Here is a 243625-nt window from a genome sequence, read left to right as displayed (position 1 = left end):
GGGGGCGGGGCAGGTGGCAGTGGTCCCTCTAAACTGCTTCAGAGGGGATTAATCAGCCCTGCCCAGCCAGAGGCTCAGGGCTAACTGGGGGAGGCTGATGAATCACCCATGAAGCTGGGCTGCTCCCGCAGATTAGAGGGAACACTGGCTGGCAGGGAGGCTGATTTCAGGAATGGGCTGCTGGCTGGTAAGTCTCGTGGCCAGACTCTGCCTCTGGCACCCCAGGCCCTCCCTTCCCCAACCCCCAGCCCCCCACTCCTGGCCTCTACTCCACATACCCAAATCCTCTGCCCCCCTCCTGCACTCATATCCCCTGCTCCAGATCACAGTCCCTAGCTCACAACCCAACTCCCTGCATCCCCTCCTGTACCCCAATTCCCTGCCCTAGGTCACAATCCAGCCCCCAGTCCCCCAGTCCAGTGCCCCAGGCCACAACTGCCCCCTTCACCCAAACTCCCTCCCTTACCCCAAGCTCCCTTCTGCACCCGACCTCCATCCCAGACCCCGCACCTCCTCCATTCATATCATGGAAGGGTGCAGCCCTCGGCCACTGTCCACATTCTTGGAGGGCCCCCTGTCAAAAATTATTGCCCCCCCCCCCCGCCCTAGAGGGAAGCACAGCTCTGAATGGCTCTCACAAGAGGGCAGTGGTCACATAGTCCCTCCCTCCGTGTGCAAACCTGCCTGGGCCTTCCTGGCACCAGCGTGGTCGGCCTCCTCCCGGGTGTGGTTTCTGCCTGTTTAAAGGGCAGGGGTTGAGATTCACTGAACCTGGAGGGAGGTATCACAACCTCCCTGCCCTTCTCAGACAGGTGCAAGCTGGATCCCAGCTAGATTTGGAGGGTGATTCTGGGGGGTGTCCCCTGTGAAGACAGGGTGCAGGCAGGGCTGGATGGAGGCATGGGCGAGCCGCGCAGCTGCCCAGGGCGCCAACCGATGGGGGGTGCCTGATGGCAGCTGTAAGGGGCGTGCGGCGTCCCGCGCGCCCAACTCCCGCAGTGATGGCCCGCCCACATCTCCGCGGTGCCGGCCAGCAACGCTCTTCCCCTCTATGGCCGCAGGGCCCTACATGGCCCAGTGCATGCGCCAGCAGCAACAACTGGGCCAGACTGGGCCGCGCTTGCACTGTGCACCCTAGGGGCAGGCCCTGGGCTGTGCACCAGCGGGTGTAGCCGGGCCGCGCATGTGCCATGGGCCCCAGGGACAGGCCCGGGCTGCACGTCAGCAGCTGTAACCAGGCCACGCATGCGCCGTGCGCCCCAGGGGGTGAGCCTGCGCTACCTAGGGAGGTGGGCCCGCTCCCCAAGGGCGAGCTCGCGCATACGCTGTGAGCCCCAGGGGCAGCGCCGTGCGCCCATGCCCGGGGTGCCAGAATACCTCGGGCCGTCCCTTGGTGCAGGTGTGGGAAACATCAAGGCATAGCAGTCGGAGGGTTAATCCACTGAGGCTACGTCTACACAGCAGCATTATTCCAAAATACCAGAGTCCGCGTCTGCACCGCAAGCCGTTATTTCGACATGATGTCGAGCTGGACGACTTCTCACTCCGACTCCCGTAACCCTCACTGTGCGAGGAGGAAGGGAAGTTGGCAGAAGAGGGCGCTAACTCGGACTTCCTGCTCTGTAGACAGCACCAAAAGCCGAAATGAGCTATTTGGACTTAGCTGAAGTTTTGTGGCTGATTCCAGCTTTAGCCCTGCTGTTTAGACGTGCCCAGAGAGGTTTGTAACGTGTTTTCAGATCCTCGGCCGAGCGAAAGGTGAAATAGAAGATAAAGCATCTGATGAACCGATTGCCCCTGAATGTTGTTCCCCTTCCCCTCACGGGGTTCTATTGACAGCTTCCAATCTGGGATTTCTTGTCTTACGTTTCATTCTGCAGCAGTATGAGATTGTTCCCACTCATCTATATTAACGGTTTAACGTTGCACACAGGACAGCCACGCTGCATGCCCTCCCCACTCGGAACGTCCTACCCCAGATCTCTCCGCTTCCAAGCCAAATTGCACTTAAGCTAACGGGAAGCCTAAATGGGAAGCCAGGGAAATATCATGGTAGTAGAGGACAAGGGCTCTCAACCTTTGCAGGCTACAGTACCCCACGTAGGAGTCCAATTTGTCTTGCATACCTCCCCCGTTACACCTCACTTCAGAACTACTTGCTTACAACATCACACATAAAAATGCAAATGTGCCACAGCATGCTGTTACTGAAACATTGCTCACTTCTTTATTTTTACCATATAATTATTTTAAAAATCAATTGGACTTCTATACATTTTGTACTTACATTTCAGTTAGGGGATGTCTACACTGCAGCCTATTTCGGAATAGGGCTGCAAATGTAGGTATTCGGAATTGCAAATCAAGCCTGGGATTTAAATATCCTGTGCTTGATTTGCATCTTCCCGGCCAGGCGCCGTTTTTGAAATTTACAAGCCCAGAACAACTGCCCGTGTCTACATGCAGCAGTGAAACGGGTGTTTGAAATAAAGCCCTAGTTTGAACTACCTGTTAAACCTCATTGCAGGAGGAATAACAGGTAGTTCAAACTAGGGCTTTATTTCGAACACCCGTTTCACTGCCGCGTGTAGACGCGGGCAGCTATTCCAGGCTAGTAAATTTCAAAAAATGGTGCCCAGACGGAAAGATGCAAATCAGCCATGGGATATTTAAATCCCATGGCTCGATTTGCAATTCCGAATGCCTACATTTGCAGCTCTATTCCGAAATAGGCTGCAAGTGTAGACATACCCTTAGGCTATGTCTACACTGGCCCCTTTTCCGGAAGGGGCATGTTAATTTCAGCGATCGTAATAGGGAAATGCGTGGGGGATTTAAATATCCCCCGCGGCATTTAAATAAAAATGTCCACCGCTTTTTTCCGGCTTTTAGAAAAGCCGGAAAAGAGCGTCTACACTGGCCCCGATCCTCCGGAAAAAGCGCCCTTTTCCGGAGGATCTTATTCCACTTTGAAGTAGGAATAAGATCCTCCGGAAAAGAGCGCTTTTTCCGGAGGATCGGGGCCAGTGTAGACACTCTTTTCCGGCTTTTCTAAAAGCCGGAAAAAAGCGGCGGACATTTTTATTTAAATGCCGCGGGGGATATTTAAATCCCCCGCGCATTTCCCTATTACGATCGCTGAAATTAACATGCCCCTTCCGGAAAAGGGGCCAGTGTAGACGTAGCCTTTAGAGTGTAAAAAAGTCATGCTCTGTATGAAATTTTCATTCGTGCTAGCTTGGAGAGTGCTTCTTATGTAGCCTGTAGGCCAGTGGTCACCAACCAGTCGATCGGGATTTACCAATCGATCTTGGAGCCTCTGACAGGGGATCTGACTGGTTTGGCTGAGAGGCTGTCAAGCACTAGCACTTCAGCTGCCCCTACCCGCACTGCCATGCTGCTCCTGCCCAGAGCCTCAGAGCTGCCCCTAGGAGCCTCTTGCTTGTGGTACAGGGTGGGGGAGACAGAGGCAGGGGGCACTGATGTCTCTCTGTCCCCCTCTCCTGTCCCCCATCTTCACAGAGTGAGGCAGGCGGGGCCTCTGTGAAGGGGTGGAGCAGGGGTATTTGGGTTTGAGGTAGATCTTGGGCTGACTTAAATTCAAAAAGTGATCTTGTGCTTAAAAGGGTTGGAGACCCCTGCTGTAGGCAAATACCTAGGCGAGTTGATGTGCCCTCTGGAAGATGTCTGCATACCCCCAAGGGGTGCGTGTATGTGGGGGAGCCTGCACTACCCTGCCGTGGCAGTACATGGTGATGTCTGCTTTGTCCACAGTGCAGATTTCTGGCCTGTTTCAAGCCTGGGGCGCCGAAGCACACAGGCACGGGGAGCTCTGAGAGTCAGGAAGTGTTTGGAATAGCAAAGCAGATTAAGTATCAGAGGGGTCGCCGTGTTAGTCTGAATGTGCAAAAGCAACGAGGAGTCCCGTAGCACCCTAACATGCGTGTGAACAAGTGGGTCGTTGCCCACGAAAGCTTATGCGCCAATACTTCCGTTAGTCTAGAAGGTGCCACAGGACTCCTCGCCAAAGCAGATTACGCGTGTGTCACGTGATTGGGTTTTAAAGTGAGTGGACAGGTCACGGCTGCACCCACGGGGGGGTGCCCCCAATTTGGTACAAAGTGTCCATGTGAGGTGTCAAAGGGAGGCGTACGCTCTGCTGATTCGATGTGTGACACGCCTGTGCTTGGGTGACGTCTGTCTGTGGAGTTATGAATATGGGCTCTGTACTGGTTCCCTGTCGGGGAGGGAGCCATGGGCCTGGACTGCCTGTTGTCCAGGAGGAAGGACTGGTCAGTGACTGGCTGTGCTAGCTAGCACTGCTGATGGACAATGGCTCTCGGAGCATGCCTGAGGGATGCGTCTGGAAGGCTGCAGACCAGCCAGTGCCTCGTGGCTGCCGGCATGTGAGACACAGACAGGTCACTTGGTCATGTGACCAGCTCCAGCTTGGGCGACACCAGGAATATAAAAGTGCCATGAGGCTTCTCTGTCGTGTCTCCAATCTTGCTCCTGATCCCAGATGCAGCCTTGCGAGGGACAGCGAGCCGGGAAGGATTGCCGACCCATCCTAATACAGGATGCGCACCAGAGATTCTAAGCGAGAGGTTTGTAACATCTTGTGCGTCAAGAACTCAGTGCCTGGCGTGTGTCAGGCACTCACTTAGCAATCTCACTCGCAACCTTTTCTTTCTTTTATTCATAAACCTCTGGATTTTCGATTCTAAAGGACTGGCCCAGCGTGCCCTTGGGGGTCAGATCGAAAGTGTACATTGGCCTGAGACTGTGGCTGGTTCTTTGGGACCTGGAGGAAGTGTTCGGAGTTGGTGAGATCAGATTTTATAACCTCTCACCTGTGTGAGGCCCGGGGCTGATTGTGGCACAGGAAAAGCTGGAGTGTGTGAGGGGTTTTGCTCGTGAGTTTCCTGCTGGCCGGATTGGCAGCTGACACGCTCGGTGGGCTGGTTCGTGGCCTAGTTGGGAAGGTCTCCAGTGGAGGGCTGTAAGGAGCCCTGGTTTCGAGCAAGTCTCACTTTGCTATCAAATGGGCTTAGTAAGAACAATCGCCGGGAGGGAATGGGCAGGGCTGACCCCCGCGTCCTGCTCGATGGAACTAGAAATAGGCCCTCCACCCCGGCGACCCAGTGCCTGGCGTGCCATTGCGTGGGACGAAAAGGAACCGCGCCCTCCTGCCTGGCACTGTAGGGAGCAGACTGGTGAAGTGTGAGTGAATTAGGCTTTATTTTTGTATTATAGTAGATCTTTTAGTAATTGCTTTTGCATTGCTTTGCGCTGGATTAAGCTTTAGAATTTATAGTATTTAAGGTTTAAATTGTCTAGTCATTGTTCTTAAGGCTCGTGAAATGTAAACAACTGTATTAACTGCTTAAAGCTTGCAATAAATGAGCAAGTGGCTAAGTAGCCCTGGAGTGTCCTGGTTTCCCTTGGTGCCACGGGACTCCTCGCTGGTTTCCCTTGGATCTAAAATTAATCAAACCACAGCACAGTGTACCTCTGCCACACAGCTGGGCCACTCTGATTCCACCCAGCAGAGGGCAGTGGTGTGCAGGCGCGCGCTCACACACACACACAGACACACACACACACAGAACTCACATCTGTGCCATATTATGGCTGCCCCATCTGCAAATGCATTCACAGCCCGGTTGCTGACTAAGCCCTAACTACACAACACGCCACAAGCACACCCGTCAGTGCCACGGCCCCTGCCACAGGAGGGCCTGGCCGCAGAGTGCATACCGTAGGAAGAAATGTCCGTGGCCCTGCTGTCCTGCAGCAAGATATGGCAGGGGGACAGATTTTCAGACACGTGGCTCAGCCCCATCGATATAGCCCAGAAATGACTCCCATATGTGTGCACATCGCCCTCCTCCACCACGTGCTTTACGACTCCCCAGCGACAGCCACGCTGTGTGAGTCAATCTCGCTACCCCCGCGGGGGCCGCCTTCCCTTTCTGGGGCCTTGAAACTGTTCCCCTGGCCCCACCCAGAGCCAAGACACCTTCCCTAATGAAATGTGTTTCAGGCTGAGCGACGCTGAAGGACACACTCACCCTTCGAGGGACTAGCAGGAACCGGGGCCTCCTGGGGAAACGTAATGCACCAGAAACCCCAGCGGCAGGGAGAGGGGGAAGAGACAGGTCCTCTGGATTCAAAATCAACAGGCTGGTGAGGTGGGGAAGACAGGTGCGGGGTTGGGGGAACAGCCAGGGGCGTGGGAGGCCTGCAGGCAAATCCTTTGTGCCTCCATTCCCTGCCCCTGTCTCTGTCTCTGCATTGGGGATGCCCTGCCTCTCGGGGCATGGGGGAGGGTAAATCCACGAACAGCTGTGAGCTGCTCAGAAATTCTGGGGACTGAGGCTAAGTACGTGCTGTGCCGTCCCACCAGCACCAGGCCTTGGGGCCTGTCAGCTCACTCCGGCTGCACGCCCTGGTGGAAACGGCGCTGCTCCCGATCGACACCGTGAGAAGAGAATCAGGCTTTTGGTCTGACAACCCCGGGGGGGGAGGGGAACTGTTGTGCAAAGGTCCCAGGCAGCTGAAACCCTTTTCTGGGAACTGATCAAAGGGTGCAGTTAGAGAGGGAGGCAGCCAGCTTTGTATGGCAGCGGGAAGATGGAGGCTTTTGCGGTTGAGTCAACTGGCAAGCCGCGTTTAACTGTGAGCAAGGGACTGCAGCCATCTCTGGGTGTGCAGCACAGTCCAGCCTCAGGAGTCTTAGTAGACGTCGCTGTCAAGCCGAGCCGCGCGTTTCCTGTGTCCTGACTGGCCTTGGCCAAGGGCTTTCTCTCAGGCTACACGTTGGTGCTTTGCTCAAAGCCCCCCAGGCCTGGGCTATAAGCCATGTCCCCTTCCAGCTGGCCGTCGTCCGATAACACGTTCACGCTGGGCCTGTGTTCTCCGGAGTGAAACCCCGTCCCGTGTGGAAGGGGCAGTTACGGTGACATCCGGTGACTGGCACCAACCCCCTTTCATCACCCCGCTGCAAGTCAGACCTGTGAGGAATGAGACCGACAGGAGGTATCTAACACCCAGTCTCCTGCTTCCGACTGCAGCTCTTCCCTTGTCCTTTTGGCGGGTTTCAGGGGCCGCCGTGGGAGTCTGCTTCAGCAAATACAACAAGGAGTCCAGGGGCCCCTTAAAGACTCAGTTTCACTAGGGCGCAAATGTTTACGAACGCCGAGGCCCTAGTACAATTGTCCATCTTTAAGGAGCCGCCACACTCCCTGTTGTTCTTCCTCTTTTGTATTTCTCTCAGCTCAGACTAGGACAATCAAGGGGGTCAGTTTCACCTTTGTTTGTTTGGTTTGGTCCATTTCACTGCAGGTTCTCAGCCCAGCAACATGTGAGTGGCGAAGGGAGAGTTCTGGCGCAGTGGGGGGCTGTCTGCTCTGGAACCCGGGTCCCCCCACGCTGTGATGGGAGATTCCCACTGACTCCCCCACATGTGGATTAACCCAGACACCTAAGCTCAGCCTGAGGAGATAACTGGGGGATTCCCAGGGGGAGAGACAAAGGGAGAGAGGTGGAGACTAACACCGGACAAGGAGCAGTTGCTGGTGGGGAAACAGGAGGGAATGAGCCTAACCTGGGGGCTGGAAGTCTAGGGGGGTGATGGACCCCCCTAACCCAAGGGATCTGAGGCCTCCTGGCCCAGACTCCTGTAGCCACGTCACGTCTGTGCTGTTCTGTATCCCGGAGGAGCAATGACCCCTCTCTGGTCTCTGGCTGGCAGACTGTTCTTGCTGCTCTGGGGCTGCAGGATTTGGGGGACCCTGACTCGGTGTCACACGAGTAAATGATTCGCTGCTGCTGTTTACTGCGCTAGCACCTAGAGGGCCTAAACAGCCTCATTGCGCAAGGTGCTGTACAAATGTGAACTGCTCATTGAGACAGACGAAAGATGCCGGCCCGTATGTTAGGCCCAGCTCAGTAGAGGCAGGGACAGCTGGCTCATAGAGAAGAGGGGCTAACGGAAGGTGAACTCCTCACACACAGACCTGGTTCCTGCTCTGATGTCGCCGTGGTACAAAAGGGTCGCAGCGCAGCAGCAGGCCAGTGCATCCCACCCGTCGCGTCGGGGTGCCACGTCCGCATCCCAAGGCCACGTTCCAGCCAAGGGTCACTGTGCCACGACACTGTGTCACCAGGCAACATGGCAACATGGCAAGGCCACAAATACTTTGGGGGGGCTCTTTAATGTTCCGACCAGCTGTCGCTGGGAGCACCCCACAGATCTGGGGGGATCTGACACCAGTAACTAGTGACAATGACCGTGCTGTGCATCAGGCTGTGGCCACAATCCAACAGTGGACAGCGGCTCCGTGGGGTCTCCCCGTTTACCGAGTGGTGGCAGCTGAGCAGTCCGGACCCTAGAGCAAAAGTGGGGAAAATCTGAGCGGTGTTGAGTGCATTTGAAATATGATGGGAACCTGAATCCTTATGTGACCTCTTGCTGGTTGTGGCCACACGAGGGCGCAGTGTAACTGAGCATCTGCATGTGTGTGATTCCTGGGGCATTGCTTTTAAGGCCCTTGCTGATCCCATAGCTCAAAACCAAGACAGTCCAAACTCGTGAGACTGCAGCAAAGCCACAGGCGTTGGATTTTGATTGACCCCTGGAAACAGGACCAAAATTCTTCCTTGAACGAGAGAGAGGCTCCGGAAACAACTGTCTTTGTTGTTAGTGGAGCGGTGGGGTAGGGAACATGCCAGTCATCCCCCGAATCTTCATTTCATCGCCGCTGTCCTCTACTGGAGAAAGTCTGAACTGCACAACTGTGTGTCTGCCACCCCGTACTGTTAGCAGCTTGGTGAAGGTTCTCTGCTTGCTCTAGTGCCAGAGGCCTCTGCTTGGAAGGCGCCGGATCTTAATTCTGTCCCTGCTGTGGCTTTCCAAGAGGTCACTACACGCCGGACAGACACAGCCAGGAAGTTCCGGAGTAAGTCACCATAAGCCTGACCAAAGCTCGGGGTTGGGGGCACAATGACGAGGGCGAAAGGACCTCGGGGTCTGAGTCCCAGTCGCTGTGGCCGGGGCCCTGTGAGGGGAGGGAGAGCGCATGGGTCTAGTGGGCAGAAGAGAGAGATTCTGTGCTCAGAGGCTGGGCGAGGAGGCTGCAGACTGGCCTTTAACGTTGCCCCCTTGTCTGTTACGACGCGGTCTCTAGCCGCTCTGCAGTTCAGCGGAGACACCACAAAACCCAGACTGGAGCCTGGGAAGAATCTCAGCCCGTCGGGGGGAGGAGAGAGGGGGCAGCAAGTCGGCTGTTTGCAGCCTCGTTTCCTGGTCATTCCCGGTGGCGCGCCGGCCGACAAGCCTTAGCAGGGAGACGGCCTTTGCCTGGCCGCGGGCCGCTGGCTGCAATTGGCAGCTCTACCCGGCCAGGAGCGGGCCCGTTGACAATCGGGCACTTTGTGTCACTGCGAGGGCTCAGACAATGGGCAGCGTGGAGAGGAAGGAAGCCGCTCTTCCCACCCGCCAAGAGCCCAACCCGGCCCTGGCCGCCTCCTTCCCCACCGGCCTTCCGCCCATGCGCCATCCCCTGGGGGCTCTCAGGGCTGGGACCGAAAAGGCCTTTCCTTGCCTGACGCTTGCCGTGCTCTGCTGTCGCCTCATGCCGAGATACCACAGCAGCCCTGACCTCTGTGGCCACCGTCCACGCTTCCAGTGGACACACCCGCCGGCTCTTCCAGGCAGGGCTTCCCGCGGGACATCGTGGCTGGGTTATATCCAGACATCGTGGTCCTGGCCCGAAGGGGGCCAGCCACGCCCCTTGGGTTACAGGACGTTAACCGATGTCGTCCCAGCCCTACAGTCGGCCTTTTATCGTCTCCCGCAGCAGGTCTCAGCCTCCCCAGGCATCTGGACCCGTCCGGAGTCTGATTGGTCTTGTGTGCCCCAAGTTCCACTTCATTGAAACTTCTAAAAGCAGGCCTAGAAGCACAGCAGTGGCCCAGCACGTGGTCCTGAGAGACAGCCGGCTTGTTCGGGTGCACCGTGGATGGATGAAATCAATTAGCCACCTCCCACATCCGTGTGTGTGTGTGAAATTCTCCTTGGTGCAGGTCGGACTTGCTGGTCTGGCACCCTGGGGGCCTGACCAGTCCCAAAGGGGGGAATTGCTGGACCAGGGTGTGACGTACTGGGGGGTACCTTGCTGGTTGCTATGCTGGGCAGAGGGTTGTGAGTGACCCCCACTGGCTGCTGCCTGCAGCACATGCAAGAGGGCTCCGAACCTGTCTGACCAGTGATCTCCCAGGGAGCGGAACAATGAGAGGCAGGGGAGTGGAGCCCTGGCTGGGGGCAGGGCTGGAAGTGAGGGAGTTAGTTTCTGTCTGGGAGCATGGAGGAAGCAGCCTAGGGAAAGGGGCTGGAATTTAGGGACCCAGGCTCCCCCATCTCAAGGGGGGCTGAGGCATCCTAGGCCTGCCCTGGAACCAGATGACATCTGTGCTGTGCTGTATCCTGGAGAAGCAATAAACTCCCTCTGTTCTACTGGCTGGTGGAGTCTGTCTGTGCCATTTCGGGGGAGCAGGAGACGGGAAAACCCCAACGCGCCGTCACACGGGGAAGCCCCCTGTCACTGGCCTCCCAGCCCACTGACTCTCGTGGCCTGTGCTGGCCCCGCTGTTCCCAGGCTCGGGCTCTGGCCCAGCCCCACTGCTAATGGGCCCCATCCCCAGACCCCTGCCGCCAGCTCAGCTAACCCCAGGGCCAGAGCCACCTGGCCACTGCTGAGCCAGAGCCCCAAGGCCGGGACCAGGACCAGAGCCCCACAGCTGGGGCTGGGGCTCCCTGACCCCTCTGCCAGGGGCCCCAGCTAGGGCCTCCTGGCTGAGTTGCTGCCCCTCCTCCCTCTGCCCTGCTGTGCTCCCAGCCCTGCCCCCAGACCATCCTGCTCCTGGGCTCTGTGGTCCAGGAACATCTGTGCCGGACCGGAGAGTCCCTGTGTAGGGGGTACGACCTCTACGGACTTTGCTGGGCTGTTTACGTAGCCTGAGGTAAAACTCGGCCGATCGCCAGACGAGCGCCTGCACTCCCGGAAGAGCTCTGCATGTCCCCAGGGTACGTGTCCCTCTGGCGGGAGCCACTTGTCCGTGGGCCTCCGTCCAGGGCCCGATGGCGCCTTTGCTCATCGTGCTGCCGTCTCGAAGAACGAGGTTCAAGCCGGGCCCGTGGGGTGCACTGGGACTTGGCTGCAAGGGTAGGGCCTGCAGTGACATATCCCCCATTCAGCTCTCTGTTTGCTCCGGGTGCTCCCCAGCCATCAGGAAACCCCGGAGCCCGAGGCTGGCAGGTCAGGCCGAGGTGAGCCTGAGGCAATACGGACCCAGCAGGACACTCAGAGCTAGTCTGACCGGCTACTGTCGCTAGGCGTGCAGCCGACGTTTGTGCTGGGCCCTGGGCTTTCCCAGCAAGCTGGGGGCTGGTTGACTTGTGGACAAGGCCAAGCTGAAGAGGTGGCAATCCTTCAACTGCTTGCAAAGCTCCGTGTTTTGTTATTGAATTCCGATGCCTAGTGACAGGCTGGAGAAAGGATGTCTGTGCTAAAGAGCTACCCGCCACCGCCCGTCTTAGAGCTCACAAGACAATTCCTCTGAACGGTCCCGGGGCGACCAGATTTCTAACATTTTTTAGGTTAAATCTTCAGTGAAACCAAAGCTCATGCATTTGGGGGGTGAAAAAGGAAAGCAGCCCAATTTTTTAACCATCTGTGGTGCCTCCCCTTCAGATCCACTCCTCCAGGTCAGTGGCTCTGAACCTTTCCAGATAACGGTACCCCTTTCAGGAATCTGATTTATTTCATGCACCCCCAAATGTCATCTCCCTTAAAAACGACTTGCGTACAAAAATCTGATATAAACATACACAAGTGTCACAGCACACGATGAGTGACAGATTGCTTGGGTCTCATATTTTGCCATGGAATTATAAAATAAATCCATTGGAATACAAATATTGTACTCACACATCAGTCTACAGCATGGAGAGAGCTGCGACCAAGTCCTTTTTAGTCTGTACTGATTTTGCTCGGGCTTATTAAAACCGTTGTAAAACCAGGCAAATCTCTAGATTTCTGCGTACCCCCCGGGGAACAAGTAGGCCCGGTTGAGAACTACTGCTCCAGTTTCCTGGTCATTATTTGCCATATGTAATTGCGGTAGCTCGTAGGCGCGCCAGTCTGAGAGCAGAACCCCAGTGTGATGGGCCCTGTCCAAATACAGAACAAAAAATCAGTGCCACTAATTCAAGGAAGGGACTGTTTCCTCTTGGATCCCTGAGCCGGAGTTGCTTTATTCTGGAGCAGAAAAGGCCTGCCTCCTTCGTGATTTCATCAGTCTGGGCAGGGCTTTTATGGCCTTGTGGGATTTTTTTTTAATATCCTTGGCAAAGTTCCGGAGTGAGTGGTGAGTTTGTGTTTTTTTTGTTTTTTGAACAGCCCCTCTCCATGCTGCTCGCAAGCTGCTCTCTTATTACCGCTCACTTCCTGAAAGGAGACTTCTCAGCACAGCCGCGAAGCCAGGAGCTGCTGGCCTCTGACAGCAGAAAGCGTTTCTGCGGTGACTTGGGGAGGGCGACCCACACCCGCGGCCTGGGACGCCTCTGACACTCGCAGGAGGGAGAGAAACGGGAAAGAAGCTTTCGGCTGCACCGGGGAAAGGGAGAGAAACTGACGGACTAGCAGGGGGAGCAGAAGAAAAGGAGCGAAAGGTAACATGCTGTTGTGTTGCAGACCTCTCCAGGGCTGGGCTGGGGGGGCATGCCGGGGGGGTTACGCAGATGTTCTCTGAAATCCAAATGCTCCGGGGTTGAAGGAATGAGGCTGAGGAATCCTGCATGCTGGAAAACCATTTATGAGAATGAAAACCATGTTCACCCGGCTCCACCATTCAGAGTTTCCATAAAAACGCCGGCTTGTGTTTCGGTGTCTGCACACGGCAGGACGCAGGCATTTGCTCTGGCTCTTTCTTTCTCTCTCCCAAATGCACCAGGCCAGTTCTGTGCGGAGCCCTCTGACTGTGAGTGTGCGTCGGTTCTAAGCTCGAGCTCCCTTGTGCGAAACTTTTAATTACCAAGCTGCAAAGCTTTCCCCCGTGTTGCAGAATTATGTGTGCTTAGCTGCCCTCACGCTGCTCTCTCTCTGACTTCTCCTCCGCTATGTGGCTTATAAACTGTCTGCCCCAAAAAAGCTACAGTGGCGCTAATTTTGTGATCAGGGTCAGACATTTGGCAGGTCGGACTGGTCACATGGTTCTCGGCCTTGATTAGCTTTTTAAACTTTTTCCCCCCTAACTTAATCCCCTGGAACAAGTGATTTGAAAGGTCAGGGTCGATATTAGCGCTGGGGAAATGCCGGCGGATTAGCTCATTAGCGCGGGACTTGAAGTAGAAAGGAGTTTACAAAAGAGCCGTGGCAATTGCTTTCCACAAAATAGTCGGGAGAGGCACTCGAGGCTGAGCTGGGCTGAGCCCTGGGGACGGGCTGCTCCCCTCCAACTTTGGCTCCAGCGAGGGGCGTGCGGCAAGATTTACATTTTCAAACTGGGGCCAGTTCGGGGGAGGTTCATCTCCGCAACGATTTGGTCAGATCTCACCGGGGCGGCAAGCCGGGAGCTTGCTTGTTTCCTTGGGAGGAGACGCGCTTAGTGGCGTGGCCAGAAGGGATTTCCAGCCCGGCCTGGAAGTCTCAGCAGGGTCGCCGGGTTGGTCGTAACTGGAAAAGCTTCGGAGTCGACGGCAAGTCCTGTGGTAGCGCAGAGCCTCACGAACACAGCGACGGCGGCAGGGCTCTCGTGGACCCTGCCCGGGCCCTCGGCGGGATGTTCGCCAGTAGCGGCTCGACTGTCAGCTCGGAGCTGGGCAACAGGTGTGCGGCAGGGCGGGGCGGCCGCGGGGTCTGCGGTTTGCTTGGGTCCGGCTCCAGCACGGGAGCCGTGGGAAAGGGAAAGGACCGACTGGCCATCGCGCCGGGTCCCCAGCCACGCTGCCTTGGCCGGCGCTCCCGGTTCCACGCTCTCCCTCAGCTTCCCTGGGGAGACCGGCCCGCTGGGTGGCCGTGTGGGGGGGTCGCGTGGCTGTGCCGCCGAAGTGCAGGGGAGGCACCTTTGCTGGAGCCAAGGGGCCAGGGCTTTGTCCTCTCCCAGCGTGGGTGGGTCGGTCGAGGTGGGCAATAAAACGGCGGCGGCTCGGCGGGGTTAGCCCCACGTGGGCCACTGCCACTGTATGTACCTGCCCCTCCGCAGGCAGGGGCGATCCCGGCCCCCACTGGCCTGCAACGGCGATCCGCCGACAGCGGGAGCTGTCCCCCCAGCTGTGGGGGGGGGGCGGGGCTGGCAGACCAGAGGCAGCCCCTGGGCTGGTCTTTGCACCCCCTGGTCTATATGCTCCAGTGAGTCTTCCATGGTGCCCCGCCCCCCGACCGCGCGGGCGTACGAGCATCGCCTCTCACGTGCCGTTTGCCGACACAATTTTGTCCGGCCCTAGGATGTCTGAGAATCGATCCCCGGCTCGAGAGCGCCCTGGCAGAAAGAATCCCTTCCATGCCCCCCCCCCGCCCCCGGTTGGCTTCGCGCCGGTTCACCCAGGCACTCTCGGTCACGTCCCTTTGGAGCTCTCTGAACGGTCCTTTCCCGCCTTCACATTTACGCTTGGGGGTGAGCGAACTCCTTTGCCCAGGTCGCTGGCCCAGAGCACTTGTCCTTGGGCCCAGAACCAGCCCACCAAGCCCAGCTAGAGAGGGGTTCTACATCCAGAGGGGGCTGTTGGCTGCCTCGGGGCACCCACCTTCTCCCACCCAGACAAGGAATAGCAAAGGGCTTCAAGCAGCCGCGCCAAGTAACCTGCCGGCCTTGATTTCCTGGACGTGTAAAGTGTAGACTCACAGGTGTCCTTAAAGCGGGGAGGGAACCTCAGACCCGCAGGCCGGACGCAGCCCTCGCTTGCCTGGATCCGGCCCTCGGGGCTCAGGGCTCCCCCCCTAGCACTGGGGAGCCAGCGCCAGTCCCCCCCGCCCCCGCCGCCACACTGCGTGGCTGCAGCACACGAAATCTGCTAGCCTGGGCCCCCAGGCTCTGGTGTGCGAGGAACGTGGGGAGGGTCTCAGGCGGGGCCCACGTCGGGGGGGGTTGGGGTTTTGTTTGTCGGGTGGTTTTGTTTTTCACTGATGTGCAGCCCCCGGCCCAGAAACGTTTCCCCAGCCCTGCCTGAAGGACTAACAGGTTTGTTTGGGCAGGCCCACCGACCGGGCGAAAGGTGGGGCAATTGCACAGGGGCCTGGCCCTTCAAAGGGGCCCAGAGCTCCCGGCTTCGCGCCCCTTTGAACTGCCCCAGGAGCGCCACTCCCCCACCCCGGGCAGCTTTGAGGACTGAGGGGAGGCCCAGCACCACGGCCCAGGCAGCACTAAGGGGTGACTGACCTAGGCCCCGCCCCTTTTGCCCTCAGCCCCGCCCCTTCCAGGGGCATGGAGCCAGGCTGCCCTCCCTCCTTCCCCCAGGGCCCAGGTGACTGGTGTCCCTGCTGTGTTTGGGCGTAAGCTTTCAAGGGTAAAAACCACTTTGTCAGAGGCAAGTGCGAAGGGGATCACCGAGCCCCAGCCAATAGGGTTGCCAGATGGTTTCAACAAAAATCCCGGACACACTTGACATTGCATCACAATCGACATCCCAGCTGATCTAGAACAGCCCCCGGTTCTGGTCTCTCCATGTGTTTCCCGAACAGAAAACTCCAAAACTGGACTGTCCGGTTCAAAACCAGACACCTGGCGACCCTACCGGCCAATGGGGGAAGAAAACTCTCTGCCCCTTTGAGCAGTGGGGTGGCCCAGCGGGGGGGAGAGCTGCCCACCAGGGCAGGAGACGATGGGCACTGTGCTGCTCTGAGGCTTCCTCTGGCAACGGCAGGAAGACCGTCCAGACGAGTGTTTCTCCTCTTAGGCGCTGGGTTACGTCTGAGGACGATTGAAATCGGCAAGAGTCGCTTTCGCTGCCTGTTGATTGTCTGGTCCAGTTGTGGGTTTCCAGCCCTTCCATTTTCAGCCCTCCTAAGAAAAGTCCCGAAAGGTTGAACTCTCTAGTCCAGCGCTTTCTGGCCCGGCGACGGCTGTGGCGAGGCAGGTTTCAGCGAGCCGGGCGTCCGCTCTTCATGGGGGCGGCCGAGTGTCCCGTGGGCCCTTAATGTTTGTTTGCAGCCACCAGGCCTGGCTCTCAGGGCTCTGATTGCAGCGGCAGTGCTGGTAAGGCTGCTAGACAACATTGACCTCCTGTGGTCCGGCAAGTTCTCTGGTTCGGCGCCGCTCAGGTCCCGAGGGTGCCGCTCTAGGGAGGCTCAGCCTGGAAGGGGACTCCGGTGGAGATCTGAGATGGTCTTTGTGCCTGCGGTTCCAGGAGTTTTGCCGTTTATTTCAGACACACCAGGATTTCCTCTGGCGGTCGCAGCCCCAACCAAAGGACCAGTTCAAGCCTGTGTCGGGCTGCAGCCCAAAGTCATCAGCTCCGGGGTCTCAGCAGTGGCTCGGCTCACATAGCACCTGGCATGGCCTTTGGGTTGCAGCCCCCTCCTTAGAAACCCACAAGTCACAGCACATGCTGCCTCCCCCATCACATCTACGTCATCTGGCTCGCTTGCCTCCTCCAGGGGAGGAAGGGACCCGAAGGGCTTGGCAAGGAGAGCATTGGAGGATCCCATCCGAAGAGGCTTTGGAGCCCAGAGCAGAAGGCTGGAGACGTGACAGGCAAGCCCTGATCCATCAGAGCCCCAGAACTCAGGGCCCAACAGGCCAGACTGCCACCAGCTGGGCCTTCGCCCCTTTCCCCTCTTCCTTCAACTCTCGCCACCCGACATGCTCCAGCCAGGAAGAGCGGGGCTTGGCCACCATCTGTCGCACAGGACTTGGTGGGGCCCGTCGGGGAGGGCGGGGGGCCGTGTCTACACCAGGCAATGATTTCGAAATGACTAAATTCGACTTAACTCCCAATTTAACAAACTCAGACTAGCGTGGCCACGCTGGGGAAGCCTCAAACTGAGTCCGGGGCAGGCTCGGTTAACGTGGCCGTGCTACCTCGACTCGGAGGCTCTGGGGAGCAGTTCCTTCCAGCGGCCCCAAGGAGCGGCACCGGAGCCCACGCGGCCGCTGGCTCGAAACTGCCATTTTGTAATTAGCGTCACTCCCGATGAAAAGCAGGAGGGCAGATTTTGAATTAAGCGGTCCCGTATTTCGACAACGGGCCTGGCACTGGGGAGACTCCCCTTGTAAATTTGACCTGAGGGGGGTTGTTTTGAAACAAAGCCCTAGTGCAGGCCGGGGTGCCCAGCGCCCAGCTCGGAGAATGATTGTGCGAGTCGCAGGGCCGCGGAGGAGGGAGCCCTCAGTCGAGTGCACCCTCCACCAGCGGGGGGGAGCTCCCCTTCAGTATATTGTCTGGCCCATTTGGAAGTGATGCCAACAGCGCACGCCGTGGCCGGTCCCCTCCCGTCAGCTCGCAGATCACAGCATCAGGAAGTGACCAACCTGATTGGGGGCTGTGTGGACGTGGGGAAGTCTGATAGACCCTGACTTTAGCAAGACTTTTGATACAGTCTCCCACAGGACTCTTGCCAGCAAGTGAAGGCAGTATGGATTGGATACGTGGGCTGTAAGATGGGTAGAAAGCTGGCTAGACAGTCGGGCCCAACGGGTAGTGATCTGCTTGGCGGTCAGTTTCTAGCGGAGTGCCCCAAGGATCGGTTCTGGGACTGGCTTGGTTCAACATCTGTATTGATGACCTGGATGAGGGGATGGATTGTACTCTCAGCAAGTTTGCGGATGACACTGAGCTAGGGGGAGAGGTAGATACGCTGGAGGGCAGGGATAGGGTCCAGAGTGACCTGGACAGATCGGAGGATTGGGCCAAAAGAAATCTGATGAGGTTCAACAAGGACAAGTGCAGAGTCCTGCCCTTGGGACGGAAGAATCCCAAACACTGTTACAGGCTGGGGACCGACTGGCTGGGTAGCAATTAGGCAGAAAAGGACCTGGGGGTTACAGTGGGTGAGAAGCTGGATAGGAGTCAACAGGGTGCTTGTAGCCAAGAAGGCAAATGGAATATTGGGCTGCGTTAGGAGGAGCATTGCCAGCAGATCCAGAGAAGTGATTATTCCTCTCTATTCAGCTCTGGTGAGGCCGCATCTGGAGTATTGTGTCCAGTTCTGGGCCCCCCACTACAAAAAAGATGTGGACACATTGGAGAGGGTCCAGTGGAGGGCAACCAAAATGCTGAGGGGCTGGGACATATGACCTGCGAGGAGAGGCTGAGAGATTTTGGTTTGTTCAGTCTGCAGAAGAGCAGAGGGAGGGGGATTTGAGAGCAGCCTGCAACTCCCTGAAGGGGGTTCCAAAGAGGCTGGAGAGAGGCTGGTCTCAGTAGTGACACATGGCAGAGCAAGGAGCAATGGGCTCAAGTTGCAGTGGGGGGGGCTAGGTTGGATATTAGGAAAAACTCTTTCCCTAGGCAGGTGGGGAAGTGCTGGGATGGGTTCCCGGGGGGGGGGTGGAATTTCCATCCCTGGAGGTGTTTAAGTCCCAACCTGACCCAGCCCTGGCTGGGCTGATTGAGTTGGGCTGGTCCTGCCTTGGGCAGGGGGCTGGACTCGGTGACTCCTGAGGTCCCTGTCCGCCCGGGGGTTCTAGGATACTAAATGTTTCCTGCTAGGGTCCGTCGACAGAACCATGTAGATTAGTTTACGCGAAAAAGGGAAATGAAGCGGCGATTTAAATCATCGCCACTTCATTTAAATCAAAATGGCCGCCGCGCTGTGGCGATCAGCTGATTGTTGCACAGCGAGACAGTCTAGACGGGGATCTGCTGACCCCAGAACCCTTCGTCGGCAGATCCTGTCAGCCTCGTGTCCATCACGGAGCCAGGCTAGACACACCCCTAGGTCATGAAAATTCTCCTTTGTTTAGTTTCATCCCATAAGTGCTGGTGGGTGATACCTGCTCAGAACGCCCTACGTCCCCTCCCCAGCGTTCCTCACGGCCGCACATGAAGAATCTGACTCCCGCCACCTCCTCATCAGAGCTGTTCAGTGGCCGCTCATCTGTTCAGCCACCACCCGGCTCTGGCCCTAGCTTCAGCCCTTCCCCAAGGCTGGAGCTGTGGGCCACGTGACATGTGGCAGCTTCTCCGGCTGCCCCAGCCAGGGCAGAGCCACGTCGTGGGCGGCCAACAGTCGTGGCTTTTCCAGTGGCCCCGGCCGGGGCAGAGCTGCAGATGCCTCGTGGGCAGCCAGTGGCGGCTTCTCCAGTGGCCCTGGCCGGGGACAGAGCTGGAGCCGCACGTTGGCTCTGTGTGAAATAAACTGGTGGCCTCCACGTGGGCCTCTCGATCACCAGACTCACAGCCACAGTCGCCCATCTTGGGGCCAGATCTCAGCGGCGGAGGCAGGAGGCCTGCTGCCCGGACCCAGCTAGAGAGGTGTGAGCAGGGAGGGGTGCGACAGACCCATCGACTGCCATTAACGAATGCCTGAGCCGGCGGACACGCACTCTCCGCTCGATAGATGTTGTTCTTTTAATATCCAGTCTCGCTCACGCACACACGTAGACACGCCGCGGCTTGTTGGCCGTGGTCTGGGGGCAGATCCCTTTAGATCCAGGTCTGTAAGGAATGGTCTGGCTGGAAGCAGCGGGTGCTGCACACACCGTTCTTACGGGTCTTGGTACGTGTCTGGATCCCCTCCCGCCCCCCCGAGAACGCTTGCCACCTGCTAGACCAGGTAGAGTATTTAAAGTAGCACTCGTGTGCCCTGGAAACGCCCGGGAGTGTTAAGAAATGAGCATTAGCTGTAACTGACCGTTCCAACATGGCAGCTCCTCCTGCCTTCATTTGTTCATAAATAAGGCCAGGAGCAGTAGGTGATGGGTTTCACTTAATGGGAGAATTCATACTCCCTGGATGTACATTATTGCCTTCGCTATTTATGGACAGCAGTTGAAAACCTAGGTAGCCTGGGTCTTCTATGTAAGGCTCCTGTCATTCTGTGTGGATGTGTGTGTGGGCTTCCACTTGTAGACCTGTGTTTGTGTGTGGCCAAGAGCCTGTGAAACGTGTGTACTTCGAGGTGTGTGTTGTGAATTAGGGGTTGTGTTACTGTGTGTGTTGTTTCCATTCATGTGTGGTGAGAGTATGGGCATTTTTAGTGTATAGTTTTAGTTTCCCTCTCTGTCCGAGCTTGTGGTCAGTGTGTGTTGTCATCTGTGTCATGTGTGAGTTTGTGTGTCTTTCGGTTCCCATTGGGCTTTCGGTTCCCAGGCTGTGCGCGTTGGTGTGTAGTCCCATAGGAAGAGTGTGTTAGCGTGGGTCAGTGGTGTGTGGGGTTATTTTGGGTGCTTGAGTTTCTGTGCGGCCTCGGGGCGGGGACAGAACGGACCCAGGGAAATGAAGTGTTCTAAGACCGTTCCCTTCAAAGCTCTGTTTAGGCCTCACTTCACAGCAATGATCGGATGGGTTTAGCTGGCACATCCCGGCCCTGGTTGGGAGATGTTAAAAGGGAAAAGACCAAGCTGGGTGGTTTTCAGGGGATGGGTGCAGGGTCTTGCACCGCGTTCCTTATCCCTTGCTTTAGTATTTGTTCTTACATAACAATTAGCATTGATGCATTTATCGACGTTGTCAGTAACTGGCGGGTGCAACGGTGGCGCACGTCCCACCAGGCGCACGTCACCTCGATCGTGGTGCACAAGACAAAACTCACTCGACTCACGGGTGGAAAGTCTTAGCGGGCCAGCAATATCCATGCCCCTGATGGCCCCGGGCCTCATACACAGGTGGGGGGTCTTAGAACCCAATCTCACCTACCCTGAACAAGTTCTGTCCAGTTCCAAGAAACCAGCCACAGATCCCTGGTCAATTTACCCTCCGGATCTTACCCACACATCACGCTGAGCCAATCCTTTAGCATCTAACATCTAAAGGTTTATTGCTACCAGAAAGAAAAGCATGAGGCTGTGTATAGACTGGCAAGTTTTTCCGCCGCTGTCTACACTGGCCGCTTGAATTTCCGCGAGAACACTGACAATCTCATGTAAGAAATCAGTGCTTCTTGCGTAAATACTATGCTTCTCCTGTTCGGGCAAAAGTCCTTTTGTGCAAAAGGGCCAGTGTAGACAGCTCAGATTTGTTTTGTACAAAAAAGCCCTGATTGCGAAAATCGCGATCGGGGCTTTTTTGCACAAAAGCGCATCTAGATTGGCACGGACGCTTTTCCTCAAAAAGTGCTTTTGCGGAAAAGCATCTGTGCCAATCTAGATGCTCTTTTCCACAAATGCTTTTAATGGAAAACTTTTCCGTTAAAAGCATTTGTCGAAAATCATGCCAGTCTAGACGTAGCCTGAGAGTAAGGTTGTTAAAGGATAATACTTTACATGCATCGAATCTCCCAGTTCTCAATGCAGGCTCTAGCAGGGCTGTTACAGCTGCTGGCTTAGAAGTCCTTAGTTGCACATCCTAGGTCAGGATGGGTCCACAGTTCTTTCCAGCTCTTCGATCCCTGCACTGCTGCCTCTGGGATGAAGTGCTGAGCTGAGTCCCAAGATGGAGTCAGCCACATGGCATCTTTATACCTCCTTCCTGGTCTCTTCTTGGCCGCAGCAGGTCACCTGGCCAGTGGCCTATCCCTGTGTCCCCTGCTGGTAGCCCTTAGGTGTGGGTCACCATTCCCGACGTGTGTCCTTGGCCTATTGAGTGCTATTGTCCCACAGGGCCTTGCTAATTAGCATGTCCATAGGCCGGGCTCTGCCCAATGCTCAACCACATTCAGAGAGACTTCCCGTCTCCATACAGGTTACAGATTCCTAACTCCACACACAGACATTATACAGATCTATGAAGAGCAGATACAGAATCAGAAGTAAGCTTTTGCTTGACCCCTCACATGGTCCCCGTTGTACCACTTTTGGGGCGAACACCCCCCCATGGGTGCAGCAGTGACCCGGCTGCTCCCCTCACAATCCAAAAACGTGACAAGGGGTCAGAGTGGACCACAAGTTGAACTTGAGTCAACAGTGTGACCCTGTTGCAACACAGCAAACATGATTGTGGGCTGCATTAACAGGCGTGTTATGAGCAAGACACGAGGAGTCATAATTCTACTCTACTCTGCGCTGGTTAGGCCTCCTGCAATGAGGAGTAACGGTCAGCCGAATTAGGGGCTTTAGTTCGAACTACCTAGCCTGTGCCGCGTGTAGCCGCAGGCAGGGATTCCGAACTACCGGGCATTTAAAAATGGCGGCGCCCGGGAACATGCAAATAAAGCCTGGGATATTTTAATCCCGGGCTTCATTTGCACGTTTGAATGACTACACTAGCCACCCTACTTCGAACTAGGGTGGCTAGTGTAGACATACCCTAAGGGAAGACTGAAAGAATTAGGCTTGTTTAGTTTGGAAAAGAGAAAACTGAGAAGGGACATAAGAAACATGAGAACGGCCAGACTGGGTCAGACCAAAGGTCTGTCCAGCCCAGTGTCCTGCCTGCTGATAGTGGCCAATACCTGGTGTCCCAGAGGGAGGGATCACAACAGGTAATCCTCACGTGATTCCTCCCGTCACCTATTCCCTGTTAAAGTCCTGGCCGTCACCACATCCTCTGGCAAGGAGTTCCCCAGGTTGACTGTGCGCTGAGTGAAGAAAAACTTCCTTTTATTTGTTTTAAACCTGCTGCCTATTCATTTCATTTGGTGACCCCTAGTTCTTATATTGTGAGAATAAATAAATAACTTTTCTGTATTCACTTTTTCTATACCAGTCACGATTTTATAGACCTCTATCATATCCCCCTTTAGTCTCGCCTTTCTAAGCTGAAAAGTCCAAGTCTTCTTAATCTCTCTTTGTATGGGACCCGTTCCAAACCCGATAGCAGTTTTCAAATATCTAAGGGCACGTCTACACTACAGCGCTAATTCGAACTAACTTAGATCGAATTAGTTAATTAGAACTAAGCTAATTTGAACTAACGCGTCTAGAACTAAAAACTAGTTCGAATTAGCGTTTTGCTAATTCGAACTAGCATGTCCACATTAAGTGGACCCTGAACCGGGCTTAAGGATGGCCGGAAGCAGTGCCGGCAGGGCATCAGAGGAAGACTTAGAGCGTGGAGATGCTGTCTCAGGCTAGCCGAGGGCTGCGCTTAAAGGGACCCGACCCCCACCCCGGACAGACAGTTCTCAGGGGTGCCCTGCTTGCAAACCAGTCCTGGCTTGGAGTGCCCGGAGTGCCCACACTGGGCACATCACACCACTCGGCCATCAGACCGGCTGCACTTGCCGCAGGCTGCCATCTGGGGAGAGGGGGCAATTGGGGGGCTGCAGGAGAGCTTCCACCCCCAGAAGCCCGCAGAGCCAGCCCTGTCCTCCCCATCGGGGGCTCGTACCCCATTCCTCCCTCACCTCCTTCCACTTACCCTTCCCTAGCCCCTTTTCTTGATGTACAAAATAAAGGACAATTGTGTTCAAAAATGGAATCTGTCTTTATTGAACAAAACTGGGGGAGACTGGGAAAAGGAGGTGGGAGAGGGGAAGAGAAAGGCTGGGAGAAGGGAGGACAACTAACATGATCAGGGGTTGGGAACAGGTCCCATATGAAGAGAGGCTAAAGAGACTGGGACTTTTCAGCTTAGAAAAGAGGAGACGGAGGGGGGACAGGATAGAGGTCTCTAAAAGCAGGAGTTGGGTGGAGAGGGTGCATTCAGAAAAGTTCTTCATTAGTTCCCATAAAGAAGGACTAGAGGACACCAAAGGAAAGGAATGGGTAGCAGGCTTCAAACTAGTAACAGAAAGTTGTTCTTCACAAAGCAAAGAGTCAACCTGTGGAACTCCTTGCTGCAGGAAGCTGTGAAGGCTACAACTAGAACAGAGTTTAAAGGGAAGTGAGATCAAGTCATGGAGGTTGGGTCCATGGAGTGCTATTAGCCAGGGGGTAGGAGTGGTGTCCCTGCCCAAGGTTTGTGGAAGGCTGGAGAGGGATGGCACGAGACAAATGGCTTGGTCACTGTCTTCGGTCCATCCCCTCCAGGGTCCCTAGGGTTGGCCACTGTTGGCAGACAGGCTACTGGGCTAGATGGACCTTTGGTCTGACCCAGGACGGCCATTGTAAGCTCAGGGCTCAGGGTCGGGGGTCTCAGTGGACCCCCTTGATTTTCATGCACACCTGCTCCTGGGTGGCCAGGCTGGCAGCTCTCCTGCCCTAGCCGGCCACTTTCCTGTGCCTAGTGCGGAGATCGTGGACGAGGTCCATGATGTCTGCACTAGACCAGGCGGGTGCCCGCCTCTTGCGGTCTCGGGCAAGCTCCCGGGAGCCGCCAGCCTGGTCCCGGGAAGAGGGGGAGGGCTGGGGGGCATTGGGTGGGTGGCTCGATCCGTGCTAGGTACAGGGTCTGCTGGCTGGGTGCTGGCAGGCTTGCACCTGGCACGGGCACTGTAGCCAGCCCGTGCCCCTTTAAGGGGTCCGGGGCTGGGAGGGAGGCAATAGAGTTTCCCTGGTGTGGGCCAGAGTGGCCACCAGGGAAACCTGGGGAGGGCTAGCCTCCCACTAGTTTGAATTAAGGGGCTACACACCCCTTAATTCAAACTAGCTAGTTCGAACTAGGCTTAATCCTCGTAAAATGAGGTTTTCCTAGTTCGAACTAAGCGCTCCGCTAGTTCGAATTAAGTTCGAACTAGCGGAGCGCTAGTGTAGCGCCTAGGAAAGTTAGTTCAAACTAACGTCTGTTAGTTCGAACTAACTCTGTAGTGTAGACATACCCTAAATGGGTGTCACAAGGAGGAGGGAGAAACGTTTTCTCCTTGGTCTCTGAGGATAGGACAAGAAGCAATGGGTTTAAACTGCAGCAAGGGAGGTTTAGGTTGGACATTAGAAAAAACTTCCTACCTGTCAGGGTGGTTAAACACTGGAATAAATTGCCGAGGGAGGTTGTGGAATCTCCGTCACTGGAGACATTTAAGAGCTAGACAGACATATGTCTGGGATGAGCTAGAGGGTGCTTAGTCCTGCCACGGGGGCAGGGGACTGGACTTGATGACCTCTCAAGGTCCCTTCCAGTCCTAGTGTGCTTGATTCTACGATGCTCTCTGTCAGCTGAGATAGCAATAAATACATGTTCCATCTACCCCGTGTGCTCACACATGCTGAGAGGCTGAGGGCTTGGGGCTTGTTTAGTCTGCAGAAGAGAAGAGTGAGGGGGGATTTGAGAGCAGCCTGCACCTCCCTGAGGGAGGTCCCAAAGAGGATGGGGAGAGGCTGTTCTCAGTGGAGGCAGGTGGCAGAAGGAGCAATGGGCTCAAGTTGCAGTGGGGAGGTCTAGGTTGGATATTAGGAAAAACTATTTCCTGAGGAAGGGGGGAAGCGCTGGGCTGGGTTCCCTAGGGAGGGGGTGGAGTCTCCATCCCTAGAGGTGTTTAAGTCCCAGTTTGACCCAGCCCTGGCTGGGCTGAGTGAGTTGGGTTGGCCCTGCTCTGTGCCGGGGGCTGGACTTGGCTCCTGGGGACTCTGTCTGCCCTGGGGGTCTGTGTAGACCGCGCGCACACAGCCAGACACGTCGAGGTGGCAAACACATGGCTAGATGATGCAGGAGAGTGCAGCTAGCTCGTGTGTGTTCCCACCTGCGTGCAGGGCTGACGCACACTAGTGGGCACATACACATAGCTGATGTCAGGGGCACACGTAGCTGGTGCACTAGTACGTAGTAGCGAGCGTGCACCCGTGCTCGGATGCTTGTGCACGCCCATGCGCACACACACGGCGATGGCAGATGCCCTCGATCGGTGCCGGCCTGTTCTCTAGTTCACTGCCGTTTTGTAACGGCTGAAGGCAGTGCGGTGGCTGGGGGCCAGCAAGTCTGGGTCGGATGGAACGGCTCCAGGCCATTGCATAACTCCTGTCTGAGAGGGGACCGGCATGGGAACGCTTCGCTTCCTCTCCTTAAAGGAAAAGGTGTCCTGGGACCGGCCTCTCCCTTGAGGGCAGGGCAGGAGCCCCTAGTGTCCCTCTGTCTGTAGCTGGCTCACCTCTGGCCTAGGAGGTCGACCTGTGCAGCCCAACGACCAGGCACTGGGCACTGCCATGTGAGGGGGGAGGGGGCGCTGCCCACCTAGGGGCTCTGTCCCCAGGAATAACGGCCCTTACACCTCCCAGGGGAGGCTCTTGACCCGCCGTGCAAGGGGGCTGCAGAAATAACATGAAGGAAGCAGGGGCACAGATAGGTTAAGTGATTCCGCCAACATCATTCAGCAAGTCAGTGGCGGAACAGGGAAGGGACCCCAGGGTTCCCTGTCCCTTGTCCTTGTTTCTGTTGCTTCCCACTACGGCGTGGTGCCTTCCAGCCCACACTGGGGAAGTGAAGCCCTGGTTTCCTGGCTAACCAGGGCTGGATCCTCAGCAACTTCTGCCTTTGCTCCCTGCTTGGGGCTGCTTGGGGAGGGAGAGAGGGGGCCGAGGGGAGTCCTGAGGAGAACAAGCCCTCGCAGGCCACCAGCCAGGGCAGCTCTGGAGAAGCAGCTCGTGAGCAGCCAAGCCACTGCAGCTGGGATGCTCCGAAGCCTCCCCGGGGCGGCTTGGCCCCTTCCCAGAGCCAGGAGGATGCAGGGAGCCGGCAGGCCGGGAGCCGGGAAGAAACGGGACCAGCGTTGAGGGTTCAGCTTCAAGGGGCAGCCGGCAGTGTGGTCCTGAGAGGCTTTTTCCAGGCCTGCTCTTTCCCGCTTGCCAGGCAGGAGGCCAGAGCCGGCTGGGGTCCCTGCGGTCCTCCCTCCCTGTCAGCGCCTCACGACCTCTCCGTACAGCCCCCTCTGCGTCCAGAGACAGCCCCAGGCTGGTGTGGCCGGGCGGCCGGCTGGCTGCTACCCTGCGCCGGAGAATGGAACGGTGTGGCGCACTCAGCGCGATGGCGAAGGCGCTCGGACGCTGCCCTGGTGGGCATCGGTAGCAGCCCAGTGCTAGACAGCCCTCTGCACGGGGGCGGGCAACGGAGGTAACCCCCGACAGGCGCACACCCCAGTCATGTCTGGAGCCGGAAACCGATTCCCCCACGGGACACTGCTCCTGGCAAGAGGCAGGCTCCCTGGCTCGTTCCTCCAACTTGTAACAAGCAACTTGCTAACCGTGAGCCCTGCGAGACCTTCCCGAGAGGCAAAGCTACTTGGTGGGATTTGGACTGGGCTAAAAACTCAGGAGAGGGCTCCTTTTTCCTAACACAACAATTACATTTCATTTTGAACAGCCCCGTGGTTTATGATTTTTCACTTCAAAACAGACCTCGTGCCTCTCATCCTGCCAGAGCGCCAATCGGATTCAGCCACACAGTGCCATGTGGCTGGCTGTTTCAGCCGCGCGGTGCCACGTTGCCAGTCGGGTTCAGCCTCGTGGTAGGAATAAGACCCTTTGAAGTAGGAATAAGACCCTCCGGAAAAGGGCACTTTTTCCGGAGGATCGGGGCCAGTCTAGACGCTCTTTTCCGGCTTTTTTAAAAGCCGGAAAAAAGCGGCGGACATTTTTATTTAAATGCCGCGGGGGATATTTAAATCCCCCGCGGATTTCCCTACGACGACTCGTGAAATTTACATGCCCCTTCCAGAAGAGGGGCCAGTGTAGACGTAGCCCATATGTATAGTCGCCCATTGCTGAGTCTGTAACGCTGACGTACCTGGCCACGCCCCCTGGCTGTGTACGATTAGCGCCCCGCCCCCCTTCCCCTCCCTCCATGGCGGTTCGGCCGAGCGCTGCGCCGCTCAGCTGGGCCCGGCGAGGGCGCCACCACCCAGCTGGGCCCGGCGGGAGTGCTGCAGCCACAGAGGGAGAGGAAGGGGGGGTGGAGCTGGCCGGAATGGGGGCAGGAAGCAGAGCTGGGGGGAATCGGGGGCTGTGGGACTGGAGGGGAGGATAGGGGGGGCCTGGAGGAAGGGGGGAGGGAAGCAGCGTTGGCGGAGGGGGAGGAGGGCTGTTTCAGGGGGCCGTGGGACTGGCCGGCGGGAAGCTGGGGGGGGATGGGGAGCCGTGGGGCTGGATGGGAGGAGGGGGGTGGGACGCAGACCTGGCGCGGGAGGGTGCAGCCACTAGCCGCAGCCGGACCCCAAACGGCCGCTTGCCGCCGCTTGCTCTCTGGCCGTGGCCCAGCTGAGTGGCGCTGGCGCTGCTCTGCTCTGCTCAGCTGAGCCCCGGTGGGACAGGAAGGGGGGTGGGGCGGTGATGTACGCTGCCGGGGGCGGGGCCGTGTACGTCACCAGCCCCCTTGCTCCTCCCGCCGTGGCGCTGAGTGGTGCGCCCCTCAGCCTAGCCGCCACGGAGGGAGGGGAAGGGGGTGGGGCGGTGACGTACATGGCCAGGGGGCGGGGCCATTTACGTCACTGCCCCCTCCCCCACTGTGGCTCTCAGCTGAGTGCTGCACCCCTCAGCCGGGCTGCCGGGGGAGCCAGCAGCGCAAGGGGCTGTTTGGGCTCCCCCGGGGTGGGAGGGGAAGGGAGGGCGGTGATGTACATGGCCCCGCCCCCTGGCCACGTACATCACCGCCCCGCCCCCCTCCCTCACGTCAGCCCGGCTGAGCAGGCAGCACTCAGCCAAGTGCCACGGGGGGGGGGGAGGGGAAGGGGAAGGGGGGCAGGGAGAGGAGGAGAAGAGAAAGGGAGAGTGAGAGGCAGGAGGGGGAGAAGAGAAAGAAAGAGATGAAGAGAGAGGCAGGAGGCGGAGGAGAGCTGGGGGGGGAGGCAGTAGGAGAGAGAGAGAGAGAGAGAGAGACAGAGACAGAGACAGAGCGAGAGAGCTTAGGAGAGAAGATCTGAAAATCCCGTTTTATGACGGGCTACTTGGCTAGTAGAATCATAGAACCATAGAGCTGGAAGGGACCTCCGGAGTCATCGCATCCAGCCCCCTGCCCAAGGCAGGACCAACCCAACTCAACCATCCCAGCCAGGGCTGTGTCAAGCCGGGACTTAAACACCTCTAGGGTATGTCTACACTACCCCGCTAGTTCGAACTAGGAGGGTAATGTAGGCATACCGCACTTGCAAATGAAGCCTGGGATTTGAATTTCCCGGGCTTCATTTGCATAAGCGGGGAGCCGCCATTTTTAAAACCCCGCTGGTTCGAACCCCGTGCAGCGCGGCTACACGGGGCTCGAACTAGGTAGTTCGGACTAGGCTTCCTATTCCGAACTACCGGTACACCTCGTGGAATGTGGAACGAGGTGTACCGGTAGTTCGGAATAGAAAGCCTAGTCCGAACTACCTAGTTTGAGCCCCGTGTAGCCGCGCTGCACGGGGTTCGAACCAGCGGGGTTTTAAAAATGGCGGCTCCCCACTTATGCAAATAAAGCGCGGGAAATTCAAATCCCAGGCTTCATTTGCAAGTGCGGTATGCCTACATTACCCCGCTAGTTCGAACTAGCGGGGTAGTGTAGACATACCCCTAGGGATGGAGACTCCAGCCCCTCCCCAGGGAACCCGGCCCAGCGCTTCCTGCCCGCCTAGGGGAATAGCTTTTCCTAATGTCCAACCTAGACCCCTCCCACTGTAACTTGACATTCAGCTGCATCTTCCCTGGGCTGCAAGGAGCGCAGCCGGTTGACGGGGCAGTTTGGGTGACGGTGGGTGTTTAGGAGACATCTTGGAGGAAGGAAACTCTCTGGCTGGGTGGTGTCTGCCTGGGATACCTGCGGCCCCAAGCTCCTCCACCCTTCAGGTAATGACCCTCCCAGCCCCCGGTGTTTGGGGAGATGCTGGTGCACGGTGGCACGCAGACTAAGGCCCTGGCTACACCAGTGCTTTTGTCAGTCGGAGGTGTCATATTACCGAATTGGAGGGAAGCAGCCAGATCGCTGCTGCACCCCTAGGTGGGGGTGTTGGCCCCAGAAATTGGTATAAAAGGGAGCCATGTGGGGTATTGAATGGGAGCTTATTGTTTGTTGATCTTATGTACGCTATTTATGTGAGTGTATAATGTCTGTGTGTGTAGGTAGGAATCTGTAATCTGTGTGGAAGCTGAATATTTCTCTGAATGTGGTTAAGCATTGCTATGGACAGGCTGGTTAGCCAGGCCCTGTAGGACAATGGCACTTGATGGACCAAGGACACACCCAAAGAATGGGGGCTGTCACCTGAGAGCAGCCAGCAGGAAACACAGAGATTGGCCTCTGACCAGGTGACCGGCTGCATACAAGAAGAGGCCAGGATGGAGGTATAAAGAGGCCATGTGGTCGATGCCATTTTGTTCTCAGCTCAGCACTTCATCCCAGAGGCAGCACTGCAGGGATCGAAGAGCCTGGAAGACCTGTGAACCCATCCTGATCCTAGGATGTGCAACAAGAACTTTTAAATCAGCAGCTGTAACATCTCTGCTAGAGCCTGCATCGAGGACTGGGAGATTCGGTGCATGTAACGTACTATTCTTTAACAACCTTACTCTCATGCTTTTCTTTCTTGTGATAATAAACCTTTAGATATAGATTCTAAAGGATTGGCCCAGCGTGATTTGTGGGTAAGATCCAGAGGGTAAATTGACCCGGGATCTGTGGCTGGTTTCTTGGAACCGGACAGAACTTGTTTGGGGTAGGTGGGATTGGGTGCTAGGACCCCCCACCGGTGTATGAGGCCCGGGGCCATCTGGGGCACGGATATTGCTGGGGTGTCGGAGGGGTTTTGCTCGGGAGGCTTCAGGCAGGCTGCTGAAGCGCTCTGTGGGACTGGTTTGTGGCCTGTTTGGAGAGGTCACCAGTCTGGGGGCTGTAAGGAGCCCCGGATTCGAGCAATTTGCCCTGAGCGGACGCCCTCAGCTGTGCCCAGACACGGCCCGGTCCGTCACAGAGGTGTGAAAAACAACCGGCCGACTGACACACGTGTCAGCGACAAAGGTGGACGGAGGAAGGGGAGGAGGGGGGCTGCTTTCCCGCCGACACAGCGGCCACGGCTCGTTGGGGGTGGCTCCGTTGTGCCGGCAGGAGAGCGGCCGCCTGGGAGAGCTTGCCTGCAGCCGCGCAGCAGTGCCGCTAGGAAGCCCCCAGCGCCCCGTGGCCTGGCTGACCTGCCCACGGTGACCCCAGAAGCGCGTGACAGAACCGGGAATCGGAGCCAGGTCCTGCGGGTTCCATGCTAGCCCTCCGGTCCTTCCCCGGGCTGCCTGCTCCTGATCCCACCCCCGCCCCCAGCATCTGGGCAGCAGACTGCTTTGGGGAATGGCTCCGGCCTGCGGTCCTGCCGCCCCGCTGTGCCCATTCATTCCTGGCTTAGCTAAGAGAGCAGCAGCAAACATCTGCCTGGAAGTGCTGCATCCGGGGCTGCCTGTCCTTGTTTTCGCGAGCTGAGGCTGCCTGGCCGGCCGGCGTGGTGGAGGAAGGGGGCCAGGGAGGGGCTCACAAGGATTTCCTCCCACCAGGGCACGCTGGGCACGGACGTCTCTCAGTGCGGGGAAGGGACACCTGACCTCAACACCGGCAACCCTGGATGAGAAGCCAGGATCCTGCGTCTTTAAAAGCATTCGCGCTCCTCGCCTCTGCACTAGGAGGCACCTTGAACCTTCCGCTTGGGCCAAATTGGAGCCCCATATGCTTTCTATTAGCTTCCCATCCAGCCTCCCGAGCCAAAAAGCCAGGCTTTCAGGGAATTCTGTCTGCAGACCCGATGGTGAAATTAGTTACAGTCTTTCTTTCCTTGCTTGCTTTCTCCTAACTTCCCCTTAAAACTCTTCTGCCTCCAGGGGCAGACAAGGCCGGCTGGACTCCAGCCACAGTTCCAAGCGTACCCCTTCTTTCGCGGCTCTCCAAGGGGCTGGGTTTCTGGCGGGGCCGTCTTCATTGTTTTCAACAGAGCCCTGGATCCAGGCAGCCTTCTTGTACTCGCGCAGAGTTCACACAGCGAAAGCCACCTTGGCACAGACAGCTGGGGAGTGTTAGCTCTCCGGTGGCGCCTGCCAAGTACAATGAATTCCTAGGAAAGGAGCAAATCGGAACCGACCCAAGTGAGGCAGGCACGAGGCAAGGAGAGGTCATGCTGTACCCTGTACCTCATTCCTGCCGGAGGTGGCCCGCTTCCCAAGAGCCAACAACGGTACGGCCACCCCCAGGCCCAGATCTGGGGTCCACCGGCCTGCTTCTGCCTGTGGATTATTGACATCTTGAAAGCTCAGACTTGAAACTGACGTGATGGAAAACTTTATACATAGCAAAGAAACTGCGGAGCCGTTGGTCTTCTAGCCTCTCTCCTCCTCGGCTCCTTGTGCGCCTCGTTTGGGGTCTTTCCCTCCCAGGACAAAGGCCCATTGTGGGTCTCAGGAGCGGAGTGCCGTGCCAAAGGGGGTTGTACCACCCTGTGCATGAAGGAAGCAACCCGGGGGCCCTTCCCCCGCTGCAGTTCAGGGGGGTTTTGCTGCCCTGGTTCCCAACCTGCGGGGCTCAAAACAGCCCTTCCTCCCTGTGAGGTCAGGGGTTGAAGGGTTTCCCTGGCTTGGCAGCCTCTGCCAGCCTTTGATCTCTCCGGGAAGGAGGGAGCTGCTAACAGGCATGGGGGGGGGGGGAGGTCAGAAGTCCTGGCCACTGCAGCGCAGGGTCCCAGGGAGGAGACAGGAAATAATAGCAGCTTTGAGGAAGCTGGTTCCACAGCAGAAAAACAAGCCGGAGGAGGAGCGTGAAGCCCGGGGGAACATGCCTCAGCCGAGCGGCTTTCTGTCCAGAAACCCTGCAAGTGGGGCAGAGTTGAAGCGCTGGAGTCTGCGAGCTGCCCGGAGTCTAAAAGCGCTGGCTGAGGAGTTCAGGCCACGCTGGGCTTGGGCCTTTGCTTCCCTTTGTCACCAGCCTTGGGGGACTCGTGACGGGCGAGCTCCCGGCTGCTGCGGGGGTGGGGTCGCGGGTTCCGTTCACTCTCCGTTCACCAGTGCCTCTAGGGGTGGGACGCCGCGACACCGCTGCCTGGTGACCCCGCAGCCTGGGCCACGTGGCCCTGTGTTCTCGGCGGGGGGGGCAGTCCTGCCCCCCAGACCTCTGATCGCTCCGTTCTTGGGAACCCAAGGTCCAGTTCTGGCCACCGGTTCTTCAGCCATGTGCTCACTTCACAACCGCGTGGTGGTCGTTTCTACGGCGGCGGCGAAGGACAATTGGGTTCTATCCGTGGACTCTTGGCGTTTGAACCCAGGGTGTGACGGCTCGTCGGGGTCCCTCCGGTCCTGCATCCCCGTAGCAGTGAGAACAGGCTCCGCCGGCCAGTAGAACAGGGGGGTTCATCGCTCCTCCAGGATACAGCCCAGCACAGACGTGAGGTGGCTACAGGAGTCAGGGCCAGGATGCCTCAGACCCCTGGGGTTAGGGGATCCATCGCCCCCCAGACCCTCAGCTTAGGCTGTTTCCTTCACGTTTCCCAGCCAGCAACTTCCTCGCTCCCAGACCCTGCCCCCAAACCAGGTGTTGGTCTCTGCCTCCCTCCCGTTGTCTCTCCCCTGGGGAGCCTTGTTGTCTGGTCCTAGGTGTCTGGGCTAATACACGTGGTGTGTCCGTGAGAATCACACAGCGCAGCGCAGGGAGCCCCAGGTCACAGAGCAGACAGCCCCCCAACTACGTCACTTTGGGTTTGTGACAATCTTCTGGCATGTGTGAGAAGACAGAACCTTGCAGAACCCTCTGGTGAGAACCCGAGAGCCGTAAGGGACGAGCTCTGGGGGCCGGGCAGCGAGGGGGACCTGGTGCCAGGAATAATCGTCCCCGCTCTCTGACCAAAGAAAAGTTCATTCAGTAACACGCCGAAGTAATCTCAGGGACACGGCACGTTGGTGGGACTCGGGGGTGGTTGGAATCTTAGCTTCTCATTCACCATCTGTAGGAGTGGCAGCTCAGACAGCCACAAGGGGCAGCTGGCCAAGGCTGGGTTTAACTGCTAGCTGGAGTTTGCAAGGCTTTGGGTGGGAAGACAGTGACATCCATGCAAGGACACAAATTATCCAAGGAGCCCGAGAGGCCAGGAAGGACAATGTTGCATGTGGTGGCTCTGAGGTCTTGCAGTGTGTGGTGGGGTGAGCTGGGCCCAAAGGCCCCCTACAGGAGATCTCGGGGCTCTGCCACACCCATCCCAGGAAAGGAGCAGCGGAGAGGTCCTCCAAGCAGGCTAGAATGGCTACAGGGAAAGCAGCCAATCAGGGCCCAGAAGGGCCATATAAAAGGAGCTGCAGAACAGAGCCTCAGTTAGTTACTGCTTGGAGCTGGAGAAGAAAGGACTGTAGGTCTGAATGCCTGGAGAGCTCACTGTGGCCAGGGACCGAGGGGGAGCTGGATGCTCTTGTCAGGCTGCTGGGACTGAGCCAAAGAGAGTTTGCTAGCTAGGACCAGGAGACCGTTGAGAGAGCCCCTGGCCAGCTGCTAGGACTTAGTAGGGACTGAGCCTAGGTAAGGCTGCCTGAAGACAGTGTCTCCAGGGAGGAAGCCCTGGAGATACAGCCCCACACTAGGGCTGGACCACTTAAAGATGAAAGCCCCGGGAGGGCTAGAAACACAGCCCCGGTGGATGCTATGCCCCCGAAGGGGCCTGTTCTGATTAATGTGCAGACAGCGTGTGACTCACTCGGAGCACTGAGGCACGGTAACCCGCCTGAGAACCGCCCAAAGGAGTCACCAGGACTGAAGAATGCAGACATGCAGAACCAGAGGGGGGCACTTGCGAGGGGTGGGTGGCGGCCCCATGACACGGTGCTCCCAGGACTTCATCAGATAGGAACAGTCCAAATCCATGGGGCTGGAAGTGGAGTCCCGGGCCCCTCGTGTGTCCATCTGGGCACCTGGGAGTCGTCTTGGATATGTGTGACCTGGCCTGAGATGAGCCTTCTCTGCAACCAATGTCTCTGTCCATGGCTGGTCACGGTTCTCGTCCGTCCTCCGAGAACCCGGGTGACATGAAGGGGGAGGGGTCGATGCCGATGGAAGGTAGGTGGCCCAGGGTCTGGCCAGATCTCACTGCTTATGTGTGTGGCCTGTTTCTTTTACGATGTTCTGAAAGCTGGCGGGCGTCACGAGCCCAGGGCCAGGCTGCTCTCAGGGGGCGGAAAGAGCTGGTGCTAGCCCAGGTGGCGAGGATCCCTCGTGCCCACTCCAAGCTAAAGACACGGCCTGGAGCTGGCTGAAGGAGCGACGCGGAGGCTCCCTGAGAGTCGCTAGGGAGGAGAGGGTGGAGCCGAAGCTCTGGGCCAGTTTCTCAGAGGAGCTGCTAAGGCCGCGCAGTGAAACCGGGAAGCCTTGGGGACGCCGGCATCATGCCTGGAGCCTGTTCCTCACCGTTCTGCCAAGGGATCTTTGCTTCTTTTGGAGATCCCAGGCCAGATGTTGCTGGTTTCGCAGGCCAAAGGGCTGGGCTCAGGCAACTTTGTTCTCTCGCCGGGGACTTGCCCGCATGGAAGCGGGATGGGAGTAACTCCGCCGCCCCCCCCCCCACCTCCGGCGCGTGCTGCTCACCGGGCAGTGGGCGGAGTGAGCTGAGAGGCCGGGGGAGCCATGGCATCAGTCGTGTCTGTCATGTCGGGGGTCTCCAAGAAACTCACCAGTTCCAGCAGCTCTGCACCACCTCCTGTTTCTCCCCGATTCCCTCCAGTGTTCGCAGATACTTATATATACATCTCAGAGATTTGGGTGCCTGTCTGCGAGTCCGTCCGTCTGCCTATCTGCGAATCCGTCCGTCTGCCTGTCTGCGAGTCCGTCCGTCTGCCTGTCTGCGAGTCCGTCCGTCTGCGAGTCCATTTGCTCAAGAACTTCTACATGGGAACACGTCTGCACGTTAGAGGTGATACGGGGGATCCCTGCAAGCTGCAGAATCGCTATTTGCAGATCTCCTGTCCTGGCATGGGAAGGGCAGTGGGGGCCAGATCTGCGGCTCCCGTTATTTGTGAATTTCGCCATTCGCTGGAGATGCGGGAATGCTTCCACAAGTAGGAGGGAGAAAAATTGTTCCCCTTGGCCTCTGAGGACAGGATAAGCAGCAATAGGCTTAAACTGCAGTAAGGGAGGTTCAGGTTGGACATTAGGAAAAACTTCCCACCTGTCAGGGTGGTTAAACACTGGAATAAATTGCCTGGCAGGGGGGAGGTTGTGGAACCTCCATCCCTGGAGATATTTAAGAGCAAGTTGGACACACACCTGTCAGGGATGGTCTAGAGGGCGCTGGGTCCGGCCGTGGGGGCGGGGGACTGGACTCGATGACGTCGCGAGGTCCCTTCCCGTTCTAGTGTGCTAGATTCTATGACTCCACCACGAATGGCTTTGGTTTTCCTGTACTCGACACGGGACATGTGGAGTCAGCTATTGCTGGGGAGCACGTTGGGAATTCTGTATCCTGTCGTTAAGCTGGTGCAGCGTTGGTCAGTTGCGAGGCCCATCCAGACAGCGAACAGAAACGAAACCAGGCGCCCTGTGTAAATATCCAGCCTGTGTAAACGCCTTCCCCCCGCCACCAACTGTGCGGACGTGATCCATATGCCAGGAATCTGGCCCTGACACTGTCTCGGGATGGGGGAGTCCCTGGGCCCTGCACCCCGTCTGCAGCCAACGGGACTCTCAGGCGGCCGGTGGAACAGGAGGTTTCTTTGCAGGGACCCAGCGCAGCCCAGGACCACGAGCAGGCCGTATTATTCCTCTCGGGGAGAAGAGGTCCCGGGCCCTTCTCCCCCCTTTTCTGCTCTAAGCCCCTTCCCCAGGCCCTAGCCCCGCCTCCCCCTTTGTTCCCGTTCAGGGGCCCAAGGCGTGATTTGCTGTCCCCGGGCCCTCAGGACTGCGAGGCTCTACGTTCTGCCCCAGTGAGTCACGCCCAACCTCCCTGTCCTCGTTCAGATAGCGTTGCAGTGCCCAGGGAAACTGAGGCAGGCACTCACACATAGTGTCATTACAGAACCGTGCAGGACCACAGAATCACATCCACCCCCCAAGGCAAACAGAATGAGTCCAGGGGCAAACAGAATTCATACAGTCCCCGCTACGGCACAGACGCAATTCACAAATAATTTCAAACGACAAAGTCGATCCAGAGTCTGATCTATTTGGAACAGCTCAAAGGGCAAAAGGCACTGGCTGCATTGCTCAGCTCTACCCACCCCCTGACGGAGGGAGCTGTGCTCACGATACTGTGACCCATGACAGCAGGGATACTCACACTGCGATTCACAGTGACAGGGGGCTTTCTAATGCATCTCCTGCGGCTCTCTGAGGCTTTAGAACCCACGTGACTGAACATATGCAAGTCAAGAATGACGTCACACAGCTGGCTCTTTTGGCTAATATTGCTCGCTGATTTGGCTGCTGAACCACCGATATTTGGCTATCACTGCATTACAGTCAACATTTGCCTGCTGATACCATTTGATTGTGTCATCTATTTCTTTTTTTAAAGACTGAAAAGATTGGTGGTGTCTCAGATGCCACTGGGTGGTAAGTGTTGGTAAATACTGACGTTTTCGTGGAGACCACTGGGGATCAAATAGAGCATATGCTGAAACTTCCAGCCCAATTCTTGGGGCTGAAGATGGTCTGGTCAGAAGCATCTGACCAGTGGGTTGCTTTCTAGACGCCAGTTGCCCATGATGAGTTACGTTCCCCGTTAGTGGGCACATGGCATGCCCAGGGGAGACTCTCAGAGGGTGCGGATTTGAACTCAGACCCTCCACTGCACCTTCTGCCTTCCACTTCCTCTCTGTCCTGTTGCTCTCTTTTGAGAGCTCGGCGGCTGCACCAACCACCTTGCTGTTTTTCTGAGGAGCTTCTCTGAAGTGTCAGCGTGAGCCTCCCGAAAACATTGCTGCCAGGGCAGCAGTGCCGTGCATGCGTGCGTCCGTTGGTCATGTAATAGATCAGATAGATCTGGGGCCTGATTCCCCCTTGGCGTCACAAAGACAGAAAAGGGGGTGGGTCTCGTTTGCACTAGGACACCACTTTGGCAGGGCAGCGGGGCCTCCAAGTGAGCGCAAATTGCAGTTCCCATCGTGTAAGCCCCTTTGCCTGGCCCTAGTGGTACGAGGGACCTCGGCGGGGTACTAAGGGGGCACAGAGAGGCAGTCACTCCTCACTGGCGCCGAGCACGACACAAGGGGCAGGACACCAAAGAATCGGGCCTCTCGACTCGGGGGCTGTAACGTGCCGTGAAACGATGCGGTGGATTTAATTTGTTCTCTTCTTCCTGCCCCCACCTCCCTCTTCCTTTCCTTCTGTCACACCCCCTTCCTGCCCACCCTGCTTTGCCCAGCTTCCCCTGCCTTTTTCTCTCCCTCCGTCCCCTCTCTCTCCCGCTTACGCCGCTCCCCCATCCCCTCTTCCGCAGGGGCAATGCCGCCAAGGGCCGTTGCTTCCAACTAGCACATGCTGAAGCCGTTCCGCCGGCCCGGGCCCAGCGCGCCACAGAGGCTCGATCGGCTTCGCCGCTGCAGCTGAGGATGCCTGGGAAGGCCCCGAGGACTCCTGTGTCTGCATGAGCGGTGGCCCGAAGAGAGACATGTTGGGACAGAGCCCTTCCGGCTGGTACAATGCTCCCCACGCTGAGACGAGCATCCCTCACCATGGCAACCGCTTGGAGGCTCCTGACGTGCGCTCTCATCCTCACCACAGCGGCGGGCGGCTCCCCCGCTTCCAAATTCCACTCACAAGGTAGGGTTGCCCTGGGGGAGGGGGAGGGGGGCTGGAATTGCGCGCCACGATGGTGCACCGCTGGCTCTGGGGTGGGACGCGGCCCTGCTGTGCTAGGCCGAAGTGGGTGTCGCCCGGGGGCACTCCGGGGTCTACTCATCAAGGTATCGGCCTAGTTCTACAGCCCTCGCCAAGCCAGGGCCAAGGAGCGTTTCATCCGGCGACTTGTTTGCAGCGCTCTGTGCTCCGGAGGCCGAAATGTCCGAGCGCTGCTGATCTGCCGCTTGGTTCCAGCGTATAACGCTGCGGTGAAGCGGAGCCTCTGGCATTTTTATGTCTGGCTTTGTGAGCAAGCGGCTCTAAAGGGAGGTGGCGCAGGGGTACGCGAGGCGAGCCAGGAGGGCAGTGTCTGGAGGGGGAGAGCCGCTGAGCTAGGGAACCACAGACTCCCGCTGCTTGGCTACAGCAGGGGACCCAAGAGTCGACTCTTGCTCCGTTTAGACTGCAGGCTTCTTTTGGACAAAGCTTTTCCGGAAGTGACCTTCTTCCGAAAGAGAGCGTCTACACAGCAAAAGCGATCTGCTTTCTCGAGAGTGTCCAGACTCAATGGAGGCTCTCGCATGTGAGCTGTGATTGCGATGGACAGAGCGGCCACCAGGGCACCTGTGCTTTTTCCTCTTTCCTCTTCTTGCGAAAGAGCTCCCTCTTCCCCGTCCACACGCGCCTCTTCCCGGAAGAGCTCTTTTGCACAAAGGCTTCTTCCTCCTAGAAAGAGGGTTACCAATGCCGGAAAAAGCCCTCTGTTCTTTCGATTTCTTTGTTCGAAAGAACGTGATTGCAGTGTGGACGGAAGTGAAGGGTTTTTTCGGCAAAACGGCCATTTTTCTGAAAACACTCTGCAGTGTAGACATACCCTGGGTTACGCCTGGAGCAGTTATAGACCCTTCTCTGCATGGGTTGCAACCCAGCACTGGGCCAGGAATGTCGGGTGCTGGGGCTCATGGCTGCAAGGGGATCGGGGGAGCAGTGGGGGGGCTGAGGCAGCTTCCTGCTAGTCCTGGCACCGCAGACTGCGCTGCGCCCAGAAGCAGCCGGCAGCAGGCCTGGCTCCTAGTGGGGGGATGCACAGGGCTCCACTGCCCCTGCCCCAAGCGCTAGCCCCACACTCCCACTGGCTGGGAATCTGCTGCCGGCTGTTTCTGGGGGCAGCCTGGTCTGCGGTGCCAGGAGAGGCAGGAAGCTGCCTTAGCCCCCCTTCCTCCTCCCTCCCCGCTGCACCGCTGCCCGGGAGCCATTCAAGGTAAAAGCCTTCTGCCCCTGCCCTGCCCCCCCAAAGCTGGAGCCCCCTCCCATACCCCAAAGCTCCTCCTCAGCCCCAGCCTGCAGCCCACACTCTACTCACATTGTGTCGGGTTGTGGCATCGATGATTTTCTTCTACTGGGTCATGAGAAAAAAAGTGTGAAACCCGCTGTGATCCGGACTTTAGCCAGTCCCAGGTGCTAGCTGGAGAGAGGCCGGGGTAGCCGCCTGTCAGCACTTCAGGGGAGCGGGGCATCCCAGGCCGAGTAAGAGTTTCAGAGGAAAGCGCCTTAGGAAGAAGGATGCACACGTGTGTGCACTGACGTGTGCTTGTGTGTCCACGGCCCAATCTGTGTTTGTGCGGATGGCTGCAGTTGTGGGGGGGCTGGAGGGGCTAGCGCGTGCTTGCATGTGGGTGGGGATCTGGGTCCCTTTGGGAACATGCATGTCAGCTGGCGGCGACCGTAGGAGGGGGTGTATAAGCCCGTGTGTGGCTACGGAGCTGGGGGCGGCGGTCTGTCTGGCTGTATGCGGTATGCCCGGGCTGAGGGCAGCGAGGGGACCCGAGGCTAGCGCGTGGGCCGCATGCGTGGCCGTGAGATTGTCGTAACCAAGACGGTCTCCCGGGCGCGGGCAGCTTTCCCCCCGCGCGGGCTGTGCCGAGGGACCCGTCGCAGCGCTGGGCTTGGCTGCCGAGGGGGCGCCCGGCTCCCACGGGCAGCGCCGTGTGCGACCCGCACGCACCAGCCCTGGCTCCACGCGGGTGTGAGAACCAGGAGAATCTGGCAGCTTTGTGCGTGGGAAACAGTAAATGGAGGGGGTGGGGGGGCGATGGGCCGCAGCTGCCCCCCATGCAGGTTTATCCCTCGGGAGCGGGGAGCTCCTGGTGATGGGGGCTGCAGCCGGGCTACATTTGGGGGGGGCTGCAGCCGGGCTACATTCGGGGGGGGCTGCAGCCGGGCTACATTCGGGGGGGCTGCAGCCGGGCTACATTCAGGCCCCTTGCGACAAGCCGGGGCTGCGGTTGGAGCTGCGGGTTGCGGGGAGGAACAAAGCGCAAAGCACTGCTGGGTTATGGCCACGGTCTGAGTGCCTCCTCTGTGCCCTGCCCCCGCAGAGGCAGGCAGCCTGGGAAGGGGCAAACCAAGAGGTGACCAGAAGCAGAACCGCCGCCGCCGCCGCCGCGCCAGTGGATCCGGAACCAGCCTGGCTTCCGGTGCCGTTTGCCAGACTCCGTGTTCTGGGCTTCCTGCGCCAGGCAGCTCGCCAGCTGCGTCCCCCCTTCCCTGCCCCACACACGCTGCAGGGCCAACTCCGCGACCTCCCCCAGGTCTGCAAAGCACCTCGGTCTGACCTGGACCCCCCCACACTTCCAACCCTTGGCCCCCGCGCAGTCCAAACCCACAGTGCCCCACTGCTCCAGCCCCGCGATCCGCACCTCACGCCAGGCCCCAGAGCCTGCGGACTTCTGCGGTGCCCAAACTGCCCGCTCTGCTGCCCTAGAGCAGGTTTGGGGCTGAGCAGACCACCGGAGCCCTCTCCCATTTGACCTGAGCCAGGAGTCCATGCCCCCGCCGGTGAGTAGAGTATTTGGGCCCCACGGGGCCGGGCGTTGTTGGCGTGGCAGTAGGGTTGCCAGATGGTTGAAACAAAAATACCAAATACCACCTCCCCCCTCAAAAAACACCGGGAAAAAATTCTGTTGAAGGGAAAAAAAAGGGGAGGGGGGGATCAAAGTTGCTGAGTAAAAAAAAAAAGACACCAAGGACTTATTAAGCCAAAACATTTTTTTTTTAAATAACCCAGCATTAGAACAGCATGTCCCCTTTAAGAGTGAGTGCAGGGCTAGGCACAGGGGAGAGGTTGAGCACTAAGACCCAGGGGAAGCATTGCTACCCCTTGGTCTTTTGGCCTGCAACCATTTTGTGCCGGCAGCCTTGGGGAACCAGGTAAGCATGGGGGCTGGGGTCGGGGTGTTGTGTGTTTGTAGGGTTGCCAGGTGCATTTTCACCTCCTGGCTGGGGAAAAATTCAGAAGACACAGGGCAGCTCAGGGCAGCTCAGGCGTCCGGGATTCTCTCGATTGTTTGACCGGACGGGAGGCGAAAATACCGGCCGTGCGGGTGACCAGCGGACACCTGGCAGCCCTGGGGGCAGGGCATCCGAATACCAGTGTGGGAGGTGCCGCTGGGGAAACCCAAGACAAGTTCCTAGGTCTTGTGTCCAGCCTGGCATCTGTGCGGATCTGAAATGGGGCCCTTCAAGGGCAAACCCCAGCGCGGAGCCAGGGCTGACTCTGGTGAACGAGGGCCCAGCTGGAGAGAGCAGGAGGGACCTGCCTGCCAGGGAAGCAGGAGGCTTCCTGGAGGTAGCACAGGGCTGGGGAGGCTCCCGGGTGGCAGGGCAGCAGGCCCGCCCCCCTTTGCCAGGGCTGAGTGGCCATTGCAGACTGCAGGGGCTAGGTGCAGGCTGGCAGTGGGTCACTGAGGCAAAGTGGGGGCAGGGGAACTGGGTGTTCCCTGGGGAGGGGAGGACACTACAGTGCAAGCAGGATAACCCCCCCCCCTCCCCCGGAAGGGGGCTCAGACACTGCTGGGGGGCACGTCCTAAGGGGACGCCGAGGTCCATGAGTGACACGGGTCTGGACTAGCGAGGACATGGGGAGACACCGGCGAGAGGGAGGCATCCAGGGAACCAAGGAGCTAATTCCCTGAGCAGCCAGCTGGAGGCGCCGTGGTGCGCCGGCCCGTGACAGGCCCACGGAGCCTGAGCCTGGTGAAATACGATTTCTACACACGCCAGGGACCAGCCTTGGTTGACGCTCTTTGCGGCTGTTGCCGGGATAGGACCCTGTCATTTGGGCCCTCCCCTCCTCGGGGGCGCTCAGCCTCCACTCCGGGGCGAGCTCGGCCTCGGTCCTGCAGCAAGGCCCCCGGCGGGAAACTCAGCCCGTTTGGCGGGAATCTGAGCGAGCGAGAACAGTCAGCCAGAGCAAAGCAGCAGCCCCGGCCGGTGGCGGGTTTGTCGGAAGTTCCGGTGATTGCTCGGCCGGCGCATCGCGCCTCGACCCCACGGGGCTGCATGGAAAACCAGTCCGGGGCTGCTGGGGTTCCCGGTGCACGGCGCGGCGGGGGGGGGGGGGCTTGAGCCAAGCACAAGGCAGGTCAGTAGCTGAGGCAGGGCCCCGTCTGCTCGTCCTCAGCCCAGTGCCTGGCTGCCCAAGCAATCTGTGGGCGTCACGGTGTCTGGCTAGGCTGGCTCTGGTGACTGCTAGGCAGGGAGTGGTAACCCTCCGCGCCGGGGGGGTATGGAGGCCAGTTCACCTGTGAGGCGGCAGGCTGAGAGGAAAGCCCTCATGGGAGGGAACAAGCTGGGCTTGCTGAGAGCAGAAAGGGGCTGCAGGAAGACAGGCCACGGTCACTCCCTGGGTGAGCGAGGTGGCTCCCGGGAGCTGGGGCTGGCAGACACAGTGGGGGGGGGGGGGGGCAGAGAGGTAGGAAAGGCTCTGGGGAGAAGGAGCAAGGGGTAGGTCAGGGCAGACCTCGGCTGCTGATGGGAAGGTTCCCCCGTCCGCTGCTAAGGAAATGGCACCAGCTGGCAGGAGAAAGGGAAGATTGCCTGAGCCCGTTTGTCAGAGGAGACGGGGAGGGCTTGGAAGGTGGAAACATGGCTAGTCCCCTGGCCAGAGGGCCAAGTTGGGAGGAGACTGCGAGGCCCCGAGGAAGAGAAGAGCCCCGGGGAGACCGCCAGAGTGGCAGCAGGAGACACGGCACATTGCAGAAGGCAGCCTTAGACCGGGAAAGTGCTAATGCCCACAGCAGCCAGGAGGAGGCGCCACCTGCTGTGAGACGATGCCCTGGCACTTCCTGTTTTCCAGATGTGGAAACTGAGGCTCGGAGCGATTAAACGCCAACATTTGCAGACGCCCCCTCTGGTTTTGGCCGCCATGATGTGTCCAGGGCCACCTCCATTAGCTGGCACCAGGGTGGGCTTAGAACTCAGGACTTCTTGGCCCCGGGTTGGGTGTTTTTCTAAAAGAGATGCTCTAATTTAAGCAGGAATTGTTTCGGAGCCATTCTCTGGCCTGTTACACACCGGGTCAGACTAGAACAGGGCCAAGCAAAATACAGCCTGCGGGCTGATCTGACCTGCTAAGCCTCTGGATCTGACCTGCGGGCACCGCAGGAGCCTCAGTTCGGTGCCCTGTCTGCCTGCCCTGCACACCATTCACAGCAGCCGGCCTGTTTGTCTGTGAACAGCTGTGAGCCTCGGGGCAGGGGGGCCAGGTTTTGCATACTGCCCCCACTCCCAGCACAACTTGCAGCTCCCATTGGCCGGTTTCCAGACAATGGGAGTTGCTGTCTGAAGAACAGGCCAGCACATGAAGTACCTCCCCTCCTCCTCTCGGACTCACAGCTCTTCTTAGTTGCACAGGGCCCCACAGCCAGTTGCTCTGAGTGGCCTGGGCCATGGAAGGCAGGGAACCTGCTGGGCTGCTGGCTGGGAGTCACCCAGGTAAGTGTCTCCCAGGCAGAGCCAGCCTCTGGCACCCCAGCCCCTGCCTCCCCCCACACCTCTGCCCCGTATTTCAGCCCCCTACCCCATATAGCTCCTGCACCCAGACCCCTCCGAGACCTTGCCCCCCAGTCCCCTGCCCTAGGTCACAACCACCTCCTTCACACAAACTCCCTCCCAGACCCCACACCCGCTCTGCACCCCAGTCCCTTGCCGCAAGCTCCCTTCTGCACCCAATCTCCATCCCAGAGTCCACATCCCCTCCACTAATTGCATAGAAGAGGGCAGCCCTTGGCCACGTGCCAAATTCTTGCTCCTAGGTAGACAAAACTGATGGGACAGACCTCAACCAAGGCACGGCACCACGGACAGACCCTGTCACTCTGTACCGCACGCCAGAGCGGAACTGGGGCTCAGGCCTCCAGGTGCGATCCAGCCCGTCAGCGGAGGTGCAGATCAGTGTCTGTCCAAAGGTGCCAAAATATGACGGCGATGGGCACTATCTTACTTAGACTCCTAGAGCCCCAGGGCGGCAGAGACCTCAGGAGGCACCGAGTCCAGCCCCCTGGCCAAGGCAGGACCAACCCAACTCAATCAGCCCAGCCAGGGCTTTGTCAAGCCGAGACTTGAACACCTCTAGGGATGGAGACTCCACCCCCTCCCTAGGGAACCCATCCCAGCGCTTCCCCACCCGCCTAAGGAAATAGTTTGTCCTAACACCCAACCTAGCCCTCCCCCACTGTAACTGGAGCCCATTGCTCCTTGTTCCGCCACCTGCCCCCACTGAGAACAGCCTCTCTCCAGCCTCTTTGTTAGTTGGAATACTTCTGGATTTGGGACCCCTGTGACCACGACTGTTGCGGTCCTGGTGGCCACAGTTCTCAAAGGATGTTAATGATTTTGGGAGGGTTCCGAGAAAAGCCATGATGAGGACTGAAGGCCTGGAAACGGTTCCTTACCGCATTCAACTCTGGGAACTCCATCTAGCTAGCGTCTCAGACAAGGGGTTGACTTGATCCCCGCACCCGAGTACCTGCCCCGGTGACCATTCTGGCAGACCACGAGTTAACCAGATCGGAAGTGGCTGGAAGCCGAGGCTGGACACATTGAGGATTAGATCCTTTATGGGCAGACCAGAGGGGCGTGTAAGGTGGGAAAAGCCGTTGGGTGGGAAAGTGGCGGAACGGGCGCCCTTGTGATGGAAGCGGAGGGGTTAGTGACGATGTCCGTGTGCGCAGGGGAGCCCGGGGAGCAGTGGGAGATGATCTGAGAACTCCCCCACACAAGAGAACACGATGAGAACGTTTGTGAAGGGAGATCAGGCCCCACCGCTCTCTTAGAAATCTGTGAGAGAGGCAACAAGCAGGTGGACAAGCGTGGTCCCGTGGACGTGGGGCTTGTGGACTTTCGGCAAGTCTTTGACAAGGTCCCTCACCGAAGCCTCTTACACCAAGTAACGAGTCCTGGGATGAGATGGCCCCTCGTTGGTCAGATAGGAAAGGAAAGGGGGGGCCAATGATCAACTGGGGGTTGTCTCTCCGGGATCGGTCCCGGGACCTGCGCTTTGAAACATCGTTCCACATGAGCTGGAAAAGGAGGTGAACAGTGAGGTGGCCACATTCACCGATGATACAAAACGAGCTCAGTCCAAAGCAGACCGCAGAGTTACAAAGGGATCTCACAAAACTGTGATGGGACAAGATAAGAAATGCAGTGTCGCTAAGTGCAGAGCAAGCACTAGTAATGCATAGCCCCCTGCCTGACCACCTCGAACCCCCATATTGGAAACTGACGCCCAGAGAGGCCAAGTGACTTTCCCGCAATCGCACAGGGTGTCTGTTGAACCAGGGACTTGAAACTGGATCTCTCTCAGCCTAGGCTAGTGTCCTAACCACTGGACAATGCTACCCCTCTGGCCTGTGATTAGCCTCACACAAGTCAGTGACAGAGAGCCCAGCTCCTGGCCCCCCTGCTCCCCTCTTTTCACTGCTAGTTGCACAAGCACCGCTCCTGGCCTCCCTCCCTTCAGCCTGTGAGGCAGGCTGCAGAGGAGAGGAAGAAATGGTTCCAGGAGCAGCAAGTTAGCGGGCTTGCTGGAGTGAAAAGGGCTTTTCGGCTTGCCCGGCTCCACACACAAGAAGTGCTCTGAGGTGGGGGAAGCCCCAGAAGGAGTGAAAATAAAATCCTCATTTCTGGTTGGCCAGGCCGAGGGCAGGCACCAGAGATGTCCATGGCTTGGAAGGCCGGGACGTAACCCTTCGCCCAGCCAGTGGGAAGGACTGTCCCTTAGCCGTGGCTGAAGAAACCGCTCTGGCAAGATCCCACGTTGGAAAATGCACCAGAGGGAGACTGAACGCTCCGGAGCTGGACATGCGGTGACAGGGCCGTTGGGAATCGAGATATGACGGCTTTGAAGATGGGCATCGTGGAGCCAGGCAAAAGGCAGGAAAGCGGGAAGGAAAGAAGATGCCGAGAGCACAGCGGTCCCTTGAGCAAAATGGGTGGGTGTGTCCAGCAGAGGAGACACTCCGGATCCACGGCCGTGAGTAGCTCGTGCTTCAGATACATCAGCCGAGGAGGGGGACAGATGATTCCGTGGCGACCTAACTGAGCTTCCAAGCACCTTCCTCTGCAGCACCTGGCCCCGACAACGTCTGGCAGTTCCTGTGTGACCGTTTGCCAGCGGCACGAGACTTTCTCCGGCGCAAAGCGCAGCTCCTACTGCTGGGCAGGGGCGGTCGCGAGAGCCGCAGGTGGCACTGTGAGGGGCCGCTGTTTGCCCTGCCTCCACCCGGCCGTGCCACCGATGGGTTAGCGCCACAGAGGTGGGGCTTGGGGTCCCCGCTGTGCCAACCCAGGAGCATGAGGAGAGGAGTCGGCCCCAGCCAAGCCCGAGAGGGTCAGAAAACAACCCAGCCCAAGGAGAGCGATTCGTGGAGCGGAAGCCACGTGACACGTCGGGGGCAGCGCTTCACTTCAAGGGCCACTGTAGGAAACCCCGTTTCCTGTAGCACAGCACGGGTGTGGTGCTCGCGTGTCCGTGTCCGCGTCCACTGCCCCCACGTGCACTGCCCTTCGCTTCCGTTGGGTCGAAAACGGCAGCCGCCAGGGTCCGTTCAGAGACAGTTCAACACAGCTCAACAGGAAGGACTGGCGCTGCCCCGGGAGCAGTGGGGGGCAGCCTGCAGGCCGTATGCAGCCCGTCTGGGACCCTTGTGTGGCCCGTGCACCCCCTCGTACCCCTGGGGCGCTGGAGCCCCACGCTCAGCTGCTCCTCCCCCTCCCTCCCAGCCCTTCAGGGGCACCATGAATCCGCCGATTCCCAGTGCTCAGGCTTTGGGAGGGAGAGGCCAGGCCCTGGCATGGAGCATAGGCAGCCAATGCAGGGGCTCCAGCAGCGCTGGCGGGCGGGTGGAACACGTTTGGGAGAGGCGGCAGGGGCGGGGCAGGGCGGGGCAGAGATTTGCTGTTGGATGGAAGTGTCGATGTTTCCGTTTTTAGGACGTGACGTTGCTGACGGGTCGGTGAGTCGGTGAATGGCGAAAGCATTTCGCCTGGGCTGGAAATAATCAGCCTGCAAAGGATTCATGCAGCTCATCTCATTGTGGGGGCCATGGCTAGTGCACACGACTGTGCGGCCCCCGGAGAGGAAGGAGGGCCACTAGCCTTGGCTGCCCATGCCTGCCCTCGACCGGTGTTTCTGCAGCGCCGCAGCCAGGACGCCTTGCGACGCCCAGTGGCTCCGTTTCACCGTTTCCAGCTAAGGGGAGGGCGGGAAGCAAACCGCAAGTAAACACGCCGGCACGGCCGGTTCCCAGGGCTCTCAAAGCGGTTTCATGGGCCCTAGACCCAACCCAAACCTAGCCACAGTCTGGGCCTCCGACTCCCAGCTGGGTTGCAGGGTCTGTGTCAGACCCCCCGGGGCCTGGTTAACACAGCTAAGCCCAGAAGGGGCCTGACACGAAAACGTTTGGACGCCCCGGCACCCAAAGTGACATGGCGCCAATCTCTCGGGTGGAGAAGGGTGACGTGTTCCTCCGCAAGAGCAGACCCCCGGGAGGTACCATCAGTGACCTTCTTAGCTCACATATGCTAAGCTGGACCGTTTGGGAGACTGACGTGTCCTAGGAGGAGGTAATAGAAGAAATCTTGCCCCTGGGAAGAATCCCAAGCACTGTTACAGGGTGGGGACCGACTGGCTGGGTAGCAGTTCAGCAGAAAAGGGCCTGGGAATTCCAGTGGGTGAGAAGCTGGAGATGAGTCAACAGGGCGCCCTGGTAGCCAGGAAGGCGAATGGCACATTGGGCTGCATTTGGAGGAGAATTTCCAGCAGATCCAGAGAAGTGATTATTCCCCTTTATTTGGTGCTGGGGAGGCCACATCTGGAGTATTGTGTCCAGTTCTGGGCCCCCCACTACAGAAAGGACGTGGGCGCATTGGAGAGGGTCTAGAGAAGGCAACACAAATGATGATTTGGCTGGAGCACATGACCAAAGAGGAGAGGCTGAGGGATTTGGGCTTGTTCAGTCTGCAGAAGAGCAGAGGGAGGGGGGATTTGAGAGCAGCCTGCAACTCCCTGCAGGGGGGTTCCAAAGAGGCTGGAGAGAGGCTGTTCTCAGTGGGGGCAGATGGCAGAACGAGAGCAAGTTGCAGTGGGGCAGGGCTGATTGGATATTAGGACATGCTGTGTCCTTATGAGGGTGGGGAAGCGCTGGGCTGGGTTCCCCGGGGAGGGGGGGAATTTCCCTCCCTAGAGGTGTCTGAGTCTCAGTTTGACACTGCCCTGGTTGGGCTGATGGGGTTGGGTTGGTCCTGCTGTGGGCCGGGGGCTGGACTCGGTGCCTCCTGGGGTCTCTGCCCGCCCGGGGGTTCTATGGTTCTATGTTGATGTAGCCCCTGGAAGATCCTGCCCTGGGATTCTCTGATTCTAAGTTGATAAGTTCAAAGTGCAACATGTGGCTGAAAAGCCGGATGAGCAGGGATGTTGTGTGATCTTCAGGTCCCCGGTTTCCCTCTCCTTTGATGGGGCCCTGCTCCTTCCTGGTGCTACCACCAGATAACAGGACAAGCAGTGATTCACCAGGACCTGCTGGTACCTCCCGCGGGTCTGAACGAACCTGAGGCTGCTCGGCCGAGTTGCTGATGAAGTGCACAAGCGCACATTGAAATGGACGGCTCCGCGGAAGCACTCGCAAGCCGCTCTCCACTCTCCCAGACCTATTGTGCTTCCCTTAGGAGCCTGGTTTGTCGTGTGAACCCCCGACTTTCACCTCCCTTAAAAGAACTTGCTAACAAAACCAGACAGGAAAGCACACGAGTGTCACAATCACTATTACTGAAAAAATGCCTCCTTTGTATTTTTACCATATCGTTGTAAAGTAAATCAATTCGAATGTAAAGATTGTACTTACATGTCCGAGCGTATTATGCAGCACAGTAGAAACAAGTCATTGTATGAAATTTTAGTTTGCCGTGACTTTGCTGGTGCCTTTTATGTAGCCTGATCTAAAGCAAGGCAAATACCTGGATGTGCAAATACCAGGCCACATCTGGAATAGTGCGCCCAGTTCTGGGGCCTCCACTACAGAAAGGACGTGGATGCATTGGAGAGGGTCCAGCGGAGGGCGACCAAAATGCTGAGGGGGCTGGGACACATGACCTCTGAGGAGCGGCTGAGGGAGTTGGGTTTGTTCAGTCTGCAGAAGAGAGGAGTGAGGGGGGGTTTGGTAGCAGCCTGCAACTCCCTGAAGGGGGTCCCAAAGCAGATGGAGAGAGGCTGTTCTCAGTGGGGCAGGTGGTAGAACAAGGAGCGATGGGCTCAAGTTACAGTGGGGGAGGGCTAGGTTGGAGATTAGGACAAGCTGTGTCCTTATGAAGCGCTGGGATGGGTTGCCCGGGGAGGGGGGTGGAATCTCCATCCCTAGAGGTGTTTAAGTCCCAGCTTGACACAGCCCTGGCTGGGATGGTTGAGTTGGGCTGGTCCTGCTTTGGGCGGGGGGCTGGACTCATGACTCCTGAGGTCTCTGCCGCCCTGGGGTTCTAGGGTTCTATGTGCTGATGCACCCCTGGAAGATCTCGTGTAGGAACTCCTGGCTGACAACTGCCGGAGTAGAAGGCTGCTGTTGTCGTATCTCCCCTTTAAACACTGACCCTGGGAGTTGCAGAGCGACGCCCTTCTCTTCAGCACCAGGCTGCAGATCGGGAGGGTCGCTGTGGGCAAGGGGGGTGTTTTCTTTCCTCTTCTCTTTTAGTGCCCTGGGTTCACGATTCCATTGCTCGTCCGTCCTGTGCCTTAGTGCCCCATTGTGAGTCCTTCCTGCTAGGGCTGTAACTGTCGGTTTTTACTGGTCTGGGACCACCTTTCCCATCCCAAGACCCCACGCCCATCTGGCGAGGAACCCCATGGACACCCCTCTGCCAGCCCAGAGCCCCAGGCTGAGACCCCTCGGTCTAAGGTCAGAAGGGAATTGCTGTGATTTGCCAGAAGAGACACTGGCTCTCTGGCTATGTCTACACTCTGGGGGTTTTCCACCACATCCAGGGAACGCTTTTGTTTGTGGCAGAGCAGACGCGCTCTTTTGGAAGCTCTGTCTTCCTCCTCCCACGAGGAAGAAGGGCTCTTCCAAAAAAGGAGGCTTTTCCGAAGTTTGGCCCAGTGTAGACGGGCCACATTTCGGAAAAGCCTCTTCCGATAGATCACTGTAGTGTAGACATAGCTTCTGAGTGCAGCACAGGCCATGTCTACACTGCACTGCCCCTCCGGAAAAAGCTACGCAAATTGCGAACTACAATTTGTGCAGCTTCTTCCGCTTCTTTTTCTGGAAGAGGCTTTTCCAGCAATTGGCCTGTTTACACTGGGACAAATGTCAGGAAAATACCCTCTTTGGGAACATCCCTTCTTCCTTGTAAAACAGGGATGAGTTGATCCTCCAAGATAGACAGGAAATGCCCTCTAAGGCCAGCCAGTCCTTCTCCGGACCAGGACTTGGGATGTTCCCCCCAGTGGGAGATGGGCCAATGAAGCTGAGTGGAGGGAAGATCGCCCCCAGCTTCCTTTGCTCGATTTCAGCCTTTCATGCCTCAGGTTTGTTCCTCCCCCGCTGGCATTTCTCCGATCGGGGGTCGATGGTTGTTGCCTTTTTCCAGCCCCATGGTGGCTGTTGGGAGCTATCTGGCGCCCACCAGCGGTATCCGAACGCCTGGCAATCTGTCACGTTGCTAGCCTCACAACGGCCCTGTGACGTAGGGAATGGCTCTGCTATAGAGTCGAGGAACTGAGGCCTGGGAAGATTAAGTGACTCACCCAACACCACACAGGAGTCTGTGGCAGAGCAGGAGCACCGCAGGGTTGTGCCGTAACCCCTCAGTCCCCTTCCTTCCATCTCGGTAGCACGCCTGGCCCAGTGCAGGAAGGCCCACCCCCGAATGTGACCCTGTGTTTGCTTTGCCCCCCAGAGGAGTTCCTCTCCAGCCTGGATCACTATGAAATTGCTTTCCCCATCCAAGTGGACCAAAACGGGGACTTCCTCACCTTCGACATGCGACGCCAGCCCAAGCGGCGCGCCCGGCGCGGCCTGAGCTCCCTGGCCTACGAGGCAGCTGAGCCGCAGGTCTTCTACAAGGTCCCCGCCCAAAGCACCCAGTTCCTCCTCAACCTGACCCTGCACTCCAACCTGCTGGCCGAGCACTTCACCGTGGAGTACTGGAAGCGGGACGGGGTGGACTGGCAGCACGACTTCCATGAGGACTGCCACTACGCAGGCCACCTGCAGGGTCAGCACCTGAGCTCCAAAGTCGCCATCAGCAACTGCAACGGGCTGGTAAGCGTCCCGCGGGAGGGGGTGGGGCGCCGGGCCAGTGCCGAAAATGGGGCAGATGGCGTCGCCCCGATCGGCAGCCCTGTGGCTGTGAGGGGCGTGGCCGGGCGGCAGAGCTGAGACGGGCCGTTGCTCGCGGCGATCCGCTTGCTGGAGGCCCGGTCCCGTGAAGGGCGACCATGAGCGAGGCAAAGGCCCAGGAGAGCCCATCGGCCTCCACTGGCGTCGCTCGGCGGGGCCGGGGAGACCCACAGCCACACTCGGATTGTCGCTCTAGGAGGCCTCAGGCTCTTGCGCGCCGGCAAAGGGCGCTGGGTGGATAGGAGCCGGGCATGAGGTCCGGCCGCGGGACTCGCCGAGACGTGTTTGTTCAGCTCCCTGGCTCTGCCGCCAGCCCGTGTCCTAGGGCTGATCCCTCTCTTGCGCTCACGGGGGAATGGCCAGCGGGCCTGGCTGAGCGAGGAGGCACTCACCGTGCCGGGCTGGTGAGGAGGGGGCTGCAGGGAGTCACCCAGAGGACACACCGGGGTGCGGTGAGGCTGCCCTCCCCCACCCGCACTTTTTGTGCAAAAGCATCCATGCCAATCTAGACACCCTTTTGCAGAAATACTTTTAATGGAAAAACTTTTCCGTTACAAGTATTTCCGCAAAATCATGCCAGTCTAGATGCAGCCTAGGGCTACGTCTACACTGAGTTTTCTGGGCAAAAAAATATGCTAATGATGGACTCATTTGCATGAGTCGCAATCTCATTTGAATATTTTCTGCCGATCCGGTTTTTCACTAGGGGTTTTTGCGCCAAAACAAGCAGTGGGGACGTTTTCTTTTTGCGCAAAAACCTCTTTTCCCGCAAGATCCTTATGCCCCAAAAAAGGAGGTTTACCGAGCTTGTGGGAAAAGGGGTTTTTGCACAAAAGGAAAACGTCCCCACTGCTTGTTTTGGTGCACAAACCCCTAGCGAAAAACCGGATCGGCAGAAAATATGCAAATGAGATCGCGACTCATGCAAATGAGTCTCTCATTAGCATATTTTTGCTGAGAGAACTCATAGTGCAGACGTAGCCTAAGTGAACCCAGCGTTCCACCCACTAACTGCTTAACGGGGATTTTCCATCCCGAGCCCCCTGCGTGCACAGACACACAGAGCTGCAATCCATCGGCACCCCCCCCCAGTCGGAACGCTCCTCTCTCCTGTCTCCCATGCTGCCCGCACCCCAGGGCCACACGCTCCCTCCTGGCCCGTGCTCTCCACCGCGTGGTGGGAAGCGAAGGGCTGAAGGCTCAGGCTTCCAGCGCGCGGTCTGGCTGCTCACCGCCTGCGGGGCGGGGCTGCCAACGAGCCTGCAACGCAAACCAGCTGCAGCAGGAGGCAGGCCCGGCGGCCGACCTGGGCCCGAAGGGGGTGGGAAGCCTGGCATTCAGCAGAGCAGGGTTTCCATCTACTGCCTGTTTGGGGTCCCGGAGACCCAGCGCGTGGGGCCCCACAAAGACGCTCCGTGCGGAGGGAAGGGAACTGGAAATCCCCCTCCACTCCTTACCTGCCACGACCTGCACTGCCGGCACAGCTTCCCCCTGCTGCTAGGCATGAGGAGCCCTGCAGGCTGGGGATTGGGAACCTGGCCTGGAAATCAGTATGGGTACGTCTACACTACAGCGCTAGTTCGAACTAACTTAGTTCGAATTAGTTAATTCGAACTAAGCTAGTTCGAACTAGCGCATCTAGAACTAAAAACTAGTTCGAACTAGCGTTTTGCTAGTTCGAACTAGCGCGTCCACACTGATTGGACGCAGGGGGGCATTTAAGGGCAGCTGAAACCGGTTCTGGCAGGGCATCAGGTCAGCAGTTGCTTTGTGTGGCTGCTGTCTGAGGCTATCTGAGGCTCGTGCTTAAAGGGACCCCCCCTGGACAGCCGGTTCTCAGCTTTTCCTGCTTGCTTGCCAACCTCGCCGAGGGACAGCAAAGCGTCGGTCTCTGTGCCCGTCTGTGTCGGTGCTTCCCTTCGGGGGGGCCGCCGCAGGTGGCAACATGGAGCCACGGCTCGCCCTGCACCTTCTGGTGCACGTTCTGGACTTGCTGCTGCAAGCCTGCCAGCAATGGCTCGAGGCTGCCTGGCACCACCTGGGGAACGTCAGCCCCCTGCCTCTCCGCCTGGCCGCCCTGGGGGCCGTGGAGGAGCCGCGGCGGCGCCCCGGCACCGGCGTGCCCCGCCGCATCTGGCGTCTGGACACCAGCAGCGACTGGTGGGACCGCATCGTCCTGGAGCGCTGGGACGACCGACAGTGGACCCAGAACTTTAGGATGAGGAGGGACACCTTCCTGGAGCTCTGCGAGTGGCTCGCCCCTGCCCTGCAAAGAAGGGACACTCGCATGAGGCCCGCCATCCCCCTCCAGAAGCGGGTGGCCATCGCCCTCTGGAAGCTCTCCACGCCGGATAGCTACCGATCCGTCGGGAACCAGTTCGGCGTGGGGAGATCCACTGTCGGAGCAGTGCTCATGCAGGTACGGCGCTCGTCGGCCACCGAGCCGGGGGGGAGGGGGGCTGCGAGGAGGGGATGGGCCGCCCCAGGGACAAAGGGGGGGGCGGGAGGAGGCGAAAGCGCCCCGCACCGGAGGGGTCGGGCTGTCCCGGCCGTACTACACGCCGCCAGGGGGGTTGCTTCCGGGAGTGGGGCGCGGGGCACTGCCAGGGCACGCACGCTCCCAGCCACCCGGGCGCCCCACTGATTGACGCTTTGCTGTGTCTCTCTCCGCAGGTGGTCAAGGCCATCAACCGGGTGCTGCTCCGCAGGGTGGTCCGCCTCGCCAACCCGGATGCCGTCATCCGGGGATTCGGCGCCCTCGGCTTCCCCAACTGCGGGGGGGCCATCGACGGGACGCACATCCCCATCCGTGCCCCGGAACACCAGGCGTCCCGGTACGTGAACCGCAAGGGGTACTTCTCCGTCATCCTGCAGGCCGTATGTGACCACCGGGGACAGTTGACGGACATAAATGTGGGCTGGTCCGGCAAAGCACACGACGCCCGGGTGTACCGGAACTCCTCCGTGTGCCAGCGGCTGCAGGACGGGACCTTCTTCCCCGACCGCCACATCAGGGTCGGGGACGTGGACATGCCCGTCTGCCTGGTGGGGGATGCCGCCTACCCACTGCAGCCCTGGCTCATGAAGCCCTACACGGGACACCTCAATCCCTCCCGCCAGGCCTTCAATAACAGGCTGAGCAGGGCCCGCATCGTGGTGGAGGGGGCCTTCGGGCGACTGAAAGCCCGCTTTCGATGCCTCCTCACCCGTCTGGACCTGGCCGAGCACAACATCCCTCCCGTGGTGGCGGCATGTTGTGTGCTCCACAATTTGTGTGAGCGGAAGGGGGAGGCTTTCTTGCCAGCCTGGATGGCTGAGGCTGACCGCATGGCTGGACACTACGGTCAGCCCCGCACCGCCGCCGTCCGGGAAGCCCAGCGGGGGGCCATCCGGATCCGGGAAGCCCTGCGGGAGAGCTTCCAGGTGGAGGAGGAGGAGGACTGACCTCTCCCTGCATGCCCCACCGGGGCCTTCTTCCACCCTACCCCCCCCTTCCCCTTTCCCCTCCCTACCTACTGTCAAATAAAGACACCTGTTTTTCCAACAAAAACGTCTGTTTATTTCACAGAACTGGGGTGGGGGAGGGAGGAATGAAGGTGGGAGAAGGGAGGGGGAAACCTGGGACGAGGGAGCTGGAAGGGGAGGGGAGGGAAGGGAGGAAGGGAAAGGAAAGCTCAGGGGTGGGAGTCTGGGTGCCTCTCCCGTCTCGCCACACTGCGGGTCCGGGGGCGTCGGTGGGGAATGGTTGTGGAGGGGGGGGCAGAGAGGACAGGGGGTGTGGAGGAAGCAGGAGCGGAAGCAGGAGGAGCAGGAGGAGCAGGAGGAGCAAGAGGGGGAGCAGGAGGAGCAAGAGGGGGAGCAGGGGGAGCAAGAGGGGGAGCAGGGGGAGCAAGAGGGGGAGCAAGAGGGGGAGCAGGGGGAGGAGGAAATGGAATGCGGTCTAGCAGGCTCTGGAGGTGGCCTCGCAGGGCACGGCCCTGCTCCTCCAGGGCCTCCAGACTCCTCTGGCGCAGCCTGAGGTCCTCCTGGACCCAGTGGTCCTGGAGACGGAGCTGTCGGTCCAGGAACCGGAGATGCCGCCTCTGGTAGTCCTCCTGGTTCCTGGCTGTCCTGCTTGCCCGGGCGCGGGCGGCTGCTGCAGGCGGTGTGGTGCGCCCTGCAGTCCCCGGTGCTGCAGCTGTGGTGCAAGAAGACCAGCGGTCAATGACCCCAGGGGCCCAGGTGTGTGAAACCCAGCTCCCCTCTGCAAGGCCAGGGCCCCTGCAGGATCCCCAGCTGCTGCTCCGTGGTGGGCAAGGCCCAGGCGCACGGTCCCGGGGCTCCCTCTTGCCCCAGCCCCCCGTACACATAAGGGGAACACGAGGGTACTCACAGGTGGACGCCTCCCCGGCCTCTGATGATGCAGGCGAGCGGCTCTGTGGGGTGCCTCGGGGGTCCCGGGTCCTGGGAAGGCTGGCAGCAGGCTCCTGGCTCTCAGAGCCCTCTTGCTCCTCCTCGGTGTCCAGGAGCGGTCCCTCTGCCCCGGGGTCAATCACGTCCCGGGGGGCAGGGACGGCATGAGCCCCCAGGAGGCGGTCCAGGGCGTGGAAGTGGGGGCAGGCCTCCGGGTCAGCCCCTGGCAGGCAGGCCCGGGAGTAGGACTGCCGCAAGTCTTTAATCTTGCAGCGCACCTGCTCCCGGCTGCGCTGGTGGCCCCTGGCGGCCAGGCTGGCAGCCATGCGTCCATAGACGGCCGCATTCCGGTGGCTAGTGCGGAGATCGTGGACATTGGAGGCTTCCCCCCAAACCTCGATGAGGTCCACGATCTCCGCACTTGACCAGGCGGGCGCCCGCCTTTTGCGCCCCCGGGCAGGCTCCTGGGAGCCGCCAGGCTGGTCGTGGGGAGCAGTGGAGGGCTGGGAGCCCTCGGATGGCTGGCTCATTGTGTGGCAGGTGCAGGCTGTGCAGGCACGGGTGCTGGCAGCCTTGCAACTGGCACAAAGTGAGTAGCCAGCCCATGGCCCTTTAAGGGCTCCGGGGCCGGGAGGGGGGCAATAGAGTTTCCCTGGTGTTGGCCAGAGTGGCCACCAGGGAAACCTGGGAAGCCTTAGCCTCCCACTAGTTCGAACTAAAGGGCTACACAGCCCTTAGTTCGAACTAGCTAGTTCGAACTAGGCGTTAGTCCTCGTAAAATGAGGTTTACCTAGTTCGAACTAAGCGCTCCGTTAGTTCGAATTAAGTTCGAACTAACGGAGCGCTAGTGTAGCGCATAGGAAAGTTAGTTCGAACTAACGTCCGTTAGTTCGAACTAACTTTCTAGTGTAGACATACCCTGACTCTGTGTTCTACCCCCCCGCGCCCCCGCTGCCGAATGGCTGTGAGCCCTGGGCAAGTCCCTCTGCTTCACTGGGCCTCCATTTCTCCATCTGTGAAATGGGGAGAAAGCCACTTAGCACCTTTGCGGGGGGCTTTGGGAGCTGCGGAGAAGGGTGACACAGTGACATCAATATCTGGGGGCAGCACCACACATGGCAGTCTGAGCCCAGGGCTGCTCCCTCCACAGTTAATAATCTAGCAGTAGAGATAGGAGTGAGACAACCCGAGGGTACAGCCAGACTGTCCCCATAGACCTGGGATCTCTGACTGCTTGACCTGTGGCCCACCCTGATCAATACAAACCTTTCCGCGGACCACCAGTCAACCTCCCACTATGACAAAATGGGTGCAGGAGCAGGTGAGGGAGGGGGTCTGGGCAGTAGGTGGGTGCAGGAGCAGGCTGTGGGAGGTGGGTGCGAGAGCAGGAGCAGGAGGTGGGTGCGGGAGTGGGAGGTGGGTGCGGGAGCGGGCTGCGGGAGGTGGGAGCGGGCTGCGGGAGGTGGGTGCGGGAGAGGGAGGTGGGTGCGGGAGCGGGCAGTGGGTGCAGGAGCGGGCTGTGGGAGGTGGGTGCGGGAGCGGGCAATGGGCGCAGGAGCGGGCTGCGGGAGGTGGGTGCAGGAGCGGGAGGTGGGTGCGGGAGCGGGAGGTGGGCGCAGGAGCGGGCTGCGGGAGATGGGAGCGGGCTGCGGGAGGTGGGTGCAGGCTGCGGGAGGTGGGTGCGGGAGCAGGCTGCAGGAGGTGGGTGCGGGAGCGGGCAATGGGCGCAGGAGCGGGCTGCGGGAGGTGGGTGCGGGAGCGGGAGGTGGGTGCGGGAGCGGGCTGCGGGAGGTGGGTGCGGGAGTGGGCTGCGGGAGGTGGGTGCGGGAGCGGGCAATGGGCGCAGAAGCGGGCTGCGGGAGGTGGGTGCGGGCTGCGGGAGGTGGGTGCGGGAGCGGGAGGTGGGTGCGGGAGCGGGCTGCGGGAGGTGGGTGCGGGAGTGGGCTGCGGGAGGTGGGTGCGGGAGCGGGCAATGGGCGCAGGAGCGGGCTGCGGGAGGTGGGTGCGGGAGCGGGAGGTGGGTGCGGGAGCAGGCTGCGGGAGGTGTGTGCAGGAGCGGGAGGTGGGTGCAGGAGTGGGCTGCGGGAGGTGGGTGCGGGAGCGGCTGTGGGAGGTGTGTGCAGGAGCGGGAGGTGGGTGCAGGAGTGGGCTGCGGGAGGTGGGTGCGGGAGCGGCTGTGGGAGGTGGGTGCGGGAGCGGCTGTGGGAGGTGGGTGCGGGAGCGGCTGTGGGAGGTGGGTGCGGGCTGCGGGAGGTGGGTGCGGGAGCGGCTGCGGGAGGTGGGTGCGGGAGCGGCTGCGGGAGGTGGGTGCGGGAGCGGCTGCGGGAGGTGGGTGCAGGAGCGGCTGCGGGAGGTGGGTGCGGGAACGGGAGGTGGGTGAGGGAGCGGCTGCCGGAGGGGTGGGATTCTGGCTAATGGGAGCAGCGGGGGCAAAGCCTCCCGGTGGCAGTTTCCTGCCCTGCCATTTCCCCAGTCTCGGGGGTGGGGGGCCAGCAGACAGTGGAGCTGCTTCCTCCCCCCATGAGCTGGATCCGGCCTGCGAGGTTCAGGGTTCCTTCCTCCCCTGCCACAGTGGGCACCCAGCCTCACAGGAGCCGGGAGGCTGGGACGCCAGTGCAGGCTCCCTGCTGTGCAAAGGGGGGGGCCGTGGCGAGCCCCAAACCCACGGCCCAGCTGCAAGATGGTCGTGGCTACTAGTGGGCTGTGGGCCACACCTCGGAGACCACTGTCATAGACGGACAAATCCCGTCGATTGTAAGGTCTTTGGGGCAGGAACTGTCCTTTGGTTGGGTGTTTGCACAGCGCCTAGCGCCGGAGCCCTGGACCACTCTGAAGTGCCACTGAAAAACAAATATTACAAAATAATTAACAGCTACTCTAGTGACTAGAGCTCTGTAAACACTCAAGCTGACAGACTGACTGGCTGGCTGGCTCCTGGGGGCCTCCTTTGCAATCCGGGAATATGGAATGAATTATCGGGGGGCACTCTGGGCTTTTTCCCCCCGAATCTTGAACTGTTCAGGCCTTTACATTTCGAGTGAGTAGCATTTGGGATCAAATTCTGCTCTCGCGTCGGTGTGAATCGGTCGTTCTACGGACTGACTGGAGCTCGCTCTGGTTTGTACCCCAAGGAGGGGAGGGCAGAGTCTGGCCCCTCTCACCTGGTGATGGTCGAGGGGGGGGGTTATTTCATTAAGATGGGGATGGGGAATCACGATGGAGATAAACAGCATTTGCCATCCAAGTCTGCTCTGGCGACTGGCCCCACCTCTGGTCTGGTCTAGGGTCACCATATTTGAATCTTCCGAAGAGGACGCTCCTGAGAGTGCGTGTATCTGTGTCAGTATCGACCCGCTCGCGCTGTGTTCACGTGTTACCTAGCCGCGATCACGTCTGATGAGCACTACATGGCCCCTGTGTCTGTCTGGTTTTTACAAGGCAGCCCACCCCCCTGGCCTACGAACCCCGTGGACCTGCGGCATCTCCGAAACCCGCCCTTCAACTCCACGTTCCCCATGGTTGAGGGCAGGTTGGATCCAGAGCCCGATTCAGATCTGAGCTTTGTGGTGCGGGTCCCTCTTGAGCCAAAACTCAGAAAAATGACCAAGCGAGGCCCAGTCCTCCAAACAAAACTTTACTGATGAGGCTCGTATAATAATCAGAGAACACTGGAACTGGGGGGGCCCTCGAGAGGCATCGAGTCCAGTCCCCTGCCCTCATGGCCAGACCCAGCACCGTCTAGACCATGGGTTCCCAAACTGGGGGGGCATGAAGAAATTCCAGGGGGGGTGCAAGGCGACCCATCCCCCCCTTCAATTCCCCCTCCCCCACACCTTCTCTGCCCCCCCCCCCCCACAAGTTTTGCTGCTATTTTTGTTTTTTGGCCCCGGTCAGTTTTTTTATTTTTTGGGGGGGAGGGTTTCTCAAAAATCAGTCGGGAAGTTTTTCCTAATGTCCAACCTAAACCTCCCTTGCTGCAGTTCAAGCCCCTTGCTTCCTGTCCTGTCCTTGGGCCAAGGAGAACAAGTTTTCTCCCTCCTCCTCCTCCTCTCTTCTAGATGCCTGTAAACCGCTACCACGTCCCCTCTCAGGCTATGTCTAGACTATGGGCCTACGTCTACACTGCCCTCTCTTGCGCAAGCAAATATGCAAATGAGGCGAAGTGGTGAATATCGCTGCACCTCATTTGCATACTTAATGAGCCGCCATTTTGTGCAAGGGGCTTTTGTAGGGGCCCCGTAGTGTAGTTGTAGCCTCAGTCTTCTCTTTTTCAGACGAAACAAGCCCAGTTCTTTCAGCCTTCCCTCCTAGCTCACGTTCTCTAGACCTTTCATCATCTGAGTTGCTCTTCTCTGGACCTTCTCCAATTTCTCCACCTCTTTCCTGAAGTGCGGTGCCCAGAACTGGACGCAAGACTCCAGCTGGGGCCTGACCAGCGCAGGGCAGGGCGGAAGAACGACTCCTCGTGTCTTGCTCACCACACTCCTGCTAACGCAGCCCGCAATCACGTTGGCTTTTTTTGCCACACGGTCACGCTGTTGGCTCCTGTTCAGCATGTGGACCACTCTGACCCTAGATCCCTGTCTGCAGGACTCCTTCCCAGACGGTCGCGTCCCGTTCTGTGTGTGTGGCTCGGATTGCTCCTTCCTAAGTGGAGCATTTGTCCTTAATGAACGTCACCCTCTTACCTCCGACCACGTCTCCAGTTTGTCCAGGCCCCGGGCACTTTGCACCTGATCTCAGCCCCCTGCAAAGGAAACGAGTCCTTCGCAGCAGACTGTGTGGGTGCTCGCAGGCTGCTGCCCAGCCCTCCCGAGCCTGGTGCTAAGCACATGGGATGGGCGGTTGCGAGCCCGTCCCTGCGCCCCCGGTGAGTCCCCCACACACAGCCTCCCGTCCGCCCCACGCAGCAGCCAGCGGTCACGTCGGCAACCCAGGCCTCACCGTGGCCTCGGCAGTGCAGCGCTTGGGCCCCGGAGAGGACAGCGCTTCACACGCTCCTGGGCAGGAGAGGTGGAGGCGTCCGCCGCGGTCCCAGAGACCGTGTCCTGGGCAGCCAGGCTGGGTCCTTTCCCAGCAGAACGTGAAAGCTCTTCCCTCCCTTTCCAGCGGTGACCTCCTTCCCCGGCCCACAGAGCCGGCAGCCAGCTGGCCACGCAGGCCGCCGCTGGGCGCTCGGCTGCAGCCCTCGCCAGGCTAACCTCATACTACCTCGCTTGTGTTCGAGCGAGGGCGCCGGGCCAAGAGCAACAGAGCTCGGTGCAGAAGGAAATCCCCCGGCCCTCGGAGAGGGGGCTCTGCGGCACACACACTGCCCGATTCAGCTTGCCTGGCCGGGGAGGGGACAGAGCCTGAGGAAGGAAGTGGCGTGGAACCCCAAAGGACGTGCACCCGACTTTCCCGGCCGTCGTTTCTTTACTGACATAGCATCCTCCAGGCCAGGGGCTCAGGGCGCTGTATCGTCTCCAGCTCGGGAAGCCAAGCGACTGGCCGGAGAAGGGGCCGTGGGAGGGCTTGGAATGTAGCTATGTCCTGGGCCGTGCTTTATCAACAGCACAGAGAGGAAGTGTGGCCTAGTGGTTAGGGGATACGCCTGGGAGGCTCACATCCAGGTCACTGCGGCTCCAACACGGATTTCCTGCGTGACTCCGGACTAGTCACTTGGGGTTTCTCCCCACACACTCAGGCTGCGAATCTGCCCCCGGCTGCCTGGGCCCCTTGGCTCTCGCCTGTTTCAGAAAGGCTCCAAGTGCATGAATGAGCTGTTAACGCGCACCAGCAGGGGCTGCACAAGCCGGCTGGTGCTGGCTACTGCAGAGCAGTGGAAACAAGCACTTAGTCCAAGGGTGAGCGACCTGCGGCCTGCGGGGTCCTGGGTGTGGCCCGTGAGACAGTGTGCTACCGTTGCCCAGGTTGCCGGAGTCGGCTGGTTTCCGTCCACGTGGTGTTTTTCCCGACGGTGTTACTGAAGTGACCCGCACGTACAGGCAGGGAGGTGCCTGCTGGTCGCACCCAACACGGCCTGTGGGAGCCGGGCGCCCCCCCTGCAGCCAGTCCCAGCGCTGCTCCGGTTCGGCACAGCCCGCGCGTTCTAGTCACACAAGCGCCGGGAGCAAAACTGCCCTCGCCCGGGAGACCGTCGCTTACAACAAGCTTGCGGCCCCAGAGATTGCCCATCGCTGCCTTGGTCTCTTTCTGCCTCTGGTCTCCAGCTGGGACTGGGGCCGAGCAGGCCGCTGCGCTTCCGGGGCGGTGCCAGGGAGGGGAAATGCAGGGCCCAGCGGGAGGTGCTCGTGTACTAGCACAATGGGGCCTGTGTACACACCAGGCAGAGTTGGGCCAATCGCAGACATTTAGTCCAGCCAAAATCCTTGCTGGCCACCTAGACCATTTGTGAGCCTAAAGCTTCCTGCGGCCGGCTGTAGGGCTACGGATCCGCACGCAGCCTGCCGGTCCTGAATCGCATTTCGCTGGGGCCCGGGGCTCCGCCCTTGCCTGACTGCCGTTCCCCGGAGCCGCGTTAAGTCCCGGGCAATGCCGGGTAAATGGGCTGGGTTTTTCAAACACAGCAGGGCGCTTATGTGAACTGAGCACCCAATACCATCCACACCCAGCGAGTGCGGTCTGCTCGGCCCGGGGGTCCCACGGGGCACGTGTGGGGAGGCAGTTTCACGGGGCCGTCCCAGACGTGGGTTTCAAAGGTCAGCAGAAAAGATGATGCAGCTGAAATTGGTTGCGAGCGCTGGCTCCGTGCCACTCCCTCCTTTGCCACATTCCTCCTGGGAGCAAACCAAGCACCACGGGACGTGGGGGTCAGTCACCCAATTGGTCCGAGCCAATTTCTGAGCGCTAATGCCAGATTCACAGGGATCGGCTGGGAGACCAAGTTCAGAACAAATCCTATCGCACTGAGCAGTTCAACCAGTCCTCCTAGGCTGACATTTGCCCACACGCCGTTCCTCGGCCAGCGTGAATGGCTGATTCCTGCAGGGTTTGTTAAGGAGGCCGATTCGCCATGGCCCTGGCCCTACCGTCACACTTTACAGCAGCTCGGAGTGAAAATAAGATGCTGCCGGGCACTTTACAAAAAGCGGCCCTAGATCTCTGCACAGATGATTCACAACAGAGGAAGGGGGAGAGGGGCCATATTTGCCAGCTACATTTCCCTCCAGTGAGCTTAGCTCGCTAAGCGTGCGACAGGTGTGTAATGTCTCTGCCGTGGGGCTGGTTAGAACAGGGGTGGGCAAATACCGGCCTGCAGCCCAGATCCATCCCCCGAGCTAGCCCCTGGTGGGCCACCACTGCTATATTTACCTGCACCTCCGCGCGTAGGCGATTGCAGCTCCTATTGGCTGGGAACGGCGATCCGCGGCCAATAGGAGCTGCTATTTCCAGACTCTGCAGAGGCTCCGGGAGCCTGCTAGGAGCTGATTCTGGCGACCCGCTGCCGTTTTATTGCCCGCCCCGGGTTAGCAGCTTAGCAAGACAAGGCGGCGGAGGGCCTATCTTTTTGTGGTGAAAGCAGCACGCGTTCCAGCCACCCGGAGCTCTTCAGGTCAGAAGCGGGTGTTCAGACTCTGGCAGACGCTGTATTTCCAGGGCTCGACTCTCCTTCGCACCAGGGCCTCTGTAGTCGTGCAACAGGGTTCCAACGTGAGTGGATAGCTCAGTGCACGTAGGCTGGGAGGCCAGTTAGGTCGAACTGTGGAGCCCTGTGGGGCCGGCTCGTCGGGAGTTTGTGGGTTAAGTTTTGGGAAAGGCTCGTTTCTGTTCCTGTTTCATCTGTAGCCGCTGGTGCCTCTGGGTCCCGGGGGGCAGGGGGGAGTTTGCAGAAGGGAGACAGCACCCCCTCCCCTCTCACTGTCCCTGGCTCTCTCCTTTTCCAGCACGGGGTGATCGTGGCCGACGAGGAGGAGTATTTCATCGAGCCCCTCAGCCTGGGCGCCAACCTGAGTGCAGGGAGCGAGGGCGAGGGAAGCCCCCACGTGGTGTACAAGCGATCGTCCCTCCAGCACTCGCACATGGACGCGGCCTGCGGTGTCTTAGGTACCAACCCCCCCGCCACGGGGGGCTCCGCTGCGGCGTGCGCCGGAGAATCCCTCAGCTAGAGCCACCTTCCCCTCTGCGGCAAGCCGCGGGGCTCTGCAGCCTTAGAACCAGCGAGGGGCCCTGTGGCACCTTCGGGTGCGCCCAGACAGCGGGTGTTTTGGGAGACCGGAGGTGCCCTGAAATAGCTCCCCCGCGTCTTTCAAACGCGCCCGTTGTTTCGAAATAAGGGGAGCGCTATTCCGGCATCGCGAGGGTTAAGGGATGTGTCGAAATACGCTATTTCGAAATGCGCTCGAAAGAAGATGTGTAGCACAACTCACGTATCTTATTCTGAGCTCAGGTGTTGTGGAGACGCACCCTTCGAACCTGAGCGCAATGCGCAGACTCGTGCTTGGGAGGGCCCAGCCCGCTGCCTCGGCCCTGAGCCGGGGGGGGGGGGGGGGGAGAGGGCACAACAGGAAGCTCGTTCTGGATCACAAACGAGCAGAGAGGAACCCGCCACTTCTCTGCCGTGCGCGGGAGCCGGGCGGCGCCGGTTTGTTTCCGAGAGGCCAGGATGCCGCCTCTGGAAAGCCCAAAGGAAACCAGGCTAAGGTTGGGTCCCCGGGGAGTGGTTAGGCCACATAGACTGGATCATGGATCAGCTGTTGCCTGGGGGGGAGTGCTGGGGGGGCTTTGTGTACGGGGGGCTCTGTGTGCCAGATGGGAGCTCTGTGGGAGGGTCTCTGGAGGGGGGCTCTGTGGGGAGGGCTCTGTGGGGAGGGCTCTGGAGGGGGGGCTCTGTGGGGGGCCTGTGTGCTGGAGGGGGGCTCTGTGGGAGGGTCTCTGGAGAGAGCTCTGTGGGGGGCCTGTGTGCAGGATGGGAGCTCTGTGGGGAGGACTCTGGAGGGGGGTTCTGTGGGGGGTCAGTGTGCTGGAGAGGGGCTCTCTGGAGGGGTTCTTTGGAGGAGGGCTTGGGGGCTCCTGGAGGGGCCTCTGTGGGGGGGGCTCTGGAGGGGGGCTTTGAGGGGGGGTCTGTGTGCTGGAGGGGAGCTCTCTGGGGGGGTTCTTTGGAGGAGGGCTTGGGGGCTCCTGGAGGGGCCTCTGTGGGGGGGCTCTGGAGGGAGGCTCTGGGGGGGTCTGTGTTTAGGGACACACTAAGGAGAAGAATGGCGGATCATGATGGTGCCGCGCCACCCGCCTCTCTGGCCCCACTGTGGCGAGTGGCGCCGCCGCCTCTTTGCCACGTGGGATGAGCCCAAGGCCCGAGTCCTGCCGGGGCTGGAGCCTCACACGTTCCCGGGTCGGTCTGGCCACGCATGGGCTGCTCTGCTGTGGGGGGGCTGCAGGATGGGTGGGAACCAGTCCCAGGAGAGAGCTTGGGAGAGTCCCTGAGGACCCTGGGGAGTTGGGGGGAGAGTTCGGTCACATGTTACCTTCCTCTCTTACCTCTCCTGGGGGTGAGGAGCCCAGGGGTGCGGGTAGAGGCCTCCTTCCCCCTGTAGGAGCCTCCTGCCTTCTGCAGAGCGCAGCCGGACCCAGTGTCACCAGCGTCAGCCATTTCTGCAGGGCCGGGTCAGCCGCTGCGACCTGCTCCCTGCCACGCACAGCCTGGAAACTGGTGTGAATCATATGCTGTTGAATTGTGTGTGTGTTTGTGTGTGCGTCTGTGTGCGTCTGTGTGCATATTTAGAGATGAAAAACAGTGGTTAGGATGCTCGCCTAGAGCCCGGTTCTGTGCTCTGCCACAGACTGCCTGTGTAACCTTGTGCATGCCACTTAGTCTCTGTGACTCAATTTCCTTTTGTGAATGGGGAAAACAGCATGACCTTGCCTCCCTTGGGCAGGGGAAGGCAGGTCCCTGGGCAGGAGGAGGTGTGTCCCTGGGTGGGGTTAAGTGAATCCCTGGGCAGGGGGAGGCGGGGCCTGAGGCCCAGGGCCCGGGGAGGCGAATACATTCAAGATGGGGAGATGCTTGGCTCCCCTCTCTGTGCACCCGAATCGCATTGCACACGCTCCATTGCTCCCACGGAAAGGAATTTGCACCCGGCTGCGTGAGAAACGTGCAGGGAGTCTCCCTCGGGGCCAGCGCCCGTGCTCCAGGGGCAGGGGTCTGACCGCCGTGCGCGTTGTCTGCCGTGTGCGGAAAGGTGCCGCTCCCAAGCCCCAGGCCTCTCGTTTGCCTGCAGGACCCCGGGATAGTTTTTGCAGGTATCAAATCTCCCCACCCAGACACAGAACCTCGTCCCACTGGGCTGCAGGAAGATGAGAAAAGCCCGGCCCTCCGCCCCTGCCCACGGATTCTGTTGGCCGGAGAACGCAGAGGCCGCGGCTCCCGGCTGCCACGGGCCTTTGGCACGTGAAAGTCGTTCCCTGCAGGATGCCGTTGGCCCAGAGGAGGTAACCCCGGCGTCCTGCGGAGGAAGCGCAGCTGGAAGGGCTGGCACCTCCTGGACGGCGCCAGCAGAGGCTGAGAGCTGCCTCCCATCCCTGCCCACTGGAACACGGGGAGACGACGGGACTTTCCTGGCCCCGCTGCCCCACCGCTGCTCCCAAAGTCACGTTCCGCCCGGCAGCCTGCAGAGTCCCTGCCACGTTCCCCAGCTTCCAGACGGACGCGAGTCTGTTCCCAGTTGTTTCTTGGAAAGCAAAGACCACAGAGCGGGAGCCGCAGGCCAAACCCAGCTCAGAACAACCACAGAGCAACTGGCGGCAGCAGCGACACCCCCTCCCGTCCCCTGCACCCCTGAGCCGCCCAGTCTGGCCTGTGCACCGAAGAGCTCTCCCGCCGGGGCCCTGGGCAGCTCACCCGAGCCCCGCAAGCCGCCGACCCAGACTCCCGGCTCCCGGGTGGCCCGAGCTGGCCTCATGCCTCCGGAGGCTGATTTGGGTGGAATCCCACGTCAGGACAGAGGTGACCAATTCTCCCTGCCTCTGGCTTCCTGGTTGGTGGGAGCCATCCGGCTCCCTGCAGCCCCCGCAAGATGCTTCTCCCTAGGGGAGGCACCATGGGTGGTTGGCGGGGGGCAGGGACTGAGCCCCCTTGGCAGGCTGCCAGATTGGGGCAGAGGCTCCGTGCGCCAGCTGGCGGCACCAGCGGCTTTCGAAGGCAGCGGCACAAGGGCACGTCCGCGCCGCCGAACGACACCCCAGCCGCGAGTCTCAGGGCCCTGGACACGGACGCGTGCTCGGAGGCTCAAAACGGCCCCGTGGACGTTCCTGGAGCCCACGCCGTGACAGCCCCCTCGCTGGGCCGGACCTGGGCTGTCCACGCTGCTGGACTCCCCCAAGGACTCCAGCCCGTGGAGCCGGGCTCTGGGTTTCGCTGCGGGGGGTCTGTGCTGCTGTGTCCTTGGAGGCAGCAGATGCTGCGGGTGGGGAATTCTCACGCTCGGGTCCTGGCAGGAGACACAACGCTTCGCCCTCCGGTTCCTGGGCTGCCCCAGGGCGAGGTCTGTCTGCGCCAGAGCCGAGCAGGGGGAGCCACACAGCTCAGCGGAGGGGGGCCAGGGCAGATGCAGGGGCAGGGACCAGGGCTGGGGGGGAGGGCGCCTGGCAGGGCAGGGTCCGAGGGACCGACAGCGCTGGGGGACAGCCCTGGGACGGGCTGAGGGGCTTTGGAAGAGCAGGGCAGCCAAGCCTGGCATAGCTGAGGATGCTGCCAGTAGCAGTCCTGGGGGGGGGGGGTTCGACTGTGGCCCCAAACGCAGCAATTGCCGCGTTCCCCCAGCACGAGACGAGGATGTGAGATCGGGCAGTGGGCGTGGGGAGCCGAGCGATGGCACCTGTGTGTGACTGGGCGGGGGCAGAGCTTGTGGGAGCCTTTCCTCCGCGCCATCCACCCCTCCCGTTCCCAGACCCCCAGACCACCCCAAGCTCTGCACTGTCCGCCCCCCATTCCCAGGCCCCAGACCACCCCCAAGCTCCGCGCCCTCTGCCCCTCCCATTCCCGGGCCCCAGACCACCCCCAAGCTCCGCACCCTCCGCCCCTCCCATTCCCGGGCCCCCAGACCACCCCCAAGCTCCGCCCCATCCACCCCCCCCCCATTTCCGGGCCCCCAGACCACCCCCAAGCTCCGCCCCATCCACCCCCCCCATTTCCGGGCCCCCAGACCACCCCCAAGCTCTGCACCCTCTGCCCCTCCCATTCCCGGGCCCCAGACCACCCCCAAGCTCCGCACCCTCTGCCCCTCCCATTCCCGGGCCCCAGACCACCCCCAAGCTCCGCGCCCTCTGCCCCTCCCATTCCCGGGCCCCAGACCACCCCCAAGCTCCGCGCCCTCTGCCCCTCCCATTCCCGGGCCCCAGACCACCCCCAAGCTCCGCACCCTCTGCCCCTCCCATTCCCGGGCCCCAGACCACCCCCAAGCTCCGCGCCCTCTGCCCCTCCCATTCCCGGGCCCCCAAACCACCCCCAAGCTCCGCACCCTCTGCTCCTTCCATTCCCGGGCCCCCAGATTACCCCCAAGCTCCGCCCCATCCGCCCCCCCCATTTCCGGGCCCCCAGACCACCCCCAAGCTCCGCGCCATCCGCCCCCCCCATTTCCGGGCCCCCAGACCACCCCCAAGCTCCGCACCCTCTGCCCCTCCCATTCCCGGGCCCCCAGACCACCCCCAAGCTCCGCACCCTCTGCCCCTCCCATTTCCGGGCCCCCAGACCACCCCCAAGCTCCGCACCCTCTGCCCCTCCCATTCCCGGGCCCCCAGACCACCCCCAAGCTCCGCACCCTCTGCCCCTCCCATTTCCGGGCCCCCAGACCACCCCCAAGCTCCGCACCCTCTGCCCCTCTCATTCCCGGGCCCCAGACCACCCCCAAGCTCCGTGCTAGTTGAAGGCGACAAAAACCTTCCGCCCGCCAGATGAGAAGCCCTGGAAGGGGAGACCTTGGTGGCTGCGGACGCTGAAGCCCTCCCCTCTGAAACCCTCCGGCAACAGCAGCCAGCGCGGCCAGCTGCCCCTGAAGAGATCCGTCAGCACCGAGCGCTACGTGGAGACCCTGGTGGTGGCCGACAAGATGATGGTGGGGTACCACGGGCGGCGGGACATAGAGCAGTACATCCTGGCCATCATGAATATTGTAAGTGTTATAACCACCTCGCCCCCTGGGCTCCTCAGGGTCGGGGGGGGCTGTGGGGCAGCCGGGCCCCCTGCTCTGCTGCTGACGCGGGACCGGCTGCCAGGGAGCAGGTGGGAGGAGGCGGCAGAGGCCTGCACCCAGAGAGCGCCCCCTGCAGGCCATCTCCTGGAGGATCACTGGGCAGCCGTGGGGCAGGTCCCGGCCCGAGTCTAGACATGGCCCAGCTGGCCGGAACCACGGGACCCCAAACCCCGTTCCTGCATTGGCCAGGTGGGCCAGAGGGTGCCCGTTCGAGCAGGCCTTTCTCGGGCACCTGCCCGCCAGTGTGGGGCAGAGCCAGCCCTCCCCCTTGCCAGCACTAGAGAGGGGTGGGGAATGGGAGGACACGGTGGAGGCCTGCGGTGACTTCCTGCCCCCCAGGGAGGGGTGTCTGGAGCAGAAAGCCCCCACAAACACTGCGGGGGTGGAGCGAGTCCACGGCGCCCGGTTCGCAGAGCCAGCGATCGGCGAGTCACTCCTGGGGGAGGCGCCGTGGGCTCCGCGTCTCCCTTCCAAACTGCTGAGAGCTCGGCAAGTAACAGCACGGAACGGCGGAACCCCCTGCTGAAAGAGATCTCACATGGGGACCACGAGCCCAGCGGTGGGCACCTGCGGTCCACGGGCCGCTTGCGCCCCCTGGGGCTCGGGATGTGGCCCGGCCGGGAGACGTTTCGGTGCCCGCTGCCCGCACGGGGTTGCCAGGTTCCGCTGCTTTCTGTCCACGTGGACTTTTCCCTCGCGGCGTTACCAGCTGACCCGCACGCACAGCCAGGCCACGGGCAGCGAGGTGCCTGCAGAAGCCGTGCACACCTCGGCGTCCCAGCGCTGCGACGGCCCGTCCGCACCCCTGAGCTCTGGGTGCAAGGCTGCCCCGGCCCGAGGGAGCGCCGTGGGTCCCACACAGATGGGGGAGGCTGCTCCTGTGGCCCATCACTAGCCTTGGCTGCCCCTCGCTGCTCCAAACCGCACCCCCCTTACGGTCAGCATTGCACAGGGGCAGGAGAAGGCGCAGACGGGTGGGAGAAGCGGGACGGGGAGGGGGAGGAGGGGGAGACGGTTGCCGCGGCAGAAGGGGATTGCCAAGAGGGCTAGGAAGGAATTGCCCCCTCCCCGCAGTGCTGCCCGGCTCTCCGGGACGCTCTGGAGAGGGCGGGACTTCCTTGCCGATTGGCAGGGGGCAGGCAGCGGGAGGCTGAGTGTATTGACCCCCGGGAAGGTGGCCACAGCCGGTGGGAGAAGGGAGCCTCCACTAGCGTTTTCTCCTGTCCCCGGCCGGGCACGAGGCCGGACTTGGGGCTTGCTCTGTGCGTGGCTCCAGGCAGGTGCTAGATTTTGAAATCAGCCCGTTTCAATTGTTTCACAGGGTGCAAACACTCTCTAGAGGGCCCTAGAATGGGAAGGGGCCTCGAGGCAACAAGTCCCGTCCCCTGCCCTCCCGGCAGGGCCCAGCACCGTCTAGCCCATCCCTGGCAGGCGTCTGTCCAGCCTGCTCTTCAGTATCTCCAGGGGTGGAGATTCCACAGCCCCCAGACAATTTATTCCAGAGTTTAACCCCCCTGATGGGAAGTTTTTCCTCGTGTCCAACCTAACGCTCCCTTGCTGCGGTTTAAGCCCCTTGCTGCTTGTCCTGTCCTCAGAGGCCAAGGGGAACAATTTATCTCCCTTCTTCCCGTAACACATAGAATCATGGAACCCCCGGGCGGGCAGAGACCTCAGGAGCCACCGAGTCCAGCCCCCTGCCCAAAGCTGGACCAGCCTCAACTCCATCAGCCCGGCCAGGGCTGGGTCAAGCTGGGACTTAAACACCCCTAGGGACGGAGATCCCCCCCGCTCCCCTCCCTAGGGAACCCCGCCCAGTGCTTCCCCACCCGCCTAGGGAAAGAGTTTTTCTAATATCCAGCCTAGACTTCTCCTCCTCCCCCACTGTAACTTGAGCCCATCGCTCCCTGTTCTGCCATCTGCCCCCACTGAGACCAGCCTCTCTCCAGCCTCTTTGGAACCTCCCTCAGGGAGCTGCAGGCTGCTCTCAACCCCCCCTCCCTCTTCTCTTCTGCAGACTGAACAAACCCAAATCCCTCAGCCTCTCCTCACAGGTCATGTGTCCCAGCCCCCTCAGCATTTTGGTGCCCTCCACTGGCCCCTCTCCAATGCGTCCACGTCCTTTCTGTAGTGGGGGGCCCAGAACTGGACACGACACTCCAGCTGTGGCCTCATGCAGAATCAAACATCCCTTTAGCTATTTGAAAGTTATCGCGTCCCCTCTCGCTTTTCCCTTTTCCAAACTAAACAAGCCCAGTTCTTTCGCCTTCCCTCCGAGCTCACGTCCTCTGGACCTTTCATCACCCTCGTTGCTCTTCTCCGGACTTTCTCCAGTCTCTCCTCATCTTTCCTGAAATGCGTTGCCCAGAACCGAACGCGGGGTTCCAGCTGAGGACCAATCAGCACAGAGTAGAGGGGAAGAATGACTCGGCCACACCCAGACCTAAGGCCGGTGCCGTTCCAAGGCCTGAGACCTTCATGCTTGGTGGCACTTTCTGTTCGATTCAGGGCAGAACCAGCAGCCTGATCTGAACCCTCAGCCTCTGCTAGGTTCCGACGCCCGGATCCCAGGGTGGTGGCTGAGGCCCGTCACCGGTTCCCATGTCGCTTGCGTTTCCACCTCCCCACGGCAGAGGGTGAGACCGTTACCCACCAGGCAGCGCCCGGTTCCATCTCCCCAATGGCGAGCTCATTTTTAAGACTTGTCTTTTCTTGTTTCTTGGAGGTCAGGTTGCCAAACTTTTCCAGGACTCAAGTCTGGGCAATATTGTCAATATCCTTGTGACCCGTCTGATTCTTCTCACCGAGGACCAGGTAAGGAGCCAGCATGGCCCCATGCCTAGTGGAAAGGGCCCCCCCGGGGGTACAGCTGGGAGCTGCTGCTGAAGGGCCCAGGTGCCTGCCGGGCGTGTGCAGGGACCCTGCTGGGCTAGAGACCAGACCACGTCCGTTCAACCAGAACTCCCCCTCCGTGCCCTGGATGTTTACTGCAGTGGGGAGGAGGCCAACGGAGGTTCTGCCCCCTCTAAATGGGGCCCCCACTCTGTCTGCTGGCCGGTCCTTCCTCCCTACCCCACTGGGGGTATGTCTACACTACAAAGTTAGTTCGAACTAACTTTCATAGGCGCTACACTAGCGCTCCGCTAGTTCGAATTTAATTTGAATTAACGGAGCGCTTAGTTCGAACTAGGAAAACCTCATTCCACAAGGATTAAGCCTAGTTCGAACTAGCTAGTTTGAATTAAGGGCTGTGTAGCCCCTTAATTCGAACTAGTGGGATGCTAAAGCTTCCCAGGTTTCCCTGGTGGCCACTCTGGCCAACACCAGGGAAACTCGTCTGCCCCCCTCCCGGCCCCGGACCCCTTAAAGGGGCACGGGCTGGCTATGGTGCCCGTGCCAGGTGCAAGCCTGCCAGCACCCAGCCAGCAGACCCTGTACCTAGCACGGATCGAGCCACCCACCCGATGCCCTCCCCCTCTTCCCGGGACCAGGCTGGCGGCTCCCGGGAGCTTGCCCGGGACCGCAAGAGGCGGGCACCTGCCTGGGCTAGTGCGGACATCGTGGACCTCGTCCATGACCTCCGCACTAGGCACAGGAATGTGGCCGGCTAGGGCAGGAGGGCTGCCAGCCTGGCCACCCAGGAGCAGGTGTGCATGAAAATCAAGGGGGTCCACTGAGACCCCCGACCCTGAGCCCTGAGCTTACAATGGCCGTACTGGGTCAGACCAAAGGTCCATCTAGCCCAGTAGTCTGTCTGCCGACAGCGGCCAACCCTAGGAATCCTGGAGGGGATGGACCGAAGACAGTGACCAAGCCATTTGTCTCGGGCCATCCCTCTCCAGCCTTCCACAAACCTTGGGCAGGGACACCACTCCTACCCCCTGGCTAATACCACTCCATGGACCCAACCTCCATGACTTGATCTCACTTCCCTTTAAACTCTGTTCCAGTTCTAGCCTTCACAGCCTCCTGCAGCAAAGAGTTCCACAGGTTGACTCTTTGCTTTGTGAAGAACAACTTTCTGTTACTAGTTTGAAGCCTGCTACCCATTCCTTTCCTTTGGTGTCCTCTAGTCCTTCTAGTGAAGGACTAATGAAGAACTTTTCTGTATGCACCCTCTCCACCCAACTCCTGCTTTTAGAGACCTCTATCCTGTCCCCCCTCCGTCTCCTCTTTTCTAAGCTGAAAAGTCCCAGTCTCTTTAGCCTCTCTTCATATGGGACCTGTTCCCAACCCCTGATCATTGTAGTTGCCCTCCCCTCTCCCACCCTCTCTCTTCCCCTCTCCCACCTCCTTTTCCCAGTCTCCCCCAGTTTTGTTCAATAAAGACAGATTCCATTTTTGAACACATGTTTTCTTTATTTTGTACATCAAGAAGAGGGGCTAGGGAAGGGTAAGTGGAAGGAGGTGAGGGAGGAATGGGGCACGAGCCCCCGATGGGGAGGACTGGGCTGGCTCTGCGGGCTTCTGGGGGTGGAAGCTCTCCTGCAGTCCCCCAATTGCCCCCTCTCCCCAGATGGCAGCCTGCGGCAAGTGCAGCCGGGCTGATGGCCGAGTGCTGTGATGTGCCCAGTGTGGGCACTCTGGGCACTCCAAGCCAGGACTGGTTTGCAAGTGGGGCACCCCTGAGAACTGTCTGTCCGGGGTGGGGGCCGGGTCCCTTTAAGCACAGCCCTCGGCTAGCCTGAGACAGCAGCTCCACGCTCTAAGTCCTCATCTGATGCCCTGCCGGCACTGCTTCCGGCCATCCTTAAGCCCAGTTCAGGGTCCACTCAATGTGGACATGCTAGTTCGAATTAGCAAAACGCTAATTCGAACTAGTTTTTAGTTCTAGACGCGTTAGTTCGAATTAGCTTAGTTCGAATTAACTAATTCGAACTAAGTTAGTTCGAATTAGCGCTGTAGTGTAGACGTACCCTGGGAGAGGGCAGCAGAGCTGGACTTGACCCCCTTCGCCTTCCGCGGCCCTCCCACGCCCTCCTGTGGCTTCTCTTCCAGCCCACCCTGGAGATTAACCACCATGCCGGGAAGTCGCTGGACAGCTTCTGCAAGTGGCAAAAATCCATCGTGAACCGGAACGGCAATGGGAACGCCATCCCCGAGAACGGCATCGCCAACCACGACACCGCGGTGCTCATCACCCGGTGAGGCCTGCGGGGCTGGGCGGGGCCGGGCTGGGCTGGGCGGGGCTCTGGGGGCCCATCTGGGCTGTCCCCAAAGCTCTTCCATCCAAACACAGACACCACCGCCTCCCCTCCCAAGGCCCCTTGAGGGGCTGAACTCCAAAGGAGGCTTCTCCCAGGCTGGTGCCCTTTGCACCGAGGACACGGCCAAGTCTCCGAGTGCTGACTGCCCTCCGCTGCCTTCCCAGAACTCCCTGGCCTGGCCGTGCTGCTCTGCCTGCGGACACGTGACCCCAGTGCAGCTGTGGGAACTGAGCAGGGTTTAGCTGGCCTGGGGTGTTGTCACAAGCGAGAGCGCTCTCTGGGGGCACAACGGGCCCGCCTGCCTCAGTTTCCCTCCTTCCGACACCCAGGAACTCTCCTCCAGATCCTGTTGCCTCAGTAATACCCCTGCCAGGCTGGTTTATTCCACAACCATTGCACAAGTAGCCCCGAGCCACAGTGCCAATCCACCGTCCATTGGTCACCTCCGGTGCACGGAGTCCTCCAAATCCCCGGGTCTCCCTACTGTGCCGTCTGCCGCACCTGGCTTGGTCCTCTCCTGTCCTGCCGGGCAGCCACCCCAGCCCTTCCAGCGGGAGCACAACCTGGGACCCCCAGCCTCTCTTCTGGGGAGCATCCCTTGCTCCTCCGGCCCTCTCCCTCTTCCCCTAGGCCCAGCTCCGCAGCGGGGAGACGTCAACAGGTAAGTTCCTCCACTCACTGCCCCCTGCCTTCAGCCTTCTCCGGCCCTAGGCTTCAGCCCCCTGTCCCAGCTTAGACACCGGCCAGCTCACCCCTCTTGCTGCCCCCCCCCCCCCTTCAGCCTCCCAGAAACCAACCGCAGCCCCTGCTGGAACCGTCCGGAGCTCCCAGGTCTGCTCAGTCCAGCTCCTCGGTGCTGCTGCTCCGTGGGCTCCATCCTTGGGCTCTCCCCCACCGCCTCTCCCAGGTCACCCGTCCTGCCAGGCCTGGGCTCTCGGGACTCTGCCCTGGAATCCCCTCCCAAGTCCCACACTAACGGTACAACCCGAAACCCAACGGCTGCTCTCCTCGGGCTGGGATTTCCAGCCCCCCCTTTCCTGGCTCCAGTCCCCGTTTACAGGCCTCCTTGCGCCTGCCCCCGGAGGTCCAGTTCTGGCGCCGCGCCCGGCACCTGCCTTCGCCCTCTGCTCCCTCAGCTTTGCCCGGCTCCTTTCTACCAGTCCGGCCCCGAGTGGCGCACACCTGTTCCTGGCCCGGGGCGCTGGACCGGCTTCATTCGCTGGATCCAGCCACCCTGCGGGACGAGCGTCGGGGGCCTCTGAGCCCGAGCGGGCGGGCGCTGGCTGGGCTGTTCACGGCGCACGAGGCTGCCGGACACTCAGTGTTAACGCGGGGGCCTGAGGGGAGACGGGTCGGAGGCCCCCCGCCCAGGGCGGGTTCCCTCGGGGGGGGTCGCGCCTGCCCCTTGCCTCACGGAAGCGGGGGGGGAGGGGGCGGTTGTGAAAGGGAAGCGGCAGCGCAGGGAGCCTCCAGCTGGGAGCGGATTCGGCTGCAGGAGCTGCACGGAGCCTGGCTCCCGTCAGAGGAGCTTGTGAAATTGGGGGGAGGGGCAAGCCCAAACCCCGTCGGCCCCCGCTTCACCTTCCCTGGCTCGCGGCGGCTGCTTCCCCTTCCCTCGCCCCACGCGTGTGGGACATGGAGGCCGACTCCAAATTCCCCGGCCTCCGGCCAGATGTTTGAACTAACCCAGAGAGACTCTCCGGCCCGCGAGCTCCGGGCCAGCTCCCGCGCCAGGCCTTGGAAGGGCCGCCCGCATCTGGAGCCGTCTCAGAAATGCTCCGTCTCCCGATAACATCTCGCTGAGCTGCAGGCGTTTTCCTCCGGCGGAGACGTGTCAAGTCCGACCCGCCGAGGCTTTGCAAATGGCGTCCCCGCGCGCCGTGTCCTGTCAGGGACCAGGCGGCTGGGCACTCGGGAGGCCGAAGGGCCCGGAGCCTCTACCAGGCCGGTCGCTCGTAGCTGGTTCCCCCACCGGGGTGGCAGTGCTGACTGGCATGGGCACGTCCCCCAGACTCGGCCTCCTCCATGCTCCTGGGCCCACGCGCAGCCCTGCCAATGCGCCTCAGGCCCAAGCGGCAGAGCCCTGCCCGGCACCTCCCTCCTGAGCAGCGACGCCCCTGCCAGCCCAGCCCCCCTCCTCCCAAATCCAAGGCCTGGTGCTCCTGGGGGTGTCTAGTCAGAGATGTTTGGCAGCAGTGCCCTCTGGCGGGCTGCGCACACGGGCCGACGGCGCGCACGGCGCCGCCATTCCGCCTGCGCGACCACTGGCCCCTCCGCTCCTTCTCTGCCCCCGCCGGCATCGGTCGGAACCGCAGTTGCTCTCCGGCTTTTACTTCCAAATATTCCTAGCTGTTCTCTGCCGGAGCCGGTTTTCCTGTCGTTAGCACCGCGCTTGGGTTTTCCCTAGTTAATAGTTAAAGCAGATAGGCTACGTCTACACTGGCATGATTTCCGGAAATGCTTTTAACGGAAAAGTGTTCCGTTAAAAGCATTTTCGGAAAAGCACGTCTAGATTGGCAGGACGCTTTTCCGCAAAAGCATTTTTTCCGGAAAAGCGTCCGTGGCCAATCTAGACGCGCTTTTCCGCAAAAGAGCCCCAATCGTCATTTTCGCGATCGGGGCTTTTTTGCGGAAAACACGACTGTGCTGTCTACACTGGCTCTTTTCCGGAACAGTTTTCCAGAAAAAGACTTTTGCCCGAATGGGAGCAGCATAGTTTTTCCGGAAAAGCACTGATGATTTGACATTAGATCGTCAGGGCTTTTGCGGAAATTCAAGCGGCCAGTGTAGACAGCTGGCGAGTTTTTCCGGAAAAGCGGCTGATTTTCCGGAATAACTTGCCAGTCTAGACACAGCCTTAGTGTTTACAGAAAATGATCATCCTCATCTTTGCTGCCAAGGCCACTGTCCCCTTGGCAGTCTTGTTTCCTCCCTGGGATGCCAGGTTCCCCAGGTTTGAGACGCTGCCTGTCTTGCCGGCTCTCAGCCCCGGTCTCTGATGGGCACTTGCAGTGTGTCCAGTGCGTAGGGCAGGCCCGGCGTCAGCACTGCCGGCAGCTAACGGCCTGGACGCGGAAAGCCGGGAAGCTACAACTGAAGCTCATCGCCCTGGAGAACACCGTGAGGCCGGCCTCGGACGCGGAGCACTCCGCCCCACCTGACAGGTCCCCCAGTGGCTGTGTCTGAGAAGGCGGCTCCCTCAGGCTCCGGCATCAGGGATGCTTCCTCCCATTCCATCCCATCCCATGCGCAGCCACCGGCCCCTCCGCTCCCTCTCTGCCCCCGCCGGCATCGGTCGGAACTGCAGTTGCTCTCCAAAACGGGCAAACCCCCCAAATACCCCTGCACTGACCTCGTCTAGGGCACTGGACAGGGGATACCGGGACTGTCTGGCACCAGTGGCTCCCGCGGGTCCAAGGACCCCACAAAGGCGGCTGCTAAGGCACCAGAGAAGCCAGAGGCAAAGTCGGCACCGTCTGACTCCGCCTCGGTACCGACGAAGGCAAAGACAGAGTCGGCTTCTTCAGCTGCGCCGTCGGTGCCAAAGAAACCTCGGCCCCTCGGCGCCTGTGCCACCCCGGTACCGAGGACACAAGCGCAAGTGGTTGAGCATTGCTATGGACAGGCTGAGTAGTGAAGCCCTGTGGAACAATGGCACTTGATGGGCCAAAGACACACCTAAAACAGGAGGGTGGAGACCTAAGAGCTGCCAGCAGAGAGGCTGAGGACCAGGTGACCGGCTGAGACCAGAAGAGGCCAGGAAGGAGTATAAAGAGTCCATGTGGTCGATGCCATTTTGTTCTCAGCTCAGCACTTCATCCCAGAGGCAGCACTGCAGGGATTGAAGAGCCCGGAAGACCTGTGAACCCATCCTGATCGTAGGATGTGCAATAAGGACTTTTAAATCAGCAGCTGTAACATCTCTGCTAGAGCCTGCATCGAGAACTGGGAGATTCGGTGCATGTAACGTACTGTACTTTAATAACCTTACTCTCAGGCTTTTCTTTCTTGTAATAATAAACCTTTAGATATAGATTCTAAAGGATTGGCCCAGCGTGATTTGTGGGTAAGGTCCAGAGGGTAAATTGACCAGGGATCTGTGGCTGGTTTCTTGGAACCGGACAGAACTTGTTCGGGGTAGGTGGGATTGGGTGCTAGGACCCCCCACCTGTGTATAGGCCCGGGGCCATCTGGGGCACGGATATTGCTGGGGTGTCGGAGGGGTTTTGCTCGGGAGGCTTCAGGCAGGTTGTTGAAGCGCTCTGTGGGACTGGTTTGTGGCCTGTTTGGAGAGGTCACCAGTCGGGGGCTGTAAGGAGCCCCGGATTCGAGCAATTCGCCCTGAGCGGACGCCCTCAGCTGTGCCCAGAAACGGCCCGGTCCGTCACACAGGGGTGACGGAAAAGGCCACTGGGAGCAATAGGGCTTAATTTGCAATGGAGGGGACGGGGACCCAGCAATTTTTTTCACATTCATGGCTGATGTGGCAATCCCAGAGGGACCGGGGCTCCGAGCTGCCAGGGGGCTGGGTCTCCGAGCTGCCGGGGGGCCAGGGTTCTGAGCTGCCAGGGGGCCGGGGTTCCGAGCTGCCAGGGCTGGGGGGCTGGGGCCCAGTCTTGGCAAGCCCTGCTCCAATGAAGCTCTTGGAGCAGAGCCCCATGGGTAACGGGTGATCCTGCCGAAGCGAGGTCCGTGGCACAGGTGCTGTGACTGGCCGTCTGTGGTGGCATCAGGTGCCCCCCGATCCTGCACCCCCATCCGCAGCGAGATGAGACTTCTCCAGGGTACAGCCCAGCACAGATGTGAGGTGGCTACAGGAGTCAGGGCCAGGCAGCCTCAGACCCCTTGGGGAGGGTCCACAGGCCCCTGACCCCTCAGCACTCGGCTTAGTCTCCTCTCTTCATATCATCCCAGCCAAAAACTGCCAGCTCCCAGCCCTGCCCCCAGCCCGGTGTCCGTCTCCCCCTCCCTCCTTTGTCTCCCCCCGGGAAGAGCCTTGTTCTGTGCTCAGACTGGGCCGGGGTGTCTGGGCCGATGCACGTGTGGGGGAGTCTGTGGGGATCTCCCAGCGCAGCGCAGGGGGGCCCCAGGTCACAGAGCAGACCCCCCCCCCCCCACGTCACACCGTCCAAACGCTGCTCACGTCCTTCTCTCCATCTCGGCCCCATTGTCTTCTTGGCCAAATGAACTAAGCCGGGTCCCTCCCGGCCGGAAGGGCACTGCCCTTGCTCCTGGCATCGCCAGACGCCCGCACGCCCGCAGGGCCGTGTCCCAGGGGCTGGGTCCGTTGACTGGGATTACACAGAGCGGGGCGGCCCGTCAGGCCGGGGCGGGGCCGGGCTCTGGGGGTGGCTCTCAGAGCTGACGCCGGCCCGAGCCTGAGCATCTACACTCCAGCTCTGCGCCGCGTGGCCTGGGCCAGCCTGCAGGGCTCGTAGGGCTGGGTCCACGTCCCTTCAGAGCCCCAGGCTGCAGCGATGGAGGGTGCTGAGAGCGGCCTGCTGACGGCTGTCAAGGCTCTTTGCACGCCCGTCCCGAGGAGAATCCTGGGGGTTACGGTGCTTTGTAAACTTGCCCGAAAGCCGGGACTTATTTTCCATTGGGGGAAACGGGCGACCTATCGAATGCTGCCGGCTTCAGGCTGAATTTCCTCTCTTTCCCCTCAGGTACGATATCTGCATCTACAAGAACAAGCCCTGTGGCACCTTAGGTAGGTACGAGCCCAGCGAGCGGCCGTCGTAACAGAGTCCTCGCTCTCTCCGGTGCTGTGCTCAGCTGGTCGCAGCGTGGTTGGCAAAGGAGACCAGCCGCATTATGCCCAATGGATAGGGAAACCGAGGCAAAGGGTGGCACAGTGATGTGCCCCCAGGCAAGAGCATGAGGTAGAGGCTCATGGCAATAGACCCAGAGGTCCCAGGGTCAATCCCACCTGCCAACAACCCGGGTCCTTCGGCTTTACACATACTTCAGGTCGAGACGGAGCCATCGTGGCAGCTTGTGAGAAGCTTCGTGGTCCAGCCCGGAGGCCGAGAGCTGACCGGGCCGTGGAGAACGACCCCCTCACTCCTCTGGGAACTGGGCCCTATGTGGGACGCTTGTACCTGCTCTGGAGGGTTACCTGGCCTCAATATGGCCCCCTCCCCTGCCCCTCCCCTCCCAGTGAATGTGGGACACAGCTCCCTACATGTGGAGGAGCATCGCCAGCAGATCTAGAGACGTGATCGTCCCCCTTTACTCAGCAATGCCGAGGCCACATCTGGTGTCTTGCATCCAATTCAGGGGCCCCACTACAGAAAGGACGTGGACGCACTGGAGAGGGTCTAGCAGAGGGCGCCAAAATGCTGAGGGGGCTGGAGCACATGGCCTACGAGGAGAGGCGGGGGGATTTGGGGGGATTTGGGCTTCTTTAGTCTGCAGAAGAGCAGAGGGAGGGGGGATTTGAGAGCAGCCTGCAACTCCCTGAAGGGGGTTCCAAAGAGGCTGTTCTCAGTGGGGGCAGAACAAGGAGCAACGGTCTCAAGTTGCAGTGGGGGGGGCTAGGTTGGAGATTAGGAAAAGCTATTTCTCTAGGAGGGGGGGAAGCGCTGGGCTGGGTTCCCTAGGGAGGGGGTGGAATCTCCATCCCTAGAGGTGTTTAAGTCCCAGTTTGACCCAGCCCTGGCTGGGCTGATGGAGTTGAGGTTTGGAGGTTGCCTGTCTCCCAGAACTGGAAGGGACCTTGAAGGTCATCGAGTCCAGTCCCTGCCTTCACAGCAGGACCAAGTACCATCCCTGACAAATGTTTGCCCCAAATCCCTAAATGGCCTCCACAAGGATTGAACTCACAACCCTGGGTTTAGCAGGCCAAGGCTCAAACCACTTGGTCCTGCCTGGGGGCAGGGGGCTGGACTTGGTGCCTCCTGAGGTCTCTGCCGTCCTGGGGTTCTATGATTCTGTCCCCCGCTCACATCTTCTCTGCCACCAGTCCCACCCCTGCCGTGCGGTCGGGCCCTGCTGTCTGTGGAACCCACGCACTGAACGAGGTGCTAACCCTCCCCCACCCGCCCTGCCTTGCTCCTGACGTCGCGGGGTGGAGGGGGCCCGGCATTGAGGCCAGAGCCAGACATGTGCTGGGGGCAGAGGGGCAGTGGAGCCCCGAGAGAGGCCCAGGGCGCGGAGCAGCACAGATGGGCCCGGGTTTGGGCTAGTGGTGAGGGATGCCAGTCAAACCCCTCGGTAGCCCCGGGCTCTCTGTGTCTCTGGTGGCCTCGGCCCTTTGACTTTCTGGACGGAGACATTCTGCTGAAACCCGGCTTCGGAAGGGCCTCTCTGCCTGCCTGGGCACATGCGGTGGGATGCGCACCACTTCCTCCTGCACAGACAAGCTGGGGGTGGGGCGGTCCCGGGGGTGCTTGGCCCTGGGAGCAGCTGGAGAGCGCTCCTCGCTGGCCCCGCACGAACTCCAGCTGCCTTTCCTAGGGCTGGCCCCGGTGGGGGGAATGTGCGAGCGAGAGAGAAGCTGCAGCATCAACGAGGACATCGGGCTGGCCACGGCCTTCACCATCGCCCATGAGATCGGCCACACGTGAGTGTCACGCCCACAGGTGCCACTTACCGCGACAGTCCTCCCCTCTGGCTGCTCTCCCCCGGAGCCCGCCGGGAACAGCCGTGTGAGGTGGGACCCAGGGCCCGCCCCACCTGAGAGCCTAAGTGCAGCCCAGAGCAGATCGGCCCACGTGCCCACTCCGTGCCAAAGCCGATCACGCCCGGAGTGCCCGAGACTCCAGTGCTCGGCACGCTGAAGAAAGCCACGCGGGGCCTAATGCACCTGGGCCAACGTACAGCACTGCCCGGTGGGGACGGGACATGTCTTCCTGCCCTGAGTGACACGCCAGTGTCCTAACGTCTGAGCCTGGGCGGCCCCTTGGCGCCTTCTTTTCTCCGGTGCGAACTCCCTGGGGACAGGGACTGTTGGTTATTCTGTCTGCACCGCACCTGGCGTGGTGGGACCCAGTTACCGCCGGCGCCCGTGCTCCTCATGGAAATGATTAATAATCCTTGAGACCTGTGTGCAGACAAAGCCTCCTTGCTCTTAGTCTGGCGTGGCCAGGGGCACGGCCAGGACAGATGCCAGGAATGGCCACATGCAGGCTGAGCTAAGAGCAGTCGACTCTCATGCTCCATGTCCTCAGCCGCCACCCCTGTGGGTCAGGAAGGAATTTCTATCCCACGTGGTCTCTTGCACAGCTGGGAGAGGCCAGGGTCATTGCACCGTGCTCCAGAGCCCCGCGCCGGAGACTGGACTAGGCAGCCCAATGGTCTGGTCAAACAGAGGGGATCCCATGCTCCCAGAATGCTGTGTTACCAGTGCAGGGGGAGTGTCGTTCATCGGGGGAGGGAGGTATTAGTCCTGAAGGGCCCAATCCTGTGAAGAGTTTGTAGGCACTGCTCCCTGGCACTCATTACTCATAGACGAGAGCTGAGTGAACTCCTCCCTAGTCCATCTCCCTCCTCCCCGGTGCAGTCCCGCCTCTATCCCACCCCCTCCTACTCTTGGACCAAATGAGGCTCCTCTCGCCTCCCGGGGAATGCTCCCTACAGCCCCCAACCTGCCCCAGCCCCCTGCGCAGATCCTCACTGCCCTTCCCCTCCCGTTCTCCTCCCTGCTTGAGGGCGGGGGCAGGAACTGGGAGGGGTGGGAGGCTGGGGGAAGAGGGCCGTCCCAGGAGGGGCAGGCAAAGCTGCCAGGTTCAGATCATAAGAATGGCCGGGTTGGGTCAGACCAAAGGTCCCTCCAGCCCGGTGTCCTGTCGGCCGACAGTGGCCAGTGCCAGGTGCCCCAGAGGAGTGAACAGAGCAGGGAATCATCAAGTGATCCCTCCCCTGTTGCCCATTCCCAGCCTCTGGCAAACAGAGGCCAGGGACACCATCTCTGCCCAGCCTGGCTAGTAGCCATTGATGGACCTAACCTCCAGGAATGTATCTTGCTCTTTTTTGAACCCTGTTAAAGTTCTGGCCTTCACAACATCCTCTGGCAAGGAGTTCCACAGGTTGACTGTGCATTGGGTCAAGTCCCAGTTGCAACCTAAATTCCCCACCTCCCAGGGCTAGAACCCTTCCCTCAGCAAAGCCTCCCCGCGGCCGAGGAGCCTGGCCAGCAGCCGCCATCTCGGCATTGCTCAGCCTCTCGTGGCTGTGGGCACAGCCACGCTGGAGAGACGTCCACTGCTTGGAACTGCAGCTCACGTCTTTGTTCTCATCGTTGTGACTTTTGCAGGTTCGGCATGAACCACGATGGAGTTGGCAACAGCTGCGGCTCCCGCGGGCAAGAAACGGCCAAGCTCATGGCGGCTCACATCACCATGAAAACCAACCCTTTCGTGTGGTCGACCTGCAGCCGGGATTATATCACCAGCTTCCTGGAGTAAGAGACCTGGCCGGCCACACCCACCCTTCCCCCAGGAGCAAAGACTTCTCCAGCCCCCGACAGTGATTTCCTCGGCACCCCTGCCCGTCCTCGTAAATTACCCCACCTCACATGCCCAGGAGACGTTGGAGAGGGTCCAGAGTAGAGCTACAAACATGATTGCGGGCTAGCAAACGAGCTAGGAGGGAAGACTGAAGGAATTGGGCTGGTCTAGTTTAGCAAAGAGAAGCCTGAGAGGGGACATGAGAGCAGTTTTCAAGTATCTAAAAGGGTGTCACAGGGAGGAGGGAGAAAACTTGTTCCCCTTGCGTGACGGCGCGTTGCGGTTTCCCATCTCCTGCACCCCCGGAGTGACCCGAACAGACTCCGCCAGCCAGTAGAACAGAGGGAGTTTATCGCTTCTCCAGGATACAGCACAGATGTCATCTGGTTCCAGGAACTGGGGCTAGGAGGCCTCAGTGTCCCCCCTTGAGATGGGGGTGGCTGGGCCCTACAATCCCAGCCCCCTCTCTAGCCCCTTCTCCCCTGCTTCCCAGACAGAAACTGCAACTCTCTTCCAGCCCTGCCCCCCAGCCAGGTGCTGGTCTCCGTCCTCCTCCCTTTGTCTCTCCCTGGGTGTCTGGGTTAATCCACATTTGGGAGAGTCAGTGAGAATCTCCCATCCCAGTGCGGGGGACCCTGGTCACAGAGCAGACAGCCCCTCACTCTGCCACACCTTGGCCCTGAGGACAGAACCAGAAGCAAGGGGCTTACAGTGCAGCAAGGGAGGGTTAGGTTGGATATTAGGAAAACTTCCCGCCTGGCAGGGTGATTAAACTCTGGAATAAATTGCCCAGGGAGGTTGTGGAATCCCCATCCTGGAGATACTGAAGAGCAGGTTGGACAGCCTGTGACGTAGTGGGGGGTATCTTGCTGGTTGCTATGCTGGGCAGTGGGTTGTGAGTGACCCCCACTGGCTGCTGGCTGCAGCACGGCCCAGCAGGACAGGGGGAGTCATTATGCAAAGAGGGTCTCTCAACCTGTCTGACCAGCTACCCCCCAGAGAGAGAAACAAAGGAAGGTGGAATGCTGCCCCTGGCTGGGGGCAGGGCTGGAAGTGAGGGAGTTAGTTTCTGTCTGGGAGCATGGAGGAGACAGCCTAGGGAAAGGGACTGGAATTTAGGGGCCCAGTCTCCCCCATCTCAAGGGGGGCTGAGGCATCCTAGGCCTGCCCTGGAACCAGATGACATCTGTGCTGTGCTGTATCCTGGAGAAGCAATAAACTCCCCCTATTCTACTGGTTGGTGGAGTCTGTCCGTGCCATTTCGGGAGTGCAGGAGACGGGGAAACCCCAACGCGCCGTCACACAGACACCTGGCAGGGATGAGCTAGATGGTGCTTGGTCCTGCCATGGGGCAGGGGACTGGACTCGATGCCTCTCGAGGTCCCTTCCAGTGCTCGGGTTCTAGTCTATGATTTTTCCCGGCTGCCTGGCATGCGGCCCCTTCCCAGACACGAATGCATCCCCCTCTCTGTGCATCTGTCTGAGGTTTGCACTAATCTGCTAATGTCATTAACCTGCCCCCCAGCATCCAGACCTTTCTGTAGATTTCTCCCTTGTGGGAACTTCTCCGATAAAGGTCTCAAAAAGCCGGCTGCGTTCAGCATCTGCAAACGCTCCGGGCCCGAGCACGGGTCAGCTGCCGTTGCGTATGAAAATGTTGCAGACCCGCCCAAATCGCTGCGGGCAGAGCCCAGTTCCCCTGAGCCCCGGCCTCGTGGTTTGGTCACAGGACTAACCTTCCCACCCCCTCTGCCTCTCTGAGCCTCTTCCTGCTGCCTGGGAGTCCCTGGGCAGCCAGGTTGTTGGTCCGCGGGTCGACCTGAAAGGCCAAGCCAGACTCTGCAGGCTGAGCCCAACCCCCGTGTGAGCAGCCAGCGTGAAGCTCTAGGTCCGAGTCTCTGGCGTCTCCATCGCTGTGGTATTTGGGTCCTTGCTGAAAGCGGAGACAGAGCCTTTTGTGAGGTTCGGAAGAGTTTAGTTTATTTGTCCTCCCGCTTCACGTCATTTTCCCAGCAGCCTTTGCACTCCCTGGTGCTCCCTAGAAGGGGAGGTGCTGAAAGACCTCCAAAGGCCGGTCCCACCAAGGTTTCCCGCCCAGTTTTGCAGACTCCAGGGCTGTGTCTACACTGGCATGAATTTCCGGAACTGCTTAAAAGGGAATACTATTCCGTTTTCAGTTTTTCCGGAAAAGGAGCGTCTACATTGGCAGGCTGCTTTTCCGGAAAAGCCCTTTTTCTGGAAAAGCGTCTGTGGCCAATGTAGACGCGCTTTTCCGGAAAAGACTGCTGGGCTGTCTACACTGGCCCCTTTCCGGAACAGTGTTCTGGAATAAGGACTTATGCCCGAGCGGGAGCAGAATAGTTTTTCCAGAATAGTGGCTGATTTTGTACAATAGAGCATCGTTGCTTTTCCGGAAATTCAAGGGCCAGTGTAGACAGCTCGCAGCTTATTCCGGAAAAGCGGCTGATTTTCCGGAATAAGTGGCCCAGTGTAGACACAGCCCAGGTGTTTGGAGCGGTCACTTGGGCTCAGCTGAGCCACACCGCCAAGCCAACAGCCGTTTGCCATCGCTCACCCTCAGCTGGCTGGTTATAGCCCCTGTTTCTCTGCAAGGGTTTCCCACGTGTGAGTCCCTGTTTCCTCTCCCCCTCCAGCTCAGGCCTGGGACTGTGCTTGAACAACGCTCCTCCCAAGCAAGATTTCGTCTACCCGACGGTGGCGCCCGGACAGGCCTACGACGCGGACGAGCAGTGCCGCTTCCAGTACGGAGTTAAATCTCGCCAGTGTAAATACGGGGTAGAGAGCCTTCCTGCTTTACTATCGGTTCCGAGGGGCGGAGGGCTGGGCTACGCAGGGGAGGTTCGGGCCCCCGGAGCCGTTCTGCCGCCCCCATGACGCTTCGCCGGCTCACGGGAGACCAAAGCGCTTTCCCCGTTAGCGTTGCCTCACGTCGCTGGGGGAGGGCAGACGGGCCGGGGGGGCCTGCCGAGGGGTGAGTTCAGCTCAGCTCGGTTCCAGCCGCTCAGATTGCTCCCCGACTCGTCAGCTGCCTGTGGAGCCCAGAGTCCTTGCTGGCGGGGACGTGGTCAGCCACCCATTGATCTACTCCCCGGTGGCGGGAGGGGAGGGCGTTGTTGGCACTGGACACTTTGGGTATGTCTACATTAGCTTGTTAATCCGAGCTAGGTAGGCAAAGCAAGCAGCCGGAGTTGCACTTGAAGCCCGAGATGTAAATATCCCGGGCTTTATTTCCCTGTTCCCGTCCGGCCGCCATTTTTAAATCCCCCTTAGTCCGAACTAGCTGCCCGCGGCTACACGCAGCAGTTTAAAGTTAATCCGAACGAAGTCCTTAGGTCGGATTCACTGTTACTCCTCGTGGAGTGAATCCCAGAGGGGGCCACAGAAGCCGGTAGAGTGGCTCTGGATTTACACTTGTGCAACTGGGATCGGAGTCTGGCCCGGCACCTGCTCCAGAGAGGCCCAAAGAGCCCCTTGGACACATTCCACCGACTGCAGGTGCGACCCACAGAACGCTCCTCTGCTGGTGGCATCTCTGCGAGCAGCTTCGGCCCTCGCCCTGCGTGTGAGGCAAAGGGGCTTTTCCCCATCGGCTGCCTCGCCGGCTCCTCTCCGCGTCCGGCAGCATCAGCAGGCGAAACGACTCTCCCATCGGACTTACCTGGTCGTTTTGCCTGATGCCTGAGATGGAGGCTGAGCCGGCTCCATGGGAGGGAGATGGCTATCCCTTGGCTCCAACCTCTGCCGAGAGCCTCCTGGGCTGGAATCCAGCAGAGCAAAGACCTGGCGGCTGGGAGTTCTCGCCAGACTCGCACTAGAAATAAGGCCTGGTCAGGATTACCCCCGGCACAAAGCCCCGAGGGAAGCGGTCCATTCTCCATGTCCCGAGACAGGAGGCTTCTCGGGAGACTGCTGTCGCCAAAGCCAAGTGAGGGGGTTGGACGCGGGAGCGACTGGTCCACGCGCTGTGGCCTGTGCGACGCAGGCGGGCAGAACAGATCGAACAGGCCCTTCTAGCAGGGAAGCTGTGCTGCCCGTTACCTGGCCACGTTCTGCGGGGGTCCTTTTTCCACACCTGCTCATTTTCAACTCGCACGGAGCTTCCTCTCAGCCCCATGTTTCTTATCTCTCAGGGAGTCCAGCTCCAAGGTGCCTCGTTCACGTGTGAAAAGATTTCTGTTCCCCTGGCCAGCCCTGCAGCCTGGGGTCCGAGGGCAGCTGGGTTCTGTCCTGCCCAGGCCAGTGCACTTCCTCGGGTGCGTGGCGGGGGCCAGGAGGAACGTGGCATGACGCTATCTCTCCTGGGGGACCCTGTTGTCCTGTAAACACAGATCTCCCTCCGCATGGCACCAAGCAGCTGACGGCCAGGGCCAGGACCTCTCCTCGTGTGTCTGGCACGCGTAACTGAGACCCAGAGAAGGAGACATTGCGGCGAGTGAACCCCAGAAGGGAAGGACTGGGAGAAGGGGAGGCGCTAAACACACCAGGTTACACTTGGACAGACTTCTTCTGTGAGGCGTCCTCGGTTAGAAATCAGGGCCACGTGTGCTGGGGACAGAGTTTGTTGCCTTAGTGCCACTTTGCTGCTGCCAGCACAGGTGCAAATCCTTGAAACTTCAGCTCGGCACGTGCAAGGAGCGGTGTCCAAAAGCCCGGCCGTGCCCTCGGGCCAGATCCCCAGCGGCGCTGAGCGCTGGCGGACGTCGGTGCGCAGCGCGAGGGCTCAGCGCCTCTGCAGATGTGACCCCCGCTGGCAACGTTTCCATTGCTAGGACGTCTCATTCACGCCAACGTGCTGCTGCCGCGCACAAGTGATTCCTAATCTTGGCTCTGCTTGTTCCCCCCTCCCTCCCCCGTCTCTCTTTTCAGGAAGTCTGCAGTGAGTTATGGTGTTTGAGCAAAAGCAACCGCTGCATTACCAACAGCATCCCTGCCGCAGAGGGGACCATCTGCCAAACCAATACCATTGAAAAGGGGGTAAGGAAGCCGAGCGAGGTGCAGTGAGCGGGCCCAGCAGTTTTCCAGTGATTAGCACGATGGTTGTTTGCTTTGGGCAGTGAGTTAAAAGCACGTGTCCAGCCCCGCCTCCTGCCGTGCGTAGCGGGGAGACCCGGAGAGTCAGGCTGCAGTCCAGCAAGGAGCACCATTGAATTTCTGCTCCTCTTAGGATCCAGCGAGAGACTGTGTAAGCCCCCTCTCCAGAAGCCCCTAACACAAGGCAGCTCCAGGTCGGCCCTGCGGTGTAATGCACAGACGCGGGCGCTGTTCCCACCTCTGGCCTGCTGGGTGACTTTGGGCCCTGTTGCGTCTCTGTGCCTCAGTTTCCCCTTCTGTGAAGGGAGAGTAATGGGTTGGGAAGCACTTTGAAATCTCCAGGTGAAACGTGCGAGAGAAAGCGCCGTGTTACTAACCAAGCCCCTGGTAGGTTTGTGCTTGTGTTTTGCCACGACTCTTTATTTGGAAAGCTGAGCTGTGATTTGGCAGCTTCCGCCCCCCTTTTGAGCGTGCTCAGATATTTCTCGGCCCATATTTGAGGGAGGATCTGTGACGTTCTTCACACTGCATTGGCTAGCTGCATGCCACCCAATCAGGGGAGAGATTCAACACCACGTGGCTACCCAACTCCGCATGAATTTCAGAGCTTGACCGCTGAGGGCCTAATTCTCCCCAGCCCCGGAGCTCACGCAGCCACTTCCACCTGGGGAGCCGGGACGTGAAACCGTGGAAGCGGCTGTTAGTGACCCCTGTGCCCTGTGCGCAATGTGCATGGGGGACGTGCAGGCCCTGAACGTCACCATGCAGGGGTCAGGAGTTTTTCCAAGAGGGGGGGATTTCTTGCAAAGAAATCCAAGAATAACTTTGAATCCTGAATGGGTTTGGGAGGGCCAGGCTGAAAAAGCGGCCACATGCGGCAGCCGTGTTCTTCCTTGTGAATGTTCCTCCCAGTCCAGCTAGGAGCCAGATTGAAATGTGGGGTTTAATTCTGAACGGACGAGGTTTGAAACCGAACTACCGTTGGGAATCGAGACGTCAGACCGAACTGTTTCCAACCTCTCAGAACAAAACTTCCAGTCTCAATTATTGGGCAACTTAACCAGACCAATGGTTCCCAAAGTGGGGCCCTGGGCCTTGGGGGGGGAGGCCTGTCATGGGTTTTGTGGGGGTCCATCCAGGAGCACTGGAAGCTCGTTAGAAGTGGGGGGGCACCAGATCCCAACGCGTCCCCTGCTCAGGCTCTTCCCCAAAGCCCTGTCCTCACGTCACCTCTTCCCCTGAGGCCCCACCAACCACTCCCCCGAGACTCACCCGTAAGGCAGGAAACTCACAGCTCCCCACCCCGCACCCCCTTTCCGGTGCCCCCGAGTCGTCCCTTGAGCTAGGGCTGGCACATGGAGGACGTGCGGTCCTGCACTCTTGCCACAAGAAGGACGCCGTTTGGAAAACAAAATGGCACCCTCCATGCTCAGGTCATGCCGACGGGGCGTTCGGCTGCAGCAGGAGATGAACGGGGTCTGGGTTATTCCACCAGGCGCCCAGGGGCTTTCTGGCAGAACAAAGTTTGGGAACCAGGGAATGAGAAAATAGCCTCTCAGCGTGACCTCCTGAGCCTCAGCCAGCAGCCCTTCTCCGCGCCGGGCCCCCTTGGAGCGAAGCAGGTGCCGTTGGAGAGTCTGGCTGGTTAAGGAGCCTCGCGCGCTTCGGGGCCCGTTTGGCTGCCCACACACAGACTGGCTTGAAGGAGGCTGGGGAGGCCTGCTCCCGGGGAGCTGGCCAGTGTTTCCAGGGCAGGGCTGGGAACCATGGAAACAAAACCATGGGGGCCCCTCTCTGAGCCACTTTGTGCCCTCACGGACCCCGGCACCAATGCCACCAGGGTCCATGCGGGACTGTGGCTGACGCCGTCTTTGCCCCGTACGGCCGGCCTGGCTCCTCCTCCCTTCATGGCTGCTGGGAGGAACAAACCAGCTGGCACGGGGAACGGAGACACGGCCACCGTCTGCCTCAGAGGCTGGGGGGCAGCAGTGGACCACGGCAGGAGGGTCGATCCAGGCCCCAATCCCTGCACTTTTGCCCCTCCCTTCCCTCCACTACACTCCGGAGATAAAGGAAGCGGGGAACCTCCTCCATTTCCAAAGGCTGACTGAATCCCGGAGCCTGCCTGCCGTGCACCGGGGCGGGGAACCCCACCACAAGCCGGCCTGGGCCCCGCCCTTCGTGTTACCCCCCGTGTGCCTCTGGCGTGGCTCCCGCCTGGCTGCCGGCTGGGCCTGCGCGCTCAGAGGCTGATGCTCCGTGTTTCCCCAGTGGTGCTACAAGAGGGAGTGTGTCCCCTTCGGCACGCGGCCCGAGGGCGTGGACGGCGCCTGGGGAGCCTGGTCCTCCTGGGGGGAGTGCAGCAGGACGTGCGGGGGCGGCGTCTCCTCATCCATCCGCCACTGCGACAGCCCGCGGTAGGTGACCCGCTCGCGCCGCTCCGGACGTGCCCTGGATTGCTGCCCTGCCCCCGCCCCCCCGTTTGCAATGGCGGGGGCGCCGCAGCCACGAGTCCGAGCGGCGCAGGGCGGCGCTGCCTCCCCAGCACGGGGCCGCTCGCTTAGGCCTCTCCCCTTCTCTGTTGCCAGGCCGACCATCGGCGGGAAGTACTGCCTGGGTGAGCGGAAACGCTACCGGTCGTGTAACACCGACGTAAGTAGCCAGAGGCTCTTGTGGGGCGGGCAGCGGGGCCGTCCCTTGGGGGCAGGGCCCTACATGGTGCCCTGTGCCCGATGGCAGTGGGGCCGTCCCTTGGGGGCAGGGGCCCTCCATGGTGCCCTGTGCCCGATGGCAGCGGGGCCGTCCCTTGGGGGCAGGGCCCTACATGGTGCCCTGTGCCCGATGGCAGCGGGGCCGTCCCTTGGGGCAGGGGCCCTACATGGTGCCCTGTGCCCGATGGCAGCGGGGCCGTCCCTTGGGGGCAGGGCCCTACATGGTGCCCTGTGCCCGATGGCAGCGGGGCCGTCCCTTGGGGGCAGGGCCCTACATGGTGCCCTGTGCCCGATGGCAGTGGGGCCGTCCCTTGGGGGCAGGGCCCTACATGGTGCCCTGTGCCCGATGGCAGTGGGGCCGTCCCTTGGGGGCAGGGGCCCTACATGGTGCCCTGTGCCCGATGGCAGCGGGGCCATCCCTTGGGGCAGGGGCCCTACATGGTGCCCTGTGCCCGATGGCAGCGGGGCCGTCCCTTGGGGCAGGGGCCCTACATGGTGCCCTGTGCCCGATGGCAGCGGGGCCGTCCCTTGGGGGCAGGGCCCTACATGGTGCCCTGTGCCCGATGGCAGTGGGGCCGTCCCTTGGGGGCAGGGCCCTACATGGTGCCCTGTGCCCGATGGCAGCGGGGCCATCCCTTGGGGGCAGGGCCCTACATGGTGCCCTGTGCCCGATGGCAGCGGGGCCGTCCCTTGGGGGCAGGGCCCTACATGGTGCCCTGTGCCCGATGGCAGTGGGGCCGTCCCTTGGGGGCAGGGCCCTACATGGTGCCCTGTGCCCGATGGCAGCGGGGCCGTCCCTTGGGGCAGGGGCCCTACATGGTGCCCTGTGCCCGATGGCAGTGGGGCCGTCCCTTGGGGCAGGGGCCCTACATGGTGCCCTGTGCCCGATGGCAGCGGGGCCGTCCCTTGGGGGCAGGGGCCCTACATGGTGCCCTGTGCCCGATGGCAGCGGGGCCGTCCCTTGGGGGCAGGGCCCTACATGGTGCCCTGTGCCCGATGGCAGTGGGGCCGTCCCTTGGGGGCAGGGCCCTACATGGTGCCCTGTGCCCGATGGCAGCGGGGCCGTCCCTTGGGGGCAGGGCCCTACATGGTGCCCTGTGCCCGATGGCAGCGGGGCCGTCCCTTGGGGGCTGGGCCCTACATGGTGCCCTGTGCCCGATGGCAGCGGGGCCGTCCCTTGGGGGCTGGGCCCTACATGGTGCCCTGTGCCTGATGGCAGCGGGGCCGTCCCTTGGGGGCAGGGGCCCTACATGGTGCCCTGTGCCCGATGGCAGCGGGGCCGTCCCTTGGGGGCTGGGCCCTACATGGTGTCCTGTGCCCGATGGCAGCGGGGGCGGCAGGTTTCCGGAGACGTGACTTTCTCATCTTCAGCAGCACGCCAACCAAATGGCTTTAAAGCAGATTTTACGCTCAGGTCCTGTCGACTAACCCAGTAAATTCAGAGACTGACCGTCTCGACCTGGCCCGCGAACGGCTCGTTCACAGGTTCAGAGTCTGCTCACAGCTCCTCTCTGGAGGAAGCAGAGGCACGGCCCAGGGGCAGGAAGAGGCGGGTGGGTGGACAGTAAGAGCCAGCGGTGCCCTACGTTTTCAGGTGCCGCCATAAAGCAGAGAAGTTTGTCCTTCTCTGCACGGCTCTGGGGATCCTGGGCACAGTTGTTTGGAAAATAAAATGCAAACGTCCAGGCTTCATTTCAGTCCTTGCTTCATGGCAGCTGTAGCTCCAGCGGGCACACCAGGGGAGGGGGGCATGTTCCCCAGCTGGAGCAGGTCCAGGTTCGTCTGCCCCTGCGCTCCCCAGCCGGAGTGAGGGATGCAGCAAACTGGGCGGTTTCCCCTGGCTCCCTGATGAAGAGGAACAGCCAGCAATGTCCCCATACGAATAGGGGAGGTGGAGCCTCAGCTCCTCTCTGCTCTTCCTAAAGGGTGGTTGGGGGCTGGGAGGCTTGGGGCTGGGCCAGTCCCAGCTGGGGGGGGGGGCACCTTCAGCCAACCCCTTTACCTGCCTGGTGATTCGGTCTTTTGTCTGTTTGGTTTTATGAGCAGCAAACCCTTTGAGGCCCGTCCCATGATCCTGGCACAGCCAAAGCCAGACCTGGCTTTAAGTTAGGAGAAGAGGAAGCCGCCTGCCGCACGTGGTGGTCCTGGCTCCTGCTGGTTAGGAGAAGTTCTCGGACAGACAGACAGATCCTCTCAGGGAGGGTATGTCTACACTACAAAGTTAGTTCGAACTAACGGACGTTAGTTCGAACTAACTTTAATAGGTGCTACACTAGCGCTCCGCTAGTTCGAATTTGAATCGAACTAGCGGAGCGCTTAGTTCGAACTAGGTAAACCTCATTTTACGAGGACTAACGCCTAGTTCGAACTAGCTAGTTCGAACTAAGGGCTGTGTAGACCTTTAGTTCGAACTAGTGGGAGGCTAGCCCTCCCCAGGTTTCCCTGGTGGCCACTCTGGCCAACACCAGGGAAACTCTATGCCCCCCTCCCGGCCCCAGACCCCTTAAAGGGGCACGGGCTGGCTACGGTGCCCGTGCCAGGTGCAAGCCTGCCAGCACCCAGCTAGCAGACCCTGCACCTGGCACGGCACAGAGCCACCCACCCGATGCCCCCAAGCCCACCCCCTCTTGCCGGGACCAGGCTGGCGGCTCCCGGGAGCTTGCCCTGGACCGCAAGAGGCGGGCACCTTCCTGGGCTAGTGCGGACATCGTGGACCTCGTCCACGATCTCCGCACTAGGCACAGGAAAGTGGCCGTCTAGGGCAGGAGAGCTGCCAGCCTGGCCACCCAGGACCAGGTGTGCATGAAAATCAAGGGGGTCCACTGAAACCCCCGACACTGAGCCCTGAGCTTACAATGGCCGTACTGGGTCAGACCAAAGGTCCATCTAGCCCAGTAGCCTGTCTGCCAACAGCGGCCAACCCTAGGGACCCTGGAGGGGATGGACCGAAGACAATGACCAAGCCATTTGTCTCGTGCCATCCCTCTCCAGCCTTCCACAAACTTTGGGCAGGGACACCACTCCTACCCTCTGGCTAATACCACTCCATGGACCCAACCTCCATCACTTTATCTCACTTCCCTTTAAACTCTGTTCTAGTTGTAGCCTTCACAGCCTCCTGCAGCAAGGAGTTCCACAGGTTAACTATTTGCTTTGTCAAGAACAACAACTTTCTCTTACTAGTTTCAAGCCTGCTACCCATTCCTTTCCTTTGGTGTCCTCTAGTCCTTCTTTATGGGAACTCAGGAAGAACTTTTCTGAATGCACCCTCTCCACCCAACCCCTGCTTTTAGAGACCTCTATCCTGTCCCCCCTCCGTCTCCTCTTTTCTAAGCTGAACAGTCCCAGTCTCTGTAGCCTTTCTTCATCTGGGACCTGTTCCCAACCCCTGATCATGTTAGTTGCCCTCCCCTCTCCCAGCCTTTCTCTTCCCCTCTCCCACCTCCTTTTCCCAGTCTCCCCCAGTTTTTTTTCAATAAAGACAGAGTCAATGTTGGAAGAAACGTTATCTTTATTTTGTACATCAATAAGAAGGGGGGCTAAGGAAGGGTAAGTGGAAGGAGGTGAGGGAGGAATGGGGTACGAGCCCCCGATGGGGAGGACTGGGCTGGCTCTGCGGGCTTCTGGGGGTGGAAGCTCTCCTGCAGCCCCCCAATTACTCCCTCTCCCCAGATGGCAGCCTGCGGCAAGTGCAACCGGGCTGATGGCCGAGTGGTGTGATGTGCCCAGTGTGGGCACTCAGGGCACTCCAAGCCAGAACTTCTTTGCAAGCGGGGCACCCCTTAGAACTGTGTGTCCGGGGTGGGGGTCGGGACCCTTTAAGCGCAGCCCTCGGCTAGCCTGAGACAGCATCTCCATGCTCTAAGTCCTCCTTTTATGCCCTGCCGGCACTGCTTCCGGCCATCCTTAAGCCCTGTTCAGAGTCCACTCAATGTGGACTTGCTAGTTCGAACTAGCAAAACGCTAGTTCGAACTAGTTTTTAGTTCTAGATGCGTTAGTTCGAACTAGCTTAGTTCGAATTAACTAATTCGAACTAAGTTAGTTCGAACTAGCGCTGTAGTGTAGACATACCCATATAGAGTAGAGAATAGAAATGAGAAAAGAGCAATTTTTCGGTAACTGCTGAGACACTTTGGTGTCTCTCTCTGATTTTGTGCACAAGGAGTTTGAAAGCGAGGTGCATCTTCGGGGTACACAAGACAAGTCAGGCTCCTGAAAGGGGCACAGCAGTCTGGAAAGGCAGAGCGCCGCTGGCGTCCACGATTCGGGGATTTCGTTGCTGCCAGGTCTCCGGTCACAGCCTGAGCAATTCTCCGGCTCTGTGATGTTTCTGTGCATGTGCAGGCTGCTAGTAAAGCTAGTGGCAGGCGTCCAGTGGTTTGCTAACCTTTCCCAAAGCAAGCCTCTGAGTGCGCCCTCCCCCCGCACAGTAAAGCGCAGGTTTCTATTTTTAACATTCCTCTCGCTGCTAAAACGATGGCCCTGTTGCGTGGGGGGAGTTTGCCGTTCCTCACCACCTTGAAATGAAGACTATTGCTGGAGCTGTCGTCATAGCCAGACCAGGGTTCTTTTCATGGGAACTGTTTAAAACAGCCATGAAACTTTGGCACGGCAGGCTTAGTGCTACTGGGCCATCCTCACGTCTGTGCTGCTGCTGGTGGCAGCGCTGCCTTCTGAGCAGGGCAGCTTGCTCCCTGCGTAGCCTGGCAATCCCCAGTTTGGGAGCCCCCGAGAGCCCGCAGGTGGCTCTGCACCGGGCCCGCAAAGGAACGGCACGCAGTCCCATCCAGACACCTGCTGGCTGGGAATGCGCCAGGCTTGGAGAGAAGACGCCTGTCCCATGCGATAGCTCTGTGCGCTTGTCTAGGGGCACCTCCGATGTGGGCTATCGGCTTCCCTTTGACCTGCAACTATTGGCCGTTTCTGACAGGTAGGGCTGTTACAAAACGTCTAGTGGTGCAAACGTGTAACCATGGACATTCTTAGTGGTTACACGTTTACACACGGGCGGCAAGCGAGAGCTGGTGCTCATGGAGAGCCAGCTTTTCAGGTGGCTCCCTGCACGCACCGGCTCCCACTTCTCCCCGCCCCCGCTGATAGAGAGGCAGTGAGGGGAGGCAGGTGACTCCCCATGAGCACCCGCTCCCACCTCCCCACCTTGCTGCTTGTGATACAGAGGCAGCAAGGGGGGCGTGTAAGCATTAGGGTTAACCGCTGAGCCCAGGCTTATCAGTTAATTGTGCACACGCCAGGGCCATACCAAGGGTGGGGCAAGCGCACTCGCCTCGGGCGCATCAGAAATCGGGGCGCAAAGATGCAATAAGTAAAAAGTGCAGCAGGTGCTAACCTAAGGGGGGGGGGGGGGCGCATCATTCCTATTTTGCCCCAGGAGCAAAAATGCCCAGTGACGGCACTGGTGCACGCTGACAGCGCTGGTGCACGCTGACGGCACTGGTGCACGCTGACAGCGCTGGTGCACGCTGACGGCGCTGGTGCACGCTGACGGCGCTGGTGCATGCTGACGGCGCTGGTGCACGCTGCACGCGGCCCTCGGTCTCAGTGGCCTCTCTGCCCCACAGGACTGCCCCCCTGGGTCCCATGACTTCCGCGAGCTGCAGTGCGCCGAGTTCGACAACATCCCCTTCCGCGGGAAGTACTACACCTGGAAGACGTACCGAGGAGGTGAGTGAGTGCCGGGACCTGGGCGCTTCCGCTCCTCTGCCGGCGCCGGCCGCGCATGGCTGGAACAGAGCCTTGTTCAGAGGAGGATCCCGCCTCTCCCGCTGGGATTTGCACATTTGTGAAAGGGCAAAATTCTACCAGCAAACCCAATTGTGGCCCAAAGAGCTTAAGTGGCCCCTAGTCCCTGCTCTGTGACACAAAGAAACCCTTTTGATCCGCCTTTCCACGTGTCCCCCATTCCCGGGGCATCCCAGGGCCTCGGTAAAAGCGGCACCTGCGGTTAGAGTGACTCTTGCATGACAAATGGAAACACGTCACTCATTGACTATTATTCTCCTCCAGTCGCTGAGCGCATGACACCTCCTACCTGCTCCCTCGGTCGTGTTACTCTGCCTTTGACATTCCTAGCTGTGCAGACAAAAATCCATCCGCAGAGGAACAGTTTAGTTTATTTCTGATTGTTCCTTAATCTCTGGGCGGTATAAATAAGAAGAGCAGAGACACAAAAACAGGAGTTGTTGTAGCAACGGAAAACTTTTAGTTCACGGCTCAGCCTCTGCCTATGGCCAACACTTGATGGTGGAGAAACAAAAGGTGAAATATCTCCCATCATTAGGACATAATTGTCTTTTGTTTGTTTGGTGGCTAAACCAAAAAAATTCAAGAGGCGGAGTGTGTTTGAGTCAGCGTTTCTTTCCAGAGGGAAAAACCAGAAAAACTGCGTTTTGGGTCAAATGAAAAAACAAACGATTCCATGTATGTGGGGCATTGCCCTCTGGGGAGCGTCTTAGATAAATTTAGCTTCATTTCTAAAACAGATGTTTCCAAATGAATAATTGAACCATTTTCGTAAATATTGAAATGTTTTGACTTCAGAATTCTCCTCCCTTTTCCCCAGACGCAATTGCTTGTTGATTTCGACCCAAATCCTTGGACAGTTAAGTTGACCCGAAGTTGTAATTTTCAGCAAATAAACTATTCGCTGAAAAATGTTTGCTCAGCTCTGCCCACAGTGCAGCTAACCTCATACTCCCGCATAGATTCCTCCGGTCAGTGCCTGGGATTTCACACTGTGTCCAGGCACTTAGAGAAGGGAGCAAAGCCCACCCCGCAAGCAAGCTAGTGGGTTGCTCTTCTCTTCCGTCCCTTCTACCAGGCCTTGTGGAAGGGACTGGCGGGAAGGGAGGTGGTCGGGGGAGCTCTCTGTGGCAGAAACCTCTGGATAATGAGAGAGAACAGTGCGTCTCCTTCATGTACTTAATGAACTTGCCTGGGGAACTCCTCTGCAGCTGTGTAAATAAGCTGCTTTCCCTGTGGGGGCCTTGCATCAGGAGCAAAGTGCTGAGGCTGCAGGCGATGGCTCCGTAGACGTGCAGCCAATCGGTGAAGCAGCCCCAGACACAGACCCCGATGGATTCCACAGTGGGACGTGGAGTTGGAGCACTTGCTCAGGCCTCTCGCTCCGTTCCAGCCCAGACCCCTGCGTCCCCAGCCACCTCTGACCCCGCTTCCCTCTGTGACCGCGAGCAAGGTGCTGCCTCTCCCCTGGCTTCGGTTCCCCCTCTGAGAAATGGCTTGATAAAACTGAGAGAGGAGGTATCTGGGCCTCTAGCTATCATCTCTGGAAAATCATGGGAGACAGGAGAGATTCCAGAGGACTGGAAAAGGGCAAATCTAGTGCCCATCTATAAAAAGGGAAATAAGAACAACCCACGAAACTACAGACCAGTCAGTTTAACTTCTGTGCCAGGGAAGATAATGGAACAAGTAATTAAGGAAATCGTCTGTAAACACTTGGAAAGTGGCAAGGTGTGACGGCGCGTTGGGGGTTCCCCGTCTCCTGCACCCCGAAATGGCACAAACAGACTGCACCAGCCAGTGGAATTGAGGGTGGTTTATTGCTCCTCCAGCACAGCGCAGCACAGATGTAATCTGGTTACAGGAACTGGGGCTAAGAGGCCTCAGTGCCCCCCCTTTGAGATAGGGGAGTCCCAGCCCCCTCCCCAGCTCCTTATTCCCTGCCTTCCAGCCAGGAACTAACTAACCCTCCACCAGCCCTGCCCCCCAGCCAGGGCAGCATTCCACCTTCCTTTGTTCCTCTCCATGGGGGGTGTCTGGCCACTGGTTCAACAAGTTTGGCATTACCTTGGCCTAGTGAGGCTTTCCCTGCTGGGTCTTGCTCCAGACAGCAGGGGTCACCACAGCCCAGCAAGTACCCCCACTACGTCACACAAGGCGATAGGGAACAGCCAGCAGGGATTTGTAAAGAATAAATCATGTCAAACCAATCTGATAGTTTTCTTTAATAGGATAACGAGCCTTGTGGCTAAGGGAGAAGCAGTGGATGTGGTATACCTAGACTTTAGTAAGGCGTTTGATACGGTCTCACATGATATTCTTATCAATAAACTAGGGAAATACAACTCAGATGGGGCTACTATAAGGTGGGTGCATAACTGGCTAGATAACCGCACTCAGAGAGTAGTTATTAATGGTTCTCAATCCTGCTGGAAAGGTATAACAAGTGGGGTTCTGCAGGGGTCTGTTTTGGGACCAGCTCTGTTCAATATCTTGATCAACGATTTAGATATTGGTATACAAAGGACGCTTATTAAGTTTGCAGATGATACCAAGCTGGGAGGGGTTGCGACTAATCTGCAGGATAGGGTCGTAATTCAAAATGACCTGGACAAATTGGAGAAATGGTCTGAGGTAAATAGGATGAAGTTTAATAAAGACAAATGTAAAGTGCTCCACTTAGGAAGGCACATCAGTTTCACACATACAGAATGGGAAGCGACTGTCCGAGAAGGAGTACGGCAGAAAGGGATCTAGGGGTTATAGTGACCCACAAGTTAAATATGAGTCAGCAGTGTGATGCTGTTGCAAAGAAAGCAAACCTGATTCTGGGCTGCATTAACAGGTGTGTTGTGCGCAAGACACGAGAAGTCATTCTTCTGCTCTACTCTGCGCTGGTTAGGCCTCAGTTGGAGTCTTGGGTCCAGTTCTGGGCACCGCATTGCAAGAAAGATGTGGAGAAATTGGAGAGGGTACAGAGAAGAGCAACAAGAATGGTTAAAGGTCTAGAGAACATGACCTATGAGGGAAGGCTGAAGGAATTGGGTTTGTTTAGTTTAGAAAAGAGAGGATTGAGGGGGGACATGATAGCAGGGTGTCATAAGGAGGAGGGAGAAAACTTTTTCATCTTGGCCTCTGAGGATAGGACAAGAAGCAATGGGCTTAAACTGCAGCAAGGGAAGTTTAGGTTGGACATTAGGAACAAGTTCCTAACTGTCAGGGTGGTCAAACACTGGAATAAATTGCCCAGGGAGGTTGTGGAATCCCCATCTCTGGAGATATTTAAGAGCAGGTTAGATAAATGTCTGTCAGGGATGGTCTAGACAGTATTTGGTCCTGCCATGAGGGCAGGGGACTGGACTCGATGACTCTCGAGGTCCCTTCCAGCCCTAGTATTCTAGGATTCTCTGAAAGCGCGTCGTTCTCTGCGAGGCGGTGAGACCCGCACGCCACAGGCTGCCACGCGCCGGGCAGCTCGCTCTCTTGGAAACCAGCTTGCTTGGGCCCTCAGCAGATCCCCGAGGACAGTCCTTCGCTCTCCTGCACCCTGGTCATGCACAGACCAGAGAGCTTGTTGCAAAGATGAGTCTGTATCATTAGCTCCACGCAGGGATGGACCCAAAGCCTAGCCCGGCGCGCCTGCCCCTGGCTAGAGCTGGCCAAGCGATCCCATGGCCTCAGAAGAGGTAGGAGTGCAGGGCACGTTGCGACAGTACCCGTCTCGTCTACAGTGACCGAGAGCATGTTGAACGGTGACTGCTGTCAGGATGACTAGAGAACACTCCCCGTCGCCAAGGTGCAAGAAAGGGAAACTGAGGCACTGGGTGGCATGTGCTGGCTGGGCCCCAGATGAAGGCCCCAGAGTTCAGTGGTGCGAACCGCTCCGTCATAGCTGGTTTGTGCATGGGAATGTCAGTGGCTGGTTTGAGGTGACCGCAGAATCCTAGAACCCCAGAGCGGCAGAGACCTCAGGAGTCACCGAGTCCAGCCCCCGGCCCAAGGCAGGACCAGCCCAACTCAATCAGCCCAGCCAGGGCTGGGTCAAGCCGGGACTTAAACACCTCTAGGGATGGAGATTCCCCCCCTCCCTAGGGAACCCAGCCCAGGGCTTCCCGCCCGCCTAGGGAAATCATTTTTCCTAATATCCAACCGAGACCTCCCCGCCTCTACGTGCTATCTGCCCCCACTGAGAACAGCCTCTCTCCATCCTTTTTGGAACCCCCTTCAGGGAGTTGCAGGCGGCTCTCAAATCCCCCCTCCCTCTTCCCTCCTGCAGACAAAATAAGCCCAAACCCCTCAGCCTCTCCTCATAGGTCATGAGCGCCAGCCCCTGAATCATTTTCATTGCCCTCCGCTGGACTTTCTCCAATTTGTCCACATCCTTTCTCTCTGGCTCAGGCCCCCTCTCTCTCCCAGGCACTGTGGGGCCCTGCCGGGCGCTGGCAGCCCTAGGCGATGAACTCGCCCTCAAGTCTGCTCCCTTTGGAGAGATCCTGGAATCTCTCGTAAGCTCCCATAGAGCTCTCAGCTCCTTCTGCTGGTGCCACCTTGGGACAGAGTGTCTGGCAGCTGCTGCCTCACTGCAGGGAAATCTGGTGCCCACCCAGCGCCCCGGCTCTGTACTCCCCCTTCCCCTCAGAAAGGCTCCGGTCTGAGGTAGCCGGCTTGTGCCAGCTCCCCAGGCAAGGCGCTGAGTTGCCACCAGGGCCACATTATGACTTTCGTGGGCCCTAGGCACTTTTGCTTTTGTGGCCCCCTTTCTCCATAAAAAAAAATAAAAATTATTTGTGATATAACTTTAAATACCTCAACATTTTTTTCCTGTTTTAGGCAAAATTCGATAGATTTCCGTGAGCCCTAAAAGTTTCATTTTTTTCTGATGTGAGAAAAAAATTAAAACATTTTCTTCGACCTTAAAAGTTCTTTTTTTTCTTCTGATTTTAAAAGAAATTAAAACATTTTCATGGGCCCTAGGCCCTGTGCCTGCTGTGCCTAATGGCTAAGTCGGCTCTGGTGCCACCTCTCCGCCAACATGGCTGCCATTGCGTGAGGCAAGGAGGCAGCCTCCGGCCTGGTCAGGATCCCGTGTAGGACCAACCCGGCAGGCCCAAGAGCTGCCTTTATTACCCCCTGTCCGCTGCAGGCGGGGAGCTGAGGTTTAAAGGCTCATCCCTGTGGTTGAGCTGGGGGAGGGAGCCGGCTCCCGGGGAGGGAAGGCGCCGTCGGCTGAAAGCCTGGCGCCAGCGGCCGGGTCGCTGGTGAGGGAGCCGGGTTCTGCACGGGGCCAGGACGGCGTGTTTTCCTGGCCGTGATTTATGATGGTCCCGGAGCCCAGACCCCGGGAGGGCAGGATGCACAGTCCCAGGGAGAAGCGCTGAGTGTAACAGTCAGCAGATCCCTCTTGGAATGCACCCTTCCTTGTTTGTTTGCTTTGCTTTCTGCGCTTCCTTGCTCGTTTTGCTCTTGGCCAATGTCAGAGCCAAGGGAGCGGGAGCAGCTCCCAGGGTGGGGGTGGGGAACCCAGGCCTGCCGAAAACAGGAGCGATTGCTCACTGTAAGCTGCAATGCACTTTCCGTATTTCGGGGGGGGGGGGGTACAAAACGGGTCCTCGGCAGCAAAGCACTGTGGGAAATGCAGCCCACAAAGCCCTCCGATCAGCCAGACCAGGCCAAAGCCAAAGACCTCGTGTCCCTTCGGTCTGATGGGTGCCCAGCTGCCCATTCGCCCTGTGGGGGGATCCTGCCCTGGCTCTGCGTGGCCAACCCAAGCCGTTCCCTCCATTGGAGATGCAGGGCCGAAATCCCCTCGCCCCTTGCCCTGCCAGCGTAACGGAGTCCAAAGGAGGCGCAGGGCGGGCGGATATCCCCTGAGCCCTTTCCGCTCGCGTGGGCCTGTAAGGTGGTGTGCTCAGGGGCACAGGGCTGTTTCCTGGGGCTTGGAAAGGCCCCCACCTCGCTCTGACGTAATACACAGGACTCAGCCCAGTGGATCTTTAGTCCTGGCCAGGATGCAGGACACGGGGGAGTCCGGCTTGACTCTGAGCCCAGTTGCATTTGTACTGTTGATAGCAGGGCCGCATTATGACTTGCGTGGGCCCCTTCCTCCATAAAAAAAAATATTAAAAATTATTTTTGGTAAAACTTTAAATACTTCAACATTTTTTTTTCTGTTTTAGGCAAAATTTAATAGATTTTCGTGGGCCCTAAAAGTTTTATTTTTTTCTGATGTGAGAAAAAAATGAAAACATTTTCTTTGACCCTAAAAGTTCATTTTTTTTCTTCTGATTTTAAAAGAAATTAAAACATTTCCGTGGGCCCCTAAAAGTATCATGGGCCCTAGGCACTGCGCCTACTGTGCCTAATGGATAAGTCGGCCCCGGTTGGTAGGTACAACCAAGCAACCCGTCCCCTAACGTTTAAGGCCAGAATAACAGATCTGACCCCCAGTGTAACACAAGCCATTCCCCGTGCCCCCAAGCCTTAGTTAAACGAAGCCATTTCAGTGCTAAAGTGGCAGGCATGGCTTCCCATTGGGAACGATTCCCCCTCGCTCCCCCTTCCTGCCCCACGCTGATGGCCGCAATCCCACACTGGGCAGGCCAAGCGTGCCGCGGTCTTTCGGAGAGCTTCCCCTGACCTTGCAGCATGACCTGCGCCTGCCCCTGCTTTCAGGAGTAAGCCGACCACAGCAAAATGTCATGACTGGTGAAATCCCCACACCAGCAACTTCAGGTGATCCAGCCAGACAGAGGCAAGTGCCAGAAAATATCCCGGTGGTGTAATACCGGGACATGCCTTCTGCCGGGACGAGCCCCGTCCAAACCCCCTCCGACGTGGGGAGAATTCAGAACTGGGCTGGATCGCTGCTGTTCCGTAATGTGTCTCTGAAATGTGCAAGCCGGTTCGCTTCCCTGCAGCTGCCAGCCAGGCCCCTTGGAGCAACCCTTTGGTCTCTGTTCTCCATTCACAAAGGCCCCTCAGGATGGACTGGGCTGACTCCTCCCCACTCTCCCTTCCTTCCTGCGTGGCCTGGACGCCCTGCTGGGCTCACACGGCTCTTCCACAGCCGCAGGGCCAAGGAAAGAGAAACCGCCGCTCTGGAAACCTGGGCGAGCAGAACCGACACGCGACAGCCGCTGGGGTCCCCTGCCCACCTCCCCTGGTAGCACCTGAAAACCCACCTCTCCCAGTGAGATGGTGAGTGCAGGTCCAGCCGCCATCTGGGCAAGGAAGGCCCCCGGTGGGTTGGTCACGGCGCGGCACGGAACACAGAGATGGCAAAGTATCAATGTGCATTGTCGAGGGAGGATCTCCTGATGCTCTGCAAAGACAGAGAACGCCCCCAGTGTCCCTGCAAAGTGTGTCAGGGAGAGACCCGAGATACCTTAATCCTGCTGCGCAGCAAGAAAAGCAAATATGGCAGGCGACCAGATTGGCTTTCTGGGGACATCCTTGGTGAGCTTAAACACAAAAAGGAAGCTGACAAGCAGTGGAAACTTGGACAGATGACGAGGGAGGAGTATAAATATATTGCTCGAGAATGCAGGGGAGTTATCAGGAAGGCGAAAGCGCAATTGGAATGGCAGCTGGCAAGGGATGTGATGTGTAACAAGAAACAAAATGCAGGACAATGTAGCACTTTAAAGACTAACAAGATGGTTTATTAGATGATGAGCTTTCGTGGGCCAGACCCACTTCCTCAGATCAAATAAACTCTACCACTATGTAACAAGAAAGGTTTCTACAGGCATGTTAGAGGGTGATCAGGGAGGGGGTGGGGCCCTTACTGGATGAAGGAGGTACCCTAGTGACAGAAGATGTGGGAAAAGCTGAAGTTCTCAAGGCTTTCTTTGCCTCTGTCTTCACGGACAAGGACAGTTCCCAGACTACTGCACTAGGCAACGCAGTATGGAATGAAGATGGACAGCCCTCGGTGGGGAAAGAACAAGTTAGGAACTATTTAGAAAAGCTAAACGTACACAAACCCATGGGCCCGGATTTAGTGCATCCGAGGGTACTGAGGGGGTTGGTAAATGTCATTGTGGAGCCTTTGGCCATTAGCTTTGAGAACTCGTGGAGATCGGGAGAGATCCCGGGTGACTGGAAAAAGGCAAATGTCGGGCCCCTCTTTAAAAAAGGGAAGAAGGACGATCCAGGGAACTACAGACCAGTCAGCCTTACCTCAGTCCCCGGAAAAATCATGGAAGGGATCCTCAAGGATTCCATTCTGAAGCACTTGGAAGAGGGGACAGTGATCAGGAATAGTCAACATGGATTCACAAAGGGCAAGTCCTGCCTGACCAACCTGATTGGCTTCTATGACGAGGTAACTGGCTCTGTGGTCATGGGGAAGTCAGTGGATGTGATAGACCTTGACTTTAGCAAGGCTTTTGACACGGTCTCCCACAATATTCTTGCCAGCAAGTTAAGGGAGTGTGGATTGGATAAATGGACGGTAAGATGGAGAGAAAGCTGGCTAGACTGTCGGGCCCATTGGGTAGTGATCAACATCTCGATGTCAGGATGGTGATCGGTTTCTAGCAGGGTGCCCCAAGGATCAGTTCTAGGAACGGTTTTGTTCAATGTCTTTATTAATGACCTGGCTGAGGGGATGGATTGCACCCCCAGCAAGTTCGCAGATGACACTAAGCTAGGGGGAGAGGTACATACACTGGAGGGCAGGAAGAGGGTCCAGAATGACCTACACACATTAGAGCCGTGGTCCCCAGCGCTGGATGAGGGGGCAGTCCAGAGGCACACAGCTAATGCCAATAGCAGGGAGGCTGCGGGGAGCGGCCTCTTTTCTGGCTTAGGAAGGAGCCGAGTGCCTTTGCTTCCAGGCCGGGTTGTTTATTTCTCTTGGAGGCTGTGCAGGGAAACCGGCCGGTGCTGCCACCCGTCTGCAGGAGCACGGCCGCCTGGCCATGAGCTTCCCTGGACAAACCCGGCTTGGAAAGCCTGCGCCGAGCCGTGTGTGTAGGGGCTGATCCAGAGCTCGCTGGAGTCAGGGGAAGAGCTCCCAGGGGGAGCTTCTGAGGTCTCTTCCAGCTCTATGGGTCTATGATTCTATGTTCTTGGTGGCTTCCAGTTCAAGCAGGGCGCCAGGTGCGGCATGAACACCAGGCACGGGTCTCCCCCTACCCAGGCAATCCGGAGCAGGACGCTGACTTGCCCACAACAGGTAGCAGCTGAGCCCGGAATCGCATCCTGCTCTCTGGGCTCCCACTTCGCTGCCTTTGTCTACAGGACAAACCTCCTGGGGGTGAGAAACCGTAAAGGGCAGCGACTGGTCCTGCAGCGCCTCACGCACTAACCACGCGGAGGCGAGGGAGGGGGCCGCGCCCACAAGAGCTCCTGACGCCATCAGCTCTCAGGCGCTGCAGGACTCGTCGCCGTGTTTAACGTTTCTTCAGGCACCGACGAACACGACACCCGCGCTGAGATTCTTAGGAGGCGGCACCACTTGACACTAGCTGGTCCAAACAGTCGGGGAAAGGGCTTAGACACCCACTGTAGGGGCTTCTGTCCCACAGTACCCCGGATAGCCCACCCCGGGAAGCAGGCCTGTCAGCTCTCCCATGCAGCCCAGGCTGGCTCGCTTCCTCCTCCTGGGGAACAGGCTGTTCGTTAGCCCAGCGCCCGGCAGATCACAAGGAACAGCTTCCAGCTTTCCTTTCCCATCAGATAAAGAAACCAGCCATGCACGTGTAGCAGGCCGGGGGCTGGGCTGCAATTTCAGTCACCCGGGGCTGCCTGCTGGCTGGACTCCCCTTGCACGTAGCCAAGCCAAGATGCGACACAGGATGCTGGTGAACCCCAAGGGTGCTTACCCGACTGACCTGCCAGGAACCAGGCTGCGCTGTTCCCATGGGGCTCGCTCTCCCTTTGCCGATTTCACTTGGAAAGAAGGTCGGATTGGAAAGGATTTAAGCAAAAGAAAAAAGCCACCGGCCTGGCCTGCAATGGGGCGAAGGCCAGGAGAAACCGCAGAGCCTCCCCCCACACCAGACTCATACCTGCCGGCTTTCCCCCTCCTCCCCGAATTCTTAGACTCTGCACCGGGCTACGGGCGCTGCACAAAGCAGGGCACATGGCGCCACAGGAGAGACACGGTCCCCCTGCCACCAGTCCCTGACCCCCGGTTTGCCTCCGCTGCAGTATGTTTGTCGTGCCCGGGTCCCAGGGTGACGCTCTTCGGCGCCCACGAGGATCATGCTGCAGGCCAGCTACTGCTGAGGGCGGCTGCGGCTCCGCATTGCTGGGCCGGCACAGCCACGCGGAGAGAGCAGTAAGGAAAGAGCAAGAGTTGCCGTGGCTGCTGACGTGAGGGAGGCAGGGGAAGGGAGGAAAGGAAGCAAGACCATGTCCTTCCGGAGACCTGGGCCGGGGGAGGGCGTCGGCATCTGGTCTCCCTTCTCCCCCGGGGAGACGAGGGAGGCGGGGAGGGGGCTGCCCACCTGGTAAAAAGGCACATTTGAAAGCACCGAAGTGAAAGCAGCGCGTCTCCAGCGGGTTCTCGGCTCCGTGCCACCCCCGCTCCGGGGGGGGGGGGGAGAAACGAAAGGCTCCCTTCAAGACAGCGGCTCCAACAGGAAAGCGAGCGGCTGTGCCGGGCTGCCTTTGTGTCTGTCACTGGGGGGAATGACACCTCTGAAAATACGCACCTGACACACGACAGCCGGGCAATTGGCCTGCTCGGACAAGGGACGCGCTCTCGCTGTCTCTGCACGCGCCCAGCAGCGCCGGGTTCCACCTAAGAGGCATCGTTCTGCAGACCTGTGACTTGGGCAGAAGTGGTGGGAGGAGTCAGGGGTGGGTCATGGAGGGGGAAGAGGTTCCAGCCAAGGCGCGGCTGCAAGAGTCAGACCAGGGTCTCAAAGCCAGTAAAGCCGGTCAAAGGTGCCCTTGTGATCGTGGCCGGTGCAGGCAGCACCGAGCCCTCGGCCTAGCCCAAATCACTGGCCCCTTGGGAGAAGCTCCCTGATGGTCGCAGGAGGCAGACGGGCCTTGCACTCTGATGACAGTCGCAGAAGAAGCTCTTGACACAGGCGCTGTGGGAGAGCTAAACCAGCAGCGGGGGTCCAGCTGTCTCAAGGGCGTTTGAATGTTCACGTCCCAAGTTCAAACCCACCCAAGGCCTGTCCCAGCTGCTGGCACCTCGGTGGCCTCCATGAAATAAGCAAGTGACCTCGGTGGCGTGCCCAGGGGATGGGGGGTCTGCGTGGCAGGATCTGTCCCCGCCCCGGAGAATTCAGACAGGAAGCTGAGGCTTGGAAGGGGTGTGGAATCTCTCCCCTCTAAGAGGAGAGAGGCACAGTGGGGTGTATGGCTGCTGCCCATGTCCCGGCCTGGCGTTTGACTGTAGCACGGTCCGTCCAGGGTAGAGGGGAGGCCCAAACAAGGAGTTTCGGTAGGCAATAGTCCTTGGCTCTCAGAGTTGGGCATGATGCCGCCAGGGTTCCCTGTAAGCTGAGCGCTTGGGCAGCCCCCCGGGAGAAAATGCCGCCCAGCTGATTAGCAGAGCACCTACAGCCACCCACCACTGACATCATGTACTGCTGCGGGTGGTGCCCACCCACACACGCCTCAGTGCACATGTGACGACGCGTCGGGGTTTTCCCATCTCCTGCACCCCGAAATGGCATGAACAGACTTCACCAGCCAGTAGAATGGAGGTTGTTTATTGTTCCTCCAGCACAGCGCAGCACAGATGTAATCTGGTTACAGGAACTGGGGCTAAGAGGCCTCAGTGCCCCCCTTGAGATAGGGGAGTCCCAGCCCCCTTCCCCAGCTCCTTCTTCCCTGCCTTCTAGCCAGGAACTAACTCCCCCTCTTCCAGCCCTGCCCCCAGCCAGGGCAGCATTCCACCTCCCTTTGTTTCTCCCCATGGAGGGCCGCAGGTCAGACAGGTTTTTGAGTCACCTTTGCATAATGAGGTTTTCCCTGCTGGGTCTTGCTCCGGACAGCAGAGGTCACCACAGCCCAGCAAGTACCCCCACTACGTCACAGTTCTCCCCCCTCCGAAGGATGTATTTCTTCCCTGTCCAGGTCGCTCTGTTGAAGGGCCCCACAATATCCATCGCCACCTTCTGGAAAGGCTCCTCTATGATGGGCAGGGGTCTCAACGCAGCTTTCCTCCTGTCTTGGCCCTTCCCCACTCGTTGGCAGGAGTCGCAGGACCGGCAGTACCGCTGCACAGCTGCAAACATAGAAGTTAGAAGGCCAGTAGAAGTTTTGGAGCAGCCTCAGCCGCGTGCGCCGGATCCCCTGGTGTCCCGAGAACGGGATGTCATGGGCCAGGTGTAGCAGCTTGCGGCGATACCTTTGGGGAACCACCAGCTGCTGCTGGAGCCCCCACTTGCCTACCGTCCCGGGGGGAAGCCATTCCCGGTACAGAAATCCCCTCTCCCACCGGAACTTCTCCTGGCAATCTCCTCCTAGGGGTTGAGCTGCACCCAGGTCAGCCTGGTCCCTCAGGGCCTGCAGGGAGGGATCCGCTCGCACCTCCGCCTGGAATTCAGCGGCTGGGGCTGGGCCAGGGCCATGGTTCCCCCCACTGCCTAGGTCCAACTCTAGGTCTGCTGGGATGGGGCTCTGGGCCCCCTGTTGGGGAACCTCCTCGAGTTCCGGGCCGCCAGCCCCTCGCTTGCTCTGGCTACGGGTGGTGACCAGCGTCCTATGGGGTCCATCTGGCCACTCCTCTAGGTCACTCCCCATTAGCACGTCGGTGGGCAAGTGCGGGTGCACCCCCACTTCCTTGGGGCCCTCCTTGGCCTCCCATTTCAGATGCACCCTGGCTACGGGTACCTTAAAGGGGGTGCTCCCTATGCCCCTCAGTGTCAGCTGAGTGTCGGGTAGCATACGGTCTGGGCCCACTATGTCGGGTCGGGCCAGCGTCACCTCCGCCCCTGTGTCCCAGAAACCCGTCACCTTCCTGCCATCCACCTCCAAGGGTACGAGGTAGTCCCTCCGTAGGGGCCGCCCCGCCCCCACCCGGTGCACGGATAAATCTGTCTCCCGAGGGTCAGACCTCCCAGGGGAGGTGCACTGAGCATCCTTCCCCCCTCCCCGAGCGGAGGTTTGCCGGCCAGCCCCTGCCTCTGGGGCAGCCTGCCCTTCCTCCCGCCCCAGCCAGTTAACCCTGGAAAGTCCCAGGTCATGGGACCTGTTCTTGCGCCTGGTGCATTGAGCCCTCTTGTGGCCTCGTTGCCCACAGCGATGGCAAATTAGGTTCTGTGGGCCCGTTTGGGTTGGCTCTACCCGGGCCCTGGCTGGTTTTCTGGGGTATCGATGACTGGTCCTGGTCCCTGGGGCTCGCCTCAGAGGTGTCTCTCTCAGTTGCTCAGCCAAGAACCGGTCTCTGCGCGATTCTCTTTCTCTCCGGGACTCCTGTTCACACCCGGACCGGCTCTCCGTGAACTCATCTGCCAGTCTCCCGGCCTCCTGGGGGTTCTCTGGTCTCCGGTCCTTGAGCCACAGCCTCAGTTTGGGTGGGCATGCTTCATAGAGCTGCTCCATCATGACCAGCTTGAGCAGCTCCTCTGCGGTCTGGGCTCCGACTCCAGACACCCACTTGCGGCAGTATTGCGCCAGGCGGGAGGCCAGGTCCACATAGGTCTCCCGTGGCCCTTTCTGTACCCCCCGGAACTTCTTCCTGTACATCTCGGGGGTCAGCCCGAACTTGTGCAGCAGGGCCTCCTTGACTCAGTTGTAATCCCCTGGCTGTAGGTCCTCCAGCTGACTGAGCACTCCGGCCGCCTCCTGGTTCAGTGCGGGGACGAGCTCCTGTAGCCAGTCAGCTGGGGGTACCCGTTGCAGTCCACAGGCCCTCTCAAAGGAGCTGAGGAACCCGTCTATGTCACCCACGTCCTTCAATTGGGCCACCGTGAGTCTCTCCAAGCGCCTGGCAGCCCCGGGACCCTGGGGCCCATCCGCACTTGGCGCAGCCGGGGCCCTGCCGGTTCTCCGCTCTGCCATGGCCAGCTCATGCTGTCGCTGCCTCTCTCGATCTTGGCGCTCCTTCTCTCGGTCCTGGCGGTCCCTCTCTCGGTCTTGGCGCTCCTTCTCTCGGTCCAGTACTTCCAATTCCTTCATCCGCAGCTGGATCTCCAGCCGCCGCAGCTCCGCTGGGCTGGTCCCTGCCCTAGATGGGCTATGGCTTGCAGGCCTCCTGGGAGAAGCTGTCTCATCTCTCCATTGGGTTTCAGCGCTCCTCCCCCTCTCTGAGCCTGACACACTCTCAAGGGGGGTCTGGCTGCTTCCCCTGGGGACAAGATCCTGGCCCTGTGGCCGGTCATTCTCTTCTAGCTGGGTAATCAGCTGGGCCTTGGTTGCTTTCCGCACAGGCAAGCCCCTCTCTCTGCACACCCCCACCAGCTCTGCCTTCAAGAGTCGGGCGTAGGCCATCTGCCCGCTGGTCCCCTCTGTGCAGACTCACCAGTCTAGTGCTGCAGCGCCCCACGATTCCCCGGAACCGCTTCACTCTGCCTCCAGCACGCCTGGCTTCAGGGCTCTTGCTTCTACGGCGCCTTGTCGCTTGCCGCTGGGAGCTTCATCCATGGGGTGCAGTGGATCCCACTTCTGACACCAGTGTGACGACGCGTCGGGGTTTTCCCATCTCCTGCACCCCGAAATGGCACAAACAGACTTCACCAGCCAGTAGAATGGAGGTTGTTTATTGTTCCTCCAGCACAGCGCAGCACAGATGTAATCTGGTTACAGGAACTGGGGCTAAGAGGCCTCAGTGCCCCCCTTGAGATAGGGGAGTCCCAGCCCCCTTCCCCAGCTCCTTCTTCCCTGCCTTCTAGCCAGGAACTAACTCCCCCTCTTCCAGCCCTGCCCCCAGCCAGGGCAGCATTCCACCTTCCTTTGTTTCTCCCCATGGGGGGCCGCAGGTCAGACAGGTTTTTGAGTCACCTTTGCATAATGAGGTTTTCCCTGCTGGGTCTTGCTCCGGACAGCAGAGGTCACCACAGCCCAGCAAGTACCCCCACTACATCACAGCACACAACAAAATGTATTCCACACATGAATGGAAAAATTAGAGGGAACACTGAAAGCAACCCTCTTCACCGATGGCCCGGCCCAGTCGTCCTGCTTTGCCGGGAGCCAGCTGAGCTCCCCTCTAACGTCCCCCCAGATGATGCCCTCTTCCTTCTCCATCTGCTTTTACTGAACTCTCAGGCGCCCAGATGCAGCTGGGCCATCTCTTCCCTCCCTCTGCCCCTTTGATGTGCAGTAACAAGCCAGGCGGGTCTGAGCTCCACAAACGGCCTCTAAGCCCCACGGCCCACGAGAGGAGCTGCCGCGTTTTGTCCCTAGCAGGTGTGTCCCCTGCCCAGGTGCCTACGTACCGTTGACCCCCCCTTGGGACACTGCAGTGCTGAATGGGCACTTCAAGCTCTGGGGTCGTCACATAACCCAGACCAGCATCCTAGCTCCGTGTCCCACCAGCTGAGCGAGGCCCCTGGCCCAGCCACGCCTGGTTCTGCCGGTCCGGATGGGGCTTGGGGCAATGCCGAGGGGCTGCTCTTGGGGCAGGGAGGAGGGGAGGGGCGAGTCTGTTCCCCGGCAGCGTGAGCCCAGAGGAAGGCCAGGGGGCTGCGTCGGTCTGTGGCTGCTCCTGCGTGTCTGCCTGGACATCTCCGACGCCCCACGGGGTAGCTGGTGAGCGGGCCTGAACCCTTGGCCATGCAGTGAGGGGAAGCTCCGTCACTCCTGCCCCTCCCAGCCCTTCCTCTCGCCTCCTTTTCTCTGGCAGGGGGCGTGAAATCCTGTTCTCTCAACTGCCTGGCCGAGGGCTTCAACTTCTACACGGAGCGGGCAGCTGCCGTGGTGGACGGGACGCCCTGCCGACAGGACTCCCACGACATCTGTGTCAACGGGGAGTGCAAGGTACCTGGCGCAGCGGGGGGTGCTGGGATGGGGTGAGGGGCTCCCCTGCAGGCACTCAGGACGCCCCCCCCGTCCGGTCACAGGGCTGCTCCTCTCCTGCGCCTGGGCTGTGGGTGGGGAGTGCGGAGCCAGCTACTCTGCCCCGTACCCAATTTCGCTGCTGACTCTGACCTAGAGTCTCTTGTGCCTCCATTTCCCCATCTGCGGCGTGTGGGCCCCAGCCCTGAGGGACCCCGCCTGGGCAGGCACTAGGAGTCTGGGGCCCTGAGGCGTCCTTTCCGCCAGAGGCCAGTGGGCGGCCGCCACGGCGGTGTGGCCCCGAGGAGGAGGAGATGAGCAAAGCCCTCAGAGCTCCGGGGAAGGTGTGAGGGGGCCGATGGCCCTGCCCCGGGTCTGAGAGAGGCGGGGGAGCTGGAGGCAGGCCCGCCCCGGCGTCGACTGTGCATGGGGGGGTCTGACAGGAATCACCCGTCGCACGGGCTGCTAATTGCAAGCACATGGCGCCTCCCTTTGAAGATGTCACCCTCTGGGCTCCTCCTCTGGGCAGCTGCACGCTCTGCCTGCCGCAGTGGGCATTCGGAGCCGGGGCCCGGAGCCACGCTGGCCTGGGCCCATGCCCGTGGTGGGAGGACCAAGGCCCACAGAGGGAGTCACGCTGGCCTGGGCCCATGCCCGTGGTGGAAGGACCAAGGCCCACAGAGGGAGTCACGCCGGCCTGGGCCCGTGCCCGTGGTGGGAGGGCCAAGGCCCACAGAGGGAGCCACGCCGGTCTGGGCCCATGCCCGTGGTGGGAGGGCCAAGGCCCACAGAGGGAGCCACGCCGGTCTGGGCCCATGCCCGTGGTGGGAGGGCCAAGGCCCACAGAGGGAGCCACGCCGGCCTGGGCCCGTGCCCGTGGTGGGAGGACCAAGGCCCACAGAGGGAGCCACGCCGGCCTGGGCCCATGCCCGTGGTGGGAGGGCCAAGGCCCACAGAGGGAGCCACGCCGGCCTGGGCCCATGCCCGTGGTGGGAGGGCCAAGGCCCACAGAGGGAGCCACGCCGGCCTGGATGGAGGCAGCAAGGAGGATGGAGCCTCTTCTCATGCACTTCCCAGCCAGCTGCGGCAGAGCCAAGCCCTCCAGAACCCTGGGCCAGTGTGACACGGGGGGCGTCTCCACCTGAGCCATGGAGCCAGCCAGGGACCCGCGTTAGCCATAGAGATCTGGGGCCTTTCCTTGGGGCTGTGCAATCCCGGCAGCCGAGGGGGGGCAGCAGCAGGCCCCCTGCACCCGCCTGCAGCAGGGCTGGTCCGGGGACTCTGGACTTGTACCCAAATGGCCTGGAGACAGAGCTCCCGAACCGCCATGTGCTAGAGCTGCGGGCCCCCCCCCCCCCCCCCCCCCCGGCCCCCCATGCAGGCCGACGGGGAGCGGCAGATTTCGTCCTGGGGCTCCGTATTCACGTCCCTTTCTCTGGAAAGCCACGGGGGAGGGAGCCATGCTAGGCCTCGTGGGGTGAGGGGCGGGAGTGAAATGGAAGCGCAGGGGACGTCTGCGCACCCCCCCACCCGGGGGGGCAGCCCAGAGGTCAGGCCGGATGGAGGCCAGCGCCCCCTGCGGACAGATAACCCCCCTCCGCCCGCTCTCTCCCGCCAGCACGTGGGCTGTGACCGCGTCCTGGGCTCGGACTTGAAGGAGGACAAGTGCCGCGTGTGCGGGGGGGACGGGAGCGCCTGCGAGACCATCGAAGGCATCTTCAACCAGTCCCTGCCCGAGGGGGGTAAGGCACATCTGGCCCCGTGGGGCACGGCTCGGCTCCCCCCCCCCCCCCCCACCGTGCCTTCTGGTTCAGAGCCTTGATCTTGGGCGATGGGGGGTCAGTACGCCCGGGGGCTCCCTGAGGTGGGGGGGGTCGGTACGCCCGGGGGCTCCCTGAGGTGGGGGGGGTCGGTACACCCGGGGGCTCCCTGAGGTGGGGGGTCGGTACACCCGGGGGCTCCCTGAGGTGGGGGGTCGGTACACCCGTGGGCTCTCTGAGGTGGGGGATCGGTACGCCCGGGGGCTCCCTGAGGTGGGGGATCGGTACGCCCGGGGGCTCCCTGAGGTGGGGGGTCGGTACGCCCGTGGGCTCTCTGAGGTGGGGAGTTGGTACACCCATGGGCTCCCTGAGATGGGGGGGTCGGTACACCCGTGGTGGGGGGTTGGTACACCCGTGTGCTCTCTGAGGTGGGGAGTCGGTACACCCATGGGCTCCCTGAGATGGGGGGGGTCAGTACACCCGTGGTGGGGGGTTGGTACACCCGTGTGCTCTCTGAGGTGAGGGGTTGGTACACCCATGGGCTTCCTGAGGTGTGGGGGTCGGTACACCCACGGGCTCTCTGAGGTGGGGGGGGTCAGTACACCCGTGGTGGGGGGTTGGTACACCCATGTGCTCTCTGAGGTGGGGGGTCGGTACACCCGTGGGCTCTCTGAGGTGGGGGGGTCAATACACCCGTGGTGGGGGGTTGGTACACCTGTGTGCTCTCTGAGGTGGGGGGGTCGGTACACCCGTGGGCTCCCTGAGATGGGTCGGTACACCCGTGGTGGGGGGTTGGTACACCCGTGTGCTCTCTGAGATGGGGAGTCGGTACACCTGTGGGCTCCCTGAGATGGGGGGATCGGTACACTCGTGGTGGGGGGTTGGTACACCCGTGTGCTGTCTGAGGTGGGGGGTCGGTACACCCGTGGGCTCTCTGAGGAGGGGGGGTCAGTACACCCATGGTGGGGGGTTGGTACTCCCATGTGCTCTCTGAGGTGGGGGGGTTGGTACACCCGTGGACTCCCTGAGATGGGGGGGGTCGGTACACCCGTGGTGGGGGGTTGGTACACCCGTGTGCTCTCTGAGGTGGGGGGGTCATTACACCCGGGGTAGTGCTGGGCTCCCTGATTTGTTTTCCCTACGGGTGGGTTCAGGATTCCTTCCCCCTGCCCAAGCTGTGCTGAACTCAGACGGTGCCCACCCCCCGGCTGCTCCCTGCGGTGTCTCTGACCCCAGCGTGCCTCGGTTCCCTGCTGACCCCGCCTGGGGCTGTCTTCCAGATTACGAGGAGGTGGTCTGGATCCCCAAGGGCTCGGTGCACATTGACGTCCGGGAGCTGAACCTCTCTCTCAGCTACCTGGGTGAGCAGGCGCAGGGGACAGGGCGATCCCAGAAGATGCCCTGTCCGTGCCCAGGCCCCCCTCTCTGGGGAGCCGTGGCTTGGGCAGGGCCCACCTGGCACGTCTGCCCGGGGGCTGGGAGGCTTCCTGGGAACGAGCCGGCTGGCCCCGCCGCCCTGAGAGCCCTCTCCTCGCCTGTCCTTCCAGCGCTGAAAGGGGAGAGCGGCGAGTATTTCATCAACGGGAAGCTCTCCATCGACCCGCCCAGGCGCCTTGACCTCGCCGGGACGACCTTCCACTACAGGAGAGCTCCGGACGAGCCCGAATCGCTGGAGGCCCTAGGGCCTACCAATGCCACGCTCATTGTCATGGTAACGGCCTCATCCTTCCCGGGCCCTGACGGCCGCTAAACCATCCCATTCGATTATCCCCCTCCCGACTCCGCCCCCCCCCCAAGTTAATGCTTAGGAGGGAGGGACACTGGCATCTTGGGGCCAAATTCTTCTCCAATCCCTGCCCCATTCGGCCCCAGAGCCAGGGATGAAATCAGGTTTTGGCTCTGGGGTCCCTCCGCTGTGCTGCTCTGGGCCGGCGGACAGCGACTCTAGGGGCTCCAGAGCTGGGAAGGCGGCGGAGCCCAGCAGCTCTGGAGCCCAGAGGCCGGTCCTGGGACACTCCGCGAGAGGGGCCCGGGGTCACACTCCGCTTGATGGCTGGTGGGCCCCGGCGCGCTGACGGCCCCTTTCTCCACAGGTTCTCGTGCGGGCAGAGCTGCCGGGGATTCGGTACAAGTTCAACACGCCCCTCGCCCGCAGCTCCCTGACCCAGTATTCCTGGCACTATGCGCCTTGGACCAAATGCTCCGCCATCTGCGCGGGGGGTGAGAGGCTGGACCATGCTTGGGGGGGGAACAGCTGCAACCCCCGTGACTCCCCACGTCGGGCTTTGCTTTGGGAGTCCCGTTTGTCTAATGGGGCTTTCAGACCCGAATCCCACAGTCCGCCGCTTGCAGCGTCCTGTCCGTCTGCATGGCCATGGCCAGGGGGTGGGAAAGGCACACTGGAAACTCAGCGGCATGTGTCTGGCAACAGCTTGGACTGGACCACAATGGTCCCCTCTGGGCCTTTAAATCCCTGCTCTGTGAACCCCTTAAATGGATGCTTCCCAGGATGCCGGGGGGCTGACGCTGTGTTTCTGGGGGTGTCTGGCGTCTCTGAGGACCTTGGCGGGGAGGGGCTAAGCAGGGATGCCCAAGAAAACAGACAGTTTGAAAACCAAGAAAAATGGTCTTTCAGCTTTGGTGTGAGGGGCCATGAGCGGGCGGGGGGCCCCACAGCAGGGTTGGGTGTGAGGGGCCGTAGGCGGGCGGGGGGCCCCACAGCAGGGTTGGGTGTGAGGGGCCGTAGGCGGGCGGGGGGCCCCACAGCAGGGTTGGGTGTGAGGGGCTGTGGGTGGGCGGGGGGCCCCACAGCAGGGTTGGGTGTGAGGGGCTGTGGGTGGGCGGGGGGCCCCACAGCAGGTGTGGGTGTGAGGGGCCGTGGGTGGGCGGGGGGCCCCACAGCAGGGTTGGATGTGAGTGGCCGTGGGCGGGCGGGGGGCCCCACAGCAGGGTTGGGTGTGAGGGGCCAGGTGTGGGTGTGAGGGGCCGTGGGCGGGCGGGGGGCCCCACAGCAGGGTTGGATGTGAGGGGCCGTGGGCGGGCGGGGGACCCCACAGCAGGGTTAGGTGTGAGGGGCCGTGGGCGGGCAGGGGACCCCACAGCAGGGTTAGGTGTGAGGGGCCAGGTGTGGGTGTGAGGGGCCGTGGGCGGGCGGGGGGCCCCACAGCAGGGTTAGGTGTGAGGGGCCAGGTGTGGGTGTGAGGGGCCGTGGGCGGGCGGGGGGCCCCACAGCAGGGTTGGGTGTGAGGGGCCGTTGGCAGGCGGGGGGCCCCACAGCAGGGTTAGGTGTGAGGGGCCAGGTGTGGGTGTGAGGGGCCGTGGGCGGGCGGGGGGCCCCACAGCAGGGTTGGGTGTGAGGGGCCAGGTGTGGGTGTGAGGGGCCGTGGGCGGGCGGGGGGCCCCACAGCAGGGTTGGGTGTGAGGGGCCGTGGGCGAGCGGGGGGCCCCACAGCAGGTGTGGGTGTGAGGGGCTGTGGGCGGGCGGGGGGCCCCCCAGCAGGGTTAGGTGTGAGGGGCCAGGTGTGGGTGTGAGGGGCCGTGGGCGGGCGGGGGGCCCCACAGCAGGGTTGGATGTGAGTGGCCGTGGGCGGGCGGGGGGCCCCACAGCAGGGTTGGATGTGAGTGGCCGTGGGCGGGCGGGGGGCCCCACAGCAGGGTTGGGTGTGAGGGGCCAGGTGTGGGTGTGAGGGGCCGTGGGCGGGCGGGGGGCCCCACAACAGGGGTGGGTGTGAGGGGCCACGGGAGGGTGGTGCAGGACACACCCGATTCTCGTGGCTTTCCCCTAAGCCTGCTCACAAAGCCTTCCATGCCTTTGGAAAGCAGCTTGTTCTGGGCGCTGTAGTGCAGGACCCTGTGGGCAAAGGCCTTCACCTACCGATTTCCAGGCTTTCGAGAGGATGGAAACGGGGCTGTAATGCGAAACGTCGGGGTATCCTGGCCGTGGAGCGAGCAGGGGTTGCCCCCCCAGGGACCCAGCATAAGTTGCCGGGTTCGGTTAGGGCTTCGCCCCCGCAGACGGGCCCCAGGACCGGGAGTGCTGAGCGGTTCCGGACCCTGTAAGCAGCCACAGCTGTGTCAGTCGCCCCTTCTCCCGCCGCCCCCGCAGGCAGCCAAGTCCAGTCCGTCGTGTGCAAGAAACAGGCCGACAGCTCCACAGTCTTCAACCATTTCTGCAGCCCTGAAACCAAGCTGCCTGAGAAGCAGCGGCCGTGCAACACTGAGCCATGTCCGCCCACGTGAGTGTGTGACGGGGGTCGGTCCCAGCGCCCGGGGGGGCAGGGCCAGGGACTCCCGAGCCGGCTCGTGGATGGAGGAGCGGGACCGGAGCAAGGTGGAGAACGGATTTGGTGCCTGCTGTCCCCTGAATCAGCAAAGCCGGTTCCCCCGAGGCTGCTCCCTTGGGCTGGGCCAGGCGGCCACAGACTCCTGCAGGCTGAGGACAATGCTCCGGTGGCGCCAATGGCGCTCCAGAGGTGCTGGAGGATGGCGCAGGGGACTTGCCCCGGGCTTGGGGGTGGGGCTCAGAGCGTGGGGTCTGCTGGACAGAAGGCTCCTCTGTAAGGGGGATGCTGCTCTCCCCCAGCACTAGGCCCCGTTGGAGCCAGGCACACACCCAGCCTCCCGCAGCGGCGTCACTGCTCCCATGTTACGCTGGGAAATGGAGACCCCCTGAGCTGAAACAAGGGTCCACAGCTGGGGAGAACTTGGGGAGTGTCTGCCGAGCCCAGCGGGGTGCACAGAGCTTTAGGTTCCTGCCCTCTACCGCTGGGCGCACACTGCCCCGGTGGGGCCTTACGCCTGCCCGTCAGCCCGTCTCTCTGTCCCCAGCTGGGCGGTGGGGAACTGGTCAGAATGCAGCCGGAGCTGCAACAGGGGCATCCGCACCCGCAGCGTCGCCTGCCAGAGGAAGGTCTCTGCGGCCGAAGAGAAAACCCTGGACGACAGCGCCTGCGCCCAGCCCCGGCCCACGATGCACGAGCCCTGCAATAACCAGACATGCCCCCCGCAATGGGCAGCCCTGGACTGGTCAGAGGTAAGGGCCCGTCTCCGGCAGGACACGGGGGTTCCCGGGGGCTGAGCTCTGGCCCACGATGCACGAGCCCCGCAATAACCAGACATGCCCCTGGTCAGAGGGAAGGGCCCGTGGGAGCAGAGGTGACAGGACGCGGGGGCTCCCGGGGGCTGAGCCGCAGCAGCAGCCGGCAGGGAGCTAGTGAGAAGCCGGCAGGGCCCTGGGTTGCCATAGGACTGGGCCCGTGAGAAATGTTCCGTTACTTTCCCTGTGGCTGCAGGGCACCACTTCACATTGCACTTGCAGGGGGGCAACTTGAACCATGACTCCAGGGTGACATGGCAACGTGAAAACTCCCCTCTTCTGGCAGGTCATTTAGCAATGAGCAGGCAGGAGCCTGGAGGATCTAGTTCCTATAGAAGAGACAAACCAGCGATAGTCCCGCTGGGCTCTAACAGCAGCACATTCCGACACCTTGGTAATGGCCCCGCGGGGAGAGAGACCCCGTCCCACCTCCTGGAGTATTGCATCCAATGCCAGGCCCTGTGGACGCATTGGAGAGGGTCCGGCGGGGAGCAATGAAAATGCTGAGGAGGCTGGAGCACTTGACCTACGAGGAGCGGCTGAGGGATTTGGGTTTGTTCAGTCTGCAGAAGAGAAGAGTGAGGGGGGATTTGAGAGCAGCCTGCAACGTCCTGAAGGGGGTTCCAAAGAGGATGGAGAGAGGCTGTTCTCAGTGGGGGCAGGTGACAGAACAAGGAGCAATGGGTTGCGGTGGGAGAGGTCCAGGTTGGATATTAGGAAAAACTATTTCACTAGGAGGGTGGTGAAGCACTGGGATGGGTTCCCTAGGGAAGTAGTGGAGTCTCCATCCCTAGGGGTGTTTCAGTCTCGGCTTGACAAAGCCCTGGCCTGGTTGATCTAGTTGGGATTGGTCCTGCCTAGAGCAGGGGGCTGGACTTGACCTTCTGAGGTCTCTTCCCGTTCTATGGTTCTAAGATGTGCAATATCAGCATACATCTTTGTGTAGTCCAGGCTATAGAGGTTTTGAAATCCCAGCTTGACCCAGCCCTGGCTGGGCTGATTGAGTTGGGCTGGTCCAGCTTTGGGCCGGGGGCTGGACTCGATGGCTCCTGAGGTCTCTGCCCGCCCGGGGTTCTATTCAGAAGCAGCGCCACCCCTGGAATCCTTTGGGTTGTCTTCCTCTGTGTCTTTTCCAGTTCTGACAGCCTCTGAGCCGGGAGGGCCAAGCCATGGGCTTCAAACCCTGACCGATAAGCCAGTGTTAAGGCAGAGTTGGGAGAGCGAAGGTAGCTCAAAGGCTCAGTATGTCCCGGGCCTGTTATGGAGGCTCAGAAGGGCAGAGGCAGCCAAGAGGCAGGCGTGCTGCTTAGTGACTTGTCTCAGCACGGGACAATGCCAAGGAAGCCAGCGATGGCGGTAGCAGAGGTGCGCAGCAGCGGCCCCGCAGGCTCTGTGTGTGGCCAGCGAGACGTTTTCGGCTGGTTTCTATGTGGTGCTACTGAAGTGTCCTGCATGTGGAGCCAGGGAGGTGCCTGCTGGCCACACACAACACGGCTTGTGGGAGCCAGGCGCGCCCCCTGCAGCCAGTCCCAGCGCTGCTCCAGTTCGGCACAGCCCGGAGTCACACAAGCGCCAGGAGCAAAACTGCCCTCGCTTGGGAAACCGTCTTGCTTACGACAAGCTTGTGGCAACGGAGATGAGGGCGGGCCACTCCCACAGCCACTACTAGCCTGGGTTGCCCATCGCTGCTTCAGACACTCGGGTCGAAGAGAGCCCCTTTCCAAGCAGGGCCCTGTTTGGCACCGAATTGCAAGGTGTCGTTTATTCAGCATTGTCAGTCACTGGTTTTGTACGACCCTAGCTTGTAGCCTCGGGCCCCACAGTGCTAGGCTGTGTACAAGCCTGTGACGTAGTGGGGGTACTTGCTGGGCTGTGGTGACCTCTTCTGTCTGGAGCAAGACCCAGCAGGGAAAACCTTATTATGCAAAGGTGACTCCAACCCCCCATGGGGAGAAACAAAGGGAGGTGGATGCTGCCCTGGCTGGGGGCAGGGCTGGGAGAGGTGGAGTTAGTTCCTGGCTGGAAAGCAGGGAAGAAGGAACTGGGGAGGGGGCTGGGATCCCCCCATCTCAAAGGGGCCACTGAGGCCTCTTAGCCCCAGTTCCTGTAACTAGATTACATCTGTGCTATGCTGTATCCTGGGGTACGTCTAGACTACAGGCTTCTGTCGACAGAAGTTTTGTCGACAGATACTGTCAACAAAACTTCTGTCGACAAAGCGCATCCAGACTACATTGAGTTCTGTCGACAAAGCAAGCTGCTTTTGTCGACATGGTAGTCTGGACGCAAAGGACAGTTTCCATTCAATAACACCTTCTGTCGACAGAAACTCTGTCGACAGAAGGTGTTATTCCTTGTAAAATGAGGTTTACATACGTCGACAAAACTGCTGAGTTCTGTCGATGTTATGTCGACAGAACTCAGCGGTAGTGTGGACGCAGGTATAGTTTTGTCGACAAAACTCTGTAGTCTAGACACACCCCTGGAGGAGCAATAAACCACCCTCAATTCTACTGGCTAGTGGAGTCTGTTTGTGCCATTTCGGGGTGCAGGAGACGGGGGACCCCGACAGCTGCAAACATCCCCGGCCACTAGAAGTTTTGGAGCAGCCTCAGCCGCGTGCGCCTGATCCCCTGGTGTCCCGAGAACGGGATATCATGGGCCAGGTGTAGCAGCTTGCGGCGATACCTTTGGGGAACCACCAGCTGCTGCTGGAGCCCCCCTTGCCTACCGTCCCGGGGGAAAGCCATTCCCGGTACAGAAATCCCCTCTCCCACCGGAACTTCTCCTGGCAATCTCCTCCTAGGGGTTGAGCTGCACCCAGGTCAGCCCGGTCCCTCAGGGCCTGCAGGGAGGGATCCGCTCGCACCTCTGCCTGGAATTCAGCGGCTGGGGCTGGGACAGGGCCGTGGTTTCCCTCACTGCCTAGGTCCAACTCTAGGTCTCCTGGGACGGGGCCCTGGGACCCCTGTTGGGGAACCTCCTCGAGTTCCGGGCCGCCAGCCCCTCGCTTGCTCTGGCTACGGGTGGTGGCCAGCGTCTGGTGGGGTCCATCTGGCCACTCCTCCAGGTCACTCCCCATCAGCACGTCGGTGGGCAAGTGCGGGTGCACCCCCACTTCCTTGGGGCCCTCCTTGGCCTCCCACTTCAGATGCACCCTGGCTACGGGTACCTTAAATGGGGTGCTCCCTATGACCCTCAGTGTCAGCTGAGTATCGGGTAGCATACGGTCTGGGGTCACTACGTCGGGTCGGGTCAGCGTCACCTCCGCCCCCGTGTCCCAGAAACCCGTCACCTTCCTACCATCCACCTCCAGGGGTACGAGGCAGTCCCTCCGTAGGGGCCGCCCTGCCCCCACCCGGTACACGGGGAAATCTGCCTCCCGAGGGTCAGACCTCCCAGAGGAGGTAAACTGAGCATCCTTTTCCCTCCCCCTAGTGGAGGTTTGCCTGCCAGCCCCTGCCTCTGGGGCAGCCTGCCCTTCCTCCCGCCCCAGCCAGTTAACCCTGGCAAGTCCCAGGTCATGGGACCTGTTCTTGCGCCTGGTGCATTGAGCCCTCTTGTGGCCTCGTTGCCCACAGCGAAGGCAAGTTAGGTTCTGTGGGCCCGTTTGGGTCGGCTCTGCCCGGGCCCTGGCTGGTTTTCTGGGGTATCGATGACTGGTCCTGGTCCCTGGGGCTCGCCTCGGAGGTGCCTCTCTCCGTCGCTCAGCCAAGAATCGGTCTCTGCGCGATTCCCTTTCTCTCCGGGACTCCCGTTCACACCCGGACCGGCTCTCCGTGAACTCATCTGCCAGTCTCCCGGCCTCCTGGGGGTTCTCTGGTCTCTGGTCCTTGAGCCACAGCCTCAGTTTGGGTGGGCACGCTTCATAGAGCTGCTTCATCAGGACCAGCTTGAGCAGCTCCTCTGTGGTCTGGCCTCCGACTCCAGACACCCACTTGCGGCCGTATTGAGACAGGCGGGAGGCCAGATCCACATAGGTCTCCTGTGGCCCTTTCTGTACCTCCCGGAACTTCTTCCTGTACATCTCGGGGGTCAGCCCGAACTTGTGCAGCAGGGCCTCCTTGACTCGGTTGTAATCCCCTGGCTGTAGGTCCTCCAGCTGACTGAGCACTCCGGCCGCCTCCTGGTTCAGTGCGGGGATGAGCTCCTGCAGCCAGTCAGCTGGGGGAACCCGTTGCAGTCCACAGACCCTCTCAAAGGAGCTGAGGAACCCGTCTATGTCGCCCATGTCCTTCAATTGGGCCACCACGAGCCTCTCCAAGCGTCTGGCAGTCCCGGGACCCTGGGGCCCATCCACACTTGGAGCAGCCGATGCCCCGCCGGTTCTCCGCTCTGCCATGGCCAGCTCATGCTGTCGCTGCCTCTCTCGGTCCTCGCGGTCCCTTTCTCGATCTTGGAGCTCCTTCTCTCGGTCCTGGTGGTCCCTCTCTCGGTCCTCTACTTCCAATTCCTTTATCCGCAGCTGGATCTCCAGCCGCCGCAGCTCCGCTGGGCTGGCCTCTGCCCTAGATGGGCTACAGCTTGCAGGCCTCCCGGGAGACGCTGTCTCATATCTCTGGTGGGTTCCAGCGCTCCTCCCCCTCTCTGAGCCTGACACACTCTCGGGGGGGTCTGGCTGCTTCCCCTGGGGACAAGATCCTGGCCCTGTGGCTGGTCATTCTCTTCCAGCTGGGCAATCAGCTGGGCCTTGGCTGCTTTCCGCACAGGCAAGCCCCTCTCTCTGCACAGCCCCACCAGCTCTGCCTTCAAGAGTCGGGCGTAGGCCATCGGCCCGCTGGTCCCCTCGGTGCAGACTCACCAGTCTAGTGCTGCAGCGCCCCACGATTCCCAGGAACCGCTTCGCTCTGTCTCCAGCATGCCTGGCTCCAGGGCTCTTGCTTCTACAGCGCCTTGTCGCTCGCCGCTGGAAGCTCCATCCACGGGGTGCAGTGCATCCCACTTCTGACACCAGTGTGATGGCGCGTTGGGGGTCCCCCGTCACCTGCACCCCAAAATGGCACAAACAGACTCTACCAGCCAGTGGAATTGAGGGTGGTTTATTGCTCCTCCAGGATACAGCATAGCACAGATGTAATCTGGTTACAGGAACTGGGGCTAAGAGGCCTCAGTGGCCCCTTTGAGATGGGGGGATCCCAGCCCCCTCCCCAGTTCCTTCTTCCCTGCTTTCCAGCCAGGAACTAACTCCACCTCTCCCAGCCCTGCCCCCAGCCAGGGCAGCATCCACCTCCCTTTGTTCCTCCCCATGGGGGGTTGGTTCAACCGGTATGGAGTCACCTTTGCATAATGAGGTTTTCCCTGCTGGGTCTTGCTCCAGACAGAAGAGGTCACCACAGCCCAGCAAGTACCCCCACTACGTCACAAAGCCGTGGCACACGGCAACAAGGATGCTCCTACTTGACCATTGCTGGCCCAGATCCTCAGGGGGTGGAGATCAGGGCAGCCCCGTGGACGTGTGTAGCTCTGCACCGGTTCACACCGGGTGTCGATCCGGCTGGCTGCACATGGCTCCCATCTTCTGAGACCTCAGAGCCCTTTGGCGAGGCAGCGTTATCCCCTAACCACTAGCCCTGTTGCCACCGATCTCCGTGCCAGTGCTCATGACGGAAGAGGGACTGGCCAAGCGGGGCTGCCGTAGCTGGGAGCCACCTGACTGCGGCATTTCAGTGAGCCCTGGGTCCCGTGGGCTCTCGCTGGCGTCCTGCGGGAGAGCGATTGCGTGCAGCAGGCGTGGGCTGCCTAATGGATTGCGGGCCAGATCCCGCCGCGTGGACTCATGGCTGTGTGGAATTCATAGAAGCACATTGCATTCCCGCAGCCGAGGGTCTGGCCTGCTGTGTGTAGGGCCGGGGGTGGGCATGGTAGGACGTGGGGGGCAGGATGGATAAGGCCTCGAGCTCACAGCCCCAGACATGCTATGGGGAGGGGGCCCAAAGCCACTGCAGGCCATATTGGCCTCCCTGGCTTGGGGTCTCTGGGACACCGGGCCCCCGTGGCTGGAGCACTGGCGGGCTGAGGTGCAGGCTGGGGTGTCAAAGCTGCTTCTCCTTCCTGGGCCCCCTGAGTTTCCCGTCTCTCTCCGCAGTGCACCCCGAGCTGCGGGCCCGGTTTCCGCCACCGCATCGTGCTCTGCAAAAGTGGGGACCACAGCACCACCCTGCCCAACTCGCAGTGCCCAGAGAGCACCAAGCCCCCGGCCAGCATGAGGTGCACCCTGCGGCGCTGCCCGCCCCCGCGGTGGGTGACTGGCGAGTGGGGAGAGGTACTGAGTCCTAGCTCTTCCCGGGGAGCCGTGGGGGGTGCCCAGGAGATCCCGGGCGGGCACTGCACACGGGCACCTCAACGAAGGCAGCGTGGCGGGAAAAGCTAAAGCAGCCGGGCAGACGCTGGGTGCAGCAAACAGCCCACCCAGGGCCCCGGCCTCAGGCACCGGGCGGCCTCAGAGCAGAGCGGCCTTCCCCAGCGGGCCCGGGGGTGTCTCACGACTCACAGCCGGAAACAGCACCGGGGCCCTTGTGGGGCCCCAGAACCCTGGCTCCACCCTGGGCCCAAACATCCGCCCCCAGAGAAGCAGCCCCTCGGGCCGAGCCGGAGCAGCCGCAGCCTGGGCGGCCGGTGCCCTCCGTGCCCACAGACAGACCCCAGGCTGCGTGCTGGGTATGTGGGCCTCCCTCTGGCACTCGGAGCCGCTCCCGCCCCGCCCCCTGCCCAGGAGCGCTCACGTCCCAGCCTCCAGGCCCCTCCTGAGTCACCTGCTGCCTCACTGCAGTGGGGAAAACGGGGGGGAAGAGCCCCCAGCTGCAGCCGGAGGGGGGAGCCGGGCAGGTAAAGGGGCGAGGGCCCTTGAGTCTCTTTCCTTCCCGAAAGGGGGGCCCTTATTTCCCCAGTGCCCCACCCCCAGTGCCCAGCCACTGTGCCCCCTGCTAGGAGCCTGGCCGGAAGGACCTTCCCTCCACTCGGGCCCAGGCAGCGCAGGGGTGACAGCACGCCCGGGCAGCAGGGGAGCGGGGCTCAGTGGGTTTGGATCAGGCAGGGGCCCGCTCTGTGCCCGGAAGGAAGCCGCAGTCTGGGCCATGCGGGGCCGGGCCGAACGGCCTGCGCTGACTCCGCGCCTGCCCCCGCAGTGCTCCGCCCAGTGCGGCCTCGGCCAGCAGAGACGCCCCGTCCACTGCCTGAGCCACACCGGGCAGCCGTCCGGCGAGTGCGGGGACAGCCTCAAGCCGGCCGCCATGCAGCAGTGCGAAGCCCAGTGCGAGTCAGGAGCTACCGAGAGCCCGGAAGGTACCAGCCGCGCGGCCGGCGCGCCCCCTCTGAACACGGCCCACGGCCAACGCGCCCCCCACCGAGCCCTGAGCCCAGCACGCGCCCCTCTGGGTCTGGCCCCTGCAGTGGGGCGGGGGCAGTGGCTCCTGGTCCGGCTGAGCCTGTCGGGGGGAGATGCCTCGACCTCGCTAGGATTCCCGGCCCTTGCTTGCTCCCTGGCGCTGGGGTTTCCCACTTGCTCCCTGGCGCTGGGGTTTCCCCCCACTTGCTCCCTGGCGCTGGGGTTTCCCACTTGCTCCCTGGCAGCTGGGCCCTGGGCAACGAATGTTTCCCGGAGTCGGGGGAGTCCAGCCCTGGGGGGTCGCTCTGAGCCCCTTCTCTGCTCAGCCGAGCGGGGCTCTAACCCTCCTCCCTCTGGGCTCCCTGCAGAGTGCAAGGATGTGAACAAGGTCGCCTACTGCCCCCTGGTGCTGAAGTTCAAGTTCTGCAGCCGGACCTACTTCCGACAGATGTGCTGTAAAACCTGCCAGGGGCATTAAAGGAGCCAGGCGACCCCGTCGGAAAACTGGAAGGCGAAAGCAACGCCAGGGGGCAGCCACTCCCTCCGCCCCTGCCCCGGGAATCTCCACGGGATCACACCGAACACTGGCCATGCTACTGGCGGGAGCCAGCGACACCCCCCAACCCCAGGAAGCCCCGTGGCAGGAGCCTCAATGAAACCACTGCCAGCGCCTGGGCCGCTCTGTAGCCAGGCAGCACACCAGGCGCAGGGAGGGCTCCATGGCCGCGCCGGAGCCAGGCCCCTGCCGGGAGACGGCAGAGCTGGGGAGAGCACGAAGCAGGGACATTACTTGAAATTCTGACATTTGTTATTTATTCAGTTGCACCGGGGGATCCTGCGGGCCCCAGCCAACGGCCCTGCCCATCGCTCTGGCGGGCAGGGGGTTCCTGACAGCCAGTCAGCATGCTGTGGTCCTGCCCTCGCTTCCCTCGGTACCTGGTCTCCACGGCTGGGAGACCAAGCATGCTCAGTGGGTGCTGCTGTGCTGGGCAGCAGGCCGGGGGCAAGGGAGAGGGACTGAGGACTGAGGCAGGCACCCTGCCCTATGCGGGCGGGAGTCCAGGGAAAACAGGGAGAGCAAGAAACAGAGGGAGCTTTTCAGCTGGGTGGAGCCTCAACCTGCCAAGGACAAGGCTTGTGCCTTTGCGCTTCTTTCTGATGGATGGAGCAAGGTGGCTGTGGTGGGAGGGGCCAGAGTGTTTGGTTTGCTGAGGCTTGTTTCCCCTGGAAGGCTCTGTGGCGGACTGGAGAACCAGTCGGAGAGTGGTCATCTCCGGGAGGAGAAGGGGGTTTGGCTCAGGCTGTTAAAAACGTTGGTTTTCCTGAAGCTTCGACTATTATTTGTATCGCAGGGGTGGGCCTAGAAACACCAGCTGAAGTCGAGGCCTGCGGTGCTAGATGCTGCACGCACACATAAGAGACAGCTGAGTTTCCAGGCTAAACAGACCAGCCAAAGAAAGGTTGGGAGTGGAAACAAAGAGAAGAAGTGATGTGGCCCAAGGCACCATAGAACCAGGAATGGCACTGGGCTCTCCTGAATCCCAACCCAGTGCCCTGCCCTACTGCCTCCGGGGGCCTTGGCAGCAGAACGCAAAGCTTTCTCCTGTCACGAGTCGCTCGCGGCTGCACGCTCCCCTCCCGCGGCTCCACGCTCAGTCAGGCTCCGCTGCCTTGCTAGCCGCGGCTGCCGTGCGCTAACGATTTCCCCAGCTCTCCAGAGTCTCCCAGGACCAGCAGGGCTGGACGAGGCCAGAGAGTCGGTGTGAAATGAGCCTGGATTAGAAGCCCCGATTGTTCTGCATGGGAATGGAGCAGCAGAAGGCGCAGGCCTGGGGACCGGTTCTGTCTGCAGATCCCCTGGGCAAGGCAGGAACGACGCCCCCTTCTCTGCCCTGCCCCAGCTGCTCCAGCTATTAATATACCTGCTACCGCGTCATCCACTCGCCGCCTCGCGGGCGCTGGGTGGTTCCTGATAGGCTGGCGGGTGGGCGTTCCTTTGTCTCCCTTGCTGGTGGAATGTTCCATTCTGACGCTTACTCCGGGGGGGAGGGAGGCATTGTTTTCACCATTTTATATAAATATATTATAACAAAAAATGTGTAAAATACTAACTCTGAGAAGAAGGCACAAAATAACGGCATGATTATAATAAAGGAGTAGCTACCATCCCGGGCAGCTTCTGGTCCGAGCGTCATTGCCAGGTGTCCCCCGCTGGCTGTGCTCTGTGGCCCTTTCCAGACCACCCCCCCCCCCAGACTGACCTACCATGCAGAGAAGCTCCACCCCCCCCCCTCCGGGAACTTTTGATTGACAGGACTGTGCACTTGTCCATCCCCGTCCTCCCCGGAGCATGTGGCTTTGGTGCGGCTCCCCCAGAGTGCCGGGCACAGGGTTGCCAGATACTTTCATACAAAATACCGAACATGGCGGGGGGGAATTGGCTGAGAAAAAAAACAGGGGACCAAAGTTATTGGTTGAGGGGAAAAAAAGGCACTGTGCCTTTAAATCCCCCCGTTCCCGCCAGACCCGCCGGGGGAAGAATGTCCTCACCGGACATTTGACATGAGGCCACAAATACTGGACTGTCTGGGCGAAAACCGGACACCTGGAAACCTGAGGCACGGCCGGTGCTACAGGGACTTGGGACATTCCTTCTCGGGGTCTTGGGCGGCCTGGGGAGGCGAGTTGCATCCCGCGAGATCCAGAGGAGAATGGATGGTTGCCAAGCCTGGAGGATTGAGGGGCAAACACGTTGCCCCCATTCTGCGGCATCACTTACCCGCTCGCCCTCCCTTTCCTGCCTGGGAGAAGTCTGAGCTCTCCCCCCGCCCCGCCCCAGGCGGGCAGGATCGAGGCAATGAGGGGTCTGGAAACTCGCAGTTAGATGCAAAGTCTTTTACCGTGGCCTCAGTCGCCACATCCAGATTTGGGGGTTGTAGAGCCGCTCCCCGCTTCGACAGGCCACGGACAGGGACACCTTCCTTCAGAGGTAGCCTTGAGCCCAGCTGATGCAGGTTCTGGAGCGTAGCTCCTTCTGCAGCAGAAAGGTTTGCTGTCCCCCTGTGACGGCGCGTTGGGGGTCCCCCGTCTCCTGCACCCCGAAATGGCACAAACAGACTGCACCAGCTGGTGGAATAGAGGAAGTTTATTGCCTCTCCAGGATACAGCGCAGCACAGATGGAATCTGGTCACAGAGCTGGGCTAGGATGCCTCAGGCCCCCTTGAGATGGGGGAGACTGGGCCCCTAAACTCCAGCCCCTGCCCCTAGGCTCTTCTCCATGCTCTCAGACAGAACTAACTAAATTCCCTTCCAGCCCTGCCCCCCAGTCAGGGCAGCATCCACCTTCCTTTGTTCCTCTCCATGGGGGTGTCTGGCCACTGGTTCAACAAGTTTGGCACTACCTTTGCATAGTGAGGTTTTCCCTGCTGGGTCTTGCTCCAGACAGCAGGGGTCACCACAGCCCAGCAAGTACCCCCACTACGTCACACCCCCATCTCCAGTTCTCCTGTTCTCCGGCCTGGGGCAGGCCTGTTCTGGCTCCCACCTTCCTGCCTGTCCTGTGCAGAGCAGATCTCCTCCAGCCCTTGCTGGTGCTGAGCGACCTGTGTCGGGGGAGCCAGTACCTCAGCCCGGTACCTCAGCTCAGCAACTGCCCTGCCCTTGTAGCCATGGCTTGTCTCAGGGTAAGCCCATCTCGCCTGCCCCTTTCCCCCCAGCTCCATGGGGAGGTCTTCCCCTGACTTCCCTTTGCGGCACCTGGGGGGAATCCATCGTGGCTGCCAAGCCCCCTGCCAAGTGAGGCACAGACGAGCCTGGAGTTGCTGCAGTTGAAACTCCTGCAGCTTGCAGAGCTCGGGAGATCCTGCTGCGGCTGGCCTAGCGCACGGATCAGCTCCTCCGTGGTGCCGTGTTTGCAGCTTGTGCCAAACACTCACCTGCCGTGCGCGCCCTGGGCCGAGTGCCTGCGCCTGCGCTGTCTCTTGGCTTAGGGGGGCTCTTCTGCGCCCACTCGGGAATAAGCAGCACCTCGGGGCTCCTTCGCTGGTGGCAGCATCTGCCCTCTCAGGGCCTTTCTAGACCCAGCCCTTTGGCTAGGTCGCTACAGTCCAGTTTCCCCCTCTGGAATGGCTCACGATCCAGGCCGCTTCCCCGCAGTGGCTAATGGGCTGCTGGAGGCGGGAACCGCATCCCAGCCTCTACTCCAGGAACCCCGTAGATCGGTGGCAGGCAGCCTGCCCATTGGGGTTCTATGTGGGGCCCACGGGACGTTCTGTGGACCGTTGGCCACGCGCAGGGTTGCGGATTCTGCTGCTTTTCATCCGCAGGGTTTTCTTCCTACGAAAGTGACAGGCAGGTAAAGCCAGGGCACGTGAAGGGAGGCGCGTGCTGGTAGCCACAACACTGAGAGAGCCGGGCACTCGCTCGGCAGCCAGTCCCAGCGCTGCCGCAGGTCAATCAGCACAGCCCACCGATTCTAGCACAGCCACAGCACTACCCTCTCCTGGGAAACTGCCCTGGTTCCGACAAGCTTGTGGCCCGTGGAGATGGAGGTGGGCCACTTGTGCGGCCATTCACTAGCCTAGGCTGCCCCTCACTGCTGTGTGCATCCCACAGCTGCTCTAGTTCCCTGGGCCAGTTCCCCTGCGGCTCTGCACCACCTGGCCCCTTACCTAGGGCGCTAGCCTGTTGTCCATGAGCTCTCCACACTGAGCTGTCCATGGAAATGTGACTCTTCCAGCCAGTCACCCAGTCTTCACTCCCTGAGCTCCACACAGCAACTAACTGCTGCTCGGTTCTGCAGCTCCTTTTGTATGGCCTTCCTGGCCTCTAATTGGCTGCTTCCCCTGCAGCCACTCTCGCCTGCTTGGAGGACCTCTCTACTGCCTTTTTCTGGGGTAGGACCTGGCAGGACCACAAGGCCTCCAGCAGGGGGCCTCAGGGAATAGTCACAGGGAAGCTATGAATTTGCTTTCTCGTTTCTCAGCCATTCAGGTGCACTCAGCTCACGTTTTCCAGGTTCTCTGGTGCCATGAGGGCTGGATCCTCGTCTTTCGAAATGAACGCGGCGATGCTGACAAAAGCGCTTGTTGCCAGGAGCTGGAGCTTTTAAAAATCCCAAATATGCCCTGCCCTGGCGACACTGCCCTTCCCCCTCCCTCCTGCCCCCCAATAGCTGCCAACGGGGGCCAAGGGGGCACTTGCCTCAGGGCCCAGCAATTCAAAGGGGCCTGGGGCTCCCAGCCCCGGCTAACGGCAGCAGCGGCAGCTGGAGCCCCAGACCCTTTCAATCGGCTCTGGGGTGTGGCACCAGGCAGTCTGTGCGGCTCTGAGGGCTGAGGGGTGGGGGTCAGCACCGTGCTCCAGGCTGCCCCGGCCCCACCCCTCCCACCCAAGGTCCAGCCCCTTCTGGGACATGGAGCTGGCCCCACACCCGTCCTGCTGGGGGCCCACGGTGTCTGTCGGCCCTGCTGAATAGCTGTCGCTAGTGTCCTGTCTGTCTCCTACATGGAGCTGGACCCTCCCGCCTGGACTGGGAACCTGCCCCTGGAGGCCAAGTCAGCTCGTTTTGAGGCAGGAAGTCCTTACGCCATAGAAGAAACAATCCCGCCAGCTCTCCGCACGGCCGGCTGGCCCAGGCAGAAGGCAGGTTCTTAGTGCCACGTCCTCGCGGTTCCCATTCTTCCGAACGGAACAGCAAAGGCTGCAGGGAACGTTCCTCCTGCGCTAGCCATGTGTCTGCAACGTCCCTGCCCCACTGGTGCACCGGCCTCACCGGCTGACGTCTGGCTGCTCTCCCGCCGCTCACTACGGCTTGCCTCCGCCAGGGTCGGCCAGCGGTGCTCAGAGTATGGTCCGTGGTCTGCCGGGGGGCCACAAGCTCGGTGCTCAGCCCCCCCTCCCTGCAGTGGGGAGCCTGCGCTGGCGCTCCAGCCCCTCCCCACCCTGTGCTGTCCTGCTCGGGGGGGTGAGGCCCCGAGTCTCGCGGGCTGGATCCGGCTGGTGGGGGCAGGAAGCGGCTCCATGCACTGCTCTGGCTAGGGGGGGCGACAGCACAGGAAACCGCTTGCCTGGAGGCTTTCCCTGCAGCGCCCATTGGTTGGAATCCTGGACAATGGGAGCAGCGTGGGGCGGAGCCTGGCAGTGCCGGGGGCAGAGCCAGGTAAGCACCCCCCATGCCCGACCCCCACTCCCGCATCCCCCTCGCGTACACCCCTCCTACCAAGACCCTCCCACCCCCAACCCGCTCCTGCCCCCTCCCTCGTGCCCAGCCCTGCCCACTCCAGAGGTGGTTGGCTGGTGGCCTGTGGAGATTCGCATTGAGCAGGGTGGGCCAAAGGCCAAAGCGTTTGAGAGCCCCGTTCTAGATCACGCCACGTACTGTGGCGAGAAGGGGCTGGCGCTCTGTGCGGGTCCTACGGGCCAGGATCCGGCAGCGGGAGCCTCGTTCCGAGACAGGCCCTGTGGGCAGCAGTGCGGCCTCCCCGCGCACCAGCCGCGCACCGGCGAGACAGAACAGCGCCTTGTCGCTGGGGGAGGCCGGCCTGCTTGTGGCTTCTGGGCGCCTCCCTGGCGAGCTACGATCCTCCTGAGATAAGCCCTGACACAGAGCCAGGGAGCAGCCTGCGCCCGAGCCAGCCCGAGCCGGGGTGCCTTTGCTTTGCCTAATGCCCTAATTCGCCCTAAGAAGTGACGGCCCCCACCACAGAAATGTCCAACCCTGGGGGCCCACAACTGGACTCCTGAATCCATAGTCACATTCCCTTCCCCCCTCCCCCGGGGCTAATCTCCTTCAAGAGCCTGGCAAAGCCCACTCTGGAATAAGCAGCCTGGCTTGCTGCCCCCCCCCCCCCCGGCTGGTTTGGGGGCCCTGGGGCCCTCTGCAAATCAGGCTGCTTGTGCATTGTGTGGCGGCACCCGGGAGGAGGGAGCAGAGCTCTGAGCAAGAGAACTCGGAGTTCCCCTGCCTGACCCGAGCCTGGTAAGCGACTAAAACGCCAGCGACTCGACACTACGCCGGGGACGTCTGCACCTCGTTACCTGCCCAGAGAGCGGCCCTGGCTCCGCGGCCATCGGCAGCACTTCCTGAGCCTCGGGCTCCAGCCCGGCTCCGAGAGCGCTGGGCCAAGGGCTGATCCCTGCTAATGGCCGGGGGGCTGAGCACGTCTGTACAGGGGGCCCTTTGCCTCTGCCCTCCCGGAGGGGCTGTGACGAGCTGCAGGAGGCGTCTCTGAAGCCCCAGCGCTGCCCCGCTCTTAATACCGCGCGGCGCATGGGAGGCCCTCGCTACCATCCGCTTCCTGCGATTGTGAGTGGTTCTCGGCAGCACCTTCCCCCTGGTTTCTGAGCAGCCGGCTGCGCGGGCGCACGTCTCTCAGGCGGGGTGAGGTGTGTGCGGCAGGACGGCAAAACTGGCTGCCAGATTTTTGCCCTGAGATTTCGTTTCACAATCTCGTCTCCGGCACACACGCGTCTCCCCAGCCAGTTACAGAGCGATCGCCAACGGGACCCTGCTTCCTGGGCTTGTACAGAGCCTGACCTGGCTGTCGCATGACACAGCCCGGCTCCCCGCATTTAACTCCTCAGTGACATCAAAAGGGACACTTCCAGCACGCTCACTTAGCCTGAGCCCTGCCACCGGCAGCCCCCCCGCTGTCCCCGTCGTCAGTTCTGGGCTCGTTATTTCCACTCCAGCCCTGCTGAGGAAGCGGGTTTTGCCCACGAAAGCTCATGACGCTACGTAGTTTTGATCGTCCCTAAGGGGCCGCAGGGACTCGTTCTCCGTCACCGACACCCCCGGAACAGGCCATCCGCCTCAGCACGACAACACCTGCCGGGGGGAGCGGCTGTGATGTCACCAAGGGGCAGGGCTTAGCCAGAGGCTACAGCCCCCATTAGCAGTGACCCCGAGGCTCCCCCTCCCCAGGGAACGAGCAGCCCTAAACATCAGGGGTGCAGCTTAAAGCCGGCCCCGCCCCAGAGCCTGTCGGCCATTGCTGCAGTGAGCTGGCTCCTGTGTGTGACCGAGACCGGCCAGGCCGGGTCGGAGCAAAGGCCCCTCCAGCCAGCGCCCGGTGCCCCAGAGGGAGGGAACAGAACCAGGAATCCTCACGCGATCCCGCCCGTCACCCGTTTCCAGCCTCTGACCATCCCGGCCCAGCCTGGCTCACAGCCGCTGATGGACATGACCCCTATGCAGGTATCTAGCTCTTTTTTGGCGACGAGTTCCACAGGTTGTGTGCTGTGTGAAGAAACGCTTCCTTTGGTTTGTTTTAAACCTGCTGCCTGTTAATTTCATTGGGTGACCCTAGTTCCTGTGTTATGGGAGCAAGTAAATCACTTTTCCTTATTCACTTTCTCCACACCCGTCATGATTTCATAGACCTCGATCCTAACCCCCTTAGTCTCCTCTTTTCTAAACTGAAAAGTCCCAGCCTTAATCTCTCCTCACACGGCGGCTGTTCCAAACCCCTCAGCATTTCTGTTGCTCTTTTCTGAACTTCTTCCACTGCCAAGAGATCGTTCTTGAGATGAGGCAACCACATCTGCATGCAGGATGCAAGATGTGAGTGTACCATGGATTTATACAGAGGCAATAAGTTGTTCTGTCCCATTCTTAATGCATCTACATGAACTACTGCCCTTTAGCAGATGGATTAGAATGATTCACCTGTGTGGCATTGGCCTTGTACTGCTTAAAGGAGATTCACCTCCAGCAGATGAGGCCTTTGCTTTTGGAGCAAGAGGCTCTGAGCTCTGGCCCTGCTCAGATGCAGCATGATACACGGCAGCGATTGGGAAGCACTAGGCAGCCATGGAGTTGTTCCACTTCTGGCCACGCCATGTTTTCAAGTGTGGTCCCGGCCGCAAGCCCTGCTCCCAGGCTCCGGCTCTGTGCAGCGGATGTCAGAGCACAGCTGGCTCGGCGCTATCGCTGCAAAAATGCCGGGTAGCCTTCGGTTCTGCATACAGGAAGGGGAGGGGAACAGGTGGGGGCTCAGCTACTTAAAAATGATCCAGGAGATCTTTGCTCAGACTTTGCACACACAAAAATATGGGGCAAATAAGCAGCCACCAGCTTGGCGCAGAAACCCTGCCCCCTCCCCCCCCACCGGAGGCTCATTGCAGCCCAGAATCCAGGGGTCTGGGGAAACAGCGGGTTGCGAAGGAAATTGTTCTGTAATCTCAACCTCCAGCTGGCCCTGCCCGGAGCCCCTCCGAAGCCACGTGCTCGCCCAGAGCCCAGTGCCAGGCACTACACCTGCGCCTCCCCCGTGGTGGGCCACGTCTCCCCCCTGCCCAGGCACAGGGGGCCAGTGGGTGCTGCCCCATCACCAGGGCCAGCTCCCCCAGGCAGACAGCGCTTGCTCCCCCCTCGCCTTCCCCGCTCAGCATCAAATGAGGAAGCGGGAGGGGGGAGGGGGACAAAGGAAACTGGCTCTAGTTTTAGTTGCAATTTTGTCACTTCAGCAGCAAAGCCAAGAGAGGCATGTCAGTGTCAGTGTCAGTGTCAGGGAAGGACCATGTCCCCTGATCCCCAGTGACCGGAGTCCCGAGCATCCCTTCCCGGAGAGCCCCCCCATCGCGGGGCGGCAGCAGGAAACGCACCAGCCCCCGGCGGCAGGGACACCATGGTAAGTAGAGCATGCGGCAAAGGCCTGGGCACTGCCACCTGCTCTGCCCGTTGGGCATCACTGCCCCTGCCCCCACTGGGTGTCACTGCCCCTGCCCCTGCCCCTGCCCCCATTGGGCATCACTGCCCCTGCCCCTGCCCCCACTGGGTGTCACTGCCCCTGCCCCCATTGGGTGTCACTGCCCCCTGCCCTGCCCCCACTGGGTGTTACTGCCCCTGCCCCCACTGGGTGTCACTGCCCCTGCCCCCACTGGGTGTCACTGCCCCCTGCCCTGCCCCCACTGGGTGTCACTGCCCCTGCCCCTGCCCCCACTGGGTGTCACTGCCCCTGCACCCACTGGGTGTCACTGCCCCCTGCCCCTGCCCCTGCCCCCACTGGGTGTCACTGCCCCTGCACCCACTGGGTGTCACTGCCCCCTGCCCTGCCCCCACTGGGTGTCACTGCCCCTGCCCTCTGGAGTCATTGCTCCCCCCAGGGCGCTACCATAGCATCACTGCCCCCTGCACCCCACCCACCAGGGTCTCTCTTGGCACCTGTCGTGTCCCTGCCCTGGGGCGGCCCTCGCCTGCTCGCCTGGGGCTGGGAATGGGTGGCAGGGGCTGGCTGGCTCTGGAACTGCCTGGGCTGCTCATCCCCCCGAGGCCCGGGCCGGGGGCCAGGACACGGACTCACACGGACATTGTCGGGCCCGGGCGGCCGGTCTCGTGCCCGGGGAGCGCCTGCGCCGGGGGAGGCCGGGGCCTGCAGTAACCGGGGTAACGGCTGTGCGGGGACAACTCCCGGGGGCTGGAGGTGCCGGACGTGCTGGGCTTGCTTCTCAGGGGTCCCTGCTGCACCGTCCTCTCCAGGCAAGGGCTGCGGGCCGGCCCGGCAGAGCCCCCGCCCAGCCTGAGGCCGGCTCTGCCCCGGTGCCGGCGGTGCCCTCGCGCTCCGCCAGCTAAGCCAGGGCTGCCGGGGCCGCAGTTACCTGGGGCCATGCCGCACGCCTGCCAGGGAGTTCGGTGTCGCCCTTCAGTGATGCCGAGGGGCCGCCGGGCGTCTGGGGAGCCGTGGGGACGGGGTGGAGACCCAGCGGGCCGAGAGCTGCGGCCAGAGGGTGAAGGCATCCGCGCCTTCAAACCGAGAGCAGCCTGCAGGGGGGTCCAAAGAGGCTGGAGAGGGGCTGGTCTCAGTGGGGGCAGGTGGCAGAGGGAGGAGCAATGGGCTCAAGGTGCAGCGGGGGAGGGCTAGGTTGGAGATTAGGTAAAACTATTTCCCTGGGGGGGGGAGCACTGGGCTGGGTTCCCTGGGGGGGGGGAATCTCCATCCCTGGAGGTGTTTAAGTCCCGGCTTGACAGAGCCCTTGCCGGGCTGATGGGGTTGGGCTGGTCCTGCCTTGGGCAGGGGCTGGACTCGGTGCCTCCTGGGGTCTCTGCTGCCCTGGGGTCCAATGAGTCTGAGGGGTAGTCGGGTGCGACCGGCGGGGCCGTTCCGCGGGTGCCGGTGCCCTGCGAGCGGCTGTTGGTAAGCGAAGGCAGAGCCCAGCCCTGAGAAAGGGGAGAGGGCGAGGAACCCCGCTGCAGAACGACGACTCAAGGCTCCAGGGAGTCAGCTTCACAAGCCCGAGGCCTGGGCGCCCCCCGCAAACTGTCTCTCCAGGCCCGACCAGCGCCCAGGGCCCGTGGCAGCCGTGGGAGGAGTCGAATTTTTCGGCCGAATTCCAGTTCGGATAGTTCCATCCCGGGAGGAGACTTGGTCACAGGGAGCCCGGCGGGGTTGGCTGCGCGAGCGCCCCGTCCGCCTGCCAGGGAAGCCACTAGAGCTCTGTGGGGGCACAGAGCGTGCGGGGGAGGTCGAGGCAGGTGGAACCGAGCCCCCCAGAGAGCTTGGAGATAAGGGGGGCCGGGGGGACACCGAGGGGAGAGCGCCACTGATGACTAGAAGCAGGGGCAGGCTCCGTCTCTCCTGGGGCTTCCGTAGGGCCCCTCCCTGGGTATCGGGCCTTTTTCCATCTCCACAGTCCCCCGGCCGCGGGAGGCTGACAGGCGAGCCGAGTGGGAGTCCCGCGGCCACTTGGTGACGTGGGGCACCGGCCGGGGGGGCCGAGCGGCCCCCAGAATGGCGAGATGGGAAGAGGCCGACCCAACCCCCGCTGAGTGGCCTTTGCCTTGCCTGGTTTTAAACAGCCCCTCGGCTCAGGCTGCAGCCGCCGCCCGGGAGCTCGGTCGCCCGCTTTCATCCTGGTTCCCCCAGCGAAGCAGAGGGGCTACGCGCAGGACCCTGAAAGCCAGAGGCAGCTGCGCCATCGCCGAGTGCGGAAGCACATGGGACTCTGCTCCCTCTGGATCCTGGTGCCGCAGCCGGTCCCTGCATTTGTCCCCCACTGGCCCTGCTTCTCCCCGTGTGCAGCTGGCTGCCCCGCAGCCCCCCTCGTTCCCCTCCTCTCTGACCCTCCCCCGCCCCTGCCCTGGCGAGGTGAGTCAGGGCGTTACCCCCCTCGTTCAAATGGGGAAACTGAGGCACCAGGCTGTTGCGTGACCAGCCGGAGGCCGTACAAGTCGATAGCAGAGCTGGGCCCCGGTCATTTCACAGCCCGCGCTGTGCTCGCAGCGCCGGGTTTCTCATCCTTCCTGTTACACTCACAGAGCAGCAGACAGGACACAGCGGGCTGTGCGGAGCCTGGGTGGGTGTGGTGGCGTGACAGTTGGACGCCCTGCCCCCGTTTGCTCTGGAGATCCGGGCGGGGTTGCCTTGTAGGCTGGCGATACAAGCAACCCCCGGAGCTTTTGACAGTTTGGGGTGGCCCCCTGCTCCCCTTTCCCACGTGCTGCGTGGCCCAGCCTGACACGGGCTGTGTTCCCCCTCTCGGGCTTCGCCGTTGCTTTCCTGCCAGGAATCGCCCGTTGGCGCAGGGCCGGGCACGTGGCTCGGGCCGCTGGCGGTTGTGCCGGGGCTGTGTCTCGCCAGGGATCGGGGCCGCCATGGCGGCCGGCAGAGAGCAAACGCAGGCGCCGGCGACAGCCGTGGGTGACCCGTGGCGTGTCCGAGCGGGACTCAGCTGCCTGGCGCCGTTGCATTGCTCAGCCTCTCTGGCCGGCTGGAATGGCTGCAGGGGGCGCGGCATGGCAGGGCGTCGGGCCTGGTTTCGCTATGAGTGTTCTCTCACTGCAGCTACCTACGCGTCCTGCCGGGCGCTGCTCAGCCCCTAGCTAAAGCTCACCCGTGGCTGCCGGCCGGGACAGGCTCACGTGCGAAATAAGGCGCAGGGGCTCCACAGCCAGGCGGGTGTCTGGCCAGCGGGATACGCTCCCGGGGGAAGTCTCCCCCTCGGGATGTCCTGAGCCAGGCCGCTGCTGTGCTGGGCGCTGTGTTACGGGGCTGGAGGCGGGGGAGACGGGGCGATGGAACGGCCCGTGGCCCCCAGCTGCTCGCACTCGATGAACTCTGGTCCCGTCTGGTGGGGTGTGGGTGGGCAGCTGGCAGGGCAGGGCACTAAACACCCTCCCGGTTTCCCATGAGGTGGGTTCAGAGACAATAATAGTGGGGGAGAGAATTCAGATGCCAGGATGACAAACTACAGGCTGCCGTCTCCATCGCTCGTGTTGTTATTCGCACTAGTGCAAGATGGGTGTGAAACACACTCACAGGAAGATCAGATCAGACCCCTGGCTCCATGCCAAGGCTCCTGGGCTCGGGTCCTCAATGGTACTTAGGTTCCTAACTCCCATTGTAATCTACAGCAGCTCAGGGCCCCAGGAATTAGCGGGGACCAACCCAGCAATGGGAGTTTGACAGGAAGTGGAGCCGAGCGATGATCGTGAGTCTCGTTACTTGTGCGTCTACCGCCGTCGTGCCCTGGCAGCCTCGGCTGGCGCTAGGCGCTGTACACAGAACTGCCCCAAAGAGCCGGGCTCTGAGTCACAGCCGGGGGCGTCTGAAAGGCTCCCACAGTTGAGAACCTGGATGAAAAGGGCGCGGATGGGCAGGGCCGGATTACAGTCGTGGCAGGCCTAGGCCCGCACAGTCGTAGGCCTGGAAAGTGATTGTCTGTGCGGGAGAAACGCCCTGTCGCCCGTCGCCAGCGTCGCCCGCTTGACGTCTCGCTCTGGAGCGCGGCGCCGTGTGCGCGGGTCGGGGCCCTTGGCTCTGAACTAAGGCGGGCGGGACCCACGGCGGAGGCGCGTCCCCTGCCGGCTGAGCGAAGCCCCCTCGGGGCTCTGGCTGAACGCGGCGTGTCCCACCCCGGAGGGTTCACAAGCTGCAGCGCGCTGGGGCCTTCCAGGCGCCGCCAGTGTCACTTCTGCAAGTGTCCCGGGGGCTGGACAGGCAGGGTTGTAGCAATCTGGGGTTGGGGGGTGCGGGCTGGGCTGAGGCTGGGTCGAGGGCCGGTTCCTGGGCAGGGCTGTGTCCCCAGGCTGGGCCGCACCAGGCTGAGCTGGGTCAGGTCCTGGGCTGGGCCACAAGCTGCTGCTGCGGGGGAGGAAAAGGGGAACTGAGGCGAGCGTTGTGAAAGCACCGCGCACGGCTCCCTGCCCCGTGGCTGACAGTTACTTCAGGCTGCCAGGAAGGAGGAGTCGGGGGGCCGGGTGCAGGCTTCCCAGGGCAGCCCGGGTGGGCGCTGCCCATTCCTGCCCCCGACCAGCCCAGCCCCAGAGCTGGCCCCTTCCTCTCCAGCCCCCTCTCCCCCCAGGCCGCAGCCCCCGCCCCTTCCACGGTCAGCCCCCTGCCCGGGGGGCCGTGACCCCCTTTCCCTGCACAGGGCAGAGCAGGTGCCCGCCAGCCCCTGTGGCTCAGGGTTACTGTCGCCCCTGCAAGGCAGCACAAAGCGCGAGCGATCCAGGCCACTACCCCACACCCTGGGCAGGGCGGCCGCGCCCTCACAGCCAACCCGCCTCCGCTGCAGCAGGGCCCATCCCGGGGGAATAACACCGAGGGGTTGGCCACAGCGGGGCTGGGAGCTTGCAACGAAGCTGAGCGCGCCCTGCCCAGCTCTGCTCTCCTCTGGGACGCGGCCTCGGGCATAAGAGCTCGACCTCCGCACCGGGCGATACTCCCCTGGGAAGTGAGACGCCGCCCCCGCCCACGGCAGCTAGGACAGGGCTCCCACTGCACCCAACACCGCGGGAGGGGAATCGGTAGCATCATCTCCATTGCACAAGAGGGGAAACTGAGGCACCAAGCCGCGACGTGGCTGGCTCACCAGTACTGCTGGGAATAGAGTCGAGGTTTCCTGACCGCTAGCCTTGAGAACGTCCTTTTGGCCTGTCGGAGAGCCAGCTACGCCCTAGCTGTGAGCATGCGCCTTCCCTCAAGCGGCCTACCTAGCGTGGATGGGCCTCCCTTCGTGCTGCGGCTTTCCGGCGGAGGAGGAGCCAGACACGCCCGGGCGCTCGGGGGCAGGGCGGGCACGTGTCTAGGGGCACGGTGCTGGAGCCTGCAGCTAGTCCAGACCCGCCACGGATGCACGGCGCGATCGGGGGGGCGGGACTTGCAGTGTGACCGCCCGGTACCTCGGTCCCCCCGCTCGTAACAGCGGGAACGAGGCCTAAGGCCTGTGGGTTGGTGCAAGACTGGGGCACGACTACAGTGACAGGTGCTGGGGAAGTGCTGGCCCGTGGCCACGGCCTGCTCCGCCGCCTTCCAGGTGAAGGCCACCCTGGGGAAGGCAAGCCCTAGCCCCGCCCCTTCCACCCAAAGCCACGCCCCTTCCATCCAAGACCCTGCCCCTTCAGCAACCTCCACCCCCGAGGGAACAAGCCCCGGCCCTGAAGCCCAACCCGTCCCCCTGCTACAGCAGCCCGGCCGTGCAGACCACTCTGGGAAGGCAATACCTTCCCTTGCCTATGTCAGCCCATGGGCAAAGCTCCCATTGAACTAAACAGGAGCCAGGCCTGCCCCCGTCGGGTCTTTTTGGGGAGACACGGTGACTCTGTCAGGTCCCGTGGCTAGAGAATCCGAGAGCACGAGAACCAGAAGGGACCACAAGAGGCATTGAGTCCAGCCCCCTGCCCCCACGGCAGGACCAAGCATCTGGTCTGGGGCAGATCCTACCTTGGCCACCCAACAGTGAGTGTGAGAACCAGCCCTCTGTCTGGGGCGCCATGTGCGTGGCCGAGATGAATCGGAGCAGAAAGGTGCACTAGTGACCAAGAGGCCGTGATACAGGCAACGGAACTATTCGCCTGAACCCTTCCTGCTGCAAGTTCACGATGTCCCCGGCAGATAACGCTCCGGGCCTGTCTCGTCTGCCCAGCGCCCTGTCTCTGCTCACAGCCAGCGCTCAGTGTTGCTTGTAAGCCTCACACTTGTGCGGCCTCTCACGAGGGATTCAAATGCCACCTGGTGGATTAGCAGAGCACCCACGGCTTGGTCTTCTCCTGGTGGTGCACATTCGCACATGCTTCGGTGCACGCACAAATTATTCCACACATGGCTGGAAAAGATTAGAGGAGACCTTGCCAGAGATCTGGGAGGAAGGCCAGCAAGCCCCATAAAGCCTCTGGCCCTTTGTGAACTGCTGCACACGGACAAGCAGTCCCTGCCTGACCTTTGCCAGGACCAGCTGACCATACCTTGAAGCATGAGGCTTGATCAGCTCCTGGCTTCTCTTGCACAAGTGTCAATACCGCGAATAGTCAGACCACGGGCCGGCTAAGAATAGCATAATGAGAAATGGCGTGGTTACGCTGAGCTGTGATCCATCCGCGCTGGGTTTCTTTTTGAACTTATTAGGAAGAAAAGGCTGCAGGAGAGGGAGGCAGAGGAAGGAACTCAAACACAGAACTGAAGAAAGGGGAAAGAACGAGATGAGTCTTCTAAGGCTCTTGCCTGACCAGAGTCCTGCCTGCTGAGACTCCCTGGTTAATGGCAGCCCCCCTGTGACAGCTCTGTCCAGGAAGAGTCTCGCCCCCACGCTACCTCAGGGAGGTAGGGCAATGTTAGTACCTCATGCTTCCTGCTGCATGACTCAGCTTCACACCCCAGCGGCCTGGGGCAGGGAGCTGTAAACTGACCAGCTCCCCCTGTTCCACAGTGCCCCCTCTGTGCTCAACTCCTCAGGAGGGGCAGCAGTACTGTCATCGCTGCTGCACAAGGGGGAAACTGAGGCACCAAGCGGGGAAGTGGCTGAGCCCAACAGCAGGTCCTGTGGCTAATGAGGGAGGAGACTGAGGCCCTGTGGCTAGTCAGGGATGTGGCTGGGGTCCCGTGGCTAGTGAGGGAGGAGACTGGGGTCCCGTGGCTACTCAAGGAGGTGGCTGGGGTCCCGTGGCTAGTGAGGGAGGTGGCTGGATCCCATGGCTAGTGAGGGAGGTGGCTGGGTCCTGTGGCTAGTGAGGGAGGAGACTGGGGCCCCGTGGCTAGTCAGGGAGGTGGCTGGGGTCCCGTGGCTACTCAGGGAGGAGACTGGGGTCCCATGGCTAGTGAGGGAGGTGGCTGGGTCCTGTGGCTAGTGAGGGAGGAGGCTGGGGCCCCGTGGCTACTCAGGGAGGAGACTGGGGTCCCGTGGCTAGTGAGGGAGGTGGCTGGGTCCTGTGGCTAGTGAGGGAGGAGGCTGGGTCCCGTGGCTACTCAGGGAGGAGACTGGGGTCCCGTGGCTAGTGAGGGAGGTGGCTGGGTCCTGTGGCTAGTGAGGGAGGAGACTGGGGCCCCGTGGCTAGTCAGGGAGGTGGCTGGGGTCCTGTGGCTACTCAGGGAGGAGACTGGGGTCCCGTGGCTAGTGAGGGAGGTGGCTGGGTCCTGTGGCTAGTGAGGGAGGAGGCTGGGTCCCGTGGCTACTCAGGGAGGAGACTGGGGTCCCGTGGCTAGTGAGGGAGGTGGCTGGGTCCTGTGGCTAGTGAGGGAGGAGGCTGGGTCCCGTGGCTACTCAGGGAGGAGACTGGGGTCTCGTGGCTAGTGAGGGAGGTGGCTGGGTCCCGTGGCTACTCAGGGAGGTGGCTGGGTCCCGTGGCTACTCAGGGAGGTGGCTGGGTCCCGTGGCTACTCAGGGAGGTGGCTGGGTCCCGTGGCTAGTGAGGGAGGTGGCTGGGTCCCGTGGCTACTCAGGGAGGCGGCTGGAGTCACGGCGGGAGGTGCCGTTTCACGGTCTGTGTCTGTCTGCACCTAGACACCGTGTCATGCCCCCACCCCGACCTCATGTGATTCAGGCCTGAGGAGGGAGGCGGAGGGCCCCTACTGAGGTCAGTGCTCTACGGGAGGGCTGAGCAGGGCCCTGGAGGTCGCCTATTGTGGCCTGCGTGTCCCCTGGGGGCCTTGGCAGCCTCCCTATCCCAGGGCGGGTCTTTCGCCATGTTCCTCGCCGCAGGAGCTGAGCTCCAGTCTCACGTTAAGCAATTAAACAGGGTTCAGGGAAGTGCTGGACACGGTCCTGGAGGCTGGGTCCACCGATGGCTGTGAGCCAGGCTGGCAGGGAGGGTCCCTGGCCTCTGATTGTCAGGGGCTGGGAATGGGCGACAGAGGAGGGGTCACGTACGGATTCCCGGTTCTGTTCCCTCCCTCTGGGGCGCCTGGCGTTGGCCGCTGCCAGCCGACCGGACCCGGGGCTGGACGGGCCTTGGGTCTGACCCCGCCTGGCCACTCCCAAGGGTGTGACCAGCGTGTGCCGCGTGGTTGGCTGTGCTCTCTCGGCCTCTCCCCAGGGGCTTGGCGGGGTCACTGGGGTGCTATTGCTGGTGTCCATGCTGCTATGCGGTCAGGTTGGAGAGGGCCCGGTCAACGATCCGGGAGCTGGGGAGGTTTGGGGAGAGCCTTGGGCTGGGGGAGAGTTTATTCCACCGTCTCGGCCAGCCCCCTAGAAGGTTCTGCCTGTTGCACTGGGACGAGGCTCCGGTGATCTCGGGGCCCGCAGAACCCCTGCGCCCTGGTACGCCTGGCGGGAGGCGCGCTGGACCCATTGCGCTGCCTGCTCGGCGGTCGCGAGACAGCTGGAAGGAGGTGGGGTGAGCAGATACACGGCGGCTCGCCTGACGTGGAAGGCGGGGTCGCCCATGTCGACAGCGCCCCGCACGACGCGAGGGGCGGGGACAGAGCTGGCGGGGGCTGGAAAAGTCGCTCGGGAAGGGAGGCGAACGGACAGGCGTTCCGGGGAGGCGCGGAGAAAGCGGAGCACGCTCCAGAAGCTCCAACCCGGCAGGAAGGGAGTGAGAGAAGGGGTAGGAAGTGGCCCAGGGCAGGGCGGTACTAACGCCCGTGGGCTGGTGAGTTGCGGGGCGGATCCCCCGCCAGCCACACAGGGACTGAGCTGACCCTGCCTTAGGGCCCTGGGCTGGACCCGAGAGGGAGGGCGGGTCCGGGTCCTCCTACCCCATCTGCCACAGGCGGGGCGATTATTACGGGATTGCCACAGAGCGGGGCAGCTGAGAGACGGCCTGACTGGCAGGGAAACTCTGAGGACTTCAGGGGAAATACTTGAGCGGGAGGGTGTGCGACAGGGAGCTGGCCCTGCATTGGCCCTTTCAGGGCAAATCCCAGCCCTGAGCAAGGGGGGAGTAAAGCCCCAGCTGAGGCAGGCCCCACTGATTAGGGCCCAGCTGGGGGCTGTGTGTGGAAGGACTCCGGGAGAGAGGGGAGGTTGGGCTGCTGCTCTGGGCAGAGGGCAGTAGGGACCTGGGTGCCAGGGAAGCAGGAAGCTCCCTGGAGCTAAAGCAGCGCTGGGGAAGGCGGGCAGGGCTAGGGAGCGTGGGCCAAGCAAGCTCCCAGGCTGCAGGGCCTGAGACAGGGCACACTGAGTAAACAGCCACTCCCGGAAGGGGCTGCGAGCCCGACGTGGCACTGCCGGAGGGGACGCCGTGACCAGGAGAGAGAGGGGAGACACCCCGTGGAGAAAGGCGCCCAGCAACGCAGGGAAAGAGCTGATTCCCGGGGGCGCCGTGGTGGTGTCAGCCCCTTCACATGCACGAATCAGCTGTTCTCTTCCATTGGGCCCGGGGGTCGTGCCACCGTTGTCACCCACGTGTCACCCACGAGCCGCAGCGTCAGGCTCTTCCGGTTCCCTGGGCCTGCGCCACCAAGTGCTTGGGAAGCTGGGACCGAGACAGGAATCGGATGGAAACTTCTGCCAGAGGCCGATGCGGGAGTCCCAGGCAGGTCTAACGAGCTGCCAGCCGCCTGTGTCGCTACTCGCTGGAGTTCCCTAAATACCGAAGGGCTCGTGGGCTTGGCTGCCTCCAGCCAAGCAGCGGCTGCTGGCCCACAAGGCGGACGAGGCAAGGGAGAAGGTGCGGGAATGGCCAGGGGTGGACCTCTGCAGAGAACGCCCGATGCCCACTGGTCTGGCGAGAGCCGGCTGCACAAGAGGGCCCCGCAAGGCACACGGGAGGGGACAAAGGCAGCTGGAGTTCGGGACACGCCCGCTCTGATTTCTTGTGTCAATCAGCGGGGGGGTGGGGGGCTGGCTGCTTGAGCCAGAGTCCTGCTAGTCTGTGAAACCATCTGAAACCAGGCGTCCCGAGCCAGCTCCAGGGCTCCCGGGAAAGGAAAACAGCGAAAGAGGAAGAGAAGAAAAAGGGGAAGCGGAAGAGCCGACTGGCCGAGGAGAGAAGTGAAAATGCGCTGCCGCACGGCAAGTGAGCAAAGGAAACCCTGGAGCAGCAGCAACAGGCAGCACGTCCCTGGGAGAGGGGCTGGGGGGAGCGTGAATCAGTGAAATTCACGAGGGCAGCGCACGGGGCAAGAAAGGGAGCCAAAGGAGGAGTCGCCGCAGCAGGGATCAGAATGAGGGGTCGTATTCTAGCGCTTCCGCCCCACACCAAACGCCTCTCAACTCCCGTGTGATTCCAGAGCGCGGCGCTAGTCCCCGCGGCCGGGCCACCCCTACCCCGTGAAAACCGGGGTTCTTTCCTGTCCGCTTGACTCGCCTCCAGGTAATGAGCAAGGTGGCTATTGAAACTGACGTTACCTTTCCCAGCTAATCTCCTAGGAGGAGACCCTCTCTTGGAGCTATTGTCCAGCCCCCTGGCCACAGGGAACAACCGGCCATTGTCCTCTTCCACCCTGAGCGCGTCTGAAGAACGGTCTCAGGTCTCCCCCCCTCCCCGGTCTTCTTTTCTCAGGACAACCCCCCCCCCACACACACACACACACACACACACACACGCTGTGAGGCCGGGTTTCCTCACACAGGAGGGGAAGGAACCCCGGGGGGGAGTGGGACGAGGCTCTGGTGGGACCGTGCAGGGGAAGAGCTGTGCGGTGACCCTGGCCGAAGGGAAAGAACCGGCTCAGCATGCAGGTGATCCTGCAGGAAGGACGCCCGTGGTGGGGCCGGGGTGAGCACAGAGGAGCCCAGGGCCAGGGCCGTAGGGGAGCATCCTAGAAGGCACGGTGGATGGCCAGGGGTCCGAGGCAGGGATGCTGTTAAGGGGGGCGCTATTCACAAGTGGGGCCTGGACTAACGGCAGAGGGCCCATGGCTGGAGGACGGCGTTGGGGTGATGAAGTGTCCTACTCTGATAGAGCTCCAGACGCCTGGGGTTCCATGAATGAACCAGGATCAGAGCGGTCGCCGTGTTAGTCTGGATCTGCAGAAGCGACAAGGAGTCCAGTAGCACCTTAGAGACGAACGGATGCATCTGACAAGTGGGTCTTTGCCCATGACGGCTTCCGCCCCAATACATCTGTGAGTCTGTAAGGTGCCACAGGACTCCCTGTCGCTTTTGCATGAATGAACTAGGCCCCCGCGTGGGCCGTGCACTGGACTCGGAGGAGGACACATTTCCTTTCCCAAACAACTGAGAAGGCTGGTGATCTGGGCCACAGGGAGCTGGCGGACAACCCAGGCAGCCCCAGGGACAATCAGGGGAAACTGAGGCAGGACTCGCCGGTTGCAGTGTGGCTGGGTTGCCTTGGTGAGGGGTGAGATCGGTTTCCACCCGTGGTGCAGACATAGGATGTGGGGCACGCAGGCCATCGGGGCTCTCCGGGGAAGTATTTGTGTTTGGGAGACTGGTCTTCGGTAGCATTGTCAGTGGGATGAGATTTGACACGGCACCACGGGCTGGAAGTGGGCCAAGCCAGGGTCGCCGCTTGCCACCTGGCTGGGTTTCCCGGGATTGTCCCAGAAATCGGCCGGGCACCCCGTGCACGTGGCCAGCTCTCCGCTTGGCTGGGCTCCGGCTCACACTTTGTCCTGGAGTTTTGCCCAGCTAAGGTCTATGCCCCGCTTGCTTCCTCCTGATTTTGGGCTGCTCTGGGGGGGACCCAACCTAGAACACGTCTGTTCCCCCTGGATTCCTCTTTGGGCAGCTGGGCCTCCCCGTGGGAGGGAGCCTGGCTCTGGGATTGCAGAGGCTGCAGCGCGCGGCAAACCCTGAGCCCCCGGGCCAGGCCCCAACGTGCTGTGTCCACGCGCCGGTGCTGCTCGCGGCACGCTGACAGTCGCAAGTGGCAGGCGGATCTTTGCCACACCAGCCGGGCCAGGCAGGTGGGGGAGGGGTGATTTCAATGGAGAGTCACATTCCCTGCTCTTGTAGATCGGCCCGGCTCCATTGACTTCACTGTCGTCTAGTAGCAGAGCCACCGGCCTTTAATAGCGGCAGAGTGAGTTAGTGCCAAGTGGGACCGTGAGCTTCCGTGGGCAAACCCATCTCCAGGCTTTGTTAGTCTTTAAAGTGCTACCAGACTATTGGTTGTTTAAGTTTTTCCATAAATAATAATGACACTTGGCTCTGAGGTAACCCCTGGGACCTGCAAGCACCTTATAAAGGGGCCTGGACATTATTCTTCATGTGGGGAAACTGAGGCACACCGGTCACACGGTGAGTCAGTGGCTGAGCATGGCTCAGAGCCCCGCCTGGTCCTGTCCTCCAGGCCCAAGCCCTGTGTGTTGGACCACGCCGCAGTCTCGAAAGCATTTCCCTGGCGCTGCTGCGTGCGGTGACTCTCTCCTGTCCCTCCCCAGGGCAGCAAGGAGCGGTTTCACTGGCAGAGCCACAATGTCAAGCAGAGCGGCGTGGACGACATGGTCCTTCTCTCCAAAATCTCCGAGGATGCGATCGTGGAAAACCTGAAAAAGCGCTTCATGGACGATTACATTTTCGTATCCTTTCCGGGGGCCGGGCTGGGGGCACCAGGCGGAGGCTTCTCAATGAACCCCAGACACCGCACCGAAGGGCCTTTCAGAGCTCAGGAGTCTGTTTTGTCAGGTCCAGATCTGCCCTCTCCAGGCAGATGGAGCCGTATCCCTGGCCTTCCTGGGTGGGAGATGCGGGATCCATCATCCCCAATAGTCTGCTGTCGTAGGGGGCGCAGGGAGTCCCCCATGAGCCTGAGGCTCAGGCCTTTTCAGGTGCAGATGCAAAACCAGATGCTGTCTCCCCCCGGGTACGGACGTTCCTGCAATGGCGGGGGCCCTGCACGGATACAAAGTGGGTATCTGCATCTGCCAAAATGACCTGTGGCTAGAAAGCCAGTTTCTGCAGATTTGCAGGGTTCTAGATGCAAAATGTGTATCCGCATCCGTATCGACAAAAGTGGCCCGTGGTTATCCGCACTCACATGGGCGGATGCGGATACCGGTGGATTTGCAGGGCTCTAGCAATGACACCTGGTGTTTCTGGAAGGCTGAATGGACCCATGTAAAAAACCCCAGGCCTCTAGGAGCGGAATTTTCAAAAGGGCTCAGGGCTCCAAATCAGAGCCAGACTTTCAGAAGAACTCGGCTCCCATTTACACGCCAAAGCGATCGCCTGGACTTCCAGAAGAGCTCGGCCCCTCGGGCACTGGGAGCGCTCCTGGGATTTCAGTCTTCAGGGTCAGCGGGGAGGCCAGGGACAGCTGGAAACCCCCTTGCCCCAGAGCTGCAGGAAGGGCTCAGACACCCCTGGCCTCCCTGCCTGGTGCACTGGCCATGCAGGGTGCCCCGCGTCCTCCTGCCGGCCTCGGCTTGTGGGAAACAGAGCCCAGAGCTTTGGGAACTGTCCCTTCGGCCCAGGCCTTTTCCCCAAGGGACGAAGCTTCTTCCTCACTCCCCTCCCCCCCGGAAAAGTAGAATTGGTCAAAAAATGGGGGCAGGGCAAATCTGAATGTTTGGTGAAACATTTTGGCCAAACCCCAAACTATTCTAATTCCCACGGAGGAAGCAGTGCCTCATGGGAGTTGTGGTTCTGAGTACTTATGCTCCCATTCTTCTCTTTGCGTCAGCTGTGCTTTCTGGCCAGACTGCATCTCCCATGATGCATTGCAGCCAGGGGCTCCTGATGTTCTCCTCCTCTTACCAACCAGGTAGAGCGCAAAGCATCCTGGGAGATGTAGTCCTACGGGAGAGCTTGGCAGGCCATAAGAGGCACACAAGGAACTTCCCATGGTGCACCACTTTCTACCTGTTGGCAAACAGGACTCCCTGGCGGCCACGCGCCATGCGAGATGGAGTCCGGCCTCGCCCTCGAGGAGCCTGGGAGCCCAGCCCCCCCGAACTGCACCCCCCGGAGACATTTTAATTGGAATAGTTTGCTGCAGAAAGTGCCTGTTGTCACAACCGTCACCCAGTTTCCCATCAGCCCTAGCGCCCCCTCCCTTCCCCTGGAAATGGGAGCGTGCAGAAGGGGCTCTTACGTGTGCGCCTCTGTCTGACCTTCCCCGCGGGGCCGGCCTGAGGGCGCAGGGTGCGAGCCGATGCCGCCAAGTACAGCCAGGCCGGCTGGAGCCGGGAGCCAAGCTGCTGTGACAAAAGGCGGAGTATTTACGCAGCAGCAGCAGAGGGAAAAGCACAACAGGCCCCCAGCTGCGCCCCTGCGCTCGGTTGCTGGCTCGAATGCCCGGGTTGCATCGAGCTGGCTTTGCTCGGGCATGCTCAGTACGGGCGTCTCACAGGAAAGCAAGGCGGAGAGGCAGAATTCCGAACCTGGGTGGGAGCCGGCGTGCGGGGCCCTTGCCCAGGCTGGCTGTGTGCCTGGGGCCGTGATTTCAGGACCCTGCGCCCAGGAATCCAGCTGCCAGTCAGACTGCATGGCAGAGAGGCGTCCTTGGAATACCTGGGGCATAGGCCAGCGAGTGAACATCAGAGCGGCCAGATGGGCGAGACCAGCCCAGGGCCCTGTCTGCCCACAGCGGCCACTGCCAGGTGCCCCAGAGGGAGTGAACAGAGCAGAGAATCATCAAGTGTTCCCTCTTCTGTCGCCCATTTCCAGCCTCTGACAAACTGAGGCGTGGGACACCCTTTCTACCCATCCTGACTAATCAGCACTGATGGACCTAACCGCCATGAATTTACTACGTTCTTTTTTGAACCCTGTTAAAATTCTGGTTTTCACCACATCCTCTGGCAAGGAGTTCCACGTGTTGACTGTGACTTGGGCGAAGAAAAACTTCCTTTTGTTTGTTTTAAACCTGCTGCCTATTGCCTTGCACTGCCCCCCTGATTTGCATGGACTGTGCAGTGTGGAGCATAGTGGAACCTGCTCCCACCTCCTGACCCTGCTCTGAAACCCATGTGCCTGTCTATCATTCACGCTATCTCTGCTCAGATATCTCTGCTCAGATATTGATATCATTCACGCTATCTCTGCTGGCCAGTTTCACTTCCTGGCTCCCCTCCCTTCCCAGCACTGCAGCAGGACGGTTGTTAGACACCACCAACAACCTTGCCATTTAACAGCTATTTACAGTCCGGAGAGTGTGTACCCACTTGGGTGTTACCCTCTGTGACGGCACGTTGGGGGTCCCCCGTCTCCTGCACCCCGAAATGGCACAAACAGACTGCACCAGCTGGTGGAATAGAGGAAGTTTATTGCCTCTCCAGGATACAGCACAGCACAGATGGAATCTGGTCACAGAGCTGGGCTAGGATGCCTCAGGCCCCCTTGAGATGGGGGAGACTGGGCCCCTAAACTCCAGCCCCTTTCCCTAGGCTGTCTCCTCCCTGCTTCCAGCCAGCAACTAACTCACCCTCTTCCAGCCCTGCCTCCCAGCCAGGGCAGCATCCACCTTCCTTTGTTCCTCTCCATGGGGGGTGTCTGGCCATACTGGTTTGCATAGTGACTCATCCTGTTTTGCTGGGTCCTGGTACCCACGGCAGCCAGTGGGGGTTACCCCAGAGCCAGCAGCATAGAAACCAGCCAGGTACCCCCACTACGTCACACCCTCTGACTCGTGCCCCTGTTCACACGGAGCCAAGGGGTGTACAGTGTTCCCAAACAGAATGGCTGGGTGTTGCACTCCCATTGCACGGGTGTAAATGCAGCACAGGACAAGAGAGAATCCCACCCCTTCTGTATTTAGTCAGAGAATCCTAGAATGCTAGAGCAGGAAGGAACCTCGAGAGGCATCGAGTCCAGTCCCCGCCCTCGCGGCCGGACCCAGCGCCGTCAGGAAGCAGCAAAGCCTTTTTATCTTTACAAAATCGAAATGGTGAGTCTGCGAGGTGCCGTGACAGCTGCTGAAGGAAACCGTCCCGGTTCCACGTGCCCTTATCTCCGGGAAGACGGGCTCACCTGGCAAGATCCGACCCTCCCGCTGGGCCTGGACCTAGGGGCTATCCCTGCCCCCCTGCGCCACCTGGTAGATTTTGCAGTCGGTCCCTACATGCTGGAGATGTTTCTGCTCCCCTCATCTCGGTGCGCTGAGCTGGGAGGAGGGCATCACGAGAGCCAGGCTCGTCCATTTCACCCGCTGCTGACTAGGCACCTGTACAGCTGAGCATGAGCAGGCCTTCCGGTCGCTCCCTCTGAGACAGGAAAGGGCCGTTCCCTGCACCTTACAGATCAGGGAGCCCGGGGCCGAGGGGAGGACGGAATCCAGGTCTCTGGCACCGCAGGCCCACGGCTCAGCCGCACTGTTCCAGAAGGAATCTGGCCCGGCTAAGCTCTCAGCTGTTCTCTGTGTAAGCACCAAGAACACGCTCCTCTCCCCGAGCCGAGAACAGCCCAGGACGTGTGCGCCGCGCCGCCCTCCGGCTAGCTGGCAGAGCGCCGCCAGCCCCACTGGCTACTGTTCTCCTCCAAAAGAGCAGCAACCGCAGGTAGCCACCCTCAGCTCCACGGTGCCTCTCAGATCCTGCCTCCTGGCCTCTGTGCTGCTGCCGGTCAGGTCCTGGGACAGGATTTCCCCGAAGAGCTCCAGGGGGGAAGTGCTGCTCTTTCCCTGTGATGCGCCCCTGCCTCACCCCCAGCCTGAGCACGGAGCCTCCAAGGCCAGCTCCTGATCCCCTCTCCACCAGCCCCCAGCTCAGCGTTTCTTTGTGGACTGCGCTTGCCCATGGCTGACAGCTTCCGCTGGCCTGGCTCTTGCCTCCAGCTCCTGCTCCCTGCTCCTGCCTCCTATCCCCAGCTCCTGCCCCCAGCTCCTGCTCCCTGCTCCTGCCTCCTATCCCCAGCTCCTGCCCCCAGCTCCTGCTCCCTCCTCCTGCCTCCTGCCCCCGGCTCCTGCCCTGGCCCGGCGGAGTGGCGGCCGAAATTGTGGTTTGCACTGAGGCCTCTCCAATGCTCCATCGCTGCTTCTCTGCACCTGGCCGGGGCTCCAGCCAGATGCTTTCTCAAACTGGGGCTTTTGCGAGCCTCCCGGGTGCTCCCAGCCTGCGCTGCTTGCCGGGTTGCTGCCATTTCTCCATCATCCCCATCGGGGGGGACGGGACGGGACAGCAAAGAGAGCAGCTCCAGCTGGGCAGGCTCAGGGCTTCTCCGGGACAGTCCCTTTGAGGGGGGCTGTGGCGAGGGGGCCACAGAGCAGCCAGGCAGGGCAGCACTTCCTGGAGTGATGGAAAAGGTGCAAGGAGCTGCAGCTGTTCCGCTTCCTCTGGCACATGAGGGTAACCACCCGAGGGGCTGCGGGGGCGGGGAGGCAGGGTTCCCTGTAGGCTGAGCACTTGGGCAGCCGCCCAGGAGAAATTCACATGGTGCCCGCAGCCGGGTGCCCCCCCACTCATTTCTTGGTGCACAAAACAAAATTTATTCCACGCTTGGATGGAGAAAAAGTAGTGGGCACCCCGGTTAGGGGGTGAAACAGGAAAGATGGGGGGAGGCTTTGGCCAGATTATGGGCACCCTGGCTGCAGCTCCGCTGATGCGTCTCGGTCCCTGCCCTGTGGCACCCCTTGCTTTTTGAGTCCTCGGCCCTCTGCGCCGCTCCCCAATTCCCCCGCCCCTGCTTTTCCAGCTCTGCCCGTGCGCCCCAGCCCTCGCCTCCAGCCTCCTGCACCACTTGGGCGCCTAGAACAGGGCTCACCCCAGAGCAAGACACGTTCTGGGAGGCCGGGTCCCCTGCCGGCTGTGAGCCAGGCTGGCAGGGAGGGTGGGAACGGGTGACAGGGGACGGGTCCCGTGAAGATTCCCTGCTCTGTTCACTCCCTCCGGGACGCCTGGCGTTGGCCGCTGCCGGCCGACTGGACACGGGGCTGGAGGGAGCTTTGCTCCGACCCAGCCTGGCCGCTCTGATGTTCTTATTCCCCCCGCGCGCGGTCAGCCGGCGAACCCTTCGCCCCAGGATGCTGAGCTGCCTGAGTCCCCTGCTGCCCCAGCTCGGATGCCCCTGGCCGACCCGCCTCGCCGCCGTCCCTCGCCCAGCAGGCCTGTGGGGACCCTACGCAGCCAGCTGCTCCGGGCTCTGGCTCCAGAACCCTCCTGCGCCCCGCACGCCCCTGGCGTTGTCTCCTCGGGACACCGCACTGGGGAAGGGGGGGCTCAGGGCCTGGAGCGCCCCTCCCAGTCCTGTTGCTGGCAGCCCGGGCTGGGGGGTTAATTAGCGCCTTCCAGCGGCCAGGGCACAGCCGGCAGCGTGGCGCTTTGCATGGCTGGGTCCTTGCGCATAGACTCCTCGTGACCTGACGCCTGAGGAGAAGGGAGCTTGACCCACAGACACACCAGCCTGTCTGGGCCCTGGGCCCCGTCCTCGTGGCCACCCAGGGCCTTTCTTCGGCTCCCACAGCCCAGTCCTGCCGGCAGCGAGCTCTTTCCAGGCCGGTTCCCGGGCTCTGGGGCTGGGAGTCGGGTTCCCGGGGGCGATGCCGGGAGCAGCGCGCGCCGGAAGGGCCCCAGACGGAGCTGCAGTCGCTCCGCTCCAGCGGGCTGCGGTTTCCAGCGCCAGCACAGCCGTGTCCTTACAAGGCTGTGCGCTCCGGCAGCCCGGCGTGGGACCGCCTCCGCTTGCGGCAGCAGCCGGAAGGGCTGGAGGGGCCGCCCGTTGGGCTCGGGCCTTTTAAAAAAAGCGCAAACCCCAGAAACCTCCCTCTTCCTTTTTCTCTTCGGCTGCTGTGAAGACCCAGAGTCCGGCCATGACTCAGCCCCGAGCACTTCTGCATTCCAGAGGAAGCGCCAGCACCTGCCCTGCGCCACCTCGGCCCCGCCTTCTCCCCTCTCCAGGGGCTGGCCGGCCCCCCGCGGCCCCCGCTCCCTGGGGACGGGCCGTGCCGGCCTCGTGCCCCAAGTGGTATGAGGGGCCACGTCCCGCTGCAGCAGCTGTCTCAGGGAAGGGAGCGTCGCAGCTCTGTGCTAACCCTGTGTCTTCCCGCCACAACGCCCCCCCCCCCCCCGCCCTGCCCTCCCACTCCTCTCTGGGGTGCAGGGGCCTCCACCTTCGCTCTGCCCCAGGCAGACACCACGGGCTGCGACTGCACAAGGAAGGGTCTATTCCCCCCACTCAGCCACCCTCCCTGCCTCAGTTTACCCCCGCTGAGGGGCGGGCCCATCCCGTTCTCCCCAGCGTCGGCGGCGTGGGGTTTGCAGTGCAGGCCAGCGAGGCTGTGCAGGCGGGTTTGCTGCCCGTGGGGCTGGCTGGGAACACGCGCAGAGGAGGGCAGGAACTCGGGCGGCTGGAGAGGCTGCAGAAGGCCCAGGGCAGGGAGGGTGCACGTCAATGGCGTGAGGAGGAGCAGCGGGCGCCATCCCGCCTCGTGCTCCAGCCAGGGCAGCCTCCTGCCTCGCCACGTGGCACCGTGGCTGCGCCCCGCCCAAGCGGCGCTGGGGAGCGTCCTTCCGCTCCGCGAAGCACCCGGCACGGAGGCTCGGCGGCTGCTTTGCTTGCTGCGAGCTCGCTGCCTCTCCGAGCCGCCCAGGGCAGAGGTGCTGGCGGCCGCAGGCAGGGGCAGCCCCTCACCCGACGGTGCAGGGCAGCCGCTGTTTCCACAGGCCTGGCCTGGGCTCTCAGCCGGTCAGAGGCCGCAGAAAGCTCCAAGGCAGCTTGGATGGGAGGCAAAGACTCGGCACCTGCGTCCTTAGGGGAGTCTGGAGAGAGGAAGAACAGCCTTGCACCAGGCCTGGCCCGGGGGCGGCGGGTGATGTGGGCCAGGGGAGGCTTTGCCTTCCCAAAACTGCCTGGGGGCTGGGGCGATGGTGCAGCAGCCCCCGTCCTCCAGGGGGCCAGGAAGGATCAGGCCTGAGGGCTGGGGTTGGGTAGGGTTGGGGGGGGGAGGTGGTTGAAGGGGCATGGTCTGGGGAAGGGGTGTGGCTTTGGGGGAAGGGGCGGGGCTTGGGCCAGCTGGGCCTTCACCCCCCGCCCATGCCGTAGTCCAGTGCCCGATCTCCTGCGGCGTGACCGCCAGTCCGGCTAGCGGATCAAAGCCCGGGGGCACCGCGGCTGGGATTCGGCATGGGATGTGGGGGCAGCGCAGCCTCCTCAGCAGGCTCCCACAGAGAAACACAAGGAGGCAGACGCCCTTAACCAGCCGCTCAGACCTACATCGGCTCCGTTCTCATCTCAGTCAACCCCTTCAAGCAGATGCCTTACTTCACGGACCGGGAGATCGAGCTGTACCAAGGAGCGGTGAGGCGGCGACTCCGGTTGTACCTTTGGTGATGTGCCAGCCGCGCACACGTTTCTAGCTGGCAGGGCCCCGCGTTAGGTTAGCTGAGACCTCGGGCAGGGCGGCAGGAGGCCAGGGTCTGGTCCCCACTTGCTCCATGACCTGCTGGGTGACTATGGGCAGCTCCCTAGGCGTCCGTCTTCTCGCCAGCTCGAGGGGCCACAGAGGTAACTGCCGTACTTCTTTCTGAACAAACCCTGCGTTAAACTTGCAAGTCCAAGTATTGTGTCCGGCTCTGGGCCCCCACTATAGAAAGGATGCGGACGCACTGGAGAGGGTCCAGTGGAGGGAAACAAAAATGATAAGGGAGCTGGAGCACATGACCTACGAGGAGAGGCTGAGGGCATGTCTACACTTGCAGCCTAATTCGAACTAGGGCTGCAAATGGAGGCTTTCGGAATTGCAAATCAAGCCTGGGATTTAAATATCCCGCGCTTGATTTGCATCTTCGCCATTTTTGAAATGTACAAGCCTGGAATAACTGCCCACATCTACACGTGGCAGTGAAACGGCCGTTCGAAATAAAGCTCTAGTTCCTGCGATGAGGTTTAACAAGTAGTTCGAAATAGGGCTTTATTTCAAACGCCCGTTTCACTGCCACGTGTAGACGCAGGAAGTTATTCCAGGCTTGTAAATGTCAAAAATGGCGCCCGGCTGGGAAGATGCAAATCAAGCGCGGGATATTTAAATCCAGGGCTTGATTTGCAATTCCGAATGCCTACATTTGCAGCCCTAGTTCGAATTAGGCTGCAAGTGTAGACACATCCCGAGGGATTTGGGTTTGTTTAGTCTGCAGAAGAGAAGGGTAAGGGGGGAGTTGAGAGCAGCCTGCAACTTCCTGAAAGGGGCTTCCAAAGCAGATGGAAAAAGGCTGTTCTCAGTAGTGATGGATGGCAGAACAAGGAGCAACGGTCTCATGTTATAGTGGGAGAGGTCTAGGTTGGAGATTAGGAAAAACTATGTCACTAGAAGGGTGGTGAAGCACTGGGCTGGGTTCCCTAAGGAGGGGGTGGAATCTCCATCCTTAGAGGTTTTTGAGTCTCGGTTTGACAAAGCCCTGGCCGGGTTGATTTAGTTGGGATTGGTCCTGCCTTGGGCAGGGGGCTGGACTTGATGACCTCTGGAGGTTTCTTCCAGCTCTATGATTCTATGAACTTTGGGTAAAAAACATTACTGAGAAGTTGCATTTATTCCAAAAACCAACTTCAGAAGCCCAGGGACTTCAGAGCTAAGATTAGACTTACAAGAAACCCAAAGCTATTAAGAGAGGGAAATTCATGGGTAAGACACCCAAATAACCTTAACTCTGCCCTGTAGGGAGGAAATCTGAAAAACTCCAATGTGTCTTTAAAAATCAGTTGACTATAATCTGGAAGCACAAGCATTTAAATGCAACTGTCACACTTGTATAGTTACCACTTGCCACTGCTATCGGGCAGAGTTAAGGTTGTTTGGGTGCCTAACTGGAGAAGGGAGATGGAGGATGTCTGTCCCTTATCCTCCCAGGGAAAGCTCTGCTTACTGGCCTGTGTCTCAGGCTCTGTGCTGTGGTTAGTAACCATCAGTCCCATTGTTTGTTGGCCTCTAGGCTCAGTATGAAAATCCGCCCCACATCTATGCTCTGACTGACAACATGTACCGGAACATGATGATCGACGGAGAGAACCAGTGCGTCATTATCAGGTAGCAAGAACGCAGACTCCCAAATAACGGAGGCTGGAGGACAAGGGGGGTTGTTCTCAGGGGCTGCACAGGGTCAGCTCTGTTTCTCAAGGACCCCATATGAGCCCCACAGAGAAGGCATGAGCAATTCAGTCAGTGTGGCACTGGACTGACCCCACTGGGGGAAGAAGTAAAACAGAAGAGCAGGGTTGGGTTATGGCCTCTGGGGGGGTCATTAGAGACTCCACCCCACTTTGAGTATCACTGGGGATGTTAAACCTGGGGTCTTGGCTGAATTCCAGTCCCTCCTCTCTAAATTCCTCTTCCGGTTTTGTCGGGGTGCAGCATTCTTCACTTCCTCCCCTATGTTGCCGTGCGCTGGTAAGCTGCGGCGTGGCTGTGTTGCAAAGGCAGCTGCCGGCAGTGGCGGGGTGGGGCAAGCCTTCTGGAGGTATGTAATTTGCAAAGTTGCTCAGGGAGGGAAAGCCCCATCGAAATGTGAGTTTATTCCTCAGTGCTGTTATCAAAGGCACCCAAATAACCTTAACTCTGCCCCATAGGGGTGAAATATGAAAAAAATCCAATGTGTCTTTAAAACTCAGTTTACTGTAATCTGGAGTCACACGTGTTACCCTGCAGCTGTCAGGCCTGATGCCCTGGATTCTGCAAGCCTAGCAGGGAGCACATGGCAAGCAACACAACACCGGGCTAGGAAAGGGTTCCACAAACCCGCCACGTAACTCTGCCCTCGCTCACTCCCGTCCTTCCTTTCCCTTGCGCTCTGAGCGGTGTGTGCACCGCCACCACGTTTCTACACCCGCGATCCTGCCCCTCCTCTTCAAAGAGAGCAGGCTAGAGGAAAGCTAGAGCAGGGTCAGCTGTGGTGTGCACTCAAACTGCTGCGTGCGGGTGACGGCGTCTGACAGGGCTACTCAGTGGTGTCGCTGGCTAACCCTGCCCGTGGAGACAAGCCCTAGTGTCCTCTGCCCGATCAGCACTGCACGGCCGCTTTTCACACTTTACTCTCAACCACGATCACAGCTCGTCTCCATGGCGCCAGGTGCTGCACGTCCATGTCCCCTCCAATCTTTTCCTTCCAGCTGCAGATTTTTTCCCATTGGCGTGTGGAATAATTTTTTCCAGATGTGTGCGGATGTGCACTCACAGTAGACACACAAAACCCAGCGTTGGGCACTCTCTTCATCAGCTGGGTGGCATTGGAATCTCTCGAGTGGCCGCCCAGCTCACAGGGAACACGGCTGTGCATGCACCTAGTAAAAGAGAGTTCCTACCTCCTCCCCCAAGACTTTCAGTCCAAGCAGACAAGCCAGGCAAAGGCTGGGAGAGGAAACTGAGGCACAACAGAGGGCCATGACTTGTCCAAGGTCCGTCCTGTAGGTCAGTGGCAGAGCCAGGAGAAGAGCCCAGGGGTACTGAATCTGAGCGCAGCATTCGGTGCCTGTTAGAAAATTGCAAAGAAGCTGCCCGGATGTTGGGCAAGCCCAGAGACGGCCCTTTTGGGACCAGGCACCACAAGTGAGAGTAATCCAGGAGCCCTGAAATCCTGCTGCCTGCCGGCCCACCTGCCACAGAGACGGGCAGCCGTGGATCAATGTGTCTGCACATCTCCGCCCCCCCCATTCCTATCGCAGGGACGGGAACCACCCAACCCTGCCCCGCCCTCCGGTACCCAGCAAGGTCACAGAGCACTAGACCTGGAGGAACCTCAGGAGGCATCGAGTCCCATCCCCCGCCCTCACGGCCAGACCCAGAACCATCCCCCAAGGTGTCTGTCTAACCTGCTCTTCAATCTCTCCAGGGTTGGAGATTCCACAACCCCCCCCCCCCCCCCCCCCGGCAATTTATTCCAGTGTTTCACCAGCCTGACAGGCGGGAAGTTTTCCTAATGTCCAACCTAAACCTCCCTTGCTGCAGTTTGAGCCCCTTGCTTCCTGTCCTGTCCTCAGAGGCCAAAGAGAACAATTTTCTCCCATCTCCTTGTGACACCCTTTTAGATACCTGAAAACGGCTCTCATGTCCCCCCTCAATCTTCTCTTTTCCAACCCAACCCAACCCAATTCCTTCAGCCTTCCCGCATAGCTCGTGTCTTCTAGACTTTGAATCGTTTTTGTTGCTCTTCTCTGGACCCTCTCCAATTTCTCCCCATCTTTCCTGAAGTGCGGTGCCCAGAACTGGACACAAGACTCCAGCTGGGGCCTGACCAGCGCAGGGCAGGGCGGAAGAACGACTCCTCGTGTCTTGCTCACCACACTCCTGCTAACGCAGCCCGCAATCACGTTGGCTTTTTTTGCATCAGCGTTGCTGCTGACTCCTATTTAGTTTGTGGCCCACTCTGACCCTAGATCCCTGTCTGCAGGACTCCTTCCCACAGTCGCTTCCCAGGAGCTCCCTGCGCCAGGCCCAGAGGACCCCGCCGGTCTCCCCTGGGGGAATTATTTACCCTTTGTACTACGGGGGCTGAACGGCCCTGAGGCAGCGCTGAGCCCCTCTGTGCTGGGCGACCCCTGTGCCACGTGGCTGCAGACTCTGTACAAAGGCTGGGAGGGGAGTGCCCGGCCGAGGGGCAGGCGTCCGTCCGCGGCAGAGTGAGGCCTCGCCTGTCTGGGCCCCCGAGCGGCGTCGGGTGGGTGACGCCTCCCGCGGATCCCTGGTTCTCTGGGCAGGCGATTTCACCCCCTTCCCTTTGCCTGTCTCTGCAGCGGGGAGAGCGGGGCTGGGAAAACGGTGGCAGCAAAATACATCATGGGCTACATCTCCAAAGTGTCGGGCGGTGGAGAGAAAGTGCAGGTACGGCTCCCCGCCCTACCCCCGCCCTCGTGCCTCCCCCGGGCCCAGCCCTGTGCTCCCCCACCCTCGTGCCTCCCCCGGGCCCAGCCCTGTGCTCCCCCACACTCATGCCTCCCCCGGCCCCATCCCTGTGCTCCCTCCCTCCGTGCCTCTGCTCTGCCTCAATACCCGCCCCCCCCGGGCCCAGCCCTGTGCTCCCCCACCCTCATGCCTCCCCCGGCCCCATCCCTGTGCTCCCTCCCTCTTCACTCTCCTACTTTGCACCCTCTTCCTCCCGGCCCGAGAGCAGCTCTTCCTTCTCCCGAGGCCCAGGCTGGCCAGGGCAAGGCAGCACACGCCAGGCACCAGCCCCGCTCCCTCTTCCAACCAGCCACACCGGGACTGGCCCTTCCAAGCCCAGAGCTCCCGGGGGGGCCGGCAATTCCCAGCACAGCCCAACAGAGCCGGCGGTGCCAGCGCCTGACATTGCAAAATGCCCGTCTGCCCCGGCGCAGCCCCGGAAACCCCAAATCTGTGCCGAGAGCGAGAGCAACACCCGCAGGCGGGATCGAGCCCGAGCCAGGTGGCTTTGAGCCCGGGCGGGAGCGGCTCAGGCGCTGCTCCAGGGGGCCCAGGCTCCACTCTGCCTGCAGGCGACCGGGGGCTCGGAGACTCTGCTCTCTCTGCACAGCGCCCCCCACCCACAGCCGTGCGGGGAACTCGCGCCTCCCCTGCCCCTCGGCTACCCAGTGCGCCCTGGGCCGCTTGCAGTCACCCTTTGCCATTGTGCCCCCCACGCCGGCCCGGCCCCCGTCTCACTTGCCCGGCCTCCTCCCCAATCCGCAGCACGTGAAAGACATCATCCTGCAGTCCAACCCGCTGCTGGAAGCCTTCGGGAACGCCAAGACCGTCCGGAACAACAACTCCAGCCGCTTCGTGAGTCCCCAGGGCCGGCCCTCGCGGCGAGGTGTCCCGGGCAGGGGAGGGGGCAGGCTGGGAGACATGCCGGCCCCAGGGGGCCACGGCTTCATGGGGCCCTTCTCCTTCAGGCTGCATGTGCAAGTTCTGGGACCCACCCTCAATCCCCTCATCCCCCGCAGCAGGGCCTCGGGCTCGGGCTGCAGCCGGCTGGGAGGCTGGCTCTGGGTAGGGCGGGGGTGGGCTGTGTGGCCTGGAGCGGGATCAGCTTGTAGGAAGCATCTAAATGGACATGGTCACTGTGGCAGGTCAGCGCCCCTGAGGGTCGGGCCCGGAGACGGGAAGGAAACAGAACCCTGAAGGGACAGGAAAGGGCCAGAGATTGAGGGGAGGGACTTTGCAGCCTGGAAAAGAGACGGAATAGGCCAGAGGCCAATGCAATCATGACTGGTGTGGAGCTAGTACATTAGGAAGTGTTATTTACTCCTTCCCATAGCACACGAACTAGGGAATTAATCGCAGCAGGTTGAAAACAACCCAACGGCAGTTTTTCTTCACATGACGTACCGTCAACCTGTGGAACTCCTCGCCAGAGGATGTCGTGAAGGCCAAGACCATAGCAGGGTTCTAAAACGATAAATTCATCAGTGGCTGTTAGCCAGGATGGGCAGGGCGGGTGTCCCTAGACTCTGTTTACCAGAAACTGGGATTGGGATGGGCAGGATCACTGGACGATTCCCTGTTCTGTTCAGACCCCTGAAGCACCTGACGTTGGCCACTGTCAGCAGACAGGATGCTGGGCTGCTGTGACCCAGTCTGGCCGTTCCTATGAGATGACCCAAAACCCGAACTCTTGCGCCCAGGTCTCCATAGTACTATTATTTGTTTCACAGTAGAACCTAGAACAGGGGTGGGGAACCTCAGGCCTGGGGCTCGGTGCAGCCCCCAGCTTGCCTGGATCTGGCCCCCAAGGCTCAGCCCCCGTCTCCACATGGGGGAGCCCCACGGCTGCCCCACCGCATGGCCCCCCAGGCTCTGGTGCAGTTTCTCAAACTGTTCCACGGTGCACTGGTGTGCCACGGAGAACAGAATTCAAAATGGCCGCCCTTAAAGGGGCAGGCAACCTTTATTTTTTGCGCAATAACTTTCCCCCGATCCTTCCCACCCCCCACTGACTTTTTTTTTTTTTTGCTCAACAAAAAATCCTTGATGTTCCTCATAAAAACCATCATGTTCCTCAGTCTTAAAACGTTTACGAAACACTGCTCTGGTGTGAGGGGAACGTGGGGAGGTCTTCCTCCTCCGCAGTCCGGGGCTGCGTCGGTAAGGGGCTTGGGGGGTTTGCGTGCGGCCCCGACCGACTCGTCTCTGGGTCAGTGGCCCCCCGCCCAGAAGAGGTGCCCCACCCCCACCCTAGAAGGAGTCGGATGCACTTGTCATGGAAGCCAGACCCCCAGAGAGCGGGCAGTGACAGGAGACAGCCTGAGGCCTGGGATGGGGGGGGGAAGACTCCCTTGGGGGCAGGCCCTGCAGCGACATGCTGAATTCACAGAGCAGTGCTGCTGCCGCACGGCTGAAACACCCCCCCCCCCCCCCCCTTTGCAGGGGAAATACTTTGAAATCCAGTTCAGCCGGGGCGGCGAGCCGGACGGGGGGAAGATCTCCAACTTCCTGCTGGAGAAGTCCCGGGTGGTGAACCAGAATGAGAGCGAGAGGAATTTCCACATCTACTACCAGGTACCGGCCTGAGCAGGGCAGGTGCGCCACGGCGCCACGTGCGAGTGTGAACGGGGGGAGTGTGACAGTGCACATTGTCAGTGCGCACAAGTCACTGCCTAAGGGTGTCAGCCTTGTGCCAGGAGGCGAGTGTGCACACAAGCCTGCACGTGCTCGTGTGTGGGCGTGCATGGGAGTGTCCGTGTCTGCCTGGGAAGGAGCGAGCGTGCCCCCGGCTTACAGGGGCTGTAGCACGCCTGCTCACTAGTGCTGAGCGGGACCTGGCGCTCAAGGGGAACAGACTGCCCCAGGGCTGCCGGGCAGGGGGCCCTCTCCGGAGCCCCCAGCCCAGCATTCGCCCTGCCTCTCTCCCGGCAGCTCCTGGAGGGGGCCTCCCAAGAGCAGCAGCAGAACCTGGGGGTCATGAGCCCCGATTATTACTACTACCTGAACCAGTCTGAAACCTACAAGGTGGACGGCACCGACGACCGGAGCGACTTCCACGAGACCATGGTGAGTGGCCGGGGCACGGGGGGCGTGCGCTCACAACAGCCCGGCCGGAGGAGGGAAGTCAGATTGCCCCAGAAGGCCGGCCCCGGCCTCCAGCAGACAGCCTGGGCTCCCCGCCCATCCTCCGCCGGGGACGCTTGGACATGGGCTGGGATCCCTGAGCCAGTGGGGCTGCCATCTTGTATTTTCCCCCATTGTTCCTATGGCAACCGAAAGGGGCCCGTGGCCTGCTAGGTCGACTCGGCTACATCCCTGCCCTGGCACAGGAAGGGGCCTTCCGGGTCACCGGTCCAGTCCTCCGCCGTCCCCGTCAGACCTGTGCCCGTCGCCCTCCTCCCCCCGTCAGGGTGCCCCTCGGAGGAGGGTGCCCCGAATGCTGGGCGGCGTCCTGGCCGCTCTGCCTGTGGCGCGTTTCGAAGATAACCAGACACGATTGCGCAGTGCGCTGCCGCCCCCTCGCCTCTCTCGTCCCGCCCCTTTCCAGGACACTGGCGGGGCTGCTCGTGGCCTTGTCCCTGTCACCTGTTCCCTACTAGATAGACGCTGCCTTCTTCTCGGGCAGCATCTCTTGGCCTTGGAAAACACGCGCGGGTCGGCCCCGCCTCCCAACCCCTCACTGTCCACAAAAAGTCTCGAATGTTTTCCCGGCCGAAGGGCCCGTTGCAGAAACGTTCCCAGTGGATTGGGTTTTGCTGGTGGTTTTGTGTCCCAAATGTCCCTGGAATAAACGGACGGGCAGAGCCCCCAGCCCCCCAGCCGGGCCGCAGGCTGACAGATGGTGTCTGCCCTCCAGAACGCCATGCACGTGATTGGCATCTCCAGAGAGGACCAGCAGCTGGTGTTGCAGATCGTGGCGGGAATCCTGCATCTGGGCAACATCAGCTTCCGAGAACAGGGCAACTACGCGCAGGTGGACAGCCCCGACTGTGAGTACCCAGCCTGGCCCGGCCCCCAGCCCCTGGCCCCCCGCCCCACCCAGAGGGAAGAACCGGAGGCAGCTGCCTGTAATGTGCAGGCTGGAGTTAGTCAGAGACGGACCCTGAGTGCCTCAAGTTGCTGTTTTAGTCAGTGGCACCAAGAGGAGATGCTGGGCAGTTACAGGCCAGCTCCTCGCACGACAGGTCTCCGAGCACAGCAGAGCCACGGCCCAGCTCCTTGTGCCCATTCTACAGACAGGGCGACTGAGGCCCAGAGAGAGGCAGGGGACCGAGCATGTCACTGGTGCACTAGGAATAGGAGCCAGAATCCTGCTGGGCCCAGCTGCCCTGCCAGAAGTGGGAATAGAAGCCGGCACCCCCCTCCCCTCTCTCACCACAGCCCCCCGTCCACGTGGTCTGGCTGTGCCCTGGCTCCCAGCAGCGGCGGGGGGGCGGGGCACTGACCCACTGACTCTCACACCCTTCCCAGTGCTGGCCTTCCCCTCCTACCTGCTGGGGATTGACCGGGAGCGGCTCAACGACAAGCTGACCAGCCGGAAGATGGACAGCAAATGGGGCGGCCGGTCGGAGTCCATCACCGTGACCCTCAACGTGGAGCAGGCGTCCTACACCCGCGACGCCCTGGCCAAAGGGCTCTACGCCCGGGTCTTCGACTTCCTCGTGGAGGTGAGGGGCTGAGCAGTGCCCCAGGGCCCCAGGCCGGCGGGAAATCGCAGGCGCTTCCGAGCCTGGCTGGGGACCAGCCTCCTTGGAGACCGAGGCCCCTCTCCCCAGGGCTGGCTGCAGGCTTCCCAGGTCACCAGCCGGGGCTCAAAGAGATCCATGGCCGGGTTCTCCTCAGCCGCCCCGACACCGCCCCAGCGCTTGAGGGCAGGGGTGCGATGGGCCTTCCTCACCCCGCAGCCTGCAGCAGCCCTCCCTCCTCGGCAGGGAGCAGCTCCCCTCCCCGGTCCCCCCCCCCGGCCCCGTTGTCTGACCCCGTCTGAGCATGGGGCAGGGCTTCTGGCTGGCACCCGAGTGCCAGGGGATGGATGGAGAGAGAGAGAGAGAGAGAGAGAGAGAGAGAGGGAGGGAGGGGTGGATGGATGGGGTGTGTGGGAATAGACAGACAGACAGACGGGGTGGATGGGGACAGACAGACAGACAGGGTGGGATGGGGACAGACAGACAGACAGATGGGGTGGATGGGGACAGACAGACAAACAGACAGACAGACGGGGAGGGATGGGGATAGACAGACAGACAGATGGGGAGGGAGGGGGATAGACAGACAGACGGGGTGGATAGGGATAGACAGACAGACAGAAAGATGGGGAGGGATGGGGATAGACAGACAGACGGGGTGGATAGGGATAGACAGACAGACAGACGGGGAGGGATGGGGACAGACAGACAGACTGACGGGGAGGGATGGGGACAAACAGACAGACAGACAGACGGGGTGGGATGGAGACAGACAGACAGACGGGGTGGGATGGGGACAGACAGACAGACAGACAGACGGGGAGGGATGGCGATAGACAGACAGACAGACGGGGTGGGATGGGGATAGAAAGACAGACAGACGGGGTGGGATGGGGACGGACAGACAGACAGATGGGGTGGATGGGGACAGACAGACAGACAGACGGGGTGGGATGGGGATAGACAGACAGACAGATGGGGAGGGATGGGGACAGACAGACAGACAGACGGGGTGGGATGGGGACGGACAGACAGACAGATGGGGTGGATGGGGACAGACAGACAGACGGGGTGGGATGGGGATAGACAGACAGACAGATGGGGTGGGATGGGGACAGACAGACAGACAGATGGGGTGGGATGGGGATAGACAGACAGACAGATGGGGTGGATGGGGACAGACAGACAGACAGACGGGGAGGGATGGGGACAGACAGACAGACAGACGGGGTGGATGGGGACAGACAGATGGATCCATCGATCCCCCCTCCAGGGCCCATGGGCTGGCGAGTGCCCGCGCTGCGTGGGCTTGGCTCTGACTCCGGTCTGGCCTGGTCGCCGGGCGGGCTCTCGTGCAGGGTGTGGGGTGGGCAGGGGCTGGGTTTGGCTGGTGGCTCCCAGGGCCAGGGCCCGGCGCGGGAGGGGAGGGAGAAGAAGGGGCGCCGGGCTCACTCCCTCCTCCCGCCCGCAGTCCATTAACCGGGCCATGCAGAAGCCCCACGAGGAGTACAGCATCGGGGTGCTGGACATCTACGGCTTTGAAATATTCCAGGTACGCGCCCCGCTGAGCGGGGGGCCAGCCCCTTCCGCAGGCGGGATCCCTCCGCGCGGCACAGCCCAGACGGGCAGGGGCCCCTTGCGGCCTGCGCTGCCGAGCGGGGTCCCCGGAAGCAGAACCCAAAGGTTCCTCCGCGGCACTTGCCCAACACCGGGCTCGTCTTCAGCGCCCTGCTCCTCAGGGACCGACCTGTGCTTGCCGGGGGTCAGCCCCACGGCTGTGAGGCACCCGCGCCCCCCACAGCCCCGTGCAGACCCTTCTGCATGAAGCACCCGGCCAGCTGCCCGCCCTCCCCCGACTGGGCCTCGTAGCGCTTCGGCGCAGGGGGGCCCCGGCCCAGCGAGGGAGACCCCCAGGCGGAGGCCGGCTGCTCACAGGGGCGCTGCCCGGCTCGCTGGCTGCACGGCCCCGGAGCGACCTGCCCACCCCCCGCTGGGATCCCATTTTCTCTCCTTTCCCATTCGGTAGAAAAACGGCTTTGAACAATTCTGCATTAACTTTGTGAACGAGAAGCTGCAGCAGATCTTCATCGAGCTGACCCTGAAAGCGGAGCAGGTACTGTGGCCTGGGGGCAAAGCGCCGCGGGGGCAGGGCAGGGACACCCCGTAAGGCTGCAGGTTCGGAAATCTCGGGGGTCTATGCAAATGAGGCACTGCCTCATTTGCATACCTCCTTTTCTTTCCCCTGGTGGGAAAGCGTCTGGGCTGCGTGTGGCTCGGGGCTTCCCCGGGGCCCCGCTGCAAAGCTTGGCCCACGTCTCCGAAGGCATCTGCAGCGAGCCCAGGGCCCAGAGGCAGGCGCATGGGCCTACTCGGGCGGCAGGTGGTTCGCGCCCTAGGAAGGAAACGCCTGTTGCCCAGCGGCCGGGCCGCTCTCGTCTGTTGCAGGAGGAGTACGTGCAGGAGGGCATCAAGTGGACCCCCATCCAGTATTTCAATAACAAAGTGGTGTGTGACCTGATAGAGAACAAGCTGGTAAGAGGGGGGGTCTGCGGGGGCCGCGGGGGGAGGGGCCGCGCTCACAGCTGGTTGAGACACTCCCTGGGGAAGATGCACAACCATGGGCGATGGGGGAAGGTTGAGCTGGGGAGGCAACCCTCCAACCCCGCCCCTAGCCCCGCCCCTTCTACCTAGGCCCCGCCCTATGGGAGTCAAGCCGCCTCCCCCCAGCATCCCAGGGAGGTGGGGTGGCACGTGGCCCCAGAGCATGGAGAGGGAGGGCACTGGGGGCAGTAACACTCCCCAGTATTCCTACAGCAGGCGTTCTCAGGGCGGCTTGGGGGCGGGGCCAGGCTGGTGGCTTGGGAAGGCAAAGCCCAGGTGCATAACCCAGTGGGTGCCACCAGCGAGTCAAAACCGCCGTGTAGTCCCTGCCTGCCCTGCACCACCCCGGGCAGCCGCCCAGTGCTGCAGCGAACACGGGGCCCACGTCCGCCTGCTGCCTCTTTCCCCCAGAATCCTCCTGGGATCATGAGTGTCCTGGACGACGTCTGTGCCACCATGCACGCCAAGGGGGAAGGGGCCGACCAGACCCTCTTGCAGAAGCTGCAGGCCGCCGTGGGCACGCACGAGCACTTTAACAGCTGGAACTCGGGCTTTGTCATACACCACTACGCAGGCAAGGTACACGGCCGGGCCGCACTGCCCAGCATGGCACCGGGCACGCAGGAGAGCACACGGAATGGGGAGGAAGGCACGCGGGAGAGCAGGCGGCACGGGGAGGTGGGGTCACAGGAGAGCACGCGGCACGGGGAGGCGGGGTCGCAGGAGAGCAGGCGGCACGGGGAGGCGGGGTCGCAGGAGAGCAGGCGGCACGGGGAGGCGGGGTTGCAGGAGAGCAGGCGGCACGGGGAGGAAGGCACGCGGGAGAGCAGGCGGCACGGGGAGGCGGGGTTGCAGGAGAGCAGGCGGCACGGGGAGGAAGGCACGCGGGAGAGCAGGCGGCACGGGGAGGCGGGGTCGCAGGAGAGCAGGCGGCACGGGGAGGTGGGGTCAGAGGAGAGCACGCGGCACGGGGAGGCGGGGTCGCGGGAGAGCAGGCTGCACAGGAAGGTGGGCATGGGGGAGTGCATGCAGCACGGGGAGGGGGGCACGCGGGAGAGCAGGCTGCACAGGAAGGTGGGCATGGGGGAGTGCATGCAGCACGGGGAGGGGGGCACACGAGAGAGCAGGCTGCACAGGTAGGCACGCAGGAGAGCATGCGGCACGGAGAGGCAGGCACGCAGCTCACCAGCAGAGCGCAGGGATAGCTGCAGGACAGGCCGCACGGCGTGGGTACCCCGTATGCACGGGGCGGGTAGGAAGGGGGCTGCAGTGGAGACGCTGTCCCGGCGCGAGCTGTCTTTCTCTCCTGTGTCTGTCCGGCGTCTGGCTCCGCAGGTGAGTGCCACGGTGCTGCAGCGCCAGGCACTGGGCTGGGGCTAGGTCGTGCCTCTGGCACCCGCCGCCGGGGGGGATCCCTCAATCTGCCCTCTGCCTCCATTCTACGTCTGGAAAATGGGGATCACCCCGGCCCACGGGGGCTGACGCCCTGCAGGCAGGAGGGTGCTGAGGGCCAGGGCAGTGCGTGGGGCGTGAGACCGACGCTTGCACGCGCGTGGGGTGGGGAACGTACCGCTCTCGTCCCGGGGGACGGCGGAGACACACCCCTAGGGTGCCCTGAGCACACGGCTGCCTCTAGGCAGGGACTCGGCCAAGCTGCCGTGGCCTGGCCTCAGAAGCCTGATCCCGGGGGTCGCGCCCAGCCTGCCCGGGAGCCTCCCCCCACCAGCTGCAGCCGCCAGGGACCTGGGGCCCGTGCAGGAAGGGCCAGAGCTGCTCCCGGCCGATCGACTGCCCACATGAGCCTCTGCCAACGCCCCAGGGGCGCCTGCGCCCGGAGAGGCCCCTCCCCCGCCTGACTGGCGGCTTCCCCCCCAGGTCTCCTACGACGTGAACGGCTTCTGCGAGCGGAACCGGGACGTGCTTTTCACCGACCTGATCGAGCTCATGCAGAGCAGCGAGCAGTGAGTGCCACCGGCCAGCCCTGCCCCACCGGGGACAGCACGGGGCTCCCCCCCGCCCCCCCGTGCAGCGCCCTGGCCTTCCCAAGGGCTTTCTCCCCCCGGCCCCGAGCAGCCCTGCCCCGGGTCGGCCCTTTGTTGGCCTGCTGGCTGGACGCTGGCCCATCGCACAGCAGCTCTCAAGAGACACGGTCCCGTTATTTTCCGCGTGTGGAATAAATGTTCTGTGCACCGCGGCACGTGGAGAGTGCACCACCCAGAGAGACACAGGCTGGGCTGGGAGAGGCTGGGGGCCTCTGCTAATCAGCTGGGTGGCATTTCAGTCTGTCCCGAGCAGGCGCCCAAGCGCTCCTCGTGCAGGGAACGGCACTCAGGGTCATGTGCACCAGTGCATGGTGGGGCCCCTCTTCCTGGGATGCATCAGGTCCCAGGGAGGGGAGGAAGCAGGGTGCTGGACTCGGTAGACCAGGGCGCCGCTCCTCTCTTCCCGCTGCTGGCCAGCCCTCCTGGGAGCACGTGGAGTCAGTCAGCCCTGGTGTAAACGGATGTGGCTCCATTCACTTCACCAGCCGCTGCACCTGCGTGAGCCGGACCTGAAGTGCGATCCCTGAGCCGGCCAGACCCTGCGGCGGGGAGCCCGAACCGCAGGGGCTCTGTTCTGGGACTCACACTGTGGCTGTTTTCTGCCTTTCAGCGGTTTCATCCGGATGCTTTTCCCAGAAAAACTTGATGCCGATAAGAAGGGCCGGCCGAGCACAGTCAGTTCCAAAATCAAGGTACGGCAGGCGGCTACGGGACGGGGTCTCTCTGCCCTCGGGGAGGGGGGAGCCGGCGGGCGGCTATAGGACGGGGTCTTTCTGCCCTCTGGGAGCCGGCGGGTGGCTATAGGACGGGGTCTTTCTGCCCTCTGGGAGCCGGCGGGTGGCTATAGGACGGCGTCTCTCTGCCCTCTGGGAGCCGGCGGGTGGCTATAGGACGGGGTCTCTCTGCCCTCGGGGAGGGGGGAGCCGGCGGGTGGCTACGGGACGGCGTCTCTCTGCCCTCGGGGAGCCGGCGGGCGGCTACGGGACGGGGTCTCTCTGCCCTCGGGGAGGGGGGGAGCCGGCGGGCGGCTACGGGACGGGGTCTCTCTGCCCTCGGGGAGGGGGGGAGCCGGCGGGCGGCTACGGGACGGGGTCTCTCTGCCCTCGGGGAGACGGCAGGCGGTTACGGGACGGCGTCTCTCTGCCCTTGGGGAGGGGGGAGCCGGCGGGTGGCTATGGGACGGCGTCTCTCTGCCCTTGGGGAGGGGGGAGCCGGCGGGTGGCTACGGGACAGGGTCTCTCTGCCCTCGGGGAGCTGGCAGGCGGTTACGGGACGGCGTCTCTCTGCCCTCGGGGAGGGGGGAGCCGGCGGGCGGCTACGGGACGGGGTCTCTCTGCCCTCGGGGAAGGGGGAGCCGGTGGGCAGCTACGGGACGGCGTCTCTCTGCCCTCGGGGAAGGGGGAGCCGGCGGGTGGCTATAGGACGGCGTCTCTCTGCCCTCGGGGAGGGGGGAGCCGGCGGGCGGCTACGGGACAGCGTCTCTCTGCCCTCGGGGAGCTGGCGGGCGGCTACGGGACAGCGTCTCTCTGCCCTCGGGGAGCCGGCGGGCGGCTATAGGACGGGGTTTCTCTGCCCTTGGGGAGGGGGGAGCCGGCGGGCGGCTACGGGACGGCGTCTCTCTGCCCTCGGGGAGGGGGGAGCCGGCGGGCGGCTACGGGACGGGGTCTCTCTGCCCTCGGGGAGGGGGGAGCCGGCGGGCGGCTACGGGACGGCGTCTCTCTGCCCTCGGGGAGCCGGCGGGCGGCTATAGGACGGGGTCTCTCTGCCCTTGGGGAGGGGGGAGCCGGCGGGCGGCTATAGGACGGGGTTTCTCTGCCCTTGGGGAGGGGGGAGCCGGCGGGCGGCTATAGGACGGGGTCTCTCTGCCCTCGGGGAGGGGGGAGCCGGCGGGCGGCTACGGGACGGCGTCTCTCTGCCCTCGGGGAGCCGGCGGGCGGCTATAGGACGGGGTCTCTCTGCCCTCGGGGAGGGGGGAGCCGGCGGGCGGCTACGGGACGGCGTCTCTCTGCCCTCGGGGAGCCGGCGGGCGGCTATAGGACGGGGTCTCTCTGCCCTTGGGGAGGGGGGAGCTGGCGGGCGGCTACGGGACAGCGTCTCTCTGCCCTCGGGGAGCCGGCGGGCGGCTATAGGACGGGGTTTCTCTGCCCTTGGGGAGGGGGGAGCCGGCGGGCGGCTACGGGACGGCGTCTCTCTGCCCTCGGGGAGGGGGGAGCCGGCGGGCGGCTACGGGACGGCGTCTCTCTGCCCTCGGGGAGCCGGCGGGCGGCTATAGGACGGGGTCTCTCTGCCCTCGGGGAGGGGGGAGCCGGCGGGCGGCTACGGGACGGCGTCTCTGCCCTCGGGGGGCTGGCAGCCGGTAACACTCTCAGCCTTGCTCTTTCCAACAGAAACAGGCCAACGACCTGGTGAACACTCTCATGAAGTGCACGCCGCAGTACATCCGCTGCATCAAGCCCAACGAGACCAAGCGCCCCAGGGACTGGGAGGAAAGCAGGTGAGCGAGGCCGTCGCCACAGCCGAGGACCCGTCGCTGCAGATAAACCTTGCGAGAGGCCGTCCCGGCCCGCGAAGGCCGAGAAGCTAAACGAAGGGTGGGAGGGGAAACACCTTCGCCAGGTTCTCAGGGGAGCTCAGCGGGAACGGCCCTAGGTGTAGTGAGTAAAACCCCAGTGTCTCTGCCCCCTGCGCCAGACTGCTCCTCGCCGAGCGAGTGAGCAAGGCGCCTAAGCTTACTTCCAAGACAGACAGTCAGACGGGCACCAGGGTTCCCTCTGGGGTTTTTTTCTATCCATGTGCAGAACAAATTGCGTTCTGTGCACCGAGGCATGTGCAGACGTGCACCACCAGTAGAAACACAGGCTGCCGGCTCTGGGCGCTCTGCTAATCAGCTGGGCGGCATTTGAATCTCTCCTGGGTGGCTGCCAAGTGCTCAGCTCGTGAGGGACACAGACAGACAGACAGACAGACAGCACATCCAGGCTACGGAAGAAATGTTTCTCTACCAGCAGGGTGCTGACTGCTCTGATGGGTGTCAGGCGTTTCCTCTGTGCGGGGGCTTTGGACAACTGCGCTAGGCACCTGTCCTCATCGTCAGGGCCCAGGCACCTTTTGTGACCCCGCTCCCTAGAGCCGACATTGAACTGAAATTGAGTCTTTGGCCCCGAGGTCCCAACGCTCTTCTGAACGGTTTACGCGGGATTTCGTTGTTTCCGTCTCTTGTTTTTATCATTCCGGACAGAGTTGTTATTAGTAAAAATCCTGCCACTTGCCTTGTACACGACACGCATCATCAGTAGAGCTCAAAGCTTTCGCAGAGGGGGAAACTGAGGCACGGAGCCAGGCCTCAACTTGCCCACGATCAGCCGGCAGCAATGATCCCTCCCATCGTTTCCGTCCATGGGCGGAATACATTTTGTAATGTGCGCTGAGGCCTGTGCGAATGTGCACCACCGAGAGCTCTGCTCATCAGCTGGGGCACAATTTACACTGGCCAGCGGGCTGGGGAAAGTGTAACACGCACGCAGACACCCAGCGCCCCCTCCCTCCGTGCTCCTGCACCCGCAGGCACATGCCCCCCGGCCGTGCAGGTTGCCAGACTCTCCGCGCCGCCCGGCAGCTGCCTCACCGGTGCTGTGCGTCTCCCCCTCCTGCCTCGCAGGGTGAAGCACCAAGTGGAGTACCTGGGGCTGAAGGAGAACATCCGCGTGCGCCGGGCGGGCTTTGCCTATCGGCGGCTCTTCCAGAAGTTTCTGCAAAGGTAGGGCCCCCTCCCCGAGTGCTGGGGGCCTCCCCGGCCCGGGGGCTGAGTGCGGGGCTCCAGTCTCCGAGGGCACCTGGGCCGCAGCCCACGCGGTGACGCGCCCGGTCCCGGCAGGTACGCCATCCTGACCCCGGAGACCTGGCCCTGCTGGCGGGGGGACGAGCGCCAGGGCGTGCAGCACCTGCTGCACTCGGTGAACATGGACACCGACCAGTATCAGATGGGCCGGAGCAAGGTCTTTGTCAAGAACCCAGAATCGGTAAGTGGATGGACCCCTCCCCCCCGCAAGGTGGGCTCACCCCAGCCCCTGAGGAGGAGCGAGGGTTCTGGGGCGATCACTGGACTTGCCCAGCAGCCCCCTAGAATCACCCCCTGCCATCCGGCCCACACGCCAGACGGGCCTGCTGGCCACCGGGCCCGGCCACAGAGTCTGCGGGGCCCAAGGCAGCACGTGCCCACAACAGTCTGGCACCTGGGGCGGGGAGCTCAAATGACGCCCCCACGGCCCCTCTTGGGACAGAACTTTGAACGGTCTCGGTTCTGCCTCCTGCCTGTTCCACTCCTCTCCCGGCTCCGCGCCGTCTCTGTGCACGTGGAGCAGAGGAATCCGTCTGCACCGGCAGCAGGCTCAATGTTCTAACCTCTGGGGCCGAGTGGCGCCCACCCCATAGTCTGGCACCTGAGGCCGCCTCAGCTCGCCTCGTGTAAGGCCGGCCCTGATTGTGGGTGGCTCCACCGTGGGGCCGGGCGGCTCCCAGCCAGGCGGCGGGCGGGCAGCGAGCCGCGCGTGGCCCTGAAGGCGCGGGACTCATGGCAACCGCCTTGCTCGCCTTGCCCGAAGGCCACCAGGAGCCACCACAAAACTGAGGCAAAAGGCCTCGCTCCCGCCGGGTCTCTGCGATTCTGTTAGGGTCCCAGAACCCACGGCGGGCAGAGACCCCGGGAGGCACCGAGTCCAGGCCGTGCCCCAAGCAGGACCAGCCCAACTCAGTCAGCCTGGCCAGGGCTGGGTCAAGCCGGGACTGGATGGAGTTTCCCCCCGCTCCCCTCTCTAGGGACCCATCCCGGCGCTTCCCCAGCCTCCATCCCCCTGCTGCCTGTCCCAAGGGAGACAGGGTCTGCAGAGAGCTCCTGGGCTTTTTCCTTTTGGGGTACATTGCTGGGTGCAAGAAAGGGAACCGCTCGGCTGCCAGACGTTCCCACCCATCTCCCCAGCCTTGGCGCGTGGGCCTGGCGGACGGGTAGGAGGGAGGCGCTGGCTTGGGGGAGTGTGTGCTCCGGGCTCCCAGCCCCCATGGGGAGAGAAGACAACTGGGTGGGGCCCGTGTGGCCAGCTTGGCACGCCGCGAGCGAAAGGCTAGAGCTAGAAACCCGTCTGTCTGGCCGGCCGGCCGGCTTTCCGCTCAGACCGTTCTGCCGACGCCCTGCTCCCGCCAGCCCCGCGGGGCCAGGGCGGCTTCTGTCTCCGGCGGCTCCTGGGCTCACGTCCCCGCACACGTGTCTTGCTGCCACCAGCTCTTCCTGCTGGAGGAGATGCGGGAGCGGAAATTCGATGGCTTTGCCCGAGTCATCCAGAAGGCCTGGCGGAAGCACATCGCCATCCGGAAGTACGAGCAGATGCGGGAGGAGGGTAAGAGAGCCGCCAGCGGAGCCAAGGCCAGGGCGGGCGGGAGATTCTCTGGAGACACTGGGCAGGTTGCTAGTGCCACGGGAAGTAATGTCCCTGTAGCCAGGCTGGTTGCCGCTGGGCTGCAGGGCAGGAGCGACGGGGAAGCCGTTCCAGCCGGGGGAACAGGCCGCAGGGCGCAATGTAGCCCTGGCCAACTTTTGACAATGGCCCTTTAACAAACTTTAGTTTAAAAGCAACGTGTCGAGCATGTGGGCAGGGCCAGGTTAACTCTTCTGGGGCCTGGGGCTACTAGATTTTGTAGGGCCAGGTAGGCTCTGGGGCAGGGAGCAGGCACGTGGGGTCTGGGAGAGAGGGAGGATGCAGGAGGGGGCTGGGCAAGAGGGGGATGGAGTGGGGGTGTGGAGTCTGGGTGGGAGGGAGGGTGCAGGAGGGGGCTGAGGGTGCGGGGGCTGGGCAGGGGGAGGGTGCAGGAGGGGGATGAGGGTGCGGGGTCTGGGCTGCAGGGAGGGTGCAGGAGGGGGCTGAGGATGCGGGAGCTGGGCAGGGGGAGGGTGCAGGAGGGGGATGAGGGTGCGGGGTCTGGGCTGCAGGGAGGGTGCAGGAGGGGGCTGAGGGTGCGGGGTCTGGGCAGGGGGAGGGTGCAGGAGCAGGCTGGAGTGGGGGTGTGGAGTCTGGAAGGGAGAGAGGGTGTAGGAGACTGAGGCAGCTCCCAAGGGGAACAGGTGGCTCCGCCCAGCCCTGTGCTTGCAGGCATCACCCTCTGCAGCTCCCATTGGCTGCAATTCCTGGCCAATGGGAGACGCTGGGATGGAGTTGGGTTCTATTCTCAGCTGTTTGAGGAAGTGTGACCCAGGGGTTGGAGTAGCAGGACCGGGCGGCAGGACCCGGGGTCCCGTTCCACGCTGAGAGGGAGGGAAGCAGGGGATTTAGAGCAGCAGAGGGCGGGAGGCAGGAATCCTGGGCTGTCACAAGCATTCTGTGTTTTCGGGCAAGCTGCTTAATTTCTCCGCTTCGTTCCCCTGGGGTGCGATGGTACTTAATGAATTCAGGTTTATCGTCATGTGGAAGCCCAGGATCATCCCACTTGTAGCAATAATGCCCCTGCAGATGTTTCCTAACCCTGCCCAAGGGGGTGTGCCGCTCACAAGAGGCGACACACAGGCACCTAGAATAGCAGCACAAAGGCCATGCTGGGCTCCCCTGCGCCCCCTGCACAGCACAGGCAGGCGAGGACAATGGGCATCATTACACATCAACAAGCTTCAAACAGCGAAAAGAAAATAATGTTTTGTGTCAGGCAGTTAACCTGCGGAACATGGTGCTGCAGGATGCCGTGGAGACGAGCGGCTCAGGAAGGCGGGACGTGTGTAGGATGAAGAATGTTTGCGGTTACGTTCTGCATCCTCCACACGTCCCGTCTTACAGAGCCGCTCGTCCCCACAGCATCCTGCAAAATCCCATGCTGAGGGGCCGGGCTTACGCGGGGCTGGGGGACGCCACGGGGCTGGGTCGCCTGGTGACAGGCGCTGTGGAGTTTTCCAGCCATCCCCCGAAAGCCCCAACACTGGGAGGCCACGGCTGCCTGGCCTGACCCCCCCTGCTGTGTGTCCCGGCCAGCTTCCCACATCCTCTACAACTCCAAGGAGAGGAGGAAGAACAGCATCAACCGGAATTTCGTGGGCGACTACCTGGGCATGGAGGACAAGCCGGAGCTGCGCCAGTTCATGGGGAAGCGGGAGCGGGTCGACTTCGCCGACTCGGTCACCAAGTACGACCGGAGATTCAAGGTAAACGGGCTCAGCCGGGGCCTGGCGGGGTTCCCCCTTCTCCCCAGCCAGGGGTGGGGCGCAGCCGGCCCTCTCGGGAAGGGAGAGGCACGTCCCAGGCCATGCTCCGTCTGAACGGCTTCTCCGGAGCTCTGCTGTCAGGGCCGGCAGGCAGGTCAGCCTCCCCCGGCCCAGAGCGAGAGGTGTGTGGGGGAGCAAGGGAGCGGCGGGAGGCCCATCCCCCCCCAGCCGTGGCCCCAAAGCGCTGAGCCCCCTGCCCAGCTGCGCCGCGGGGGCTGCTCCCGGTGCCCCATCCCGCTGCCCCTCTCTCCGCAGCCCATCAAGCGGGACTTCATCCTGACCCCCAAGTTCTTCTACCTGATTGGCCGTGAGAAGGTCAAGAAGGGCCCCGAGAAGGGGCAGATCCGGGAGGTGCTGAAGAAGAAGGTGGAGATCCAGGCCGTCCACAAAGTCTCGCTCAGGTAACCCCGCGCCTCGCCCCTTCCCATGGGGCCAGAGCCTCCTCTGCACCCTCTCCGGGGCAGGTGGACCTGGTGGCTGCTGGGGTTGGGGAAGCCAGGGCCACGGCGGGCAGGGCAACCTGCCCCTCCCTTCCTCTCTCCTCTCCAAGGGCCCCAGCTGGCCTGGGGGTCTGGCTGCACATGGGCACGGCGCCTCCTTCGCAGGGTCCTCAGCTTGGCCCCCCACAGCCGGGGAACCGACCCACCGCTGGGGACCAAGGCCTCGCCGACCGGGGGAGGGGCACGGAAGGGGGGTGCCAGGGGAGGCCCCGGCAAAGTGTCACCCCTACAAGGCAAATGGACCGGCCCCCAGCTTCCACCCCGGGGACCCCCGCACAGGCTGTGTGGCCTCCCCGGCAGAGCCTGTGCCGCCAGCAGGCCCGGGGGGGCTCTGACCCCTCGCCTCTGGCTCCGCCTCTTTGGAACCGGTCCCATATGAGGAGAGGTTAAAGCGACTGGGACTTTTCAGTTTAGAGAAGAGGAGACTGAGGGGGGATACGCTAGAGGTCTATAAAAGCATGAGTGGTGTGGAGAGGGCCGATAAAGAAAAGTGATTTATTAGTTCCCATAATAGAAGAACTAGAGGACACCAAATGAAATTAATGGGGAGCAGGTTTAAAACTAATAAAAGAAAGTTCTTCTTCACACAGCGTGTAGTCAACCTGTGGAACTCCTTGCCAGAGGAGGCGGTGAAGGCTAGGACTATAACAGAGTTTAAAGAGAAGCTAGATAATTTCATGGAGGTTAGGTCCATAAAAGGCTATTAGCCAGGGGATAGAAATGGTGTCCCTGGCCTCTGTTTGTCAGAGGCTGGAGAGGGATGGCAGGAGACAAATCGCTTGATCATTGTCTTCGGTCCACCCTCTCTGGGGCACCTGGTGGTGGCCACTGTCGGCAGACAGGCTACTGGGCTAGATGGACCTTTGGGCTGACCCAGTCCGGCCGTTCTTATGTTCTTATGTTCTATGTTCTTTGCCCGGCCAGCACGAGGCAGGACGACTTCTTCATCCTCCACGAGGAGGACGCCGACAACTTCCTGGAGTCCATCTTCAAGACGGAGCTGCTGAGCCTGCTGTGCAAACGCTATGAGGAGCTGACCCAGCGCAAGCTGCAGCTCAGCTTCGGTGACACGTGAGCACGGGGCGGGCTTGTGGGGCGGGGGGGGCCCAGCTGGGGCCACCTGCCCCTCGGCTCCACCCACGTATTGGAGAGCCCTGTGTGCCCAGCTTTGGGAGGGAAGTGGGGGCTAGTGGTCAGAGCAAGGGGCTTGGGAGGAAGGACTCCTGGGTTCTATTCTCAGTGCAGAAAGGGCAGAGGGGACTAGCGGCTAGAGCTGGGGGAGGCTTGGGAAGCAGGACTGCAGGGTTCTATTGCCAGCTCTGAAAGAGGAGTGGGGGCTAGTGGTTGGAGCAGGGGAGCGTGGGTGGCAGGACTCCAGCTTGGGGAGCCTAGTGGCTAAACTAGCAAGTGGGGGAGGCAGGACTCCTGGGTTCTAGGCCCAGCTCAGGGGTGGTGGGGCAGGTGGGTATTTTAGTCGGGGGCGCTGGTGTGGGTCGCTGGGGGAGCCTGGGGCCCAGATTCCCACGTCCGGTGGCTCTAGGGCTTTCGAAGCAGGAGGCCCCCGGGCCCTGACGCTTGTCTCCCCTCTTGCTCAGACTACAGTTCCGGGTGAAGAAGGAAGGCTGGGGGGGAGGCGGCACCCGCGGCGTCACGTTCCTCAGGGGGCAGGGGGACACGGCTGTCCTCAAGGCAGGAGGCAAGACCCTGAACGTCAGCATCGGGGATGGGCTCCCCAAGAACTCCAGTGAGTGCCTGGGGGCGGGGCCTGTGCTCTGGGGGCAGGGGGCGGGGCTGTTCTGCAATTAGCATGGGCTGCTGCAGGGCTGCACCCAGCGGGGAGGGGACTTGGGAAGCAGGATGCCCGGGCTCTGTTTGCAGCTCTGGGAGGCAGTGGGGTGTAATGGTTAGAGCGGGGAGGGGACTTGGGGAGCAAGATGCCCGGGCTCTGTTTGCAGCTCTGGGAGGCAGTGGGGTGTAATGGTTAGAGCGGGGAGGGGACTTGGGAAGCAGGATGCCCGGGCTCTGTTTGCAGCTCTGGGAAGCAGTGGGGTGTAATGGTTAGAGCGGGGAGGGGACTTGGGAAGCAGGATGCCCGGGCTCTGTTTGCAGCTCTGGGAGGCAGTGGGGTGTAATGGTTAGAGCGGGGAGGGGACTTGGGAAGCAGGATGCCCGGGCTCTGTTTGCAGCTCTGGGAGGCAGTGGGGTGTAATGGTTAGAGCGGGGAGGGGACTTGGGAAGCAGGATGCCCGGGCTCTGTTTGCAGCTCTGGGAGGCAGTGGGGTGTAATGGTTAGAGCGGGGAGGGGACTTGGGAAGCAGGATGCCCGGGCTCTGTTTGCAGCTCTGGGAGGCAGTGGGGTGTAATGGTTAGAGCGGGGAGGGGACTTGGGAAGCAGGATGCCCGGGCTCTGTTTGCAGCTCTGGGAGGCAGTGGGGTGTAATGGTTAGAGCAGGGAGGGGACTTGGGAAGCAGGATGCCCGGGCTCTGTTTGCAGCTCTGGGAGGGAGTGGGGTGTAATGGTTAGAGCGGAGAGGGGACCCCAGCCCCTAGCCACCCTCCTGCCTTTTCTCCCCCCAGAGCCCACAAAGAAAGGGATCCCGCAGAGCAGAGGCCGCCAGAGGCAACCAGCGCCCTCCAGAAGTGCCCCACAGGCCTCTCGAGGTGAGGCGGACAGAGCCAAAGGGGGCGAACGGGGAGAGCTGGGGAGCACCAGGCCCCCCAGGAGAGGGCCCGTAGCCTGGCTGCCAAGCACTGTGCGTTCCAGCCAGGACGTCAGCCTGGGGGCTCCAGGCGGGTCCCTGCACTGTGGGAACGTGACCTCGACCAGCCCCCGGAGTCGCCTTCAGCAGGGGAGAGGGCGGGGGCAGGAGTCTGCCCCCGATGGCCGGGGAGGGGCACGTGGGAAGTGAGCTGCGGGTGTCCCTGTGGCAAAAGCTGCTCTCCACGGCCTGGCGGCCAGTCTCTGCGGAGGGGCCAAGCGGCAGCTACGGCCGCGAGCTCCCGGCTCAGCCCTGAAGAGCCCAGGGCACAGGCGGCAGGCGGCAGGCGGCGCGCTGGGTCCCTCCCCTGGGGCGGAGAACTCGGGACAGGGATGTGACAGCGGAGTCGATTAACCGAGTAACCGATACGCAAAAGCGTCTAGGTTGATGCTGCAGACGGCACGCCCCTCCCCCGCGAGGACACTTTGTGGCAGGCAGCCCGGCTCAGTCCTGGCTCGCGCCGGGTCCAGGACCTGCCCCTGCTGCGGCTCTGCATTTCCAGTGTATTAGGAGCCAGGCGGGCGGGCAGGCCGGCTCAGTTCCGGCTCACGCTGGATCCAGGAGCTCAGACTCCCCCGGACAGGGGCTGCTGCCGCCCTGTATCAGAGGGAGCAGCCGGTCTGCGAGGGGGGCCGGTTTTTAAACCAGCTCCCGCCTGGCCCCCTGCGCTGTCCCCTCTGATCCAGAGGCAGCAGTGCGGAGTGGCAGGGGCCGCACGGGAGTGGGGCCGGCGCGCTCTGAGTGCCGGCCCCGCCCCGGGGACTAGCGACTAGTCGAGTAACCGACAAGAATTGCTGAGGTTACTCGACTGTGCCGCTAACCGATGGTTAACATCCCTCCGCGGGAGCTCTCGGCACGGCCGCGCCCCAGAGCTCACGGGAAAGAGCCGGGATTGGCCCAAGCCACGTGAGCAGGGCCCCCGGACGCCCTCCACCAAGGCGAGCGCTGCTGGGCGTCCCTGGCGCCGCCGAGGGGTCAAGCCAGGTGGCCATGAAAGGTACCGGGAGGGCGGGCTGGACGGAGGGCGGGCGTAGGCCTGGGGTTAGCCTCTCAGAAGGCCCAGCAGGACAACTGGACTCCCACCCTGCTTGGCCTCTGGCTCCGAGTCCCTGCAGGATCCGGTCAGCTGGGTGCGTAGCAGCCCCTGGTGCCCATCCCTGGCGCTGGCTCTTCCAGGGACCTGCAGGAACGGAGCGGCCCAGTTCCCCCGCAATGAGCCCAAGCAGCGGGAGCAGATGTACACCGCGGCCCAGAAGCAGGGGCGAGGGCCTCCGGCCGCCATGCTGCCCAAGCAGAGCACAAGCCGCAGGGCCAAGGCGAGACCCCCCTCGGAGCAGAACTTGGAGTTCCTGAACGTGCCGGACCAGGGCGTGGCAGGGTAGGTGGGGCCCACGGTGCAGACGCCCCGGGACCAGGAGCTTGCGCTCTCCTCCGGGGGCTCTGGCTCGCGCGCCGGGATGCAGCGCGGGCTCCCTCCGGCGCTGGGCGTGGCTCCAAGCCAGGCTGGGTGGCCTTGCCCAGGGAAGCCGAGAGGACAGAGCTTCTGCCCCATCCCTCCCCTAGCCCCTGGGCCATGACCCTGCCAGCTGCCCTGATGGGGCGTGAGACCTCGGGGAAAGTCCAAGCAGCGGCACGGGGGGCGTGCGCACGGAGCACGCTGGCTGCTGCCGGGACGGCCCCGTGGAAAGGCCCTTTTCCCCGTGGGCAGGTCTGGGCCAGGCGGGGCCAGAGGGGTCCACGCACAGGAGCTGGGCCCCCATTGCTCAGAAAAGGCAGCCTGATCCCCGGGGGGGCCCGGCTCGGCCCTGCGCTGACTGGGGGCTGTGGCCTGTGCTCTCCAGCATGCAGAGGAGGAGAAGCGTGAACCAGCGGCCCCCCCCGGCGGGACGCCCCAAGCCCCAGCCCAAGGCCACGGGCCCGCGCTGCCAGGCCCTGTATCAGTACATCGGGCAGGACGTGGACGAGCTCAGCTTCAACGTGGGCGACGTCATAGACATCCTGCTGGAAGGTACGTGCGAGACGTGCGGGGACGGGCAGGGCGGCCCAGTGGGAGGAGTCCCAGTGCTGGGCGTGGGGGGGAGGGGCGTGTATGGGGCTGCCGCCCCACCTTGCGTTAGCCGCTTCCATCCGCCTCCGCCAGCTGGGCTGCCGGGGAACCGCAAGGCGCCTCCGCAGACCATTAGCCTCCTCGCTCCTCCTGCCAGGGCACGGCCCTAGCCTCCCCTGCGCCCCGCAGCAAGCACAGCGTCCGGCCCGGCCCACCGGCAGGGGCTGCCCTCTGCGCTTGCTGTTGGCAGCGCTACCCAAAGGGGCTGGGATCCCTGTGCAGCAGGCCTTGGCCGAGAGATGGTTCTGTCAGCCGGCTGGTCCCCTTGTGGCCCTTCCTCCTGTGGCTGCCCCCGAGCGGGTTCCATGCTCCGTCTCTCCTGGGAGCCTTTTCTGGTGCCAACAGGCACCTCCTCTCGATCGTCCTCCACCATCAGGGCATCGTGCCAGCCCCCCGTGTGCGCGCTATCCACGGAGCCGCCCGGCTGTCCGCGTGGGCACGCGTAGGGTTGCCAGAAGGTCTCCCAAAAAATACCAGACACGCAGTATTTTTGTCAAGCAAAAAAAACAAAAAAGAGGACCACAGGATAATAAGATGAGTCCCAGCCGCTCCCCCCGCCCCCGCCAGGCTTCTGCGCAATCACAGGCTCCCAGCGCCGATCGTGGTCCCGCCTCCCAGCCGCTCCCCCTGCACACACCAGGCTTCCGTCTGGTGCGCAGCTGGAAAAGTCAGAGAATACCGGATATTGCACGTGTCCGGTATTTTCTGATTTTTTTACCGGACAAAGAGCGCAGATACCGACTGTCGGGTAGAATACCAGACACCTGGCAACCCTAGCGCGGCAGGTCAATGCTCACCCACCGTTAGCCTCTAACGGCACGGGCAGAAACAGGCGACATCCGCCACGTGGCTGGGGCGGGAACCTTAGGTCAGGCACCTTCCCTGGGCCGCCTCTCCGCTGTGTCTTGTCCCAGTCGGCCGACGCAGCCCGGGAGCAGGTGCCGTCTGGGGGAGGAGCCTAGACCTGGCTCCCCACGAACGTGTCATGAAACGGGGGGAGAGGATGCGGGTCACCGGCAGGTGCACGTCCCAGACGGATAAACAGATCAAAGGGCCAAAATAAAGACTCGAGACCAGAAAGCTCAGCGGAAGCCTGGAGCCTGTTTCCAGGGGCTGGACAAATGAACCGGCCCCTTGGGCAGCCCCAGGGAGAATTTCCATCTCGGGGTCCTGCTGACCTTCGTGCCAGTTGCCTGCGCTGCACTCAGTACCCACTTGCTGGTTCCAAGTCGGTCCCTCAGCCAATGAGCCGAGCACCAAGGGACTGGGCCCCGATCTAGGGCAATACACCCGCTGACTGGGCCTCTCTCCCGTGGGTGGTCGTGGACCTAAGGCGTGGTACCCGCAAAGTGTGAAGGACAATTTGACACCCCCACGGATGCCTGGGGATCTGCGTTTAGCGCCGGGGGCCTTTGTTCCTACTGCATCACTAGTGCTATTATGCTGGTATGTCTGCTACTCTGTAGCTGGCTGGCAAGCGATCAGCCTGCAGAACACGACGACGTCGAAGGCCCACAGGGACCTATACAACCATCTATTCTGACTTCCTGCATAACCCAGCCCAGAGAATTTCCAAGCCAGGCCAGAAAACTTTAACACAGACCCTAGGGCTTTGTCATACAGCCAATGGGTTTCCCAGGGTGTCATCTTGCCAGTTAAGCGTAAATTGGACAATAATTTCTCACCACTTCCTAAAGGGGGTGAGTGACGATGCTTAAAAAGGCTGCTCTCTTAGGCCTTGTCTACACTACATAGTGGCTCGGCACTGCAGCGATCAATCCATTGGCCATTGATGGATCATATTGGCTTAGATGCGATAAATCAATCTCCGCGTGCTCTCCCCTCAAAGTTGGTACTCCCCCAAGATGAGAAGAGTAGCCGGCGGCAATGGGAGAGCACCTCTGAACCGGGTCCCCGGCCAGCCTTACCACACTTCAGAGGCTGCGGCGAGTATGTCAACACCAGTAACTGCCTTAGCTAGTTGGCTACTGAGCTGCGCTCTGGACTTGGGCTGGTCAGGTGCAGGCTTACTTCATCTGCCCTGCCTACTCTGCCCACCATGGCTGCCTGCTCCACTCTGCCCTGCCAGCCCCCAGACAGACACGTCCACACACCCAGCTCTCTGCCTCTTGTGCACCTGTCAGAGGAACTCTGGAAGACTGAGGCTGCAGGGCACAAATACCGTGTGCATGGCCTAGCTCGCCCCCTGCATTTAATAACACTGTGCACGGCGCTCTCTTCCAGATCCCTCGGGGTGGTGGAAAGGTCGGCTTCATGGCAAAGAAGGGCTCTTCCCTGGGAATTATGTGAAGAAGATCTGAGCGAGCCTCCGTCTGGAGGCTGCTCTGCAAAGCGGGACGGAGATCGGCAGAAACCTGTCCCCCGCCCAGTGTGCACTGTCCCCCTTGCCGAGTGGGAGGGACAGCTGCGGGCCAGATGTGAAGCAGATGGACAGCCCTTCAACAGCCAAGCATGATGCAAAACCAATGGCACTAGCATTGTTTGGACTCGCAGACACAGGCGTTGTCAGTTACACTTGTATGTAAAGGGGGGTGGGGGTAGAGTCAATTCCTATGGCTGCTGGGCAGCTGTTGTGCTCTTCTGCTGATGTTGGCGTTTTACCGAGTGCTTCCTTTCCGGGATGATTCCCCTTTAGATTTCCTTTCCCTTGCTGTGTGATGCTGCCCGGTTTGCTGCTGTGCTGTTGTCCTTGACCTGGGGCAATGTTGTGTTGTGTTGTCAGCAGAAGTCACCTGCACCGATTTCTGCCGCACGTTGAGATTGTAAGCTCTTTGGAGCAGGGTCTGGCTCTTTGTTACACGTTCGTACAGCTCCTAGCGCAGCAGGACAGGAAGAGCATAAGCAGTAAGAATAACGTGGCGCCCGTTTCCCGCAGTGGTGACTCGGCACACCGCACGCAGATGGTGTTGCTAATCCACATTGAATCCTGAACCTGGAGCTGGGGAGAAAGCAGAAATGGAGGAGCCAGGGGGATGCCTGGTTTCCTCAGGGCTCCCTTTGGCGAGAGGCCAGCTCTTGCCTGCAAGATGGTAGTGCCAGCCTTAGTGCACGCCCTGGGCCCGGCCTGAGGATGCTCTTCTCAGACGGTGCAATTGCCTCCAAGAAGAGGCTTCCCCACATTGTGCTGGCGGCTGTGGAGTGCGGAGACCGGCCGCTCTGGAGACAGGGCGCAGGTACAGTCCCCTTTCCGGACGTCTCCGCGGCTCAGTCTTATGCCGAGCCGCTCGGCCAAACCGTGTGGGCCCCATGAGGTGGCCGGATGTGCATTTGCCAGGGAATTCTCACACTACCTCCGGCGCCCCACGCGCCGAGGAGAGAGAGGGGCACGGTGGGGCCACAGAACCGGGTCCCGGGTGGCTGTTAACTGGGGACTAATCCACTGAAGTGTGGCGAGCTAGTTTGCGGAGAGCCAGCTGGGTCTGTTCAGTCTGCAGAAGAGAAGAGGGAGGGGGGATTTGAGAGCAGCCTGCAACCTCCTGAGGGGGGGGTCCAAAGAGGCTGGAGAGAGGCTGGTCTCAGTGGGGGCAGGTGGCAGAACAAGGATCAATGGGCTCCAGTTGCAGTGGGAGAGGGCCAGGTTGGATATTAGGAAAAACGATTTCACTAGTGATAGAAATGTAGCCATGTTAGTCTGGTGTAGCTGAAACAAAAAACAGGACTGTGTAGCACTTTAAAGACTAAGATGGCTTATTAGGTGATGAAATTTTGTGGGCCAGACCCACTTCCTCAGATCAAATAGTGGAAGAAAATTGTCACATATGGTATATATGGTGGTGACAATTTTCTTCCACTATTTGATCTGAGGAAGTGGGTCTGGCCCATGAAAGCTCATCATCTAATAAACCGTCTTGTTAGTCTCTAAAGTGCTGCATAGTCCTGTTTTTTATTTCACTAGGGCTATGTCTAGACTGCAGGCTTCTTTCGAAAGAGGCTCTTTCAAAAGATCGCGTCTAGACTGCAGGCGGATCTTTCGAAAGAGAAATCCACTTTTTCGAAAGAGAGCACCCAGCGAGTCTGGATGCTCTCTTTCGAAGACGGCCTCTTTACATTGAAGAACGCCTTCTTTCGAAAGAGGAACTTTCGAAAGAAGGCGTTCTTCCTCGTAAATTGAGGTTTACCGCCATCGAAAGAAAAGCCGCGTTCTTTCGAAATAATTTCGAAAGAACGCGGCTTGAGTCTGGACGCAGGGGAAGTTTTTTCGGGAAAAGGCTACTTTTTCCGAAAAAACCCCTGAGTCTGGACACGGCCTAGGAGAGTGGGGAAGCGCTGGGCTGGGTTCCCTATGGAGGTGGTGGAATCTCCATCCCTAGAGGTTTTTAAGTCTCGGTTTGACAAAGCCCTGGCCGGGTTGATTTAGTTGGGATTGGTCCTGCCTAGAGCAGGGGGCTGGACTTGACCTTCTGAGGTCTCTTCCAGCTCTATGGTTCTGATTCCAACACGTCCCCCGGCCGGGGCTGCCTGAGGCGTTCCTCAGCCGCTGGCTCTGCCGTGGTAGGGATCTGTCGTTGGTAAGAAAGAGCTTGGATTGCCCCAAATGAGCAAGCCAATAAACGGAGAACGCTGCTTTCCTTTGTATGCTGGGTGCCTGAATGGCTGTTTGTCACCGAGGGCGGGGAGTCCCTGGGCCCCCCCCATCCGCAGTCAGACGTGTATCTCAGCCGGCAGGCGAGCAGAAGGTTATTAGTTCCAGGGACCCAGCGGAGCACAGTCTGGTCTGCACAGGAACCAGGAGCAACCATTGCACCCCAGCTTGGGGGGGGGGCCAGAGCCAGGACCCTGCCCCCCCGAACTCTAAACCAGCCGAGACTCACCCCCACACCCAGCAGCCGGCCCCAGCCTGCAGGCAGCCCCGCCCCCATGCACACATGCACACACTCACACAGCTGCGCGCGTACACATACACCCGTGCGCGCACACACACCCCGCCCCTTGGCTGCAAATCGTTCCACACGCAGTGGCTGATTCGTTTTCGGTTCAGGACCAAGGTGGCAAAGGGGCCTCGCGGGCCCACTAAACTCTCGGTCCCGTTTCTCTGACCTGGCGTCTGTAAAACTGAGCGTGAGCCCCTGCGGGGGTGGGTCAAGCCCGGGTCTGCACAGGCGCCAACCCCATGGATGCTCCAGGGGTCAAGCACCTATAGGAAAAAATAAAGGGTGCCAACCCCCCCAGCCACAGCGGTTCGGCGGGCCTGCCAATCGGCAGGTGGGTGAGGCCGCTGACCCGTTTGGCAGCTGGCGGCAGGGTTTGGGGGGGGGCAGTGAGGCGCGAGCAGGTGGGCGGGGCCTGTGAGGAGGGGGCACGGCGGGGTGGGCTGAGGGCGGGGCTTTAGGAGAAGGGCAGCGCGGGGGCAGAGCAGGGTTGGCGCGCCCAGTGGGAGGAACACACGTCAGAGCCAGGAATCCCTGGCAGCTGGGCGCTGGGCGGATGCTCGAGATTTCAGTGCTGCCCAGCTGATGGGCAGAGCGTCCACAGCTCGGTTTTGTGTCTCTTGGTGGTGCACAGTCACACGTGCCTGTGTGCACATGGCGACATTATTCCGCACATGAATGGCCAAAATCCTCCCGCGGATGGAAGAGTGGAGGACACACAGCGAAGGGCAGGTCTCCCGCAGGCCCTCCCCAGACGTTCTGCTGTAGCTGACTCACTGCGTGTGTGTCACAAGGCTGGTTGGGGCCCGGGGCCTGCCCGGTGGGGTGGCAGAGCTCTGCTCAGGCCCCTTCATCAGGCAGCAGGGAGACTTGACCGGGGCCCCCCAGGAGCGCCCGAGCACTGAGCGAAAGGGGGTGTGGGAGGGGGCCTTTGCCGCCGCCCGCCTGCGTTGTGTGGCGCTAGGGGCAGGTCTATGCCTGCAGGGCTCCAGGCGGGGAATGGGGCTGGTTGCACCCCCTCCCTGCACAGCCAGCTGGCGAGGCCCCAACCCCTCACGCAGGGCTCTAGGCCTGCTCAGGCTTCCCGGAGGCCAGTGTTCCTGTTTGCAGGGGGCCTGGCTGGCCATGCTGCCCGGGGGGAGGGGATGGGTTGTTTCAAGGGGGCTGTGTTGGGGGGGCAGCGCCTCGAGGCTTAGTGCCCGAGAGCAGCTCATGCCTCTGTGTGCCCATGGACCATGGCACCAGCCCCGTCTCCCCCCCCCCCGCACCCAGCCCCACTTTGGATGTGCTGGGGGGCCTGGCTTCCCTGCAGCCTCAGCCCTGCCCCCGCCCCGTCCACACACAAAAGCCTCGCTCCGGAGTGGGCTACCTGACCCTGGGAAACAGCCCGGGTGCTGCCTGCCCTGCTGGGGCCCCTCCCGCCAGGGCTGTCCCAAGGGGGCCTGGAGCAACCCCTGCCGCAAGTCCCACCCCTACCCCACCCCCGCTGCAGCCCTCCCCTGAGCAATGTGAATCGGGGGATTGGCCCCCTCCTGCACTCACCACGGGGGGGGCAGGACCTGGAGCGACCCAGCAGCCAGCTCCCCCCGCCCTGTCCCCGCCCGCTGCCGGGGCCCCACGTCCTGGGCTGCGGCGGGCAGAGGGCGGCAGAGCAGGGCGATGGGGGGAGCTGCCCCGCACCAGGTCCATCCATAGGACCGTTGAGGCAGCCACCCCAGGGCCCCCCAAAGCAGGGGCCTGGTCGGCCGTCCCGAAGCCTCCTGTGGACAGGACGGCTCTGCCCCAGGCTCCCCGCCGCCTGCCCCGTCTCCAGTGCCCCCCAGCGCTCTGCGGGGGCTGATGGGGGAGCAGGGGCTGAAATGAGGCGGGACGGGGCCAAGGCTGGAGGGGGCTGGGGCCTGCAGCCCTCGTTCCTGTATGCGCTCGTTATGCAGACGTGTGAATCTGCACCCTGCGGGGTGAGCTCGGGGGACCGGGGGTGCTGAGAGGCTCAGTTCTACGGGCGCCGCCATCGGGCCAATGACCCCTCCCTCGCCACCTCCCCCCCCCGGCGCTGCTCCCCACCCTCAGAGCCCACCCCCCATCAGCCACAAGCTGCCAAGCAGACGCCCCCCAGCTGTGATGGGCCCATGGCCCTTTCTCTGGGGGGAGCCAGGAGGGGAGGTGCAGGCACAGGGGCTGTGGGACCTCCTTGGGGTGACCCGAGAGCCAGTGTGACCCATGGAGGGGGCAGGGCCGTAAAAGCCCCGAATATTGGGACTGGCCCTGTGAAATGGGGACAGCGGGTCGCCACAGAGCTGGCAGGGGGGGGCGTGACAGGGCACAGGCATGTGGGGGCCCCAGGAAGCTGCAAAGCTCTCTCTGGGCCCCCGCAGAAGGGATCGAAGATGAAAGAGGGGGAGGAGAGGGGAGAACAAAGGAGGGGGGTCAGGGAAGAAGGGGGGACTGAATGGGGGGGTTGTGGGTCCCAACGCTCTTGGGATCATCGCTGACAACAGGCCAGAGAACAGCCCCAAATGGCTCCTACTGCCGAGCTGGGGGGCGCGGCTGAGTGACCGGCCAGCAGAGACCCTGGGGGGGGGGGGGGCTGAGAGAATGCACCTACAGGCTGGGGGGCAGGAGATGGAGAGGGCAGAGATTGGTCCCCCCCACTCCGTGAATCCCCCAGACCTCCTCTCTGCACCCCACCCCTCTCCATCTTCAGGATCTCCTCTGCCTGCACAGAGGGGCTGGACCAGGTCTGCGCTGGGTCAGCAGGCGGGGCTGGAGTCAAAGCCTGCCAGCAGCCCAGCATCAGATACCGCATGTGATGGTCCTACGCACAGGACGGTACAAACTGCAACAGAAAACTACCTCGGTTCAAGTCACAGCACTGAACACCAGGTGGCACCATGCGCCCGGCTAGAACCAGCCACCGCCCTTCCAGGCAGGAAACAAGAGCAGCCCGGTGGGGCCAGACCAAGGCCCATCCTGCCCAGGGTCCTGTCTGCCCACAGCAGCCACTGCCAGGCGCCCCAGAGGGAGGGAACAGAGCAGGGAATCCTCCCGTGATCCCTCCCGTGGCCCATTCCCAGCTGCTGTGGAGGCTTGAGCCCCATCCCTGCCCAGCCTGGCTAACAGCCACTGATGGACCTACCCTTCCCTGAATCCATCTAGTGCTTTTTTGAACTATGTAGTAGTCTTCACCTTCACACCATCCTCCGGCAAGGAGTTCCACAGGTGGACCGTGTCCTGTGAATTACTTCCTTTTGTTTGCTGTAAATGTGCCACCTGTTAATTTCCTTTGGTGACCCCTAGTTCTTGTGTAAGGGAAGGCGTAAATAACCCACCGTTAGTCACTTTCTCCACCCCAGTCGTGATTTATAGACCTCGATCGTCTCCCCCCTTTTCCCCCTTTTCTAAGCAGAAAAGTCCCGTCCCCCCCAGTCTTATTCTCCAAAAGCCGAATCATTCCCCTTCCCTCCCCCGAATCATTTTTGTTGCCCCCTTTTCTGAACTTTTCGCAGTGGAGCAGAAGTGATTTTTCAGTCCTTTGTGCTTCAGCCAGCTCAGCCCCCAGCGTCCTGGGGAAGAGCCCCACGTGAAAGTGATCGGGGGAGGGAAGGGGCGGAGGGGCAGGTGTGCGAAGGGGGAGGTGCTACAGGCGTGGGTGGGTGAGGTTCTGTAGCCTGCCATGTGCCCGTAAGGGACCCTTCTGGCCTTAGAGCCTGTCAGTGAGAAGCCGGGTGGAAATATTACTGCTTGGTAACACGTTGCCCCTTCCACCCAGAGCCCTGCTTAGGAATAACAAAACCCACCCGCAGCGCTCAGCACGCCCCGGTCTGGGACAACTGCCGGCAGGTCAGCCTCGACCAGGGCTGCTGGCTGCAGGAGGGGCGGAAGGCGGGTGATGCTCTTCGCTGGAGAGGTGGCTTGTTCCCATTCAGGCCATGTCTGCGGAGCCAGGCACTGAACCCCGAAATCCTCTTAATTCTCTAGCCCGTTCTTACGGCAGATCTCAAAGCCCTTTACAAGGTCAGTAGCATCACTCATTTTAGAGCAGGGGAAACTGAGGCACGGCGAGGGGTTGTGACTTCGCCAGCACCACCCAGCAGGCCCGTGGGAGAACTGGGAATGGAGCTACCAGGATCCCTCTTTCAGGACCAGCACCACTGAGCAGGGGGCCGGTGCTCCCTCCAGAAGGGTTCGTACGCGCCCACTGAGACCGGTACAAAGGCAACTGAGGGGCCCAGACGTTTCCTCTGTGTCTAATAGGGTACGTCTACACTACAGCGTTAATTCGAACTAACGCGTCTAGAACTAAAAACTAGTTCGAATTAGCATTTTGCTAATTCGAACTAGCAAGTCCACATTGAGTGGACCCTGAACAGGGCTTAAGGATGGCCGGAAGCAGTGCCGGCAGGGCATCAGAGGAGGACTTAGAGCGTGGAGATGCTGTCTCAGGCTAGCCGAGGGCTGCGCTTAAAGGGACCCGACCCCCACCCCGGACAGACAGTTCTTAGGGGTGCCCCGCTTGAAAACCAGTCCTGGCTTGGAGTGCCCTGAGTGCCCACACTGGGCACATCACACCACTCGGCCATCAACCCGGCTGCACTTGCCGCAGGCTGCCATCTGGGGAGAGCGGGCAATCGGGGGGCTGCAGGAGAGCTTCCACCCCCAGAAGCCCGCAGAGCCAGCCCAGTCCTCCCCATCGGGGGCTCGTACCCCATTCCTCCCTCACCTCCTTCCACTTACCCTTTCCTAGCCCCCCTTCCTGATGTACAAAATAAAGATAACGTTTCTTCCAACATTGACTCTGTCTTTATTGAACAAAACTGGGAGAGACTGGGAAAAGGAGGTGGGAGAGGGGAAGAGAAAGGCTGGAAGAGGCAACTAACATGATCAGGGGTTGGGACCAGGTCCCAGATGAAGAGAGGCTACAGAGACTGGGACTGTTCAGCTTAGAAAAGAGGAGATGGAGCGGGGACAGGATAGAGGTCTCTAAAAGCAGGGGTTGGGTGGAGAGGGTGCATACAGAAAAGTTCTTCATGAGTTCCCCTAAAGAAGGACTAGAGGACACCAAAGTAAAGGAATGGGTAGCAAGCTTCAAACTAGTAAGAGAAAGTTGTTGTTCACAAAGCAAATAGTTAACCTGTGGAACTCCTTGCTGCATGAGGCTGTGAAGGCTACAACTAGAACAGAGTTTAAAGGGAAGTGAGATCAAGTCATGGAGGTTGGGTCCATGGAGTAGTCTTAGCCAGGGGGTAGGAGTGGTGTCCCTGCCCAAAGTTTGTGGAAGGCTGGAGAGGGATGGCACGAGACAAATGGCTTGGTCACTGTCTTCGGTCCATCCCCTCCAGGGTCCCTAGGGTTGGCCGCTGTCGGCAGACAGGCTACTGGTCTAGATGGACCTTTGGTCTGACCCAGGACGGCCATTGTAAGCTCAGGGCTCAGGGTCGGGGGTCTCAGTGGACCCCCTTGATTTTCATGCACACCTGCTCCTGGGTGGCCAGGCTGGCAGCTCTCCTGCCCTAGCCGGCCACTTTCCTGTGCCTAGGGCGGAGATCGTGGACGAGGTCCACGATGTCTGCACTAGCCCAGGAAGGTGCCCGCCTCTTGCGGTCCCGGGCAAGCTCCCGGGAGCCGCCAGCCTGGTCCCGGGAAGAGGGGGTGGGCTGGGGGACATCGGGTGGGTGGCTCTGTGCCGTGCCAGGTGCAGGGTCTGCTGGCTGGGTGCTGGCAGGCTTGCACCTGGCACGGGCACCGTAGCCAGCCTGTGCCTCTTTAAGGGGTCCGGGGCCGGGAGGGGGGCATAGAGTTTCCCTGGTGTTGGCCAGAGTGGCCACCAGGGAAACCCGGGGAGGGCTAGCCTCCCACTAGTTCGAATTAAGGGGCTACACACCCCTTAATTCGAACTAGTAAGTTCAAACTAGGCTTAATCCTCGTAAAATGAGGTTTTCCTAGTTCGAACTAAGCGCTCCGCTAGTTCAATTTAAATTCAAACTAACGGAGCGCTAGTGTAGCGCCTATGAATGTTAGTTCGAACTAACATTGTAGTGTAGACATACCCATAGACACGCCTCAGCCACTCGGCTCTTTCCTTCAAGGCCGCTACTAAGAGAGACTGAAAACTGGATGGGCCAAAGCCGGGGAGGACGGGGGAATGCCTTGCTACCTAGGGCAGGGGGCTCCGACTCATGGCCCAGGGCCACCTGCAGCCCGAGCAGCTCCTCGATCCGGCCTGCACCTGGCTGCTGGCACCAGAGTCCCTGCAGCCCTGGGGGTGGGGGGGGGTGACTGTACCATCCCCCCAAGTCCAGCCCCCGCTCCACCCCCCACCTCGCTCAGGGCAGGAAGTGGAGCGCCCCAGCCCCGGCACGGCTGGCTTGGGAGATGTCGGCAGAGGAGGCCTCCTGCGTCGCTCCGCTTCCCTGCCACGGGCGCCCCTGCTGCCAGGCCCGGCTCGCCCAGGGACCCGCAGGCTAACTTGAGTCTGGAGGACCAGCCTGTCCACAGGACGGTCGGGCAATCACCAGAGTCCCCCAAAGCGAGGGGCCCAGGTGGCCACGCCAACCGTCCTAAGGACGGGATGGAACACGCCTCCCCGGGCCGCAGTGGTGCAGAGCCGGCAGCCGAAGCCACTCTAGTCCCGCCGCACTACCACTGGTGGCCCCAGGGGTCTCTAGGGGAAGTGGGGGGGCCAGGTGACGCACAGAGGAGGGGGAACAGCGGCAGGCAGGCAGCACCCGGAGACACGAGGGGAGAGGAGGATGGCGTGGAGACCCCTCCCTCCCGGAGCTCGGCCAAAGGGGGTGCCACTGACCCCCAGGAGGATTTGGGGTGGCACTGGCCCTAAGGTCAAGTGAGTCTGAGGCCCCTGACCTAGTAGATGACCCAGGTCTGAGGGTCACATGGGTTGGGGGCCCCGTGACCATCTTCCAGCTCTCCGAGGTACCGGGTTTGCCCGTAGAATTCAGCATTCGCGGAGCGGAGCGGGGGAGGCCGAGGGAGGCCCCCACTGCCCAGCGTTGGCTCCGCAAGCGTGAGGCCCTCAGTCTCCTTTTCCGGGCCCGCGAGGGCCTTTGGGGCAGGGGCAGGGGCAGGGGCAGGTTTCGTGCGGGATCGGGCCGGGCCGGGCCGGGCCGGGCCGTGGCAGGTGCAATGCGAACAGCTAGGAGCAGCCAACCTGGCACGGGCTTACTGAGCCTGCCGGGGCTTTTCAGAGGGGCCCGAGGCAAGGGGGGGGGGAATGGCCCCGAATTCACCCCCGCTCGGGGGCAGGGGGCTCAGGGCGGCCGGTCGCGGTGCTGGGCCAGGCCCGCCAGACACAGGCCCCAAAGGGCAGGAGGCTGGAGCCATTTCCTGCCTCTGGCTCCTCTGCCCGCATTGCCCCCAACACAGCCGGGGGCGGGCAGATCTGTGGGGCAGGAAGGGGGCAGGGATCCCCCGCTGCGGGCTAAGGCAGCCACAGCCCAAAGGGGCAACGCCGAAGCAGGGGGAGCAGAGGCCCGATCGTGTGACGGGGGGGGGGGGGGGGGGGGGCCTTGGGCCGGCACTGGAGTCCGGGCAGCTCTGTCCCGGGAGGTCCCTGCCCCCCACCCCGCCAAACCCCGCCCCGCCCCTCCCCCTCGCTCTCGCGACAGCTGCTTCGCAGAAAATGGCTACAATGTAGCCGCTGCGCCGTTCGGTGTGTGGCTGCGGCGCCGGGCGATCGGGACCCGCGGAGACATGGTAAGAGCCCGGCCGGGGGGCACGGACTAAGCCAGCGCCCGGGGCGGGGGGGCCCGAAGGGGGCGGGGCCAGTGCGTGCCCCCCCCCGACACCCACCGCATCGGGGCTTTGCAAAATGTCAGTGGGGGGGGGGGGATTGTGGCTGCGCTTCCTCGGGGTGGAGGAGGCTGGACCCCGCCTTGCATGTGGGAGAGGGGAGCCCCTGGGGGGGGCAGTCATTCACCCCCCCCCCGCCTTAAGGATGCTCCTTAGCATCTAGGGTGGCTAATGGGACTTCACCTGGCTCGGCCCACTCCGCTGCACCCCCCCCCCGTCACGTGGCCCTTCCCTCTTACCAGGCTTGTTTCATTTTGAGTTTTTTCTTCCCCTTGTTTTTAACTTGCTTTGTAAAGTTCCCCGCCCCTCCCCCTCCTCCTGGAGACCTTAGTCCCCCCCCCCCCCCCCATTAGCTGGCTCCGTGTCCCCCGCCTGCCTGCCTGCCCCGGCTTCCTTGGTAGCAAAGAGTTGCTTGCTACAGTTATTCACAGGCTGCACCCAGCGCTCGAGGCAGCTGTCCGGCATGGCTTGCCCACAGTGGCAATGGGTGACTTGTTGGGCATTGTGCCGGTTCGGGGGTTTGGCTGCTGGTGGTTGTTTGCTGGTTAAATTGGGGTTTAAGCCCCAATTTCTCCCCCTCGCCCCCTCTTGCTGTCAGAAGCGTGCATGGTGCCATACAGATGTGCAGGAAGATCCTGCCAGTGATATCACTTCAGCTGGGCGGTGGAAGGAGGCTTCCCCTGCAGATCAGTTTGTAGAACAGCCCCTGAGGAGTGGTGCCCACACACAGTCACACACACGGAAGGCGAGAGAGGCTCTTGGGAGAGCTAGTTTTACTGGTGAGGGCAGATCATAGCGTCTCTTCTGTTTCCTGACGCCTGGGTGCTTGGACTTGCGTGACCAGCTGTGTGGGCAGGCTGAGATTAAAGCTGAAAGGTTCCAAGCTAAGGCCTGGTCTGCACTTGAACATTAGACCCGCGCAGCTGCGTCACTCAGAGCTGTGGCAAATGTTGCACCCTGGGTGCTGTAAGTAGGTGGCCGAAGCCTTGGCGCAGACCCATCAAGATGAATGGGAGAACCTGGGGAAACCCTTTTCCGTCTGTGTAGGAAGCTGCGCCACTATAGTGCAGATCTGGCCTCAATGAGCTACGATAAAACATTTTCAAGACTATTAAACAGGTTGCTTAGGGGCAAGTCGCTTCACTTGAGCCTTGAAAAGCCGACCCAGACCTGGTGAAAGCATCATAAATTCAGGGATCCTGCCATGCAGCCATCTCTGCAAATAATTAAGAGCAGGGGACGTGCTATCGTCCATTAGCACAGCTGCATTTATTCCGGTGAATAGATCTTGAGATTAACACCCCAGTGTGATCGCTGCTGGGTGCAGGGGGAAGCAAAGCCGCTATTTTCATCAGCGAGAGCAAGCAAGCTACGTGTAAGGCTGAAATATTAACATTGCAAATAAGGAAAAACCAAACGCAGTCCTCTGGATCCATTACAAGCCGCTGATGATGGCGTTGCCGTTCATGGTCAGCCCTGTGCGATAACCCGACGGGGGGAGCGTGAGGGGGAGGGAGGAGGTGTGAGAGTAGTGAGTCAAGGAAAGTTGGGAAGAGAAATCTGAATTATTTCAACTTCCGGGCGTTTTAAGCTCTAGCATCATGTTCTTTCAACACAGTGATTTTTATTGAACATGTCCGTAATTGACCTGTGATCCCTGGTCTGCTTTCCTACAGCAAGAAAGGAGAAGGCTTAACTGTGACAAATTTATGCTTTCCAGATTGAGCAGGAAACACTAAGCGAGCAACAGCCGGGGCTGTGGGCTGAAAGCTCAGCAAAACCATCAGTGAAAAAAGCCATTCTGCTGTCATAGCATTTATTTCCTGCGCTTCCAGCCCCCTTCTTGCGAGTCCCTGACTCCAAACCCTTTGTCTCTTAGCGCTGCGTGTGACAATAAGTGTTTCAGGGATTGTATTGAGCCTCTGGCTGCAGAGCCTGGTACAGATTCCCAAATAGGATTATTTGTTCCATTTATCCTCTTGCTGTGGACTGAGGAATGTCTCTCATGTTAATTGGTGTGCACGAGCCCTCGTGTTTGCACTGTGGAGCTGAGGCCAGGGCAGTTAACAGACGTGGCAATGGTGACTTCTCTCCTAGTGGGGGCTGCGTGGTTGCTCCAAACCCCTCCCTGGCTAATGTCTAGATTTGGTAAAGGGCCGTGTTTTAGCTGCCTCTGCCTCCTGCAGGCACTAGTGCCTGAGTTCACTAGTGAGAGTCTCTTGGGGAAATGGTGAATTGGTGCACAAGGATTCTGCTTGGTTTTGCAAAGTGGCTTGTGGGGCAGGGATGCGGAATCGCATGGCACTGTTGCCCCATGGGTACCTGCCCTAGTCGCACGAGACGTTGCGGCAACGATTCAGCGGCACCAGCTTCCGAGAGGCGGGCTAGCAAAGCGAGCGTGTCCTAGGGTTGTGGAAGGTTTAGTGTCCACAGCGGGAAGGTTGGGCCTGCTGCTCCATGCGATGGGGGAGGGGGGGAAGGGCCAATGAAGGGAAGGACCAACCTGGCCACTGAAGCCTGCGCTGCCGCGTCTGCACTGCTCTTCTCACCAGCGCTCGCTCTGGCCTCCCCGAGCCGCGCTCACACTCTGGTTGCCGTGCGGGAGGAGTCCGGTTTGGAGGGCAGACCTGTACCCAGGCGTTCTGGCCCCGATTCTCCAGGCCAAGGTCCTGTTCTGATCAGGCCGAGCCACAGAGAGCAGGGGCCAGGTTCTGTGCTGGAATTGGGGCTAAGCCCCATGGGAGATGGGGCCCTGGCTCGCAGAACGCCGTGTCCCGCTGGGGGGGCGCCCGAGGGGAGGAGCCAGGCTGTGGCGAATCGCCCAGTTCAAAATCCCCGGCTGCCGCGTCCTTCCTGGACCGGGCGTGGGCCGTGCTGGGAACGGGGCTCTCCCCCTCCCGTCGGCCGGCCACGAGGCGCCTGCCTTGCCGGAGATGGAAGCCCAGAAAGGAGGCTCCGTAGTTGTTGCCATAGCAACTAGTGGCACTGCCGTGGAGAAGTCTGGCCCAGGTGCAATAAATCAGCCGGGGAATCTGGGAAAATCTGGGCCGAATTCGCTGCCCCCTCCCCCCCCCCCCCCCCCCCCATCGCCTGGCTGGCAGCACCAGGGCCCACTTACCCCGGTTAGGGGGCTGCTCAGGGGGTAGAAGGGTGTGAACAGGTAACCGGCGAAGCCTTCATGGCCCTCGCTCCGGCTCCCCCGGGGCGGGCGGCGGGATGGGCGCCCCCCTCCTCCAGCCCCGCGCCGGAGCTGGCTGTTCGCACTGTGCCAGCCGGCTGGGCCATTCGTGCGCTCCCATTGAAAACAGGCAAAACCTTTCGTTCCGGCTTCGGCTCGCTTGTCCGGCTTCGACGGGGCCCGTTCCTTGTTCCTCGGGAGCCCGTTTGCCGTAGACCGGCCCTGCCCACGGCGCCCAAGTTCACTGATCCCTCTGCGCCAGCCTGCGGGGGCTCCAGCTCCCAGTCCCCGCCCCAGGGCTGGCTGCCGGCTCCCAGGCGCTAGCCGAGGGGCTGGAGCAGCCCCCCACCCGTGGCAGGCCGCAGGCAGGGGGCTGTTTCCCAGGTCACCAGTTACCTGTTCCCGTCTCTAGTTCATACTAGCCCAGCATGGGCAGAGCCCTTCCAGCACCCTAGATGTTGTCCGGCCCTTTGCTCCACTGCTTGCTTTGGCTTGTCTCTTACACTGTAAACTCTGGGGCAGGCGCTGCCCTTCGGGGTCCATCCGCACAGGCCTTGCCTGTCGGTGGGGTTTAGATCAGAACTCAAAGTGCTCGTTTAGCCCTTGGCGCTGGGAGGGCGGGGCAGAGGGGGGCGGCCGTGCACTCGGGTGACTGATGGGGTTGGGGGAGAGGGGGTTCCTCATCTCTCCACAGATCCCTCAGCGAGATTCTCTGCCCCCTTGGGATTCCTTTAGGCAGAGGCGCTTGTTGGGGGTGGGTGTGTGTGTGTGTGTGTGTGTGTGTGTGTGTGTGTGTGACTGAGCCAAAGGCGCCTTCGGGGCTGTCCGCGGCGGGCCGGGCGGGCCGGGGTGAATGGCCGGCTCTCCGGAAGACGTGTCCGTGATGCAGCAGTTGAATTTGTTTCGACATCTGGAAGGCCATTTGAATGTTTGCACCCAGGGATTTTGTGCCCGGGTTGTTTCCCATTATGGGTGGTGCCTGCCTCGCTTTTGTGTTAAAAAATTACCCCTGCAGAGACCTTACCGGGGGAGGGGGTGTGGAGTTTCCACAGAAACTGACCAGAGCAAGTGCACAGACCCACGAGCGGATGCTGGAGCTATTGGTACCTCGCACGACTCTCGATTCACCTTTTCCAAAGAAGGAGATGGGCTGGAAAGCTCTCGGGTGGGAAGCAACCATCTCTCGAGACGGGGGGGGGGGGCGGTTTGAACAAAGCTAGAAAAGATTTTCAGCAGCTTGGAGGACGGGGGGACCCTAACCAAAGAATTTAAAGAGTATGGAATTTCCAGCCCTCGGGGGGGGTTCTGATCCCTTGGGGGTGGAGCGGCAGAGCCCCCCCCCCCCTCGAGCTGACCATGGTTTGGATGCCCCCGTGAGGTGCCCTGTCTGTTCCCCTCTTTGGGATTGGAGGAAACCATTGGAATGGGGCAGAGTCACTTCTGAGAGGCCCTCTGGTCCCTGCATCCCAGCTACTGCTGGCCAAACTAGCCAATGAGAGGCCTTCCTCCTACCACTAGGGCATCCCACTGCTGCCACCAGCATGACCAGACTGCTGTAACCCCCCTCCCTTTGTCCCCAGTACCACTTCTCAGGCAAGCGTTGTAGGTGCCTTAGCTCCTGGGCTCTCTAGATCCCGGGTGGGTCCCAAATAGCCATCGCTACCGACTGCGTGTGCCCCCCGTCACACTCCACCCGTGTGTCCGTCCTCCTCCCCCACATCCTCCCAGCCTTCCCTTCCTGCTCTGTGAGGAGGAATAGTAAAAGTGCAGCTGCCTCCTTGAGCAGACGGATGACTGCTCAGAGAATGAGCCCCGTGCTAAAATCCCACAGGAAAGAGGCAGCAAAATCATCTAGACAAGAAGCCCAGGGAGGTCTGGCTTTAAAAGCGCAGGCCGGGCAGGTAGCGTAGAATTTTGCTGATACTGGCCAAGAAAGCAAGTCCCTTTTGCCGTCCCGTGCCTCAGTTTCCCCATCTGCAAAACGAGGGTGATGCTTTGACAGAAGGCACCGGCTCCTAGCCAGGGGGTTACACAGTCCCCCTCGGATCCATGTGTTCCTGAGCCCCAGCCCTGCCAAAGCTCAACCCGGCAAGCGGTGAACAGGAGGGGCCCTAGCACTGAGTGCTAACCTGGAAGCATTTCCTGCACGATGCCTTGAGCTGCTGCGTGCGGCAAGCCGTGTCCCTGCCCGGGTTCTTCCTCTGTCCCTCTGCCACTGAGAAGTCCCCCGGGCGGCAGGGGCTGCGTGCGAGTCCCGTGTTAACCCGCAAGTGCGGGGAGGGATTTGGCGTCCCTGGCTTTGCCGAGGCAGCAGAGCCCCCGTGGAGGCGGCAGAGGGAGTTCTGGCCTCCTTTACCCTGCGTACGCTGCCCCGCTGCGAGGCGCGTTCAGCTCCGGCCTCCCCCGGACCGTCCGATGCTCCGTTCCATCCGGGAAGGGGGCACAGCCGCCCCAGGCGGGATCCGGTGCTTGGGCAGTGGCAGGGCCACGGAGGTTAATGAACCTGCTACGCCCGGGGGCCTGCTGAAGTGGGGGAGGGTCGCCAGGGGCCGAGTGGGGGGCTGAGGGACAGCAGAATGCTGGTGCACCGGGGCTATTCCCCCCTGAGCCTCTCCCCTCCCTGTTGGGGTCTTCTCATGTCCTCAGAGCCCCAGAGCCCATGTGTGTGCCGGGTCCCTGCTGGCCCAGCAGCTCTTCCCATGGGGGGGGGGGGGGGGGCTTCGCAGGCGGGGGGGCGGCTGGCCTGTGGGCAGGGGATGTGGAGGGCTCAGTGGGCCTGCCCTCCTGCAGAGCCTTTTCCCTGCCCATCTCTGGGCCCTGCTGGAGTCTCAGGCTGCCAGGGAGGGGAGGTGTTGGCCTTGCCCCTCTGTGCCCAGCTGACTGACCCCGTGTGCCCGGTTTAGCATCACCAGGAGATGAGCCCCTCGCCGGGCCCTGCCCGTGGCACCCCGGCCCCCACTCTCCACGAGCTCCGCGCCTCGCCCGGCCCTGTGCGCAGCAAAGCCCTGAAGACAGAGCCAGAGGCGGCGCTGCCCGGGGGTAAGTGCCGGTGGGGGAGGGGGCGGTTGGGGCAGGTTGTCAGGCCAGGAAGGGAGGGAAGAGACCTGTGTGGCCGGCTGCGGAGCCCTGCCGCTCCCGGGAGCCAAGCGGCGAAGCGCTGGCCTGTGTCTGCCCTGCCCGGCTCGCTGCAGGCGGTGTCCAACGTGGGCCCTCGCGCCGCGGGCGGAGCCCCCTGCGGGGCGTCTTGGGGGCAGCCAGGGTGGTGGAGAGCCCACCTGTGTAGGTCCCTCTGCCCGTTCCGCAGAGCCTCCCTCCAGCCCCGAAATCTTCCTCCGGCCCTGCAGGCTCACAGGGGCAGGGGGGCGACTGCTGGGGCCGGGCAGATTCCCTCTGGCGTCTCCTCTGGCACCACCGCACAGGAGAAGAAACGCTTCCCCGCTGGGCATGGCAGCCCTGGCTTTACCCCGCCCCCGCCCAGACCCCTGTGGCCGGTCTGCGGCGGGGGGAAGAGCCAGGTTCTCACCTGGGTTTGGGGCCAGGGAGAAGCATGCGGGCTGTCAAAGCTGGGACTCAGCCCGTACGCCAAGTCATCCCGGGCCTGCAGGCGCCCGTGCGGGGCGTTCTGGCCCTGCCCTCGCTCGGGAGCAGACGGAGCTGCTGAGCCCCTGCAAAGGGGGCAAGTTGAAGGCCTGGTGCCTTGGAGCAGGTGGTGGGGCCTGGCCTGCATCCGCTGCACGGGCTGGGGCGCCACACTCGGGCGCTTCCAGTAAAACCCAAGCACAGGCTGCGGGCGAGCTGGGCTCCCGAGGCGGGGCTGCGGGCGAGCTGGGCTCCCGAGGCGGGGCTGCGGGCGAGCTGGGCTCCCGAGGCGGGGCTGCGGGCGAGCTGGGCTCCCGAGGCGGGGCTCCGGGCGAGCTGGGCTCCCGAGGCCGGGCTCCGGGGCTAACCCTGGCTCCCTCCAGCAGGCCACAATGACCCAGCTGCAGGAAGCGGAGGCAGCGGGGCTCAAGCGCAGGACCTGCGGCTCCCAAAGCGCCGACCCCTCCCAGGTGAGCTGCAGGGCGGAGCTGTGCGTGGCATCCCTGCCGGCCGGGGGAGCTGTGGTCCCAGCAGCGGGTACAGCTCGGCGCACGGCCCTCCCTTTGTTTTCTGTACCGAGGTTCGAACTTGTCCCATAAACGTTAACCTGGGATCAATGGTCCGTGTAAGCTGAGTGCTTGGGCAGCCACCCTGGGGAGATTGGCAGAGCACCCACAGCCAGCGGGGTGCATTTCTGCTGGTGGTGCACATGCTTCGGTGCACAGAACAACGATTATTCCGCACATGGATGGAAAAATTGGAATCTTGCCTCAGATTCTTCCTAGTTTGTTGTAGGGGCTAAGCTAGAGAAGGGGGGAGGAATAGGGGGTCCAGGTTTAGGCCAGATTCCCGTACTGCGCCCTGGGCTAGCTGAACTCTTGCAAACTGTCCCCTGTGAGCCCTGCCTGCCCCTGGGGGTACCCGCTGCTTCCCCTTGCCCTCCGGAGTGAGACAGCAGCTGGGGGGGGCCGTGAGGGGCTGTTTCTAAGGGAGCACTGAGGCTCTGCACCCGGGTCTCTGCTTGGAGCGGAGCTGGCGGGGGGGGGTGGGCACGGGAGGCTGCATGGCAGGAGCTCGGTGGGTCTCCTCAGGGACCGCGCAGAAGCCCCCGGCCGTGGAGCGGGCCGGCCCCGTTGGCTGCTCGTCTTGGCAGAGCTCCCCAGCCACGATGAGCCATTGGGGGGCGGTTGCTGGGCTTGGGAGAGCAATGACCCGGGGCGCTCTCCTTCCAGGGAAGCACTACCCGTGCTCCAGCTACGGCTGCAAGCTGGCCTTCCGCAGCATGCAGGAGCTGATGGACCACATGCGAGTCCACTACCGACCCACGCAGTCCCTGGAGGGTAAGGCCTGGGGCGGGGGCGGGGCGGTCCCAGACGAGGAGGGCTCGTTAGCCCTTCCCAGAGCTTCTCTGAAGCCGACACGCCCTGTGGGGCTGCTACGTGGGTGGGCTCAGTCGTCCACAAGCCGATCCATTCGGGGCCGCTTGGCGGGCGTGGTGATGCCGGGGAAGTGGGGGGGGGGTTGCTGGAGTGGGGGGCGACCGGCGAGGTACGCAGGCCGGGTTTCCGTGGGCTCGGCCCCTTCCGGGCTCAGCACCTTCCAGAAGGACTGGAAGTGTGGAAGCGTAGGCTGCCCTTTCCGTGGCTGTACCTGCGAGTGGGAGCTCGGCGCTGTGGGGGGGGTGTCTGTGTCTCTGATCCCCACCCCAGACGGGGCCGACTGACCTGGCCGGGGGTCCCCGGTCTCGGCTCCCTGGTCCCAGATGCTCAGCCCTGCTCCCCGGTGTGGCCCGGAGCAATTCGGCTGCCTGCTTGGCGCCAGGTCGGCTCTGCCCCGTGGCCGTCGGGCGCTAATTGACCCCCTGCCCCTCCAGCGGGTTCTGCCCCAAGGAGGGATGGGAAGGGTTATCCGGTCACCCCGCAAGCATCCTCCTCAACAGGCGCTGCCCCCTCACGGGGCATGGGGATAGCAGCCCCTTGTGCGCGGCTGGGGGGGAAGGGGGGGGCTGGGGGTTTGCTGGAGCAGTCCCTGCTGGGCTCCCGCTTAATTGGTTACCCAGTCAAACTGAACCTTTAGTTAACGGCTGAACCGGGATTCCCCCCCCCCCCCGGCCCCTCATTAGCCCGTCCCGGCCGAGCCGCCGCGCTGGCAGTGTCCGGTGGCGCTCGGGGGTGGCCCATGCGGTAACCGGCCCCTGCGCGGGCGAATGGCGAGGAGATGGGCTGTGTGTCGAGGGGGGCCGGACTCTGGGCGACTCACAGACCCTCTGCCCCTCCCCTGCCAGGTAAAATATTCCACTGCCCCACGCAGGGCTGCCCGGAGACCTTCCCCAGCATGCAGGACCTGGTGGCCCACATGAAGGTGCACTACAAGCCGAACCGCTACTTCAAGTAAGTCCCCTGGGGCTACAGGACTGAGGCCCCTTCCCCTCCCCCACAGTCCCCTCTGGTCCCTGGCGTGTGCCAAGCAAAAGGGCTGACGTGCCGCTGGCCACGCCGGGGGAGGAGGGGCACATGGGCCCTGGCCCCAGCTCTGACTCTGGGTTGGGGGCAGGAAGGGCCGGGTGGGAAAACGGCTCAGCCCTCGAGGAGGGATAGAGAAGCTCTCACTGCCTCTGAGCCCACGAGACACCCACCTCGATTCCCGCGCGCAGACATGGCGCCTCGTCTCAGGACAGGGATCCGGGCGTTGGGACAGGTTCTGAGTGACACAAATGATTCGAGGTTTGGACGGGTCCCGTGTGAAGAGAGATTAAAAAGACTTGAAACAAAATCCAGGACAATGCAGCACTTTAAAGACTAACAAGATGGTTTATTAGGTGAGGAGCTTTCGTGGGCCAGACCCACTTCCTCAGATCAATATGTGGAAGAAAATTTGGCCCACAAAAGCTCATCATCTAATAAACCATCTTGTTAGTCTTTAAAGTGCTGCATCGTCCTGTCTTTTGTTTCAGCTACACCAGACTAACACGGCTACATTTCTATCACTAAAAAGACTTGGACTTTTCAGCTTAGAAAAGAGGAGACTAGGGGAGCATAGGACAGAGGTCTGTAAAATCATGAGTGGTGTGGAAAAAGTGAATAAGGAAAAGTTATGTACTTGTTCCCATAACATAAGAATTAGGGGTCCCCACATGAAATTAACAGGTAGCAGGTTTAAAACAAACAAAAGGAAGTTTTTCTTCATGCAATGCGCAGTCAACCTGTGGAACTCCTTGCCAGAGGATGTTGTGAAGATCAGGAACTTTTAACGGGGCTCAGAGCTAGATAAATTCATGGGCATTAGGCCCATCAATGGCTATTAGCCAAGCTGGGCAGAGAGGGGTCCCTGGCCTCTGTTTGCCAGAGGCTGGGAATGGGCGACAGGGGAGGGATCCCTGGATGGTTCCAGGTTCTGTTCACTCCCTCTGGGGCTCCTGGCACTGGCCGCTGTCGGCAGCCAGGACACCGGGCTGGATGGACCCAGCATGGCCGTTCTTGCGCATCCGGTGGGTTTGGCCCAGATCTCTGCTCTGGCCGTGTGCCCGGGGTGGCTGCTCTCTCGACCCCAGGGGGTTCCCTGGCCTGCCAGGGGGCCGGGCCGTTGCAGACCTGCGTTTTCCTGTCGCGCCCTAGGTGTGAGAACTGCCTGCTGCGCTTCCGGACCCACCGCTCCCTCTTCAAACACCTGCACGTCTGCTCCGACAGCGCCCGCAGCCCCTCCCCGGCGCAGAGAGCCGAGAAGCCCCCCCCGCCCGCTACCTCCGGCCTGGAGAAGGCCCCCCCGGCCAAGCTGCTGGAGGGGCTGCCCAAGCTCCAGAGCGTCATCCGGCACATGGAGAAAGAAGCCATCCCCCCCAGCATGGACACGGCCTCGCTCCCCGCGAGCCTCCCCGGCCTCCACAGCTCCCTGGAGCCCTTGCCTCTGGTGTCCCCGGCCTCCCACCCGTTCCCGCTGCTGGAGCCCTCGCTCTTCGGGCCGTCCTCCCTCACCCGGTTCTCGGGCCAGCCTCCCGCCACGGGGCCGGGCCCTTTCCTGCCCTACGTGCACCCCTCCCCCTACAGCTTCCCTCCGGCGTCGGTTCAGCAGCGCCTCCGGCCCTACCTGCCCAGCCAAGGCCCCGCCGGCTCCAACGCCGTGTGGAAGAAAAGCCAAGGTGAGACCCCGGCGCCGGCAGGGAACTCGCCCTGGGCTGCAGCCAACCTCCTCCAGGCCGCTGCGGCGGGACCCCGGGGGCTGAGGAGGCGGCTCCGGACGCGGGCCTGCCCTCCCCTGCCGGCCGGGAAGCAGAGACCCCTGTGCTTGCGCGCTCAGGCTTCCTCTGTCCCAGGCTCTGTGGGGCGGGGGGGGTCCCGGCGGCGACCACGTCTCCTCCCCTCGTGCCAACATCCCGCCCCAGCCGACCAGCTTGAGACCGGAGGCGCGCCCGGCGGAGGGCCTGCGGCCGGGTCCCATTTGCTGCGGCTGGGGCGGGTGGGTCCGAATCCTCCGCTGACTCCACCAACGCAAACCTGCCTCGCTTTGTGCACGGAGCCGTGACACCTCCCTGCCACTGCCTGTGGCCGCTGGGCCTGGTCCCTTTCCCCGACGGCCCTTGGCGGCGGGAGGCGCCCTAGTGCCCGGTGCCCAGCTACTGCCCTGGCAAACCTGCCGCCGGTGGGGGCACCGGGGAGTGTCCCTTAGCTCCCTCCTTGTGCTAAAGAGCTGCCCCTTCAGCTCCCCTCCCTGCAGCCCCGGGCCCTGCATGGGGACCCGCCAGGGGCAGCCGCCACTGGACACCGAGCCAGGTCCTCTCGGCTGCCTCCCCCTGCCAAGGGAGGCAAGGCCTAATGCTCGTCTCGCCCCCGATTCCCTTCGCAGGTGTGTGTGTCGGCCCACGCCCCCCCCGCTTTGGCTCAGGTGTGACTCCAGGTTAGTCCGACCCCCTCGGCTGCGGGCTGCCTTCTGGTCCCTGGGTGCCGCGGCAGCTGGGGACCCCAGGAAAGGGGAGGGAGGCTCATGACCCCCCACCCCCACGCCAGCCCGCCAGGGCCAAGGGCACCACCCAGGGGGCAAAACAGCCACAGTGCGGGGGAGGCCTCGGCCCCTTGCTGTTCTAACCTGCAGCCACGGGCCCACTGGCCTCCGGCCTGCAAGCGAAGCAGGCTCAGCGCTGTGTGATCCGTGGATGGGAGACGGCCGAGCCCCTCGAGCAGGGGCGTAATGCAGAGCTGCCTTGAGCCGAGAGGGAGGCTGACGCCAGGACAGGGGGATCTGGAGCTGGGGGGGGGGGGCGCAGTGGCTGGGGGCTGGCAGCCCGGGGCGGGGAGGCTGCTGGAAGGGGGGGGTGCAGTGGGCCTGCCGCAGCCCCTTTCCCCACCCCCACCCAGCCTGCAGGCAGGCCTGATGCCTTCTTTCTACCAAGCTGTGCTGGGGCTGTTGCCCTCAGCCTGGCGTGGGGGGTGCTGGCTCTTGCCCCTTGGCGCTGCCCAGGGCCGGCCCGGCCCAGCTGCTCTTGAGAGCAGCCTCAGCCTGGCTTGGCCCCGCAGAACCTGGCTGCTCCGGTGCCCGGCAGGCCTGGATTTCCCTGGCGGAGTCACGCACGTTCCGCAGCGAGTCACTGGCCAGTCGCGGGGCGGGGGCGGTTCCATCGACTAGGCGCCAGGCCCGGCCCCGCACCGCCCTTAAAATGCCCCAGCGGGACCTGGAGCCCTGGGCGGTCCCGCTGCCGCCAGGCTCCACGAAAAGCACGAGGGCCCCCCTGGGCCTCCCCTGCTCTTCAAAGCCGGCGCCCCGCACGGAGCCGGCGCCAGCGGGGGCGTCCCCAGTTGCCCCCAGGCTTGGGCCGGCACGGCTGCTTTTAAGTACCCTCCTCTGCTCTCTCTTTCCCCTGCCCCCGCCTCCATCGGAGGGAGCGGGGGGGACGGGACCAGTCGACTATGCTGGTGACTAGTCCTTTACATCCCCATTCTGCAGCGGGGACGGGGCAGGAGCCCCGACTCTCCTGCCCCAGGCACAGCGGCTCGAGAGCCCAAACAGAGCCATGGCGGGGGGAGGGGGCGCAGCTGGTCTGGAGGAGGGCTGGGCGCAGCCGAGTCCTGTGGCCCATGCTGCTGGCCGGGGCCCGCGGCCGCCAGCTGAGCCTGCCTCTCCTGGGGGCGGGGCCCACCGTGCACGAGGGCGATCCCGGGGCACTTGCGAGTGAGCGCCCGTGCTCTGCCCCTCCCCTCTGCTGCAGGCCACTCCTCCAACAGCCGCATCGTGTGGGAGCACACGCGGGGGCGCTACACCTGCATGCAGTGCCCGTTCTCCAGCGCCGCGCGGGAGGAGATCACCCTGCACATCGAGGACCAGCACAAGAACCCGCCCCTGCCCAGCCGGCTGGACGGAGAGATGGGTGTGTCCGGGGGGGGGGGGCCACGGGCAGAGCTCAGCTGGGGCCCCTGCTGCGATTCCTCCACCTGCCCCAGGGCCCTGCAGCTGGGGAAGCCCTGTCCCAGCCTGCCAGCATCGGGCCGGTCCCCCGCTGGGCTGGAGAAGCCAGGAGCTTGGGCTGGGGAGGGTTCGGCCAGGCGGCGGAGGGGTGGGAAAACTTGCCCCAACTGATGGGGGGGGGGGGCTGAAGCTGCCCTAATGTTCTTTGGTTCCCCCGGGTCCGAGCTGCCCCAACTCCACCTGGCTGGGAAACGGGCCCCTGGCCTGGGTGTCCTGGCCTAAGTGCAGGGGAAGAGGGAGGTGTGTCTGCTCCCCTCACAAGTGGCTGGTTCTACCAAATGGCTGTGGCGTTAGACTTGCCATCAGTAGGCTTCAGAGTCAACAAGGCATCTCGACCAGGTGTCAGCCTGGGCCTCTGCAAAACAGCTGTTCTTGGTCACCAGCTGGGGGGGGTGCTTGCCTGAACGGGTGGGCCCATGCAGCCACGTGCAATGCCACGGCCCCGAACCCCAGTGCAGCCAAACAGCCGCCAGGCAGGCAGTGGCAGGAGGTGGGCGACGGGCAACTTTCTTCATGCTGACCCTGGGCCCTTGTGTTCTCTTGCAGACTTTGGTGTGGGCCTTGCTCCCTACCACGCGAAGCTGCCGGCGGAGCTGGACAACTCCCTGTACTCCCAGCTCTGAGGCCAGCTGAGCCAGCGGGACTGTTCCAGGAGCGCAGACTGTGTGCATGGGACTCCCATAGAAGCGGGGGGCCGGGGACACGAAGCCCCAGGCACTGGCATGGCCCCCGCCCCGCTCCTCTCCCCGGCTGTTTGCACCCCCCTCGCCCTGAGCTGTGCACTGCAGAGAGTTTGTCCTGGAAGCTTGGGGCACCCCCCCCCCTAATTTTGATGCTTCAGGCCAGGGGCTCGCGGCAGAGCCTGGTAGCGTTGCTCAGGAGTTAGTGGACGTCGTCTCTGGGCTGCGGGCGCTCAGAAATAAACATGAATTGGACAGACGGGGCTGCTGGCCTCATGACTGCTCCGTGGGCCTGGCCTCTCCCAGCGGGCGGCAGGGCGCCCCGGGCAGGCCCTGGGTGCAGGCGGGGGGAGGGGCGGTAGGAAAGGGCTGGGCCTGTTGGGGGAGAGGCTGGCACCTCATGGCAGGGTAATTAGTTTTTCTAAGGTAACGGCAGCGTCTGGCCCAGCAGCGCCCCCTCCCCCTGGTTGGGGGGTAGGAGGATGGGGCCAATGCCTACTGCCCTGCAGGTAGTGGGGAGGGGGGGCTTTTGGCTGGGTTGTTTTGGCTCATCCCCCCCTGCCCCCATGGGGTTGGAGCACCACCCCCAGCCCCTCCACTCCCCACTGTGGGGGGAGGAGCCTCATGGGCTCTGCGGGGGGGGGAGAGGGAGGAATGGTGCTTCGGGCTGCTGTGGCCTAGAGGCTTTTTCCCCAAAGCAAGGGGCCCAGGCCCCACTAGGCTGGGGGAGGGGGATTCTCCTGACACGGGGGGGGGGAGGGAGGAGGAGGCGTGTGGGGGTGGGGTGGCTGTTTGATTTTTCTGTGGGTCAGTGGCCCCCACCCGGGAGCGGTTCCCCAGCCGTGGGGAGGGCCCCTGCCCTATGCGCAGGGAGCGGGCCGGACAGGCTCTGCCCCCACCCCGGCCCACGTTGTCGTGGGGTGCGGCAGCACTACCCGCTCAGGCTCTGGGCTCTGCAGCACTCCCCCCTTGGGCCCAGCCAACCTGCCTGGGGCCGCCCTGGCTACAAGCTGAGCCCAGCCCAGCGATGGGTCCGGCAGCAACAGGCTTTTCCTGCCACCTGCGGCGAATCCAGATGATCATGGTGCTGCCCAGCACCACCAGCAGGGCCTCGCGTGCGGGTCAGCCGGCCTCCCCGGTGACTGGCTGTAGCCCCAGTGCTGCCCGCAGGCCCCTGCTCTGCTAGGGCTGCCACCCCCCTCCGGCAGGGACCGGGCCTGCTCCACAGCTCTGACCCTCAGAAAACCGAGGAGGAGGAACAGCCCGTGGCCCAGACCAGGACAGGTCAGGGGCTTTTCTCCAGCACCCTGCCCCCAGCTCCGCTGGCAGCCCCTTCCCATTCACCCATCGTGCTCCAGTAGCAGCTGGGCTGCGGGACGCTCGTCCTTTCGTTTGTTTGAAACTGGCCTCTAGCCTGTGCGCTGGAAGATGGAGGCGAAACCAACCCTTCCCTCACCCCCCTCGCCACATCCATCATGCTTTTATCAACCCCCCCCCGTCATCCCCTCCGTCGAGTGTCCCACCCTAACCCTTCCCTCACCCCCCTCGCCACATCCAGCATGCTTTTATCGACCCCCCCCATCATCCCCTCCGTCGAGTGTCCCACCCTAACCCTTCCCTCACCCCCCTCGCCACATCCAGCATGCTTTTATCGACCCCCCCCCGTCATCCCCTCCGTCGAGTGTCCCACCCTAACCCTTCCCTCACCCCCCTCGCCACATCCAGCATGCTTTTATCAACCCCCCCCATCATCCCCTCCGTCGAGTGTCCCACCCTAACCCTTCCCTCACCCCCCTCGCCACATCCAGCATGCTTTTATCGACCCCCCCCATCATCCCCTCCGTCGAGTGTCCCACCCTAACCCTTCCCTCACCCCCCTTGCCACATCCAGCATGCTTTTATCGACCCCCCCCGTCATCCCCTCCGTCGAGTGTCCCACCCTAACCCTTCCCTCACCCCCCTCGCCACATCCAGCATGCTTTTATCAACCCCCCCCCATCATCCCCTCCGTCGAGTGTCCCACCCTAACCCTTCCCTCACCCCCCTCGCCACATCCAGCATGCTTTTATCAACCCCCCCCATCATCCCCTCCGTCGAGTGTCCCACCCTAACCCTTCCCTCACCCCCCTCGCCACATCCAGCATGCTTTTATCGACCCCCCCCATCATCCCCTCCGTCGAGTGTCCCACCCTAACCCTTCCCTCACCCCCCTCGCCACATCCAGCATGCTTTTATCGACCCCCCCATCATCCCCTCCGTCGAGTGTCCCACCCTAACCCTTCCCTCACCCCCCTCGCCACATCCATCATGCTTTTATCGACCCCCCCCATCATCCCCTCCGTCGAGTGTCCCACCCTAAGCCTTCCCTCACCCCCCTCGCCACATCCAGCATGCTTTTATCGACCCCCCCCATCATCCCCTCCGTCGCGTGTCCCACCCTAAGCCTTCCCTCACCCCCCTCGCCACATCCAGCATGCTTTTATCGACCCCCCCATCATCCCCTACGTCGAGTGTCCCACCCTAACCCTTCCCTCACCCCCCTCGCCACATCCAGCATGCTTTTATCAACCCCCCCATCATCCCCTCCATCGAGTGTCCCACCCTAACCCTAACCCCCCTCGCCACATCCAGCATGCTTTTATCAAACCCCCCCCCCCCATCATCCCCTCCGTCGAGTGTCCCACCCTAACCCAGCACAACGCTCCAGCTCATCTGTTCCATCCCCAATGATGTTTCTTGGCCTTTTCTGTCTGGGGGCCGTTTTTTGGTAATGGGGAAGCCAGAGCTGCACCCAGCTGTCAGGGGTGGGCCTGGCTTGGATGGGGATGAAGGCATCCGGGCAGCTTCTTCCTTCGGCTCTAGCCCACTCCTCAGGATTCCCAACATTCTGGCAGTTTTTCTTGGCTGCCACCGCCCCTCGAGTGGCCATTTCCAGAGCAGTAGCCACAGTGACCCTCAAGTGGAAACCGCTCACCTAGGCCCCAGCACTTCAGAGGCAGAGTCAGGCTTGGCTTTGCCCGCCTGCACCGCTCTGCATTTAGCCTGGACTTTCCGCTGCCATTTTGCTGCCCAGTCACCCAGTTTTGTAAGCTCCCTTTGCAACGTCGCAACGTGCTCGAGGAGCTTTGGATCATCTGCAGATGTTGGTGCGTCACTGCTGACCCTTTAGCCGGCCAAGGATGAATGTGCCAGATGGCCCTGATCCCGGTACGACCCCACCGGTTACTACTCCGAGGGCCACGCTTAGCGCTGAGACGTACTGGGCCAAGGCAGCATGTCGCTCCCAGGCCCGCTCCACTGGCTGAGAAGTACAGACAATGGAACCATTGTCACAGCCCCTGCCGCCTCCACCCCGTGTTCCCATGTTCCAGGGCGCTCTGGCTGCCCACACCAGGCCCCAGCAGGGGAAGGAGAGCAAGGGACGCAGGGATTCCCAGGGTAAGACAGCAGCTTGGTAGCAAGAACCCCCATGATGCCCAGGGACCCCACCAGCTCAGCAGAGACAGAGCCAAGGCACAGTTTGAAAAGAGGTTTGATATTTTGCAACATGGGAACCGCCCCCCCCCCAGCACTCACCGCCACCCACCTGTGCTCTGACAAGGCCCATTTAGACACAGGCACTAGGGGAAACAGATCTGATGCCAGGGACTCCGCTAGGCATGGGAGGGCCAACGCCACCTGCCCGTCTCCGCGCAGGCAGAGGTGCACAGGGGAGGAAAGCACTTGAGTTCAGGAGGCTCCTGGCGTCCAAGGCCCCTGCATGCTCCCGTAGCGACACAAGGTGCCTGGGAGACTCCTGGGTCCTATGCTGGAAAGTGATCTCAAGGCCATGCTCCTCTGCAACCTTCTTGGTGAAAGGCAACAGGACCCACCCCCCACTGTGCCCCCGGCCTTCCCCTAGGGAGGGGGCAGGAGTGAGCAAGATACCACCTGGGGCCAGGCCTGGGGCACTAGCGAAAGGCATTTCCCTGCCACAGGGACAGGCCCCTTGGGGAGGAGGAACTACCTTAACGTGCACAAGGCCAAACCTGCTGGGTATTGAGAGGAGAAGGCACCACTCTGGGCTGAGACCCCCCCTGCCCTAGCACAGGATGGGCAGCTCCTCCAAGCCCACGAAGGGTTAAGTCCCCGCCTCCTCCAGCAGCCATCAGCACATGCAACTGCCAACCGCAAAGCCTCCCTCAGAGGTGCCTGGGGCAACTACACCCTGCATGAGTCAGTGGCAGGGGATGCAGCCCCCCTCTTCCCTGCTGGCAGGCAGCAAGCTGCACAGGGCGGGGAGCAGCCTCCGCTCCCAAGGAATTCACCAAGGAGGGGAAGGCTGGATGGATGCAAGCAGCAGCCAGAGGCCAACACACCAGCAGGCCGCAGAAATGTGGAGCAAGAGAGCAACCCACCCCCACCCAGCCAAGCCAGGGGAGCTGGAAATGGCTGAGCTGAAGGGCTGAATTGGGAACAGCCGGGAGGGGAGGGGATGTCCCCCTCCCTTGGCAAGGCACCTTGGGGCAGACCAAGGAGTAACTGGACTGGAATCAGGAGGCACTTCCTGCCTGCCAGGCTGTGGCACCAGTTCTGCAGCTCCCTGGGAGGCTGCGCTCAGGCACTGCCTGGGATAAGCCGCTGGCCTTCCCCTGCCCCATTGAACCCATCACCTTTGGTCCTAGATAGCGGGGCCCTGAGGACCAGCTCCCGTCAGGCAGCACCTAGCACATGGGATCCTCCTCTGGGGCCACTGTGTAGACATGTGGGGATGCCGGAGCACTGGCCCGTCCCTCTGCCAAGGCAGGCCACCCGCTCTCATTCAGCAGCTCCCACGAGCGGCCACGTCCCTGCTGGCGCTTCCTAGGGAAGTTCTGCTCAGCTCAGCTGGGTGGAGGCAAGCACTGCCTGGGAGCAGGAAGTGTTCCTGGCTCCTCACTGCCATGCCCTTGCCCCTGCCCCAGAGACTGAGGCCCAAACTGGACCCTGCTGGGGAGATCTGCCCCCTGGAAGGCAAGTGGAAAGCATAGTCCCCTCCCCCCAAGACCAGGCTGTCAGGAAGCAGAAGAGTCACCGCCCGCTGGATCTGCGCGCAGCCCAGCAAAGGACCAGGCCCTCCTAGTCACCCACCCCAGGGACGAAGAAAGCAGGTGCCTGGCCAGCAAGCAGCTTAGAGGCGGGACAGGAAACCAGCTTGTGGCTCCACAGCAGAGGGCCATGTCTGCCACAGACCACCCCTTCTATTCCCTTTGCAGGGACCGTGGGCCGAGGCAGGGGGTGCTTTTCTCCCAAGCCTGCACAGGAGCCAGTCTAGGCTGCCTGCCCGCCCATCCTTCCTGGCTCCCAACTTGCTCAAGGCGTTGGTAAGTGCGAGCACTTCTGTCCTTCAGAGTCAGCGTTGCTGGTCCTGCATCTTGCAGACTTGCTGTAGCAGCCATGCATTCCCCCAATGCCCAGCATGCACCTTTTGGGGGCCCTTCCAGACCCCGGACAAAGTTTCAGCCACTGTTGGGATGCAGCTTCCCTTTGTTTACAAGGGGGTTCGGTTCAAAGCCAACAAAGCACAACCCCATATACTAGAACAGCCCTGCCTGGCTATGGGGAACACTCCCTGTGGGCGCACACAAGCATTACAGAGAAGCCAATCATACAGGACTGGAAAGACTGAGCAGTTAGAATCTGGAATTTCTTCTGCCTCCCCACCAAAGCCTGAGCTCTTCTACACACCCAGAAGTCAGCTTCTTCCCATGGAACTGAAAGGGCACAAGGACATCCGCCCTCTGGAGTTAAGGGTGGAAAATCTGGAGGGCATGCGCTACAGTAAGACTTCCATTCTAGCAAAGAGCTAAATGAAGGCTCTACATTCTTGTCATTTAAAGACTAAAACAGAATCTTTCTAAGCTTGAGGTGGGTCTTTATACATCATGAAGGAGCAGTAGCCAGAGACAATGTAGCGTTGACTTCCTGGAAGAGAGATCCTGGCAGTTCACGAGAGTAACTGGCTATAAACTGCTTCTAGATTGAGGAGTCCTGGAGTGGACGATATGCTCCCCGTGTCACACCCCCACTGCTGATGTCTCTGAAGAAGGTAAAGCTTCCAAAGGAGCAGTGAAGGCACCACCCATAACAAGAGGTTTTTAAAAACTGAAGTCTTTATTAAAAGTTTTATCCAAATTTTGTAACAAAAAAGATACAAAAGGGGTGAAGATCCTTATTTCTGGGACTAATCAGACCAATCAAACCTGACAGTTACTAGGCTAATAAAATCCATACAAACTGCTGAAAAAATGCAGGGAAGACATTAAAAATAGCAACTGCTGCTCTGAATTTCAATTCCTTTAGCATTTATAAGTTACTCAGTTTGCATTTTGTAGAAGTTCAGTCTGTTTATAGCTACTGTACAATGCAAGAGACAAAGGCAGGGCTAGAAATGCAGGTGTGCTGCAGTACGCAATGCTCCTTTGCTAGAATGGCGTTTCATAGGAAGGGCGTGAGCTCTCCTCTACATGCAAGAGGAATACATACAACTCCTGGGCGCTTACATATTTGCCTGCAGTGGCTAAGGGATACCCTGTTAGGTGCTAATGCATATGCACTAGTACAAAGCCCAAGGGAACACACCCCCACAAACCTGGTTAAAAAGGTAGATGCTCTCTCCCACCCATGCGAGCAGAAATCACTAGGCACACAATACTGAAGGGTTGGTTCATGCCCCTGATGCCATGGGAACACAGATCAGAAACCCCATGTTGCATGTGGAAGGATTCCCTCCCCTCCCTGTTCTAAAAAAGGCCTCACAGCAGTCAAAGCAGCTGCAGCTCCACTCCTATGGGCTGGGGGCAAAGGGGGAGAGGCAGCAGCTGTCACAGCACACAGTGCATAAATGTGAGCGAGCGAGACTTACCACTCTGCAAAGGGGAGGGAGGGGTACATGTGCCAGTCTAGCATCCAGGCCACTGCTGAGAGCAGTTACTGGCTAGCAGAAGGACCCTGAGAATATTTAGGCTAACCGGTCTCCCGGGGACGCCAAGTTAGGTGTATCACAGTGATAATGGTTCGAGTGCTCTGTACAGTGAAACGTGTGGTTTGGCAGCAGTGCAGTAGCCCTTTGCCTAATGTTACCTACCCTTCCTTGAAGGCTGATTGGGGTGGAGAAAGCCTCCTTATGGCAAGTGCCCACCAGAATGACTTGGCCAATATCCAAGAAGCAAAGCTATAAAGAAGTTGCTAATGGGTAAAAAAATTTCCAGTTTACAAAAACTAGGAAAACAAGAGGCAGGACAACTGCATAGCTCCTCCTCACAGGTCTGAAATGAAGCTAAGAGCATTTTCTCTCAGATCCAAACCCTTTTGCCCTCCTCACGATCGCTAAAGCATCTTCATACCGCTATGGTTATTTCGCTTCACCCTGGGAGGCTGCTTGATTTCAGAGTCCACTTACATGAGCAGAGTTTGCATCCACTGCTCAGAGTGCTCGCTGTGTCTTCAAAGGCAGGGCTGAGGAAAATGCATGCTGGGGTGGTGAGGTTTGCCTCTTGTGGGTATGTGGAAGGCAAAGCGTTGCTGGTGCTCTCGGTGCCACAGGGCAAGGCTGAGCTCAGATCTGAGAGATGCTCTAGGTGAGGAACATTTTGCAAAATGCTGCACAAACCACAGAACGGAGAAAGCCTTTGGTCATGAAATACTTGTGAGAAAGTGAGTCTTGTATGGAAAGATTCCCCTGAATGCCTACTGTATTCTAAATCTTAAAAAAATATATTGTGGACACTGCAGCCATACAAAAGAGGGGGGCTGGGAGATGGGATTTACAGTCTCACGCGGGCACAACGGGGAGGTTGGGACAAGCACAGTCATAGTCCGTAAAACTGATTGGCTCGCTAGGATTATCAGTCGTCATCCTCATCCTCTTCATCTTCTGGATCTTCCTCTCCCTCATCCTCTAGCTCTCGTTTTCTCTTCTCTCCCTGGGGAAGGTCTGCAGGGAGAAAGCAAGAGTTAAATTGTTGCAGAACAGCATTTGCTCTCATTCTTCACAGGCTATTTAAGCTACACACCTCGCAGGTGAACAAGTATGAACTAGAACCACGCCAGCAGCTGGATGGAGTCCCACCCCTCTGTTCCATTTTACATGGTGCCCAAGCAAAAACCTGAGGTAAGATTTTTGGTGCTCGAGATACTTTTACAGGTCCAAATTTCAGATACCGTGAACACTTGAACACTCACTTCCCCTTTTCACGGTGTGAAGCTGGACACCCAAGAACAGAGGCACCTAAAATCACTACTCACTTTGGTGAGTCTTAGCCAAGCAGCTTATTCAGGATTTATCATTCAAGTTGGGTGCCAACCTCCATTTTCCTATAGACACCTCTACAAATAGCTATACATAAAGCACATCCAGAGCCAGCCTTCAACTATCCAAGGATTTTACCTCCAAGTCAGAAATGAGATGTCTAGTCTTTTGTTGCACTAAAGCCTAGAAGTCTAGAAGCAAGTACAGAGTCTAGGACGAGCACTTCTTTATAAAAACACTAACACACAGCAGAGCATCCACAGAAGCTCTCCCCTCCAGAGTATTACGCTAAATTACACAGAATTGGGTCATTTTGCCAATTTACCCCCTCAGGCGACTGACAGCCTATGAATACTGATTGCTTTAAATGTGTTGAGATGGTGGCATACTTGGATGCTCTGGGATCTCACCACCCTCATTCAATGGTGTCGTCAAACAATGAGCTTGGTCATGTTAAAAACAAACATGCAAATGCAAAAAAGGCAACATGAGAGTGTTCTGACTTTCCTTACCTGATAGCTGGACAGTTAAGGACATTTACTACAAGAACACAGCATGTCATGCAACACATAGGACGCAGGGAGTAGCCAAGCCCTAAGCTTTGAATTGCCTAATTCCTGTGCTTGGATTCCCTCCCTCAGTACTCGGATATTCAGCTCTTGGACAGTGCCCTGGTTCAGTGGTGACGAGAGGCTTTCTTGCCATAAAGCAGGCGTGCACCGTTCTACTGCTCGGCCCTCAGAATGAGACCGACTGATCGCACCAGAACTGTAGATGGTTAATGTGATCTTCGTGAATACTGCATCTTAATTAGGAGAATTAGCTTGACTTACCTTCATCACCTTCGTCGTCCTCTTCATCCTCCTCATCCTCTTCCTCCTTGAATTAAAAAAATAAGCATGTTTGTACAAGGACCAAGACCCAGTGACGAGAGATTGATTTATTCTCTCACTTCAGTCACCATTCGCGGTCTTTTCAAGTCTGACTTCAGGAGGACACTGCCCTCTGGCAGCACACTGTTAACACCCCTCCTTGCAACTGGATGCCTGCTTCCCTTTCCCCATCCCTTCCTTTCTGCCACAGGGACCGCAACTTGTGGGCACAAAGAAATTGTGATGCCTCCTGGAAAAACAACAAGATCTTCCCCCTTCATATCATCTCCAGCTACCAACTAAGAATCCAGGTATCACTTCTACCTAGGAAGCTCTACCTAGGAAGATGTCTACCTAGGAAGCTCTTGAATGAGACTAGCCTCAAGCCAGGACACAGCATACCAACCAGATTACAAGGGTTCTCAGGAGGACCGATTTTTATCAGTCGGGGGGGGGGGGAGGGGGAGGGATCAAGCGAACAAGAACAGCCTCACCTCATCATCTACTCCATCCTCCTCCTCTTCGCCTTCCAGATCATCTTCATCCTCTTCTTCGTCATCAATGACTTCCTCATCCAACTCATCTTCCTCATCATCATCATCTTCCTCACCTTCTACCACAACAGAGGGAGGTGAGTGGGTTCTCTACCCAGCACAGCTTGTATCGGATCAGTGACACTCCCCACCCCCACCCCTTTAGCCTCCGACGTGTTCAAAGCCCAATACGCCATCGACAGCAGCCAGGAAACACAACTAACCCAGAAGAGCCCCACTGGTACCTATGCCTGTGAGATGTGTCAACTGACAAGCCCCCCAGATTAAGCAGAGCTTGGTTTTCCATGTCATGCCGGGGGAAGAAGGGGGAGAGTATGGAATTACCAAAGTCTCATCTTACTTTTGTGATGAGTTCACCCCAAGACCAAGGTGGTCTGTAGGGAATGGCTAGTGAAATATGTGGGAGGCAATTCCAGAAAGCCATACCAAGCCCCCTTTACCTTCTCCGTTCTCATCATACTCATCATCCAACCCATCACCATCTGCTTCAGGATCTGAGTCAGGGGCTTCCTGGTCATCGGCATCAAACCCATCCAGGTAGGTGAGCTGGGGCAGAAGGGCAAACATGCTTTCCCGGTAGTTGATCAGCATTGTCACCTCGCAGTTGAAGAGGTCCAGGCTATGCAAATTTGGTAGTTTCTTCTGCAAAGATTAAGTCGTTAGGCCACTAGCAGACAGTTCCAGTCAACTCGCTATGGGCAGAGGGATGAGGGAGACATTAGGATGCCTCTGAAGCAGGTGGGTTACTACGTGACCTAGAGTGAAGCAAATATCTCATGCACGCTATTTTGTGTAACATGCCCCCTCATTTTGACACAAGGCAGTTAACGGACTCTAGCTCCAGGACAACATTAAAGCCTGGAGGCACAACTCTCTACAACTTCACCCCCTATTTCCACTCCTATAACAAACAGCGTACAGCAAGGCAGAAAGCCAGGCCCAGAGTCTGTGCGCCCATCGCCCTACGACAGGGAGTAGAGACCTGGCTACCTAAGCGTCTTAGAGACTGCCTGACTCAGACGCCACACTTCCCTGCCCCGAGACCACGGAAGCAGCCACCACAGAGCACACTGGATTCCGGAGAGTTGCGTTGCACGCAGGGAGGCGGTACGCCTCGGCCATTCAGCACTGGGAAGTGCTGTTGTTGCAGCCACACCTCTCCCTAAGGGGAGGCATTTCCCTTTATACTGTAAAGCTTGTCTGAGGGGGAGAGAAGACCACCCAGCCTAGCTCATTGGCCAGTCCACTCCCCAGGCCAGACCTAGTGAGGTGGGATGACAAGATAAAGACCCCTCTTCCAGGGCGATTTGATCCTACCTTAGAAAGAAAGGGCACCTTGCACCTGCCATGGGCAGGTCAGTGGCAATCTGCACTCACAGCACCACGGGTGACATGCTCACGTCCCACAGCAGGAGCGTGTCCTTGGATGGGGGCCATGCAAGTCACTACCATGACACACCCAGGTGCCACCTACCTCAAACTGAGTCCAACCCCTTAGCAGCCCTTTCCCAGGTGGGCACGAAATACTACAGCCCCAAAGGAAACCGCATTGATGGGTTAGGGCCCTGCCCTTGGCCTCTCACTCACCAGGGGCTCCAGGGTGTTGATGTCCTTGATCTTGTTGCCGCTTAGATTCAAGTGGGTCAGGTTAGGGGTCCTCTCTGCTAGAACTTCCAGGCCCCCGGAGATGCGGTTATCACTCAGCTCCAGCTGCCAGGAGGAACAGGTCAGAGGCACTGCTTTAGAGGGCCTTGGCACTTGACAAAGGGGAACACCATTCCCATTCGGTTTTGGTGAGGCCGCATCTGGAGTATTGTGTCCAGTTCTGGGCCCCCCACTACAAAAAGGATGTGGACGCATTGGAGAGGGTCCAGCGGAGGGCAACCAAAATGATTAGGGGGTATGACTTATGAGGAGAGGCTGAGGGACTTGGGTCTGTTTAGTCTGCAGAAGCGAAGAGTGAGGGGGGATTTGATAGCAGCCTTCAACTTCCTGAAGGGAGGTTCCAAAGAGGACGGAGAGAGGCTGTTCTCAGTAGTGACAGATGGCAGAACAAGGAGCAATGGTCTCAAGTTGTGGTGGGGAGGTCCAGGTTGGATATTAGGAAAAACTATTTCCCTAGGAGGGTGGTGAAGCACTGGAATGGGTTACCTAGGGAAGTAGTGGAGTCTCCATCCCTACAAGCGGATGGGGGGGGAGGGAACGACACACTCTCTGTTCGAATGCAGACCACCCCACGCAGTTTGCCAGAAGACTCTCAGCCATCTGGCCCCAAGCTCTCAGTTTACCTTGCGGAGTTTATTGAGCTTGGGGAGGTTGGAGACAGACAGCAGGTTGACATTGATCATACTGAGGAACTCCAGGTTTTCAAAGTCTGAGGAGAGTCCAACGATCTTCCCATCAAGTGAGCGGCAGTTATCCAGCACCAGCTCCTTCACCTAGAGGAGGAAGGAGAAACACTCAGGATCTGACAAGGAGCCATCATCATCACAGAAGTACAGCCATCTCTCAGCTCTAAGATCACATTGCATTAACCTAACGAACTAACCCATTAGATCAAGCCCCTGGATAGATCCAATTTAAGATCAAAGCACGATACACCTTTAAGGCACCTACACCAAATAAATCCCTCCAGCCAACCCTATTAAGGGGGTAAGCCGGTACACCACTATTGATAAATCAAGTTTTTCTTAATGTGGGGACGAGGTGCCAGACGGGCATTCCCCATATACCAGAGTCCTATCAGTAGTTTAAAAGGCAGGCCGTAGTAAGTCACTGCCACGACACCGTGTCACCAAGATACAGTGGGATCTAGGGACGTAAAATCCTGTTTAATTGGCTAACTGGCATCTAACAGTCCAGAGCACCCACCAATGAACTGGTTAACCATTCACATCCCTAGTGGGATCTCTAGAAAGGTTCACTCTCCACAGTCCTGCTGATTCATGGCTTTGGAGTTATGAATGTTTCCATCCCCTTGTTAACAGAGCTTAACTGAGAACTCATTTCCTATAAAGCACCGGTCATTTTCAACCTAGGGATGTAAGCAACTAGTCAACTATCTGATAAGTATATCAGATAGTCAAGTAGTGACTCGACTAGTTGCTTCTTCCCCCCCCCCCCCCCTTTTTGCTGCCTTGTAGGGGGAGGGGAGGGAGAGCAGGAACCAGTGCTGGGGGAAGCAGTCTTAAAGCCATTCCCCCCACCCCCAGCACGGACTCCGCGGGGGGCAAGGTAGGCAGAGACGTAGCAAGAGACTGGGTGTGAGCTGGGAATCAGCCTGGTCCCCCACCGCTGCGCTTCAGCCTTTTAAGTGTATTAAGAGCCTGGTGTCTCAATGCATTTAAAAGGCAGAGCCACAGCAGGGTTAACTCCCGGGGCTGGGCGCTAGCCCCACTGTGGCTCTGCCGTTCCCCCCCTTATCAACCGATTAATGGAAAATTCATTAACTAGTCGCTTAGTTGATTAAACACAATTTAACATCCCTAGTTCAGCCAGGTTTGAAACAAGATTTTATCTAGTTACTAATCCCCCTTGGGTCCCATTCCCCGTTAACCGGGATTTCCACCCTAAGATACTGGAAAGAGTTTCAAAGTAGCATCTCCGAGCCCTCCTCATAGGTCATACTCACCTAGCTTATGCACTAGGCCCAGCCAGGAGGGGTGGTTCAACTCACAGTAGGGTGCATGGTAATTCCCCTAACCTGACTTTTTACAGAGTTTGTAACGTGATCAGCTCACACCCAGACCTCATATACACTGGACACTTGCCACAGTAAAACATCCACCCCCTTCAACTGATGCAAATGCACCCCATATCCACACATGCAGCTTCTAATGGCTGTCAGACTGGCAAACACACAAGGGAAGAACCCCAGAAACATAGGGTTCGGCTCCAGTAGTTACAGGCTGAGTTTCCAGAATGAGCTCTTATCCTATGTGCTCTTCAAAGCAGGCCAAGTCATCACAATCTTGGCTAGAAAGCTATTGATGCTCTAACATCTTCTGCTGTAGCAACTACAGCTTTTGGGTGGACCAGCCAATTCCCAGAGTTGCTTTACAGGTGCTTTGCTTGGTTCACATTGAGCAAACCATTCAATCCACTTGAGAATGACTGTTCACATACAAACAATGTTTGAACAGGCACAAGTCCAGTGCAGATGCAGATAACATTAACCACTTCTACAGAAACTTTAAAATTGGTACTGGGTATATGTCAGCGTCAAGCAGCAGGCACAAGCCACCCTCTTTGCCACTGTGTACTTTAGAGACCCCTATCTATTTTTTGCTTACAACATTTGAAACCAAGGATGTTAAATTCAGATTAATCAAATAGTCAATGAGATTTCCATCGACTATTCAATTGATCTGTAAGGGGGTCTCCCCCAGACACCCTCTGAACTGTAGCAGGAGCCCTGCCAAACTCTTGCTACAGTTCAAAAGCTGAAGCCCTGCAGGGAGTCCGGGGCCAGCAGCGGACTGGCCCCGCACTCCCTAATGTGCCTGAACCTTTGAAATGTACAAAAGCCCCAGCAGCGCTCTTGCACATTTCAAAAGGAAGCCCCACAGTGAGTGCGGAGCCAGTGGGGAATCCCCCGCTGGCCCTGGCTCCATAGGGGCTTCTGCTTTTGAAATATACAAGAGCTCTGCTGGGGCTCTTGTACATTTCAAAAGCAGACTCTCAGAACCTGTGAGAGTAGAGACTGCTTCTGTCTCCGCTCACGCCATTTCCCACTGTGCCTCTACCTCTCCTACCCCCACAGAGACAGTGCTGAGGAAAACTGGCTTTTAAGCCAGCTTCTCCCAGCATTGGCTCCTGTTCCCCCGCCATCTCTTTTCAATAGAGGCAGCAACGGGGGGGGAAGTGACTAGTCGCATCACTAGTCTACTTTCCAATAAGCTTATGCTTCTCGGATAGTAGACTAGTCACTTACATCCTTATTTGAAACATTGGTGATTATATGCAGATAAGTAATGAGTGAGTATGAAAGTGATAAATATGCCTCAAAACAGGGCTACTCAACTTTGTAAGCCTGGGGCCACAATGATACTCACAGCACACACCGAGGGCCGCAACTTAAGTGTGCTTACGTACACATGCAAATATATATGCAAATAGCTTTTCACACTGACAGGCATGAATACAAAGATTAAGGCAAGACTACACAACACAGGTCCCATTTAAGTCAGCTCTGCTGATATTAATAAAATGCAATATCTACCCGATTTCCACCCATGACAGCACTTTCAATGAGCAATGACAGTCCAGGAATTTAACTAGTGAAAGGTATAGCAACAGAAGACCATTGTATTGACTACTTTTTTGGTTTGGCTCCCACACGTGGATCGCAAACAAACAGGCTGCGTGTTGAGTACCCCTTCCTCAAAATGTAAAAATACTATTTGCAAAAGACCCATGGTACCCTGTAGTTGGCTGTAAGTGTTACATACCAGTTCCCGCTATTACTGTCTCCTCTGCCATCCCAAGATCTAATAAGGATTGTGTCAAGCCCTAGTTGGCCTTATTTAATGCCCACTCTTTCTTTATGTTCCTTGCCTTATTTAAAGTTGATCCACCGCACTCCACGGCAAGGGAAGATACTGGCATGCCACAGAACTGGTCAATCATGAGACTCAGTCTCCCTATACAAGTGTCACCTGGACTGCAGGGCTATCTGTAAGTAAGAGGGAGGCCTTGTTACAAGCCAGGGGTGGTGAACCTCAGGCCCAGGGGCCAGATGAGCCCTTCGCTTGCCTGGATCTGGCCCTGAGTCTCAGGGTTCCAGCCCCCACAACCCACCACAGGGTGACAACACACAAAATCTACTAGCCTAGGCCCCTCTTGGCTCTGGTATACAAGGGGAATGTCTCTCTCCTCAGTCAGGGACCACGAGGGAGAGTTTGGGGGGGTTTTGCTTTAGTTTCACTTGTGTGTGGCCCCAAAGTGGTTTTTCTGTGGGTCAGTGACCCCGTGACCAAAAAAGGTTCTCCACCCCCTTATAAGCAAAGCCTGGTGCTTATAGCAAGTCAAGGCAGCATCCATGAACCCAGACATGAAGGGCAAAGGACTTTTGAAGGATGCAGGAGCTCAAAATTCAGCTAGTCCCCTGTGAGCAGCATGATCTAAGCTAAATTATCAAGCAACAATGCAGTTGAACTGGCCCAACCAGAAGGCAGAGGCAGCATTACTTGCTTGGCTCAGGAGGTGCTATCCACCAATAGGCAAAAGATTAGTCAACCAACTGCTTGGAAAAAACAACAGTCAAGGCAACTGACTAAGATTCCAGAAAAGGGAGAAGTTTCTCAAAGCAATACAGGTCACTCATCGGATCATCCCCTCTCCAAGATCCAGCATTACCAGAGATCCCCAATTCTTTATGCTGGCCTTCCAACCCCCTGTTGCACCAGCCGCATCACTGCAGGCTTCCATGGCAAGATCTGAGTTGTGTAGGGCAACGTCACCGTAAGACCAACAGTAAGGATTTCCCTAGTAAGAAATCTAGGGGAATAGCTACCTTTCCACCCCCAACACATTTAGTTACACTAGGGGCGGGGTCAGGAGAGGAAGGTTAGTGTTCTTTATTCCTCTCCCCAGGAACTCATTTGCAGTAGGGAGAGAACAGTAATAGTAGCTTGGCTTTCCGATTTCACAAGGTGAATTCTTCAGCTGTTCCACTTCCAGAAGGGGAAGAATCACAAAGCCTGGAAGCAGCTCGGGACAGGGAGAAGGGGTCAGCACTTGCTTCTGGGGGCTTGGATGCTGGTCAGGACCGTCTCTTACCCCACCCCCACTTTCAACCTGCATTTCACTCTCCTGAAACTCTGGACTCCTTTCAGGAGGCTTACAACTGAGCTCCACTCCCAGTACTTCTGCAAGGGATATTCTAAGCCCAGCACCTGACTATCAGCTATCAAAATATCCTGGCCTTGTACCTCTGCTCAGAATCCCATCTGCTACAACTGAGGGCCTTACAGTGGGAAATCAGAGTAGGGATGTAAAAAAGTCAATTAGTCGAATCAATTACTCACTCCCCCTCCCTTGGGGGAGGAGGAGCCAGTGCTGGGGGGAGCTGTCTTATAAGCCTGCCCCCCTCCCAGCACCATCTCTGCGGTGCAGCAATGTGTGAGGGGAGGGGCAAGGATCCAGGGGAGGCTGCTCCAGCAGCAGCCTGTCCAAGCTGGGAGTGAGCAAGCCCAGCTCAGTCTCGACTCACACCAGGTCCAGTAGCGACCCCACAGCAGCTTTGCAGTTTAAAGGTAGGAGGAGCCGGGCTACCTGCACACCCAGCTCTTAACCACATCTAAATGCAGAGCTGCAGCAGGGGCAGCACCTTCCCTTAACCAACCTGTAGTTGATTCAAATTGTATCAACTACATCATTACCTAATTATCCGCCCATTAACATCCTTAGATCAGTGGAGAGTCTATGAGATGGGGAAGAATGGAGGGGAAATTAAAGTTATGTTCCAAAAATGAACACTGGGAAAAGATTATCATCCTCCTGCTGCTCTCTAAAGAGCTGAGTCTGAGAAACTAGCCCCAAGGGAGCCATGCATGCTAACAGGCTGGCCAGACACAGAGAAAGCTAGTAGAGAGTCAGACTAGGTATTAAACTGGCTATTAAGTCTCTTCCAAATCGTAGGTTACATCACCAGGATTCCTGCTGATTGTTCCACTCCTTTTACCAAGGACCCACTAGGGCAGGGCTACTCAATTTTGGAAGCCCTGGGGGGCTACAATGATAATCACAGCACATGCCAGGGCCACAACTTAAGTGTGGTTACATACACATGCAAATATATATGCAAATAGCTTATTTCACACTGACAGGCATGAATACAAAGATTAAGGCAAGACTACACAAAACAGGCCCCATTCAAGTCAGTTCTGCTGATATTAATAAAATACAATATTTATCTGATTTCCAGCCATATGACAGCACTTTTAGGGTATGTCTAGACTACATGCCTCTGCCAACAGAGGCATGTAAATTAGACTACCCGATATAGTCAATGAAGCAGGGATTTAAATATCCCCCGCTTCATTGAAATAAAAATGGCCGCTGCACTGTGCTGGCTCAGCTGATCGTCGGCACAGCAGGGCAGTCAAGACGCAGATCAGTCGACAGGGAACGCCTTTGTCGACCACTCCCTTATGCCTCGTGAAATGAGGTTTACAGGAGCGGTTGACAAAGGCGTTCCCTGTCAACTGATCTGCGTCTTGACTGCCCTGCTGTGCGGATGATCAGCTGAGCCATTTTTATTTTAATGAAGCGGGGGATATTTAAATCCCCGCTTCATTGACTATGTCGGGTAGTCAAATTTACATGCCTCTGTCAGCAGAGACATGTAGTCTAGACATACCCTTAACGAGCTATGACAGTCCAGGAATTTAACTACTAAAATGCATATCAACAGAGACCATCATATTGACTACTTTTTTGTTTTGGCTCCCACCCGTGGGTTGAGCCCCACATAAATCCAAACCTCACCGCAGGCTGCAAACCGACGGGCCGCAGGCTGCAAACCAACGGGCCGCAGGCTGCAAACCAACGGGCCGTATGTTGTGTAGGCCTGCACTAGGGGATTTCAGATTATTCTTCACCAGATGAACTCTGCCCCAGTAGTTGCACCACCAAGGTACTGTTTTGCCAAGTTCTCTACTACATGGAGTCCCAGTTATTTCAATACCTGCCAATGCTTTCAAGTGGGGTGGTGAACCTTTTTTAGATCAGGGGACCGCGGACACACCGAAAAAATCAGTCAAAGGCCGCACACAACGAGAAGCAAAAAACCATCACTGATGTGGCCCCCGACTGAGGAGAAAAACTCTTCACATTCTTCTCACACACCAGAGCTTAGGGGGGCCCAGGTAGGGATATTAAATTTAGATTAACTGATCGAATACTCAATGGCACTTCCATCGACTATTTGATTAGTCTATGGGGGGGGCTCCACCTTTGAACTGTAGCAGGAGTCCTGCCTGGCTCTTGCTACAGTTCAAAGGTGGAAGCCAGCAGGAAAGTGGAGCCAGGGAGGAGGTGGCTTCTGCTTTTGAAATATACAAGAGCTCTCTGCTGGGACTCTTGCACATTTCAAAAGCATAATCACAGCAGAACCTGTGCAAGCGGAGACTGCTTCAGTCCCCGCTTGCGCTGTTTCAGCTGTGCCTCTACCTCTCCTGCCCCCCACGGAGACAGTGCTGGGGGGATGGACTGGCTTTTAAGCTGGCTCCCCCAGCACTGGCTTCTGCTCCCCCTCCTTTGCTGCCTCTCTGATAGAGGCAGCAAGGGGGGGGGTGGGAGAAGAAAAGAGAGAGCAACTAATCACATTACTAGTGGACTACCCAATATGCTTCTGCTTATCAGAAAGCTGACTAGTCTTACATTCCTAGCCCTGCAGGGGGATGGTGTGTGTGTTTGGGGGGGGTGGGAGATGGAGCATCAGAGTGGGCTGCCCAATGCTGGGGGGAGCCTGAGCCTGAGGGGCCAGATCCAGTCCCTGGGACCTGCTTTAAACTTTGTTATCAACATTTTCATTCTTCTCCTTCCCCAGGAGCCTACACACACAGCAATTCAAGTCTTGTTTGCTCTCTAATTCCTACCAGGACACCTACATGGTCATGCAGCAGTTCCAGGCCATGACAATACCAGCGCTGAAACTCTACCAAGCACCTAGCCCAGCAGTGTCCTGGCCCGTGACGGCAACCACAGCATGAACAGAGGGTCAGCCGCTAACTGTCCTGTCTATGCTGCTGCCTGACCGTTTGCATTTTGCTCAGTGAAATCCTGCAGGGCTCAGTGGCCGGGCGCTGTCCCGAGGCCCCTCGGGTCGCAGCGAGAGAATAAACGAAGCAAACCACCGGCCGCGCTTCCTTCCACGAGATCGTTGGTTGGAAGCGGCGGGATGATCCGAACAGGCACCGCCCGGAGCACGGACCCGGGCCCCGCCCTCCGCTCCGGCGCTTGGACTAGGTCGGGGGCCGCTCAGAGCCCCCCAGGCAGGTTTGGGGAGCAGCCCCCCCGGGTGCTGCCCGCGCTCGGGCCGAGGGTCTCCGCCCCCCCCCGGCCCGGGGGTGTCCTGCCCCCCCCCGCGCAGCGACGGAGCCGGCGGTGACCCCCCCGCGGCCGGGCCGTGAGCGCCAGGCGGGGCCAGGCCACGCGGCGGAACCGGCCCGGCACGTGCGAGCCGAGCGCGGCCCCCCCGACCCCGCCACGCGGCCGCGGTGACAGGCCCGGCCCCGCCGCGCACGTGGGGCCAACGGTTCTCCCGCGCCCCTCCCTCCGCCGCGCCCCTCAGGCGCCCGCGCGGCCGCCGCTCCCGGGCCTGGGGGGGGACACGCGGGGTGGGGGGGTCTCACCTCCGCCGGCTTCTTGTTGCGCAGCTCCAGCGTGAGCCGCTTCTTCATCTCCATGCCGCCCGCCCGAGCCGCGCGCGCCGCCGCCGCGCGCTTATATAGCGCAGCGCGCCAACGGCAACAAAGGCGCGCGCGCGGAGCGTCGCCCCCTGCCGGCCGGGACCCGGAACTGCGCTCCCCCCCCCCCCCCGCCGGCCGCGACCCGGAACTGCGTCACCCGCCGCCACCCCGCCCCCTGCCGGCCGCGACCCGGAACTGCGTCACCCGCCGCCACCCCGCCCCCTGCCGGCCGGAATACACCCCTGCACCGCACCAGCCCCACAGCGCCCCTTGCTGGCCGGGACGTGCCACTGCCCCGCTGCCCACCCTCTCGGCACCGCGCCAGCCCACCAGCCCTCTGCCACCCCCTGCTGGCCGGGCCTCGGCTACTGCATCTCCCCCGCCCTCCCACCAGGGCACCCCCTGCCAGCCAGGGCCTGCCACCTGCCTGAGACGCTGGAAGGGCCTGGCCCCTGCCCCTCTCTGCCAGGGGTGCATGAGGGTCGGGGTGCCCCATCGCACCCTGCAAGGCTGGCTCCAGTCATCAGTCCCCACAACCCCCTTTCAATCCGCCGACGTGCTAGATCAGACCAAGGCGCTCTAAAGCGCCTCTCTGAGCCCTGCCACGCAAATCAGAGCTGATTCCTTTAACCCCATCTCCAACCCACTGCCAGGACAGGGCAGACCTCTGTCCCTGTGGCCCCAGCTCCCTGGCATGCCAGGTCACATCATGTGATAACCCCATATTCCATCCCTGTGCTATGCCCAATCTGCCCATCAGTCCCTAGAGGCCTGTGTCCAGCCCCCTGCCTCATTGGATCAGCCCGTCAGTCCCTAACGCCCTATATCTGCCCCACCACCCTAGATCAGACCAACAGTTTTTATAGTCCCATATCCAACTCCCTCCTGTGCTGTATCGGACCGTCAACCCCATACCTGACTGTCTGTCATGCCAGATCAGACCACCAATCCCTGTAACCCCTGGCAGGTGTCAGAAGCTTATGCTTCAGGAAAAGGCAAAACCTCCCATACTCAGACTGACCTAGGGGGAATTTTCCCAGGAGGCCCCAGGACTTGGCCCCACATATCAGGCCCCATATATCACCAAGCTGGGAGAAATCAGAGGATACAAGTGGCTCCCACAAAAATTAACACTCAAGTTATTGTAGCTCGAGAATCCTGGGAAAGGGGGGCAGGAAGCTTTTGTCTGAGGGATACATTCATGCCTCACAACCTCTTGTACAGCTGCAGCATCTCACTTGGGCTTCTCCCTAGCTAATCCAGCTAGCGGCCTTTTGCGCTGCTCTCTGCTCACTGCCGCGATGGTTCAGCACCTCACCTGCTCACAGGAACCCGAAGGAGTCATTTCTTCTCTGCTCCCATGTTTCTTTTATCCTTCCTGGCTGATGAACTGGGTCCTTGGTAGCCTGGCTGGGAAGTTGGCCTCCATGGAAATCAGCAGGAACCTGGGGGGAAAAAGTGTTGATTCCCCTAATTGTACAGCCACCCCAATAGCTACAAGCTAGAAGACCCCTCTGGGCTCCCGACTGTGGTGCGGTGAGGGCCATGTGCTCATAGACTGATTGGCTCCCAGGTCCCGCCCCTTCCAGCCTCTTTTGCCCCATTTCACAGCATGCCTCTGGCAACTACAGCAGTTGCCTGCAGGACAAACTAATATTCAGGGTGATAGAAATGTAGCCGTGTTAGTCTAGTGTAGCTAAAACAAAATACAGGACTATGTAGCACTTTACAGACTAATAAGATGGTTTATTAGATGATGAGCTTTGGTGGGCCAGACCCACTTCCTCAGATCAAATAGTGGAAGAAAATAGTCACAACCATATATACCAAAGGATACAATTAAAAAAAAGTGAACACATATGAAAAGGACAAATCACATTTCAGAACAGAAGGGAGGTGCAGGGGGGGGGAAGGAAGGTGAATGCCAGTGAGTTAATGATATTAGAGGTGGGGAAGGGGAGATGTCTGTGAGTTAATAGTGTTAGAGGTGATAATTAGGGAAGCTATCTTTGTAATGGGTAAGATAGCTGGAGTCTTTGTTCAGGCCTCTGCGGAGAGTGTCGAATTTTAGCATGAATGCCAGTTCAGAGGATTCTCTTTCAAGTGCAGATTTGAATGTCTTCTGAAGTAGGATGCAGGTGAGTAGGTCATTGAGACAGTGTCCTTTCTGGTTGAAATGACAAGCAACTGTTTTTTCTTTGTGATCCTGTCTAATGTCTGTTTTGTGGGCATTGATCCTTTGGCGAAGTGTCTGAGACGTTTGTCCAATGTACATAGCAGACGGACACTTTCGGCACATGATAGCATAGATTATATTTCTGGAGGCGCAGGAATATGTATTCTTGATCTTATAACTCACTTGGTTAGGCCCAATAATGGTATCAGCAGAGTGAATATGTGGACAAAGCTGACAACGGGGTTATCTCCGAGACACTACTGACTTCCTAAGGAAACTACAAAACATCGATAACCTCCCCAATAACACCATCCTTGCTACCATGGATGTAGAAGCACTATACACCAACATCCCACATGAAGACGGATTACAAGCAATTAGAAACACTATCCCAGAGGACACCACTGCCAACCTGATAGCAGACCTATGTAACTTTGTTCTCGCCCACAATTATTTCCAGTTTGAGAACAACTTATACCTCCAGATCAGCGGCACAGCCATGGGTACACGCATGGCCCCACAGTATGCTAATATCTTTATGGCTGACCTAGAACAACGGTTCCTCAACTCCCATCCCCTTTTACCACTTCTCTACTTACGCTACATCGATGACATCTTTATGATCTGGACGCATGGCCAAGAAACACTGGAGACATTCCACAGAGATTTCAACAACCTACACCCCACCATTAACCTCAGCCTGGACCATTCCACACGAGAGATCCATTTCCTGGACACCACAGTACAAATCAACAATGGAAAATTAGACACCACCCTCTATAGAAAACCCACTGACTCATACAGTTACCTACATGCTTCCAGCTCCCATCCAGCACACACCATACGATCCATCATCTATAGCCAAGCCCTTCAATACAACCGCATCTGCTCTAATCCCACTGACAGAGACCAGAAACTTCAGGATCTCTACCAAGCATTTATAAACCTCAACTACCCACCCGGAGAAATAAAAAAGCAAATTGAAAGAGCCAAATGAACACCTAGAAACCATCTACTACAAGACAGACCCAAGAAAACCAACAATAGAACACCACTTGTCATCACCTACAGCTCCCAACTTAAACCTGTCCAACACATTATCAATAAATTACAGCCTATACTGGAACAGGACACTAAACTCCAAGAAGCTCTGGGAGACAGACCCATAGTATCCTATAGACAACCACCTAACCTCAAGATGATTCTTACCAACAACCACAGGACATACCACACTAATACCAACCCTGGTACTTTCCCTTGCAACAAACCTCGTTGTCAGCTTTGTCCACATATTCACTCTGCTGATACCATTATTGGGCCTAACCAAGTGAGTTATAGATCAAGAACACATATTCCTGCGCCTCCAGAAATATAATCTATGCTATTATGTGCTGAAAGTGTCTGTCTGCTTAGTACATTGGACAAACGTCTCAGACACTTCGCCAAAGAATCAATGCCCACAAAACAGATATTAGACAGGATCACAAAGAAAAAACGGTTGCTTGCCATTTCAACCAGAAAGGACACTGTCTCAATGACCTGCTAACCTGCATCCTACTTCAGAAGACATTCAAATCTGCACTTGAAAGAGACTCCTCTGAACTTGCATTCATGCTAAAATTCGACACTCTCCGCAGAGGCCTGAACAAAGACTCCAGTTATCTTACCCATTACAAAGATAGCTTCCCTAATTATCACCTCTAACACTATTAACTCACAGACATCTCCCCTTCCCCACCTCTAATATCATTAACTCACAGGCATTCACCTTCCTTCCCCCCTCCCCCCCCCCCCGCACCTCCCTTCTGTTCTGAAATGTGATTTGTCCTTTTCATATGTGTTCACTTTTTTTTAATTGTATCCTTTGGTATATATGGTTGTGACTATTTTCTTCCACTATTTGATCTGAGGAAGTGGGTCTGGCCCACGAAAGCTCATCACCTAATAAACCATCTTGTTAGTCTTTAAAGTGCTACATAGTCCTGTATTTTGTTTTAATATTAAGGGTGTTTGTGTGGTGAATAGAGAAGGGCTTCACCAGCCCCCCTCACCAGCTCAGGGTCTATCCCTTGGGGGCTGCTTTTCTCTCTGCTCTCCTGCTCGGGGCAGTCACCCCGACACTGCGAGCCCCACCACCTCCTCTCCCTCGTCACGTCTTCCCCTCCCCGTGCAAGGCCTCTTTGCTAGCATCTCCTTCTTACCTTCCTCGCTCGCATTATGGATGCCCCTTGGGTGCACTGCAGAGTTTTAGGTGGGGACACGGCCTGAGAAGGGGGTGAAATCCAGCAGCTCATCAGGCTGATGTGGTTTACGGTATCTCAGTTTCCCCAGCAAACTACTCAAGGGAGGGGTGTGGCCAGCATCCTATCTCCTCATCTTTGCTGACCCTCCTCCAATGGGTCAGGTTTGTGCAGCAGTGGGGACTGGAGCTGGCCTGTCGTTGTGAGATCACGAGACATGAATCCATGACCACAACTTAGAGTCTAGTCCTTAACCCCCATGACTCAAAGTGGAGAGGGGGTGGGGGAAGGGAAACCCTGGCTCTCTCCCTGCAGCTCTGCCTCATGGCTGTGTAATTTACAACAGGCCAGGAGACAAACACAGCCCAGGTTTATTGACTCCTTCGAGCTCCCCTTGGCGGCTGAACCAGGACCCAGCCAGTGCTACTGTGATTCCTGCTTACTCAGCGTAGTTCTGTCCCCATCCAGTGGCTAATTTCAAGAGATGTTTGAGTGCTGCAGAGAGCCCTGGCTGCAAAGAACTTTGTAGCAGTTGGATGTTACTGTGTCAAGCTAGAAAAGGAGCAAAGATCTAGGCTTTGTAAAACAAGGGCCCATTAATAAAGAAATGTCTGGCTCCCAGCCAGCTCCTCCCCTTCCCCTGGGATCATCACTTGCCCAAGCAGCCCCAGCAAAGCTGCCTTAAGATACATGCATGTCGCATAGCTCTGCTCTGCTTCGCTTCCTAATCTGCATGGCTGCGTCAAGACTGGCATGATTTTGCGGAAATACTTTTAATGGAAACGTTTTTCCGTTAAAAGTATTTCCGCAAAAGAACGTCTAGATTGGCACAGATGCTTTTGCGCAAAAGCATCCGTGGCCAGTCTAGACGCGATTTTGCGCAAGAAAGCCTCAATCGACATTTTAGCCATCGGGGCTTTTTTTGTGCAAAACAGTTCTTCCCTGTCTCCACTGGCCCTCTTGCGCAAGTATTCCTGCGCAAGAGGGCTTTTCCCAAGCGGGAGCATGAAAGTATTTGCGCAAGAAGCACTGATTTTGTACATTACCATCTACATGTTTTGTGAGTCTATAAAGTGCTACCAGACCTTTTGTTGTTTTTTAAGTTTATCTTGTACAGACTAACTCGGCTACCCCCTGAAGCAATTTAAGGGCTGGGCTATTCAGGAATGTGAACCGAAATAATTATATTGGTGGTGATTTACATCAGCAGCTGTTTCAGTGCAAGTCAGTTTGTGGACACTTATTTTGGAATAAAAGTGCCATAGTTTAGTATGACTAATATCTTTTTGGTTGATGTAGTCACTTGCATGTAGGCAAGCCCTAAGATCAAACTAACACCAATCAAAAACAATCACCACAAATGATCCAACATAAACATCTGTCCCTGAATTTGTGATGGCTTTCTGATAACACAGCCTCAAAATCAGAACAGAAGAATGGCCACACCTCATCAAACCATTGGTGCATCTAGTCCTGTGTCCTGTCTCTGACAATGGCCAGTACTAGATGCTTGAGAAGAACATGTAAGAAACCCTGAGGCGGGTAATTATAGAACGACCATAGAAAAATCTCTTCTCCGTTAATTAGTGGTTAAATCCTGAAGCAGGAGAGTTAATAACTGTTCTACTTTTTTTCCTCTAGCATAACACTGGACATTCTTATTACCCAGCTAAATACCTTTTGTTAACATTGCTAAGCTCTTGGTCCTAGGAATAGGTTGTGCCAGGGAGTTAACTGCATGTTGTGTAAAAAGCAGTTTATTTCATTCGTTTAGAGTTGCTGTCTTTTTGCCCTTTGTTCTTGTGTTACAAGTCAGCATGAATAGACGTTCCCAATCAATATTTTTCCAGCCTGGCTGTTAGTTTGCATACCCCATCCTCTTCATTTCCTAGCTATAGAAAAACAGCCTCAGTCTTTCCAATTTCTCTTCACAGGAGAGTGTCACTCCCCACCTTTGAATCCACTCTCCTGCTTCGGTATCTTTCATTGAGATGCGGTGCCCAGACCTGGATTACATTGCGAGAAAAAGGATGAGAGCCAGGGCCGATGAAGACATGTGGAGGCCCTATACTACGTCCAATTGAAGAGGTAGCTGGGCGGGCACAGCCTCAGCCCAATATGGTGGCCAGAGGAGTTTCTCCTCCTCTCCCAGGTCAGTGGGCGGCCACTCCGGCCCACTCCAGTGAGGGTTGCCAGGTGTCCGGTATTGACGCCTCCTGTCCAGTAAAAAAATTCATGCTGGTTTATTATTAATTTTTTTTTTTTTTGCTTAATGAGTCTCGGAGTCCTTTTTTTATTTTTTTATTTTATTTTTTTTTTGCTCAACAACTTTGGTCTCCCCCCACTTTTTTTTTCCTCAACAGAATTTTTTCCCCAGTGGTTTTTTTTTTTTTTTTTTGTGGGGCGGGGGGATGTTTTGTATTTTTGGTTCAACCATCTGGCAACCCTAAAGTCAGACAGAAAGGGCAGTGAAAACAGAAATAATCAAGTCTGATATTGGCATAAAGACCAGTACATAAGCAAGGATGCAACTAAAAGTTAGTAATTTTTCTTGTATTTAGAGGCCCCTCATAGTCTGAGGCCCCAAACTGTAGCTTACATAGTTTATGCATAAATCTGGCCCCGCAGCATTAGAAATCCAGAGCAAATCTTATTTTTAGAGGCACTCTCCCAGGCTACGTCTAGACTGGCATGATTTTCCGGAAATGCTTTTAGCGGAAAAGTTTTCCATTAAAAGCATTTTCGGAAAAGAGCATCTAGGTTGGCACGGATGCTTTTCCGCAAAAGCACTTTTTGCGGAAAAGCGTCCCTGGCCAATCTAGACGTGCTTTTGCGCAAAAAGCCCCGATCGCCATTTTCTTGATCGGGGCTTTTTTGTGGAAAACAAATCTGAGCTGTCTACACTGGCCATTTGGCGCAAAAGGGACTTTTGCCCGAACGGGAGCAGCATACTATTTCCACAAAAAGCACGGATTTCTTACAGTAGGAAGTCAGGGTATGTCTACACTACAAAGTTAGTTCGAACTAACTTTAATAGGTGCTACACTAGCGCTCCGCTAGTTCGAATTTGAATCGAACTAGCGGAGTGCTTAGTTCGAACTAGGTAAACCTCATTTTACGAGGACTAACGCCTAGTTCGAACTAGCTAGTTCGAACTAAGGGCTGTGTAGCCCCTTAATTCGAACTAGTGGGAGGCTAGCCCTCCCCAGGTTTCCCTGGTGGCCACTCTGGCCAACACCAGGGAAACTCTATGCCCCCCTCTCGGCCCCAGACCCCTTAAAGGGGCACGGGCTGGCTACGGTGCCCGTGCCAGGTGCAAGCCTGCCAGCACCCAGCTAGCAGACCCTGCACCTGGCACGGCACAGAGCCAGCCACCCGATGCCCCCCAGCCCACCCCCTCTTGCCGGGACCAGGCTGGCGGCTCCCGGGAGCTTGCCCTGGACCGCAAGAGGCGGGCACCTTCCTGGGCTAGTGCGGACATCGTGGACCTCGTCCACGATCTCCGCACTTCGCACAGGAAAGTGGCCGTCTAGGGCAGGAGAGCTGCCAGCCTGGCCACCCAGGAGCAGGTGTGCATGAAAATCAAGGGGGTCCACTGAGACCCCCGACACTGAGCCATGAGCTTACAATGGCCGTCCTGGGTCAGACCAAAGGTCCATCTAGCCCAGTAGCCTGTCTGCCGACAGCGGCCAACCCTAGGGACCCTGGAGGGGATGGACCGAAGACAGTGACCAAGCCATTTGTCTCGTGCCATCCCTCTCCAGCCTTCCACAAACTTTGGGCAGGGACACCACTCCTACCCCCTGGCTAAGACCACTCCATGGACCCAACCTCCATGACTTGATCTCACTTCCCTTTAAACTCTGTTCCAGTTCTAGCCTTCACAGCCTCCTGCAGCAAGGAGTTCCGCAGGTTAACTATTTGCTTTGTGAACAACAACTTTCTGTTACTAGTTTGAAGCCTGATACCCATTCCTTTCCTTTGGTGTCCTCTAATCCTTCTTTATGGGAACTCAGGAAGAACTTTTCTGAATGCACCCTCTCCACCCAACCCCTGCTTTTAGAGACCTCTATCCTGTCCCCCCTCCGTCTCCTCTTTTCTAAGCTGAACAGTCCCAGTCTCTGTAGCCTTTCTTCATCTGGGACCTGTTCCCAACCCCTGATCATGTTAGTTGCCCTCCACTCTCCCAGCCTTTCTCTTCCCCTCTCCCACCTCCTTTTCCCAGTCTCCCCCAGTTTTTTTCAATAAAGACAGAGTCAATGTTGGAAGAAACGTTATCTTTATTTTGTACATCAATAAGAAGGGGGGCTAGGGAAGGGTAAGTGGAAGGAGGTGAGGGAGGAATGGGGTACGAGCCCCCGATGGGGAGGACTGGGCTGGCTCTGCGGGCTTCTGGGGGTGGAAGCTCTCCTGCAGCCCCCCAATTGCCCCCTCTCCCCAGATGGCAGCCTGCGGCAAGTGCAGCCAGGCTGATGGCCGAGTGATGTGATGTGCCCAGTGTGGGTACTCCGGGCACTCCAAGCCAGAACTTCTTTGCAAGCGGGGCACCCCTTAGAACTGTCTGTCCGGGGTGGGGGTCGGGACCCTTTAAGCGCAGCCCTCGGCTAGCCTGAGACAGCAGCTCCACGCTCTAAGTCCTCCTCTGATGCCCTGCCGGCACTGCTTCCGGCCATCCTTAAGCCCTGTTCAGAGTCCACTCAATGTGGACTTGCTAGTTCGAATTAGCAAAACGCTAATTCGAACTAGTTTTTAGTTCTAGACGCGTTAGTTCGAATTAGTTTAGTTCGAATTAACTAATTCGAACTAAGTTAGTTCGAACTAGCGCTGTAGTGTAGACGTACCCTCAGGGCTTTTGTGGAAATTCAAGCGGCCAGTGTAGACAGCTGGCAAGTTTTTCCGGAAAAGCGGCTGATTTTCCGGAAAAACTGGCCAGTCTGGACACAGTCCCTGTGTGTTTCATTCCTGAGATAACACACTCCTTTGTATCACAGTGTCTGATCTTTACCTGGGCAAATCTTCCTCAATAGCTCCTTTATTAGGAAAGGGATAGAAAATAAGACCCAGAATATCTTATTGCCCCTGTATAAAACTATGGTACGCCCACATCTTGAATACTGTGTACAGGTGTGGTCTCCTCATCTCAAAAAAGATATTTTGGCCTTGGAAAGGGTTCAGAAAAGGGCAACTAAAATGATTAGGGGTTTGGAACGGGTCCCATACGAGGAGAGGCTAAAGAGACTGGGACTTTTCAGTTTAGAAAAGAGGAGACTGAGGGGGGATATGATAGAGGTCTATAAAATCATGAGTGGTGTGGAGAGGGCTGATAAAGAAAAGTTATTTATTAGTTCCCATAATAGAAGAACTAGAGGACACCAAATGAAATTAATGGGTAGCAGGTTTAAAACTAATAAAAGGAAGTTCTTCTTCACACAGCGTGTTGTCAACCTGTGGAACTCCTTGCCAGAGGAGGCTGTGAAGGCTAGGACTATAATAGAGTTTAAAGAGAAGCTGGATAAATTCATGGAGGTTAGGTCCATAAAAGGCTATTCGCCAGGGGATAAAATGGTGTCCTTGGCCTCTGTTTGTCAGAGGCTGGAAAGGGATGGCCGGAGACAAATCCCTTGATCATTGTCTTTGGTCTACCCTCTCTGGGGCACCTGGTGCTGGCCACTGTCGGTAGAGAGGATACTGGGCTAGATGTACCTTTGGTCTGACCCAGTACAGCCGTTCTTATGTTCTTATGTTCCCGGGGAAAGGCAACGAGACATCAAATATGTGAAATCCCTTAAAATACAAGATGAAAGTTCACACCCTAACTGATCCCACAACCAAAACCAGGTCTACAGGGGCCCTTCTCTGCCTCTTCTGTCAGAGACACTGAACACCAGAGCTCAGCTGATGCGAATGGGCCTAGCTCATGGAACGGAGAGAAAGACGAGATGATAGCCTATTGTCACGGTAGAGACCTGCTGGGACCAGCAAGGGGAGCCATTGCCAAGCAACGTGCCTTGCAGCGAAGCTTCACAGTGAGGAGCCCGGGATGGAAGGCACTGGTGTACCTGGATTAGATCCTGCTGAAAAGGCAGGAGGGAGGCAGGGGCTGGAAAGGGTCAAGGGCTACAAAGGTAGCTTGGTGCCCTGGGCTTCTTTCAGGAGTTAATGCCCTTATGGAAAGAGAACTCAGAGAGCTGGTGAAGTCATTTAATTTCTAACCGTGGCTTCCCAGGTTCCAGGTACAGCATTGCACACACGTCTACATCCACGGCAGGGGGTTTCCGTTGATCTGCACTTAAGCCATTGCTCAGGATTTAAACACACACCAGCGCTCAGGAAAATTAATTCAAATTAACAAAAACTGAATTTACATCCTGTTAGTCGGACACCAACTAACTGTGTGGATGCTCTCAGGCCAGGTTCACGCTACAGACTTGTCTATTGCTCAGGAGTGCATGTTATGAGTGATGTCGTTATACCACGCTGCCAGTGCAGACAGCACTATGCCAACGGGAGACCTTGGGCGCATCTACACTCCAAAATTAGCTGCTCTAGTAGGTTTCATTATTTTAAGGGTTTTTTAGTCCCATCTCCCCAGAAGATGGGGGAAGAGGGAACTCGTGTGAGGTGTGGAGAGTGCTTATAATAAAAAAGTGAATTTAACACTGGTGAAAAGTGCCAGCTAGTGCAATAGGTAGTCAATATGTGTGACACATTCAGGGCCACATTTCCAAAAGGCCTCGGCACACTGGGCAGCGCTCCCATGGAGGTCTGGCTTTTAGTGACAGAATGAGAGGTGCCGAGCACTTTGGAAAACATGATCCATAGATGGCGGGGGAGGGGGGCGGCTGGACCCCCCGAGGTTCAAGGGGTTTCCCTCATATGCAGGGTTTACAGGTTTGATCGGTGGGTCTCTGTGCACCACCAGCCCTGGGTGGGAGGTTCTCGCTTCCTGGAAATGGGCAGGGTAGGCGTCCCATGGCCGAGCACCTTGCCATGACATGCTGCAGAGAGAGGCCACTCTTCCCAGCGCTCCTTCCTCCCCCTCTCTCGGAAGGGGGTGCCAGGGTGGGACCAGCTGGGATGAGGGCTGCGTGGCAGTTTTGTCATGGGGACTGCTGACTCGACACACACGGAGCCTTCAGATGGAGTCAGCCTTTGATCACTGCCCAGCGGGACTGAATGCAAACTGGTGGCCTGGAGGTGAAAGGAACATCAGAGCAGCCAGGCAGGGGCAGAGCAAAGGCCCGTCCAGCCCAGGGTCCTGTCTGCCCGCAGTGGCCACTGCCAGGCGCCCCGGAGAGGTGAACAGACCAGGGAATCCTCCCGTGCTCATCAGTGGTTCCCTGAGGGGCCTCAGGCAGCTTCCCGGGGCTCCTCCGAGCCGAGCTGGCATCAGACTTGCTGGGGCCCTGCACATAAAGGTTGCAGCCTGGAGGCCTGAGCCCTGCCCCCCGGGGCTAGAGCTGGAGCAACGTAGCATCATGGAGCTCCAGGCAGGTGCCCTGCATGCTGCCCCCTAGCTCTGGTCCTTGCTTTTGTTGTAGGGGC

General features: G+C 60.3%; 5 protein-coding genes across 13 annotated transcripts; 3 read left to right on the top strand and 2 right to left on the bottom strand.

Moving 5' to 3' along the window:
* Positions 1-12307: 12307 nt before the first annotated feature.
* On the top strand, positions 12308-130339 carry ADAMTS10 (ADAM metallopeptidase with thrombospondin type 1 motif 10). 5 transcript variants are annotated; one of them, XR_012896730.1, is made up of 25 exons: positions 12308-12736; positions 38238-38635; positions 51884-52248; positions 64605-64764; positions 69607-69824; positions 72633-72716; positions 74901-75046; positions 80776-80819; positions 82568-82673; positions 84366-84512; positions 87213-87354; positions 89446-89553; positions 91882-92027; positions 92199-92262; positions 97902-98004; positions 113843-113976; positions 115613-115736; positions 117035-117115; positions 117302-117465; positions 117848-117974; positions 119860-119989; positions 120582-120786; positions 126935-127086; positions 127974-128130; positions 128542-130339. XR_012896730.1 is itself a non-coding variant. In XM_075903178.1 (25 exons), the coding sequence occupies exons 2-25, from the start codon at positions 38515-38517 to the stop codon at positions 128649-128651; spliced, it is 3348 nt and encodes a 1115-aa protein (XP_075759293.1). In that variant the 5' UTR covers positions 12313-12736; positions 38238-38514; the 3' UTR covers positions 128652-130339. The 5 variants fall into 5 exon arrangements, 4 of the variants coding, with proteins under 4 accessions (XP_075759293.1, XP_075759292.1, XP_075759290.1 ...); XM_075903178.1 differs by having other exon boundaries at positions 12313-12736; positions 87213-87343; positions 89450-89553; positions 126935-127111; XM_075903177.1 differs by having other exon boundaries at positions 12314-12736; positions 38313-38635; positions 126935-127111.
* LOC142819041 (uncharacterized) lies at positions 56001-57248 on the bottom strand. The gene is made up of 2 exons (XM_075903174.1): positions 56699-57248; positions 56001-56503 (listed from the first exon to the last, which is right to left on the bottom strand). The coding sequence occupies exons 1-2, from the start codon at positions 57246-57248 to the stop codon at positions 56001-56003; spliced, it is 1053 nt and encodes a 350-aa protein (XP_075759289.1).
* Positions 130340-137614: 7275 nt separating the features above from the next.
* Positions 137615-189553, top strand: MYO1F (myosin IF). Of its 2 annotated transcripts, none has more exons than XM_075903171.1 (28): positions 137615-137806; positions 150680-150817; positions 158379-158468; positions 160097-160191; positions 162891-162978; positions 163804-163893; positions 165481-165612; positions 165970-166104; positions 166895-167027; positions 167509-167705; positions 169195-169275; positions 169750-169836; positions 170169-170255; positions 170736-170903; positions 172200-172285; positions 172977-173058; positions 174754-174860; positions 176025-176123; positions 176241-176385; positions 177642-177756; positions 179374-179543; positions 179859-180004; positions 181028-181174; positions 181699-181847; positions 182681-182764; positions 184039-184240; positions 184704-184870; positions 187214-189553. In XM_075903171.1, exons 1-28 carry the CDS (start codon positions 137804-137806, stop codon positions 187288-187290), a joined length of 3300 nt encoding a protein of 1099 aa, XP_075759286.1. In that variant the 5' UTR covers positions 137615-137803; the 3' UTR covers positions 187291-189553. The 2 variants fall into 2 exon arrangements, with proteins under 2 accessions (XP_075759286.1, XP_075759288.1); XM_075903173.1 differs by lacking the exon at positions 137615-137806 and adding an exon at positions 146501-148644.
* Positions 189554-197421: 7868 nt separating this feature from the next.
* On the top strand, positions 197422-211814 carry ZNF414 (zinc finger protein 414). The gene is made up of 9 exons (XM_075903170.1): positions 197422-197568; positions 203746-203881; positions 204805-204891; positions 205654-205761; positions 206706-206811; positions 208036-208556; positions 209261-209311; positions 210618-210776; positions 211421-211814. Exons 1-9 carry the CDS (start codon positions 197566-197568, stop codon positions 211495-211497), a joined length of 1248 nt encoding a protein of 415 aa, XP_075759285.1. The 5' UTR covers positions 197422-197565; the 3' UTR covers positions 211498-211814.
* Positions 211815-217667: 5853 nt separating this feature from the next.
* On the bottom strand, positions 217668-231763 carry LOC102446220 (acidic leucine-rich nuclear phosphoprotein 32 family member B). Of its 4 annotated transcripts, none has more exons than XM_075903168.1 (7): positions 231608-231763; positions 223538-223687; positions 222837-222959; positions 221690-221891; positions 221190-221308; positions 220657-220702; positions 217668-219508 (listed from the first exon to the last, which is right to left on the bottom strand). In XM_075903168.1, the coding sequence occupies exons 1-7, from the start codon at positions 231659-231661 to the stop codon at positions 219420-219422; spliced, it is 783 nt and encodes a 260-aa protein (XP_075759283.1). In that variant the 5' UTR covers positions 231662-231763; the 3' UTR covers positions 217668-219419. The 4 variants fall into 4 exon arrangements, with proteins under 4 accessions (XP_075759283.1, XP_075759284.1, XP_075759281.1 ...); XM_075903169.1 differs by having other exon boundaries at positions 221190-221305; XM_075903166.1 differs by lacking the exon at positions 231608-231763 and adding an exon at positions 226806-226892.
* Positions 231764-243625: the final 11862 nt, after the last annotated feature.

Source organism: Pelodiscus sinensis, chromosome 19 (genome assembly GCF_049634645.1).
Source record: "Pelodiscus sinensis isolate JC-2024 chromosome 19, ASM4963464v1, whole genome shotgun sequence".
Taxonomy (NCBI): Eukaryota; Metazoa; Chordata; order Testudines; family Trionychidae; genus Pelodiscus; species Pelodiscus sinensis.
This window is presented reverse-complemented; position numbering and strand designations above follow the sequence as displayed.

Excerpts from the sequence above, each read along its gene's own strand:
- ADAMTS10 (XM_075903177.1), top strand. The coding sequence starts at position 38,515 with ATGCTCCCCACGCTGAGACGAGCATCCCTCACCATGGCAACCGCTTGG. Across the intron at positions 75,047-80,775 it reads ACCGCGGTGCTCATCACCCG|GTACGATATCTGCATCTACA; the intron begins GTGAGGCCTGCG and ends CTTTCCCCTCAG. Across the intron at positions 80,820-82,567 it reads CAAGCCCTGTGGCACCTTAG|GGCTGGCCCCGGTGGGGGGA; the intron begins GTAGGTACGAGC and ends TGCCTTTCCTAG.
- LOC142819041 (XM_075903174.1), bottom strand. The coding sequence starts at position 57,248 with ATGAGCCAGCCATCCGAGGGCTCCCAGCCCTCCACTGCTCCCCACGAC. Across the intron at positions 56,504-56,698 it reads GGCCGGGGAGGCGTCCACCT|CTGCAGCACCGGGGACTGCA; the intron begins GTGAGTACCCTC and ends CTTGCACCACAG.
- MYO1F (XM_075903171.1), top strand. Across the intron at positions 176,386-177,641 it reads TTGTCAAGAACCCAGAATCG|CTCTTCCTGCTGGAGGAGAT; the intron begins GTAAGTGGATGG and ends TGCTGCCACCAG. Across the intron at positions 182,765-184,038 it reads TGCCCCACAGGCCTCTCGAG|GGACCTGCAGGAACGGAGCG; the intron begins GTGAGGCGGACA and ends TGGCTCTTCCAG.
- ZNF414 (XM_075903170.1), top strand. Across the intron at positions 203,882-204,804 it reads AGAGGCGGCGCTGCCCGGGG|CAGGCCACAATGACCCAGCT; the intron begins GTAAGTGCCGGT and ends GGCTCCCTCCAG. Across the intron at positions 209,312-210,617 it reads TGGCTCAGGTGTGACTCCAG|GCCACTCCTCCAACAGCCGC; the intron begins GTTAGTCCGACC and ends CCTCTGCTGCAG.
- LOC102446220 (XM_075903166.1), bottom strand. The coding sequence starts at position 226,877 with ATGATTGACCAGTTCTGTGGCATGCCAGTATCTTCCCTTGCCGTGGAG. Across the intron at positions 222,960-223,537 it reads AGCTCAATAAACTCCGCAAG|CTGGAGCTGAGTGATAACCG; the intron begins GTAAACTGAGAG and ends TCCTCCTGGCAG. Across the intron at positions 221,892-222,836 it reads TCAACACCCTGGAGCCCCTG|AAGAAACTACCAAATTTGCA; the intron begins GTGAGTGAGAGG and ends TAATCTTTGCAG.